Genomic DNA, 288,358 nt, shown 5'->3' on the forward strand with positions numbered 1-288,358 from the left:
AACAAGATTGACGTTATGGAGTGGCCAGCCCAATCCCCGGATCTTAATCCAATAGAAAACTTGTGGGGTGACATCAAAAATACAGTTTCTGAGGCAAAACCAAGAAATAGAGAAGAACTGTGGAATGTAGTCCAATCATCCTGGGCTGGAATACCTGTTCACAGGGGCCAGAAGTTGGTTGACTCCATGCAACACAGATGGACAGCAGTTCTCCGAAACAGTGGTTATACAACTAAATATTAGTTACCAAGTGATTCAAAGGAAAGCAAAATCTTCAAACATTTTTCAGTTTATATAGTGAATGTTTGAGTTTGTTTTAGAAGAATACAAACACTGCTATTTTTTTTTAACAGTCTAATATTCACTTTTCTTAAAAAAAAATATTGAGGAACAACACAAATTTGATATATTTTTCTTCATGTTTTGATTTGGAATAGAATGTGTAGTGTTCCCAATGCATTTGTGCGTATGGAAATAAAAGCTATTAGAAGGATTTTTAGCTTTATTCACTTTTTTAAATACACTGCTATTATTTTGAACACATCTTTTTAGGGTGGCTTATCACATTCCCTAATCTTCTAAATCTTCCCCACTCACCCGGCTGGTGGCTGGCTCATGCAGTTTTATATCTACTGCCCTATTGTGTGAAGATGGCCGGACCGTTGTACAAAACAAGCACCGGTTACCTTATGTGCCACCCCATCTCCTCATAGACTGTAAGGTCTTGCGAGCAGTGTCCTCATTCCTCTTGTTTTAATTGTTGACTTGCTGCTGATTGTAAGGTGCTGCAGAATATGTTGTAGCTATATAAATAAAGATTATTATTATTATTATTTATTATGACCCTGCTTATCTATAAGAATCAGTGGTTTTCTCAGGTTATGGTGTTAAATGTTCACGCTTCATCACACATACATATGTGTCATCTAAAGAGGAAACTGTTTGAGAGTCTGTATTAAAATATTAATGAAATCTAAGTATTTAAGAAACTTGAGATGTGTTGTTTTTAAGTTGCCTACCAGTGTGTTATACTAGAATATTTTATGTGTTTCCATTTTGCTGTTACAGAGGACATTTGTGGATCACACATGTCTTGACACCTTGGGAATCGTAAGACGTACTCATACATCTGTCAAAGGGTGTGGAAATGGAACAGCTTGGGAACTGGCAAAACATCTTGGAATTAAAATGCAAATGAAAAGCGTTCTGGAGAGTGCTTTGCAACAGCTGGATGCAACCCGTGTTATGTTTTATCACTGCTCTGTCACATGTTAGAAATCTGCTGCTTATTCTACACATTAAAAATATATTACATTACAATATTCATCTGTGCAGAAACACCTAGCAATGCATGCAGGAGCCTCTCCGAGACACATCTAAAAGGTAGGAAAATAGAAGGGGAATCTACCTGATGGTTTATCACCTGTTTGTATATTAATCCAGAACCAAAGTCTTTAGATACTACTGGAATAAGCTATGAAATCACATAGCCCAACTTGATCTATATCCTGAATATGATGACTGATAACATGGCATGCTGTGATGGACAGTGGGCATCATATTAACACTGACTTGCATTAGAATGATGGTTTAGAAAGCCTATTGGCAAACTCCACATATTAGGGATAAGGATTTAATTACTGGGGTCCCGAAGGAGTTGTAAGTTAAACTAAGGGAAAATAAAAAAGTACTTAAGAGGAAGTTAGAGAGTAGGCTGCAGAATAATGACATTTGGGCAGTCTGGGCCGGGATGAAGGATATTGTGGGGTTTTAAGTTAAGCAAGATATTTGGGGTAGAAATGAAGTAATTATGTTTTTAGATTTTTTTTTATTTTCATATACAGGTATAGATATAATTATTTTATTATTTATGTTTAATATTGAGAGTATGGATGGTGCTTTTAGAGGGGCATTTATAGAATGTAGTGGCAGTTTCATGGCTTCTTCTTATATAATAGTGAGGGGGTAATTGGAGAAACTGACAGTAGGTAAATTGGTAGAAACAGACGGAATTGTCCCGACAGTCATGAAGGCCTGCAGAGGTCAAATTTGTAGTGAATTTATTGATTTCTTTAATTGGAGTCCGAGGTCTTAGAATATACCAGTGTTGTGGAAAACATCATGTGGGTTTTGGTACCTAGACTGAATACTGTACATTGGCTTATGTAAATGACTGTCGCCCTGTGGCATTAACGTCTCATGTCATGAAAGTGCTGGAAAGGCTGGTGTTGAGTGATATGCCAGCTATGGTTGGTCTCCCATATACACATATTGTATGTTGTGTTGACCAAAGCCGCTGTTCCCACTGTAATGTGTACAGATGATGATGATTTTGTTCTCCCAGGAGATAAGCCACTGCCTGAGCCGGACATGCAAATAAACCGAAAGTTGGGTTGGTATCTGGGAGGATACTATCTAGCCGAGATTAAGTGAGAGGCTTGAGAAGATGGGGGTAGTTCTCACAATGATTAAATAGATTGTGAATTATTAGGTGAATATACTGCAGTTTGTTCATTGATGAATGTGTATTTCTGACAGTTATGTAGCATTAGAGCAGCCCCGAGAATGGTTCTGTCACTGTTTTTGTTTTATCTGTACATTGTGGATTTATAGTATAATACTGATGTCACGGCGGAGAGTGGGGGAAACCCCAAGCCGTGCAATGTTAAAGGGATAATGGGAAGCTGCTAGGCCAGGACAGGAATCAGGGAGCAGGTCACCTTTCTAATGCGTCCCTAACTCTGACCCTGACTCCTAACCGTATGAGCCAACCCATATGGTAGGAGGGCTCATACTCCGGAACCTCGGGTCCCTACTAGCCCTCAGGAGATCCCTGGACTAGAAGCAGGGTAAGACGACCTGTTCCTCCTAAGCACGGACGAACAGGAGTCTCACTGGCCAAGCTGCAAGGAAAGGGGAAGATATACAGCATATGGCAATGGCAGGTAAGTGAAACCAGTACCACACCTACCTGCCACAGACACACAGCCTGGAACCCGTGCACAAGTGCTGATGTCCACACCAACATAAAAGGACACAGCACACACTACACATCACACAGGAATCAAGGAAACCATAGCTGCAAAGATGAGACACCACAAGAACATAAAGTTAACATCTTAACATATTCTTAACATCTTAACGTCTATGACCACAAGGGTGGCCCTCACTGGATAGATGGTATAAGAAGACCAGGAGGATGACTCCAGCATACAGCATGGCTGGAGTACCCCTCAGACTCAGGCATCCAGTGGAAGCTAAATAGCCCAAGCAGCCACACCCACACAGACACACACTAGGAAAGGAGTTAACCCTTCCAACACCAGGCAAGGTAAGGTAGCCACTTAAAGGGGAAGTGTACATACAAGTTAATCCTGTGCAGGCCAAACAAAGAAAGTGCACACATAAAAACACACGTTGCCAGAGGCAACCGCATGCATAGACAGCGAGCTACCTAGCAACCGGCTCAGGCTGCTCCACTGCCAGCAACCTTATGTTGCCAGCGGCAACCACACGTGAGGCAAGATACTAACAGCCCTCACCTGTGGTTGACAACAAAACCAGACCGTGGGAAACTGCATGCGAATCAAGGAGTCACGACCATGACCATAGTCGTGACAACTGATTTGGGTCATCTGCAGAAGTTCTCAGATGATTTAGTTGTTTTTGCATCACTGTGGCGATAGGAAATTTACATTATAGGATATTAGTGGATTTTTTCCTGGAATGGTGTCAAATTAATAGTTTAGTCCTCAATGTGGACAAAATAAATAATTACAGTATTTTTCAGACTGTAAGAATTTTGAGAAGGAATATAAGATTTTTTTTTTTACATCAGACCTCAGATCAGACCCCCGAACTCCCTCAGATCAGACCTCCAACCTCCATCAGCCTCGGATCAGACCCCCATCACCCTCAGATCAGAACCCTATCATCCTCAGATCAGACCCCTATCAGCTCCAGAACAGACCCCATCAGCCCCAAAACAGACCCCATCAGCCTCAGATTGGACCCCCATCAGACCTCAGATCAGACATAAATAAATAAACACTGCTTGCTCTGGATGACGTTGACAGTCACTCACTGCTCCCTGGTCTTCTTTCGGCCGGTACAGCAGTGTGACCTGACATCGCATCAGGTCATAGCATGCGCCTATGTGCACTATGTCCTGACGCTGATGGCTGTCAGGACACAATGCAGAGCGGGGCTCGGAAGAAGATCAGGGAGGGTGAGTGCGGCTTGGGGAGTCTGTCACCTACTTTACACATATTAAACAGTTATCACTGCGCTGTAGGTGATATAAACAGATGGAACCTTTCTTTATGCTTTCTGTGTATTGATGTTGAAAGATGAATTTTGAAGATATATGCTAATGATTTGCAAGTGCCCAGTGGCGTTCACCACTGATGCAAGTTTCCATGCACTTCAGAGCCTGCTGTTGATCTCTCATTTCACTGTAAGCCCAGTCCTTACTCTTCTCCCTGAAATCCTGTGCCAGCTCACTTTACTGCTGGGCCCAGACATGCACCTTACACTGCCCACTGTGGGCAGCTGCATCAAAACTGAATCATGAACTGATTGTGCATGCCTAGGCCAGGAAATGAAGCTGGGCTGTCTTACAGTGAAACATGGGAGGAAAGATCATGTATCATTTAAACTTTATATTTGATGATGACAATTTAATATGTGCAAAGTATCCACAGACTCCATTTAATGAAGAAATATCTACCCGTCTAATAAGACTCATACTGTAAATAATTGTGTGTGCGTGTAGATAAAAAGTTGGAATGGAAGGTGCAGTACATGCAGATAAAGTTTTCAAAAAGGGGATGAGCATACTGTATTTCCTCCAGAAACTCTGATTATTTGAAAAGCGAGGAAAAATGCCGGAAATTGTTGATCAGACAGTTATGTCTGGCACCATATTTTTTGCAGTAGCAGTCTTGGGGGTAGCGGGGGGTTGGAAGACTGTTAGGGTGGGGGATATGAATAGATTAAGTTGAAAGCAAGTATGGCAGTGGGGTGTTTATTAGAGAGTTTTGAACATGTTCTTGAGCAAAGAGTTTTGGGCAATGGCAGTAGCCATCACTGTTCCAATCACCAATCACTGGTAACAGGAGTCGTCCCAGAAGATTGGAAATTAGCAAATGTTGTGCCCATTCACAAGAAAGGTAGTAGGGAGGAATCGGGCAACTATAGGCCAGTAAGCCTGACATCAATAGTGGGGAAATTAATGGAAACCATACTCAAGGAGAGGATTGTGGAACATCTAAAATACCATGGATTGAAAGATGAAAAACAGCATGGGTTTACTTCAGGGAGATCATGTCAAACTAATCTTATTGATTTTTTTGATTGGGTGACTAAAATAATAGATGGCAGAGGTGCAGTAGACATCGCTTATCTAGACTTTAGTAAGGCTTTTGATACAGTCCCACATAGAAGGCTTGTCAATAAATTTGAGTCTTTGGGCTTGGACTCCCATATTGTTGAATGAATTAGGCAGTGGCTGAGGGACAGACAACAGAGGGTTGTAGTCAATGGAGTATATTCAGAGCATGGTCTTGTTACTAGTGGGGTACCTCAGGGATCTGTTCTGGGACCCATATTGTTTAATATCTTTATCAGCAAAATTGCAGAAGGTCTCGATGGTAAGGTGTGTTTTTTTGCTGATGACACAAAGATTAGTAACAGGGTTGATGTTCCTGGAGGGATACACCAAATGGAAAAGGATTTAGGAAAACTAGAGGAATGGTCAAAAATCTGGCAACTAAAATTTAATGTTGATAAGTGCAAGATAATGCACCTGGGGCGTAAAAACCCAAGAGCAGAATATAAAATCAGTGATACAGTCCTAACCTCAGTATCTGAGGAAAGGGATTTAGGGGTCATTATTTCAGAAGACTTAGTGGTAGGCAGACAATGTCATAGAGCAGCAGGAAATGCTAGCAGAATGCTTGGGTGTATAGGGAGAGGCATTACCAGTAGAAAGAGGGAGGTGCTCATGCCGCTCTAAAGAGCACTAGTAAGACCTCATTTGGAGTATTGTGTGCAGTACTGGAGACCATATCTCCAGAAGGATATTGATACTTTGGAGAGAGTTCAGAGAAGAGCTACTAAACTAGTACATGGATTGCAGGATAAAACTTACCAGGAAAGATTAAAGGACCTTAACATGTATAGCTTGGAAGAAAGACGAGACAGAGGGGATATGATATAAACTTTTAAATACATAAAGGGAATCAACAAGGTAAAAGAGGAGAGGATATTTAAAAGAAGAAAAACTGCTACAAGAGGACATAGTTTTAAATTAGAAGGGGAAAGGTTTAAAAGTAATATCAGGAAGTATTACTTTACTGAGAGAGTAGTGGATGCATGGAATAGCCTTCCTGCAGAAGTGGTAGCTGCAAATACAGTGAAGGAGTTTAGGCATGCATGGGATAGGCATAAGGCCATCCTTCATATAAGATAGGGCCAAGGGCTATTCATAGTATTCAGTATATTGGGCAGACTAGATGGGCCAAATGTTCCTATGTTTCTATGTTCCCCATACAGTGAAAGAGACTGCATATTGCACCAAGAAACTGGCATATTTTCTATTGTAAATCTGCTCCAATTATTCTACTTGGTTAATTTGTTGTTTCTTGGTATAATGCTCTATAATTAACAACTCCAAATATGTTGCTGTGGTTGTAATTGTCATTTATAGGGGTGGCTAATTTGGCCATTTTTTCATATTCTTCATTGTGAAAGGATCACGTATTGTGATGATAAATCATTTCTGAATCCCCCAGTGCTCATTTTGAAAGTCATTCTGAAATTGATATTTGGACATTTTTCCAGTTGTGGGCTGAATTTGTATATATGTGTGTTTGGAAGGGGGCTCCATACAGATTGTCTGGATATAACCATCATTTTAACTTTATAGAATAGTTTTATTTCTGACCAGTTCCTATGCCCTCTTAGGGAATATGGGCATCCTAGAATGGGTTCCTACCATAGACCCCCAGCCAGAATGGAGAGCCACTCTACAGCAGCACCTTCTGTTCTAATGGCCTCTAAGCATCCATGTACTACTGTCAGAATATTTATACTACCCTAATAAACAGTCTAATTTATTTATGTAATCAAGTTAGGCTCTATAATGGAGGAGATTCCAACTTGTTTTCCACAAATAAAAAGCTAACAAGAGATCGTGATTTGTGCTAAGTTGATGACAAAAGGAAGACAGTTGTATAATATATATATATATATATATATATATATAGAAATATATATATATATATATATATATATATATATAAAAAACTATATATTAAACTATATATTTATTTATTAATAATATTTCAGTGCAATAAAAATAAAAAAAATAAAAATATATGACAATATAAAATTGGTGGCAATTAAAGAATAATCAATGATATGCAGGCAAGAAGACAAAATAATCTATAGGGTATAGCTATAATCAATAATAATCAATAATCAAACTGGTATCTTGGTAATAACTGACACAAAAGAAAATTTTAGATTGACACTTGATTTCTCACAGCAAACAGATTTTCCTATCTCAAAGTAAAGTTAGGCTTTTACCATGTTATATAATATATATACATTCAATTAGACCATCTGATTAGAACTACAATCAATTCTCTGGAGATCACACAATTGTGTGTGTATATATATATATATATATATATATATATATATATATATCTCAATTGTACAGAATAATGTCCCTAGATTGAAAAGAAACCATTGATTCTGCAGGTACAATTACCTCTATTCAATCTAGTTCCTACAACAAACAATATGGTCTATTTAAATAAATCTATATATGGGTATATGGCAATCAGTTGCCTAATATACAGTCAAAAATGTATACCATACAAGAGAATCTGTCTGGAAGAAATCAGCGTCAATGTTCAAATTCAAGGTTCAATGTTGTGACTTTCCTGGATTGATCTGATGGATGGATCGATCTGATGTGATCCTCCTATCTCATAGGATGTGATGATCCCCCTTGCTGGCTCCTACCAACTTTTATTTCCCCCTCACTTCCCCCAGAAGGGGCTTGACCTAAATTTACACGTGACCACTGACATTATCTGTATTTTTTTTTTAATACTGTTTCTTACTTATTACCACCGCCAGAGGGCACTAGCGTTCTATGTAAGAGTTGGTGTAATAACAAATCAAATCTATTTTCTTCTAATTTTGTAAAAGATAACCTTTGACCTAAATCTAGGACCATGTTATATAGATAAGAATGGCACTTAGGATTACTACTGTCAGACATCCAGTCTACTAGAACGAAATATGATTTTAAACAACTCTTTCACAGGACACTTATCTCCTTATCTGTGCATTATTCAGACATGTGGTAATTAACTTCAACCATTCTTGTTTACACACATAACAAGACTACATTGGAAACCTCATCTAATTCTATACACCATGACTATATTTTGTTTATCAATAATGAATTCTAATTGGTTTAAGTTTCTTAGAACATAATATATTGAATAAAATAGATAACACACAATACAATCACTTTATAGCTATATACTCCATACAATGAATATAAAATTGGGGATGGGATGGAGGAAAAAAAACCTTAGCACATTAGACCATTGTTTTGCCGGGGCCTGCATGTTTTACGGTATGTCTCTACCTCTCCCATTCAATTTATGACCTGGGAATTGTTTAGGCAAGCATTCCTAACTTTTTAGTCAGTGATTCTCTGTCTTGAGAAAGCTTGAACTCACACTGCCCTTTCAGAAAACAGACAAGATGACTACAAGAATGTCCATATACTTATCTTTAAATGTAATCTGTATAAAGGCTTTTATAATATTGATTCATTTTCTGCTTAATATATATCTGACAAATCCCGCCCGCCCCCCCCCCCATTTTTCCCATGTTAGTCAAGTGCTCAACTCAAAAAAAGGTCAGAAGAAATATCATGTCCATCAAAATATATTTTTAAAGTGAAGGAAGTCTCACCTTTTCCATCCACATGGATAAAGGATAGTATTGTCTTTCCCCGGAACTCCATCCATCAGTTTTTCCATATTAGTCTTTTACTTGTATCAAATATGTTAGATCCTAGAAAGGCACATCATCACACGGATCCTGTGTCCAATGGCTTTGGCATGCAGATTAGAGTGGAACTCGGCATGAATCATGCCATTATTGTTGTGAGCTCTGTTCACATGTGCAATATACCATTCTTGCACTTCTCCAACTGCAATTGGAATATATTGTAGTTCCATTCAATGGATATCCTTGGACCCAAACTTCAAAGATTTTCTAAGATAAAATCTTCTTTTCCATTAATGAAATCCTGGAGTGTCCTGTTACATGACTCCTGATGAAAGACTCTGTTCACTGACATATTCAGTCCGAAACTGGCCACCAAGGATCAACACAATCCATACGACAGCTGTATCTTTGGTTGTCATCATCGTCTTGGCGAATCACCGTCTTGGTTCAGACTGTGACTCTTTTCTATGAAAGAAATTGAGATTATGAATAAATGCTCTCATCATTTGATATTTACAGTTTTCTGGCTGTGCCATGTAGGATATTTTGCAAAGAACCACTAATTTTGAAAATCTGTAAGCTGAGAGAAAAATCATCATGCCAAATCCTTGTCACATTCTCTTAGGATACTTAGTAAGTCTCTTCTTCGACTTCACCGTCCACTATTCACAATTGAGGCCTAGGATGACAGACATGCAACTGATTAACATGAACCCTTTTCTCCACAAAACCATCATTTTTATCAATTTTTACTTTGTAAACCACAGGTGAGATTTTGTCGATGTCATAAGGACCTTTCCACGATGGAGGAAACTTCTTTTCTTTGACCCGATCCTGAGCAAAATTGTAAAGATACACTTTATCACTGACCTCATACATACTCCTTCTTAGTGGTTTTCAGTTCATAATAAGTTTCGTTACTTACAGCTGCTTTCTCAAGATTCTTTTGCGTGAAAGCAAACGCCTGTTGAAGATGCTGACGAAGGTTCTCCACATACTGATGTGTCGTGGCTGCATTGATCAGATTATGATCCGATGTGCGATACAACAGATGTTGTGGAAGTACCATTTTCCTACCGGTCAACAGCTCAAAGGTGACAACTTAGTAGCAGCACTTGGAGTGGCTCTAATAGCCATGAGCACTAATGGCAACTTACATGATTCCTTAACATACTTCTTTAGGATGTTGACAATAGACTGGTAATAGTGCTCAACGGAACCACTAGATGCTGGACGATAAGCAATATGTAATTTCCGTTTTACACCTACGATCTTCCATATCTTAGACATTAGCTCACTTACGAAGTGTGATCCACGGTCCAAATCGATTTTTAATGGTAACTTAAATCTGGAAAATACATGCTTAATAAGCAAAACGGCACATGTTTCGGCTGTGTTATTACGAGCCAGTAAACACTCTACCCACTTGTTAAAATGTATTTGTTTCCCCTGGATGACCTTGTGACAGAACCTCTAAAGTCAATTTGTATATCAGACCATGACAATGAGAAACCTTTTTCTGAAGTGAGGCACGATGTGCCGGACCTTGAGGCTGGAACTGAGCACATACCAGACAACCTTGACTGTAAATTTGTACATCTTCCAACATATGAGGCCAATAAGCATAATCACGGAGTGATTCACAGGTAAATTTCTCCCCACGATGACCAGCTGTAGGCGCATCGTGAGCATGTTGTAACTAGGGTTGAGCGAACCCGAACTGTAAAGTTCGGGTTCCTACCAAACTTTAGGATTTTTGGACCCCGGACCCGAACATTTCAGTAAAAGTTCCGGTTCGGTGTTCGGCGCTTTCTTGGTGCTTTTTGAAAGGCTGCAGAGCAGCCAATCGACAAGCGTTTAACTGTCTGACCTTAGAAGCCATCACCTACTAATGGCATGGCTGTGATTGGCCAGTGTAGCATGTGACCCAGCCTCTATATAAGCTGAAGTCACGTAGGGCTGCACGTCACTCTGCTGTTCTTAGTGTAGGGAGAGGATGCTGCTGGTGATTTCAGGGAGAGAATCTTTGCTCAAAACGTGATTCTAATTCAGCGATCTACATACATTGTGTTGTGTGGGTGCAGGGCACAATTTTTTTTATCCTGCCCTGAGCCCAGTGACGGAAAAAAATAACTTTTATAAGTAAGTTAGGTGGGCGGCGGCGGCGGCCATTTTATGCGAGGTCAGTGCACCAGCACTGCATCTGAGCTTTTGAACATAGAAACCAAGCTTTAAAAACAGCACAAATAATCTGTTTTTAAAAAACAACATCTAGTACATTTGCAGGCTTAGTCAGTGTGCAATTTAAGCTAGAAATACAGCCATCATTTTCTGGGTTTTTAAAAACAGATCTGCAAATGTTAAATTCAAGTTTAATATATACAGCTTTCATATTCTGTTACCAAAAAAACACTTTTTTGGCAATATACAACATCTGGATTAGGCAGTGTGCAATTTAAGCTAGAAATACAGCCATAATTTTCTGGGTTTTTAAAAACACACTTTTTTGCCAAAAAAACACTATTTTCCAGATCTGCTAGTGTTAAATTCAAGTTTAATATATACAGCTTTCATATTCTGTTACAAAAAAACAACACTTTTTGGGCAATATACAACATCTGGATTAGTCAGTGTGCAATTTAAGCTAGAAATACAGCCATAATTTTCTGGGTTTTTAAAAACACACTTTTTTGCCAGAAAACACTATTTTCCAGTTCTGCAAGTGTTAAATTCAAGTTTAAAATTTACAGCTTTCATATTCTGTTACCAAAAAAAAACACTTTTTTGGCAATATACAACATCTAGATTAGTCAGTGTGCAATTTAAGCTAGAAATACAGCCATCATTTTCTGGGTTTTTAAAAACACACTTTTTTTTGGCAAAAAACACTATTTTCCAGATCTGTAAGTGTTAAATTCAAGTTTAATATATACAGTTTTTATATTCTGTTACCAAAAAAACATTTTTTTGGCAATATACAACATCTGGATTAGTCAGTGTGCAATTTAAGTTAGAAATACAGCCATCATTTTCTGGGTTTTTAAAAACACACTTTTTTTTGGGCAAAAAAACACTATTTTCCAGATCTGCAAGTGTTAAATTCAAGTTTAATATATACAGCTTTCATATTCTGTTACCAAAAAAAATAATCACTTTTTTGGCAATATACAACATCTGGATTAGTCAGTGTGCAATTTAAGCTAGAAATACAGCCATCATTTTCTGTGTTTTTAAAAACACACTTTTTTTTGCCAAAAATCACTATTTTCCAGATCTGCAAGTTTAAGTGTTAAATTCAAGTTTAATATATACAGCTTTCATATTCTGTTACCAAAAAAACACTTTTTTGGCAATATACAACATCTGGTTTAATCAGTGTGCAATTTAAGCTAGAAATACAGCCATCATTTTCTGGGTTTTTAAAAACACACTTTTTTGCCAAAAAACACTTTTTCCAGATTTGCAAGAGTAAATTCAAGTTTAATATATACAGCTTTCATATTCTGTTACCAAAATAACACTTTTTTGGCAATATACAACATCTGGATTAGTCAGTGTGCAATTTAAGCTAGAAATACAGCCATAATTTTCTGGGTTTTTAAAAACACACTTTTTTCTTGCCAAAAAACGCTATTTTCCAGATCTGCAGGTGTAAGTGTTAAATTCAAGTTTAATATATACAGCTTTCATATTCTGTTACCAAAAAAACACTTATTTGGCAATATGCAACATCTGGATTAGTCAGTGTGCAATTTAAGCTAGAAATACAGCCATCATTTTCTGGGTTTTTAAAAACACACTTTTTTGCCAAAAAACACTATTTTCCAGATCTGCAAGTGTTAAATTCAAGTTTAATATATACAGCTTTCATATTCAGTTATTAAAAAAACACTTTCTTTGCAATATACAACATCTGGATTAGTTAGTGTGCAATATAAGCTTGAAACACAGCCATCATTTTCTGGGTTTTTAAAACACACTTTTTTGCCAGATTCCACTATTTTTCTGGACTTGCAGCATCAGCACGTGTGAAATTCCAGGGTTATATACTGCTGTCAAATTCAGTTATTAAACAAACACCCGTTTGGGCAATTTTTTTTTAGTTAGCAGCCTTTGCTGCAGATGTCATTGTGAGATACCGCCTTTACATACTGTCTTTCTATTTAGTTATTTGAAATAAAGCCATTTTGTGCACAATTCTTTGATAGCGTCCTAGTGTGGATCAGGGCGTGTGAAATACACACTTTAAATACAGGGCTTCTATTCAGGTATTTGAAATACAGCCATTTTGGGCAAACAAAATTAAAAGAAGGCCTAGTCTGGTTCAGGGTGTGTGAGATACACCCTTTAAATACAGGGGTTTGATTCTTTTATTAATAAAACACCCTTTTTGGGGCAAATTACACAATTTTTCAGGCCTTGCAGCATCAAGATGTTTGAAATTACAGGGTTATATACTGCTGCCATAGTCATTTATTAAACAAACACCCATTTGGGCAAAAAAAGTTTATTTGGCAGCCTTTGCTGCATATGTCATCGTGAGATACACCCTTTATATATTTGGGTTATATTCAGATATTTGAAATTCCGCCATTTGGTGCACAAATCTTTAATAGAGGCCTAGTCTGGTTCAGGGCGTGTGAGATACACCCTTTAAATACAGGGCTTCTATTCAGGTATTTGAAATACAGCCATTTTGGGCAAACAAATTTAATTGAAACCTAGTCTGGTTCAGGCCGTGTAAGATACACCCTGTATATACAGGGCTTATATTCTTCTATTAATAAAACAAAACTAAATACACAATTTTTCAGGCCTTGCAGCATCAGCACGTTTAAAATTCCAGGGTAATATACTGCTGTCATATTCAGTTATTAAACTTACACCCGTTTGGGCATAAACAACTTTATTTGGCAGCCTTTGCTGCATATGTCATTTATATAGTGTGGTTCTATTCAGATATTTGAAATACCACCATTTAGTGCACAAATCTTTTATTGAGGCCTAGTCTGGTTCAGGGCGTGTGAGATACACCCTTTAAATACAGGGGTTTGATTCAGGTATTTGAAATACAGCCATTTTGGGCAAACAAATTTAATTGAAACCTAGTCTGGTTCAGGCCGTGTGAGATACACCGTTTAAATACAGGGCTTCTATTCAGGTATTTTAAATACAGCCAATTTGGTCAAACAAATTTAATTAAGGCCTAGTCTAGTTCAGGGCGTGTGAGATACACCCTGTACATACTGTCGTTCTATTAATTAAACACCCATTTTGGGCAAGATCCTAAATTCGAGAATAATGAGGAGAGCATCAAATAAGGGACGTGGCCCAGGTCGTGGTGCTGCTGGTGGAGCTCCTGTTGCAGGGAGAGGACGTGTTCGATCTGTGCCAGCTACACGCACAAGTGAAAACCCTTCCTCAGGTGCGAGTAGGCGACAGAACCTGCAGCGGTATTTGGTCGGGCCTAATGTGGCTCTACGAATGGTGAGGCCTGAACAAGTACAGGCGATAGTAGATTGGGTTGCTGACAGTGGATCCAGTTCCTTCACATTGTCTCCCACCCAGTCTCCTGCTGAAAGACCACAGTTGGCACCTGCAGCCCATGTCCATCAGTCTTTCACCTCACCCCCTTTCAAATCAGCCAAGCAGTCTGAGCCCCAAGTCATGCAGCAGTCTCTTCTGCTTTTTGATGACTCTATTAGCAGGGTTTTCCAGGACCATCCACCTAGCCCTGCCCCAGAAGTGGAAGAGATTGAGTGCACCGATGCTCAACCACTTATCTTTCAAGATGAGTACATGGGAGGACCATCGCAGCATGTCTCGGATGATGACGAAACACAGGTGCCAACTGCTGGGGCTTTCGAAAGTGTGCAGACCGACAAGGAAGGCAGGGGTGAAGACTGGGTGGAAGATGATGTGGAGGACGATGAGGTCCTCGACCCCACATGGAATCAAGGTCATGCGAGTGACCTATGTAGTTCGGATGAAGAGGCGGTGGATGCACAGAGCCACAAGCACAGCAGAAGAGGGAGCAGGGTGCAAAAGTGGAGCGGCCATCCTCTAGATAGTACGCCTGCTACTGCCCACCGCAGCAAGGGACCGAGCACACCAAAGCCAGCTCCAAGGAGTTCCCTGGCACGGCAGTGGTTCAGACAATGTGCTGACGACAAGACACGAGTGGTTTGCACGCTGTGCAATCAGAACCTGAAGTGAGGCATAAATGTTCTCAACCTGAGCACAACCTGCATGACCAGGAATTTAAGTGCTAAGTACGAGCTGCAGGGAAGTAGACACCTCAAAAACCAAAAAAGGTCTCTGGCTCTTCCTGCTTCCTCTTCTGTTACAGTCTCGGCCTCTTCATCCACCTTTGGAGTGAGACAGTGCCACCTGCCACCCCGCAAACAGAGGATCTTCCAGCAACACCACCACCTGGGTCACCAAGCATCTCCACAATGTCCCACGGAAGTGTTCAGTTCTCCATCTCCCAAACGCTGGAGAGGAAGAGGAAGTACCTCCCTACCCAACCGCAATCATTAGCCCTAAATGCCAGCATTTCAAAATTACTGGCCTTTAAAATGCTGTCATTCCGTCTGGTGGAGACAGATAGTTTTAAAGGCCTTATGGCTGTGGCTGTCCCACAGTACGTCGTGCCCAGCCGCAACTACTTTTCCAGGTGAGCTATCTCTTCCCTGGGCAACCAAGTGGGGGACAAAATCAGGTGTGCACTGCGCAACGCCATCTGTGGCAAGGTGCACCTCACTACGGATACGTGGACCAGTAAGTACGGTCAGGGATGTTATATCTCCATAACAGCAGACTGGGTAAATGCAGTGGCGGCTGTGCCTGAGGTGGATAGCAGTTTTGCGCATGTCCTTCCACCACCGAGAATAGCAGGGCTCTTCAGTTTGCCTCCTGTTGCTTCCTCCTCCTACTCCGCTTCCTTATCCTCTACTGGCTCCTCATCTGGTCAGCGTAACACCTTCACCACCAACTTCAGCACAGCCAGGGGTAAACGACAGCAGGCTGTTTTAAAACGTATCTGTTTGGGGGACAAACCCCACACTGCGCAGGAGCTGTGGACGGGCCTTAAACAACAGACCGATGAGTGGTTTGTGCCAGTGAGCCTGAAGCCCAGCCTGCTGGTGTGCGATAATGGGCGAAATCTCGTAGCAGCTCTGGGACTAGCCGGTTTGACGCACATCCCTTGCCTGGCGCATGTGCTAAATTTGGTGGTGCAGAGATTCCTTAAAAATTACCCCGATATTTCAGAGCTGCTGAATAAAGTGCGGGCCGTCTGTGCACGCTTTAGGCGTTCTCACCCTGCTGCTGCTCGCCTGTCATCGCTGCAACGTAACTTCGGCCTTCCCGCTCACCGCCTCATATGCGACGTGCCCACAAGGTGGAACTCCACCTTGCACATGCTGGCCAGACTGTGCAAGCAGCAGCAGGCGATAGTGGAGTTTCAGCTGCAGCACGCACGGATGAGTCGCCCGGCGGAACAGCACCACTTCACCACCAATGACTGGGCCTCCATGCGAGACCTGTGTTCCTTGTTGCGCTGTTTCGAGTACTCCACCAACATGGCAAGTGCCGATAATGCCGTTCTTAGCGTTACTATCCCACTTCTATGCCTCCTTGAAAAAACGCTCCTGGCAATGATGGAAGAGGATGTGGCACAGGAGGAGGAGGAGGAAGAGGGATCATTTCGTAGGGTTTCCGGCCAGTCATTCACAAGTGGCTCCGAGGGTGGGCTCTTGCACCCACAAACAATTGTCCAGCCAGGGCACAGTTCTGTAGGATGAGGAGGTGGAGGAGGAGGAACCATGTTCACAGCAGTGGGCACCCAGACCAGCTTATGGCCATCACTGGTGCGTGGCTGGGGGGATACAGAGGACACAGACGATACACCTCCCACAGAGGACAGCTTTTCATTCCCTCTGGGCAGCCTGGCACACATGAGCGATTACATGCTGCAGTGTCTCCGCAACGACTGTCGAGTTGCCCACATTCTAACTTGTGCTGATTACTGGGTGTCCACGCTGCTGGATCCCCGTTACAAGGACAACGTATCGTCCTTAATTCCCTCACTGGAGCGTGATCGTAAAATGCGCGAGTACAAGCGCACGCTGGTAGACGCGCTGCTGGTGGCATTCCTACCTGACTGCGGGGGCACAGTGGAAGCACAAGGCGAAGGCAGCTGGGGCACCGCCAGCACCTCAGAAGGCAGGGTTAGCATGGCCGAAATGTGGAAAAGCTTTGTCAGCACGCCACAACAACCAGCACCACCAGCTGATATGGAACATCTTAGCAGGAGGCAGCATTTCACCAACATGGTGGATCAGTATGTGTGCACACGCCTACATGTACTGAATGACGGGTCTGCCCCCTTCAACTTTCTCCAAATTGGGCACATGGGCTGAGCTTGCCCTATACGCCTTGGAGGTGCTGGCCTGCCCTGCAGCCAGTGTATTATCTGAACGTGTGTTTAGCACCGCAGGGGGCGTCATCACAGACAAGAGCGTCCGCCTGTCCACAGCCAATGTGGACAAGCTCACGTTCATTAAAATGAACCAGGCATGGATCCCTCAGGACTTGTCCGTACCTTGTGCAGAATAGACATGTATACCGTCACTAACCAGCCATTGTTATACTGCAGTGCAATTGCTCATTCTTGTATTTTGGATATTTCACACTCTTTTAGAGTGTACTCTAATTTTAAAAAATAAAATTAAAACCAAAAACCTGTGTTGTCTACCTCGTCCTCCTCCACTGCTACGTCCACCGCCTCCTCAAACTCCTACTCCATATGGAACTCCACCTCAAATCACTTTTTTTTTTTTATTTGTACGTATTTTCTACTTTGTCATTTACATTTTCGGGTGAAATTCACAAATATTTGTGTGAATAGTACCACTGCTATACCTAATAGACCGGTAAAAAAAATATATATATATTGTCAGTTACATTTTCTGGTCAAATTCACCAATTTTTGGGTGTATAGTACCACTGCTATACCTAGTAGACAGGTTAAACCCAAAAAAATAAAAAATTGTCAGTTACATTTTAGGGTGAAATTCACCAATTTTTGGGTGTGATGTACCACTGCTATAGTGCTATACCTATTAGACCGGTAAAAAAAAAAAAAAAAAAGTTGTCAGTTACATTTTAGGGTCAAATTCACCAATTTTTGGGTGTAATATACCCCTCCTCTACCTAGTTGACAGCTTAATAAATTTCAATAATTTTTCTTTTACATTTTCGGGTGACAATAAACAATTTTTTTCTGTCATAGACCCCTGCTCTACCAAGTAGGCAGGTTAATAAATTTCTGTAATTTTTCTGTTACATTCTTGGGTTGACATTATACAATTTTAGACGTGAATAAACCCCTGCTCTGCATAGGTGACAGTGAATAAAATGTCTGAAATGCTTCTTTAATTGATGCGCGCCACCTCCTTTGATTTAATGCTTAAACAAGTTGTACCACATTTGCACTTTAATAATTTGTCTATCTTTTGGCCAACATTTGAGCCTCAATAGCTTTTCCCACATTTCCGCTTGACTCTTTTGGCCCACATTTGGGCTTTGTCATTTGTACAACATTTGCGCCTTAATAGCTTTTCCCACATTTCCGCTTGACTCTTTTGGCCCACATTTGGGCTTCTGTAATTTGTACAACATTTGCGCCTTAATAGCCTTGGCATGCAGATTAGAGTGGAACTCGGCATGAATCATGCCATTACGACTGTCGAGTTGCCCACATTCTAACTTGTGCTGATTACTGGGTGTCCACGCTGCTGGATCCCCGTTACAAGGACAACGTACCGTCCTTAATTCCCTCACTGGAGCGTGATCGTAAAATGCGCGAGTACAAGCGCACGCTGGTAGACGCGCTGCTGGTGGCATTCCTACCTGACTGCGGGGGCACAGTGGAAGCACAAGGCGAAGGCAGAGGAAAAGTTCGCCAACGCAGCTGGGGCACCACCAGCACCTCAGAAGGCAGGGTTAGCATGGCCGAAATGTGGAAAAGCTTTGTCAGCACGCCACAACAACCAGCACCACCAGCTGATATGGAACATCTTAGCAGGAGGCAGCATTTCACCAACATGGTGGATCAGTATGTGTGCACACGCCTACATGTACTGAATGACGGGTCTGCCCCCTTCAACTTCTGGGTCTCCAAATTGGGCACATGGCCTGAGCTTGCCCTATACGCCTTGGAGGTGCTGGCCTGCCCTGCAGCCAGTGTATTATCTGAACGTGTGTTTAGCACCGCAGGGGGCGTCATCACAGACAAGAGCGTCCGCCTGTCCACAGCCAATGTGGACAAGCTCACGTTCATTAAAATGAACCAGGCATGGATCCCTCAGGACTTGTCCGTACCTTGTGCAGAATAGACATGTATACCGTCACTAACCAGCCATTGTTATACTGCAGTGCAATTGCTCATTCTTGTATTTTGGATATTTCACACTCTTTTAGAGTGTACTCTAATTTTAAAAAATAAAATTAAAACCAAAAACCTGTGTTGTCTACCTCGTCCTCCTCCACTGCTACGTCCACCGCCTCCTCAAACTCCTACTCCATATGGAACTCCACCTCAAATCACTTTTTTTTTTTTATTTGTACGTATTTTCTACTTTGTCATTTACATTTTCGGGTGAAATTCACAAATATTTGTGTGAATAGTACCACTGCTATACCTAATAGACCGGTAAAAAAAATATATATATATTGTCAGTTACATTTTCTGGTCAAATTCACCAATTTTTGGGTGTATAGTACCACTGCTATACCTAGTAGACAGGTTAAACAAAAAAAAATAAAAAATTGTCAGTTACATTTTAGGGTGAAATTCACCAATTTTTGGGTGTGATGTACCACTGCTATAGTGCTATACCTATTAGACCGGTAAAAAAAAAAAAAAAAAGTTGTCAGTTACATTTTAGGGTCAAATTCACCAATTTTTGGGTGTAATATACCCCTCCTCTACCTAGTTGACAGCTTAATAAATTTCAATAATTTTTCTTTTACATTTTCGGGTGACAATAAACAATTTTTTTCTGTCATAGACCCCTGCTCTACCAAGTAGGCAGGTTAATAAATTTCTGTAATTTTTCTGTTACATTCTTGGGTTGACATTATACAATTTTAGATGTGAATAAACCCCTGCTCTGCATAGGTGACAGTGAATAAAATGTCTGAAATGCTTCTTTAATTGATGCGCGCCACCTCCTTTGATTTAATGCTTAAACAAGTTGTACCACATTTGCACTTCAATAATTTGTCTATCTTTTGGCCAACATTTGAGCCTCAATAGCTTTTCCCACATTTCCGCTTGACTCTTTTGGCCCACATTTGGGCTTTGTCATTTGTACAACATTTGCGCCTTAATAGCTTTTCCCACATTTCCGCTTGACTCTTTTGGCCCACATTTGGGCTTCTGTAATTTGTACAACATTTGCGCCTTAATAGCTTTTCACACATTTCCGCTCGATCCCCAAAAATTTTTATAAATTTATCTTCCTTAAATTTGGTCTCTTTTTCTCACACTCCCTCTCCGGCGTGGAACCGTGATTCGCCGATAACCGTGATCAACATGGTAGGCTCAGAAAAGACCAAACAAAGTTGATAGGGAAGATATCCAAATGGATGGTGGATGTCACTGGGGCACCTCTACATAGGTGACAGGAACATAAATTTTAAAAAATCGTCAATTACATTGTCAGGTAACATTTTTCAAATTTTGCCGGATAGAAACCCCTGCTCTGCATAGTTGACAGGGAATAAAATTTTATAAATTCTTCAGTAATTAATGTGCGCCACATCCTTTCATTCAATGCTTAAACTTTAAAAAGTTGTCACACTTTTATGCTTCAATAATTTGTCCCATAATTCAACACTATAATTTTAAATTTGAAAAAATTAATCCTCCCTTGGATGTGGTCTCTCTTTCTCACGCTCCCTCTCCGGCGGGGAACCCTGATTCCCCGCCACCCGTGATCACCATGGTAGGCGCAGAAAAGAACATCGAAAGTTGATAGAGCAGAAGATATTTAATTGGATCGTTAACATCACGGGGACGTCCGACATGGTGGGGCAGTAAGTTTGCACACACCTACACGAACTGACTGACAAGGGTCAGCCCTGCAACTTCTGGGTTTCCAAATTGGGCACATGGCCTGAGCTTGCACTTTACCCCTTGGAGGTGATGGCCTGCCCTGCAGCCAGTGTATTGTCTGAATGTGTGTTTAGCACGACTGCAGGGGGTTATCACAGGTTATATTTCCCAATGTTTTGGGGTGTACCCTGATTTAAAAAAATAAAAATACATTTAAAATCAAAAAGCAGTGTAGGCTACCTCCTCCTCCTCCACTGCCGCTTCCACCTACACAGCCACATCCACCGCCTCCTCAACCTCCTTCTCCATATGGACCTCGTCCTCCTAGATCAAGATTATTATTTTTTATTTTTACGTATTTTATGTTATTTAAAGTCATTTCCCTATCCACATTGGTTTGCAGAGCACTTGCCATGCTCTTAACGACATTTTGATGCCATTTGCAGCCCTCTAGCCATTTTTTTATTACATTTTTACTGCCATTTTAGTGCTCAAAAGTTCAGGTCCCCATTGACTTTAATGGGGTTCGGGTTCGGGGTCAAGTTCGGGTCCCAAACTCGAACTTTTTTCCAAAGTTCGGCCGAACCCGTCGAACCCGAACATCCAGGTGTCCGCTCAACTCTAGTTGTAACATCAGGCCTCTAAATGTAGTAGGAACTACCCACTGTTGAATGCCATTCTTTGAGATCCTAATCAATAAACCATCTCGAATACTAAATTGAGATTTGGATTTCACTAGTAATCGGAGGTCTTCTTTTTGGGCATAATCATCCTCCGATATGGGATTGCTATCAGGATCTTCAACGTGTTAATAAAGTATAGGATCTTCCTTTTGGGTCTTAATTAGATCCTCACTTGTAGATTCTTTACTCCATTGAGCCACATTCTTTGCAGACTGTTCCCTAGCTTGGCGTCTAGTGACAGCTTCAATGGGTATCATCTCTAGTAAATGATCTATATTTACAGGATCACCATTTATGGCACCTTGTTTGGCCAGCATACAGTCAGGTCCATAAATATTGGGAAATTGACACAATTCTAACATTTTTGGCTCTATACACCACCACAATGGATTTGATATGAAATGAACAAGATGTGTTTTAACTGCAGACTGTCAGCTTTAATTTAAGGGTATTTACATCCAAATCAGGTGAACGGTGTAGGAATTACAACAGTTTGCATATGTGCCTCCCACTTGTTAAGGGACCAAAAGTAATGGGACAATTGGCTTCTCAGCTGTTCCATGGCCAGATGTGTGTTATTCCCTCATTATCCCAATTACAATGAGCAGATAAAAGGTCCAGAGTTCATTTCAAGTGTGCTATTTGCATTTGGAATCTGTTGCTGTCAACTCTCAAGTGTCACTACCAGAGCTTTGTGACGTTCTCACAGCTCTGTTTCTCCACCCCTGTGATGATGTCACTACTAGAGCTTGGAGGAGTTCTCACTGCTCTGTTTCTCTGCCCCTGTGATGAGCTCTTTACTTTCTGTTTCCTTCCTCCCAGCTGTTCCTCCTGCGTTTGATTTCCCTGCCTTTAAATCACCCCTCCTCCTTTTGTAGTGTGTGGATTATATTTCTCATTTGAGTTGTAGCTCTTGCTTGAGTATCTTCCCTTGTATGCTATCCTTTCACTGGACCTGTGTTCTGCTGCAGCAAGTACTCCGGATATTGCCAGCCTGTCTTTGGATCCGTCTTCACTGCGGCTGCAGCTCCTTCAGCTAAGTGTGCAGACATTGTAGTGTATCTGTGTGTTTTCTGACTGGATCCGAGGCGACCACGGTTCCCTCCATATACTGAGCAGGGCACCGGTGGCCGTGCCCCTTCCACTATTGTAGGGGTTACAGTGGTCATCAGTCTTAGGTACGCGGGCATGCCTCGTTCCACCATTTGGATCCGGGCATGGGCTTAGCAGCATAGGGAGAGCTTTGAGGGTCTGACAGGGGTCACCCTTTATCCTCCCTAGTTTGGGTCCGGTCAGTAGCTCTATTTTCTGTGCATGCTCTTGTTGCTCACATACAGCCGTGACATCAAGATGAGATCCAAAGAGCTGTCACTATCAGTGAAGCAAGCCATCATTAGGCTGAAAACACTGAAAACACTCTGCTTTTAACCCCGTCCGGTGCCATTACAGCTTTCATCGGATCCAGGGATGCAAGTACCAACATGCATGCTGAGCCCACTATATACTTCTCCTGGAGCCAAATGGCTACTGGTAGGTGCTATATAAGCACACTCAGTTTTATACTGACTTTAAAACCAGCCTTCAGGACAGATTGACTGGTCAGCTGTGCATGACTGCATGGAGATCGCCACGCCTCCAATATATACTACAAAGAAAAAATGTGGGTGATTCAGTCAGCACAACCCTGTATGCAGGTGCACCTACCAGTAGCCATTTGGCTCCAAAAGAAGTATATAGTGGGCTCAGCATGCATGTTGGTACTTGCATCCCTGGATACGATGAAAGCTCTAATGGCACCGGACGGGGTTAAAAGCAGAGTGTGCTTGGCGTGCATGCTGCACCTGCACTCCCTGAACTTTGTGTGGCTGTCATGGCCCATAAACAGGTAGGAACTAGTGTTAGGGACCACTTCATAGAGGCAACCTTGACGTGGTGAGTGGATTATTACGCTTTGGCCAAAATGTACACCAATGCCTCATCCAGCATAGAGGCAGGGCAGAATGCTGGTTGCAGAGTGCTATTGCATTTGTATTTTTCGCAAGATCAACTTGTACCAGAGTGATGGGAAGAGAAGAGTATGGAGAAGGAATGGAACTGCTCATAATCCTAAGCATACCACCTCATCAGTGAAGCATAGTGGTGATAGTGTCATGGCGTGGGCATGTATGGCTGCCAATGGAACTGGTTCTCTTATCTTATTTATTGATGATGTGACAAAAGCAGCAGGATGAATTCTGAAGTGTTTCGGGCAATATTATCTGCTCATATTCAGCCAAATGCTTCAGAACTCATTGGACGGCGCTTCACAGAGCAGATGGACAATGACCCAAAGCATACTGCAGTAGCAACCAAAGAGTTTTTTAAGGGAAAGACGTGGAATGTTAAGCAATGGCCAAGTCAATCACCTGACCTGAATCCGATTGAGCATACATTTCACTTGCTAAAGACAAAACTGAAGGGAAAATGCCCCAAGAACAAGCAGGAACTGAAGACAGTTGCAGTAGAGACCTGGCAGAGCATCACCAGGGATGAAACCCAGCGTCTGGGGATGTCTATGCGTTCTAGACTTCAGGCTGTAATTGACTGCAAAGGATTTGCAACCAAGTATTAAAAAGTGAAAGTTTGATTTATGATTATTATTATTAGGTCCCATTACTTTTGGTTCCTTAACAAGTGGGAGGCACATATGCAAACTGCTGTAATTCCTACACCGTTCACCTGATTTGGATGTAAATACAATCAAATTAAAGCTGACAGTCTGCAGTTAAAGCACATCTTGTTCGTTTCATTTCAAATCCATTGTGGTGGTGTATAGAGCCATAAATGTTAAAATTGTTTTGATGTCCCAATATTTATGGACCTGACTGTATCTGCTAGATCATTACCTTCCTTGTCCATGTTCTGGGTTTTAGAATGACCTTTACTTTTCTTCCAATAAATGGTTAAAACATTACTTTGGACTAACTCATCTATGGCACAAAATAATTTGTAATTTTTCACAGGTTTCTTATTAGATCGCAACATGTTATTTTGTTTCCAAGTAGGCATATGCTCAACAAAACTGTTCTGTACATAATTGGACTCTGTGACTATGACAAATTCCTTAATATTGTTCTCTAGAGCAATTTGAACTGTTTTCTATACAGCAGCTAATTCCGCCGCTTGGCTACTTTTAGAACCAATACTGTAACCTAAGGAAACATTTGGGAATTCACCTGTCCAAGTAATTCCAATACCTGCTACTAGTCTTTTCTCATCTCCTACGGTGGTGTGATAAGCACAACCATCAATGTATACACAGGGGAGTAGAGGACAATAATCTTCATTAGTGATTGCCTTGCAGTACCCGGCGGTCATTTCGCGGTGAACTTTGCTCGTTCGCGGTTCGCCGAACAGGCCAACATATGGCAATGTCTGCCGGCGCCATATTCTTTTACATTGTGAAAAACTTTGACCCATGACACATCCATCAGGTGGTACAGGACAGCCAATTGAGAAATTTCAGCACATGGACATACCCCCTGCCTTATAAATAAACCCGATCTGGCTGACATTTTATATTCAGTCTTTTGCCAGTGTAGGGAGAGGTTGCTGTGGGGAGCAGGGACAGACTGTTAGGGACACAAAACGCTAGCTAATAGGGCCACAAAAGTCCTTTTAAGGACTGGTATAGGTGTGCTATCGATAGGTGTGACTTACTGAGGGGTGTAATATACAGTGCTCAAAAAAATAAAGGGAACACTTAAACAACACAATGTAACTCCAAGTCAATCACACTTTTGTGAAATCAAACTGTCCACTTAGGAAGCAACACTGAGTGACAATCAATTTCACATGCTGTTGTGCAAATGGGATAGACAACAGGTGGAAATTATAGGCAATTAGCAAGACACCCCCAATAAAGGAGTGGTTCTGCAGTGGTGACCACAGACCACTTCTCAGTTCCTATGCTTCCTGGCTGATGTTTTGGTCACTTTTGAATGCTGGCGGTGCTATCACTCTAGTGGTAGCATGAGACGGAGTCTACAACTCACACAAGTGGCTCAGGTAGTGCAGCTTATCCAGGATGGAACATCAATGCGAGCTGTGGCAAGAAGGTTTGCTGTGTCTGTCAGCGTAGTGTCCAGAGCATGGAGGCGCTACCAGGAGACAGGCCAGTACACCAAGAGACGTGGAGGAGGCCGTAGGAGGGCAACAACCCAGCAGCAGGACCACTACCTCCGCCTTTGTGCAAGGATGAACAGGAGGAGCACTGCCAGAGCCCTGCAAAATGACCTCCAGCAGGCCACAAATGTGCATGTGTCTGCTCAAACAGTCAGAAACAGACTCCATGAGGATGATATGAGGGCCCGACGTCCACAGGTGGGGGTTGTGCTTACAGCCCAACACCGTGCAGGACGTTTGGCATTTGCCAGAGAACACCAAGATTGGCAAATTCGCCACTGGCACCCTGTGCTCTTCACAGATGAAAGCAGGTTCACACTGAGCACATGTGACAGACGTGACAGAGTCTGGAGACGCCGTGGAGAACGTTCTGCTGCCTGCAACATATTCCAGCATGACCGGTTTGGCATTGGGTCAGTAATGGTGTGGGGTGGCATTTCTTTGGAGGGCCGCACAGGGGTAGTTTGACTGCCATTAGGTACCAAGATGAGATCCTCAGACCCCTTGTGAGACCATATGCTGGTGCGGTTGGCCCTGGGTTCCTCCTAATGCAAGACAATGCTAGACCTCATGTGGCTGGAGTGTGTCAGCAGTTCCTGCAAGACGAAGGCATTGATGCTATGGACTGGCCCGCCCGTTCCCCAGACCTGAATCCAATTCAGCACATCTGGGACATCATGTCTCGCTCTATCCACCAACGTCACGTTGCACCACAGACTGTCCAGGAGTTGGCAGATGCTTTAGTCCAGGTCTGGGAGGAGATCCCTCAGGAGACCGTCCGCCACCTCATCAGGAGCATGCACAGGCGTTGTAGGGAGGTCATACAGGCACATGGAGGCCGCACACTGTACTGAGCCTCATTTTGACTTGTTTTAAGGACATTACATCAAAGTTGGATCAGCCTGTAGTGTGTTTTTCCACTTTAATTTGAGTGTGACTCCAAATCCAGACCTCCATGGGTTGAAAAATTTGATTTCCATTTTATTATTTTTGTGTGATTTTGTTGTCAGCACATTCAACTATGTAAAGAACAAAGTATTTCAGAAGAATATTTAATTAACTCAGATCTAGGATGTGTTATTTTTGTGTTCCCTTTATTTTTTTTTGAGCAGTGTACTTCTAATTTACTTTCTAACATAGAAAGTATATTATAGTTCATTTGTATTGTGCAGCAGTTGCGTGCGGTTCTGCTGCCATACTGCAGCTACACAGAGTGACAAACACTATTGGAAAAAATAATTTCTACTGGTGTGATATAGCAGTTGCCCCCCAAAAAAGTGATTGAAGCAGGGGTGTTATATACAAATAATATACTTTCTACGTAGTGCATTTGGGTAGTGCAGCATTTGTTTGTGGTTTTGCTGCGTTACCGCAGCTACACAGAGTGACAAACACTATTGGAACAAATAATTTCTACTGGTGTGATATACCAGTTTCCCCCCCAAAAAAACTGATTGAAGCAGGGGTGTGATATACCAATAATATACTTTCTATACAGTGCATTTGGGTAGTGAAGCATTTGTTTGCGGTTTTGCAGCGTTACCTCAGCTGCACAGAGTGGCAAACGCTATTGGAACAAATAAATTCTACTGGTGAGAATAATTTCAACTCGTGTGATATACCAGTTGCCCCCCCAAAAAAGTGATTAAAGCAGGGGTGTTATACACAAATAATATACTTTCTACATAGTGCATTTGGGTAGTGCAGCATTTGTTTGTGGTTTTTCTGCGTTACCTCAGCTACACAGAGTGACAAATGCTATTGGAACAAATAATTTCTACTGGTGTGATATACCAGTTGCCCCCCCCCCCCCAAAAGGGGTGTGATATACCTTCTTCCACAAATACTGCTCTTCTATAGCAACTTTTGTCACAGGGTCATTTTGAAAACATGACAGGCAGAGGAAGAGGCAGGCAATTCCGCAGGGGTGCTAGGGGTCAGGCAGGTGCACCAGGCTGGAGCCTAAGTGGTAAGTTGCAGAAGGTGCGTGCGATTACGTCAAAGGATGCACCAGACTTGGTTGAGTGGCTCACTCAGCCTTCCGCTTCTGCACCCTCCTCATCCTCTCTATCTGCACCCTCTTCACTCTCTGCTGTGTGCACCCCCAAAGACACAGAAAGAAGAAAAAATATAAAAGTAGGACAGCACCACTTACTGACATATGATCGTCCATATAAGGTGGCGGTGCTTGCGGTGTCAGGCCCTGGCCCCAGAGGCCCCACAATAGCAAAAAGGTACAAAAAGGAACCGTAGCACTCCAATCTTCAGTCCAATCGTGTAAGCTTGAAAAACGTTGCTTTGTTTGGTGTCAATAAATAAACGATTGGACTGACGATTGGAGTGCTACGGTTCCTTTTTGTACCCCCAAAGACACAACCACCACCAGCATAATCCCTTCCGCTCGAGTCTGAGGAATTATTTTCCCATCCATTCCAAGACCTTACCGATGCACAGCCATTCTTGGCATCGGATCAGGAAGAGGAGGTATCAACTGACGCCACCCAGCAGTCTGATGACAGTACCCAGATCAGCCCAAGAAGGGTGGTCCCCGCTGTTGTTGCCTACTCAGAGATCTCTAATGTCAGTGGTTGTGAAGGTGACTATGATGACGTGTCGATGGACACGTCCACAAGAGAGGAAGAGGAGGGGAGTTCAGAGGGAGAGACAGAGCAGCAGATAGGGAGGAGAAGCAGGCATAACTTACAGTTCACAGGAGGCAAAAAGTTAAGCTAATGTATCTGTAACGAGCCATCCACCGTGCACGGTCACATTTGGCGCTACCAGGACGCCGGCACATGGCTCCGCAGTGTGGGCTTTTTTAAACGTGTCCGCTGGTGACAATAGTGTTGCCATCTGCAGCCTGTGCTGTCAACGCATAAGTCACGGTAAGCCCAACACTCACCAAGGGCTAACCCCCTTAAGAAGGCACCTGGCCTCCCATCACCGAGCCTAGTGGAAGCAATACTATCAGAACCTACAAAGCCACACTCCCGGCGCTCCACGTCCTGCCTCTTCTCCTTCTCCTCGCTCCTCCTATTTGTCCCCCACTCCACCTTCCACCGTGCCGTCGTCACGTTCATCTGGCAAAAGGCAGGCTTCCGTGGCTCAAATGTTAGACCGTAAAAAGTTTATGACGCCGGATAATCCTCTTGCCCAACGGCTGACTGCTGGCTTGTCAGAACTACTAGCCCGCCAACTACTGCCATATAAACTGGTGGACTCGGAGGCCTTTAGGAACTTTGTGGCCATTGGCACACCGCAATGGAAAGTCCCCGTAAGGAAATATTTCTCCCAGAAGGTCATCCCGGAGCTATATAGCCACGTTCAGCGGTAAGTGAATGTATCTCTGGCACACAGTGTCGGTGCCAAGATACATCTGACCAAAGACACGTAGTCTAGCAAACACGACCCGAGAAGGTACATAACTTTTACTGCCCACTGGGTGAATCTTCTGATGCAACCCGTGGCACTCGTGTGGATTTGGTGTTACCGCCACGGATTGCATGCAGGCCTGCCTCATCTTCTCCTCCTCCTACTCCATCCTCTGTCTCCTCCTTGGCTGACTCCTCCTTTTACACTGCTACCGACTCTTCCGCTGCGCCCCCTCACCCCTGCGACAATGGTGCCAATCTGCTAAGAGCTCTGAAACAGGACAAAATGACACACATGCCGAGCATGGCACATGTCCTGAACTTAGTCGTGCAGCGATTCATTGCCAAATACCCCGGGACGTCGTGCGGCAGGCCATTTTAGAAGATCTTAAATGGCCATGGCTTGCCTTGCAGACGTTCAGCGCCGACACCACCTGCCCGTTAGACGTCTGATTTGTGACTGCCCGACGCGTTAGAACGCCACCTTGTATATGCTTGATAGGCTGCTTTAGCAGAAACGTGCAGTTAACGACTACCTGTATGAACTCTGTGGCAGGACAGGTTCTGGGGAGCATGTAGACTTCTGCGGCCATTTGATGAGATCACCAAACTGGTCAGTCACAGCCAGGGCACCATCAGTGACATCGTACCTTACGCCTTCTTTCTGGAGAGTGCATTGCGTTGTGTCATTGATCAAGCCGTCGAGGAGCAGGAGCAGGAAGATGAGGAAGTATCAATGCTGGATGAATTCCCAGGGAGGGCTACTCCATCTGAGACAAGTCAACAGGAGTCTGAAGAGGAGTCACAGGAGGATGGTGACAGGGCGGAGGAGTAGCAAGAAGAGAATGCTTTAATCTTTACTAGGATCCCTGGTGTTGTCCGTGGCTGGGGGGAGGAGACAGAGGATGATATTATCCTGGACGGTGAGCAGGAGCCAGGCCACTCCACTGCTTCCAGTTTAGTGCAAATGGGGGCCTTCATGCTCCAGTGTTTGAAGAGTTACCCCAGTATAAAAAGCGTAAAGGGCAAGGACCAGTACTGGGTGGCAATAAACTTAGACCCCCGTTACAAACACAAAATGGTGGACATGTTACCAGCATCAGAGAGGACTGTGAATGCAGCACTTCCAGGCCTTGCTTCGAGAAATGCTGTATTCTGCTTTTTCGGGTGCTGGCAGAGGAATTTCCACTCACAGAGAAAAGGTTGCGGGTACCAATCCAACAGCGCATGCAAGAAGAGGGCGGTTTCAAGATGTGTTGGTCACTTCGAATATGAGATCATTCTTGCAGCCAACCAATCGACAGCTGCCCTACCGATCCAGCCTCAGGGAACGACTAGACCGACAGGTGTCCGACTACATTGGGTTAACGGCTGACGTGGACGCTCTGAGAAGTTAGAAAACCCTGGACTACTGGGTGTGCTGACTTGACCTGTGACCAGAGCTGGCACAATTTGCCATGGAACTCTTGGCTTGCCTCTCGTCAAGTGTCCTGTCCGAAAGGACGTTTAGCGCAGCAGTGGGGATCGTGACTGATAAGCACACTCGCCCAGCTCACGACAGTGTGGACTACCTCACATTTCGAAAAATGAATGAGGCATGGATCTTGGAGTAATTCAACATATGTGACAAGTCAACCACGTTTAATTGAATTTCCTCATGACAGCTCACAAATATCCGCCACCACCCAGAACAAATAATGGTCCCTGTCTTAGGTAAATTCAGAGGCATAAAAGGCCTTTTCTGTCCGTTGAATGCCTAATGTTTTGGGCCTCGGAGGAATTCAACACCTGTGACGACCACATGTTTCAACTATTATCATTGGGTTTTTTTTCAAGAGGGGGCATATTTTTAGTTCTTCTAAACATATGTATTTGACCTGTATTTGTACTGGCCTTCAGTAAAATTGATATACATTGACCATCCAATAGACCTCCAGCCACATAATCACTTGTTCTTTTCTGTACGCTGAATGCATAATTTTTGGGGCCTGTAGTCCACTGGCCTGCTGTAAAATTGATATCCAATGACCGTGTAATCTACCTCCAGCCACATACTTACTTATTCTTTTCTGTACGCTGAATGCATAATTTTTGGGGCCTGTAGTTCACAGGCCTTCTGTAAAATTGATATCCAATGACCGTGTAATCTACCTCCAGCCATATACTTACTTGTTCTTTTCTCTATGCTGAATGCATATTTTTTCGGACTTATAGTCCACTGGCCTGCTATAAAATTGATATCCAATGACCGTGTAATCTACCTCCAGCCACCTACTTGTTCTTTTCTGTACATTGAATGTATAATTTTTGGGGCCTGTAGTACACTGGCCTGCTGTAAAATTGATATCCAATGACCGTGTAATCTACCTCCAGCCACATACTTATTTGTTCTTTTCTGTACAGTCAATGAATAATTGTTGCGGCCTCGGAGGAATTCAACACCAGTGACGACCACGTGTTATCGAATTTCAACTATTATCATTAGGTTTTTTTTCAAGAGGGGGGATTTTGTTAGCTATGTTTTTAATCCAATTTTATATTTTTAGTTCTTTTAAACATTTCTATTTGACCTGTATTTGTACTGGCCTGCAGTAAAATTGATATCCATTGACCGTGGAATGTACCTCCAGCCACATAATCACTTGATCTTTTCTGTCTGGTGGTGAATGGCTAATGTTTGAGGCCTGTAGTCCAGTGGCCTACAGTAAAATTTTCTTCCATTGACCGCATAATGTACCACATAATCATAATTTCTTTTATGTCAGGTGAATGCCTAATTTTCAAGGCCCGTTATCCCGTGGCCTAAAATATCATTTTTCTAGGCTCTGACAGGGCACATTTCAGAGAATTTCGACGCATAAAAATGTCCCCTGATTAAGACACATATTTTTTGTTGTAATTTTTGTCATTGCTTTCCCTCTAGTATGTCACTGTCCATGTTGTGGGACTATTTGTGCACTTATACTAAGTATTTGGTGGCTGCAAATATGAGCTAAAGGTTTTTCAGGTTCGCCTGCCATAAAAGTGAATGGGGACCGCCACGAACTTGCATTTCGCAAACATTTGATCGCGTTCGTGAACCTTCCCGGCTGATGTTGGTTTATCACTAATCTTCATCATAAGCTTTATAAAGAAAATAAATTTGTTCCTCTAGGAAATCATCTACTAGCTCTTCCTTTTTATCATGAGCTGCGAAATCATGGAGTTCGGCAAGTCCTTGAGCTACCGGACTATTTTTATTTTGTTTGTACCGGACTTCTAATAGCCATCCTTGTAAGGACAACGTCCTACAAGTTATTCTGCTGTTTGACAAATTGCCCTCCCTGATTTTGTCACTTTGTTAATATTGTAGTGGTTGTTGTGCCGTTTCAATGATCATTTTCTCACCCTGTAACTTCTAAAGTTCTGAAGTGCCTAGACTGTGGCTAATCAAGCTTTCTCACAGTCTTAAAATTTTACCTCTACAGGTGACAAGGACTTACTTGCATAAGCAATTACTTTATTCAATTTATCTTGTTTTTGACACAGTACAGCACTAATACTGAGGTTTGTAAACCCAGTTTCCAGATAAAAGGGTTTACCTCCCTCTGAATATGCGAGATATTGGGCTTGGGTGAGTTTTCTTTTAAGCTCAATCATGGTTTGTTCCTGATCCTCCCCCCATGTCCATGGTACACTGTTCTATAATAATGTCAACAATGGTTTACTAATTTCCACATAATTATCAATAAACTTACGTGAATAATTCATAATACCCAAAAATGACCTCAGTTCACTGACATTGGTAGGTGTTTTGGACTTCATCACAGCCTCCACCTTTAGAGATGGCCTTGCGGTTCGCCCGGCGGTCGTTTCGTGGCGAACTTTGTGTGTTCGCGATTCGCCGAACATATGGAGAAATTTGCGCCCACCACCGCCATGTACTTTTACATTATAAAGAACTTTGACCCATGACACATCCATCAGGTGGTACATGACAGCCAATTGAGACATTTCAGCACATGGACATACCCCCTACCTTATAAATAAACCTGATCTAGCCGCCATTTTACATTCAGTGTTTTGCCAGTGTAGGGAGAGGTTGCTGTGTGGAGCAGGGACAGGCTGTTAGTGACACCAAATGCTAGCTAATAGGGACACAAAAGTCATTTTAAGGACTAGTATAGGTGTGCTATCTATATGTGTGATACACAGAGGGGTGGGATATACTTATACTTTTATAATGAGTCAAAAACACATAGATCTATATAGTGATCACCTGGAAGTCAGGGGCCTAGGGGCTAGGGGCTCACTAGGGCCATTTTTATATAGGGTAAGGTTCCAGACGGGGTCGCTCTTATCAGGGTGGGTGGTCTGTGGTTAGGCTATCAGGGCCAGAATAGCACCCCCCTGTAGGGCAATATCAAGGACCCTGTCCTTCTTCAATACCACATCATCATCTAGCCCAGGGATAGATGGTTTTTGCTTTCCCTCCGGGATTCATGGATGTGCACTGGAACCCCCCGGATTGTGGTAGGACATATGGTTTCTGATTTGGTGCCGCCGAGCACCTGATTTAATGCCGCTGAGCACTTGTTATTGCCTACCACATATATGCTTTTTGCTTAAAGGGGTTCTGCACCTTGTTTTAACTGATGATCTATCCTCTGGATAGATCATCAGCATCTGATCCGACACCCGGGACCTCCGCCGATCAGCTGTTTGAGAAGGCAGCGGCGCTTCAGCAGCGCCGGGGCCTTCTCGCCGTTTACCGCTAGCCCAGTGACGTCACGACTAGTATCAACTAGCGTGGGCGGGGCTAAGCTCTGTTCACTTGAATAGAGCTTAGCCCCGCCCACGCTAGTTGAAACTAGTTGTGATGTCACTGGGCCAGCGGTAAACAGTGAGAAGGCAGCGCCGGGCTGGAGCGCCGCTGCCTTCTCAAACAGTTGATCGGCGGGGGTCCGACACCCAGGATCAGATGCTGATGATCTATCCAGAGGATAGATCATCAGTTAAAACAAAGTGCAGAACCCCTTTAACTTTAATAATTTAATTTATTTTCATTTTGAGGGATACCTTTTCCATTCACATGTTCGCAAAATGGGTCCGCATCCGTTCCGTCATTTTGAGGAACGGGTGCAGACCCATTCATGTTCAATGGGACCGGAATGTGCTGTCTGCATCTGCATTTGCGGATCCGCATTTGCGGATCTGCACTTCTGCATCTGTGTTTCTGTTTCCGCAAAAAAATAGAACATGTCCTATTCTTGTCCGCAATTGCAGACAAGATTAGGCATTTTCTATTATAGTGCCGGCGATGTGCGGTCCACAAATTGCGGAATGCACATTGCCGATGTCCGTGTTTTGCGGATCCGCAAAACACTTACGGACGTGTGAATGGACCCTCATAGTAAAATTATTAAAGGTTACGTTTTATCTTTATGTATATTCTAATGGATTGCCTTCCTTGTACAATGTTATAATATATTTTCTATGTTAGAAAGTATATTATAGTGCATTTGTATTGTGCGGCAGTTGTGTGCGGTTCTGCTGCGATACTGCACGCATATAGAGGGACAAGCGTTATTGGAACAAATAATTTCTACTGGTGTGATATACCAATATACTTTCTTTATAGTGCATTTGGGGACTGTATAGTGGATTTGCGTATGCGCGTACGCGAAAATTATAATGCCGACATTTCGCATTGAAAAAAATAATAAATGGAGATCGCAAATTCGAATAATACATCTGGTATGTCACTGTCCATGTTGTGGGACTATTTGTGCACTTCTAGTAATTATTTATTGGCTGCAAATCTGAGCTGAAGGTTTTTCAGGTTCATCTGCCATTAAAATGAATGGGACCCGCCGCAAACTTGCGGTTCGCGAACATTTGATCGCGTTCGCGAACCCTCCCGGCAGATGTTCGTCCATCACTATCCACCTTCTTCTTTTGGGGATTTAGGCCTTCTGAAGTAAACTCATGTCCCAGGAAGTTGACCTTGGTTCGACACCATTGGGCTTTCGTTAATGAGATTTTAACACCTGCTTCTCTCAACTGATTAAGTACATGCCTAATTTCTTGGACATGCTTCTCAAATGAAGTACTCTTCAACAAAATATCATCTACGTACGTTAAATTCCCTCTTTTAGTGGCCTCAGGCATGGCCTTATGTAACAGCACAGCAAATTTATGACCTGAATTTATGTAACCAAACGAAAGTCTGGTCCATGCGAATTGTTCCGTACCAAAAGTAAATGCTAATTTATATTGGTCTTCAGGATTTACCTTGATGGACCAATATCCTTGAGCACAATCAAGTGTAGTAAAGATCTTGGCGCCTCGCATTTGTACCAAGCATTGGTCGATATATGGCTCTGGCCAGCCGGACATATATACTCGTTTATTGAGCTGTCTAAGATCAGCACATAAACTCCATTGACCATTCGGTTTAAGGATACCAAGAATAGGATTATCATGAGAACTGTGCACCGATCTTATAATAGCTCTTTCCTTGAGATTCCTTATTATTTCCGCTAGCAAATCATAACATGCTAGTGGAAGACTATATTGCTTGATATAAACAGGAGGTACCGTTGGATCAGTCTGAATTCTGGCAATGTGTATGTCTATTAGACCACAATCATAGGAATCTTTAGCAAAGATATCCTTGAACTCCAAGATAACTTATTTTAATTCTTGGCGCTCTAGGTCAATAGAGCATCCATCAGCTAAGGATATTTGCTGCTGTACCATCTCCAGGAACCCTGGAAAAACTTCAGGTTGGCCTTTCATAGGCTTCTTCAAGCCTGTCAGTGAGGTCATGACCTTCTCGGCAAACTCACGATATTTCTTGGCTTCCTGCTCATTAGGTGCATGATCAAAGGTAAGGGAGGATTCCTCCACCTTGCAGATACCTTCTCCAGAATGAAAAGGATAAATTGAACTGATGGTGAACAATCCTTCAGGGGAAGAATAAAATGTTTGTTCAACCAATTGCTCCTCGGTGAGATACGATTCAGGTATTAGGCCGATAATTACATTTTGAAACCCAAATGTATAATAATCTGAATCTAAAGCCAAACCAATTATAGTGTCTTTAGACAAATGGACTTCATTTGGCGTACCATTATTTAAAATGATTTGGGTTTTCAAGGATTGTAATTTCACCATGGGTGTAGGATTTACTGAAATTCCTAATTGTTGCATTCTGTTTAATAGGCAAATTAATGCATCGGAATTCTTTAACTTCTGGCCTTTTAATACCTGAATGGGTAACAGGAAATTATTAGTACCTGGAGGGATAATAACATCCTGTGCTACTAATACACTTACTATATATGGCAGTATCTGGGATGATTTAAGGGCTCTGGATTTCCCTTTAATCTAGTCCACAATGTGGAATTCACCATATCCACATGTATAGCAAAACAATGTAATATATAGTTGCCTATGTAAATGGGATATCGTGGCTCATTCAGTACCAGGAATAAATGAGTAGCTGATGTAGCCCCAATAGAAATGGATAACATGCATTTCGCAATTACATTATGACTAACAGAGTTATCATCAAACTCATGGACCCAATTATCCTGAGGGTTTGGATACCTAATTACTTTAGGATTGGCCAATTGTTTTAGCAGGTCCCTACTAATGTAACTGTTCTCCTGGCGTAAATTCAGTTTAGTCCTCCCTAGGTCCTTAACCTGTAATGGGAAGAAAGCCTCATCATTCACCTTTTCAATTCCTACTAGGAATTGTTCATGACCACTAAACCCAGTAGAGTCAGTAAGTTCTGGATGGAGGTGAATTGTGAGAACATCACCTTACAAGCAAACATCTCTAACTCTTTCAGGAGATACACATATGATGTTATCCTCCTGTCCGCCTACGGTGGAGGTTGAGATGGCTTGTAAGAAGGAGACATCTGGAACTTGACTATTCTTGAAATGGATCTCAATGAAGTCCGGCCTTTTCTTTATCACATGGCAATTACGCTGACTGTGATAGTATTGGGACTGCTCATAGTTAATGGGCATTCTCACTTGGGACCATATAACCTTATTGATAAAATCAACAATAGGATTTAATATATTTAAGAAATCAATGCCAATAAATTAAAGGATCAGAGGGATATCCACTATCAATGTGGGATGGCTAATTACTTTATTTCCCACTTTGAAATCCAGCCAAGCTTTACCTAAGACATTTAGGACTGTGCCTGAAACACTTACCAGCTTTGCAGTAAATCTTTTTAACTTATACTTCTCAGAAGATAAATCCTGTAATTGTAGCTTGGCTACCTGGATATCCATCAAAGCCAATATTTGTGGGAACTTCTCAAACAATTCCACTTTAATAACATTTTGTTGTTCTATTTCATGTAAGGAACACAAATATTTTGGATGTTAAGTGAAACTGCTTTCCTGCTATGCAGGCATTCTTAACCGTGACCCACCTTTTTCACAAGCAGGAGTGCCCGTCATCCTCTGTACAGCTGAAGTCTCTGTAGGCTGCAAGATAGAATCACAAACATGTTGCCCCTCCCCCCTGACATTTGGCATTGAAAGGGTTAAATTCTTTGCAGGGATAAAGACATTTGTGTTATTTTGCTTTCTTTTGCATACAGTTAAATCATCAGCATTTGCAGAAGTTGACACTCTTACTTGCTTCTCCCCTTTTATAATTGGGGAGGGCTTTCCACAGGAGTAGCTGCCCCTAAAAAAAGGAGTTTTGGGTTTAGCAGTAAGAGCTTTAGATAAATCTTCCATCCTTTGCATTAACACTCCAAACTGGCTCTGTATCTGATCCATTCGGTCATCAATATTTGCTCTATTTTTCCTATAACCTTTTGGAGGTTGATTTTGGAATTTAGACGCTTGAGACTTAACAGAACCTTCTGATTCAGAACCATTTAAAACCCTTTCCGGGCCATGTGGGAATCCCCTGACATAACCTCTCTGGTATCTTCTGGAAGGAGGGAACCGCCTATTTATAAAATGATTATTTTTATCTGGGCTTTTATTAGCAATTAATAAAAGACATCACATGGAATTTGACTAATCCTCTAATATCTACATCATGCATACCAGCCACAGCTTCTACCTCAGACTGAACCGTTTTGCCAGCAACTCTGTTGGTCTGTCACGGTGGGGAGTGGGGAAACCCCCCACCATGCAATGTCTTCAAAGGGAAAGAGAAACTAAGCCTGAAATCAGGGATAAGGGAGCAGGTCACCTCCTAATGCTTCCCTAAATCCTATCCCTGACCTCCTGACTGTATGAGCCACCCTCGATGGTAGGGGGGCTCATACTCACAAACCTCGGCCCTACTGACCCTATAGATTCCTGCATAATGGTGTCAGGAGTCAGAGACAACTGATTCCACCAAGAAACAGAGGAACTGGAATCTCACCCCGACCTAGCAACAAAGAGAATGATGGCAGTTAGCAGCGGACGACACGACAGGTAAGTGTCCAGAAGCAGCAAACACAACGGCCAACAAGACAAACATGGACACTTACCTGATGCAGCAGCAAACAGGAACTAGAGCCGTACACGCCACAACCACTGAATACTAGTAAAGCGCCTAGGTCCAAACACACACCAGGAAGGACCCAGCACCAACACCCAAACACTGAATCCAGTAGTCACTACCTGGACCACCATGCGTAATGATGCATGGCAGCGCTGCTCATAGTTGCCCCTCCGGAGAACTTCCAGGCACCCCCTTTCGAAGGATAAGACAAACAGAGGAAATGTCTAGCAGACATGCTGGACACAACATCAACAGACCAGACATGTAACAACGCACTAGACATAACAACCAAACCCCAAATCAAACCCACACTAAACATAGACACATAAGGATGGGTGGAGACACGGAGAAGACATAGGGATGACATTGCTAAAAGACCTTGATGTCTAACAAGGTGGCCCTCAATGACTGGGCAGATGGAATTGCCCAAGAATGGAGCATAGCTTGCAGCCCACAGCAAGGCTAGAGCACAACTAACCTAAATGCCAAAAGTCAAGGCTAAATAGCACCAAGAGACCACATCCTGATCCACACCTAGTCAGGAAATTAACTCCACACTCACCAAACAGCAGGAAGACTCAACTTTAAATGGGAAGTGCACATGCAAACTGAAAACTACACGTTGTCACCGGCAACCAGTCTGCACGGCAACTGTGTCACGGACCTCACGGTCAAAATAACATAGGCCGTGACATGGTCTCAGACATTTAAAAATTTTCAATTATTTTACAATAACCAATTAACGTCTAGTAGCACAAATATATATATTTTGCGCAACTACCTTTGTATCAGCCAAGACAAATCTCAGCAGTGCCTCCATTTATGTCAGAATATTTATACTGCTCTGATAAACAGTCTACAGGGAGTGCAGAATTATTAGGCAAGTTGTATTTTTGAGGATTAATTTTATTATTGAACAACAACCATGTTCTCAATGAACCCAAAAAACTCATTAATATCAAAGCTGAATATTTTTGGAAGTAGTTTTTAGTTTGTTTTTAGTTTTAGCTATTTTAGGGGGATATCTGTGTGTGCAGGTGACTATTACTGTGCATAATTATTAGGCAACTTAACAAAAAACAAATATATACCCATTTCAATTATTTATTTTTACCAGTGAAACCAATATAACATCTCAACATTCACAAATATACATTTCTGACATTCAAAAACAAAACAAAAACAAATCAGTGACCAATATAGCCACCTTTCTTTGCAAGGACACTCAAAAGCCTGCCATCCATGGATTCTGTCAGTGTTTTGATCTGTTCACCATCAACATTGCGTGCAGCAGCAACCACAGCCTCCCAGACACTGTTCAGAGAGGTGTACTGTTTTCCCTCCTTGTAAATCTCACATTTGATGATGGACCACAGGTTCTCAATGGGGTTCAGATCAGGTGAACAAGGAGGCCATGTCATTATATTTTCTTCTTTTATACCCTTTCTTGCCAGCCACGCTGTGGAGTACTTGGACGCGTGTGATGGAGCATTGTCCTGCATGAAAATCATGTTTTTCTTGAAGGATGCAGACTTCTTCCTGTACCACTGCTTGAAGAAGGTGTCTTCCAGAAACTGGCAGTAGGACTGGGAGTGAACTTGACTCCATCCTCAACCCGAAAAGGCCCCACAAGCTCATCTTTGATGATACCAGCCCAAACCAGTACTCCACCTCCACCTTGCTGGCGTCTGAGTCGGACTGGAGCTCTCTGCCCTTTACCAATCCAGCCACGGGCTCATCCATCTGGCCCATCAAGACTCACTCTCATTTCATCAGTCCATAAAACCTTAGAAAAATCAGTCTTGAGATATTTCTTGGCCCAGTCTTGACGTTTCAGCTTGTGTGTCTTGTTCAGTGGTGGTCGTCTTTCAGCCTTTCTTACCTTGGCCATGTCTCTGAGTATTGCACACCTTGTGCTTTTGGGCACTCCAGTGATGTTGCAGCTCGGAAATATGGCCAAACTGGTGGCAAGTGGCATCTTGGCAGCTGCACGCTTGACTTTTCTCAGTTCATGGGCAGTTATTTTGCGCCTTGGTTTTTCCACACGCTTCTTGCGACCCTGTTGACTATTTTGAATGAAACGCTTGATTGTTCGATGATCACGCTTCAGAAGCTTTGCAATTTTAAGAGTGCTGCATCCCTCTGCAAGATATCTCACTATTTTTGACTTTTCTGAGCCTGTCAAGTCCTTCTTTTGACCCATTTTGCCAAAGGAAAGGAAGTTGCCTAATAATTATGCACACCTAATATAGGGTGTTGATGTCATTAGACCACACCCCTTCTCATTACAGAGATGCACATCACCTAATATGCTTAATTGGTAGTAGGCTTTCGAGCCTATACAGCTTGGAGTAAGACAACATGCATAAAGAGGATGATGTGGTCAAAATACTCATTTGCCTAATAATTCTGCACGCAGTGTAATTTAAGAAGAGCTCGTGATTTGTGCTAAGTTGATGACAAAAGGAAGACAGTTGTATACAATATATATATATATATATATATATATATATATTTATATATTTATTAATAATATTTCAGTGCAATAAAAATAAAAAAATAATAAAATATATGACGATATAAAATTGGTGGCAATTAAAGAATAATCAATGGTATGCAATCAAGAAGACAAAATAATCTATAGATAGATATAATCAATAATCAAACTGGTATCTTGGTAATAACTGACACAAAAGAAAATTTGAGTTTGACACTTGATTTCTCACAGCGAACAGATTTTCCTGATTCAAAGTAAAGTTAGGCTTTCACCATGTTATATAATATACAGGGTGGGCCATTTATATGGATACACCTTATTAAAATGGGAATGGTTGGTGATATTAACTTCCTGTTTGTGGCACATTAGTATATGTGAGGGGGGAAACTTTTCAAGATGGGTGATGACCATTTTGAAGTCAGCCATTTTGAATCCAACTTTTGTTTTTTCAATAGGAAGAGGGTCATGTGACACATCAAACTTATTGGGAATTTCACAAGAAAAACAATGGTGTGCTTGGTTTTAACGTAACTTTATTCTTTCATGAGTTATATACAAGTTTCTCTTTGTTTACAGCCATTGACATGTCACCGAGGTTAACACGTGAGGAGCCGATAGAAATTGTGTTGATGTCTGGTGAACGCAGTAACCGGGTCATTGCAGCAGATTTCAATGCAAGACACCCTACGAGACCACCCATCTCCCATGCTACAGTTAGCAAACTGCTTGCTAAGTTTCGTGAAACTGGTTCAGTGTTGGATTTGCCAAAATGTGGAAGCATGAAATCTGTCTCTGTCACAGCCACTATCTCTGGCTGTGACCTTCCGTCATTGCTTGTTCGGCACTCCTCGCTGAAGTTCCGTTCCTGTGTCATTTGTGGTTCTTTATGGGTTAACTCCCCTGTGTGCCTATTAGGAGTTAATCCTCTGTCTGCTCCATGGGTGTGGTCTCTCTACTGCACCCATGGAACCTGTATATAAGGCTGAGGTTTCCTCAGTTCTGTGTCAGCTCTCCTGGTGTGTGTTGTCTTGTCCTGCTCCTGGTTTGTACTCTCTCTCCCATGCTGCTGACCCATGGGATCCGTGTCTGTCTGCCTGTGCTCTGTGGGTTTCCCTACTTGTTCATTTACATTCTCTCCCGTCTTCTTTGATGTCCTCTTTCCTGTCTTTCTGTTATCTGTTCTGCCAGTTATGTTTTAGTTACTTTGTGTTTATTCTGATGTCTGTGTTCAGCAAGCCTTTGCACCAGAGTGGCATGACAAGGCCATGCAGTTTACTACTGGTGGAGCAAGTCCTTCTCTGCTCATTGCCACTCCTGCTCCCTTGCGTGAACTCCTGCTTGTATTATTAGTTGCCCTGTTTTGTATTTGCCTGTATGTTATGTTTGCCTATGTGCCGTCGGTACCTTCTGGTACCTGTTGTCCATTTGTTCCTGCTGTCACTGTCTAGTTCATGCTCCAGAGTGGACCCTGGCAACTTCCTGCGGCAAAGTCTAACCCTACCATCTAGGGCTCTAGTGAATACCAGGAGTTGCTTAGTCACGCCCCTCTGGAGTATTACTAGACAGTGGCGCAGTGGGGGGTTTTTCCCACTGTGCTGACGGTACATAGAGCTCTTGTTTTGTCTGTGCTGCCTTCCCTGTTTTGTTTGTGCAATAAACTCTTATGTGTCTGTACCTGATTTCCATTTGTTTATTGCATGACGACGCGGTGGTCTCTCCTGGGACCTCCAACTCGTGACAGAATGAACAAGTGAACTTTCACAGAGTTTTTTTTTGTTCTGTTTTCTGCTTATCTGTGTGCTTTCTGTCTTTGTTTCCCTCTTTATGGTGCCTTTAGGTATCGGATTTGGTTGCCTTGGTATACTGGCTGCGGTGTTCTCCGTGTATGCTGGTTGCCAGGGGTGACGTCCGGTTTAACCTTTTTTGCTTGCAGTTCTGCCTACGGCCCTGTTTTCCGTTATCGGCGCAGGTATCTGCTCCTGGGCCTCCGGAAGGGGGTGTCAGCATGTCTGACCAATCAGTTCTTGGCAGACATGCCATTCTCCAGAGGGAGAGTGGAGGGGGAGGTGTTAGCACACTGCAGTTCACCATGACTTTTGTGGCTGTGTAGGCTGGCTGCATTCCTCTTAGCGTACTGGCTGCGTTTACCGTGTAGGCTGGTTGCTAGGGGCTGCGTGCTGGCTGCGGTCGTAGTATGTGTTCTGCTTGTGTACCTCTGTACCCCTTTGATTCTGATTTTCTTTGGATTTGAGTTTTGTTCCTGTTCCTGTCCCACTCCTCCGGAAGGGGGTGTCAGCATGTTTGACCAATTAGTTCTTGGCAGACATGTCATTCTCCGGAGGGAGAGTGGAGGGGGAGGTAACTTCTTGGTGCTGTTCACTTGACATGTATGCCGTGTTAGCTGGCTATCTTCCCCTGGCGTACTGGCTGCGGACCCTCCGTGTAGGCTGGTTTTCAGGGGTTGGGCTGGTTGCGGTCGTCGTATGTGTTCCTGCCCTTGTACCTCGTCTCACCTTTGATTTCTGTCCCCTTGCCTGGTTCTGTTTGGTTTGTTGCCCCACTTCTTCCCCTTTCTGTCTGGGAGGAGAGGGGGGGGGGCTTTGAGGGGTGGGAGTGTCACAGCCACTATCTCTGGCTGTGACCTTCCGTCATTGCTTGTTCGGCACTCCTCGCTGAAGTTCTGTTCCTGTGTCATTTGTGGTTCTTTATGGCTTAACTCCCCTGTGTGCCTATTAGGAGTTAATCCTCTGTCTGCTCCATGGGTGTGGTCTCTCTGCTGCACCCATGGAACCTGTATATAAGGCTGAGGTTTCCTCAGTTCTGTGTCAGCTCTCCTGGTGTGTGTTGTCTTGTCCTGCTCCTGGTTTGTACTCTCTCTCCCATGCTGCTGACCCATGGGATCCGTGTCTGTCTGCCTGTGCTCTGTGGGTTTCCCTAATTGTTCATTTACGTTCTCTCCCGTCTTCTTTGATGTCCTCTTTCCTGTCTTTCTGTTATCTGTTCTGCCAGTTATGTTTTAGTTACTTTGTGTTTATTCTGATGTCTGTGTTCAGCAAGCCTTTGAAGCAGAGTGGCATGACAAGGTCATGCAGTTTACTACTGGTGGAGCAAGTCCTTCTCTGCTCATTGCCACTCCTGCTCCCTTGCGTGAACTCCTGCTTGTATTATTAGTTGCCCTGTTTTGTATTTGCCTGTATGTTATGTTTGCCTATGTGCCGTCGGTACCTTCTGGTACCTGTTGTCCATTTGTTCCTGCTGTCACTGTCTAGTTCACGCTCCAGAGTGGACCCTGGCAACTTCCTGCGGCAAAGTCTAACCCTACCATCTAGGGCTCTAGTGAATACCAGGAGTTGCTTAGTCATGCCCCTCTGGAGTATTACTAGACAGTGGCGCAGTGGGGGTTTTCTCCCACTGTGCTGACGGTACATAGAGCTCTTGTTTTGTCTGTGCTGTCTTCCCTGTTTTGTTTGTGCAATAAACTCTTATGTGTCTGTACCTGATTTCCATTTGTTTATTGCATGACGACGCGGTGGTCCCTCCTGGGAACTCCAACTCGTGACAGTCTCTAATGAAGAAACATCAGTGGCTGTCCTAGCTTCATTCAGCAAGAGCCCACAGCGTAGCACTCGCCGCATGTCACTGGAGAGTGGCATTAGTCGAACATCCCTTCGGTGGATATTAGCTACTCACAAATGGCACCCTTACAAACTCCAGCTACTGCAGCATCTCAACGAGGATGACCCAGATGGGCGCACTGAATTTGCTGAATGGGCAAAACAAAAATTGGAACAGGACCCTCAGTTTACGCAGAAGATTTTGTTCAGTGATGAGGCAAACTTTTATGTGAATGGTGAAGTTAACAAACAAAACCACCGCTATTCGTCTGACACTAACCCACATTGGATAGATCCCTCCAAGACTGTTGGAACCAAAAAATGTATGGTATGGTGTGGTATATGGGGTACAAAGATAGTGGGGCCATTCTTCATCAATGGAAACCTCAAGGCCACTGGATATGCAAAATTTCTACACGATGATGTGTTTCCCTCTTTATGCACTGAAGCTGGCACGTTCCCTGAGTTTTTCCAGCAAGATGGTGCACCACCACCACATTATGGATGTCAGGTCCGAGCATTCCTAGATGAACAGTTTCCTGGAAAGTGGATTGGTCGTCGTGGGCCAGTTGAATGGCCCCCAAGGTCTCCCGATCTGACCCCCTTAGACTTTTATCTTTGGGGTCATCTGAAGGCAGTTGTCTATGCTGTGAAGATACGAGATGTGCAGCACCTGAAACTACGGATACTGGTAGCCTGTGCTAGCATTTCTCCTGCGGTGTTGCTATCAGTGTGTGAAGAGTGGGAGAAGAGGGTTGCATTGACAATCCAACACAATGGGCAGCACATTGAACACATTTTATAAGTGGTCAGAAACTTGTAAATAACTCATGAAAGAATAAAGTTACGTTAAAACCAACCACACCATTGTTTTTCTTGTGAAATTCCCAATCCTATTGAAAAAACAAAAGATGGATTCAAAATGTCCGACTTCAAAATGGCCACCATGGTCACCACCTATCTTGAAAAGTTTCCCCACTCACATATACTAATGTGCCACAAACAGGAAGTTAATATCACCAAGCATTCCCATTTTATTAAGGTGTATCCATATAAATGGCCCACCCTGTATATCCATTCAATTAGACCATCTGACTAGAACTACAATCAGTTCTCTGGAGATCACACAATTGTATATATATCAATTGTATTGATTAATCTCCCTAGATTGAAAAGACACCATTGATGCTGCAGGTACAATTATCTCTAATCAATTTAGATCCTACAACAAACAATATGGTATATTAAAATATATCTTTTTATCTAAATAAATATATATATGGGTATATGGCAATCCGCTGTCTAATATACATCAAAAATGTATACTATACCAGAGAATCTGTCTGGAAGAAATCAGCATCAATGAAGAGACATGAGAGGTGTAGGATAAGTGGGAGGCCCCACCGCCCCGCCCTCGCGGCGCGGGCGCACGGAGATGCCGCCTGTGAAATACCACTACTCTTATCGTTTTTTCACTTACCCGGTGAGGCGGGGGGATGCGAGCCCCGTAGTGGGCTCTCGCCACTGTTCGAAGAGAGGCATGTGAGCGTCTGATGTAGGATGCTGGGCTTCGCCCCTCCCCCCTCCCCGCTCCACTGACTCGACTGTGACCTGTTCACCTGCGCTGCTCAGCGTGCGGCACCCGATGGTGGATTGCGGTTAATGGTCTCGGTCTCGGTCAGCTGTGGTCTCTGTGAACGTTGAAAATCTGGTGGTGAGACGGCCGTCGCAAGACTGGTGAAGTATATCAGTGTAACCAGCGTTTAACGATGGTGTGAGCCGGTCTCCAATGTGTCCGGTGTTGTTCGTGCCAGGTTGGAGTTGATTGAGCGGGACTTGGGTGTACGGACCGCAGAGACCGCCGGCCGCCTGTTGTTACAGGTTTTTGTCACTTGTCTGCGGCATGTGCGGTGGGGAGGACAGCGTGTCCCATGCTGCTTTTTTCTCTCCCTCTCGTGGCACTGCTGCTGTGATGGATATGTCCCAGGAGAGGGGCTATAGAGGGTAAAACTGAGGTATCGGGACATCTGGATATCAAGTATTGATTATATCTCCAGTGGAAAAGAAAGTGGGGAGAGAATTAAGGAAGGGGAAGGGGAAAAAAAAAATGAAAAAAAAAGGGGTGAAGATTTGGTGTTGGCAGGAACTTTTTCTTTTATAAAAACTGGTGGTTAATGATAAAAATCGCTTTTATAATATGGTTCTTATATTGATTGTAAGTCCCCTTGTGAAATCCCAGCATGTTTAAATGATCCTAAACATTTCTACTTACCCTCTAACCACCCCTCAAACTCGCCTGGACTAATGAAGGACTAACTTTATGTATATGAATGTTTTTCTTCTTTTTTTTCTTTGTGGTCTCTAAATACTGTGGACTGGTGGTATATCCACTATTTCTCTAATTAACACAAGAAAGATTAAGAAAAGATTAAGAAAGTGTTCTTGGACAGGTCCTGGTCTATCTTTTTGGATGGAAACTCTCCGGATCCATTTCCGCGTCATGTTTGCTTCCATTTAATTATTGATTCGATTGCCCTAAACAATTTCCGGACTAGTTTCTTACTGTTGATAAATTATCGATGTTATTTAATGTCTGTAGGCTGGTGTAAAAATTCCTGTAGGGGAAGAGAGAGGGGGGGAAAGGAAGGTTGAAGATACGCGAGGAGTGTAGGAGCAGGGAGGAGAATTATTAAAGTATAAAATATAAAATGCCCCCAAAGAAAAAAGAAGAACAACGTCCCCCTACTAGTGCCAGTAATAGGAGATCAATGTCAGGGCTAGAGACTGGGCAAAAACAGCAGAATTTAAATAAATATCTGGCCCCAAGTTCTCCAGTTCCTACCCCTTCACAGAAAGGGAAGAGGGAGGGGGATATATCCCTTTTTTTTTTTTTTTTTCTTGCTCTTCTTCCCCTCCGCTAGATGATTAAAGTTGTTTCGTTAAACGTGAGAGGTTTGCGGGAAAGGATAAAAAGATATGCTGTCTTTGAGTGGATGAGGAGGTTCTTGCCAGCCATTGTCTGCCTCCAAGAGACGCACTTAGTTAGGGACTCCCTTTTGTGGATGGAAAAAGGATGGATAGGGAAGGGGTACCATTCGATGTACACTACTTATTCTAGAGGGGTTTCAATATTGGTACATAAAAAGATCAATTTTGAGTGTGTCACATGTGAGGCGGACGACTGTGGCAGGTACCTCTTTTTACATTGTAACATAGAAGGGGTCAACATGGTTATCGCAAATATATATATTCCTCCACCATACAGGTCAGAAGTGCTGTATGAGCTGCATAGATTTATGTTGAATAGACAGGAATGTATAATGATTACGACAGGAGATTATAATGCGGTTATGGATCCACTCAGAGACAGAATGTCTAGCGGAGGGGGAAGAATACAAAATGTAGATTTGTTTAAAATGGCCTTGGAATTTAACTGGATTGACGTTTGGCGTTATTTAAATCCAGAACAAACAATGTACTCTAGTTACTCTAAAACACACCAAACGTGGTCAAGAATAGATATGGTTCTAGGAAATAAAAATGTAATGACCCAGAGTAGGATTAAGATAAAGTACATGCTTATGGCTCTATCCGATCACAGTGCAGTGGTAATGGATCTGGACTTGAATAAGAACCAACATCCGCCTCTGTTTAAATTTAATCCCTACTGGTTATCACTTATCCCTGATAAAGAGAGTATAGTGTTGGAGTTAAAGAAAAAATTCAAGGAGAATAACGGTTCCACTACTAGACATATAGTATGGGACACCGCTAAGGCATATTTAAGAGGATGTTTGTTTAAAAGGGTGAACTACTATAAAAAAAATTACTAAAGAAAAAGGGGAATTATTGGAAAAAAAGTTAGAAGAGGCTAGACTTGAATGTATAATGAACCCCACGGGGAATAATAAAAAGAAATGGGAAGAGGAACACGAAAAGTTAAAAATACACTATATGGATAAAACAAGGAAGGAATTATTCTTTCAAGGGTTTCAGTTAGCATCAGAGGGAGAAAAGGTTGTAAAACTTTTAGCAGGTATAGTGAAAAATCAGAGAGGGAAATCATGGATAGGGGCAATCAGGGATAATAGAGGTAAAATAACTAGCTCACCTGTAGGAATTAAAAAGGTCTTTGAGAATTATTTTGAGGAACTTTATAGGTTCAGGGTGCAATATACTAAAAAAGACCTTGATGATTTTTTAGACCATATTGCGCTAACAGAGATAACTAAAGCACAAAAGGATTATTTGGATAAAGAAATATCCAGCTCAGAAATAATAGAGGTCTTAGGTCAGGTGAAACCTGTAAAATCCCCGGGGAGCGATGGACTCCCCTTTGAAATATATCAGAGTTTTTCGCAGGTTCTAATACCAGAATTAAGACCGACATTGTGTGAGGCTCAAAATATAGGTGAGTTACCAGAGTCAATGAAAGAGGCAATTATAACCTTAATTCCAAAAAAGGGTAAAGATCAATTAGATCCTGCCTCATATAGACCAATATCCTTGCTGAACACGGATGTTAAAATCCTGGCAAAGGTTTTGGCAGGTAGGTTATCTAAAATAATTAAAGGCATAATACAAGAAGATCAGACAGGTTTTATACCCGGAAGAACAATATACTCAAATATCAGAAGATTGTACCTTAATATTGAAGCTAATAATACAGAAGTTGATGAAAAAGCAATACTCTCATTGGATGCGCAAAAGGCTTTTGATTGTATTGAATGGGAGTATTTGTGGGCAGTTCTAAAAAGGGTTGGTATAGGGGAGGGATTTATAGCATGGATTCAACTTATATATTCCAAGCCAATACGGGTGATGGTGGATGGGAGCTTGTCCCTGCCTTTTGCCCTCTACAGGGGCACTAGGCAGGGATGCCCTCTCTCCCCATTACTATTTGCTATTGCAATAGAACCCTTGGCATGTATGATAAGAAATAGTGGGGACTGTAGGGGGTTTCAATACAGGGACGGAAATGAGAAATTAATAATGTATGCCGATGATATTTTATTGTTTTTGCACAATACTGGGGATGAGTTTAACACTGTAATAGATATAATAGATAAGTTTTTTTTTTTCAGGATTAAAGATAAATTGGGGGAAATCCCATATGATGTTATTAGGGAAAGGGATATCACAGAATGCTGCAAGGGTGCATGTGCTTGGGCAACACGAGAGTTTTAAATATCTAGGTATTCAGATTTTGAGAAATATACAAGATTATGAAAAATTAAATGTAGTCCCTTTAATAAAAGAACTTAGAACCAAAATACATATCTGGAAAAAATTACCAATGTCAATTCAGGGCCGGGTGAATTTAATAAAAATGATTTTTCTCCCAAAAATATTGTATGTGGTACAAAATGCCCCAATATGGTTGTCTAAGAAAACTTTTAGGTTGCTGGACAGCCTAATGGGGGAATTTGTTTGGAAAGGCGAGACTCCAAGGTTAAGGCGAGAAGTTCTTCAACTCCCAGTAAAAGAAGGTGGATTAGCAGTGCCCAATTGGTTTTTCTATTACTTAATATCACAATATAGTCAGATAAAAGGAAGTTTAGAGGGAGTAATGGGGAGGGAGGAATTATTAAAGATGGGGTGGACTGGGGACACGAATCACTTAGAGGTGTTGGAATCAGGAACACTGGGGAAAAACAATACAGGAAATAGGATAATGAATTGAATGGAATATATATGGGTAGAACTTAAAACAATAATGGAAATCAAAGGGTATTTGCAGTATACACCCATTTGGAAAAATATGAATTTAAAAGAAATTCAAAGGATTAGGCCTTATATAGACTGGGAAAAAAAAGGGATAAAATATCTGGCTCAAATATTTGAAGGACATAAACTGAAGGATTTAGCTACCTTAGTAAAGGAGTTTGGGATCCACCAAAAGGAAAGCTACAAATATCTACAACTTAAAAATGCCGTAAGATCACCAGTCAATCCAAATATATATATTAAAGAGCATTCAAATAGAATACAGAGTTAAAAAAAATGGAATTACGGGAAAAAGATATAGAATTCTGATGGAGATGAAGAAAGAACGGATTATAATACCAGCTAGAGGAAAGTGGGAAAAAGAGATTTTATCTTTCACGGAAGAAAAATGGATTGATGCCCTTGGGAGTTATTTTAAGGTGTCAGAAAGGGCCTCACATAAAATCTCCCAGTTTTTTATCGTCCACAGGTTACATCGATCTCCTTGTGCATTAAAGAAAATGGGGGTTAGAGTCTCAGATAAGTGTCCAAGATGTATGGGTGAGAGGGCTGACCTTATGCATTGTTTTTGGAGATGTCCTAAATTATTAAGGTATTGGAAAGATATTGTAGACATAACATCAGCATCTTTGGGTATCCAAGTTCTGGAAGACCCTGTTGTTTGTATCTTGGGAGCTACGGCACATCTTAACCGCTTGCCGCCACGCTAACGCCGAAAGGCGTCATTGCGGCGGCTCCCCCAGGCTACGCTAACGCCAATAGGCGTCATCTCGCACGCTCACAGGAACGGAAGGTAAGAGAGTTGATCTCCAGCCTGCCAGCGGCGATCGTTCGCTGGCAGGCTGGAGATGTGTTTTTTTTAACCCCTAGCAGGTATATTAGACGCTGTTTTGATAACAGCGTCTAATATACCTGCTACCTGGTCCTCTGGTGGTCCCCTTTGTTTGGATCGACCACCAGAGGACACAGGTAGCTCAGAAAAGTAGCACCAAGCACCACTACACTACACTACACCCCCCCCGTCACTTATTAACCCCTTATTAGCCCCTGATCACCCCTGATCACCCCATATAGACTCCCTGATCACCCCCCTGTCATTGATTACCCCCCTGTCATTGATCACACCGCTGTAAAGCTCCATTCAGACGTCCGCATGATTTTTACGGATCCACTGATAGATGGATCGGATCCGCAAAACGCACACGGACGTCTGAATGGAGCCTTACAGAGGCGTGATCAATGACTGTGGTGATCACCCCATATAGACTCCCTGATCACCCCCCTGTCATTGATTACCCCCCTGTCATTGATCACACCCCTGTAAAGCTCCATTCAGACGTCCGCATGATTTTTACGGATCCACTGATAGATGGATCGGATCCGCAAAACGCATACGGACGTCTGAATGGAGCCTTACAGGGGCGTGATCAATGACTGTGGTGATCACCCCATATAGACTCCCTCATCACCCCTCTGTCATTGATCACACCCCTGTAAAGCTCCATTCAGACGTCCGCATGATTTTTACGGATCCACTGATAGATGGATCGGATCCGCAAAACGCACACGGACGTCTGAATGGAGCCTTACAGGGGCGTGATCAATGACTGTGGTGATCACCCCATATAGACTCCCTGATCACCCCCCTGTCATTGATTACCCCCCTGTCATTGATCACACCCCTGTAAAGCTCCATTCAGACGTCCGCATGATTTTTACGGATCCACTGATAGATGGATCGGATCCGCAAAACGCATACGGACGTCTGAATGGAGCCTTACAGGGGCGTGATCAATGATTGTGGTGATCACCCCATATAGACTCCCTCATCACCCCCCTGTCATTGATCACACCCCTGTAAAGCTCCATTCAGACGTCCGCATGATTTTTACGGATCCACTGATAGATGGATCGGATCCGCAAAACACATACGGACATCTGAATGGAGCCTTATAGGGGGGTGATCAATGACAGGGGGGTGATCACCCCATATAGACTCCCTGATCACCCCTCTGTCATTGATCACCCCCCCCTGTCATTGATTACCCCCCTGTCATTGATCACACCCCTGTAAAGCTCCATTCAGACGTCACCATGATTTTTACGGATCCACTGATAGATGGATCGGATTCGCAAAACGCATACGGACGTCTGAATGGAGCCTTACAGGGGCATGATCAATGACTGTGGTGATCACCCCATATAGACTCCCTGATCACCCCCCTGTCATTGAATACCCCCCTGTCATTGATCACCCCCCCTGTCAGGCTGCATTCAGATGTCCGTATGATTTTTACGGCTCCATTCAGACATTTTTTTGGCCCAAGTTAGCGGAAATTATTATTTTTTTCTTACAAAGTCTCATATTCCACTAACTTGTGTCAAAAAATTAAATCTCACATGAACTCATCATACCCCTCACGGAATCCAAATGCGTAAAATTTTTTAGACATTTATATTCCAGACTTCTTCTCACGCTTTAGGGCCCCTAGAATGCCAGGGCAGTATAAATACCCCACATGTGACCCCATTTCGGAAAGAAGACACCCCCAGGTATTCCGTGAGGGGCATATTGAGTCCATGAAAGATTGAAATTTTTGTCCCAAGTTAGCGGAAAGGGAGACTTTGTGAGAAAAAAATAAAAAATATCAATTTCCGCTAACTTGTGCCAAAAAAAAAAAAATTCTATGAACTCGCCATGCCCCTCATTGAATACCTTGGGGTGTCTTCTTTCCAAAATGGGGTCACATGTGGGGTATTTATACTGCCCTGGCATTCTAGGGGCCCAAAGCGTGAGAAGAAGTCTGGTATCCAAATGTCTAAAAAATGCCCTCCTAAAAGGAATTTGGGCACCTTTGCGCATCTAGGCAGCAAAAAAAGTGTCACACATCTGGTATCGCCGTACTCAGGAGAAGTTGGGGAATGTGTTTTGGGGTGTCATTTTACATATACCCATGCTGGGTGAGAGAAATATCTTGGTCAAATGCCAACTTTGTATAAAAAAATGGGAAAAGTTGTCTTTTGCCAAGATATTTCTCTCACCCAGCATGGGTATATGTAAAATGACCCCCAAAAAACACATTCCACAACTTCTCCTGAATACGGCGATACCACATGTGTGACACTTTTTTGTAGCCTAGGTGGGCAAAGGGGCCCATATTCCAAAGAGCACCTTTAGGATTTCACAGGTCATTTACCTACTTACCACACATTAGGGCCCCTGGAAAATGCCAGGGCAGTATAACTACCCCACAAGTGACCCCATTTTGGAAAGAAGACACCCCAAGGTATTCCGTGAGGGGCATGGCGAGTACCTAGAATTTTTTATTTTTTGTAACAAGTTAGTGGAAAATGATGATTTTTTTTTTTTCTTACAAAGTCTCATATTCCACTAACTTGTGACAAAAAATAAAAACTTTCACGAACTCACTATGCCCATCAGCGAATACCTTGGGGTGTCTTCTTTCCAAAATGGGGTCACTTGTGGGGTAGTTATACTGCCCTGGCATTCTAGGGGCCCAAATGTGTGGTAAGGAGTTTGAAATCAAATTCTGTAAAAAATGACCAGTGAAATCCGAAAGGTGCTCTTTGGAATATGGGCCCCTTTGCCCACCTAGGCTGCAAAAAAGTGTCACACATCTGGTATCTCCGTATTCAGGAGAAGTTGGGGAATGTGTTTTGGAGTGTCATTTTACATATACCCATGCTGGGTGAGAGAAATATCTTGGCAAAAGACAACTTTTACAATTTTTTTTATACAAAGTTGTCTTTTGCCAAGATATTTCTCTCACCCAGCATGGGTATATGTAAAATGACACCCCAAAACACATTCCCCAACTTCTCCTGAATACAGAGATACCACATGTGTGACACTTTTTTGCAGCCTAGGTGGGCAAAGGGGCCCACATTCCAAAGAGCACCTTTTGGATTTCACCAGCCATTTTTTACAGAATTTGATTTCAAACTCCTTACCACACATTTGGGCGCCTAGAATGCCAGGGCAGTATAACTACCCCACAAGTGACCCCATTTTGGAAAGAAGACATCCCAAGGTATTCGCTGATGGGCATAGTGAGTTCATGGAAGCTTTTATTTTTTGTCAGAAGTTAGTGGAATATGAGACTTTGTAAGAAAGAAAATCAAAAAAAAAAATCATCATTTTCCACTAACTTGTGACAAAAAATAAAAAGTTCTATGAACTCACTATGCCCATCAGCGAATACCTTAGGGTGTCTACTTTCCGAAATGGGGTCATTTGCGGGGTGTTTTTACTGTCTGGGCATTGTAGAACCTCAGGAAACATGACAGGTGCTCAGAAAGTCAGAGCTGCTTCAAAAAGCGGAAATTCACATTTTTGTACCATAGTTTGTAAACGCTATAACTTTTACCCAAACCATTTTTTTTTTACCCAAACATTTTTTTTTATCAAAGACATGTAGAACAATAAATTTAGAGCAAAATTTATATATGGATCTCGTTTTTTTTGCAAAATTTTACAACTGAAAGTTAAAAATGTCATGTTTTTGCAAAAAAATCGTTAAATTTTGATTAATAACAAAAAAAGTAAAAATGTCAGCAGCAATGAAATACCACCAAATGAAAGCTCTATTAGTGAGAAGAAAAGGAGGTAAAATTCATTTGGGTGGTAAGTTGCATGACCGAGCAATAAACGGTGAAAGTAGTGTAGTGCCGATTTGTAAAAAAGGGCCTGGTCTTTAGGGGGGTATAAACCTGTGGTCCTTAAGTGGTTAAATTAAAAAGAGAGGTACAAACGGTATTATGTAAAGTACTGTTTCAGGCTAGACTGCTTATACTCCGAAGATGGTTAAATAAAGACCCTCCTACAATAGGACAGTGGCAGGAAACAGTGCTCAATCTGATTAAATTGGAACAGGCGGCTGAGAGATATAGGGGTAAAGACGAAAAAGTTGATAAAATTTGGAAGAAATGGTTGAACCAGGGCCAAGGTGTTTGAGTTTTTTTTTTTTTCTCCCTCTCCTTTGTCTCTCTCTTCTCCTTGCTATTTTTTGAGGGGGAGGGGGAGAGAAATTATCCCCTCTCTCTCCCTCTCTCTCTCTAAAATGTTAATATGCGAATGATTATTGTGATGATCCGTTGGACGGTCTGTTATTGTATATTGTATGTGTTTTCTATAATAATAAAGAAGTATAAAAAAATAAAATAAATTCAAGGTTCAAGGTTGTGGCTTGCCTGGATTGATCTGATGGATGAATCGATCTGATGTGATCCTCCGATCTCATGTGATGTGATGATCCCTCTTGCTGGCTCCTACCAAGGGAAGGGGCTTGACCTAAATTTACACGTGACCACTGACATCATCTGTTTAATACTGTTTCTTACTTATTACCACCACCAGAGGGCACTAGCGTTCTATGTAAGAGTTGGTGTAATAAAAAAATCTAATCTTCTATTTTCTTCTAATTTTGTAAAAGATAACCTCTGACCTAAATCTAGGACCATGTTATAAATATACATAAGAATGGAATTGTTTAGGCAAGCATTCCTAACTTTTTAGTCAGTGATTCTCTGTCTTGAGAAAGCTTGAACTCACACTGCCCTTTCAGAAAACAGACAAGATGGCTACCAATGTCCATATACCCATCTGTAAATGTAATCTGTATAAAGGCTTTTATAATATTGATTCCCTTTATCCTCAATATATCTGACACTACCAGGATGGCTATTTAGCTGAATGACCATGTCAATATTACATTTTCCCTGAAGAAGCCCCTGAAGGAAAAATGCCTGGTTCAGCTGATCGCCCCAGGAGTCGCATTCTGAAAGGGTTTTTCTCTGATGAGATAACTCCATTTGGTAATGTGATAGGTTTTCCTGTATTACTATGTAATACCAATGATAACACATTGTAATATCATTAGGTGCTGTATGAAATAAGATACTTTTATGTTCTGTATCGACATGTGTTATGCATCATGAACCGATGCAGTCTATATAAGTAATGCTTTTTTATTATCCATGGAGGTACGATTGTCCTTACTGTGACTTGTTACTGTATTTACGGGTACTATTAATGAGTTGTTGCATCATATGTCTGAAGAGTTAGGTACGTCACGTTCTGTCGCTAGATTTTACCACGCCATAGAGTAGAGTGCTGCAAAAAAGATCTTGTTATTGAAACAACTAGCATTGACAATAATGCTCGCCCACCTTTTCTGGGAAATGTTCCAGAATTTTAAACACTAATTAACACTGTGCATTGCTGGAATAAACTTGAACTTGAACCACCATGAATAAAAGGACACTAGACACAAAACTATTCATGGACTCTGAATCTTAACCCTTTCATTACCAAGGGTCATTGATGCCCCAGTGTCCAGGTCAAATTTTATAAATCTGACATGCGTCACTTTATATGGTAATAGCTTTGGAACACTTTTATTTATCCAAGCCATTCTGAGATTGTTTTCTCGTGACACATTCTACTTCATGATAGTCATAAATTTGAGTCAATATATTTCTCCTTTATTTATGAAAAAATCCCAAATTTACCAAAAAGTTTGAAAAATTAGCAATTTTCAAAATTTCAATTTCTCTGCTTTTAAAACAGAAAGTGATTCCTAATAAAACATTTATTACTTAACATTCCCAATATGTCTACTTTATGTTGGCATAATTTTGGAAATGTCATTTTATTTTTTTAGGACATTAGAAGGCTTAGAAGTTTAGAAGCAATTCTTAAAATTTTTAAGAAAATGTCTAAAACCCACTTTTTAAGGACCAGTTCAGATCTGAAGTCACTTTGTGGGGCTTACATAGTGGATACCCCCATAAACGACCCCATTGTAGAAACTCCACCCCTCAAGTTACTCAAAACTGATTTTACAAACTTTCTTAACACTAGGTGTTCCACAAGAATTAAAGGAAAATGGAGAATACATTTCTAAATGTAACTTTTTTGGCAGATTTTCCATTTTATTAAATTTTTTTCTTTAACACATTGAGGGTTAACAGCCAAACAAAACTCAACATTTATTACCCTGATTCTGCGGTTTACAGAAACACTCCACATGTGGTCATAAACTCATGTAAGGGAGCACGGCAGGGCGCAGAAGAAAAGGAGCGCCGCATGGTTTTTGGAAGGCAGATTTTGCTGGACTGGTTTTTAGATGCCATGTCCCATTTAAAGCCCCCCTGATGCACCCCTACAGTAGAAACTCCCAAAAAGTTACCATATTTTGGAAACTGGAGGATAAGGTGCCAGATTTATTGGTACCATTTTTGGGTACATAGGATTTTTTGATCATTCATTATTACACTTTATTACACTTTATGACCAAAAAATTGGCTGTTTTGGAACAGTTTTTATTTATTTATTTTTACAGCATTCATCTGAGGGGTTAGGTCATGTGACAGTTTTATAGAGCAGAGTGTTACGGACGTGGAGATACCTAATATGTCTACTTTTTCTTATTTATTTAAGTTTTACACAATAATAGCATTTTTGAAACCAAAAAAATGATGTTTTAGTGTCTCCATAGTCTGAGAGCCATAGCTTTTTTATTTTTTGGGCGATTGTCTTAAATAGGGTATAATTTTTTACGGGATGAGGTGATGGTTTGATTGGTACTATTTTTGGGGGCATATGCCTTTTTGATTGCTTGGTGTTGCACTTTTTGTGAAGTAAGGTGAAAAAAATAGCTTTTTGGCAATGTTTTTTATTTTTTATTTTTTACGGTGTTCACCTGAGGGGTTAGGTCATGTGATATTTTTATCGAGCATGTTGTTAAGGACGCACCAATACCTAATATGTACACTTTTTTTTTTTTATTTCACTTTAACACAATAATGGCATATTTGAAATAAAAAAATTATGTTTTAGTGTCTCCGTATTCTGAGAGCTATAGTTTTTTTTATTTTTTGAGCGATTTTATTATGTAGGGTCTCATTTTTTGAAGGATGAGGTGACGGTTTTATTGGTACCATTTTGTGGGACATACGCCTTTTTGATCGCTCGGTGTTGCACTTTTTGTGGTGTAAGGTGCTTTTTTTGACACAGTTTTTATTTTTTATGGTGTTTATCGGACGGGGTCGATCATGTGAAATATTTATAAAGACTGTCGTTACGGACGCGGTGATACCTAATATGTGTATTTTTTATTTTTTTTATAGGGCAATTTATTTTTTTGAATTACATTTTTATTTCTTTATTTATTTTTACTTTTATTATTTTCACTTTTTTTTTATCAAGTCCCACTTGAATCTTGAAGATCCAGTGGGGCTGATGGCTGTACTATACTTTGCAATGCTTTTGCATTGCAAAGTACAATATTATCAAATGTCCTTTAGATGGCAACACCGGGCGCTTTTGCAAAGCGTCCGGTTGCCATGGCAACCATCGGGCGCTGCCATCACAGCGCGGCAGCCCCGATGGTTGAGAGAGGGAGCCCCCTCCCTCTATTAGCCCCATGGATGCCGCTACCGCGGCATCTAAGGGGTTACAGCAGAGTGTCAGCATACAGCTGACACTTTCTGCTGATGTCGGCGGCTCAGGAATGGAGCCGCCGACATCAAATAAAGCAGGGGGACTGCATCGGGGTCAGGAGGCACAGATAGGGGCAGCGCTGTAAAGGGGGGGCATGGCCAGCAGGAGGGGGCACATTTGGGGGTCGGATGCATGCATGGGGGGACCGCATCAGGCGTACAATACATGGATGGGGGGGGCGGGGATCGCATCGGAGGCAGGGCTCACAGCAGGGGTGGGGGGGGTTGGAGGCGCACAGGAAGGGGGTAAATATCGGGGGCACAGATCGGGGGGCTTCATTACACATTGCCTGATTTCAGGCTCTGATCTGCAAAGTGCAGATCAGAGCCTGAAACCGGCATTTTAACACTGCCGCGATCCGATTGGTTAGTCTGCACAGACTAACCAATCGGATCGATTGCCGGCAAGGGACCACTCTGATTAGTCCCTTGCCGGCATTACTAGACTGTATGCTGTCCGTGACAGCAGCAGGGCAGGGGAAGAAGCTTTAATCCAAGCTCTTTGGAACGCTTGGATTAAAGAACTGCCTGACGTCTATACACGTGGTAGCTGCACGGGGCATGTGCAAATATCACGTATATAGACGGATTGCAGTCGGGAAGGGGTTAAGGATGTTTCATTGTTTGCTAAGTAACATACAGTAAATGCTTGTGTATCTACACCACTACTAAGCAAACTACAGAAATGACCATACACTTTAGTTTTTTTATACAAATGTAGAATGAAAAATACTGTAATGTAAAATGATGTTATAAATTAAAGACCATGGAAAACTTTATGGCAATGTTTTTTTATGATTGTATTTGACTTATTTTGGGCTAAAGTTTTTTTCAATAGGTTTTTATTAAAAATGTTCACCCATTTTGAGACACAGAGAAAAAAATCTATTTGCAAGCTGTCAGTTTCTCTTTTCATTGAGTCCCTTCATCTGATGGCCTAATGTGTACCTGATGCGTAGCTATAGAGAAAGCAGGGGAAGCCGCTGCTATGGGGCCCAAACTCAGAAGGGGCCAGCCCGTGATGAAGTCTGAAAGATTTTATTGTCAAAGCCCCCTTGTCACAGTAAGTAAGATAAGGGAAGGAAGCAGAACACAGCAAAGCAAACAAAACAACTGACTAGGCCCCAAATGCTAGGGAACAAAGGGGTCACCTCCTAGCAATCCCTAAAACACTTTCCCTAAGCTGCCATGCCCATGTGCATATCTCGATGGTAGATATGCACATGCCCATGTACCTAAGACTGTAACACACTGAACCACACTGAACCAAACCCTCAGCTGTAGGAAAGAGGGAAAGAGGCACCCAGCTCCTTCAACAACCGAAGGGGCTAGTGTCACCCTAGAGGCCTAGTCAAAACAGACACAGAAGGAACAAGGGAAAAGGACTTATCTAGAGATGTGTTGGAGCAGACGATCCACCAAACTTCCAGAACTCACACAAGGCAGAACTATAACCCGCAAAGGCTATAGGGAGAGGGAGGAATAAATAGCCTCACCAATTACCTAAAGAGCAACACCTGGGAGGAGGTGGGATTCTGCTCAAACCCACAACAAAACAAACTGTCAGATCGAGTCACGTGCAGCAACTCTGACAGATCTCCTCACAACACCCACAGGGCAGGGCGTGACACCCCTCAACAGTATTATGCAATACATTATATACAGTGACCGCATATACAGTGACATGACATACAGCATATGTGTGGATGGAGATGCTCCTGGGCCTGGTCTGAGAGAGCAATATTCACTAGCCGCAGGAATGGGGGAGGGGGACCGTTCAAAAATTTGCTGTGGGGCCCAGTCAGTTCTAGTTATGCCACTGCATCTAATATCTACATCCATCTAATATCTATCTATCCATCTAATATCAATCTATTACCAGTATCTATCTTCAGTATATATCTATGGTTTCTCTCTCTTTCTTGTCCCTTTTTATCTATTTAGGTATATATATATATATATATATATATATATATATATATATATATATATATTATATATACAGTATGTCAGGTTCAATTTTGTATATCTATAATGTGGTATTATAGTCGTCTAGGTAGTAATCTTAATCTTAAATATATAAAGCTGTGTAATTGAGTGAAAAATCATAGGTTATATATTAAAAAGCATACAATGAAAAATCTCTTCAAGCATAATCTGTTTTGAAAGATAAAATCAAGATACATCTAATTTTCCAAGAATAAGAACTTGTTCATCTGTGATCAAATTTATCTATTTGAATAGTAGAATATTTAAAACTCAATATACATCAAAGTGGAAACTAGCTGGCTACACCTGTACAATTTAGGTCAGGATTCACTTTAAAAGGTTGTAGTATTTGTTCAATCCCAGTCAAGGAGAGACATGCCTCTAGCGCAGATCTATCACTTTATAAATCTGTGGCAAAACCAAAGCACCAAATGAATCCATGGGTTTTGTTTAAAGATTGCTATCTAATATATAAAGCTGAGTGTATGTGTGTATGTCTGTATGTCAACTAAAGGAATCCGCACCATCGCATTTAGGGTCCATTCACACATCCGTAGTGTATTGCGGATCCGCAATACACCCAGCCGACACCCCCATAGAACTGCTATTGCGGACAATAATAAGACATGTTCTATTTTTTCCGGAGCCGCGGACCGAAAGTTCGGGGCCGTGCTTCGGAAATGTGGATGCGGACAGCACACTGTGTGCTGCGCGCATCCATTCCTGCCCCATAGAGAATGAATGGGTCTGAAACCCGTTCCAGATAATTGCTGAATGGGTGCAGACACATTCTACAGATGTGTGAATGGACCCTAACAATCACAAAATTTGGCACACAGGTACATCTGGTGTCCGGGACTGTTTTAGACCGGGTCTCATCTCTCTAGCACGTACCGTTCCTGAGATATTCCCCAAAAATGCATTAGCTAATAGAAGCCTGGTCACATGACCCTTATCAGACAATAGAAGCTTGCAGGTCCTTAGTCTCCCCATAAACACAGTTTTACACCAGGTTTCCATAACAGCCCAGCCATTTTTCTTCACTGCTGTAGCAGTCAACTTTAAAGGGGCAGAGCACTGTGGATGACACTGTTAAGGGAGTGGAGTGCTGTGGAGGTCACAGTTAAGGGGGTAGGTAGGGTGGAAATTCAGGCCACCCTCAAAAGACAGACTTAAAAACCCCAGTGAGGTCACTGTTAAGGGAGCGGGGTACAGTGGAGGTCACTGTGGCAGTCACTGTTAAAGGGACAGTCACTGTGGAGGTCTCTGTTAAGGGGGTTGGTAATGGTGGAGGTCGGTTAAGGGGACTGTAACCTATGGTCAGTGTTAAGGGGCGGGTGCTGTAGAGGTCACTGTTATAGTGGATACTGTCGATATCTTTTAACGACACACACAAACATTAAATTAAATAGATGAAATATACCCGTGCAAAGCTGGATCCTTTGCTAGTATTGCTATATTCTTTTAAGTCACCCTTAGACCGTTTTTACCTTGGTAACCACTGGTAACAAGAATAAATCCAGTGGCAACAGTAGCTTCAGTAGCACCCAGGTGAGAATCATAGAATGCAATAGTTATTAGTGGCATATTTATATATTCCTCAACTTTGAAATTGCAACACCAAGAAGATAAAGTAATGAAATTGTGAAATCCACAGGATCAACGAACATATTAATAATATGGAAATAATAATAAAAATTCAAATAAAATATTTAAAATGTCTCAAATTATTTAGTATCGAGTATGACCACCATGTGCAGAAATACATGCACCTACACAACTTGGCATGCTACTGTATATTATAGTGCATTTGTATTGTGCGGCAGTTGTGTGCGGTTCTGCTGTGATACTGCAGTTATATAGAGGGACAAGCGTTATTGGAACAAATAATTTCTGCTGGTGTGATATACCAGTCGTCCCCCAAAAAACCTGATTGAAGTGGGGTGTTATATACCAATATACTTTCTTTATAGTGCATTTGGGTACTGTATAGTGCATTTGTGTATGCGCGTACGTGAAAATTATATTGCCAATATTTAGCATTTTAAAAAAAAATTTATGGAGATCTGGTGTGTCACTGTCCATGTTGTGGGACAATCTGTGCACTTCTAGTAATTATTTCTTGGCTGCAAATATGAGCTGAAGGTTTTTCAGGTTCGCCTGCCACTAAAATGAATGGGACCCGCCGCGAACTTGCGGTTCGCGAACATTTGATCGCGTTCGCAAACCGTCCCGGCAGATGTTCGTCCATCACTACCCCTGAAAGCCCAAATTTTTTATCTCAGATGAATGCATCTGAGGGGTTTAATGATGTGGGCGGCGTAATCTCCGTTCCCTGTCATTGCGCCCGCTATTTACAAAGATGCACTTCGTGACCAAGTAATTTGTCACAAAGCGAAATTCGGTGAAGCAGCCGAATCAAAGTTTTGTAAACTTCACTCATCTCTTGTGAGCAGGTTTATATCCGAGCGGAAAATAATCCTTACTTGGTCATGTTTTCAGTTTCACAGCGATGCATAATTGTAAGAGGAAGTTAGTTTCTGGCTTTGGCAAGACAATTGTATCTGTCTCCAAAACAAACACAGGGGAAGTACAGAAATATTACAGCTTACGACGAAAAGACAAACTCTTATAATTGCTATTGTTCCAAAAGGTTAACCATGGAGGAAAATGTTATGAGTATTTATTGTGTTAAACACCAGTCAATATGATTTGTAACATTTCTAGCTCTTATTTTATTTAAGGGTGGAAAAGCAAAGAGCAACAAAGTCCATATTCAGAAAAGTTTTGTTATGTGTTTTAGGATTCTGTTTTTCATACAATTTTTTTGCACAGAACAATCAGTGCAATGTCTGAGAAACTCAAAGTGAGGGCTCATGCACACGACCATATGTATTTTGCAATCCACAAAAAAATGGATGGCATCCGTGTGACGTCCATGTTACATCCGTTTTTTTGTAGATTGATTGTAACAATGCCTGACCTTGTTCACAAAATGGACAAGAATAGGACATGTATTTTTTTGCGGAATGGACTTGCAGACATACGGATAGGAAATGCGCATGGAGTAATTTCCCTCTTTTTGGCGGCCCATTGAAATGAATGGTTCCACTTATGGGCCACAAACAAAACAGAATGGACACAGACAAAAAATACATTCGTGTGCATGAGGTCTGACTCACAGATGTAAGCAAATTTCTTGAAATTTATTTGAGGATATTTCAGCTCTGCTTCCAAATAATCATTAAGCAGATTCGATTCAGATATAAATAAATTTGACCCAAATCAAAAGCGCTGAGATGTTGTGTGTAGTTTCCTGGGAATGTATCCAACCCTTATGGGGGTCTTTAATGCCAAGACAACATTAGTAAAGCAGCCTGTTTAATAACACATTGTATTGTTGGATTAATATTATTATTAATTTTTTTGTATTTTTTTATGGAAAAAAGTTGAGGACATGATTCCTTTTGGTGGGAGATGCTATCTTCTCTGTTTTCTGATCTGTACAAATGGTAGCTACCATTTTTGAGAGATTCATCCAAACCAAATTGCAAAAGATTCAGACTGATTTAGAATTAATTTAGGTTTAATTCGCTCATCTCTACTCAAAGATGTGAAAAGTGGCAATTATAATAGAGTACAAATCATAGATACCTTATAGTATTTTTCTGAAAAATCTCGGAAGATCTTCATCCCTTGCAGCGCCGCTTTCAGCCTTCTTTGTTTTCTTCACTATCAGGTATCTGTGTCATGTTCCTGGAGAGGCTGCACGCAGCAGCAGGGACCTTCACTGTCATTACATGCACTTCAAGCCATTGTGCACGCAGCACAACTACATCTGGTAAGTACCCCCTTTTCTTTTGGGGTGCACCACTTGCTGTTTTAGTTTTGCACATTGTCTGTGATCTTCTCCCCACTCAGGTTTTACAGTACAAAATCATGTAATTTAATGCTAATGATGTCAAGAGAACCAGTTGCAGAATTTTAAATTCAAATTTGAATGGTTTTAGAAGGTAGAGCTTTGGCTTTGATATTTTCATTTTGCAAATTGTTTCAATGTTAACTAGGTAGGCGTCCTGAGCTTGCTTCGTAGAAAACAGTTCCATATAATATAGTAAATTCGGGGGTCATTTATCAAACAGAAATACACCTAAATTAGGCATATTTTGGCGCAGATTGCATCGCAAAGGTTTAAGAAAGGAGCTTGGTGTCGGCAGTGAAGGGGACGGGCCAGCCCGTCTCATTTACCATTTTCTACGCCTGTTTTAGGTGGAAAAAAATTGCCTAAATGTAAGACAGCTCGGAAGCTTTCTTACATTTAGAACTGGTGGAAGATCCTCTGAAGTTATGGAGAGGCCTTTAGCTCTTCATAACTAAGTTGGATCCACCACCAGAGCAGGACTTTGTTAAGACCAGCGTCTAAAACGCTGGTCTCAATAAATGTGCCCCATAGTTTGCAAAGCTGAAAAAATACATCTGTCCATCCAGATCAGCCTGTTATCCTGCAAGTTGATGCAGAGGAATACCCCTGTGAGGTAGAAGCCAATTTTCCTCATTTTAGGGGAAAAAGCTTCCTTCCCGACTCCAATCAGGCAATTGGAATAACTCCCTGGAACAACAACCTCTCCAGAAATCTAATAATTAAAACCGGTAATAATATTACACTCCAAAAATACATCAATGCCCCTTTTGAATTCCTTTATTGTACTCACCATCACCACCTCCTCAGGCAGAGAGTTCCATAGTCTCACTGCTCTTACCATAAAGAATCCTCTTCTATGTTTGTGTACAAACCTTCTTTCCTCCAGACACAGAGGATGTCCCCTGGTCACAGTCACAGTCCTGGGGGTAAATAAATGATGGGAAAGATCTCTGTTCTGACCCGTGATATATTTATACATAGTTATTATATCTCCTCTCAGTCGTCTTTCTTTTAAACCGAATAACCCTAATTTTGATAATCTTCCTGTGTACTATAATACAGCCATTCCAGTTATTACTTTAGTTGCCCTTCTGTGATCCCTCTGGTATGTCTGTTTTTCACAAGATCCCAGAACTGTACACAATACTCCATGTGTGGTCTGGCTAGTGATTTGTAAAGTGGCAGGACTATGTTCTCATCATGTACATCTATGCCCCTTTTGATGCAACACATTATCTTATTGGCCTTGGCAGCAGCTGCCTGACACTGGCTTCTAAAATTCCTAGGTCCTTTTCCATGTCAGTGTTACCCAATGTTTTACCATTTAGTATGTACGGGTGACTTGCATTACTCCTTCCCATGTGCATAACCTTACATTTGTCAGTGTTAAACCTCATCTGCCACTTCTCTGCCCAAGCCTCCAATATATCCAGATCTCTCTGTAGCAGTATACTGTCCTCTTCATGGTTAATAACTACACAGTTTACTGTCATCTGCAAAAATTTATATTTTACTGTGCAAGCCTTCTACAAGATCATTAATGAAAATATTGAAGAGAATAGAGCCCAATACTGACCCCTGTGGTACCCCATTAGTGACAGTGACCCAATCTCAGTGTGTACTGTTAATAACCACCCTCTGTTTTCACTGAGCCAATTACTTGCCAACATACACACATTTTCCCTCAGTCCAAGCATTTTATGTAGCAGAGTATCAAATGCTTTGGAGAAGTCCATATATATAACATCCATTGCCTCACCCAGGTCAAGTCTAGAACTTACCTCCTCCTAGAAACAGATTCAATTAGTTTGGCATGACCGATCCCTCATGAAGCCATGCTGATGTGGTGTTATTTGCTTATTTTCATTGCGGTACTCCAAGACACATCTCTCAGAAAACCTTCAAAGAGTTTACCCACGACAGACGTTACAGTATTAAAACAAAATCGATTCGCTCATCCCTAATTATGTTGCCAAATTAATATTTTCTTTTAATTAAATTTTTTAGCATTTTTGCTTTTCTGCCTGCAGCCTGTCAGTTCCTCAATGTGTCCCTTTCCTTCTCCAGGCTGGCTAAGATCACAGCCAGCAGAAGGGAAAGGGCTGCTCTAACTATTCATATCTCTAGAGCTAGAGATATGGAACTGGTCTTGTTTGAAAGCTCACAGTGTTTAAATGAAGCATTATCTCCCCTACATTGGGGAATATAGCAGTTAGAACTTGGCTCAGGAGTGCAAACACCTGCTTTCAGCTGCTATTATTCCCAACCAAACTTGTTGCCAAGCCCCTGGGACTGAACTGTTAGTGCCTTTTATCAAAGCCCGAGCAGAACTTGGGCAAAACTGTTAAGGGGTTTATTATGCAATGATCTGCTGGGGACTGCTGTGAGGAGAATGGGAGTGGTAGTTGTGGTATGGATAGGAGTTATAGTAGTCCGTGGTAGTCCACCTTCTCCCTGGCTGTGATGCTCTCTGCTGCGATTGGGCAGCTCACAGCCAGGGAGAAGGAGATGCCCCTTGAGAAACCGAGCCATCTCTTACTCCCTGTACCGATGCTGCTAATTAGCATACAGGGCGGTAAAGTGGGGAATGGAGCAGTCGAGCTGAAAAAGAAAAAGCACCCTGACATCTCCTAATAAAGCCCTACACTGCCAGGTAATAATATTGGAATGTTAGGACCAGTGAAAGGTCCTCTTTAACATAAAAAATGGACATTAACCCATTATTAGAAAATTAATCATTTGCAGTTGCCCTCTGGTGTACTGCATATTTTGAACCTAAAATATTTTATAAATAAATTTAACTTTTTATTTTCCAGTAAGTAATTTACACTATACAGCAAATCCTCACAGCAATGAGTGTTCATCAGTGCTCACATTGTGCTACATAAGGATACTTCTAGTTCAGTACTCACAGTGAGAACACGTGGCTTGATATCCAGCAGTGCAGTGCCATGTACTATCTGTGGGATTCTATGTTGTCTATTACAGTATTACAAAATATTATCTTCCATTACATTTTTGAAATTTAGCATTACATAGTTATTTAGTTATTACATAGACATACTGTATGTCCATGGGCTATGGACATCTTTGGGGGGCGTCATTTTTATTATCGTCTTGTACTTATTGTGGGCTAAAAAAAATCCTTTCCAATTGGTTTTGTTATTGAAATATTATTAAAAAAATACTTAACTGTTTTCTGCAGTTTGCCTATGTTAACATGTAGTGCAGCCTGCTCTGTCTCCTTCATGTTAAAATCTATCCAAGAAACTGACAGCTCAATGGGTTACCCTTATCTCTACATTTTCTCTTTTAAGTTGAATTCTAATGAATTTGATAATAATTGAAGATTCAACAAGAATTCTATACATTTGCATTATTTAGTTGAAAGAAATCATCACCATCAACTATTACTGATGTAACCAGGCAGTACTCCAGACTAAAAAAATTACCTAGGAGCTATTCGCTCCTAAACGGAAAGTGAAATTTAGGAGCCAAATAAAAAATTTTGTCACCAAATTTAAATACATATATAATTATGATATAAAAAATTGCCTCATTCACACGTCAGTTTTTTGGTCAGTGATTGTGAGCCAAAATCAGGAATGGAGCCTCCACAGCCATAAGGTAAAGAGAAAGATCTGCACCTGTTCTGTGTTTAGAGCTGCACCTGGTTTTGGCTCAAAAATCACTGATGGAAATCACTGACTGAACACTGACTGTGTGAATTAGGCCTCATCACACGACTGTTGTGTGCATCCGTGGCCGTTGTTCCGTTTTCCGTGATTTTCTGCGGACCCATTGACTTTCAATGGGTCCGTTGAAAACTCGGAAAATGCACCGTTGTTCATCCGCGGCCGTGATCCGTGTTTCCTGTCCGTCCAAAAAATATGACCTGTCCTATTTTTTTGACGGACAACAGTTCACGGACCCATTCAAGTCAATGGATCCGTGAAAAAACACGGATGCACACAAGATTGGCATCCGCGTCCGTGATTCGTGGCCGTAGGCTACTTTCACACAGACGGATCGCAGATCCGTCTGCATAAAAGCTTTTTCAGAGCTGAGTTTTCACTTCGTGAAAACTCAGATCCGACAGTATATTCTAACACAGAGGCGTTCCCATAGTGATGGGGATGCTTCAAGTTAGAATATACTACGAACTGTGTACATGACTGCCCCCTGGCAGCACCCGATCTCTTACAGGGGGCTGTGATCCGCACAATTAACCCCTTAGGTGCCGCACCTAAGGGGTTAATTGTGCGTAACATAGCCCCCTGTAAGAGATCAGGTGCTGCCAGGCAGGAGGGGGCACACCCCCCTCCCTCCCCAGTTTTAAATTCATTGGTGGCCAGTGTGCCCTCCCTCCCCTGTATTACATTCATTGGTGGCCAGTGGGCCCCCCTCCCTACCCTGTATTACTGTACATTCATTGGTGGCCAGTGGGCCCCCCCTCCCTCCCCTGTATTACTGTACATTCATTGGTGGCCAGTGGGCCCCCCTCCCTCCCCTGTATTACTGTACATTCATTGGTGGCCAGTGCGGCCCCCCTACCTCCCCCTCCTAATTAAAATCCCCCCCCTATCATTGGTGGCAGCGGAGAGTTCCGATCGGAGTCCCAGTTTAATCGCTGGGGCTCTGATCAGTAACCATGGCAACCAGGACGCTACTGCAGTTTTTAGAAGCATTATACTTACCTGCGATGTCTGTGACCGGCCGGGCGCTCCTCCTACTGGTAAGTGACAGGTCTGTGCTATAAGCAATGCGCCGCACAGACCTTTCACTTACCAGTAGGAGGAGCGCCCGGCCGGTCACAGACAGCGAAAGTAAGTATAATGCTTCTAAAATTGCTAAGTAACCATGACAACCAGGACTGCAGTAGCCTCCTGGTTGCCATGGTTACCGATCGTAGTCCCAGCGATTAAACTGGAACTCCGATCGGAACTCTCCGCTGCCACCAATGATAGGGGGGGGGGATTTTAATTAGGAGGGGGGGCCCACTGGCCACCAATGAATGTACAGTAATACAGGGGAGGGAGGGGGGGCCGCTCTGGCCACCAATGAATGTAATACATGGGAGGGAGGGAGGGGGGCACACTGGCCACCAATGAATGTACAGTAATACAGGGGAGGGAGGGGGGTCCACTGGCCACCAATGAATGTACAGTAATACAGGGGAGGGAGGGGGGCCCACAGGCCACCAATAAATGTACAGTAATACAGGGTAGGGAGGGGGGGCACACTGGCCACCAATGAATTTAAAACTGGGGAGGGAGGTGGGGTGCCCCCTCCTGCCTGGCAGCACCTGATATCTTACAGGGGGCTATGATACGCACAATTAACCCATCAGGTGAGGCACCTGAGGAGTTAATTGTGCGGATCACAGCCTCCTGTAAGAGATCGGGTGCTGCCAGGCAGCCGGGGGCAGTCATGTACACAGTTCGTAGTATATTCTAACTTGAAGCATCCCCATCACTATGGGAACGCCTCTGTGTTAGAATATACTGTCGAATATGAGTTTTCACGATCTAACTCAAATCCGATGGTATATTCCAACATAGAGGCGTTCCCATGGTGATGGAGACGCTTCAAGTTAAAATATACCATCGGATTGGAGAAAACTCTGATCCAATGGTATAATAGGGACTCCTGACTTTACATTGAAAGTCAATGGGGGACGGATCCGTTTGCAATTGCACCATATTGTGTCAACGTCAAACGGATCCGTCCCCATTGACTTGCATTGTAAATCAGGACGGATCCGTTTGGCTCCGCACGGCCAGGTGGACACCAAAACGACTTTTTCCTTCATGTCCGTGGATCCTCCAAAAATCAAGGAAGACCCACGGAAGAAAAAACGGACACGGATCACGGACCTACGGACCCCGTTTTTGCGTGTGCATGAGGCCTAAGGCATTACTGTAAACTGTGTCCCGCATCTCTCTCCTCCTTCTCATTCCATTTGGTCCTCTTACAGCTGAACGTGAAAACTTGAACTTTTATCACTATTTACATAGTTCAAAATTTTGGCTTTATTGGTCCCAATAAACAGTCAAAGTGACTGTCAAAATGTCAGCGTCACTTGGCCACCCTGTTTAATTGAGGCACCCTCTTTCTTTTAGATCCAAACCAGCATCTTACTCAGAGCTCAGGATTAAATGGCTCAAGTAAAGGGCCTTCTGAGCTACAGTCAGGTCCATAAATATTGGGACATCAACACAATTCTAAGATTTTTGGCTCTATACACCACCACAATGGATTTGACATGAAACAAACTAGATGTGCTTTAACTGCAGACTGTCAGCTTTAATTTGAGGTTATTTACATCCAAATCAGGTGAACGGTGTAGGAATTACAACAGTTTGCATATGTGCCTCCCACTTGCTAAAGGACCAAAAGTAATGGGACAATTGGCTTCTCGGCTGTTCCATGGTCAGGTCTGTGTTATTCCCTCATTATCCCAATTACAATAAGTAGATAAAAGTTTCAGAGTTCATTTCAAGTGTGCTATTTGCATTTGGAATCTGTTGCTGTCAACTCTTAAGATGAGATCCAAATAGCTGTCACTATCAGTGAAGCAAGCCATCATTAGGCTGAAAAAACATAACAAACCCATCAGAGAGATAGCAAAAACATTAGGCGTGGCCAAAACAACTGTTTGGAATATTCCTAAAAAGAAGGAACGCATCGATGAGCTCAGCAACACCAAAAGACCCGGAAGACCACAGAAAACAACTGTAATGGATGACCGAAGAATTCTTTCTCTGGTGAAGAAAACACCCTTCACAACAGTTGGCCAGATCAAGAACACTCTCCAGGAGGTACGTGTATTTGTGTAAAAGTCAACAATCAAGAGAATACTTCACCAGAGTGAATACAGAGGGTTCATAACAAGATGTAAACCATTGGTGAGCCTCAAAAACAGGAAGGCCAGATTAGAGTTTGCCAAACGAAATCTAAAAAAGCCTTCACAGTTCTGCAACAACATCCTATGGACAGATGAGACCAAGATCAACTTGTACCAGAGTGATGGCAAGAGAAGAGTATGGAGAAGGAAAGGAACTGCCTATGATCCTAAGCATACCACCTCATCAGTGAAGCATGGTGGTGGAAGTGTCATGGCGTGGGCATGTATGGCTGCCAATGGAACTGGTTCTCTTGTATTTATTGATGATGTGACTGCTGACAAAAGAAGCAGGATGAATTCTGAAGTGTTTCGGGCAATATTATCTGCTTATATTCAGCCAAATGCTTCAGAACTCATTGGACGGCGCTTCACAGTGCAGATGGACAATGACCCAAAGCATACTGCAAAAGCAACCAAAGAGTTTTTTAAGGGAAAAAAGTGGAATGTTATGCAATGGCCAAGTCAATCACCTGACCTGAATTCGATTGAACATGCATTTCACTTGCTGAAGACAAAACTGAAGGGAAAATGCCCCAAGAACAAGCAGGAATGGAAGACAGTTGCAGTAGAGACCTGGCAGAGCATCACCAGGGATGAAACCCAGCGTCTGGTGATGTCTAGAGATGTCCCAAACTATTCGCTGGCGAACATAGCTTGTTCGCGTTCGCCGCGGCGGGCGAACATATGCGATGTTCGGTCCGCCCCCTATTCGTCATCATTGAGTAAACTTTGCCCCTGTATCTCACAGTCAGCAGACACATTCCAGCCAATCAGCATCATACCCTACCTCCCAGACCCTCCCACCTCCTGGACAGCATCCATTTTAGATTCATTCGGAAGCTGCAGTCTTAGTGAGAGGAGGGACAGTGTAGCTGCTGCTGATTTAATAGGGAAATCGATAGCTAGTCTAGTGTATTCAGTGTCCACTACAGTCCTGAAAGACTCATCTGATCTCTGCTGTAAGGACAGCACCCCAAAAAGCCACTTGCCCAGTGCCACCACTCATATCTGGTGTCACAGTAGCTTGCATTTTTTTTTTTTATTAACTTTTTTGACTGTAATATAATAGCAGTCAGTTGCCTGCACGCGTGTGTGTTTCATGCCCTGCAAGTGCACAGTGTCACCAGTGCAACTCATATCTGGTGTCACAGTAGATTACATTTTAAAAAAATAAGAAAATTTTGACTGTAAAATAATAGCAGTCAGTTGCCTGCACGCGTTTTTAAAGGCCCTGCAAGTGCACAGTGTCACCAGCGCAACTCATATCTGGTGTCACAGTACATTACATTTGAAAAAAAACAACAATTTTGACTGTAATAGAATAGCAGTCAGTTGCTTCCACGCGTGTGTGTTTCAGGCCCTGCAAGTGCATAGTGTCACCAGCGCAACTCATATCTGGTGTCACAGTAGATTGCATTAAAAAAAAATAAACAATTTTGACTGTAATAGAATAGCAGTCAGTTGCCTGCACGCGTGTGTGTTTCAGGCCCTGCCAGTGCCACAAAAGGTAGCGGCCTTCTGCGCTACCTCAGGCTACATCAGCCCATGCACCTATAGTCTGTTAATAGAAGGGGGGTTCTGTACCAGTTTTTCCCCTCTTACCTTATAGCTAGTCTGCCCACTTGTATCCACATCAGGATCGTGGTCACACTTTGCCTCTGTGCAGAGCGCACATCTGACATTACTGTCAGTGCACCCTGCACAGTTTCAGCCCAAGCTCCCGTGTTTCCCCTGATGAGCTTTTTACTCATCTTTTTCAGCGAAACATGCGTGTAGGGATCAGGTAGACGAGGGCTTTCTAGGGCGCACTAATTCCAGGGTGAGGTTCCTGCTTGTGACTGGTCACGGGGATCCGTGGTCAGGTCACTTAGGTCATTGTAAGTCCCTAGGGTATCACTAGGGCCAACTAGCCTAGCATACTGCCCTGCGTCTTACAACTGCCTCTAGCAACGGTGTGCTCATCCATTAACACCGGCTAGGCATCTGTTGTACCAAGGATCATTTCATCAGAGCGGTAGGACCACCTGGTTATTTTCTGGTGCCGCCGATCACCTTTTTCTTCTTTAGTGTGTTTTGGTTGCTAGCACCACTATTACCTGTGTGGTGAACCGCCGCGTTGCTTCCTTTTGTTTATGTTATGTATCTAATTATCGTGGGACTTATTTTCTAAAGTTTATCACATTAAATGTTAAGTTTTAATCATTGACCACTTACTCTACAATTTCTGTCACACCAGTGCAACTCATATCTGGTGTCACAGTAGATTACATAAAAAAAAATTTAAAAAAATTTGACTGTAAAAGAATAGCAGTCGGTTGCTTGCATGCGTGTGTGTTTCAGGCCCTGCAAGTGCATAGTGTCACCAGCGCAACTCATATCTGGTGTCACAGTAGATTAAGATTTAAAAAAAATAATAATTTTGACTGTAAAAGAATAGCAGTCAGTTGCTTGCACGCGTGTGTGTTTCAGGCCCTGCAAGTGCATAGTGTCACCAGCGCAACTCATATCTGGTGTCACAGTAGATTACATTTTTTAAAAAACAACAATTTTGACTGTAAAAGAATAGCAGTCAGTTGCTTACACGCGTGTGTGTTTCCGACCCTGCAAGTGCATAGTGTCACCAGCGCAACTCATATCTGGTGTCACAGTAGATTACATAAAAAAATAAAAATACATTTTGACTATGAAATAATAGCAGTCAGTTGCCTGCACGTGTGTGTGTGTTTCAGGCCCTGCAAGTGCATAGTGTCACCAGCGCAACTCAAATCTTGTGTCACAGTAGATTACAGTAAAAAAATAAAAAAATTTTTTTGACTGTAATAGATTGAATAGCAGTTAGTTGTCTGCAAGCGTGTGTGTCAGGCCTACAGCGTCTACTATGCCAACTTCTGCCAGTGCACAGTGCCACTCATATCTGGTGTCACAGTAGCTTGCACGCATAGTACAACTAAACTAATCTAAAAAAATGACAGGCAGAGGCAGGCCACCCCGCAGGGGCCGTCGTGGTCGTGGTGCTGTGATTCCCTTTGGCCCTAGAATAATGCCCAGTGTTCAGAGGCCACGTACCCTAAACTCGAAAAGTTCTGAGGACATAGTTGACTGACTAACACAGGACACCCAATCTTCTACAGCTTCCGCTCTGAACCTTGACACACCATCCTCCTCCAGCTCAGCTTTGGGCACCTCTCAAGTTACCACTCGCCCGCCTGCCGCCACCACCAACACTAGCACCACAGCTGCTTCACTTGATCTGTCAGAGGAGTTATTTACACATCAGTTGGAAGAAATGAGTGATGCGCAACCATTACTGCCAGAGGATGTAGATAACAGGGATATGTCTCAGTCAGGCAGCATTACACACATGGATGTATGGTGTGATGATGATGATGTTGTACCCGCTGCTGCTTCCTTTGCTGAGTTGTGAGATACAAGTGAAGCGGTTGATGATGACGATGTGTCCGTGGATGTCACGTGGGTGCCCGCTCGAAAAGAAGAAGAACAGGGGGAAAGTTCCGATGGGGAGACAGAGAGGAGGAGGAGACGAGTTGGAAGCAGGGGGAGGTCGTTGCAAGGAGCTAGTGGCACAATATCGGCACCCGGGGTGAGCCAGACAGAACGCCAATCAACGCATGCTGTTGCCACCACCAGAAAGACGTCATTGCAGAGATCAGCACATTTTTTTTGTGTGTCTGCCTCTGACACCAGCGATGCCATTTTCAACCTGTGCCAAAAGAAACTGAGTCGTGGGAAGTCCAAAACCCACCTAGGTACAACTGCTTTGCGAAGGCACAGGATCTCAAATCACAAACGCCTATGGGATCAACACATGAGTACAAGCAGCACACAAACTCAAAGCCGCCATCCTCCTCCTGGTCCAGCATCTTCAGCCAGGTCAACCACTGCTGTCCTCCTTGCCCCCTCTCAACCATCCGCCACTCCGTCTCTCGCCTTGAGCAGTTCCTGCTCATCTGCCCACAGTCAGGTGTCTGTCAAGGACATGTTTGAGCGTAAGAAGCCAATGTCACCCCCTTGCCCGGCGTCTGACAGCTGGCTTGTCGGAACTCTTAGCCCGCCAGCTTTTACCATACAAGCTGGTGGAGTCTGAGGCCTTCCAAAAATTTGTAGCTATTGGGACACCGCAGTGGAAGGTACCCGGCCAAAATTTCTTTGCACAAAAGGCAATCCCCAACCTGTACTCGATTGTGCAAAAGGAAGTCATGGCATGTCTGGCACACAGTGTTGGGGCAAGGGTCCATCTGACCACTGATACCTGGTCTGCAAAGCACGGTCACGGCAGGTATATCACCTACACTGCGCATTGGGTAAACCTACTGACGGCTGCCAAGCATGTAATGCGTGGCTCTGCAGAGGAGTTGGTGACACCGCCACGACTTGCAGGCAGGCCTGCTACTACCTCCTCTACTCCTCCTACTCCATCCTCTTCCATAACCTCCTCGGCTGAGTCCTCTTCTGCTGCTGTGTCTTGTTCCACATCAACTGCACCCCCCCCCCCCCAGCTCCCCAGGGGCTATTCCACATCCCGGATATGACAGTGTCACGCCGTCTTGGGGTTGACTTGCCTGAAAGCAGAGAGTCACACCGGACCAGCACTCCTGTCTGCCCTGAACGCACAGGTGGATCAGTGGCTGACTCCGCACCAACTGGAGATCGTCAAAGTGGTGTGTGACAATGGATGCAATTTGTTGGCGGCATTGAATTTGGGCAAGTTGACACATGTGCCGTGCATGGCACATGTGTTGAATCTGATTGTACAACGCTTTGTGCATATGTACCCAGGCTTACAGGAAGTCCTCAAGCAGGCCAGGAAGGTGTGTGGCTATTTCAGGCGTTCCTACACGGCTACCTCGCCTTAACTGCAGATATCGACACTGTGAGGAGCGATGAACCTCTTGACTACTGGGTGTGCAGGCTTGACCTGTGGCCTGAGCTATCCCAATTTGCGATAGAACTTCTGGCCTGCCCCGCTTCAAGTTTCCTGTCAGAAAGGACCTTCAGTGCAGCTGGAGGTATTGTCACTGAGAAGAGAAGTCGCCTAGGTCAAAAAAGTCTAGATTACCTCACTTTTATTAAGATGAATGAGGCATGGATCCCGAAGGGACTGACAGTGGGCGATACATTTGACTAATAAAGGCCTGGTGATGAGATGAGCTGCCTTGGGCTAAAAATGGTCCACACGCTGCTGTATTTTATCTCTGCATGCCGGATGACTTGCGTGACTTATCTGCCACCAACTAGGGTTCAAGCCAAAATGTTTTAGTGCACTTTCTGCCTGGAAAACATCAATTCTGTAGCAGCGGCTGCAGCAATACCTAATTTTTCAGGCATGTGTACATGACAAATTTTTCTGGCCTCTGGTGCTGCACTATGGCTGCAAAAACAAAACAAAAAAAAAGGCACATACATGTGTCAATTCCCCTTCGTGATCGTTACCTTGTTGTGGTGAAGGGGCTTGCGTATCACAATGAAGCAACCACCTCTATGAGTGTGTTGGCAATGGCAATGTTGGCACACCCCAGATGATAAGGTCGTTAGTTCATTGTGAACAGACCAAAAGCGATCGGCTGGATAATTTTGCAGAGAAAAAACATTAATTTTCTTTGCGATCATCTAAGGTGATCATTAAAGCCTACTCGGCCAACAATGGGCCCACACTGCAGAATCATTGTTTTCTGGGTCACTTTACTGTCACTGAACTACCTCAGCACGACCATAGACTTTGAAAAAACCCCATCACCTGCAATCTCCCAAACGTGCACACGAGCACAGTCATCACTACACCAAGATTGACGCATAGAGGAATAAAATTTATGTCATGAGTGTGTCAACTATTGACAACTCTTTACGGTTGTCTAAAATCTATTCCATACACGTCCCCTGATAGGGGACGTAACAGGGATTAAACTGATAGGAATAGTACTACTTAACACACCACTCATATCTGGTGGCACAGTGCTTTGCACGGCGCACGCGCAGTGCCTCAAATTGGAAGTAGGAGGACCGACCAAGCATCTTTTTCCATCTCCCGGTTCCTAAAATCTATTTCATACACCGGCCCCTGATAGGGAACGTAACAGGGATTAAACTGATAGGAATAGTACTACTTAACACACCACTCATATCTGGTGGCACAGTACATTGCAAGGCATACGCACAGTGCCCCAAATTGGAAGTAAGAGGACCGATCAAGCATCTTTTTCCATCTTCCCGGTTCCTAAAATTTATTCCATACACGTCCCATGATAGGGGACGTAACAGGGATTAAACTGATAGGAATAGTACTACTTAAACACACCACTCATATCTGGTGGCACAGTACATTGCAAGGCGTACGCGCAGTGCCCCAAATTGGAAGTAAGAGGACTGACCAAGCATCTTTTTCCATTTCCCGGTTCCTAAAATCTATTCCATACACGTCCCCTGATAGGAGATGTAACAGGGATTAAACTGATAGGAATAGTACTACTTAAACACGCCACTCATATCTGGTGGCACAGTACATTGCAAGGCGTACGCGCAGTGCCCTAAATTGGAAGTAAGAGGACCGACCAAGCATCTTTTTCCATCTCCTGGTTCCTAAAATCTATTCCATACACGTCCCCTGATAGGGGACGTAACAGGGATTAAACTGATAGGAATAGTACTACTTAAACACGCCACTCATATCTGGTGGCACAGTACATTGCAAGGCGTATGCGCAGTGCCCCAAATTGGAAGTAAGAGGACCGACCAAGCATCTTTTTCGATCTCCCGGTTCCTAAAATCTATTCCATACACGTCCCCTGATAGGGGACGTAACAGGGATTAAACTGATAGGAATAGTACTACTTAAACACACCACTCATATCTGGTGGCACAGTACATTGCAAGGCGTACGCACGGTGCCCCAAATTGGAAGTAAGAGGACCGACCAAGCATCTTTTTCCATCTCCCGGTTCCTAAAATCTATTCCATACACTGGCCCCTGATAGGGGACAAAACAGAGATTAAACTGTTAAGAACAGATTTTTTTTTATTAAAAAAAAAAGAGGACAGCCTCTGCGGAGCTGGGTATTTTTTGGCCGCGTTATTGAACGCTCATGCACAATGGCTGTAGGCTCATGCGTCCTTTTGCGGAGGTGACAAACCTGGTCAGTCAAACCCAAGGCAACATCATCGACCTCATCCCATATGCGTTTCTGGAGCTTGCCCCGCGAAGAGTGCTGGATCAGGCCGTAGATGAGCATGAAGAGGAAGAGTTGTGGTCACCATCACCACCAGAAGCAGCCTTGTCGTCGTCGATTGCTGGACCTGCGACAATGAAGAGAGAAGAGTCTGAAGAAGATGAATCAGAGGAGGAAGGTGGCTTTGAGGAGGTGGAAGACCAACCACAGCAGGCGTCCCAGGGGGCTTGTCACTTTTCAGGGACCCTTGGTGTTGTACGTGGCTGGGTGGAGGAAGAGACCTTAAATGACATCAGTGAGGACAAGGAACGGGACATGGCTGGCTTGGTATCCAACATTGTGCAAATGGGGAGTTTGCGGTTGTGCAAATGGACTGTTTGCGGTTGTTTGCGGTGCGTTAAATGGGGAGTTTAGTCTGTCACTGTGAAGCGGGCGTAACCCTTACACTACCTGATCGATACAACATCATACCTGATGTTTTAAAGCACGTTATTCCAAACAATTTAGGAATGTTAGGTGATTTATGCCCTTTATGGATTAAAACCTGACTCTGCGTCAACTACGTAATTTTCCATGGGAGTTTTGCCATGGATCCCCCTCCGGCATGCCACAGTCCAGGTGTTAGTCCCCTTGAAACAACTTTTCCATCACTATTGTGGCCAGAAAGAGTCCCTGTGGGTTTTAAAATTCGCCTGCCTATTGAAGTCTATGGCGGTTCGCCCGTTCGCGAACATTTGCGAAAATTCGCGTTCGCCATTCGTGAACGGAAAATTTTATGTTTGCGGCATCTCTAGTGATGTCTAGTGTTGATCACGAATATTCGAATTGCGAATTTTTATCGCGAATATAGGTACTTCGAAAATTCGCGAATATTTAGAATATAGTGATATATATTCGTAATTTCGAATATTCAAGATATTTTTTTTGCTAATTTTCGTAATGCTGAGTAAAAACATGATTCCTCCCTGCTTCTTGCTTGTGGGCCAATGACTCATTGGCCCACAAGCAAGAAGCAGGGAGGAATCATGACTTTAAATGGGAAAAATCATGAATATTCTAAAAAACTAATATATAGCACTATATCGAATATATACATTTTTTCGAATATTCGTAATATTCTAAAACAACAATATATAGCAATATAGCGAATATTCAAAAAAAAACGAATATAGAGCAATTTAGCTAATATAGTGCTATAATCTTCTTTGTCTAATAGTTGTGATTTTTTTATCATCTGAAGTTCAGGGTGGAAAAAAAATTAAACTATTGAAAAAAAAGATTATAGCACTACATTAGCTAAATTGCTCTATATTCATTTTTTTTTTCTTCGAATATTCGCTGTATTGCTATATAGTCTTGTTTTAGAATATTACAAATATTTGAAAAAACAGATATATTCGATATAGTGCTATGACTCATTAGCCCAGAAGCAAGAAGCAGGGAGGAATCATGTTTTTGCTCGGCAATTGAAAAATTCGCAATAAAAAAAATCGCATTACGAAAATTCGCATATTACGCGATCATTACCTTGTCGATTTTTCGAGTAAAAAAAATCAGGGAATATAATGAATATTCGAATTCGCGAATATTCGGAAAATATTTTACAAAATATTCGCGAAATATCGCGAATTCGAATATGACCCCTGCCGCTCATCACTAGTGATGTCTATGCGTTCCAGACTTCAGGCTGTAATTGACTGCAAAGGATTTGCAACCAAGTATTAAAAAGTGAAAGTCTGATTTATAATTATTATTCTGCCCCATTTCTTTTGGTTCCTTAACAAGTGGGAGGCACATATGCAAACTGTTGTAATTCCTACACCGTTCACCTGATTTGGATGTAAATACCCTCAAATTAAAGCTGACAGTCTGCAATTAAAGCACATCTAGTTAGTTTCATTTCAAATCCATTGTGGTGGTGTATAGAGCCAAAAATCTTAGAATTGTGTTGATGTCCCAATATTTATGGACCTGACTGTAATTTGGATTAGATTCTCCAGTGTAGAACTATAAATTGATTGCATACTTTTGATTTAATTCTGTTCTGGGCAGATAAACCTTCGTTCAAAACTGGATTGAGTTCTACTTTTCAATAGTACCATCGTGGGGTGTATATATATATAATTTATTGATCAACTTTTATTAAAGCAGTTCTCTGGACTTTTAATATTGATAACCTATCATGCTCGCTGCTATGTCTATGGCAAAGCAGCAGCGCTCATGAAGATATACGGGAGGTGGCACTTGCACACTATGCACACCATTTCCTCATACAGCTGATTAGCGGGGTGCGGGGTATCAGACCCCCGCCAATCTGATATTGATGACCTATCCTGAAGTAGGTCATCAATATTCAAAGCCCAGAGAACCACATTAACTCTTTATTTGGGGAATAAAAAAAATAAATAAAAAAACCTTTCCACGCCTACCATCACCTATCTTCCAGCACCGATGGGGGTCGCATAGCATTATATTGATTTATGATGCTATGTAACCCTTATAGTTCTGGAATGTATTAGATGACACTGACATCATTCTGTCAGTGTTATCCAATACATTCCAGAACTGTAAGGGTTACATAGCATCATAAATCAATACAATGCTATGCAACCCCAGCAGTGCTGGGAGGTCAGGACTAGGGATGAGCGAACCCGAACTGTATAGTTCGGGTTCGTACCGAATTTTGGGGTGTCCGTGACACGGACCGAACCCGAACATTTTCGTAAAAGTCTGGGTTCGGGTTCGGTGTTCGGCGCTTTCTTGGCGCTTTTTGAAAGGCTGCACAGCAGCCAATCAACAAGCGTCATACTACTTGCCCCAAGAGGCCATCACAGCCATGCCTACTATTGGCATGGCTGTGATTGGCCAGTGCAGCATGTGACACAGCCTCTATTTAAGCTGGAGTCACGTAGCACCGCACGTCACTCTGCTATGATCAGTGTAGGGAGAGGTTGCAGCTGCTGCTGTTAGGGAGAGATTAGGCAGGGATTTACTCAGCAAAAACACTTAATTCAGTGATCGATCTACAGCTGTGGATCATTGAACTGCTGCTATTTAATTGCTCACTGTTTTTAGGCTGCCCAGAGCGTTTTTATATCACTTTTTTCTTGGGTGATCGGCGGCCATTTTGTGTCTTGTGGTGCGCCAGCACAAGCTGCCACCAAGTCCATTTAACCATCAATAGTGTGGTTATTTTTTTGCTATATCCTACATCAGGGGCTTGGCTGTGCTTGCTATTTTATTGAGGGGTAAAATACAATTGCCCAAAATAGCAGTACCCTAAATCTGGTGTTTCAGCTGTGGCTAGCCAATTGTAATACTGTCTGCTGTCTGCCGAAGCACAGTTTTTGTTCTGGGTTGAATACAATTCCCAACTTAGCAATCCCCTAAATATTTTTTTTCTGCTGTATCAGGCCAAGTTTAAATTGATCCATAAAAGGGTATATTAGATTGAAGGTGCGGATAGTGTCATCCTCAATAACTTCACACGCTACCGTGCATTACCAAGTTTAAATAATTCTGTCCGTAAACGTATACCTGTCACCCAGCGCCTAAATAATAGGCCTAAAATTTATATTCAGCTAAATCTATGTTTATAGCTGAGGCTGGTCAATTTATTTAGTGTCCGCCAAAGCACAGTTTTTGTTCTGGGTTGAATACAATTCCCAACTTAGCAATCCCCTAAATATTTTTTTTCTGCTGTATCAGGCCAAGTTTAAATTGATCCTTAAAAGGGTATATTAGATTGAAGGTCCGGATAGGGTCATCCTCAATAACTTCACACGCTACCGTGCATCTCCAAGTCTAATTCTGTCCGTAAACGTATACCGGTCATCCAGCGCCTAAATACTAGGCCTACAATTTATATTCAGCTAAATCTGTTGATACTGCTGTGGCTGGTCAATCTATTTAGAGTCTGTCAAAGCACAGTTTTTGTTCTGGGTTGAAATACAATTCCCAACTTAGAGCAGAAACCACAAATTTAGGGAATTACTATCAGGCCAAGGTTAAATCTATCCATAAAAGGGTATATTAGATTGAAGGTGCGGATAGTGTCATCCTCAATAACTTCACACGCTATCGTGCATTTCCAAGTTTAATTTTGTCCGTAAACGTATACCTGTCACCCAGCGCCTAAATACTAGGCCTACAATTTATATTCAGCTAAATCTGTCGTTACTGTTGTGCCTGTATTAGTGTAATACGGTACCTAAATAGATAGCCAGATAGTGTTAGGTGCCTGTAAAAAAAGGCCTGAATTTGAATTCAATACATTGGGCCAAATAATTTTTTTCTTATTGTGGTGAACGGTAACAATGAGGAAAACATCTAGTAAGGGACGCGGACATGGTCATGGTGGTGTTAGTGGACCCTCTGGTGCTGGGAGAGGACGTGGCCGTTCTGCCACAGCCACACGTCCTAGTGAACCAACTACCTCAGGTCCCAGTAGCAAGCAGAATTTACAGCCATATTTGGTGGGGCCCAATGCCGTTCTAAGGATGGTAAGGCCTGAGCAGGTACAGGCATTAGTCAATTGGGTGGCCGACAGTGGATCCAGCACGTTCACATTATCGCCCACCCAGTCTTCTGCAGAAAGCGCACAGATGGCGCATGAAAACCAAGCCCATCAGTCTGTCACATCACCCCCATGCATATCAGGGAAACTGTCTGAGCCTCAAGTTATGCAGCAGTCTCTTATGCTGTTTGAAGACTCTGCTGGCAGGGCTTGCCAAGGGCATCCACCTAGCCCTTCTCCAGGGGTGGAAGAGATAGAATGCACTAACGCACAACCACTTATGTTTCCTAATGATGAGGACATGGGAATACCACCTCAGCACGTCTCTGATGATGACCAAACACAGGTGCCAACTGCTGCGTCTTTCTGCAGTGTGCAGACTGAACAGGAGGTCAGGGAGGAAGACTGGGTGGAAGACAATGCAGGGGACCCCACATGGAATGAAGGTCGTGCCACTGACTTTCAGAATTCGGAGGAAGAGGCAGTGGTGAGACCGAGCCAACAGCGTAGCAAAAGGGGGAGCAGTGGGCAAAAGCAGAACACCCGCCGCCAAGAGAGTCCGTCTGCTACTGGCCACCACCATCTGGGACCCAGCAACCCAAAGGCAGCTTCAAGGAGTTCCCTGGCGTGGCAGTTCTTCAAACAATGTGCTGACGACAAGACCCGAGTGGTTTGCACGCTGTGCCATCAGAGCCTGAAGCGGGGGATTAACGTTCTGAACCTTAGCACAACCTGCATGCAAAGCATGAACTGCAGTGGAGTAAACACCTTAAAAACAAGGAACTCACTCAGGCTCCCCTTGCTACCTCTTCTGCTGCTGCCGCCTCGGCCTCTTCGTCCGCCTCTGGAGGAACGTTGGCACCTGCCGCCCAGCAAACAGAGGATGTACCACCAACACCACCACCACCTCCTTCACCAAGCATCTCAACCATGTCACACGGCAGCGTTCAGCTCTCCATCTCACAAACATTTGAGAGAAAGCGTAAATTCCCACCTAGCCACCCTCGATCCTTGGCCCTGAATGCCAGCATTTCTAAACTACTGGCCTATGAAATGCTGTCATTCAGGCTAGTGGACACAGACAGCTTCAAACAGCTCATGTCGCTTGCTGTCCCACAGTAAGTTATTTCCAGCCGCCACTACTTCTCCAAGAGAGCCGTGCCTTCCCTGCACAACCAAGTATCTGATAAAATCAAGTGTGCACTGCGCAACGCCATCTGTGGCAAGGCCTACCTAACCACAGATACGTGGACCAGTAAGCACGGCCAGGGACGCTATATCTCCCTAACTGCACACTGGGTAAATGTAGTGGCGGCTGGGCCCCAGGCGAAGAGCTGTTTGGCGCACGTCCTTCCGCCGCCAAGGATCGCAGGGCAACATTCTTTGCCTCCTGTTGCCTCCTCCTCCTACTCGGCTTCCTCCTCCTCTTCTCCCACCTGCTCATCCAGTCAGCCACACACCTTCACCACCAACTTCTGCACAGCCGGGGGTAAACGTCAGCAGGCCATTCTGAAACTCATATGTTTGGGGGACAGGCCCCACACCGCTCAGGAGTTGTGGCGGGGTATAGAACAACAGACCGACGAGTGGTTGCTGCCGGTGAGCCTCAAGCCCGGCCTGGTGGTGTGCGATAATGGGCGAAATCTCGTTGCAGCTCTGGGACTAGCCCGTTTGACGCACATCCCTAGCCTGGCGCATGTGCTGAATTTGGTGGTGCAGAAGTTCATTCACAACTACCCCGACATGTCAAAGCTGCTGCATAAAGTGCGGGCCGTCTGTGCGCGCTTCCGGCGTTCTCATCCTGCCGCTGCTCGCCTGTCTGCGCTACAGCGTAACTTCGGCCTTCCCGCTCACCGCCTCATATGCGACGTGCCCACCAGGTGGAACTCCACCTTGCACATGCTGGACAGACTGTGCGAGCAGCAGCAGGCCATAGTGGAGTTTCAGCTGCAGCACGCACGGGTCAGTCGCACCACTTCACCACCAATGACTGGGCCTCCATGCGAGACCTGTGTGCCCTGTTGCGCTGTTTCGAGTACTCCACCAACATGGCCAGTGGCGATGACGCCGTTATCAGCGTTACAATACCACTTCTATGTCTCCTTGAGAAAACACTTAGTGCGATGATGGAAGAGGAGATGGCCCAGGAGGAGGAGGAGGAGGAGGAAGAGGGGTCATTTTTAGCACTTTCAGGCCAGTCTCTTAGAAGTGACTCAGAGGTCACTTGCAACAGCAGAGGCCAGGTACAAATGTGGCCAGACAGGGCCCACTACTGGAGGACGAGGAGGACGAGGAGGAGGTGGAGGAGGATGAGGATGAAGCATGTTCACAGCGGGGTGGCACCCAACGCAGCTCGGGCCCATCACTGGTGCGTGGCTGGGGGGAAACGCAGGATGATGACGATACGCCTCCCACAGAGGACAGCTTGTCCTTACCTCTGGGCAGCCTGGCACACATGAGCGACTACATGCTGCAGTGCCTGCGCAACGACAGCAGAGTTGCCCACATTTTAACGTGTGCGGACTACTGGGTTGCCACCCTGCTGGATCCACGGTACAAAGACAATGTGCCCACCTTACTTCCTGCACTGGAGCGTGATAGAAAGATGCGCGAGTACAAGCGCACATTGGTAGACGCGCTACTGAGAGCATTCCCAAATGTCACAGAGGAACAAGTGGAAGCCCAAGGCGAAGGCAGAGGAGGAGCAAGAGGTCACCAACGCAGCTGTGTCACGGCCAGCTCCTCTGAGGGCAGGGTTAGCATGGCAGAGATGTGGAAAAGTTTTGTCAACACGCCACAGCTAACTGCACCACCACCTGATATGGAATGTGTTAGCAGGAGACAACATTTCACTAACATGGTGGAACAGTACGTGTGCACACCCCTCCACGTACTGACTGATGGTTCGGCCCCATTTAACTTCTGGGTCTCCAAATTGTCCACGTGGCCAGAGATAGCCTTTTATGCCTTGGAGGTGCTGGCCTGCCCGGCAGCCAGCGTTTTGTCTGAATGTGTATTCAGCACGGCAGGGGGCGTCATTACAGACAAACGCAGCCGCCTGTCTACAGCCAATGTGGACAAGCTGACGTTCATAAAAATGAACCAGGCATGGATCCCACAGAACCTGTCCATCCCATGTGCAGATTAGACATTAACTACCTCCCCTTAACCATATATTATTGTACTCCAGGGCACTTCCTTATTCAATCCTATTTTTATCTTCATTTTACCATTATATTGCGGGCAACACAAAGTTGAATGAACTTCTCCTCTGTCTGGGTGCCGGGGCCTAAAAATATCTGACAGTGGCCTGTTCCAGTGTTGGGTGATGTGAAACATGATTCTCTGCTATGACATGAAGCCTGAATCTCTGCTATGGGACCTCTCTTCTCTGCCTGGGTGCCGGGGCCTAAATATCTGACAATGGACTGTTCCAGTGTTGGGTGACGTGAAGCCTGATTCTCTGCTATGACATGAAGACTGATTCTCTGCTGACATGAAGCCAGATTCTCTGCTATGGGACCTCTCTCCAATTGATATTGGTTAATTTTATTTATTTAATTTTAATTTTAATTCATTTCCCTATCCACATTTGTTTGCAGGGGATTTAACTACATTTTGCTGCCTTTTGCAGCCCTCTAGCCCTTTCCTGGGCTGTTTTACAGCCTTTTTAGTGCCGAAAAGTTCGGGTCCCCATTGACTTCAATGGGGTTCCGGTTTGGGACGAAGTTCGGGTCGGGTTAGGACCCCGAACCCGAACATTTCCGGGAAGTTCGGCCGAACTTCTCGAACCCGAACATCCAGGTGTTCGCTCAACTCTAGTCAGGACAGGTGTTCTCCCTGACACGCACTGCGAGTTCAATGCGTGGGACTCTCTCATGTAAAAGGGGCCTAAAAGGGAATATATAATGAAGGGAAGGTAACTCATTGTTTATTGTTTCCTTATGTGTAGGGATGAGCGAACCCGAACTGTATAGTTCGGGTTCGTACCGAATTTTGGGGTGTCCGTGACACGGACCCGAACCCGAACATTTTCGTAAAAGTCCGGGTTCGGGTTCGGTGTTCGGCGCTTTCTTGGTGCTTTTTGAAAGGCTGCAAAGCAGCCAATCAACAAGCGTCATACTACTTGGCCCAAGAGGCCATCACAGCCATGCCTACTATTGGCATGGCTGTGATTGGCCAGTGCACCATGTGACCCAGCCTCTATTTAAGCTGGAGTCACATAGCGCCGCACGTCACTCTGCTATGATCAGTATAGGGAGAGGTTGCAGCTGCGACGTTAGGGCGAGATTAGGCAGATTAACTCCTCCAAAAGACTTCATTCTGTCATCGATCTGCAGCTGTGGATCATTGAAGTGCTATTATTGACTTGCTCACTTTTTTGAGGCTGCCCGGAGCGTTTTTGGATCACTTTTTTTCTGGGGTGATCGGCGGCCATTTTGTGACTTGTGGTGCGCCAGCACGAGCTATCACCAAGTGTATTTAACCATCGATAGTGTGGTTATTTTGTGCTATATCCTACATCAGCTGCAGGCTGAGCCTGTGTCACCCAAGTGTATTTAACCATCGATAGTGTGGTTATTTTGTGCTATATCCTACATCAGCTGCAGGCTGAGCCTGTGTCACCCAAGTGCATTTAACCATCAACAGTCTGATTATTTTTTGGCCATATACTACATCTGGTGCAGGCTGAGCCTGTGTCACCCAAGTGCATTTAACCATCAACAGTCTGATTATTTTTTGGCCATATACTACATCTGGTGCAGGCTAAGCCTGTGTCACCCAAGTGCATTTAACCATCAACAGTGTGGTTATTTTTTGGCCATATATTACATCAGGGGCAAGTTGAGCCTGTCACCCAGCGCCTAAAAAATAGACCTGACATTTCTATTCAACCAAATCTGTACTGTTTTAGCTGGTCAAGTTATTTGTAGTGACCGTAAAAGCAGACTTTTTGTTCTGGGTTGAAAAAGCATTCCCAAATTTGCCATTCTCAAAATAACTAGTTTCTGGTATTTCAGGCCTACTTGAAATCTATCCCAAAAAGAAAATCTTACATTGAAGGTATTGATAGTGTCATTCAGAAAAACCTAAGACACACGCTAGCGTGCTGATAGAAGTATGATTCTGTGATTAAACCTATACCTGTCACACAGCGCAAAAAAAAAACAGGTCTTACATCTCTATTCAACCAAATCTGCACTGTTTTAGCTGGTCAAGTTATTTGTAGTGACCGTAAAAGCAGACTTTTTGTTCTGGGTTGAAAAAGCATTCCCAAATTTGCCATTCTCAAAATAACTAGTTTTTGGTATTTCAGGCCTACTTGAAATCTATCCCAAAAAGAAAATCTTACATTGAAGGTATTGATAGTGTCATTCAGAAAAACCTAAGACACACACTAGCGTGCTGATAGAAGTGTGATTCTGTGATTAAACCTATACCTGTCACACAGCGCAAAAAAAAACAGGTCTCACATCTCTATTCAACCAAATCTGCACTGTTTTAGCTGGTCAAGTTATTTGTAGTGACCGTAAAAGCACACTTTTTTTTCTGGGTTGAAAAAGCATTCCCAAATTTGCCATTCTCAAAATTGTGGTGAACGGGAACAATGAGGAAAACATCTAATAAGGGACGTGGACGCGGACGTGGACATGGTCGTGGTGGTGTTAGTGGACCCTCTGGTGCTGGGAGAGGACGTGGCCGTTCTGCCACAGCCACACGTCCTAGTGAACCAACTACCTCAGGTCCCAGTAGCCAGCAGAATATGACTTGAATACAGATTCTGCGCTGACATAAGGCCAGATTCTCTGTTACGGGACCTCTCTCCTCTGCCTGGGTGCCTGGGCCTAAATGTGTGACAGTGGCCTGTTCCAGTGGTGGGTGACGTGAAGCCTGATTCTCTGCTATGACATGAAGACAGATTCTGCGCTGACATAAGGCCAGATTCTCTGTTACGGGACCTCTCCTCTGCCTGGGTGCCTGGGCCTAAATGTGTGACAGTGGCCTGTTCCAGTGGTGGGTGACGTGAAACCTGATTCTCTGCTATGACATGAAGACTGATTCTGCGCTGACATAAGGCCAGATTCTCTGTTACGGGACCTCTCTCCTCTGCCTGGGTGCCAGGGCCTAAATGTGTGACAGTGGCCTGTTCCAGTGGTGGGTGACGTGAAGCCTGATTCTCTGCTATGACATGAAGACAGATTCTGCGCTGACATAAGGCCAGATTCTCTGTTACGGGACCGCTCTCCTCTGTCTGGGTGCCGGGGCCTAAATGTGTGACAGTGGCCTGTTCCAGTGGTGGGTGACGTGAAGCCTGATTCTCTGCTATGACATGAAGACAGATTCTGCGCTGACATAAGGCCAGATTCTCTGTTACGGGACCTCTCTCCTCTGCCTGGGTGCCTGGGCCTAAATGTGTGACAGTGGCCTGTTCCAGTGGTGGGTGACGTGAAGCCTGATTCTCTGCTATGACATAAAGACAGATTCTGCGCTGACATAAGGCCAGATTCTCTGTTACGGGACCGCTCTCCTCTGTCTGGGTGCTGGGGCCTAAATGTGTGACAGTGGCCTGTTCCAGTGGTGGGTGACGTGAAGCCTGATTCTCTGCTATGACATGAAGACAGATTCTGCGCTGACATAAGGCCAGATTCTCTGTTACGGGACCTCTCCTCTGCCTGGGTGCCTGGGCCTAAATGTGTGACAGTGGCCTGTTCCAGTGGTGGGTGACGTGAAGCCTGATTCTCTGCTATGACATGAAGACTGATTCTGCGCTGACATGAAGCCAGATTCTCTGCTATGGCATGAAGAGACTGATTCTCTGCTGACATGAAGCCAGATTCTTTGCTATGGTATGAAGAGACTGATTCTCTGCTGACGTGAAGCCAGATTCTCTGCTATGGGACCTCTGTCCAATTGATATTGGTTCGTTTTTATTTTTTTAATTTTAATTTTAATTCATTTCCCTATCCACATTTGTTTGCAGGGGATTTACCTACATGTTGCTGCCTTTTGCAGCCCTCTAGCTCTTTCCTGGGCTGTTTTACAGCCTTTTTAGTGCCCAAAAGTTCGGGTCCCCATTGACTTCAATGGGGTTCGGGTTTGGGACGAAGTTCGGATCGGGTTCGGATCCCGAACCCGAACATTTCCGGGAAGTTCGGCCCAACTTCTCGAACACGAACATCCAGGTGTTCGCTCAACTCTACTTATGTGTCCTCCTGCACTGTGTCCAACCATTTGTCTGTGTATACAGTACCTCCTTCCTCTCTTGTCTTTGTCCTTGGTTCAGCCCTTCTGTGTTCCCTGTGGTGCTTTACTGTCCCTGCTTCACAGCAGCCTGCTGCATGATCTTCGGTGAGGGCCTGTCTCCTGTGATCATGCCTATGTGTTGTCTGCACTGAAGGTAGAATCTTCAGAGCAGAATGGTCTCCACAAGCAGAAGGTCAGGAAGTGTGCCATGAATGCAGGAAGCCAGGGGATGGGGGAACAGCACAGGGGCCTCCTGATAATGTACCAGCTATGGTATGCAGCCAGTTAGACTACCCAATTTACTATGTGGATGCCAAAGTGTTTAGGAAGGCAGAGTTTTGTACTTGTGTACTCTCAAGCTTGCCATCCTTGCCAGTGGCAAGACAGTACCATAGGAAAGTTTAATGATATATTTGGGACAGTGATACAGTCTTTTCTATAAAAATAAAACTAATATATATTAAATTGTATTACTATAGATATTTTCTTACTCAGCTTTATCCATTTTATGTTAGCTATATCAAATAGTAATCTTAGTTCTTTTTAAAACATATTTTCCTTTCACATTAATACTGGAAAACATTTTTGCTCACTTACCTTGAACTTTGGTTAGTCTCCAGTTCCAGATACCTTTGTTCCATAATCTCCATGTTAATTGTGTGATTGGTTTGCTTATCTTACATGAACCACACTGCCTCTATAATATGTTTTACACCAGGCCAATGACACATGTTGATTGAGGGCACCTCATTGCAATTCTTAATAACTGGAATGTAATTGGAAGATAAAGTTCCAATGCATAATTTATCTTCAATTCTGCAGAAACAGTGCCAAGGATGATCTGCCGTGAAACGTCTAAATCAGTGGAAGTAATCAGACGATAGGAAGATTTATGCTCTACGCTTTTAAAGAAGTAATTATCATTCTGCATGGAGACACAATACTCAGTCACTATGCAGGACGTGGAACTGATGGGATTCTTATCAAGACTTAGAGATGTGGTTGTCTATACAATAAAATACTCACAAAGAATAATATCATCTAATCATGGATTTCCCATCATGTTATCGAAGGTTTTGTTAACTAGTGCAGAAGCTATTAACTCCAGTCATAAAGAAATCTTGTAATTTGTTTGCAAACTCTGATACAATTTGAGGGAGATCTTTTAAAACTGATAAGAAGGAAAAGTGGAGAGTTTGCCCATGGCAGCCAATCTGCTCTTTTTAAGGGATTAAGGGATTTACTTATGCATAAAAGAATGTGAACACCCCAAAATCAGTAGTATTATACCACTATTTTTACACCAATTGCAGGATGGAGGATTAACGCATTTTCTTATGTATAAAAAACATAAATATTCTAAAATCAGTAGGATCAGGCCATAATTTCACCCCAATTACAGAATGAAGGATTAACTGATTTACTTATGTTTAGAAGAACGTGAAGCCCCGAAAATGAGTAGTATCAGACCGCTATCCCCCCCCAATTGCATAATCTAGGATTAACAAATTTACTTACGTATAAAAGAACGTGAACCCTCCAAAATCAGTAGTATCAGACCACTATTTCACCCCAATTACAGAATCTAGGATTAACGGATTTACTTATGGATAAAAGAACGTGAGCCCCCCAAAATCAATATCAGACCACTATTTCACCCCAATTATCCAATTAAAGTATTATGGATTTTCTTATGTATAAAAAAAGTGAACACCCCAAAATTAGTAGGATCAGGCCACCATTTCACCCCAATTACAGAATGAAACATTAACAAATTTACTTTTGTATAAAAGAACGCAAAGCCCCCAAAATGAGTATTAGACTGCTATTTCACCCCAATTACAGAATCTAGGAATAACGGATTTATTTATGTATAAAAGAACGTGAACCCCACAAAAATCCATACTATCAGACTTCTATTTCACCCCAATTACAGAATCGAGGATTAACGGATTTACTTATGTATAAAAGAACCTGAACCCCCCAAAATCAGTAGTATCAGGCAGCAATTTCACCCCAATTACAGAATCAAGGATTAATGAAATTACTTATGTATAAAAGAACATGAACCCCCCAAAATTAGCAGTATTAAAACAATTTTTAACCCCAATTAGTGTAGCAAGTTGTATTAGAATGGCTTCTCTATTAGCCAAGCGTTACACTGTTTAATCGGACCCCTGCACTCTCCCAATAGTGTGCATAAAGTCTCCCTATTATATCCCTACACTATATCTGTACTGTCCCTGGACTGTTCAAATGTAATATTTTGTAAAGAACCTAATCACTGTCCCTAGTACCTGTCATGTTTCTCCCTGCACTAAGTTCACTGTAAAATGGAGGACACAGGGCAGGAAGAGACTTTTTATAGGGCTGTAACATCACAGGGGATGGCTATCTGCTGATTGGCTAGATGCATGGCATTATGGGTGATCCCTCCTTCTCAGGCCTCTTACTTTCACTTTGTAGCATGTGCAACAGCCATTTTTGAAAATGTTCGATTAGATACCACAAATCGCCAGGAAATATGGATTTGTGGCAAATTGAAATAATCCTGAAGTTCGGGTCAACTTCCACTTTGTTAACTTAGATTCGCTCAACACTAATGGATCCATCAAATAGATGTCACCTGAATGAAACTCTATCCTATCTGTATGATGTTTTTGGATAAATTTGCATGCATTTAAGATAAAAAAACTAGAAAAACTAAAGCTCATAAACATCCAATTATGAAAAAGTCTGGACGAAGGCACGCCAAAACGCTCATCGGGGTAACGCCATCCCAGGAACTCAGGTCTGATTATCAGTGGGTGAGTCTCGCGTTTCTACACACTGTGCAGACTTTCAGCTTATATTTAGGACATCAGGTCATGCCATATCCCTTCTGGGATTTAGATGGTATACATTTTAGCCATAGGTGCTTTACACTATAATGTGTCTTATATGAGGACCCTTGCATCGTGGGTAGTATTGCCATCTGTTGTCCTTTTTATGTTATTTACTACTGAGGACTCACCTTTACAATTTATCATGATATCATGTAATTGATGAATTTTTGATTGTACACATATATAGTTGGATTTAGTGATCTGTAGGTTGCTGGGTTGGTGTTTTTTTCTGTTCCCTAGCCTCTTTTTTAATGGTATTGTATACGCTATTTATTATGTAACAATAAAGTACTTTTTTTATAATTGGATGTTTATAAGTTTTAGTTTTTCTAGTTTTTTGCCTCATTTAGTGAGCTCTTCCTAGTTACAACGTATATTGGGGAGTCCCTATATATAGCCGCAATATTGTAGTGGTTACTTTTTTTGGCAGGGACACCCACCGTTGAATTTGTTTTTTAATGCATTTAAGATAGACATTTGATGTGACAGCTTAATTAAAGATCACACATCCTTACATTATAGGTGAATCAAGCTGTTTTGCATACACTGCGGGAAAATATCCCATAAACCTAACATAAACCAATGTACTGAATGCATTTTAGGAAAAGGTATGCCAATGTATACTAGCCATAGTAGAAGGTGCTAAAATCCATCCAGGTGCTAAAATTTCCATTGAGCTTTATTAATCCAGCATAAAAATTATACAATGTTTCGACCCTCAAAGGCGTCAGGCATACTCGTATGGCATCCACCTAGTCTATAAAAGTCTCTGAATATGTTAAACATACAGTCCCTGACAAAAGTCTTGTCGCTTCTCTATTTTGTAGAAACTCCTGCTATTAACCTGACTTTTAATTAATCAATTGGTGTTAGAAATAGCTCATATGAAAAGCTAAAGCCCTCCCAAATGATGTTTAATGCACTGAAATAAATTAGTTTCACTGAATAAAGATTTATCATTTAATCAAGAGAGAAAGGTCAAATTTTGGCAAGACAAAAGTTTTGTCGCCTATACAGAAATTGAACAACTTTACTGCAAATCCAAAAATATGTCAGCATATTAAGTAGTGGTGCTGTGAGATCCAAATTTAATATCTTGTATGACTTCCATGAGCTTCAAGGACAGCATCCATGCGGTTTGGCAAGGATTCATACAATTTATTGATGAAGTCATCAGAAATAGCAAAGAAAACAGTCTTGCATGCCTCCCAGAGTTCATCAATATTCTTTGGTTTCGTCTTCCATGCTTCCTCTTTCATCCTACACCACATATGCTCAATGATGTTCATGTCTGGTGACTGGGCTGGCCAATCCTGGAGCATCTTGATCTTCTTTGCCTTAAGGAACTTTGATGTGGAGATGGAAGTATGCGATGGAGCACCATCCTGCTGCAGAATTTGGCCTTTTTTGTGGTTGGGAATATAAGAGGTAGCTAAGATTTCTTGGTATTTTAGACTATTGATGTTGCCTTCCACCCTGCAGATCCCTTGCACACCCCCATACTGGATGTAACCCCAGACCATGATTTTGCCTCCACCAAACTTCACTGTTTTCTAGGTAAATCTCGGCTCCATGCGGGTTCCAGTAGGTCTCCTGCAATATTTGCGGCGACTGTGGTGTAATTCAACAGAAGATTCATCTGAAAAATCCACCTTCTGACACTTTTCCAGCGTCCATCCTTTTAGCAGGCTGTGGGCCTTGGCAAATGCCACACGGTTTTTCAATTGTCTTTTGTTTAGTGCTGGCTTATGGACACTGATTCGACCATGGAGGCCATTTCGAGACAGAATCCGACAAACTGTTCTGGTTGACACAGGAATTTCAGGTGACCAGGTCTCGTGGAGCTCTGCTGCAGTGGAAAATGGGCTGGCCTTGGATTTTCGAGCCAACAAACGGTCCCCTCGAGCAGTTGTCTTGCGGGGTCGGCCTGACCTGGCCTTGTCCAAAACGTCTCCAGTCTCTTCAAATATTTTTTTTTATCCTCTGAACTTGACGCTGAGACACATTGAAGGTGTCTGCCACATTAGCAGTGGATCTGGTCTTCAGCCTCTTGATAATCAACACTTTAGTCTCCGGGTGAATCTTAGGCATGTTTGCAGAGGTCTAGTTGCAGTTGATGTTAAGGTCTAGTGTACTGGGGTTCTTTTAATACACACCTGAGACCTAATTGATCCATTATTAGTCACAGGTGAAGCTCATATGACAAGGCGACAACACTTATTTCTTGGCAAAAATTGACTCAATGGGCTTTACCAAGCTGTGAATATTAACCACCTCCGGACCGCCTAACGCAGGATCGCGTTCCGGAGGTGGCAGCGCTGCGCACATTCACGCATATATGTGTCATCTCGCGAGACGCGAGACTTCCTGTGAACGCGCGCACACAGGCGAGCGCGCTCACAGGAACGGAAGGTAAGAGAGTTGATCTCCAGCCTGCCAGCGGCGATCGTTCGCTGGCAGGCTGGAGATGTGTTTTTTTTAACCCCTAACAGGTATATTAGACGCTGTTTTGATAACAGCGTCTAATATACCTGCTACCTGGTCCTCTGGTGGTCCCCTTTGTTTGGATCGACCACCAGAGGACACAGGTAGCTCAGTAAAGTAGCACCAAGCACCACTACACTACACTACACCCCCCCCCCCGTCACTTATTAACCCCTTATTAGCCCCTGATCACCACTGATCACCCCATATAGACTCCCTGATCACCCCCCTGTCATTGATTACCCCCCTGTCATTGATCAACCCCCTGTAAAGCTCCATTCAGACGTCCGCATGATTTTTACGGATCCAGTGATAGATGGATCGGATCCGCAAAACGCATCCGGACGTCTGAATGAAGCCTTACAGGGGCGTGATCAATGACTGTGGTGATCACCCCATATAGACTCCCTGATCACCCCCCTGTCATTGATTACCCCCCTGTCATTGATTACCCCCCTGTAAAGCTCCATTTAGACGTCCGCATGATTTTTACGGATCCACTGATAGATGGATCGGATCCGCAAAACGCATCCGGACGTCTGAATGAAGCCTTACAGGGGCATGATCAATGACTGTGGTTATCACCCCATATAGACTCCCTGATCACCCCCCTGTCATTGATTACCCCCCTGTAAAGCTCCATTCAGATGTCCGCATGATTTTTACGGATGCACTGATAGATGGATCGGATCCGCAAAACGCATCCGGACGTCTGAATGAAGCCTTACAGGGGCATGATCAATGACTGTGGTTATCACCCCATATAGACTCCCTGATCACCCCCCTGTCATTGATTACCCCCCTGTAAAGCTCCATTCAGATGTCCGCATGATTTTTACGGATGCACTGATAGATGGATCGGATCCGCAAAACGCATCCGGACGTCTGAATGAAGCCTTACAGGGGCATGATCAATGACTGTGGTTATCACCCCATATAGACTCCCTGATCACCCCCCTGTCATTGATTACCCCCCTGTAAAGCTACATTCAGATGTCCGCATGGTTTTTACGGATGCACTGATAGATGGATCGGATCCGCAAAACGCATACGGACGTCTGAATGAAGCCTTACAGGGGCGTGATCAATGACTGTGGTTATCACCCCATATAGACTCCCTGATCACCCCCCTGTCATTGATTACACCCCTGTCATTGATCAACCCCATGTAAAGCTCCATTCAGATGTCCGCATGATTTTTACGGATGCACTGATAGATGGATCGGATCCGCAAAACGCATACGGACGTCTGAATGAAGCCTTACAGGGGCGTGATCAATGACTGTGGTTATCACCCCATATAGACTCCCTGATCACCCCCCTGTCATTTATTACACCCCTGTCATTGATCAACCCCCTGTAAAGCTCCATTCAGATGTCCGCATGATTTTTACGGATCCACTGATAGATGGATCGGATCCGCAAAACGCATCCGGACGTCTGAATGAAGCCTTACAGGGGCGTGATCAATGACTGTGGTTATCACCCCATATAGACTCCCTGATCACCTCCCTGTCATTGATTACACCCCTGTCATTGATCAACCCCCTGTAAAGCTCCATTCAGATGTTTGCATGATTTTTACGGATCCACTGATAGATGGATCGGATCCGCAAAACGCATACGGACGTCTGAATGAAGCCTTACAGGGGCGTGATCAATGACTGTGGTTATCACCCCATATAGACTCCCTGATCACCCCCCTGTCATTGATTACACCCCTGTCATTGATCAACCCCCTGTAAAGCTCCATTCAGATGTCCGCATGATTTTTACGGATCCACTGATAGATGGATCGGATCCGCAAAACACATACAGGCGTCTCCCTGGAGCCTTCCAGGGGGGGTAATCAATGACTGTGGTGATCACCCCATATAGACTCCCTGATCACCCCCCTGTCATTGATCACTCCCCCTGTCATTGATCACTCCCCCTGTCATTGATCACCCCCCTGTCATTGATCACCCTCTGTAAGGCTCCATTCAGACATTTTTTTGGCCCAAGTTAGCGGAATTATTATTTTTTTTTCTTACAAAGTCTCATATTCCACTAACTTGTGTCAAAAAATAAAATCTCACATGAACTCACCATACCCCTCACGGAATCCAAATGCATAAAATTTTTTAGACATTTATATTCCAGACTTCTTCTCACGCTTTAGGGCCCCTAGAATGCCAGGGCAGTATAAATACCCCACATGTGACCCCATTTCGGAAAGAAGACACCCCCAGGTATTCCGTGAGGGGCATATTGAGTCCATGAAAGATTGAAATTTTTGTCCTAAGTTAGCGGAACGGGAGACTTTGTGAGAAAAAAATTAAAAATATCAATTTCTGCTAACTTGTGCCAAAAAAAAAAAAATTCTATGAACTCGCCATGCCCCTCATTGAATACCTTGGGGTGTCTTCTTTCCAAAATGGGGTCACATGTGGGGTATTTATACTGCCCTGGCATTCTAGGGGCCCCAAAGCGTGAGAAGAAGTCTGGTATCCAAATGTCTAAAAATGCCCTCCTAAAAGGAATTTGGGCACCTTTGCGCATCTAGGCTGCAAAAAAGTGTCACACATCTGGTATCGCCGTACTCAGGAGAAGTTGGGGAATGTGTTTTGGGGTGTCATTTTACATATACCCATGCTGGGTGAGAGAAATATCTTGGTCAAATGCCAACTTTGTATAAAAAAATGGGAAAAGTTGTCTTTTGCCAAGATATTTCTCTCACCCAGCAAGGGTATATGTAAAATGACACCCCAAAACACATTCCCCAACTTCTCCTGAATACGGCGATACCACATGTGTGACACTTTTTTGCAGCCTAGGTGGGCAAAGGGGCCCATATTCCAAAGAGCACCTTTAGGATTTCACAGGTCATTTACCTACTTACCACACATTAGGGCCCCTGGAAAATTCCAGGGCAGTATAACTACCCCACAAGTGACCCCATTTTGGAAAGAAGACACCCCAAGGTATTCCGTGAGGGGCATGACGAGTTCCTAGAATTTTTTATTTTTTGTCACAAGTTAGTGGAAAATGCTGATTTTTTTATTTTTTTTCCATACAAAGTCTCATATTCCACTAACTTGTGACAAAAAATAAAAACTTCCATGGACTCACTATGCCCATCAGCGAATACCTTGGGGTCTCTTCTTTCCAAAATGGGGTCACTTGTGGGGTAGTTATACTGCCCTCGCATTCTAGGGGCCCAAATGTGTGGTAAGGAGTTTGAAATCAAATTCTGTAAAAAATGACCAGTGAAATCCGAAAGGTGCTCTTTGGAATATGGGCCCCTTTGCCCACCTAGGCTGCAAAAAAGTGTCACACATCTGGTATCTCAGGAGAAGTTGGGGAATGTGTTTTGGGGTGTCATTTTACATATACCCATGCTGGGTGAGAGAAATATCTTGGCAAAGACAACTTTTCCCATTTTTTTATACAAAGTTGGCATTTGACCAAGATATTTATCTCACCCAGCATGGGTATATGTAAAAAGACACCCCAAAACACATTCCTCAACTTCTCCTGAATACAGAGATACCAGATGTGTGACACTTTTTTGCAGCCTAGGTGGGCAAAGGGGCCCATATTCCAAAGAGCACCTTTCGGATTTCACAGGTCATTTTTTACAGAATTTGATTTCAAACTCCTTACCTCACATTTGGGCCCCTAAAATGCCAGGGCAGTATAACTACCCCACAAGTGACCCCATTTTGGAAAGAAGAGACCCCAAGGTATTCGCTGATGGGCATAGTGAGTTCATGGAAGTTTTTATTTTTTGTCACAAGTTAGTGGAATATGAGACTTTGTATGAAAAAAAAAAAAAATCATCATTTTCCACTAACTTGTGACAAAAAATAAAAAATTCTAGGAACTTGCCATGCCCCTCACAGAATACCTTGGGGTGTCTTCTTTCCAAAATGGGGTCACTTGTGGGGTAGTTATACTGCCCTGGCATTCTAGGGGCCCAAATGTGTGGTAAGGAGTTTGAAATCAAATTCTGTAAAAAATGACCTGTGAAATCCGAAAGGTGCTCTTTGGAATGTGGGCCCCTTTGCCCACCTAGGCTGCAAAAAAGTGTCACACATCTGGTATCTCCGTACTCAAAAATAAAAAGTTCTATGAACTCACTATGCCCATCAGCGAATACCTTAGGGTGTGTACTTTCCGAAATGGGGTCATTTGTGGGGTGTTTGAACTGTCTGGGCATTGTAGAACCTCAGGAAACATGACAGGTGCTCAGAAAGTCAGAGCTGCTTCAAAAAGCAGAAATTCACATTTTTGTACCATAGTTTGTAAACGCTATAACTTTTACCCAAAGCATTTTTTTTTTACCCAAACATTTTTTTTTTATCAAAGACATGTAGAACAATAAATTTAGAGAAAAATTTATATATGGATCTCGTTTTTTTTGAGAAATTTTACAACTGAAAGTGAAAAATGTCATTTTTTTGCAAAAAAATCGTTAAATTTCGATTAATAACAAAAAAAGTAAAAATGTCAGCAGCAATGAAATACCACCAAATGAAAGCTCTATTAGTGAGAAGAAAAGGAGGTAAAATTCATTTGGGTGGTAAGTTGCATGACCGAGCAATAAACGGTGAAAGTAGTGTAGGTCAGAAGTGTAAAAAGTGGCCTGGTCTTTCAGGGTGTTTAAGCACTGGGGGCTGAGGTGGTTAAAATACTTTTTGTCAGTTTCGTTTTGCACTGAAACAATTTTTACAAAAGCTGTTGGGATTAAAATGACCCATTTCTTGTAACAAAATCTTGATTAGAAATATATTTTAGCGGCACTTCAGGTCAATTTGTACACAAGCGACAAGACTTTTGTCAGGGACTGTATACACTGCAAGCATTTATCTGTATTTCTATTGAATATCAGTCTGAACAGAGTCTTATTTTGTGAAGATGGACATGATCTTGAGGAATAGATACAAAGACTTCTCCGTAATCTGACCTTTCAGTGAGCAGGCAGACCATCTTCACTGGTCTTTAATGAAGAGGTGTCTATGCAGTGAATTGAGATTTCCAAAAGAGAGTAGGGAGGCAGGAAAGGAGCCTGATAAGAGAAGGAAGCACCTTTCTCTCATAAGATGTATTATAAAGTTTCTTGTATTCACATGTACTATTCATTTATGGAAAAAATAATGATACAGTTACTTTTGAAAAGCCTACTTATTTACAGTAGTTCAGGCTCCAGAAATCCTTCAGTGACATTTCCCACTTTTAACCAACTGAATTCACTGACTAGAAAATGAGAAATGAAAGTTACTGACTAACCTTATAATTCTGACTAACTTTTTTTTCCTCAGGAAACTATTGTCATTAATAAAACTTACAGTATTACTTAAAAACGACTGAACAGAAGAGAACATGGCTCTGTGCAATGGAGGTCTGCTTTAACATATAATTGAACGACAGAATTTCAAGACACCTCAAGAAATCTCTCAATAAGAAAGGTAAAACATTGCAATATCTTTTAAGAAACAATTATATGGTGATATTGTATTTGATGCAGTTTGAACAGATTATAAACTATTTAATCTTCCTAATTTGTGGTGAATAGTTGTCTAAAAGATCTACTCTCAGGTGTTAGGCTATTGATTTCATATATTGGATGGCTGACGAGCCTTTATTCTGTAATGTCCCATGCCAGGATAGGTCAATGGTACTAGTTGTACACACTCTAAATTAGTAGAAATTTGGCTATAGTCTCATTCCTATGTTTTATCCAAGTAAGGCTTCATGCACAAGGTCGAGTCCGTATTCGGTCCGCAAACAATGGATCTGCAAAATATGGATACCTTCTGTCTGTATTCAGAATTTTTATCACTTCTATCAGTAGTGACAATTATTCATGTCCACGATATGGACAAGAATACGACATGTTCTATAATTTGTGGAATGGCCACATGGATCAGCAAAAATAAATATGTGTGTTATGGCCTCATGGAAATTAATGGGTTAGTGAGATATCCTCAAAAAATATTGATATCACATGGATGGGAAGTTTGATTATGTGCAAAAGACCTAAACTTTGCTATCACATTAATTTTAATTGTTCTATAAATTGCCTTGCAATTTGTATGATGTCTCCTCTATATTTTATGGCTATTGATCATATTAATAATACAGTGTGCATTTTTATCTTGACTTCAAAGCATGATAAGGTGTCATTTTCTCATAATCTCTTTTACAAAAGAATAAATAAATCAGTTTTTGTAGAAAAAATTAAAAACTGCCACGTGTTTAGTACTGTAAGATGCATCAGCTTATTGCAAGCTTATGCATCAGCTTATTGCGAGAACAATGCATTACCCTGTTCTACAAAGTTAAATCCCGTATTCTATCGATACCTGGGTGATCAAGATTTCCAGTTTGACCATACATAGATGAATCAGTATGCCTAGGATTGTGCCATGTTTGTATCCTATATCAAACAATTCTAATTAGCAAAAAAAATAATAATGAAATTGAAAAATGAATCAATCTGTATACCAGCTGTCAAACAAATGCTTCAAAGGCAGTATACATTTTTTACAGGACTAGTTAGGGAGGATTATCAAAACTGGTGCTAAGGAAAACTGTCTAAGGAGCACATAAAAAACAATTCCTTTTTCAGAGCTCGTTTGGAAAATTATTCTGATGGTTGCTATGGGAAAACAAGCTAGTTTTACACCAGTTTTGATTAATCTCCCCCAATTACTACCATTATTAACGATGAGCAAAGCTTAGGAAAACTTCGATTTGCAACAAATCTTGTGAATTCTCGCGTTTCATGGTAATTAATTGGTTTTTCCTAAAATGATGGCTGCACATGTTACAAAGTGAAAGTAAGAAGCCCCTGAATGTAAGATCACCCATAATGCCATGCAGCCATCCAATCCCCAGGTGGCCATCCCCTTTGGTGTCACAGCCCTATAAAACCCTCATCTTACGTGGTCTCTGACATTTTCCTGTGTGCTGAGCATAGGGAGAGATGTAGCAAGCGCTCATGCCCTAGGGACAGTGTTGTTGCAAAGTGTTTTAAAAGAGAATATTGGAGAAGGAGAGTGTAAGGAGAGTGTATCACCATGTGCATCACGTTCTAGTGCATCAACATTCAGAGTTAATCTGTTATTTTAGTGATACAGTAAGTGTGTCTCAGTATTAAGGGCAGGTGTAATATATCACTGTGTGCATCACATTGTAGTGTACCAACATTCGAGTTGATCCATTATTTTAATGTTACTGTGACTGTATACTGCAAAAAGAAAGACAAAAATAATGCAGCACTCACCAGGAATACTCTTTGCAGCTTTATTCACATAAAAAGATCAGTGTCATGCGGAGAAAGCACAGTAAGAGGGCAACAACCATTTCGCGCTTTTTGCGCTTTTTCAAGCCATCAGTGACTGAATTGGTGTGGCTCATAAATTCTCCCACACCTTGGTCACTGAATAAATGAATGACACATGCATGAAACCAATCAAAGAACACAGACAAGCAAAAAACACAAAATTAAACTAGTAACATTATAAAAACACTGCTAGGTCATTTTTGTCATTTAACCCCAGAGGGCCCATGGCTCCACTTTTTATAATCCAGGCTGCTTCTTTCTGGAGTAAAATACGACCTCTGTCACCACCCCGTACTGGAGGCTGGACAACTTCAATCCCTACACATTTTAAAACATTACCATTTCCTCAATTTATTTTATGTACGTGATCAATCAATCTGGTAGCCCCAATCCTTGTCACTATGGATCTCCTGTGTTCTCTGAATCTGATGTACAAACATCTAATGGTTTTACCAATGTAAAACCTCCCACAGGGGCAAAAAATTGCATAGACTACAAATTGTGTTTTGCAAGAAATAAATTGGTTGACCACGCAGTCAGCGCCTCCTAGCTTAAAAAATCTCTTTCTATGCATATGTTTACACATGGAGCAATGACCACATGCAAAATAACCTTTCAAGGGGAACTTCTCCAACCAATTTCATTCTGGTGCTTGAAAATTACTCCTCACAATAACATCTCTAATTGTTTTACGTCTCCTAAAGCTGACAATGGGGTTAAATTGTGTTTTTTCTTTCAAAACATTATCCTATGCTAAAATATGCCAATTGAGGATAGCACTCTTGATGGCTGCAGCCATAGGGGAGTTATCACATGTGAACACTGCCCTATCCTTGTTCGCTTCAGATCTAGGAATAACCTCTTCAAGGGTGGATGCATTTCTATATGCCATATCAATTTCCTTTTCTGGATAGCCATGTTGCAAGAAGCTTTGTTTTAAATTTTTGATTGCTCAAAATACTCATCCTGATCATTGGCTGTATGGAACGGCCGACTTTACATGAGGTGGAAGGAAGGAGTCGTAGTGTAGTAGTGAATTTGTGGAGGTCGGTTTTCTGTATATATTTGTGTGAATAGTGCCATCTCTGATTTCCACTTTAACATCCAGAAACTCCAACTCCTCAAAATTTATTTTGCTTGTGAATCGCATATTCATCTGGTTTTTAGTATTAAGATACTCCACGAATTCATCAAACTGCACAACGGTCCACGTCCATATGATGAACACATCGTCAATAAATCTATAAAATGTCTTGATGTAACATACAAACGGGTTATCAACTGTGAATACATATTTCTCTTCAAAAACTGAAAGGAAGAGGTTAGCGACAGTGCATGCCACTGGGTTCCCCATCGCTGTCCCTGAATGTTGTATAAACCAATTCTTGTTAAACATAAATGCGTTATGCGTTAAAATAAAATGCAATGCTTCAGTAACAAAATCCACAAAAATCCCTGATTTATTATGACTCTCCAAAATATCACGGACACACTGCACCCCCAACTCCTGCGGTATACTAGTATATTAATGCCCAACCATCTTGCCATTCCAGTTCTTTGATTGCATCCAAAAAGTCACCGGTGTCCCTAAAAAATTAGGGAATTCCCTTCAATAATGGGCGTAAAGGCCATTCAATATACTGGGAAAGAGGCTCAGTGACTGAGCCAATTCCCGTAATAATAGGGCGCCCAGGTGGGTCCACCAGTGAATTTTGCACTTTTGGTATGCAATACCACACAGGTCTAACGAGAAATTTCAGGAACAGCCTCTCCGCGGTAGCTGTGGAGAAAACTCCCTTATCAACATATTTCGACAACAGGGACCTTAATTGTTTCTGATATGCACGTGTAGAATCAATTTTCAGGCGAGGATATACATCTACGTTTTTCAGTTGACTTTCTGCTTCTTTCACATATGAGGTAGCGTACATAACCACGATGTTCCCACCCTTGTCGGCCGGTTTGACAGTCAGGTCACTCCGCTTACTCAGCCACTGTAGGGCTCTTTTTTCTTTGGCATTTAAATTACTTTTTGAGGAGGGATATACCAAAGCCTTAACCTCTTTTAATACTTGTTTTTGTAATAAATCCAGACTACCGCCGGCCGGCAAGGGTGGGAAGAAAGTGGAACGGACACCTTTAGAGAAAAATTTGTCATATTATTATCTCCCTCTTGTTGTTGCAATTCACACCACTGTATCTCCAGTAAAGTATCAACAATCTGTTTGTCACGGTCCATCCTGTGAGAGAGGTGCTTGGAGTTGCTAGTGCTGGTTTGTCTTGGATCTCCTGCTTCTCCATACATCTCTAAGCTAAGTACTTGTTGCCTTCGCTGTTTCTTAATATCTGGTGTGTGTTGTTTCTAGGCGAGATGCAGGTTCCTTCATTCTGGAAGGAACCTGCTGTCTCATCCCCTGCTACCTATTCTAGGACTCGTCAGTTTTAGCAGGGATTTAGGTATCCGGTGTATGAGTATTTCCACCATCAGGATCTGCTCATACTGGCAGGAGTTAGGGAAAGGCCTAGGGATTACTAGATTTTGAGGCCTAGATTGTTGTCTATTCGTTGTGGTGTTTATTTGGTGTTTTCCCTTCCCCTTAACCTGTGACACTGTTTTTCCATAGGGTCACTCTCTTTATTCAATCTAAAACCTATAGGTCCCACTGTGCATGGTGCCTCACCCTCTAATTCAGATTTATTACTACTTTCGAAACCCTGAAAGTGCCTGAACAAATTAAGTTTTCTAATAGATTTAAATAAATCCACCTCAAATGATACTTCATCAAAACCATTTACCAGACCATAGTTTAACCCCTTTGATAAGACAGAAAAGCAGTCACTGTCCAATTTTACTTGTGTCAGATTGATCACATTGCAGCTAGCTTCCAGATTCAAGGTTGGATCTGGAATCACAGTCTCCACATGACTTGTCTCCGCTTGTATCCGCCCTTTGGTTTTATTCCGGAATGGGCCTCCCCTCCTGAACCTTCTCCTAAAGGGGGCTCAAAACAGGAAGAAGATTCAGCAAAGATTTGATCACTTTTAGGGGACGCCACATTATCTTTAAGGTCCTTAGACACGCTAGAATCAGAGTCTATTGTCTAGCCATCGTTGTATCTTTTTCTCCCTTGGCGATTTCTTCTCAAGGGTCGTCTTTTCGTCATCCAATCGAAAAACTTTCTCGTTATCGTAGTGTTGTTTATCATGGATATATGTGTCTTTTTTTCTTTACTTTATCTCAGATTGGACGTTTCTCCAATTTCTTTTGATAAGCTTGCAACTGGGTGTCAAGAAGCCAAATTTTTTATTCACATTTGGCTATATTTAATTCAGCAATCACTCCTTCATATTCTTTGATGTTTCTGGACAAGACCAGTTGCAATAATTTAAAAGAATATTCCAGGTGTAAAGTTTTCAATTGAGCTACAAAATCAACATTGTCCTGGTATTGTGAGATATCTTTCCACACTCTTATCCCCCGTGGCACTCTCTTGTGTGTAACATACGATTGCACGGAATTTATAGTCCAAAATAAATGCACTTCTTTCTCAGATAGTTGTGTGATTTTCATCTCTAAAGTGCGAGTGCTCATTGCTTGCCAGCTGTTAGTGTCATTACACTGTGCAAAAAACGAGCCGGCATCTGCATGACCTAAATTGATCGCTGCTTCACAAGAGAATAGTGCAGATTCAATATCTGTGTCCATTGCAATATCCACTCTCATATTCCAGCGTGCTCTGACTCTGAACAAAAGTCCAAAAATGGTAAAGTGTAGAGAGTATGGTCGGCACTGCTGTAGGTGTGGAATTTAATTTGGTGCTGCTTTTTTCTTTCTTTTTGCAAATACCACATGTCACCATTACTCACATTTGACCAGTGCAGTACCAAATTAAATTCCACACCTACAGCAGTGCTGACCATACTCTCTACAATTTACTGTGACTGTACACTATGGCTAACAGACAGTTGCCTGGGCCCTTCAAAAGAACAGGCAGTGGCAAAAATGTTGCTGTAGCCAGCACAAGTAGCAGCAGAAGGGTCGTGGTAGCAGCCGCATCAACAAACCAGAGCTACCACTGTCATCCAGCGATCGTGTTTTGACCAACAATCCAGCTGTACTGGAATGTTTGACTCGCTCTTCAACACTATCTCAAGTGAGAACAGATACACACAGCCAGGAATCGGTGGGTTCCTCTGACACCACGCTTAGTTGACATGGCCCAGGAACTAGATTTTGTGCCCTCACCTGTCCTGAACCTGCCTTTTGCTGCTCCTTCTACTAGCTAAGTATTGTATGCCACCTACTCTGCTTCTCAGCAAGGATGAGCTTTGTAAGGACCATCAGCAGTTACAGATCAGCCCAGACTTACAGGAGAGGTTTGCACAGGTAAGGGTGACACAAATGACAACCAAACATTTACCGTATTTTTCGCCCCATAAGACCCACTTTTTCTCCCCCCAAAATGGGGGGAAAATGCCCCTGCGTCTTATGGGGCGAATGCTTGCAGTTTTACATCGCAAGCTGCGATGTACGAGCGAGCGGGGACTCGGGGAGGGACTGGGAGGAGGAGCTGGGGGCCAGCAATAGCGGCGGGGCGGTGCAGTCAGTGTAGTATAGCCCCGCCCCGCTGCTCCGGTATACTAATATAAGATGTCTTATTCAATTAATAGTTATTAAACATGCCCCCTCACTCCTAATAGTACCTTACATCCTAACAGCTTCTGTAGAATGCAGGCAGGCAGGCCGGGCGGGCGGCAGCGTAACTCCCTGATGTCACGTGCCTGCGCCACCTACTTTATAAATGAAGCAGGCGGTGCAGGCAAGTGACGTCAGTGAGGGACGCGCCGGGCGCCCGGCCTGCCTGCCGGCATTGTACTGAAGCTGTTAGGATGTAAGGTACTATTAGGAGTTGGAGGGCATGTTTAATAACTATTAATTGAATAAGACATCTTATATTAGTATACCGGAGAAGCGGCGGGGGGGGGATCTGTGGATGACATTTTTATGGGGGACATCTGTGGATGGCACAGTTATGGGCTGGGGGGGGGTCTGTGGATGGCACGTATATAACAGTGCCACCCACAGATCCCCCTGTAACAGTGCCACCCACAGATCCCCCCTGTAACAGTGCCATCCACAGATCCCCCCTGTAACAGTGCCATCCACAGATCCCCCCTGTAACAGTGCCATACACAGATCCCCCCTGTAACAGTGCCATCCACAGATCCCCCTGTAACAGTGCCATCCACAGATCACCCTGTAACAGTGCAAGCCACAGATCCCCCCTGTAACAGTGCCATCCACAGATCCCCCTGTAACAGTGCAAGCCACAGATCCCCCCATAACAGTGTCAGTCATCCACAGATCCCCCCATAACAGTGTCAGTCATTCACAGATCCCCCCATAACAGTGTCAGTCATCCACAGATCCCCCCATAACAGTGTCCGTCATCCACAGATCCCCTCATAACAGTGTCCGTCATCCACAGATCCCCCCATAACAGTGTCCGTCATCCACAGATCCCCCCATAACAGTGTCCGTCATCCACAGATCTCCAGTAATAGTGCCATCTATAGATCACCATTAGTTCCAAACCCACCAAACACACAGCACACCTTTTGGTTAAAAATATTTGTTTTCTTATTTTCCTCCCCAAAAACCTAGGTGTGTCTTATGGGCCGGTGCGTCTTATAGGACGGAAAAAACAGTATACATGATGTAGCCGGTCGCACGTGGGAGCTGGGTGAAGAGGGGACATCATCATCATCAGGGGATGAGAGTGGCAGCGTGCCTGTGAGACAGGTGGATGGTAGAGTGCCCATGAGGCAGCAGGGTGGAAGCAGTGGGAGACCTGGAGCTAAACGCAGGACGGGTACACTGTCTGCTACTTAGGAGACTACTTGTGAGGAACACACTAGCAGTGCACGGGTTCAAAAAAGCAGCGGTAAGCAGGCAGTATTCAGTGGTGGAGGCAAAATGCTATACTCGGAAGTGTGGGATTTTTTCATTAAGTCACTGGGGAACGTTAGGGTGGTGGTATGCAGGATGTGTGGGCAGAGGGTGAGGCACGGCCAGGGTGCTGATGTTGGCACAATGGCCTTGCATGGAGCATCACCATAAAGTTGCGTGGGAAAACTGTGCCACTCACTTAGTGTTACAGCCTGATGCAGCGACCGCTGCATCTCCCACTGGTCTGCACCCCCTCTCAAGCAGTCATATGTCAACAGAAGGAAGCTGTTGTTCCTTCCCATCGACTTCAATGTCATCTATTTCCCCGATGCTCCTCCTTATCGTCACTTGTTCCAACAGCAATTACTCACCAAGGCCTTTGCAAAGAGACAGCAGCATGCGTGCACTCATCCAACGGTGCAGAAGCTGAATGTGCTCCTGGCCAAGTTGCTGGTACTAATGTCATTCCCTTTCCATGTAGTTGACTCTGTACACTTCAGAGCTAAGGTGGAGAGTCCTAAGCCAACATAACTTTTCCAAAAAAGCTGTACCAGCCCTGCACACGTACGTTTAGCAGAAGTTGGGCCAGTCCTTAGGCCTCTCTGTGTCTGGTAGAGTTCACGCCAGTGCTGACATATGAGGTTTTAACTATAGTCAAGGACAATAGTTCACAGCCCACTGGGTAAATGTGGTTCACTCCTAGACACACCAGCAACTTGGCCAGGTGATAGTAATGCCTCCTTCCGTTGTAATGCTGGGATTTTTGCACAAATGTCCTCCTCTGCCTCTTCATCCTTCACCTTGTCTTCACCCTCATGCTCTTCCCTAACATCACCTGATATGCGACATTTCCACCCGTTGGAACTTCACGCTCCATATGTTAGACCGTCTGTACGAGCAGAGGAAGGCAGATAGCAATTTCTTAGGCCTCTTTCACACGATCATTATTGTGCATCAGTATTTGATCAGTATTTGTAAGCCAAAAGCAGCAGTTGGTCCAAAACATTAAATTACATTGTATCATTACATTGTATCTTTGTCTTACAATTACTGATCAAAACTGATTCAAAATACTGACCAAATACTGACCGTGTGAAAGAGGCCTAACTGATGCTCAAAATACAGGATCTGTCCTTTTTTTGTATTTCTGTACTTCTGGCAGATCAGTGTTTTTCGGATCCGTAAATTGCGGATCTGCAAAATAAGTATTCCAGCCCGTGTGTGTTCTGCAATTTGCGGACCGCACATGGCTGCCGCTATATATATATATATATATATATATATATATACACACTGCGTGCAGAATTATTAGGCAAATGAGTATTTTGACCACATCATCCTCTTTATGCATGTTGTCTTACTCCAAGCTGTATAGGCTCGAAAGCCTACTACCAATTAAGCATATTAGGTGATGTGCATCTCTGTAATGAGAAGGGGTGTGGTCTAATGACATCAACACCCTATATTAGGTGTGCATAATTATTAGGCAACTTCCTTTCCTTTGGCAAAATGGGTCAAAAGAAGGACTTGACAGGCTCAGAAAAGTCAAAAATAGTGAGATATCTTGCAGAGGGATACAGCACTCTTAAAATTGCAAAGCTTCTGAAGCGTGATCATCGAACAATCAAGCGTTTCATTCAAAATAGTCAACAGGGTCGCAAGAAGCGTGTGGAAAAACCAAGGCGCAAAATAACTGCCCATGAACTGAGAAAAGTCAAGCGTGCAGCTGCCAAGATGCCACTTGCCACCAGTTTGGCCATATTTCACAGCTGCAACATCACTGGAGTGCCCAAAAGCACAAGGTGTGCAATACTCAGACACATGGCCAAGGTAAGAAAGGCTGAAAGACGACCACCACTGAACAAGACAGACAAGCTGAAACGTCAAGACTGGGCCAAGAAATATCTCAAGACTGATTTTTCTAAGGTTTTATGGACTGATGAAATGAGAGTGAGTCTTGATGGGCCAGATGGATGGGCCCGTGGCTGGATTGGTAAAGGGCAGAGAGCTCCAGTCCGACTCAGACGCCAGCAAGGTGGAGGTGGAGTACTGGTATGGGCTGGTATCATCAAAGATGAGCTTGTGGGGCCTTTTCGGGTTGAGGATGGAGTCAAGCTCAACTCCCAGTCCTACTGCCAGTTTCTGGAAGACATCTTCTTCAAGCAGTGGTACAGGAAGAACTCTGCATCCTTCAAGAAAAACATGATTTTCATGCAGGACAATGCTCCATCACACGCGTCCAAGTACTCCACAGCGTGGCTGGCAAGAAAGGGTATAAAAGAAGAAAATCTAATGACATGGCCTCCTTGTTCACCTGATCTGAACCCCATTGAGAACCTGTGGTCCATCATCAAATGTGAGATTTACAAGGAGGGAAAACAGTACACCTCTCTGAACAGTGTCTGGGAGGCTGTGATTGCTGCTGCACGCAATGTTGATGGTGAACAGATCAAAACACTGACAGAATCCATGGATGGCAGGCTTTTGAGTGTCCTTGCAAAGAAAGGTGGCTATATTGGTCACTGATTTGTTTTTGTTTTGTTTTTTAATGTCAGAAATGTATATTTGTGAATCTTGAGATGTTATATTGGTTTCACTAGTAAAAATAAATAATTGAAATGGGTATATATTTGTTTTTTGTTAAGTTGCCTAATAATTATGCACAGTAATAGTCACCTGCACACACAGATATCCCCCTAAAATAGCTAAAACTAAAAACAAACTAAAAACTACTTCCAAAAATATTCAGCTTTGATATTAATGAGTTTTTTGGGTTCATTGAGAACATGGTTGTTGTTCAATAATAAAATTAATCCTCAAAAATACAACTTGCCTAATAATTCTGCACTCCCTGTATATATAAAATGCCTATTCTTGTCCGCAAAATCAGACCCCCAAATCAGACCCCTAATCTTCATTAGACCCTCAATCATCATCAGACCCCAAATCAGACCCCTCATCTTAATCAGGCCGCCAAATCAGACCCCCAATCTTGATTCGACCTCAGATTAAACCCCCTAATATTCATCAGAGCCCCAAATAGACCCACAATCTTCATCAGACCTCCGCAATCTTCAACAGACCCCCATATCAGACCCCCAGTCTTCATAAAGCCTCAGATCAGATCCAGCATATTCATCAGACCCCCAATCTTCATCAAATTTCAGATCAGACAAATAATAAATAAAACAAGTTATCTCTCCTGCTGTGGAAGGTGCTGCCGCTAAGGGGATCCAGAGCGCTCTACTAGCTGCATTGCACTGTGACCTGATATTGTATGGTGTCAGGTCACAGTGCATGTTTATGAGCACTATGTTCTGATACTGTCAGGACACAGCACAGCATAGTGCCTGGAAAACACCAGGGAGCGGGGAGTAATACCACCTCTAGCAGTGCTACACTTACCTCTCACCGGTCCTTCTGAACTAATGAGCGCTTCCATAATGGAAGTACTCATTAGTATTTACTTTATAAGACACACTGACTGTGTCTTATAGAGTGAAAACTGCCATAATTTAAATAAGCTAGCCAAACCTAAAATTGCATCTTTAGCATTTCCATTCTTTACTAAAAACAGTAGGATACAGTGACCACTGATAACAATAGATAATTATGAGGTAAGAGTGTCTTATATACAGTGCCTTGCAAAAGTATTCACCCCCCCCTTTGACTTTTTCGTGTTTTGTTACATTACAGCCTTAAGTTCAATGTTTTGTTAATCTGAATTTTATTTGATGAATCAGAACACAATAGTCTAAGTTGGTGAAGTGAAATGAGAAAAATATATAAATAAAACAATTGTTTAGAAATAGAAAACAGAAAATTGGCATGTGCGTATGTATACACCCCGTTTGTTAGGAAGCCCATAAAAAGCTGTGGTGCAACCAATTACCTTCAGAAGTTACATAATTAGTGAAATGATGTCCACCTGTGTGCAATCTAAGTCACATGATCTGTCATTACATATACACACCTTTTTTGAAAGGCCCCAGAGGCTGCAACACCTAAGCAAAAGGCATCACTAACCAAACACTGTCATGAAAACCAAGGAACTGTCCAAACAAGTAAGCGACAATGTTGTTGAGAAGTACAAGTCAGGGTTAGGCTATAAAAAAAATATCCAAATCTTTGATGGTCCCCAGGAGCACTATCAAATATATCATAACCAAACGGAAAGAACATGGCACAACATCAAACCTGCCAAAAGACGGCTGCACACCAAAACTCACGGACTGGGCAAGGAGGGCATTAATCAGAGAAGCAGCACAGATACCTAAGGTAACCCTGGAGGAGCGTCAGAGTTCCACAGCAGAGACTGGAGTATCTGTACATAGGATGACAATGAGCCGTACGCTCCATAAAGTTGGGCTTTATGGCAGAGTGGCCAGAAGAAAGCCATTACCATCAGCTAAAAACAAAAAGGCACATTGTGAGTTTGTGAAAAGGCATGTGGGAGACTCCCAAAATGTATGGAGGAAGGTGCTCTGGTCTGATGAGGCAAAAATTTTACTTTTTGGCCATCAAAGAAAATGCTATGTCTGGCGCAAACCGAACACATCACATCACCCAAAGAACACCACCCAAATAATTGAGCAGGCACCTTGGCTAAATGCGCCGGGGGATCCTGTGACCCCCCCATGTCGGCGATCACAGCAAACCACAGGTCAATTCAGACCTGCGGATTCCTGCGGTTTCGGAAGTTTCTGATCCCCGCAGTCTGTGACCGCGAGGATCAGAAACTTCAAATAAGCTTTATTTTAATGTGGCAGGGAAGGCGGGCGGGGCGGGCGGTGCTTGGGGGGGCGGGCAGGCATGCAATCATCCGCCCGCCCCCTCTCTCAGGATAGCCGTGCGGTTTGCAGAGTGTGAGCACATTGCTGACACTCTGCTTGAAACGCCTGACATCTGTGCTGGCACAGATGCCATGAGTTTAACCCCTTCCATGCCGCGGTCCGTAGGGACCGCTGTATGGAAAAGGTTAAGAGGGAGGGAGCTCCCTCCCTCTCCCATCGGGGGCTGCTGTGCCTTTTCAGCCCCCGATGGGAGAGGGAGGGGGCCCCCCTCCCTCCCCATCACCCACTGCTCTGCTGTGGCAGCGAGTGATGGTTACCATGGCAACCGGACGCCTTCACAGGCATCCGGCTGTCCATGGTATTGATCAGAGGCTGTCCATGGTGCTGATTACACTTCTGCTAAAGGCAGATGTCTAATCAGACTTTGAAAAGTGAAAATACAGTACAGTACACTATATAGTGTACTGTACTGAATTATACAGACATCAGACCCACTGGATCTTCAAGAACCAAGTGGGTCTGTGTAAAAAAAAAAGTTAAAGAAAGTTTAAAAAAGTAAAAATAAAAAAACACATTTATCACTGATTAAAAATGAAAAAAATAAAATTCCCTACACATGTTTGATATCACCGCGTCCGTAACGACCTGATCTATAAAACGGTCATGTTACTTTACCCGCACGGTGAACGCCATAAAAAAATAAAATAAAAAACTATGAGATAAAATTGAAATTTTGCCCACCTTACTTCCCAAAAAAGGTAATAAAAGTGATCAAAAAGGTCAAATGTACGCCAAAATAGTACCAATCAAATCGTCACCTCATCCCACAAAAAATTAGACCCTACCTAAGATAATCGCCCAAAAACTGAAAAAACTATGGCTCTCAGAATATGGAGACACTAAAACATGATTTTTTTGTTTTTGTTTAAAAAATGAAATCATTGTGTAAAACTTACATAAATAAAAAAAATTGTATACATATTAGGTATCGCCGCGTCCATGACAACCTGCTCTATAAAAATATGACATGATCTAACCCCTCAGGTGAATACCGTAAAAAAAAAAAAAAAAAAAAACGGTGTAAAAAAAGCCATTTTTTGTCACCTTACATCACAAAAAGTGTAATAGCAAGCGATCAAAAAGTCATACGCACCTCAAAATAGTGCCAATAAAACCGTCATCTCATCCCGCAAAAATCATACCATACCCAAGATATTTGCCCAAAAACTGAAAAAACTATGGCTCTCAGATTATGGAGACACTAAAACATGATTTTTTTTTGTTTCAAAATTGAAATCATTGTGTAAAACTTACATAAATAAAAAAAATAGTATACAGATTAGGTATCGCCGCGTCCGTGACAGCCTGCTCTATAAAAATATTACATGATCTAACCTGTCAGATGAATGTTGTAAATAACAAAAAATAAAAACGGTGCCAAAACAGCTATTTCTTGCCTCACAAAAAGTGTAATATAGAGCAACCAAAAATCATATGTACCCTAAACTAGTACCAACAAAACTGCCACCCTATCCCGTAGTTTCTAAAATGGGGTCACTTTTTTGGAGTTTCTACTCTAGGGGTGCATCAGGGGGGCTTCAAATGGGACATGGTGTCAAAAAACCGGTCCAGCAAAATCTGCCTTCCAAAACCGTATGGCATTCCTTTCCTTCTGCACCCTGCCGTGTGCCCATACAGCAGTTTACGACCACATATGGGATGTTTCTGTAAATTACAGAATCAGAGCCATAAATATTGAGTTTTGTTTGGCTGTTAACCCTTGCTTTGTTACTGGAAAAAATTGATTAAAATGGAAAATTTGCCCAAAAATTTAAATTCTCAAATTTCATTTCCATTTGCCAATAACTCTTGTGCAACACCTAAAGGGTTAACAAAGTTTGTAAAATAAGTTTTGAATACCGTGAGGGGTGTAGTTTCTTAGATGGGGTCACTTTTATGGAGTTTCTACTCTAGAGGAGCATCAGGGGGGCTTCAAATGGGACATGGTGTCAAAAAAAACTGTCCACTAAAATATGCCTTCCAAAAACCATACGGCGCACCTTTCCCTCTACGCCCTACTGTTTGCCCATACAGTAGTTTACGGCCACATATGGGGTGTTTCTGCAAACTACAGAATCAGGGCAATAAATATAGCATTGTGATTTGCTGTTAACCCTTGCTTTGTTACTGGAAAAAATGGATTAAAATGGAAAATTTGCCCAAAAATCTAAATTCAGAAATTTTAGCACCATTTGCCATTAACTCTTGTGGAACACCTAAAGGTTAATGACGTTTGTAAAATCAGTTTTGAATACCTTGAGGGGTGTAGTTTCCAGAATGGGGTCATTTTTGGGTGGTTTCTATTATGTAAGCCTCACAAAGTGACTTCAGACCTGAACTGGTCCCTAAAAAGTGGGTTTTTGAAGATTTCTGAAAAATTTCAAGATTTGCTTCTAAACTTCTAAACTAAGCCTTGTAACATCCCCAAAAAATAAAATATCATTCCCAAATTGATCCAAACATGAGGTAGACATATGGGGAATGTAAAGTAGTAACTATTTTTGTAGGTATTACCATGTATTATAGAAGTAGAGAAATTGAAACTTGGAAATTTGCAATTTTTTACAAATATTTGGTAAATTTGGTATTTTTTTATAAATAAAAATGTTTTTTTTTTTACTTCATTTTACCAGTGTCATGAAGTACAATATGTGACGAAAAAACTATCTCAGAATAGCCTGGATAAGTCAAAGTGTTTTAAAGTTATCACCACTTAAAGTGACACTGGTCAGATTTGCAAAAAATGGCCTGGTCCTTAAGGTGAAATATGGCTGTGTCCTAAAGGGGTTAATCAAAAATTTACTGAATATACTGAGGTGGTACAGACCTTCTCTCAGGAGGCAGAATTTCCAAACAAAGAAAAACAGCTACAACTGACCCTGGAGAAGTATCAATACCACCTCAAAGAAAGAAAACACAGACAGTTTATTAGGGAACTTTCCGATTTTAAAGAAAATCGTATTTACTCTTCATTGAATAGCACCAAGAGATATACTAAATTAAGTAATTCAGAAAGATCTTCTACTGAAACAGACCTTTTAGATTCTGAAAAAGATATAGGTCCCAAAACTTATTAGTACCCCAACAGTGGCAACTCCAGAAGGGGTAGATTTTGAGGTTCCTATAGGGGTCGCGATAATCGTTTTTTAGGGCAACCAAATCAGACCCTAGAATACCCACTGCGCAGTCGCACACAACAAGCCCCAGTATAATTTCAGGACCTCAGGTAATAAACCTATCCTCACGCCTCCTTAGCCAGGACGAGATTAAGACCTTGGAACTAGGTCTATCGTTTGTACCTACCCCCAAGTTTGAAATATTTACCATAGTCAAGGATCTCAACTTATTCATTCGCAAACTGAGGTGGCATAAGCACTTTAAACATATCGATAGGCGTCAATGCCTTGAGTTGGGGATCCCTGTGGAATTACTGGGGGATGTACAACTTCTACATTCTCTAAACATGGAAGAGGTCCCTTTACAACTCTAAAGTTAAAAAGCATGAAAATGCCACCCACTTCAGGTGAACTATTCTGTATTGATGTCTTCCTTAATATGGTCACGAAAGACTTAGAGGACCTCAGAGTCTCTACACATCATTCCAACTGCACCACCGCCATTTCTGCTTTAGCTGATGACCTCCATGTCATCATTAAACCGGCTGATAAGGGGGGTAACATTGTGGTCATGGACTCAGTGCACTACAGGAATGTGTGTAAAAAGTTATTGTCTGATAAAGAGACTTATGAAATCCTTTATAGAGACCCCACGGATATGTATAAATGTGAATTGAGAGCTATCCTTGATGACGCTAAGGCTGCTCAAGTCATTACATCTGAGGATTATGCCTTTCTTTACCCTGCACATCCCCGTAGATCTACTTTTTATTGTCTCTTTAAAATACACAAAGGGATGTCCCCCCTTAAAGGAAGACTAATTGTCTCGGGGTAGGCAATTTAAATCAAAATTTGGGGATATATATTGACCGTGTCTTGGCACCCTTTGTGACCGAATTGCCATCCCATGTTAGAGATACTACAGACCTTCTCAAATGTCTAGAGGGCCTGATATTAGAGGAGACTTGCCTCCTATCAAGTGTTGATGTGGAGGCCTTGTATTCCTCCATACCTCATAAGCTGGGTCTGACAGCTGTTGAACATTTTCTCAGGTCCCGTGGTTGTCAATATCGCACCCACGGCCAATTTATCCTCCGTATCCTTGAATTCACCCTAACCAGAAATTTCTTCTCGTTTGATAACAAAATCTACCACCAGCTCAGGAGTACCGCGATGGGGAGTCCCTGTGCCCCATCGTATGAAAATTTATTCCTGGGCTGGTGGGAAGAGACTCTGGTTTTTAGAGATGAGGAATCGGAGGATATATCTAAAATTGGTTTGTGGGCTCGATATATCGATGATATCTTTATCTTATGGAATGGTGATAGAAATGGGTTTGTATCCTTTGTGTCACATCTCAATCAGAATTATATTGGGATGCATTTCACTTGTGGATCGCACCCTGTCAGTTTACCATTTCTGGATATCAGGATCATGAAAAATAACAAGGGTGAATTGGACACCTCCATCCACAGGAAACCTAACTCTACGAATTCCCTCCTGAGATGGGAGAGTAGTCATCCTCTCCCACTTAGGAGGGGGATTCCAAGGGGACAATATCTCTGTTTGAGGCGGAACTGTTCAAATAAGCAAGAATTTGTCACCCAGGCAGCTGACCTGAGGACGAGGTTTCAGCAAAGGGGATATCCCAACCATGTCCTCAGGTCCGCATATAAGGCAGCACTGTCTCGCCCGAGATCTTCCCTCCTTACCCCTAATCAAATCTATAGCCCAGACGGGGGCTCAACATGTAGTCAAAATGCCAAGGTGTTACGAATTATCACAAATTTTGATAGGGGATCTAAACAGGCGAGGCAGATTATCCAACGTCACTGGGAGGTCCTAAAAATGGACCCTGATTTAGATGAGGTATTGGGGGAACACCCCCAGATTACCTATAGACGGGGGTGCAATTTGCTTGAAAAGCTTGTGCATAGCCACTTCTCCTCCAACATGATGCAGTCCACCTAGTTGCGGTCCAACATTGTGAGGTGCCATAGATGCGGTAATTGTGTGGCGTGTAGACACATACAGACAACTAAAACCTTCATCAGTTCAGTCACTGGAAAAAAGTACTCCATCTCACAATTCATCAATTGCCAGTCTAAGGGAGTGATTTACTGCATCCAGTGTGAATGTGGGATGGAGTACATTGATAAAACTATACGTGAGTTCAGAAGGAGGGTAGGTGAACACCTGGGTGATATCTCACACAAACGAGATACCCCGGTGTCAAAACAGTCCATAATGGTAGAGCCCAATTGGTGTTTATAGGCATTGATCTAGTTAAACCTCTATTCAGGGGAGGAGATTGGGACAGGAGTCTCCTCCAGCGCGAATTACACTGGATATTTTCCCTCAAGACCACTGCCCCCTTGGGCCTCAATGAGAGACTCGATTATGGCTGTTTTATCTGATATATCTGCGTTACCCCCTCTCAATGTTTCTTTCATTGGGGGGATATAATATTGAGTATTTGATCCTTATTCCTCTACATCCTAGTCAAATGGTGCACTATTTTATCGACTCAGATCTCTCTTCGGGGAGCCCTGTTCCTAGCTGTCCTGCAGTAAATGTCAATACAATTATGCTGCGATTTCATTTGCAGCGTTACTAAGGATGCGCTGATTTCAGTGCGCCCTGTGTGGTTTCCTGTTTACCGGTCTCCAGGCAACCACCTGAGCCGCCTTCGCGCATCTAAGATTGGCCACCCATATCACGTGATCGCGGTTCCAGGGTCTGACGCGGCGCGCGGCACGCACGTGTAATGTCAGACGATGGAGCCTAGGATGGAAGGACGGTCCCTCTAGGAAAGGCGCGCACAGGTACTATTTAAATCCCACAGATGAATGTATCTTCGCGGCTGGTAGATTGTTATGTTATCTCCCCAAACTTTAGGGACACTACCTAATTGAGGATTATCATACCCTCATAGACCGACCAGCATTGGAGCATCATCCCCTCTGCAGAATTGCATCCCAACACAGTGGGGTGACAATATACAAGAAATCTTTTTATTTGTACCAGTTATTGCTGCTGTTATTTATCCGCAGTTTTCTGTTTTACTCTTTCCTTTTTTGCACCGTCTTTCTCCCCCGAAGAGTCGACACGGACAGAAACGTGCCACGTCGGGAGGTCTTTAGGAATTGTAACTGGCAATATTTGTTATTTTCCAGCACTAGGGATCAGGCCCTGGATAGGGACAGGTATCCGGACGGAGCAAATTTCCTCTATTTACTACCAGCATTTGGGTACCAGGCCTGGACCCCTTTTCATGTTTGTTATGTTGATTCACATTCATTAAAAGTTATAGTTTATTAAGTATATTCCCCCCCTTTAGTGGGCCCTTTGGTGTTGAACCTTGGAATATTAGTGAATCTCCTACACCTTGGAGCTTCAATTGTATTTTTGTTTGATGTTTTTCAGCAGCCAGGACTGGGAAACTGGTCACAGTTGAGCGAAAGATGGATGGTGCTAAATACAGGGATATTCTTGAGCAAAACCTGTACCGTTCTGTGCGTGATTTCAGGCTAGTATGGAGGTTCACCTTCTAGCAGGACAATGACCACAAACACACTGCTAATGGTACTTTCACACCTGCGTTGCCGGAACTGCCTACTGGATCCAGAAATCCGTATGCAAACTGGTATCATTTGTAGACGGATCCGGATGCAGATCCGTCTCACAAATGCATTGAAATTCAGGATCCGTCTCTCCGGAGACAATAGGTACCGATCCGGCATTAATATATTTCAACGGAAATTAATGACGGATCCAGCAAGTGTTCTGGAATTTTACCGTAAGAGGGACTAAACTGAAGACATCCTGATGCATACTGAACGGAACGCTTTCCATTCAGAATGCATTAGGATAAAACTGAAGCATTTTTTATCGGTATTGAGCCCCTAGGATAGAACTCAATACCGGAAAAGGATAACACTAGTGTGAAAGTACCCTAAGTCAACACTTGAGTGGTTGAAGGGGAAACATGCAAATGTGTTGGAATGGTCTAGTCAAAGCCCAGATCTCAATCCAATAGAAAATCTGTGGTCAGACTTAAAGATTGCTGTTCACAAGCACAAACCATCCAACTTGAAGTTGCTGGAGCAGTTTTGCAAGGAGGAATGGGCAAAAATCCCAGTGGTAACATGTGGCAAGCTCATAGAGACTTATCCAAAGCGACTTGGAGCTGTGATTGCCGCAAAAGGTGGCTCTACAAAGTATTGACTTTAGGGGGGGTGAATAGTTATGCACATTGACTTTTTCTATTATTTTGTCCTATTTGTTGTTTGCTTCACAATGAAAAAAATAATAATCTTCAAAGTTGTGGAAATGTTCTGTAAATTAAATTATGCAAATCCTCAAACTCCAGGAAAAAAGTCAAGGGGGTAAATACTTTTTCAATTCACTGCAAGTGCTGAGTTAGCATGTGGCTTGGATTGATTTTATCACTGGATTAAAGACCTCTCTACAGTAATTTAACTTGTAATATTATTATTCTCGTGATCATGTGGTGACATCATGGTCACCATGTGATCATGCTTGGAACGCGTTTATGTAATGATTTTTTTTTAAAACCCAAAAAGCCATATTGCTCTAGCATATTACTGTTTTTAACGACTTTTAGATGGGTTTACTTCTGTCTAATCAGCCGATACAATGGTCCGATTGATTGAAAGGCTGAATGGGGTTTTAACATAGCTATTCTTGACAAATCAATTCATAACTAATCAAATTTCTTGTCAAACTTCGGCGAAGCTGCCGAATCAAATTTTTCAAAATTTCACTCATTTCTAATAGTGAAACATTTTTTTTTAAAGAGAATTAAAAATGTTTCTGCATTAATTATTTTTCAATTATGTATATGTATAAATGACCTATTCTTTTTAATTGATTATTTTAACAGCTTTCAGTTTATCACGCTGATAGTGATTTAAGCAGTTTAAGCAATTATTCTTAATTAAATCAAAGCAGCACCACCAGCTGCTTCCATGAAAACAGCATGTGTCCTGACAGTGCTTATGTAAAGAGAAAGTAACAGAAGTACAGTGCACATGGTCTCATGGACATTTCTGATAAGGAAATCAACTTCATAAATGAAGATACTTTATAAAACAGTGAACAGAAGTCATGCAAGTTAGGATAACTTCAGACGTTCCATAATTGCTGCAGCAAAATAGAATACATGTAAATAATACAGTTTAATAAATGCCCATACACATGTACTGTAGAGTAGAGTTGAGCAAACCCGAACTGTAAAGTTCGGGTTCATACCGAACTTTAGGGTTTCGGCACCCGGACCCGAACCCGAACATTTACGTAAAAGTTTGGGTTCGGGTTCGGTATTCTGCGATTTTCATGGAGCTTTTTGAAAGGCTGCACAGCAGCCAATCAACAAGCGTCATACTACTTGCCCCAAAAGGCCATCACAGCCATGCCTACTATTGGCATGGCTGTAATTGGCCAACTGCAGCATGTGACCCAGCCTCTATTTAAGCTGGAGTCACGTAGCGCCGCCCGTCACTCTGCTCGGATTAGTGTAGGGAGAGTTTGCAGCTGCTATGAGGGAGAGATCAGGGAGAAATCTTATCAAGAACTGTTTTTTGTACTCAGCGATCTACAGCAAAAGTGTTTTGTGGGTGCGGTGCACAATTTTATTAAGCCTGCCCTGAGCCAAGTACTGCTGAAAAATAACTTTTTTTTCTCAGTTAGTCAATATCAATACATGATCGGCAGCCATTTTATGCAACGATAGTGCACCAGCATAGGCTATCTGCAAGTCAAGAAATACAGCTTTGACATACTGGGGTAAAAAAACTTTCCAATATACTGCACATCTGGGATTAGACAAGCATAAGTGACTGTAACATTTAGGCCAGAAATACGTCTTTTTGGTTACTGGGGTGAAAAAAGCCTCAAATATATTGCACATCTGGGATTACACGTGTATAAGTGACTGTCACATTTAGGCCATAAATACAGCTTTGGCATACTGGGGTGAAAATAGCCTTTAATATACTGCACATCTGGGATTAGACAAGCATAAGTGACTGTCACATTTAGGACAGAATTACAGCTTTTTGGTTAGGGTGAAAAAACCCTCTAATATACTGCACATCTGGGATTAGACAAGCATAAGTGACTGTCACATTTAGGACAGAAATACAGCTTTTTGGTTAGGGTGAAAAAACCCTCAAAAATACTGCACATCTGGGATTACACGTGCATAAGTGACTGTCACATTTAGGCCATAAATACGGCTTTGGCATACTGGGGTGAAAAAAGCCTCTGATATACTGCACATCTGGGAAAAGACAAGCATAAGTGACTGTCACATTTAGGACAGAATTACAGCTTTTTGGTTAGGGTGAAAAAACCCTCTAATATACTGCACATCTGGGATTAGACAAGCATAAGTGACTGTCACATTTAGGACAGAAATACAGCTTTTTGGTTAGGGTGAAAAAACCCTCTAAAATACTGCACATCTGGGATTACACATGAATAAGTGACTGTCACATTTAGGCCATAAATACGGATTTGGCATACTGGGGTGAAAAAAGCCTCTGATATACAGTACAGACCAAAAGTTTGGACACACCTTCTCATTCAAAGAGTTTTCTTTATTTTCATGACTATGAAGGCATTAAAACTATGAATTAACACATGTGGAATTATATACATAACAAACAAGTGTGAAACAACTGAAAATATGTCATATTCTATGTTCTTCAAAGTAGCCACCTTTTGCTTTGATTACTGCTTTGCACACACTTGGCATTCTCTTGATGAGCTTCAAGAGGTAGTCCCCTTAAATGGTCTTCCAACAGTCTTGATGGAGTTCCCAGAGATACTTAGCACTTGTTGGCCCTTTTGCCTTCACTCTGCGGTCCAGCTCACCCCAAACCATCTCGATTGGGTTCAGGTCCGGTGACTGTGGAGGCCAGGTCATCTGGCGCAGCACCCCATCACTCTCCTTCATGGTCAAATAGCCCTTACTTTCAAAGTTTTCCCAATTTTTCGGCTGACTGACTGACCTTCATTTCTTAAAGTAATGATGGCCACTCGTTTTTCTTTACTTAGCTGCTTTTTTCTTGCCATAATACAAATTCTAACAGTCTATTCAGTAGGACTATCAGCTGTGTATCCACCTGACTTCTCCTCAACGCAACTGATGGTCCCAACCCCATTTATAAGGCAAGAAATCCCACTTATTAAACCGGACAGGGCACACCTGTGAAGTGAAAACCATTTCAGGGGACTACCTCTTGAAGCTCATCAAGAGAATGCCAAGAGTGTGCAAAGCAGTAATCAAAGCAAAAGGTGGCTACTTTGAAGAACCTAGAATATGACATATTTTCAGTTGTTTCACACTTGTTTGTTATGTATATAATTCCACATGTGTTAATTCATAGTTTTGATGCCTTCAGTGTGAATCTACAATTTTCATAGTCATAAAAATAAAGAAAACTCTTTGAATGAGAAGGTGTGTCCAAACTTTTGCTCTGTACTGTACTTCACATCTGGGATTACACGTGCATAAGTGACTGTCACATTTAGGACAGAAATACAGCTTTTCGGTTAGGGTGAAAAAACCCTCTAATATACTGCACATCTGGGATTAGACAAGCATAAGTGACTGTCACATTTAGGCCATAAATACGGCTTTGGCCTACTGGGGTGAAAAAAGCCTCTGATATACTGCACATCTGGGATTAGACAAGCATAAGTGACTGTCACATTTAGGACAGAAATGCAGCTTTTTGGTTAGGGTGAAAAAACCCTCTAATATACTGCACATCTGGGATTAGACAAGCATAAGTGACTGTCACATTTAGGCCATAAATACGGCTTTGGCCTACTGGGGTGAAAAAAGCCTCTGATATACTGCACATCTGGGATTAGACAAGCATAAGTGACTGTCACATTTAGGACAGAAATACAGCTGTTTGGTTATGGTGGAAAAAACCTCTAATATACTGCACATCTGGGATTAGACAAGCATAAGTGACTGTCACATTTAAGCCAGAAATACAGCTTTTTGGTAAGGGTGAAAAAACCCTCTAATATACTGCACATCTGGGATTACACGTGCATAAGTGACTGTCACATTTAGGACAGAAATACGGCTTTTTGGTTAGGGTTAAAAAACCCTCTAATATACTGCACATCTGGGATTAGACAAGCATAAGTGACAGTCACATGTAGGCCAGAAATACGGCTTTGGCAAACTGGGGTGAAAAAAGACTCTGATATACTGCACATCTGGGATTAGACAAGCATAAGTGACTGTCACATTTAGGACAGAAATACAGCTTTTTGGTTAGGGTGAAAAAACCCTCTAATATACTGCACATCTGGGATTATACGTGCATAAGTGACTGTCACATTTAGGCCTTAAATACGGCTTTGGCATACTGGGGTGAAAAAAGCCTCTGATATACTGCACATCTGGGATTAGACAAGCATAAGTGACTGTCACATTTAGGACAAAATACAGCTTTTTGGTTAGGGTGAAAAAACCCTCTAATATACTGCACATCTGGGATTAGACAAGCATAAGTGACTGTCACATGTAGGCCAGAAATACGGCTTTTTGGTTGCTGGGGTGAAAAAGCCTCTAATATATTGCACATCTGGAATTAGACAAGCATAAGTGACTGTCACATTTAGGACAGCTATACAGCTTTTTGTTTAGGGTGAAAAAACCCTCTAATATACTGCACATCTGGGATTAGACAAGCATAAGTGACTGTCACATTTAGGCCAGAAATACAGCTTTTTGGCATACTGGCATTAAAAAAGCCTCTGATATACTGCACATCTGGGATAAGACGTGCATAAGTGACATTGTGTCACATTTAGACACAAATTCCGCTGTCATATAGAGTTTAAAAAAAAATAAATTGTGCAATACCCTACATCACGGTTTTCATTGGCGGTTAATTATTTTTAATAGACTTAACCTCTTTTTACTTTGCTTTGTAAACGCTAACTATGAGGGAAAACATCTAATAAGGGACGCGGTCATGGTCGTGGTGGTGGTGTTGGTGGAGTCTCTGGTGCAGAGAGAGGACGTGGCCGTTCTGCCATAGCTACACGTCCTACTGAACCTACTACCTCAGGTCCCATTAGCCATCAGTATCTACAGCCTAATGCCGTTCTAAGGATGGTAAGGCCTGAGCAAGTACAGGAGCTAGTCAATTGGGTGGCCGACAGTGGATCCAGCACGTTCACATTATCTCCCACCCAGTCTTCTGCAGAAAGCTCACAGGTGGCGCCTGAAACCCATGCCCATCAGTCTGTCACATCACCCCCTGTGCATATTGGGGAACCTGTCTGAGCATCAAGTCATGCAGCAGTCTCTTATGCTGTTTGAAGACTCTGCTGGCAGTGTTTCCCAAGGGCATCCACCTAGCCTTTTCCCAGGGGTGGAAGACATAGAATGCACTGACGCACAACCACTTATGTTTCCTGATGAGGACATGGGAATACCACCTCAGCACGTCTCTGATGACGACGAAACACAGGTGCCAACTGCTGCATCTTTCTGCAGTGTGCAGACCGAAAAGGAGGTCAGGGAGGAAGACTGGGTGGAAGACGATGCAGGGGACGATGATGTCCTAGACGCCACATGGAATGAAGGTCTTGCCACTGACTTTCAGAGTTCGGAGGAAGAGGCAGTGGTGAGACCGAGCCAACAGCGTCGCAAAAGCGGGAGCAGGGTGCAAAAGCAGAGCAGCCGTCTCCAAAACAGTTTGTGTGCTACTGGCCACCGTCACCAGGGACCGAGCACCTTAAAGGCAGCTTCAAGGAGTTCCCTGGCATGGCACTTCTTCACACAATGTGCTGACGACAAGACCCGAGTGGTTTGCACGCTGTGCCATCAGAGCCTGAAGCGAGGCATTAACGTTCTGAACCTTAGCACAACCTGCATGACCAGGCATCTACATGCGAGACATGGGCTGCAGTGGAGTAAGCACCTTCAAAACTAAGAAACACGGAAGCGTTCAGCTCTCCATCTCACAAAGCTTTGAGAGAAAGCATAAATTCCCACCTAGCCACCCTCGATCCCTTGCCCTGAATGCCAGCGTTTCTAAACTGCTGGCCTTTGAAATGCTGTCATTCAGGCTGGTGGAGACGGACAGATTCAAACAGCTCATGTCGCTTGCTGTCCCACAGTACGACGTTCCCAGCCACCACTACTTTTCCAGGAGAGCCGTAACCTCCCTGCACAACCAAGTATCGGATAAAATCAAATGTGCACTGCGCAACGCCATCTGTGGCAAGGTCCAACTAACCACAGATACGGCCAGGGATGCTATATCTCCCTAACTGCACACTGGGTAAATGTAGTGGCGGCTGGGCCCCAGGCGGAGAGCTGTTTGGCGCACGTCCTTCCTCCACCAAGGATCGCAGGGCATCATTCTTTACCTCCTGTTGCCTCCTCTTCCTACTCGGCTTCCTCCTTCTCTTCTACCACCTCCTCATCCGGTCAGCGACAGACCTTCACCACCAACTTCAGCACAGCCAGGGGTAAACGTCAGCAGGCCGTTCTGAAACTAATGTGTTTGGGGGACAGGCCCCACACCGCGCAGGAGTTGTGGCGGGGTATAGAACAACAGACCGACGAGTGGTTGCTGCCAGTGAGCCTCAAGCCCGGCCTGGTGGTGTGCGATAATGGGCGAAATCTCGTTGCAGCTCTGGGACTAGCCGGTTTGACACACATCTCTTGCCTGGCGCATGTGCTGAATTTGGTGGTGCAGAAATTCATTCACAACTACCCCGACATGTCTGAGCTGCTGCATAAAGTGCGGGCCGTCTGTGCGCGCATCCGGCGTTCTCATCCTGCCGCTGCTCGGCTGTCTGCTCTACAGCGTAACTTCGGCCTTCCCGCTCACCGCCTCATATGCGACGTGCACACCAGGTGGAACTCCACCTTTCTCCAGCATGTGCGACTGTGCGAGCAGCAGCAGGCCATAGTGGAGTTTCAGCTGCAGCACGCACGGGTGAGTCACTCTGCGGAACAGCACACCTTCACCACCAATGACTGGGCCTACATGCGAGACCTGTGTGCCCTGCTGCACTGTTTCGAGTACTCCACCAACATGGCCAGTGGCGATTACGCCGTTATCAGCGTTACAATACCATTTCTATGTCTCCTTGAGAAAACAGTTAGGGCGATGATGGAAGAGGATGTGGCCCAGGATGAGGTGGAGGAAGAGGGGTCATCTCTAACACTTTCAGGCCAGTCTTTTAGAAGTGGCTCAGAAAGAGGATTTTTGCAACAGCAGAGGCCAGGTACAAATTTTGCCAGCCAGGGCCCACTACTGGAGGACGTGGAGGAGGAGGATGGGGATGAAGCATGTTCACAGCGGGGTGGCATCCAACGCAGCTCGGGCCCATCACTGGTGTGTGGCTGGGGGGATACGAAGGACGCAGACGATACACCTCCCACAGAGGACAGCTTGTCCTTACCTGGCCAGCCTGGCACACATGAGTGACTACATGCTGCAGTGCCTGCACAACGACTGCAGAGTTGCCCACATTTTAACGTGTGCTGACTACTGGGTGTCCACCCTGCTGGATCCCCGTTACAAAGACAATGTGCCGTCCTTAATTCCCTCAATGGTGCGTCATCGGAAGATGCTCGACTACATGCGCACGCTGGTAGACATGCTCCTGAGAGCATTCCCGACTGACGCCGGGGGACAAGTGGAAACACAAGGCGAAGGCAGGGGAGGAGGAAGAGGTTGCCAACGCAGCTGTGTCAGCGCCAGCACCTCAGAAGGCAGGGTTATCATGGCCGACATGTGGAAAAGCTTTGTCACCTCGCAGAAACAACCGGCCCCAACTGCTGATATGGAGCGTGTTAGCAGAAGGCAGCATTTGAACAACATGGTGGAACAGTACCTGTGCACGCGACTACACGTTCTGACTGATGTTCTGCCCCATTCAACTTCTGGGTCTCCAAATTGTCCACATGGCCAGAGCTTGCCCTGTATGCCTTGGAGGTGCTGGCCTGCGTAGTCTCTGAACGTGTATTTAGCACGGCAGGAGGCGTCATTACAGACAGACGGAGCCGCCTGTCCACAGCCAACGTGGACAAGCTCACGTTCATTAAAATGAACCAGGCTTGGATCCCACAAGACTTGTCTGCACCTTGTGCAGAATAGACATTTATACCACCATCAAACATACATTCTTGTACTCAAGTCAAGTGCAATGATTCTTTGTTTTCTTTTTTTTTATTTGTCCCAATATTTTGGGGGCTACCTACCCCAATAAAAAATAAAAAAATACATTGTTGGCTACCTCCTCCTCCTCCATTGCTGCCTCCACCTACAACACCACATTCACCGCCTCCTTAACGTCCGACTTCATATCCACCCCCTTTTCTGAGTTGCAGGTTAATAATTTGTAATTTTTTGTTATTTCAGTTTAAGTTATTTCCCTATCCACATTTGTTTGCAGAGCAGTTGCCATGCTCTTAAGCACATTTTACTACCTTTTACATCCCTCTAGCCATTTCAAGGACTATTTTAGAGCCATTTTAAATTAAAAAAGTGCAAATTTTAGTGCCCTAAATTGAAAAAATTCTTATTTTCAATTGTCGGGTGACATTTTACCATTATTGGAATATACAAACCCCTGCTGTGCCTGGGTGACAGGAGCCTAAATCTCTGAAAATCCTCTGTTGTATTGCTGGGTAACATGAACCCCCTTTTGCCGTGAATGAATCCCTGCTGTGCCTGGGTGACAGGGGCCTAAATCTCTCAAAATCCTCTGTTCTATTGCTGGGTGACAAGAACCCCCTTTTGCCGTGAATGAACCCCTGCTGTGCCTGGGTGACAGGGGCCTAAATCTCTCAAAATCGTCTGTTCTATTGCTGGGTGACATGAACCCCCTTTTGCCATGAATGAACCCCTGCTGTGCCTGGGTGACAGGGGCCTAAATCTCTCAAAATCCTCTGTTGAATTGCTGGGTGACATGAACCCCCTTTTGCCGTGAATGAACTCCTGCTGTGCCTGGGTGACAGGGGCCCAAATCTCTCAAAATCCTCTGTTGTATTGCTGGGTGACATGAACCCCCTTTTGCCGTGAATGAACCCCTGCTGTGCCTGGGTGGCAGGGGCCTAAATCTCTCAAAATCCTCTGTTGTATTGCTGGGTGACAAGAACCCCCTTTTGCCGTGAATGAACCCCTGCTGTGCCTGGGTGACAGGGGCCTAAATCTCTCAAAATCCTCTGTTCTATTCAGGGGCGTAGCTAGAAATGCATGGGCCCCATAGCAAAAAAAAATTATGGGCCCCCCCGTGCAATCCACAGATCCCCCTCCCCTAAATAGTGCCATCCACAGATCCCCCTCCCCTAAATAGTGCCATCCACAGATCCCCGTCCCCTAAATAGTGCCATCCACAGATCCCCCTCCCCTAAATAGTGCCATCAACAGATCCCCCTCCCCTAAATAGTGCCATCAACAGATCCCCCTCCCCTAAATAGTGCCATCCACAGATCCCCCTTCCCTAAATAGTGCCATCCACAGATCCCCCTCCCCTAAATAGTGCCATCCACAGATCCCCCTCCCCTAAATAGTGCCATCCACAGATCCCCCTCCCCTAAATAGTGCCATTCACAGATCCCCCTCCCCTAAATAGTGCCATCCACAGATCCCCCTCCCCTAAATAGTGCCATCCACAGATCCCTCTCCCCTAAATAGTGCCATCCACAGATCCCCCTCCCCTAGATAGTGCCATCCACAGATCCCCCTCCCCTAAATAGTGCCATCCACAGATCCCCCTCCCCTAAATAGTGCCATCCACAGATCCCTCTCCCCTAAACAGTGCCATCCACAGATCCTCCTCCCCTAAACAGTGCCATCAACAGATCCCCCCTCCCCTAAACAGTGCCATACACAGATCCCCCTCCCCTAAACAGTGCCATCCACAGATCCCTCTCCCCTAAACAGTGCTGTCCACAGATCCCCCTCTCCTAAATAGTGCCATCCACAGATCCCCCTCCCCTAAATAGTGCCATCCACAGATCCCCCTCCCCTAAATAGTGCCATCCACAGATCCCTCTCCCCTAAATAGTGCCATCCACAGATCCCCCTCCCCTAAATAGTGCCATCCACAGATCCCCCTCCCCTAAATAGTGCCATCCACAGATCCCCCTCCCCTAAATAGTGCCATCCACAGATCCCCCTCCCCTAAACAGTGCCATCCACAGATCCCTCTCCCTTAAACAGTGCCGTCCACAGATCCCCCTCCCCTAAACAGTGCCGTCCACAGATCCCCCTCCCCTAAACAGTGCCGTCCACAGATCCCCCTCCCCTAAATAATTCCATCCACAGATCCCCCTCCCCTAAATAGTGCCATCAACAGATCCCCCTCCCCTAAATAGTGCCATCCACAGATCCCCCTCCCCTAAATAGTGCCATCCACAGATCCCTCTCCCCTAAATAGTGCCATCCACAGATCTCTCTCCCCTAAACAGTGCCATCCACAGATCCCCCTCCCCTAAACAGTGCCATCCACAGATCCCCCTCCCCTAAATAGTGCCATCAACAGATCCCCTTCCCCTAAATAGTGCCATACACAGATCCCACTCCCCTAAACAGTGCCATCCACAGTATCAGGTGCCTCCCCCCCCCATGTGCCAGTCAGTATCAGGTGCCAACCCCCCCCCCCCAGGTGCCAGTATCAGGTCAGGTACCAACCCCCCTCCCCCCATGTGCCAGTATCAAGTGCCCCCCGCTCCCCCCATGGCAGTAACAGTCGGGTATTAAAAAAAATAAAATAAACACTTCCCTCCATGTCAGCGATGCGATGCGATGCAGCCTCTTCCTGTGTCCCTCCCTGTATTGTGTCCCGCCCTGTATGTCCATATATGGAGTCAGTGCTTGTATTTCAGAAAAGGTTTCTGCAAGAATTCGAACCCACGACCTTCTGTATCAGAGGCAATGCATCTAACCACAAGACCATAAGAGCCGCCTTGCTGCTGACTGAAAAATTATGAGACTTCTACTGTCATAGCTGGCTAAGTGTACATCTATACACATGACAGCTGCTCATATATAGAGATATAGCAGAGCTGAGTGTGCTGGGATAGCTGTCATATAGAGATATAGCAGTGCTGGGTGTGTTGGAGCAGCTGTCATATGTATAGATGTACACTTAGCCAGCTATAACAGTAGAAGTGTCAAATTTTTTCAATCAGTTGCAATGCCTCCTTTATGGTTGTGAGGGTAAATGCTTTGCCACTGATACATCTCCCAGACACATCAGGAGACTTTAGAATACAGTAAGATAAGATCACATTAGCGAGGGGCCCTGAACATTAAGACCGCTGCTGTGAAGGGGCCCTGAACAGTAAGACATCGATATTTAACTAACTTCTGGCTGCCTGTGTGTAGTGTCTGTGTGTGTAAATAAAAAAATAAAAAAAACTGAATGCGGTCGGACGGGCCCCCAGTGGCGTAGGGCCCCATATCCACTGCTATGGTTGCTATGGCGATCCCTACGCCACTGGTTCTATTGCTGGGTGACATGAATCCCCTTTTGCCATAAATGAACCCCTGCTGTGCCTGGGTGACAGGGGCTTAAATCTCTCAAAACCTCTATTCTATTGCTGGGTGACATGAACCCCCTTTTGCCGTGAATGAACCCCTGCTGTGCCTGGGTGACAGGGGCCGAAATCTCTCAAAATCCTCTGTTCTATTGCTGGGTGACATAAACCCCCTTTTGCCGTGAATGAACCCCTGCTCTGCATTGCTCACAGGGAACTAAATTTAGTGAAAACATCTCTTACTGATCGGAAGATGCGCGACTACAAGCGCACACTGATGATAGCATTCCAACCTGACAGCGGGGGCACAGTGGAAGCACAAGGTGAAGGCAGAGGAGGAGGAAGAGGTCGCCAACGCAGCTGGGGCACCACCAGCACCTGAGAAGGCAGGGTTAGCATGGCCAAAATGTGGAAAAGCTTTGTCAGCCTTGGAGGTGCTGACCTGCCTTGAAGCCAGTGTATAGTGTGAACGTGTATTTAGCACGGCAGAGAGCATTATCACAGGCCGCAGCCAATGTGGACAAGCTTACGTTTATTAAAATGAACCATTGGGCCAATGGATGATAGCATTACATGCAAATGAATAAATTCCCTATTCGCAAATCGTGAAAATTGTGTGCCTCAACTTTACTTTTATATATACTGGCTGCTAATAGCCCTTGGTTGGCACCTGAACGCTACACAGCAGAGTGCGGTTCTCAAATCTTTCTTAAATATTAAAATGAACCAGGCATGGGTCCCACAGGACTTGTCCGTACCTTGTGCAGAATATACATTTATACCAGCCTCAACCATCCATTCTTGTACTCAAGTGCACTTATTCTTAGTTTTATTTTGTTATATGTCCCAATATTTTGGGGGATACCCCAATTTAAAAATAAAAAATAACACAAATCAGTGTTGGCTACCTATTCCTCCTTCACCGCTGCTTCCACCTACACCGCCACGTCAACCTACACCGCCACATCCACAGCCTCCTCAACCTCCTACTCCTAGATCCAGATTGGTATTAATTGTTCTGTATTTTATTTTAAGTTATTTCCCTATCCACATTTGTTTGCAGAACAGTTGTCATGCTTTTAAGCACATTTTGATGCCTTTTGCAGCCCTCTAGCCCTTTCCAGGACTATTTTAGAGCCATTTTAGTGCCCAAAAGTTCGGGTCCCCATTGACTTCAATGGGGTTCGAGTTCGGGGTCAAGTTCAGGTCAAGTTCGGGTCCCAAACCCCGAACTTTTTTTTCAAGTTCGGCCGAACCTGCCGAACCCAAAAATCCAGGTGTCCGCTGAACTCTACTGTAGAGGAAAAATTCCACACAGAATAGAAGACATGTGCCCCATGATGAATTTGCTGCCGGATCCCTAAGTTTGAAGCAAATCTACTGTATTTCTGTCTTTGCTATACCTGGCCTCACCATTAAAGGTTACAATGTCAACATAAAGACAGCTGGAGTGAAACTTTTGAAGGTACTCAGCATGTCAGTATTTACTTTTTTCATGTAGGTCATTTGGCAAGTGAAACAATGTATGATAATTAGGATCTTAGCCAGTTCCTTGGAGCTGTATATCTTCGGAACGTTTTTTTTTGCCTGGAATTTATAATTAAAAAATTTACCTATTGCCTTCTACTACACCACCAAACCTGTTCTTGCAATGCCAACATGACTACTAAGCAACATTCTAGTGAAGACAGGGCGGCACTACCTTCTTGAATTCGCGGTGCACGTGTCCGTGGAATGGCGTCCAGACAAACGTTTCAAAGAAGAAGACCGGCACTTCGCAGATGTAGATCACAATGTAGATTTATTCAGACTAAATAAATCTACATTGTGATCTACATCTGCGAAGTGCCGGTCTTCTTCTTTGATACTAAGCAACATTGTCATGAGCAGCATGGGGACTTCTACAATTAGCAAGTGCAGTGTATTTTCTATGCTATCCTTGGCACTAAAATTCTGGCACACATCCTAACTAACTTAGAAAGTGGTCCCTCAAGTGCAATATTAATTTTAGAAATGAGTGAATCAATTCAGTTGATTCAGAATTCATTACGAATTTCCCATAAATTTCCAATCCTAACAAACCAGAATTTCTTGTGATTTGTCAGGAAAAAAATACTGTGTTTCTGTATTGCATTTCTCGGAATGAAATGTGTAAGTCAATTCTTCTTGAATTTCTTTTCCAGAAACCCAAAGGTATTCAAATTAGTTTTCCTTCCAAAAATAAAAGAATACTAATCCTGCTTGATGCCAGCAACAGTAAGATATGACAATTTGCATATATTTTTCCCAGAAACAACGAATAGCATTGGCTGCACTAAATTACTTCTCAAGCATACTAGGTGGTCTCCATAATGAGAGAGTACCCCAAGACCCTGACAAAGGCCACTCCGCTAACTAGGGCGATTTTATCTTGAGATGTTTAGATTTTTATTTTATTTTATCTATTTTTTTTTTTTTTGAAGGAGAACTAACTTGCACACATCATTGAGAGAAGTATAATACTAGGACACTCAGTATTCTTTCTTTTTGGAAAAGTACTGACTTGTACCTCTCTCTTGTCTTCAAGGGCTCATATTTTACTCTGTTTTTTGAGAGAAAAAAATATGGGTCCAAAGAGACCTTAGAGTGTTATATATCAGTTTTTAGTCAATTGGAACATATTTTATTTGGGTGAAAGTAGAACCAATTTGGACCCTAATCAAATAAAAAAAATATGGTTAATTGGACATTAAATCAATTTCAAGAAATTAGCTCATTTTTAATTAATTTGTTCCAGGATGACTATTGTAAATTAAATAGATAGTATAGGTGAATATAAGAGGCTTTGTAATATATCTTAACTATCTGCTCTTATCAGGCGGCTTTGTTCTTTCCTGGTTTTAAAATTGATGTATTTTTAGCTCTACTACACTAAGTATTTTTGACTCTGCTATATCTAGTAAGATAACAATCTACCACTATTCACAGTAAGGTAATACATCTTACTATCTGGTAGCAGGCTCCTCATCCCTTATCCTTGCTCCTTAGACTTTTGTGTGTGAAGGTGGAGACAGAGATGGGAGTTAAAAGATATACAGATGTAGTAGAGTTAACACTCATGTTTTATGAGACGTGTTATCTAAACTAAATGCGTTAAGCAAACACCTTCAATTGCTTTTCAATGGCTTTTGTTTCAAGATAACAAGCTAAGTTAAGAAATTTGAGTTAAGAGTTTGAGTGTTGACCCTGCTACATCTGTATGTACAGGGAAAGGGGAGGAAAGCAGTTTTAGAAGATCAGGTGGAAGTATATTTTTAAATAAGATATATTACAAAGTTTATTATATTCACCAGTACTGTTCAATTCTGAGAACATATTTATAATTGAAGGTTTACTTTAAGTGAATGGTCAGTGTAATAGTTTCTTGCACAGTTGATTAACGAGAGCAAGACCCTTTGGAGAAAATCTGTAAAGGAACTAGACCACTTCAGTGATGGGTCCTTTATCCTAAAGGTTGTTAGGGCTCCCAGAAGTAGGTACCCCTTAATCATATCCTAGCAATATGACATCAATTCTTATGATGGGAAAACTCAATGACATTTCTGTAATGCTTATTTTAAAAATCAAAGAAAGTGATGAAACATGGCACCTGATAATCACATCCCAATTGCACTCTTTCTGAATCCAACACTTTCATACTTTAAAAAGTTTAAGGGGCATCCATGCAGTGGATCCAGGGCATGCCAAATCGTCCTGGCACTTTTACTACCATCCCAGGCATGGCTGGTACTCTCAACAGAGACCCCTGTACCCTGGATTTTTATACTAATTGTAACCATTTTTAACTGTCTATGTGATGATTACTGAAGAGATGCGGAAGAAAGATTTGTTTTAAAAATAAGCTTGTGTTCCATACATTATTTGCAATGGATTGCTCTCTCAAAAGGCTGCATAAAGTAGTAACAGCCCAGTGGCCGATTACAATAGGGACGTTCGGGTCGGCAGCCCCGGGCCCAGCACCGCTGGGGGGCCCAACGCCGACCCGAACGCCCACACACTGCGGCGGGGCACGGGAACGCATAGCTCCCTGTACCGTCGCCTATCACCGCCATAGGCTTCAGGCCTAGTAGGCCTGAGGCCTATGCGGTAGTGAAATCCCGGCTCAGGCGTGCATGATGACGTCATCACGCGCCTGTGTCGGGACACAGCACATTGACGTGTGCACGCCTGCCTCATCCCGCCTTCGTCTGCTAGCAAGTGCCTGGCCCTGGACGGTGAGTATTTAGCTTTTAATTTTTTTTTTCCATTTTTTTATTTTTTATTTCATGTGCCTACTTTGGGGGATGACACACAGAGGAGGACATATTAGGGAAGAGACCTCGAGTACATGGGAGGGGGAATGTGGGGGCTGTGTGGGGCTAAATTATTATGGGAGGGACTACTATGTGGGGGCAAATTACTATGTGGGGGCAAATTATTATGGGAGGGACTACTATGTGGGGGAAAATTACTATATGGGGCAGTGTGGGGGCAAATTACTATGTGGGGGCAGTGTGGGGGCAAATTATTATGGGAGGGACTACTATGTGGGGGAAAATTACTATATGGGGCAGTGTGGGGGCAAATTATTATGGGAGGGACTACTATGTGGGGGCAAATTACTATATGGGGCAGTGTGGGGGAAAATTACTATGTGGGGGCAGTGTGGGGGAAAATTATTATGGGAGGGACTACTATGTGGGGGCAAATTACTATATGGGGCTGTGTGGGGCCAAATTATTATGGGAGTGACTACTATGTGGGGGCAAATTACTATATGGGGCAGTGTGGGGGCAAATTATTATGGGAGGGACTACTATGTGGGGGCAAATTACTATATGGGGCTGTGTGGGGCCAAATTATTATGGGAGGGACTACTATGTGGGGGCAAATTACTATATGGGGCAGTGTGGTGGAAACTATTGTGTGGGAGCAGTGTGGGGTAATTGCTATGTGGGGACAGTGTGGGGGCAAATTACTATGTGGGGGCAGTGTGGGGGAAACTATTGTGTGGGGGCAGTGTGGGGGAAATTGCTGTGTGGGGGCAGTGTGAGGGGAAATTGCTATGTGGGGCAGTGTGGGGTAATTTCTATGTGGGGGCAGTGTGGGGAAATTGCTATGTGGGGACAAATTACTATGTGGGGCAGTGTAGGGTAATTGCTATGTGGGGGCAGTGTGGGGTAATTGCTATGTGGGGCAGTGTGGGGTAATTGCTATGTGGGGGAAGTGTGGGGTAATTTCTATGTGGGGACAGTGTGGGGAAATTGCTATGTGGGGCAGTGTGGTGGAAATTACTATGTGTGGGCAAATTACTATGTGGGGGCAGTGTGGGGGCAGTGTGGGGGAAATTGCTATGTGGGGGCAGTGTGGTGGAAATTACTATGTGGGGGCAGTGTGGGGGCAAATTACTATGTGGGGGCAGTGTGGGCGAAATTACTATGTAGGGGCAGTGTAGGGCAAATTACTATGTAGGGGAAATTACTGTATGGGGCAAACTACTATATGGGGGCAGTTTGGGGGAAATTACTGTGTGGGGGGAAATTACTATGGGGGGATTACTATGTGGGGGCAGTGTGGTTGAAATTACTGTATGGGGGTGTTGCTATTGGGGAGGCACTGTAGGGGCAATTCTATTATTTTTGGGGACACTATACAGGGATTATTGCCTGGAGCAGAATAGAGGGTGGTATTATTACTGGGGGCACTCTAGAGGACATTATAGCTGCTGTGGACACTATAGGAACATTTGGGGTAATTTATCAAACTGGTGTAAAGTAGAACTGGCTTAGTTGCCCATAGCAGCCAATCAGATCTCACCTTTCATATTTGACAGCTCTTTTGGAAATCCAGTTCTACTTTACACAAGTTTGATAAATGACTCCAATTATGTCTATTAGGGTCGCTATTTTTTCAGCAGTATAGTACCTTGGACATTGGGGAGCACAACGGGCACAGTATTGGGGGTGGCAGCAGGATGACACTGCAGGGACACCAGGATGAGGAGGTTGATGGAAAAATTGAGAAATCTAACGTGTCTGTGTTGCAAACTGTAGAGACGAGATGCGGCTGAAAGAATTTGCCATGGTGGTCTGGGTCAAACGGAGGAGAAGAGGAAAGAGAAGGTCTACATGACAGGAGATGTCACTGGATGTAAGAGGTATGTGGTGCTGTATTCTCCTCCATGTCTTTTTTATTATAATTATATGTATTTTAAATTTGACCACCAAATTTTTCAGTTTAGGACCCAAATTTGGGGTATTTTTTTTGGTCTGAAGATGTCATATGGCCTAAGAAGAGACTGTGGCGCTCATGAAGCACCGCAGCCTCTTCATACAAAAAATAACTAAACTAAAATGGAGGGGGGAGGGGGGGCCCGGGGGGCCCCAAGTTGGTTAGACAGCCCCGGGCCTATCATGCACTTAATCCGCCCCTGTAACAGACACACTAATTTCTCAATTATATGTTAATGTACAGTACTGTTTGAGAATATACATTTTAATCCTTGCATAGCCAGCAAAGGAGGCTGATGTATTCATAATATGCAGGCTCTACCAGTCCTACAGCTGCTGATTGACAGTTTTCTTCATATGAAATTTTTAGGGGAAAAAGCTGACAATCAGCTTTCTCACCCTTTGGTGATTTGGCATAGGCAAGCTTTGGCACTGCCTGGTGACACTTATAATTTCTCTGGACTGCACTGTGCTTTAATAAACCGAGTCTAGGATTTACATTACTTTGAGCTTTTTATTAATTTTGAATTTTTCATTAAGCCTTCCATGATTTTTCATAAACAAAAGAACCCCTTGCATGTTTCAACTAGAATTCAATTTATTAAACAGTTTCTGCATTGTAAAATTACATTTCATGAGCTACGAAGTATGCAAGTATTATAATTAAGATTGTTTTTTATTGAAAATGAAAAAAATTTATAATTTAAAAATGCTGAACAATATATGGAGACTTAAACTGGTTTGATTGTAAGAGACTCATCATCATTCCTTAAAGCTATTCTTTATTATTGATGTTATTAATTTAAAGAGGACCTTTCACTGGACCTGACATAACAATATTAGTACCTGACAGTGTAGGGCATGATCAGTAGATGTTTGTGCGCAAGTTTTTTTTTTCAGATCGGCTGATCCGTTGGAGTGCTGTGCCCCTTCTCATTTGCTGCCCTCTGTGCTAATTAATAGCATCAGTACAGGGGGGAGGAGAGGGCCGAATTTCTCAAGGGAGAAGGTGAGCTTTTTTTCTCCCTGGCTGTGACTCCCCTTGAGAAACACGACCGCCTCCTCCTCCCTGTACCAATACTAGACTAGCAGGAGTCCAACTCCCGGCATTGCTAATCAGTAGTTAGAATAATCCACGACGCTCCAGTTTGCATTGCAAACTCCTCACAGCGCACCAAGCACAGTGCAATATATCATATAGTGGCTGTGCTTGGTACTGTAGCCGAGGTCCTTTCACTTGAATGGCCATGTGACCAATGCACTGGAAGCCAGTGAAGTTAAGTCTGTGTATCCAGACTTTCTGTATTGAGTTATTTATTTATTTATTTTTTTGTCAAAGGTCTGTACTATTTTTCAGTAACTTCTTTAGACTTCAGTGAGGAGAGCCCCATACATATAATGAAGTTCACTTTCATATGTCTCTTATGTTATATAAAATTTTAAAGGGGTCATTTATCAAACTGGTGTAAAGTAGAACTGGCTTAGTTGCCCATAGCAACCAATCAGATTCCACCTTTCATTTTAGACAGCTCCTTTGGGAGGAATCTGGATGCTATGGGCAACTAAGCCAGTTCTACTTTACACCAGTTTGATTAATTATGGCAATGTTATAATTAATATAATTGACATTTTGAAATATAGCATTCATAGATTTTTTTCCCCTACATTCTAGAAATAAAATGTACCCCAACAGTTCAGTCTTCAAAGGGGTTTTCCTAGATTCTGAGGTTGATGACCTATGATCAGGAGAGGTCATCAGTATCTGATCAGTGGGGACCTCATACCCAGACCCCCACCGATCCGCTGTTTGATGAGGCCCAGCACTTCCGTTAGTGTTGTGGCCTCCTCACATCTTACCAAGCACAGTGGATATCATTGGATAGCAGATGTGCTTGGTATTGCAGCCTAGGTCCATGAAGGAGACTGAGCTGCGCTTAGGTCAAGCAATCGATAAACATGACATCACTGGCCTAGGAAAAGGTTTTGGCACTCACCAGTGTGCTGCTATCTCTTCAAAACAGCTGGCATGGGTGCTGAGCATCGGACCTCAGTATCTGATATTGACAACCTATCCGGAGAATAAGTCATCCATATTGCTAATCTAAGAAATAACTTTAATGCTTCTACTGGTAAGGCCTCATGCACATGACCGTTGTTGTGTTCCGTTCTGCAAAATGGGGTTCCGTTGTTTCGTGATCCATTTTTGTTTCCGTGCGTCTTCCTTTATTTTTGGAGGATCCCCAGACATGAAGGAAAGTAAAAAAAAGTCAAGTTTGCCATGCAAATGATAGGAAAAAAACGGACGCGGATGTCAATCTTGTGTGCCTCCGTGTTTTTTCCCGGTCCCATTGACTTGAATGGGTCCGCGAACCGTTTTCCGTGAAAAAAATATGACGGGTTATATTTTTTTGACAGACTGGAACCACAGATCACGGACGCGGATGACAAAAAGTGCATTAGCCGAGTTTTCAACGGATACATTGAAAGTCAATGGGTCCGCAGAAAATCACAAAAAATGGAACAACGGACACGGAATAAAACAACGGTCGTGTGCATAAGGCCTAATACGTATGCTTAGCCAAAGCTTCTACTAGTGATAACAGCTGGTTTTTGAAGCCAGACCCATAGCAATTAGATGATTCTTCATCTGGCTTCAATATAAACCTGACAGTTGTCTTGCCATAAGTGTTATTTTCTAATAGAAGCAATGATACTCCTGGCTTCATGCTATTCTGCAGTGTACTTATAGCTGCCATTATAAAATGCATGGATGGCTATTAAGTTAAAGCAATGTTACATTACAATATTTTCTGTATTAATTCCTTGTGTTTTGTAAGATCTATTATAATCAAAAAGTTTAAAAAAAAGTCAACCCATTGTGGGTTTTTTCGCTCTGGTAGATAGGGTAAGCGGATGCATTACAGAGGCAAAAAGTTCTTAACTCAAACTTCAGTGTTTATTCACACTTGCGGCAATTGCAAAAAACAACACCTCACTTTGCAGTCTTTGATGTTAATTCACACACAAATGGAAAGTAAAATTTGCACAGAACAACATGTCACTTTGCAGTCTTTGGTGTGTCACATACCCCCCCTTTGTTCAACCCTGAGTGGGTGAACACACTCCAGAGAGTGTACCCTGGACAGGGCATCCGCGTTTCTCTGTAACCGGCCTGCCCTGTGTTCCACCGAAAACTTAAAGTTTTGTAAGGACAAATACCATCAGGTGACCCGGGCATTTCAGTCCTTGGCCTGGCTCATACATTTGAGAGGGGAGTGGTCAGTTACCGAGCAGAACTTTCTCCCCAACAAATAATAGCGGAGAGACTCGAGTACCCACTTGATGGCCAGGCAGTCTCTCTCCACTATACTATACCTGGTCTCGGCTGGGGTGAGCATACGGCTGAGGAAGACAACAGGATGCTCCTCCCCGTTGACTTCCTCAGACAGTACAGCACCGAGGCCTATTTTGAAGCATTGGTCTGTACTATAAAGTTTTGAAGTTGGGCGTCACCAAAAAACCGGGGACCCACACAGGGCTGACTTCAAAGCGGAGAAAGCCTCTTCCACCCGATCATCCCAGAAAACCATCACTGACTTGTGTCCCTTCAAGAGCCCTGTCAATGGCTTGTCCACCGTAGCAAAGTGGGGTTTACTTGCCTAGTGGTGACAGGTCGGGCCAATTTCTTATCGCCTCTATTTTGTTTACTTGGGGTTTGATGACTCCACACTCAATGACATACCCCAGGTACTTAGTCTCCTCTAACCCTATCACACATTTTTTTCAGGTTATCGGTTAGTCCAGCCTTCCGAAGGGAGTCTACTACAGCCTGCACTTTGGGTAGGTGACTTTCCCAGTCGGTACTGTGAATGACAATATCATCCAGATAAGCCGAAGCATACCGACGATGTGGACGAAGCACAGTGTCCATAAGTCGCTTAAAAGTGGCGGGGGTGCCATGCAGACCAAAGGGTAATACCTTATAGTGAGCCAACACAAGAACAAAACCAATAACCCCAAAGAAAGATGGGAGACTCACATATAAAATATATGTAATTTATAAGACATAACCAAATAACGAACAATATACAAGACATAAGGCACAGGCGTACAGGAGGGGGGGAGACCTCATGTAAGGAGGTCAGATACAACCTCTCTCCCAAACACCCAGATGGCAGGGAAAAGAGGTCACAGCCCTAGGTATACATCAGCATGAAAATTGTGAGAACTGTAGGTTCACTCAAAGTAACATGTACTGGTATGTATGCTGTATGCACAGAAAAAGTAAATGAAATTAAAAGATACAAATAGCACAAGGCAAACTAGCCCACCCACAGACCTGGGATGGCCGCATAAGGTATGCACATAGCCATTGAGCTGTATGATACAGACAGAGGCAAGTGTGCCAAGTGCAGATGGTAATAGGAATATAACAACTAACTGAGCAAAACAACAAAACATATATTACCCATGATATGCTGGACCCAGAGTGTGTGACCAAAAGCTGCACCTCGACGTACGTTTCACCTGGAGAGGCTTTGTCAGGTGAAACGTACGTCGAGGTGCAGCTTTTGGTCACATGCTCTGGGTCCAGCATATCATGAGTAATATATGTTTTGTTGTTTTGCTCAGTTAGTTGTTATATTCCTATTACCATCTGCACTTGGCACACTTGCCTCTGTCTGTATCATACAGCTCAATGGCTATGTGCATACCTTATGCGGCCATCCCAGGTCTGTGGGTGGGCTAGTTTGCCTTGTGCTATTTGTATCTTTTAATTTCATTTACTTTTTCTGTGCATACAGCATACATACCAGTACATGTTACTTTGAGTGAACCTACAGTTCTCACAATTTTCATGCTGATGTATACCTAGGGCTGTGACCTCTTTACCCTGCCATCTGGGTGTTTGGGAGAGAGAGGTTGTATCTGACCTCCTTACATGAGGTCTCCCCCCCTCCTGTACACCTGTGCCTTATGTCTTGTATATTGTTCGTTATTTGGTTATGTCTTAATAAATTACATATATTTGCCATTTGCCCCCTTCCTGACCAGGCCAAATTTTGCAAAACTGACATATCTCACTTTATGTGGTAATAACTTTGGAACGCCTTTATTTATCCAAGTCATTCAGAGATTGTTTTCTCGTGACACATTGTACTTCATGATAGTCATAAATTTGAGTCAAAATATTTCACCTTTATTTATGAAAAAATCCCAAATTTACCCAAAAATTTGAAAAATTTGCAATTTTCTAAATTTCAATTTCTCTGCTTTTAAAACAGAAAGTGATACCTCATAAAATATTTATTATTTAACATTCCCCATATGTCTACTTTATGTTGGCATCATTTTGGAAATGTCATTTTATTTTTTTAGGACGTTAGAAGGCTTAGAAGTTTCGAAGCAATTCTTCAAATTTTTAAGAAAATTGCCAAAACCCATTTTTTAAGGACCAGTTCAGGTCTGAAGTCACTTTGTGGGGCCTACATAGTGGATACCCCCATAAATGACCCCATTGTAGAAACTACACCCCTCAAGGTATTTAAAACCGATTTTACAAACTTTGTTAACCCTTTAGGCGTTCCACAAGAATTAAAGGAAAATGGAGATCAAATTTTAAAATTTCACTTTTTTGGCAGATTTTCCATTTTAATCAATTTTTTTCTTTAACACATCGATGGTTAACAGTCAAACAAAACTCAATATTTATTACCCAGATTCTGCGGTTTACAGAAACACCCCACATGTGGTCATAAACTGCTGTACGGGCACACGGCAGGGCGCAGAAGAAAAGGAACTCCACATGGTTTTTAGATGCCATGTCCCATTTGAAGCCCCCTGATGCACCCTTACAGTAGAAACTCCCAAGAAGTGACCCCATTTTGGAAACTAGAGGATAAGGTGCCAGTTTTATTAGTACTATTTTTGGGTACATATGATTTTTTGATCATTCATTATAACACTTTATGGGGCAAGGTGACCAAAAAATTGGTTGTTTTAGCACAGTTTCTATTTATTTATTTTTACAGCGTTCACCTGAGGGGTTCAGTCAAGTGACATTTTTATAGAGCAGATTGTTACGGACGTGGCGATACCTAATATGTATACTTTTTCTCATTTATTAAAGTTTCACACAATAATAGCATTTTTGAAACAAAAAAATTATGTTTTAATGTGTCCATGTTCTGAGAGCTATAGTTTTTTTTTTTTTTTAGAGATTTTCTTATGTAGGGGCTCATTTTTTGCGGGATGAGATGACGGTTTTATTGGTACTATTTTGTGGGACATACGCATTTTTGATCACTTGGTGTTGCACCTTTTGTGATGCAAGGTGACAAAAATTGCTTGTTTTGACACCGTTTTTTTTTTTTTTTTTTACGGTGTTCACCCGAGGGGTTAGGTCATGTGATATTTTTATAGAGCTGGTTTTTACGGACGTGGCAATACCTAATATGTATACTTTTTTTTATTTGTTTCACTTTAACACAATAATAGCATTTTTGAAACCAAAAAAATGATGTTTTAGTGTCTCCATGTTCTAAGAGCTATAGTTTTTTTATTTTTTGAGAGATTTTCTTATGTAGGGGCTCATTTTTTGCGGGATGAGGTGACGGTTTTATTGGTACTATTTTGTGGGACATACGCGTTTTTGATCACTTGGTGTTGCACCTTTTGTGATGCAAGGTGACAAAAATTGCTTGTTTTGACACCGTTTTTTTTTTTTTTACGGTGTTCACCCGAGGGGTTAGGTCATGTGATATTTTTATAGAGCTGTTTTTTACGGACGCAGCAATACCTAATATGTATACTTTTTTTAAATTTTTTCTATTTTTCACTTTTTTTTTCATTCCTTACTTGGGGACTTTTTTTTTTTACATGTGAAACTTTTTTTTATTTTTTTATTTTCAACCTTTTATTTTTTATTTTTTTATTTTACACTTTTCGTCCCCCATAAGGTCATACAAGACCTCTGGGGGACATTTACTTCACTTTTTTTTTTCACTGTTGATTTCTCCTGTTACTGGGGCTGACATAGTAGCCCCAGTTACAGGACAAATGCACCCCTAGAGAGGCTGTACAGCAGCAATCCAGCGCTGTGCAGCCTCAGTGCAGGGCTGATCGAGGTCTCTGAGAGACCTCACACAGCTCCTGCACTCTCCGGTCACGGCGGGCACATGACCGCCGGGCCGGAACAGGAAGCGCACAGCGCTTCCTTCTCTGCAGACACAGCGCTCGGTGAGCGCTGTGTCTGCAGCGATCTAGAAGGCAGGGACACCTGGGAACTGTCCCTGCCTTGTCTTAGGGTTGCCCTGCTGTCACTGACAGCGGGCAACCCAATCAGCAGCTGCACGATTAGCGTGCAGCTGCACTTTCTTAACAGACGTTCTGGAACGTCCGTTCAGAAATAGACGTCCACCCATAGGACGTTTATATCCTATGGGCGGACGTAAAGCGGTTAAGGGCACCTGCCAGTACCCTTTCGTGAGGTCCAAAACAGAAAAGTACCGTGCTTGTCCAAACCTCTCGACTAGCTCATCCACCTGGAGCATGGGATACGCGTCGAACTTAGAAATATCATTAAGTTTACGAAAGTCGTTACAAAACCGCAACGTCCCGTCCTGCTTGGGTATCTATACCATAGGACTGGCCCACTGACTTTTTGACTCCTCAATGATGTTGAGCTGCAATATTTGCTGCACCTTCTCCGAGATGGCCTGTCGCCGAGCTTCGGGTACCCGGTATGGTTTTAACCAGAGTTTTGCCTGAGGCTCAGTGACAATGTCATGCTGGATTATGGAAGTGCGTCCAGGGAGGTCCGAGAACACTTCTCCTACAATACCCGGCTGCGGGCTGTCTTTAGTACAGGTTTTGTATCTTTCCACGGCTTGAGTAAATTCACATGGTAAACCTGCTCTGGCTTTCACCGCACTGGTTGGTGTACCGTGCTTGTCCTAACCTCTCGACTAGCTCATCCACCTGGGGCATGGGATACGCGTCGAACTTAGAAATATCGTTAAGTTTACGAAAGTCGTTGCAAAACCGCAACGTCCCGTCCGGCTTGGGTATCAATACCATAGGACTGGCCCACTCACTTTTTGACTCCTCAATGATGTTTAGCTGCAACATTTGCTGCACCTTCTCCGAAATAGCCTGTCGCCGAGCTTCGGGTACCCGGTATGGTTTTAACCGGAGTTTTGCCTGAGGCTCAGTGACAATGTCATGCTGGATTATGGAAGTGCGTCAAGGGAGGTCCGAGAACACTTCTTCTAGAATACCCGGCTGCGGGCTGTCTTTAGTACAGGTTTTGTATCTTTCCACAGTTTGAGTAAATTCACATGGTAAACCTGTTCTGGCTTTCACCGCACTGGTTGGTGTACCTTGTAGTTTACATCTCCAATTTTCTCAAGTACCTCGAAGGGCCCCTGCCACCTAGCCAGAAATTTACCACCACGGTCGGCACCATAACCAAAACCCGATCACCCGGGTTAAAGATCCGGACCTGGGCCTGCCGATTATAGATCCGACTCTGGGCTCGCTGAGCTGCCTAACAAGAGGTATCACTGTCTCTATCCGATCTTACATCTGGGTAACGTACTCAATGACACTATTATGTGGAGTGGGTTGTTGTTCCCACACCTTTTTGGCCATGTCCAAGAGACCGTTAGGGTGTCTGCCCATATAGCAGTTCAATAGGAGAGAACCCAGTAGAGGCCTTGGGTACCTCTCGCAGTGCGAACATGAGATAGGGCAGAAGGAAGTCCCAGTCCTTCCAATCTTTAGACACGACCTTTTTCAACATATTTTTTAATGTTTGGTTAAATCTTTCTACGAGACCATCCGTTTGCAGGTGGTAAGCGGACGTCCATAGTTGTTTTATGTCCAGCAACTTACAGATTTCCTTCATCACCTTAGACATAAAAGGTATTTTCCTACTCGGGAAAATATCTCCATTAACTCCTTAGCTATGAGTTTGGCCGAGGTATATCGCAGTGGCACCGCCTCCGGGTACCGAGTGGCATAGTCTAGGACAGTGATGGCTAACCTCTGGCATTCCAGCTGTGGTGAAACTACGACTCCCAGCATGCTCCATTCATTTCTATGGAGTTCTGAGAGCAGCCAAGCAAGGGGGCATCTTGGGGGTCGTAGTTTTACCACAGCTGGAGTGCCGGAGGTTAGCCATCACAGGTCTAGGATGACTAAGATGCGTTGATGCCCTCTGGAGGACTTCATAGCTATTCGGTCAAACGGTACCTTGATAATCGTGAGAGGTACTAGGGGACTACGGAATTGTTGCTGTGGGCTAGTTATGTATCTGGCAGGTTGGGCAAGATTTACAAAACTCTTCCAGCTCTCTGAATATGCTGGGCCAGTAAAACCGCTGTAGAATACGATCCTGAGTTTTCTGCCGCCCCAGGTGAACCCTGAGAACGTGTTGGTGGGCTAGATCTAACACGAGTTTGCGATAAGCCTTGGGGACCACCAACTGTTCAATAGGCTCACCCCGTAGTTGGTTTACCCGATACAACATATCCTGATGAACCACAAAATGGGGAAATACTGAATTTGCCCCAGGTTGCTGTTGTTCACCATCTACTATTAACACATTTTCCCAGGCTCTGCATAGGGTTGGGTCCCGAGGTTGGGCGGTATCCCCAGAGACATTGAGGTTTGCCAATTCAGGACCCGGCGGCAAGTCCTCTAGGTCTCTTACCATCACACTTAGTGGGGTTGTTTCCCCCCTTCCACCAAAGTGGTGGTCACCCCTACCGCTGGCCCTTTGGTCTAGGGTTCCCAGGATTCTGGTCTCCCCCCTGAGCAGGGCCACTCTGCTAGGGTTACTCCTGTCTCATGGGTATCGGTAATTCTCGTAGCAGCCTACAGTGCTGGGAAGCCCGGGAAGTCTCTCCCTATTATTAGTTCATAGTGTAGATTGGTGGCGACGGCCACCTCGTGGGTCCACCTACCGGAACCGTGGATAGAGACACCATAGCAGTGGGGTAGTCTTTTAAGTCTCCATGAATACACATTACCCTGACTATCCGGCCAGTATACTCAGCGAGTCGTACCAGTGTAGCACTAACCAGGGACACCAGACTTCTTGAGTCCAGCAATGCCACCGCCAGAGTGTTTTCTACTTCCATCTGGCACAAATGGTTGTTGTCTATAGTCTCTGGGGTACCGGACACAGCTTCCTGGCATATAATGAGTGGTGGTAGCCATAGTTAGTGTCCACGGGCTCACCCTGACGGGGACAGTCAGCCGTTACGTGGCCAGGCTCCTGGCACCGCCAGAAGACTATCAGAGCCGGGTTGGTAGAGTTACATCCCGGGTGGGTTTTGTTGGCACAAGTTGTCGGGCCTGGGGTGGAGATTTACAGGGTTTGACTGCCTCCCTCCTAAAAGAACCCCCCTGTAGATTCCTGGTAGTCTCATAGCGTTCCACCAGGTCCACCATCTCAAGGGCATTACCAGGAGACACCTGGCCAATCCAGTGCTGGAGAGGGTATGGCAAAGCCCTCCAAAATACATCAGCCAACAGAAGGTCCAGAATAGCAGTGGAACTCAGCACGTCAGGATGCAGCCATTTTTGCAACAGGTGAAATAGATCATAATACTGAGGGGTTAAACTCCCACTGATGCACCTGCTGGGCCTGGACCAACACATTCACCCCCAGTCTTGCCAGAATCTCACCCTTTACTGTCGTGTAATCGGCCGCTTGATCGTCAGGTAAGTCGAAATACACCTGCTGGGGTCCGGATGCAAGAAACGGAGCGACAACCTCAGCCCATTGATCTTGGGGTAGCTTCTCCCTCACGGCCACCTTTTCGAACACTGCCAAATAGGTTTCAACATCATCCGAGGGGGTCATCTTGGGGATCGCCGCACAGACCACTTTCCAGGCATCGTGGACGCTCCGGGCATCCTCCACCAATTGTGGGGTTTCGCTCTGGTAGATAGGATAAGCGGACGCAGTACAGAGGCAAAATACAAGTTCTTAACTCAAACTTCAGTGCTTATTCACACTTGCGGCAGTTGCACAAAACAACACCTCACTTTGCAGTTTTTGGTGTTAATTCACACACAAATGGAAAGTTCAATTTGCACAGAACAACATGTCACTTTACAGTCTTTGGTGTTAATTCACACACACAATGGAAAGTTCATATTGCACAAGTCACCTTGTTGGCAGTTCTGCCTCCCGCAGTCCACAGCAGGCTTTAGGGGGCCTGTTCCCCCTGTAAATGGGTCTCAGCCCTCCTGTCTGGCACAAAACCTGTCATATATCTTCTATATGAAAAAGAATCTTCATATAAAAGAGAGGATAAAAAAATATAAAAATTATATTCTCCTTCAGGCGGACATAAAAAAAGGCCTCTAAGTTCTTTTTATCAAGTATCTTAATTTGATTTGTGCAGGCAGTGAAACAAAGGAACAATTGTATATGCAAAAATATATAATCGTTTATTATAAAAACAAAGAATATAAAAACAATACAACTGCAAAACAAATGATGAAGTTACAACGTAACATCCAAAATGTACCACACGGGGGTGTTAACAAACCCCTATCTGATCAGCACAGTATGATTTATTGATTTATGAAGACCAGTGTCATACTTTTAACAAACGGACTCATATACCAAGAGAAACTTAGGATCTTCTGTTATCAAACAGGCTATAACAATAAAACATGGATTTACAGGAAAATAACTGTTATCCCTTGACTCTGTTTTCCTATGACCAATCAAAAATATATGATATTAATATGATAAAATATTCAGCTCGGCAATCAGACTAAGGAAAATAACTTTCCAAGGGTTTAGTCCTCTTTTCAAATAATGTCAGATCTTCCATTAACAATATGCACCTTTGCTAAGAGAATAATCAGCATTATGGAGGCACCTAACACTATATATTCCCACAATATGGGAACTCTTGGCTATATACCGAGAGAAATATCTTATTAACCACCTCCGGACCGCCTAACGCAGGATTGCGTTCCGGAGGTGGCAGCCCTGCGCACAGTCACGCATATACGCGTCATCTCGCGAGACGCGAGACTTCCTGTGAACGCGCGCACACAGGCACGCGCGCTCACAGGAACGGAAGGTAAGAGAGTTGATCTCCAGCCTGCCAGCGGCGATCGTTCGCTGGCAGGCTGGAGATGTGTTTTTTTTAACCCCTAACAGGTATATTAGACGCTGTTTTGATAACAGCGTCTAATATACCTGCTACCTGGTCCTCTGGTGGTCCCCTTTGTTTGGATCGACCACCAGAGGACACAGGTAGCTCAGTAAAGTAGCACCAAGCACCACTACACTACACTACACCCCCCCCCCCCGTCACTTATTAACCCCTTATTAGCCCCTGATCACCCCTAATCACCCCTGATCACCCCATATAGACTCCCTGATCACCCCCCTGTCATTGATTACCCCCCTGTCATTGATCAACCCCCTGTAAAGCTCCATTCAGACGTCCGCATGATTTTTACGGATCCACTGATAGATGGATCGGATCCGCAAAACGCATCCGGACGTCTGAATGAAGCCTTACAGGGGCGTGATCAATGACTGTGGTGATCACCCCATATAGACTCCCTGATCACCCCCCTGTCATTGATTACCCCCCTGTCATTGATTACCCCCCTGTAAAGCTCCATTCAGACGTCCGCATGATTTTTACGGATCCACTGATAGATGGATCGGATCCGCAAAACGCATCCGGACGTCTGAATGAAGCCTTACAGGGGCATGATCAATGACTGTGGTGATCACCCAATATAGACTCCCTGATCACCCCCCTGTAAAGCTCCATTCAGATGTCCGCATGATTTTTACGGATGCACTGATACATGGATCGGATCCGCAAAACGCATCCGGTCGTCTGAATGAAGCCTTACAGGGGCATGATCAATGACTGTGGTGATCACCCCCCTGTCATTGATTACCCCCCTGTAAAGCTCCATTCAGATGCCCGCATGATTTTTACGGATGCACTGATAGATGGATCGGATCCGCAAAACGCATCCGGACGTCTGAATGAAGCCTTACAGGGGCATGATCAATGACTGTGGTGATCACCCCATATAGACTCCCTGATCACCCCCCTGTCATTGATTACCCCCCTGTCATTGATTACCCCCCTGTAAAGCTCCATTCAGACGTCCGCATGATTTTTACGGATGCACTGATAGATGGATCGGATCCGCAAAACGCATCCGGACGTCTGAATGAAGCCTTACAGGGGCGTGATCAATGACTGTGGTGATCACCCCATATAGACTCCCTGATCACCCCCCTGTCATTGATTACACCCCTGTCATTGATTACCCCCCTGTAAAGCTCCATTCAGACGTCCGCATGATTTTTACGGATGCACTGATAGATGGATCGGATCCGCAAAACGCATCCGGACGTCTGAATGAAGCCTTACAGGGGCATGATCAATGACTGTGGTGATCACCCCATATAGACTCCCTGATCACCCCCCTGTCATTGATTACCCCCCTGTCATTGATTACCCCCCTGTAAAGCTCCATTCAGATGTCCGCATGATTTTTACGGATGCACTGATAGATGGATCGGATCCGCAAAACGCATCCGGACGTCTGAATGAAGCCTTACACGGGCGTGATCAATGACTGTGGTTATCACCCCATATAGACTCCCTGATCACCCCCCTGTCATTGATCACCCCCCTGTCGATGATCAACCCCCCTGTCATTGATCAACCCCCCTGTCATTGATCACCCCCCCTGTCATTGATCACCCCCCTGTCATTGATCACCCTCTGTAAGGCTCCATTCAGATATTTTTTTGGCCCAAGTTAGCGGAATTTTTTTTTTTTTTTCTTACAAAGTCTCATATTCCACTAACTTGTGTCAAAAAATAAAATCTCACATGAACTCCCCATACCCCTCACGGAATCCAAATGCGTAAAATTTTTTAGACATTTATATTCCAGACTTCTTCTCACGCTTTAGGGCCCCTAGAATGCCAGGGCAGTATAAATACCCCACATGTGACCCCATTTCGGAAAGAAGACACCCCCAGGTATTCCGTGAGGGGCATATTGAGTCCATGAAAGATTGAAATTTTTGTCCCAAGTTAGCGGAACGGGAGACTTTGTGAGAAAAAAATAAAAAATATCAATTTCCGCTAACTTGTGCCAAAAAAAAAAAATTTCTATGAACTCGCCATGCCCCTCATTGAATACCTTGGGGTGTCTTCTTTCCAAAATGGGGTCACATGTGGGGTATTTATACTGACCTGGCATTCTAGGGGCCCCAAAGCGTGAGAAGAAGTCTGGTATCCAAATGTCTAAAAATGCCCTCCTAAAAGGAATTTGGGCACCTTTGCGCATCTAGGCTGCAAAAAAGTGTCACACATCTGGTATCGCCGTACTCAGGAGAAGTTGGGGAATGTGTTTTGGGGTGTCATTTTACATATACCCATGCTGGGTGAGAGAAATATCTTGGTCAAATGCCAACTTTGTATAAAAAAATGGGAAAAGTTGTCTTTTGCCAAGATATTTCTCTCACCCAGCATGGGTATATGTAAAATGACACCCCAAAACACATTCCCCAACGTCTCCTGAATACGGCGATACCACATGTGTGACACTTTTTTGCAGCCTAGGTGGGCAAAGGGGCCCATATTCCAAAGAGCACCTTTAGGATTTCACAGGTCATTTACCTACTTACCACACATTAGGGCCCCTGGAAAATGCCAGGGCAGTATAACTACCCCACAAGTGACCCCATTTTGGAAAGAAGACACCCCAAGGTATTCCGTGAGGGGCATGGCGAGTTCCTAGAATTTTTTATTTTTTGTCACAAGTTAGTGGAAAATGATGATTTTTTTTTTTTTTTTTTTTTCATACAAAGTCTCATATTCCACTAACTTGTGACAAAAAATAAAAAGTTCCATGAACTCACTATGCCCATCAGCGAATACCTTGGGGTCTCTTCTTTCCAAAATGGGGTCACTTGTGGGGTAGTTATACTGCCCTGGCATTCTAGGGGCCCAAATGTGTGGTAAGGAGTTTGAAATCAAATTCTGTAAAAAATGACCTGTGAAATCCGAAAGGTGCTCTTTTGTATATGGGCCCCTTTGCCCACCTAGGCTGCAAAAAAGTGTCACACATCTGGTATCTCCGTAATCGGGAGAAGTTGGGGAATGTGTTTTGGGGTGTCATTTTACATATACCCATGCTGGGTGAGAGAAATATCTTGGCAAAAGACAACTTTTCCCATTTTTTTATACAAAGTTGGCATTTGACCAAGATATTTATCTCACCCAGCATGGGTATATGTAAAAAGACACCCCAAAACACATTCCTCAACTTCTCCTGAGTACGGAGATACCAGATGTGTGACACTTTTTTGCAGCCTAGGTGGGCAAAGGGGCCCACATTCCAAAGAGCACCTTTCGGATTTCACAGGTCATTTACCTACTTACCACACATTTGGGCCCCTAGAATGCCAGGGCAGTATAACTACCCCACAAGTGACCCCATTTTGGAAAGAAGAGACCCCAAGGTATTCGCTGATGGGCATAGTGAGTTCATGGAAGTTTTTTTATTTTTTGTCAGAAGTTTGTGGAATATGAGACTTTGTATGAAAAAAAAAAAAAAAAAAAAATCATCATTTTCCACTAACTTGTGACAAAAAATAAAAAATTCTAGGAACTCGCCATGCCCCTCACGGAATACCTTGGGGTGTCTTCTTTCCAAAATGGGGTCACTTGTGGGGTAGTTATACTGCCCTGGTATTCTAGGGGCCCAAATGTGTGGTAAGGAGTTTGAAATCAAATTCAGGAAAAAATGAGGAGTGAAATCCGAAAGGTGCTCTTTGGAATATGGGCCCCTTTGCCCACCTAGGCTGCAAAAAAGCGTCACACATCTGGTATCCCCGTACTCAGGAGAAGTTGAGGAATGTGTTTTGGGGTGTCTTTTTACATATACCCATGCTGGGTGAGATAAATATCTTGGTCAAATGACAACTTTGTATAAAAAAATGGGAAAAGTTGTCTTTTGCCAAGATATTTCTCTCACCCAGCATGGGTATATATAAAATGACACCCCAAAACACATTCCCCACCTTCTCTTGAGTACGGAGATACCAGATGTGTGACACTTTTTTGCAGCCTAGGTGGGCAAAGGGGCCCATATTCCAAAGAGCACCTTTCGGATTTCACAGGTCATTTTTTACTGAATTTGATTTCAAACTCCTTACCACACATTTGGGCCCCTAGAATGCCAGGGCAGTATAACTACCCCACAAGTGACCCCATTTTGGAAAGAAGAGACCCCAAGGTATTCGCTGATGGGCATAGTGAGTTCATAGAACTTTTTATTTTTTGTCACAAGTTAGTGGAATATGAGACTTTGTAAGAAAAAAAAAAATAAAAAAAAAAATCATCATTTTCCGCTAACTTGTGACAAAAAATAAAAAGTTCTATGAACTCACTATGCCCATCAGCGAATACCTTAGGGTGTGTACTTTCAGAAATGGGGTCATTTGTGGGGTGTTTGTACTGTCTGGGCATTGTAGAACCTCAGGAAACATGACAGGTGCTCAGAAAGTCAGAGCGGCTTCAAAAAGCGGAAATTTACATTTTTGTACCATAGTTTGTAAACGCTATAACTTTTACCCAAACCATTTTTTTTTTACCCAAACATTTTTTTTTTATCAAAGACATGTAGAACTATAAATTTACAGCAAAATTTCTATATGGATCTCGTTTTTTTTTGCAAAATTTTACAACTGAAAGTGAAAAATGTCATTTTTTTGCAAAAAAATCTTTAAATTTCGATTAATAACAAAAAAAGTAAAAATGTCAGCAGCAATGAAATACCACCAAATGAAAGCTCTATTAGTGAGAAGAAAAGGAGGTAAAATTCATTTGGGTGGTAAGTTGCATGACCGAGCAATAAACGGTGAAAGTAGTGTAGGTCAGAAGTGTAAAAAGTGGCCTGGTCTTTCAGGGTGTTTAAGCACTGGGGGCTGAGGTGGTTAATATCACGAGTAGTAAACAAAATATACGTTACCGGGTAAAAGGTAGACAGAGTTCAGATGGGACCAGTTCTGAAGAACTTTCCTAGTTATCCAAAAAGAATAATCCAAGTTTCTTCTGGTAAAGTTTTTCTTTTTGATTGAATGAATGGATGGATCAATGGATATATGGATCTTTGGATCTCTCTCTCCCCATGCTACTCCGCACATGAGTAATTATTCCCCCCCTTATCTAAGAATCATCCCCTTTAGATTAGGGATTCCCAATCAGGTAAGGTGGGTGTATTCGCATGCTAATAACATCATGATGTCATATCAAACTCCTAATATGGTATAGAACAAATAATGAAATAATATAATATTGTCCATCTGCCTCCAGATGGCACTGCGGTACTGTAGATGAACATCACAACTTTTAAGCATTAAAATTAAATATCTAATAATACGTTCTCATGACTTCGTTGACCTTTCTTACTATAAATCATTGAGGAAGGTCTTTTCCTGACACTTTTAATTACCTATATCCTGGACTTGTTGGAGTTGACTGTCATCTCCTATCTTTTTGAAATATAGGTTGACTTGATGAAAATTTGATATAGCGGCTTTGATGCTTGGCATCGGAACTTGTACATTTCACTTATCTACATCCATGAATAACTATTGTTTTGAAATCCAATTAACATAAACTTACTTATTTCTGTACCTTCTACAATACCTTCTAAATGGTAAATACATGGTATAACATATATAAATCGATACATTGTTACACATAGATAACACATTATATGAATTATTGATTAACATATGTTGTAAACTAAATATACCATACAGAGATATATATAATAATATAATTATAAATATATAAATTGAACCTCATACAGCAGGTGTGCCTCAAGGATATGAGTCCTTATCAAGTAACCTTGTTCCCTCCAGACAGACATGTCTTAGGGAGTTGACTTACTCCTTACAGATGGTCCCATATCTTTAGCAATAACTTTTAAATACAATGTCCGTTTATGTTCACAATGATTTTTTTATATAAACTGAACTTGCCATGAACTCATCTTGGTTTTTTCAGCCACATAATAGAGCTTTGGTTCAGGCTGATCTTATTCTTAAAGGCAATGAGATGAGCATTCATTTTGATTATAATGTCATTAGATAATATTGTATACGTATGAAAATGCACAACAAACCTCAGATCCCAACACAGAGACTCAGATGCTGAGCCCAGCTGCCTATTTAAGGACAGCCAGGTGCTGCCAAAACCTGGAACCTGGAAACCAGTCCAGCCGCACATGTTGGGAGGAAAATACCTGCCTTCCCAGACAAAACCCCTCACTGTGTCACATCATCTAGGCACAGGCTGTACAAAACTTCCACAGTGTAATAATAATAGCTGGGCTGTAGATCCATCTCCTTGTCTGAGCGTTGAGGTTTTCTACTTGCTAGTAACCAGTGAAGGTGATCTCGTTTGTATATCCATGTACCGAAACCTGTCTGTCTTCTGATTCTGCTCCTTGCCGCCTGCCCCGACCTTGGAACTGTGACCTGGATTACGCTTGTACTCAGCTTTTCCTGACCTTGTTATTACTACAAACCGGATTCCAAAAAAGTTGGGACACTAAACAAATTGTGAATAAAAACTGAATGCAATGATGTGGAGATGGCAAATGTCAATATTTTATTTGTAATAGAACTTAGATGACAGATCAAACATTTAATCCGAGTAAATGTATCATTTTAAAGGAAAAATACGTTGATTCCAATTTTACGGTGTCAACAAATCCCCAAAAAGTTGGGACAAGTAGCAATAAGAGGCTGGAAAAAGTAAATTTGAGCATAACGAAGAGCTGGAAGACCAATTAACATTAATTAGGTCAATTGGCAACATGATTGGGTATAAAAAGAGCTTCTCAGAGTGGCAGTGTCTCTCAGAAGCCAAGATGGGTAGAGGATCACCAATTCCCACAATGTTGCGCAGAAAGATAGTGGAGCAATATCAGAAAGGTGTTACCCAGCGAAAAATTGCAAAGACTTTGCATCTATCATCATCGACTGTGCATAATATCATCCGAAGATTCAGAGAATCTGGAACAATCTCTGTGCGTAAGGGTCAAGGCCGTAAAACCATACTGGATGCCCGTGATCTCCGGGCCCTTAAACGACACTGCACCACAAACAGGAATGCTACTGTAAAGGAAATCACAGAATGGGCTCAGGAATACTTCCAGAAACCATTGTCAGTGAACACAATCCACCGTGCCATCCACCGTTGCCAGCTGAAACTCTACAGTGCAAAGAAGAAGCCATTTCTAAGCAAGATCCACAAGATCAGGCGTTTTCACTGGGCCAGGGATCATTTAAAATGGAGTGTGGCAAAATGGAAGACTGTTCTGTGGTCAGACGAGTCACGATTCAAAGTTCTTTTTGGAAATCTGGGATGCCATGTCATCCGGACCAAAGAGGACAAGGACAACCCAAGTTGTTATCAACGCTAGGTTCAGAAGCCTGCATCTCTGATGGTATGGGGTTGCATGAGTGCGTGTGGCATGGACAGCTTGCATGTCTGGAAAGGCACCATCAATGCAGAAAAATATAATCAGGTTCTAGAACAACATATGCTCCCATCCAGACGTCATCTCTTTCAGGAAAGACCCTGCATTTTTCAACAAGATAATGCCAGACCACATTCTGCATCAATCACAACATCATGGCTGCGTAGAAGAAGGATCCGGGTACTGAAATGGCCAGTCTGCAGTCCAGATCTTTCACCTATAGAGAACATTTGGCACATCATAAAGAGGAAGGTGCAACAAAGAAGGCCCAAGACGATTGAACAGTTAGAGGCCTGTATTAGACAAGAATGGGAGAGTATTCCTATTTCTAAACTTGAGAAACTGAACTCCTCGGTCCCCAGACGTCTGTTAAGTGTTGTAAGAAGAAGGGGAGATGCCACACAGTGGTGAAAATGGCCTTGTCCCAACTTTTTGGGGATTTGTTGACACCATGAAATTCTGATTCAACATATTCTTCCCTTAAAATGGTACATTTTCTCAGTTTAAACTTTTGTTCCGTGATTTATGTTCTATTCTGAATAAAATATTAGAAGTTGGCACCTCCACATCATTGCATTCAGTTTTTATTCACGATTTGTATAGTGTCCCAACTTTTTTGGAATCCGGTTTGTATTTGGAATACGCAAGTACACAACCTGCCCTGACTATTGGACTGTGTTCAGACTACGATTTCTGCCAGAGTTCTTGGTGCTTTGCTCGGGTATCTCTGACACCGTGGGTCAGCAGCTAACTACAGCAGGACTTCTCCAGGAGGTAGCAGACTAGTCGGTTGTGGCGAAGTCCAGATCCCTGCATAGGGGTTTAAGGGTGAATACCAGGGAATTGCCAGGTCAACGCCCTTAGGTTTAGCCCAAAGCCAAACTGGTTAGCACAGTCGGTCCATACCCACTGACCGTAACAAAAATATATACAAAGAAATATAAAAAATAAAGTGAAAGGCTTGCAATATCCCCTGTGGATATTGCATGCAGAGACAATTTAATCTCGGATATTACAGTTGACAGTAAATCTTTCCCAAAGTTGTGATTCCTTGTTTTAGAAAATATATTGAAGTACCAATGTTAAACAGGATTATAGGGAACAGTGAATTTACAAACTGGTCTCAAGTGTGGATATTCCTTTGGTCTGTAGATGATTGTCTGAGAGTAGTTAAACAGTATCTAGATACATTATCTAAATAGTTCACATGACCGTTTAGCTATACGTTCTTCTGATCCATCAGAAGAACATGAAAAAATAAAACTATCCGTTATTTCGAGCATCAGTTATGATCAGTTTGCATCAGTTTGTCTCAGTTCAGTCAGAAATCAATTATTGAATGGAGAAAAAGTTCTACAAGCAGGAGCATCTGGTGGATCATGTTTGGTCTGCAGCATCCAGCTTGCTTGTGGCCACAACTCTGCATTACCGCCTATAAGCGGGAGATTCTGGTGGGTCCGGATGTTTTAACAGCGCATGCACTGTGCTCTTGCCACTGTAGTTTATATTGCTTTCTTTTTGTCAAGTTGGATGCTATATTTGATGGAATCTTTCCGGTATATATAACGGCAGCACTGCTGCTGTGTGTTGATCCCTGCTGGTTCTGAACAAATTTCTGACTCTTGTAGTACCACAAATTATTTAAAGCATTGTCATTACAACTGACTCTTTTGGCTCTCTGTCATAATTGACATTTGTTGATGTATATACAGGGGGTTGTTATAGATGAATGAGTCTTCCAACTTTGCAATATCTATTGTTTAAGTCATTTAATGAGAACATTCATGGTCTACTTCTAAAAATGAAAATTTGTCCTGGTCATGTAATAGAGACACACATAGATGGGTCAATAGAGATGCAATAAAGCACTTTAAAGGTAAACAATGATATTTCCATTCAATGACTGCAAGCAGACATTTTGAAAACTGTGAGAAGATGATATAGAAAGCATACTGGGAAATTGAAAAGCTTTCCTTATAGAGAAATTAACATTTGTCTGACAACCCCCTTAGCAATTTGCTCTCATCAACTGAACCACAAAGTCACATGGCCATACACTCTTCACACTTTATAGAGACCATGCCATGCCCTCATAACTCCTGGATCAAAATGCTATTAAATCACAAAGACCTCAAATATAACACTTTTGTAGTAAATTCCATATTTGTAAATCACACTCTTTCATTTTTGCCTGTAAGAGAAAAAATGCATTCTAGTCCTAATAAGTGCAAGTAACTATGAAAGCCAGAAGAGTGGCAGTGAATAATACCGGGTACACATGTGCATCTTGTTGTGGCCTTCCACAACATACTCAAGAGCAAATATGGCACTACGTGTATATGAGCCCACTAGACAGTGTGCAGTGGAGGACCATGTTTTACATGGGAGATACCAAGTCCCATATATTCCATGTGTGAAAATAGCCAACAAGTTTTGGCCATGCCAACTACACTTGATGCTACCATCATAAATCCACTCATATGCTATATTGACTAGTGCGCTACTGCACCTACTGCTCACCACTTGACCAGTATAGAAGTGCTATGTGACTTTGTTATAGTGATCGATATGTCCTTCTGATAAGTTTATTGACGATGATTAAGAAGCGTAGGGAATCCTACTTCAGTCGATCCATAATTGAGTGGGTAAGAATGTTCCATTTATTAAGTATCCTGGAGGGATATGTAATTATTGTTGAATGCATGCTCTGCTCATTTCTGCTCAACAATTGTGGTGAGACTTTTTAGACAGCAGTTTGGTTTAATTTATACTCAGGGTCCTTTGGTGGATGGTGGGTTTTGGCTGCTAGAAAAGTCTCAAATGTACTGCACGTCATGTTTTTGTGAATGTGCTGGGCAAATTAAAAAAACTAAAAAATATCACGGGCAGTGAGGGGCATTTCTATAGCTATTTTTGCCACTATTGCAATGTCATGTTATGGGATGCACCATATTTGCACCATAATTTGCAACCTTTTGAGCTGTTGCCACTTTTCCAAACTGGCACGGCTTAGTGGGTGGAGCCTATCACAGCCTGCTGTATTTACTATAACTTATACCTTAAACTGGCATGAGTTATAGCTCAAGTCTAAGCCAGCCACTGGCTGGTGTAGGTTTCAGATTCTGGTGCTTGGGGTGCCAGAGATGAACCAAATTTATTGAGAGGCATCTGTCTGTTAATAAACTAGGTGGGATGAAGACTGGTGTATGAGAAAGCCAATCTTGATAAATGTTCCACAGTGTTTTTTTCAACTGATCACTTGGGGACACATCACCACTGAGGCCAGTCGCGATGAGCACATGAGCACAAGTTTACATGCAGGGACTGGAAGCACTGTGATGACAGTTCAAGATCCATGGAGCCAGAACCAAGTGGCGGAGTGCAGGTAAGTATACTTCCCTCCACAGGTCTAGCTGGGTGAACGTGACATTTTAAAAAAAAATTCAGTGTTGGACAATCCCTTTAAGCAATTGTAGGGATTGCATGAAATTTTTAGTTGTCTTCAGAATGTGGAATGGTAAAAAAAAACTATTTTATGCTTTATTTTCATTTAATATATTTTTTTAAATATTCATGCTTTATGTTTAACTGATTTTTTAAAATTACTTTAACTTTACCTTTGACCTTTTTAAAACTTTTGCTTTAAAATTTACTTTGATTTAGTGATAATGTTAAAGTTGACTGTGGTGAAAGCTTCAAAACCCCAGAGTTTTGTAGCCACAGGAAATTCAGATTACAAATCACTACTTCCTTATGTCTACAAAATGAAAATAATGCATGTCTGTGATTTTTAGATTCTCCTTTTTCCATACCACGTCAATATGTGTGACACCATTCTGTGGAATTTGTGCTTTTGCAACATTTTTGTTTGCCAAGTGTTGACATTTACAGTAAGTACTGAAGAAATCAAGTCTAAGCATTTCTATTATTTTACCATTCTGAAAGTCATCTTGCTTCTTATATAAGAGAATAAACAATCAAGGCCATGTACACCCTTGAAAAGATTTTTTGTCCTTGAAATTCATATAAAATGAAGAATGAAGTAGTGTCACGACCATGGTCATGGTCGTGACTCCTGGCATCGCGTGCATTCGCCTGCGGTCTGGTTTCGTTTCTCAATCACAGGTGAGTGCTGCAGTATGTTGCCTCATGTGTGGTTGCCGCTGGCAACATTATAGTATTGGCACTATAGCAGCCTGAGCTCTTGCTAGGCAGCTTGCTGTCAAGGGCAGACGGTTCCACCTGACAATCTGTCTTTGTATGTGTGCACTTTCCCTGTTTGTGGTGCACGAGGTTTAAGTATATGTGCACTGTGGCACCTCCCTTTACTTGCGGTTGTCCGCGGCAACGTGTGGTGTTGTGTGCTTGTGGTGGGAGTGTCTCGGCCTGCTGGCTGTTCCCCAGGACATGGTTGCCACCCATGCCGTTGCCGGTGGTAACAGGTGCAGTGGAATGCTTGTTTGTGCTTTTCCCTTTAAGTGGCTTCACTACCCTGTCTGGCCTTGGAAGGGTTAATTCCCTTTCCAGTGTGTGTTTGTGTGGTTGTGGCTACTTGGGCTATTTAGCCTCTGCTGAGACCTGTAGCTGAGGGGTACTCCAGCCTTGCAGTAAGCTGGAGTCATCCTTCTGGTCTCTTATACCATCTGCCAATGAGTGCCACCCTTGTGGTCATAAATATTATGTCACGGTGTTACTTTATGTGTGTGTGGTGTCTATTCTTACTGCAGCTATGGATCTGGGTTCCTGTGTGTTTTTGTGTGTGTGCTGTGTCCTTTCTATGTTTGGTGTGGATGTCAGCATTTGAGCACGGGCTCCAGTCAGTGTGTCTGTGGCAGGTAGGGGTGGAAGTGGTTTTACTCACCTGCCATATCCATAGGCTGTTTATGTTTCCCTTTCCTTGCAGTTTGGCCAGTTTAGACTCTTGTTCGTCCGTGTCAAGGAGGAACAGGTTGTCTTACCCAGCTCCTCGTTCAGGGATCCCTTGAGGGCTAGTAGGGACCCAAGGTTACTGAGTATGAGTCCTCCTACCTTCAGGGTTGGCTCATACAGCTACGAGTCAGGGTCAGATATAGGGATGCGTTAGGAGGTGACCTGCTCCCTAATTCTGTTGTCCTGGTCAAGCAGCCTCCCTATTCCTTAACATCACACGGATGAGGGTTTCCCCCACTCTCATCCGTGACAAGTAGCTTTGCAACAGATCTTAATTTAAAAAGTTCTCTACCATTTTGTTTCACAGCTACTCTGCAAAATATGCATCTCCATAGTAACAGACAGAAAACTACTTTACACTACTATACATAGTGGCATACCTTCAATGGAGACAGACCACGCATTTGCTACAGGGCTTGGCAGTGGGAGGGGCAGAGCTAAACTTATTTTCTCAACAAGAAAACACTCCTTTTTCATGCAGCCTCCACTAGGAGGTACTCAATGCAAAGAGATTATTTCAGCTTCTATTTCAGTCAATGATAACTTTGAACATTCCTAGGCACTGAGCTCCCCCTAGTGGTGGCTGCAGAAAACCAGCTTTGTAATAAATGGCAAAAAGGAGATTTATATACATATACACACTTTTTTTATTACAATTTTTCAACTTAATTTAAAAATTGTAAGTTTGGGGTGTTGCACTGTGCGTTGCCTGGGTGTGATTCTTGCATGCATACTGGGCAACTGTGTGGTGCAGGTGGACCTATGATACATTTTGCTGTGGGATCCTACAGGAATTGTGTACATCCCTGACTGTACACTAAATTCTGTGTCAATGATCTTGCAGTCAATTCCTTTCTGTCTTCTCCTTCTGGAAACCATTTTTCTAAAATTCACATTCCCACCTATAACTTGGTTGAACTTGATGGACTTATGTCTTTTTTAAACCTTATTAACTATGCAACTATGTAAAACAGGGATCAGCAATCTTTGGCACTCCAGCTGTTTTGAAACTACAACTCCCAGAATGCTCCATTCACTTCTATGATAGTTAGAAGAACACCCAAGTATGTTTGCATTCTGGGAGTTGTAGTTTCACAGCAGCTGGAGTGCTGAAGGTTGCTGATCCCTGATGTAACTTATCATATTGTACTTTAATATAAAGTAGGCTGCAAATGGAAGAAAATACGAGACTGCAGAATTACACTACATAGAATTTGCTGCTTGGTTTACAATGGAACATTCAGTCTGCAAAAGGAGCTGTAGACAGAAAACAATAGGTAATTTATCATTGAGATCTATTGAAAAGCTATTTCTTTTTCTTTTTGGATTCAAGAAGACATTAAATGCAAATTGGATGCCAAGGTAGACGTAGACTTTTAAAACTTTGATAACTACAGACGAGCAAAGTTATGGAAAATTCAATTTGGCTGCTTTGCTGAATTTCACAAAGAAATACACTTTGTGGCGAAGAAGCCCCCCCCCATCATTGAACCCCTCAGATGCCACGTTCATCACTGATCGTGGCATCTGAGGCTACCATTTCGGCCTTTCAGGGATTAATCAGGTTAAAAAAAATACTCACCTTATCCATTTGATCGTGTAGAGGCCGTCGCAGCCATCTTGATTGAAGACACCATGCAAAATCTCGCTCTGTGACTTGATGACATCATGACACTGACTGGCATGGTGACATCATATGTCACCTAGTGCGAGATTTGGAGTGGTACCTTCAATTAAGATAGCTTCAATGGCCTCTTTACGCCAAATCGTTGAGGTGAGTATGTATTTTTTATTTTTTTTTTGCTGCCATTTCAGGGAAAATGGATTAGTTAGCACGAAGTGTAAGAAAATTTGGCTTTGCGGCAAATCAAATTTTTCCTGTAATTCGAATCAAAGTCAATTTTGCCCTTCAATTTGTTCAACACTAGTCATAGCATAAATAGCATTTACTACATCACAGTATATCCTGTGTATCAAAACTTTCTACATTTTTTTTTTTTTTTTTTTTTTAAATCTTTGTACTATTTTGAGCTACATTATTGCACTCTAAGGAATTTATGACATATGTGGAAATTGTCAGTAACTTCCTTAGACTTGAGTGGGGGGAGCCCCACACAAATAACAAAGTTCACATATGAAACAGGCAGCCAAGTACATCTCTTATGTTATATAACATTTAGAGTCTGACACAATAGTTATGAAAAAAAATCCCAGAATGCAGATAATAATGCACTAACAGAATAGATGCAAACATTATATATAGACTAAGCCCATACTCTGATATGATAAAATCCGAGACTTTCAGCCAATATATTTGGATCAAAACACATCTGTGCCCACCTACCCGCGCCAAGGTGGTCTCAGTCAGGCAGGTCCTACTCTAAACCTACACATATAGTGTGCTGCTCCTAGTCACCTCTATGTGCATCCAACCGATGAGAGGAGGAGCAAGCACAGCTACATGTACCACCTAATCAAAGTTGCCTGTTAGATAGGCGGGGCAAAAGTGCACAAGAATGCTACTCCCAGTAGCACATTCACACTTGAAGGTGCCACTAGCCACGGACATCCACAAATTTATCGTGCAGGATGTTTTTTTATCTTTGTTTATCTTTTCTCTGTGATTTTTACAATAGTCCCAGTGTTGTAATGAATATTATGAAGCAGGAGCGAAACCTGGGTCGGGCAGCTTTTTTATTGTATATGCAGGGTCTGCTCTATGTTGATTTCCTTTAAAGGAACATACGCTAACGTTTGCTGCCGGCTGATTTATATACTGGGGAGGAATAATGAATATGCTTGTTGCTGGTCAGTTCAGAGTCTGAGGAGGTGGAAAAAGAAGATCAAGTGGAACAGCCACCTGAAAAATCTGTAGTTTTTGTGCAAACTTCTATCAAAGTTGTTTCAGCGCGGACCAAAAAAAGAAATATATATACTTTTTACGTCCTCCTTCTCCCTGTCTCCCTTGTGGCAGCCAGGGCTCATCCACGGACAATGCAGTGTCTTTCACATCATTGTCATCACTTTCTGCCTCTCTCGCTCAGACTCCTCCGCCCTGTCGTCAGCTATCGATAACAGAATGCATGGCCAGGAAGCAACTGTACATACCCATCAATCAGCTGGTGTGCAAACCTGGCCATGGTGCTGGTGGTGCCATTTTTGCCCTACCATTTAGTAGAGTCTTTTGCTTTTAGAGCTGATGGTGTGTGATCAGCCTTTCTGGAAGATACCTATCCAGCATTATTTCTCCCGAAAAGCCATCCCTGCCTTGTACTCTCGCGTGGAAGAGAGCGTGGGCCACTCCTTGTGATTGTCACTGTGTAGCTAGGTGTACGCCATGGTGGACACCTAGAGCAGCTGTTACAAGCAGGAAAAATACATGTGTTTTATGGCCAATGGGTCAATGTTTTTTGCATCAATGGTGAGGCAGCACCCCAGCAACAAGGCCAAGTCCTTTTGATCTTTCCTTGATTGTGTTGGCTTGGCTTCCACACCAGGGACTTATCCGCCTACTCCAGCTCCCCCTCTTTCCTATCACATGTGTCAAGTCAAATGTTGCCATGCTGTGTTGGACGAGAGTAGCCACTTTAATAGATATCCGGGGCCATGATGATGTTGGTGACACCGGCTAGAGCAACCAATCATCTCAGTGAAGGTGCAGAGCCGGAAAGAACTGGCTCCTTGGGCATGCTGCCAGGAATGTTGATCTGTATACTTGTCTATGCACTGACAGGCATATCATTAAATTAAGTAGTCTGATTATTACTGGATACCCATTCTTTTAGACCCTTGCAATCAAATCAAAATCAGAGAATTTTTTCCCTACTCTGAAAGGGAGGTCAAATTATATTTTTACCAGGAAACCCTCTGTACGCAGCTTGCATATTCTGGCCTGTCTCTGGCACATACCCTGACACCATGGACTTCTGGGCATGCAGACTAGAATGGTGGCCCGAAATGGCCCAGCATGCTATATGTCTTCTTTATTGCTCAGTGTCCGGTGTCCTCTTGGACAAGGTTTTCAGATCTGCAGGGGAATTGGTGACACCCAAATGGACCAAGTTGCCCTCCACCAGTGTCCAAAACATAACTTTTCTCAAAATGAACCAAGTCTGGATTCAAGAGGATTTTCACACTTCCTTGCCTGAGTCTGATGAATAGATCTGTCCTTGCTGAGGATGTCCCATCTTGCTACTGTTGCTGTCTTCCCATCTGCCTACAATCATGTTCCCGATGGCTGCTGCTGCCATCATGCCACTGCCTGCCTGTCTGCTTGCTAACATGTACCATATGGCTGCTGCTGCTGCCACAGCCGCAGCTGCTACTCCTCGCAGCTAATCCCCTTCTGCTACCTTTATTAATGTTACGCATCCACCATTACTACCTCTACTACCCATAAATAGCCGATCTGCTGCTTTGTATGTTCCATGCTATGCTGCTACTGCTGCCGCTACTATTGTGGCCATGGGAGAATTCTTCTAGGCTCGTTCCGAACAAGCCACTTTTTCTTCTGACAGTTATCACTTGTGTGTGTGTCATATGGGCAGGCATTCTGCCCCCCTGAAGGGTGATGCTTGGCTCCCCAAACAAGCCACTGTTTTTCCCCATAACAACCTGTATATATGAACACCATCTTGATAAGGGACAATTTTTGGAAGCTTTGGCATATGAAAAGCATAATACATGCCACGCCCAGTTTTTGTAAACACGCTGCTTGTAAACGCGGTCAAACATGCGTTCACCCATAGCTATGTATATCAGTGTTTCTCAGACATGATTTGCCGGTGCTGAAATTGCATTCAAGAGCATAGGGGGGAGGGAAGGGGGAGAGAAAAAGAAAAAATTCATAAAGAAAGTAATTAAAAGAGATAGCATCTTTTCCTATAAATTCTCAGGTCTAGGAAACTAGAGGGTCTTATATACTAATTTATAGGGCAATTGTAGCAACTTTGATTGAGTTACAATTGATTCAGGTCTGAACCAAACTTTTAGAAAAATTAAACGAACCTGAACAAAACCAATTCTCAAAAGGTTTGCTCATATCTAGTCTCAAATTAATAAAGTACCTTAGATGTTAAAGAGGACATTTCACCACTCCTGACATGCCTGTTTTAGTAGCTCCATGCACTCCCCATGTAATAACAGTTCTGGAACATCTATTCTTATGTCTCTATGTTGTGCCATTCCTTTATAATTTGTACTAGAAGTTATGAATTAATTGCTATTAGCCTTCAGTAAGGGTACAGAGGGGAGGTAACCAGTTGCAGGTGTGTCCCTGCACAGACTCACTCTATCCAATCAGTGCTGCCATTTTCCGACTGTGTGACACATACATTTTCCTCACTGCCATCATGGGTAAAACGGGCGATTTATCAGAGTTTCAAAAAGGGATGAATATTGTTTTTTAGACCAAGGGTATCAGTATTTCTGAAACAGCGCAGTTTGTGAACTGTTGCTGTGGTGAAAGTGTATCATGAGTGGACAAATTGCACCATGGTGAATAAGCAACGTGGTAACTGTGGAGCACCGTGTGTCAGTGATATGAAAGGTGAATGTCGGCTATGAAGGTGCATGAGGGCGGACTAACACACTACAGTGGAGCAGTTCACCGCCAAAATGAACCAATGGGCTACCAGATCTGTGTCTAAAACTGATGGATTGGACCTCCACTGATTGACAAAGGGTTGCCTATTCCATTCAGTTATGTTTTCTTCTTCATCGAATGGATGGATATTGGCGTGTCAGGCGAGAACCATCAGAGAACAAATACCCTGCAAACATTGCTGAAAGAACACAGGTTTGTGTTGCCAGTGTCAAGGTCTTGGAACTGTTTTCATGACATTTATCCATGTGGAAGTCATCTCAACTGATTTGGCTTGAATCCATCTTTGCAGATCACATACACCCATCCATCCTAATTGTCTTCCCTGAGGCATATAGGACCTTCCAGCAAGACAACGTAACATCTCACTCGGCTAGAAATGTCCAACATTCATTGGAAGAGCATGACCGAGACTTCTAAGTACTACCCTGACCCTCTAACTCCCCAGACTTGAACTCAACTGAGCACACAGTCCTTGTGTTCGCTCTATGAAGCCCCCTCCCCTACACCCATTAGCAGCTGTTGGATGTACTGCAGTAAGCATGGCTCCAGATATCTACCAGGACCTTATTGAGTCTCTCTCAGCCCATCTAGCTGCTTTCCATGCTGCACATGGCGGTTACTCTGGATATTAGCTGGTGTTCATAATAATATGACTCAACTGTGTAGATGATAACTGGACAGTATCATGCGTACAAGGCTACTTGCTCAAAGTCATAAATCATTTTAAAGGCCCCCTTTTCTGTGGCCTAGGCAACATCTGATATGAGTGAGATATTAAATTTGATGATCCATTAGAAGTAACAATATCAGCAGGTTTGTGTTACTACATAGCTGATGTATAATATTCCTGTTTAATGATGCTTTATACAGTAAGTGGTTCTAGCAATGCAATACTGATTTCATCGTCCTATCTCACAAGTGCTTTTTTCACAAACCAACGATAATATGAACACCCCCACCCACACACTCATCTCTGTCTATAAGATCTGAAAAACTCTGAAATTATGCTTTCTGTGAGCAAGCGGCTAGTCTTAAAATATTTTAAAAAGATATTGCATAATATATGTTTATCTAAACATACAATAAAGGTGATATAGCCCGCATCAAAATGATTACACCAAAAGGTAATATTAAATTTTCTTTATTAATTCAATTAAAATATGACTGCATTAAAATCAGAGGAATCCACATGATTGTAAGAGAGAAGACATGTTAAAAACAACCTAACTAGTAGGGGACTAACTCACATGCAGACCACGGCAATTTAATATATGAACATACCAGATAGAAAATATATATATACTACAATGAAATGAAATCCAAGTGGAATCTGCCTAGGCATCCAGATACCTGAAATGTACAGCAACTTCACAATAGGCCGCACATAAAGCCCGGTATCACAAACCACACAATAGTGGATATTAAAAAACATACATCAAAAAATTAAAAAAACTTACACCCAATGTCTGCATGGAGGTCCCCCACTTACCCAATGTGTTTCGCCAACGGCTTCATCAAGGAAAAAGTAAATACAGGGATAGTAGCATCCACCTATATATATCTGTGCCGCACTGATTATCCCAATTTGAGGCATAATTGCTTTAGCCAGCAATAATGGCGCCGCGTGATCAGTATCACGCGAGTATCCAAAATGGCTCCACAAATCCCGCAATGCCAAAAAAACACATAGGGACATACAAACATCGCGAGAGATCAAGCAGGCACATGATCCCAAATCCTACAAGACAAGAACCATGATACGGCCAATCACATGACCGCAATCGAAGACATGTGATCACTAATCTCGAGAGAGTGAAGAGAAAAAACGAAAATCGCATGACTGTAAGGTCATGTGACCATACCCAGACTCTTGCTGGAAATCTGGAGCCACCAAATAAATACATAAATAAAAACAAAAAACAAAGGATACAAATAGGACAATCTCCAATTAGAAAACCAAATAGCCGCACAGGCACATACATCATAGCTGTGAGGACATGAGCAGCTCGACATCAGATGTGTATACAGTGTATCACATTAGTATACAATACACAAATAAATAAATAATAAATACCCACAGATGTATACAAGTTTATATATTAAAAAGACAATATCAAGTCCATGTCCCAAAATTAATTGTATAAATATAAGGCATAAATTGCTCAATAAAATTCTCAATATAGTGAAAAACATGAATAAGGAAATAAGTGCAAAAGAGATAGACATAATAAAGTGTTCGTTGTGCGAAAGTGCATGTGCAAATAAGGCAAACATGCAGTGGCAAAGTGAAATATTACTAAACATTTCTAACCACACAATCATGTTTTAATAGTGTAAAAGGGAGGAGAGTAAGGACTCATGCACACGACCATTCCGTTTTTTGCAGTCCGCAAAACGCGGATCTGCAAAAAACGGAAGCCACCATGTGCCTTCCGCAATTTGCGTAACGGAACGGGCGGCCCATTGTAGAAATGCCCATTCTTGTCCGCAAAACAGACAAGAATAGGATATGCTATATTTTTTTGCGGGGCCACGGAACGGTGCAACGGATGCGGACAGCACCCGGAGTGCTGTCAGCATCTTTTGCGGCCCCATTGAAGTGAATAGGTCCACACCCAAGCAGCAAAAAATGTGACTCGGATGAGGACCACAACAACGGTCGTGTGCATGAGGCCTAAGTTGTGCGAGGACACACTGCACACAGATGTCCCCACCCAACTCCCCACTCCATTAATGAAAACAGGACAATGGAAAAATTACACAAATTAAAATAAAAAATAAAAATCTTATGTGTCAAATATCAAAACTAAGACCATTACCCAAATATTAATAAAAAGCTAATAAATTTTTTGATAAAAAATCATGAATTGCCAAATCATAAATAAATCAATAGTATACATCAGATCCATAGAATATCCAGGGACAAGTCGATATTATCCATTGCAAACAAAAAAGGATCAAATCGGGTATCCATCACTCAGTGTCATCCAGAAGATACAATAAGGTAAGTGGAATCTAAAAAGAATAGAGATAAGAATAACAATAAATATAAAAATAAAGACCCTCCAAACATAACATCCGGCATCAAATGGGGCCACCCATATTGTTCAAAAGCAGAAAGAACCAAGGAATAGCAGGGAAAAGATGAATCTCAATGCCACCCATTTTTTATTAATTTCACGGGGGGGTTGAACTCAGACAATGAGGTATTCCAATCAGAGCAATGGGGCAAAACTGTTATATTCATTAAGACCCCTAGGGGACAGCGTACAGAGTTTGTGAATCTATCGGGATTCTTTCTGTGCTAAACGTTGTTTCCAGTCACCTCATCGAATGGTCTGATAGACCCGATCAATATCCCTCACCTTGAGGAGATCACCTTTACTATCATGTTTAGGTCTAAAATGTTTCGGTAGAGAATTAAGACTCGAGATGAATTCGCTATCTGTGGCTGCAAAAATATCCCGTACATGTTCACGTACCCGTTTTTTTAATTCTCGTGTAGTCATCCCAACATATACCTCCCCCATGGACAAGTGGCATGATAAATGATTCCAGTTGTCGAGCAGTCAATCTTATAGGTGATCTTATATATATACAGTGGGATGCGAAAGTTTGGGCAACCTTGTTAATCGTCATAATTTTCCTGTATAAATCGTTAGTTGTTACGATAAAAAAATGTCAGTTAAATATATCATATAGGAGACACACACAGTGATATTTGAGAAGTGAAAGGAAATTATTGGATTTACAGAAAGTGTGCTATAATTGTTTAACCCCTTAGTGACCAAGCCTGTTTGGGCCTTTATGACCAAGCGTTTTTCTTTCTTTTTTTATGGTCTCGTTCCAAGAGCTATAACTTTTTTATTTTTTCATCTATATAGCTTTATGAGGGCTTGTTTTTTACGGGACAAGTTGTAGTTTTTAATGGCGCCATTTTGGGGTACACATAACTTTCTGATTAACTTTTATTAACTCTTTCTGGGAGGGAGATGGGGAAAAATAGCAATACTGCCACTGCGTTTTTACATTATACATTTTTTGGCGTTCATTTTTCGGTACAAATAACATAATATCTTTATTCTCTGGGTCAGTACGATTACAGTGATACTAAATACTTATAATTTTGTTTACGTTTTACTACTTTTTTTGCAATAAAACACCTTTTATTAACCAAAAAAATTATTTTGCATTGCCACTTCACAAGACCCATAACTTTTTTTTAGTTTTTTATATGGAATTGTGTGAGGGCTTGATTTTTGAAAGACAACTTGTATTTTTCATTGGTATGATTTTGGAGTAAATTCCGCTTTTTGATCGCTTGTTATTACGTTTTTTTTTCGGTGGAAACTAAGAATAAATTCGAAATTCTGTCTTTTTTTATTTTTTATTTTTTACGGCGTTCACCATAGGGGATAATTTATGTAATATTTATGTAGTCCCGGTCGTTACGGACGCGGCAATACCAAACATATGGGGGATATTTTCTTTTTGCAATTTTTTTCATTGAAAAGCGTATTTTCAATGAAAAAAAAAAGCCTATTTTTTTATTTTATGGAATTTTTTTTATTTAATAAATGTGTATTTTTTTTCTATTTTTTTTACTACTTAATAGTCCCACAAGGGGACTATAATATACAGTATTTTGATTGCTTTTAAAATGTAATGCATTATCTCTATAATGCATTGCATTTCAAAAGCAATGCTATTCGAACATTGACCAGCAGGCTGCGCCAGAGAGGCACAGCCTGCTGGAAGTAACTGAAGACAGGCTCGGGGCCCTGATCGGAAGTGAGGTAAGCTTCCTAGTACATCAGCACCCCGCGATCGCATTTTCGGGGTGCTGATGGGAGACAGAGGGAGTCCGCTCCCTCTGTCACCACTTTACATGCGGCGGGCGCCATTGCGCCTGGCATGTAAAGGGTTAAACAGCCCGGATCGGCACTCCTGCCGTTCCGGGCTGTTAGAGCAGGGACCCGGCTCTCATGTGAGAGCCAGGTCCGCGCTCCCCGCTGCACGGGGGAGCCGTGCAGCGCTTAAACTGGGCCGCCGTAAAAACGCGGCGGCCCAGCCTAAGGCCCCTTAGTGACCGCCGTAAAAACACGTATGGGTGGTCACTAAGGGGTTAAACAAAATTAGTCAGGTGCATAAATTTGGGCACCACAAAAAAGAAATGAAATCAATATTTAGTAAATCCTCCTTTTGCAGAAATTACAGCCTCTAAACGCTTCCTGTAGGTTCCAATGAGAGTCTGGATTCTGGTTGAAGGTATTTTGGACCATTCCTCTTTACAAAACATTTTTAGTTCATTCAGGTTTGATGGCTTCCGAGCATGGACAGCTCTCTTTAAGTCACACCACAGATTTTCAATTATATTTAGGTCTGGGGACTGAGATGGCCATTCCAGAACGTTGTACTTGTTCCTCTGCATAAATGCCTTAGTGGATTTTGAGCAGTGTTTAGGGTCGTTGTCTTGTTGAAAGATCCAGCCCAGGCGCAGTTTCAGCTTTGTCACTGATTCCTGGACATTGGTCTCCAGAATCTTCTGATACTGAGTGGAATCCATGCATCCCTCAACTTTGACAAGATTCCCAGTCCCTGCACTGGCCACACAGCCCCACAGCATGATGGAACCACCACCATATTTTACTGTAGGTAGCAGGTGTTTTTCTTGGAATGCTGTGTTCTTTTTCCTCCATGCATAACGCGCCTTGTTATGGCCAAATAACTCAATTTTAGTTTCATCAGTCCACAGCACCTTATTCCAAAATAAAGCTGGCTTGTCCAAATGTGCTTTAGCCCACCTCAAGCAGAACTTTTTGTGCTGTGGGCGGAGAAAAGGCTTCCTCTGCATCACTCTCGCATACAGCATCTCCTTGTGTAAAGTGCGCCGAATAGTTGAACGATGCACAGTGACTCCATCTGCAGCAAGATGATGTTGTAGGTCTTTGGTGCTGGTCTGTGGGTTGACTCTGACTGTTCTGACCATTCGTCGCTTCTGTCTATCCGAGATTTTTCTTAGTCTGCCACTTCGAGCCTTAACTTGAACTGAGCCTGTGGTCTTCCATTTCCTCAATATGTTCCTAACTGTGGAAACAGACAGCTGAAATCTCTGAGACAGCTTTCTGTATCCTTCCCCTAAACCATGATGGTGAACAATCTTTGTCTTCAGGTCATTTGAGAGTTGTTTTGAGACCCCCATGTTGCTACGCTTCAGAGAAAATTAAAAGAAGAGGGAAACTTACAATTGACCTCCTTAAATACTCTTTCTCATAATTGGATTCACCTGTGTATGTAGGTCAGGGGTCACTGAGCTTACCAAGCCAATTTGAGTTCCAATAATTAGTTCTAAAGGTTTTGGAATCAACAAAATGACAACAGTGCCCAAATTTATGCACCCTCCTAATTTTGTTTAAACAATTATAGCACACTTTCTGTAAATCCAATAAACTTCATTTCACTTCTCAAATATCACTGTGTGTGTCTCCTATATGATATATTTAACTGACATTTTTTATCGCAACAACCAATGATTTATACAGAAAAATCATGACGATTAACAAGGTTGCCCAAACTTTGGCATCGCACTGTATATATATATATATATATATACAGTTGCAAGAAAAAGTATGTGAACCCTTTGGAATTATATGGATTTCTGCACAAATTGGTCATAAAATGTGATCTGATCTTCATCTAAGTCACAACAATAGACAATCACAGTCTGCTTAAACTAATAACACACAAAGAATTATATGTTACCATGTTTTTATTGAACACACCATGTAAACATTCACAGTGCAGGTGAAAAAAGTATGTGAACCCCTAGATCTCCAAGAGCAAATTGGAGTGAGGTGTCAGCCAACTGGAGTCCAATCAATGAGATGAGATTGGAGGTGTTGGTTACAGCTGCCCTGCCTATAAAAAACACACACCAGTTCTGGGTTTGCTTTTCACAAGAAGCATTGCCTGATGTGAATGATGCCTCGCACAAAAGAGCTCTCAGAAGACCTACAATTAAGAATTGTTGACTTGCATAAAGCTGGAAAGGGTTATAAAAGTATCTCCAAAAGCCTTGCTGTTCATCAGTCCACGGTAAGACAAATTGTCTATAAATTGAGAAAGTTCAGCACTGCTGCTACTCTCCCTAGGAGTGGCAGTCCTGTAAAGATGACTGCAAGAGCACAGCGCAGACTGCTCAATGAGGTGAAGAAGAATCCTAAAGTGTCAGCTAAAGACTTACAAAAGTCTCTGGCATATGCTAACATCCCTGTTAGTGAATCTACGATACGTAAAACACTAAACAAGAATGGATTTCATGGGAGGATACCACAGAGGAAGCCACTGCTGTCCAAAAAAAACATTGCTGCACGTTTACAGTTTGCACAAGAGCAGCTGGATGTTCCACAGCAATACTGGCAAAATATTCTGTGGACAGATGAAACCAAAGTTGAGTTGTTTGGAAGAAACACACAGCACTATGTGTGGAGAAAAAGAGGCACAGCACACCAACATCAAAACCTCATCCCAACTGTGAAGTATGGTGGTGGGGGCATCATGGTTTGGGGCTGCTTTGCTGCGTCAGGGCCTGGACGGATTGCTATCATCGAAATAAAAATGAATTCCCAAGTTTATCAAGATATTTTGCAGAAGAACTTAAGGCCATCTGTCCACCAGCTGAAGCTCAACAGAATATGGGTGTTGCAACAGGACAACGACCCAAAGCATAGAAGTAAATCAACAACAGAATGGCTTAAACAGAAGGAAATACGCCTTCTGGAGTGGCCCAGTCAGAGTCCTGACCTCAACCCGATTGAGATGCTGTGGCATGACCTCAAGAAAGCGATTCACACCAGACATCCCAAGAATATTGCTGAACTGAAACAGTTCTGTAAAGAGGAATGGTCAAGAATTACTTCTGACCATTGTGCACATCTGATCTGCAACTACAGGAAACATTTGGTTGAAGTTATTGCTGCCAAAGGAGGTTCAACCAGTTATTAAATCCAAGGGTTCACATACTTTTTCCACTTGCACTGTGAATGTTTACATGGTGTGTTCAATAAAAACATGGTAACATTTAATTCTTTGTGTGTTATTAGTTTAAACAGACTGTGATTGTCTATTGTTGTGACTTAGATGAAGATCAGATCACATTTTATGACCAATTTGTGCAGAAATCCATATCATTCCAAAGGGTTCACATACTTTTTCTTGCAACTGCATATATATATATATATATATCCTTGCCACTTGCATCCTGGAACGTATTACATTTTTCAATGTTTGGACATGCTACACATTTTCCATAGGGGGAGCACCCCTATTTTGGGCCTTCAGAGCCAAAGACTCTACCAGGTCTCACACCTTGGTGATGACTTCGAACAAGAATGTCCTTCAAATTTTCAGATCTACAAAAGGTCAATGCCCGTTTCTCAGGTATATATTCACAAAGATCCAGATCAGTTTTTAGGATTGGCCAAGATTTTGTCAACGCTTGTCGGACTAGGTCACACCTGGAATTAAAATTGGTGATGAACCTAATTGAATTCACAGTTTCAGTTTTACTCTTACTATGTAGCAACACCTCACAATTGCTGTTTACTGCCCTCCTTAAGGCCTTCTTAATAGATCAATTACTATATCCTCATTCCTGAAACTTGCTAGTAAGTTCACTTGCCCATTTTTTAAACATTGTCTCATCTGAACAAATCCGTTTTATCCGTAGAACTGTCTTACAGGAATGTTGTTAATTAAATGGTGAGGGTGGTCCGAGGATGTATGTAACACTGTGTTGGTCGCTGTGGGTTTCCTATATAGATCAGTTTGAATATATCCCATAGGGTCCACCAATAATTCCATATCTAGAAAATCCACCTTCTGTTTGCTATATTTGTATGTCAACTTAATGTTATAAACATAACAAGTGAGAGTGAATCTGGACCGCACATCCTCAATACTATGCTTTTGATATAACAACTGTTTTTCAGCATAATAAAACATGGCTTCTCAGCACAATATTAATAAATATAACCTTATGCTATGCACTAAAAGGAGGCATTGGTATACAGTTTGATCAAAGAGCATAGGCCCACTTACCTCGACAAGGTTGCCTCTTCAAGTGGGGACCTACTCTAACTTTAGTGCGGCACTGTGCAGCGACCACCAGCACCTCCACACTGCGCCAGCAGGCGACGGGACCCAGTAGCAACACAGCACCCTCACTGTGCGGCAATGCTACCTTGGCCCTGGGTCCCATCGCTCCACCAGCACAGCACAAGAGAAGCAATGGCCACCGCCCAGCACTGCATAATGTGAACAGGTGCAAAAAGCTGACCTGTTCACAGACTCTCAGGAACTTCAACTGAGAGATGGTAGGAATTTATAGACCCTTAGCAGACTCCTGCTGAATAAAAAAAACTTGGGCCAAATGGGGAGGAGTGCTGATCCAGAATTGGGGAAACAGAAATTAAGACAATAAATATAACAAATGAGAGTGAATCTGGACCGCACATCCTCAATACTATGCTTTTGATATAACAACTCTTTTTCAGCATAATAAAACATGGATTCTCAGCACAATATTAATAAATATAACCTTATGCTATGCACTAAAGGGAGGCATTGGTATACAGTTTGATCAAAGAGCATAGGCCCACTTACCGCGACAAGGTTGCCTCTTCAAGTGGGGACCTACTCTAACTTTAGTGCGGCACTGCGCAGCGACCACCAGCACCTCCGCACTGTTCAATGTAGCGATAAATTCCTCCAGCTCCTTCATTTCTGTTCAATGTAGCGATAAATTCCTCCAGCTCCTGGGTGGATCCCTGCCAAATAATCAAAATATCGTCAATGTATCGGGTCCAAAATTGGACCCTATCAATTGACCGTACCGGATTGGACATAAAAAGTTTGCATTCTCATTGGCCCAAAATAAATTTTCATACAACACTGCAAAGGCCGCCCCCATGGCCGTAGCTTGTAATTGAAGATAAAAACTCTCCTTAAACACAAAAAAATTGTGTTAAGGCAAATTCAAGTGCTCGACAAATAAACTCATCGAGTTTTGAATCCAGACTGCTCATCTGCATCGTACGAGCCACTGCTGTCATCCCATCTGAATGTCTGATGGATGTGTATAAGGATTCGACGTCGCAACAAGAAGCATGTTTGAGTGGATATGAATACCGTTGATTTTCCTTAAAATATCAGAGCTAGCTTTAGTATAAGATGGTAATAATTCCACAAACGGTTTTAGATACAAGTCAAGACAGAACGGATGTATAAAGCTGTTAATCCCTGCCACAATTGCCCTACCTGGTGGTGTATGTGAATCTTTGTGTAATTTCAGGAGCAGGTATAGTGTTGGTATTGTAGGTTCCTCCACCTTCATCCCTGTAATTTGTTGAATGTCCAAAACCGCTTCATCTTGGGCCTATAAGAGGATACCCTCCAATTCTGTTTGATATTTCAAGAGGGGATTAAATGTAGGTTTCCTACAGCATATTCCATCTCTTAACTGCCAAAAGGCCTCTTTCTCATACATTTTAGTAGGCCATGATACCACATTTCCTCCTTTATCTGAGGGTTTGAACCCCCTCCCCTTCATCTGCCGTAGTTGACTAATAGCCTTTCTCTGCTCCCTATCAAGATTATCAAAATTAATATTTTCTGGTATTTTTTTATTTATTCCTCAGCCACTAATTTAACAAATACATTTATTTCTGGACAGAGTGAAGTCTGAGGGAATTTGGTGGATTTGGGTAAAAGATTAGAAGGGTACTCACCACTTTTATGTTCCTTCAAAAGCTCCCTCAAAACCCGCAGAACTTCCCGTTCCTGATCATTTTCATCTTGTTTCCTGGCAAAGATCTTCTTAAAAGCCAGTTTCCGTGCAAATAGTTGTAAATCTTTTACTAGAAGAAAATGATCAGGTTTAGTGGCAGGACAAAAGCTAAAACCAAGGCTTAAAACTCTATTTGTGCTGATGTAAGGGGTTGATCAGATAAATTAACTACCTTCTGGTTTGCAGAGGAGCCATTACCATAGCTATTTTCTTGTCTCTTATTTCTCTCTTGATGGCCGTCTCCCTCAAATCTCCTTTTCCCTATTGGCATGGGGTATCTATTGGATTTGGTGGAAACCTGTGATGTATTAGTATTCGTAGATGATATCGAAGATACAGATAAAAATCTTCCACGTCCAAAAGCCTTTCTGGACTGCCGTCTACAGTACAGACCAAAAGTTTGGACACACCTTCTCATTCAAAGAGTTTTCTTTATTTTCATGACTATGAAGGCATCAAAACTATGAATTAACACATGTGGAATTATATACATAACAAACAAGTGTGAAACAACTGAAAATATGTCATATTCTAGGTTCTTTAAAGTAGCCACCTTTTGCTTTGATTAATGCTTTGCACACTCTTGGCATTCTCTTGATGAGCTTCAAGAGGTAGTCCTCTGAAATGGTCTTCCAACAGTCTTGAAGGAGTTCCCAGAGATGCTTAGCACTTGTTGGCCCTTTTGCCTTCACTCTGCGGTCCAGCTCACACCAAACCATCTCGATTGGGTTCAGGTCCGGTGACTGTGGAGGCCAGGTCATCTGGCGCAGCACCCCATCACTCTCCTTCATGGTCAAATAGCCCTTACTTTCAAAGTTTTCCCAATTTTTCGGCTGACTGACTGACCTTTATTTCTTAAAGTAATGATGGCCACTCGTTTTTCTTTACTTAGCTGCTTTTTTCTTGCCATAATACAAATTCTAACAGTCTATTCAGTAGGACTATCAGCTGTGTATCCACCTGACTTCTCCTCAACGCAACTGATGGTCCCAACCCCATTTATAAGGCAAGAAATCCCACTTATTAAACCTGACAGGGCACACCTGTGAAGTAAAAACCATTTCAGGGGACTACCTCTTGAAGCTCATCAAGAGAATGCCAAGAGTGTGAAAAGCAGTAATCAAAGTAAAAGGTGGCTACTTTGAAGAACCTAGAATATGACATATTTTCAGTTGTTTCACACTTGTTTGTTATGTATATAATTCCACATGTGTTAATTCATAGTTTTGATGCCTTCAGTGTGAATCTACAATTTTCATAGTCATGAAAATAAAGAAAACTCTTTGAATGAGAAGGTGTGTCCAAACTTTTGGTCTGTACTGTACCTGATTTCTCACATAAACCGCATTACTGTAATGTTGCCAGTCCATGTTCACCTGCATCTTATCTCTCCCTCTGTGCATGTGCAATGACCCCCTGAAGAGCAGGTGTAGAGAATGGCAGTTGTAGTGGCCCCAATCAAGTGCTGTGTCAAGTTGTATTCCCTTAGGCCATTTCTCCCTGGGGATCAGTTCAGTGGAAATATAGTACTGAAGAAGGAGGCCAGAGCTAAATGTAACAAAGTCCTCTTTACTAAGTGCAACATAGAACTCGAAAATAAATACAGCAGTAGACATTTAGTGAAATTATTCTCTGGCACCAGCAAGGATATGGAGGCAGATGTTGTTGGCAATTCAGCACTTAGTTGATACTGGCCTAGTGGTTATGTGGTGATGGGTGGCTTGGCTGTAATCCCTCACCTTACAGCAGTGTCTGTAGATGCTGATGTAGCAGTTCACTCTGCTGTGTCAAGTCTTTACATTAAGACAATTTGAGTAGTTCACTCTAAAGAATCTTTCTAGGAGCAGGAGCCTTTGGATAACAACTCCCCTTTTTTGGCAGGCAACAGGCTCAGCCCACTCCTACCGAGAGGAGAGGAACAGGGTAGTTAACCTTGCTCCAGCAAACCTATGCTATCCATTTTGTGCTGGGAACTAAGGCCAGATGCAAACAGAAAAACATATTATACATAAAAATATACAATTTGTAATACCCTCAGGTTTGGCATACTACACATGGCCGCCGGAACGCTACTCATCCCTCCTGCTGCACCATGCTGCTTATGGCCTTCCCCACCTACTTCCTCCTGTTCTGGCTGGTGCTCCCATAAATCAAGTGCAGCGTACCTCATGGGAAGTGTGAGCAGTGCTGGCCAATCAAAGGGCAGCAGGAAGTGTCTTGGACTATCAAATGCACGGTATGCATCAGGCAGTCTGAGAAGCAGTGCATACACCATAAATGGCAGAAGAGGAAACTAGAAATTGGTGGCTCTGCAGCTAAACAGATGTAAAGGAGGGCTTCATGTAAATGTTCCTTCCCTGATTATTGTGAATTTTCATGAACTAGATGATCGCTATAGATCTTATGCCGAGTGTTGGACTACATTGGCTCATGTACTTGCAAGTAGATGCAGATATTAGCAAATAAATACAGATTTTGAATCCTAGACATTTAAAGTGACATTTTCACTTAGTGTTGAGCAAATCAAATTCGATTTGCCGCAAAGCCGAATTTCCTTGTGCTTCGTGGTAGTGAACCAATTTAACCTGAAATAGTGCAAAAAGCAAAAAAAAAATCATACTTACCTGCTCCATTAGCTCGCGACAGGCCGGCCACCATCATCTTGCTTGAAGATCTCGACCAAAATCCTGTGCGCGTTGACATCATTTCAGGCGGCGTGAGATTTTGCTCCAGATCTTCAAGGCTTCTTATTAAGTGGAGTTAAAAAAAAAAGGAGTTTAAGAAAAGGAGTTGTAAACTAAGGTTGGATATAATTTCCTTGTGTGTTGTTGGCTTAATTCTAGGTAGTCCTTCAACTACAGCAGACAGGATCTAATTCAAAATCATATTGTTTTACTTTTTTACTGTTGTAATTCCCATTTAGTATGTGTTGCACAATTGACAACGCAGTCCAGTGCACATCTTGCATGATGTATGCAGTCCTGGAACAGCAGTTCGAGGGTGTACATCTTTGTTCAAGATGAGAGCAAATTACCCGTTTGGAAACGCAAATCGAGTCTCTAAACGGGCAAGTTGCAACACTGAGAGGCATTGACAATTTGCAAAAGAGTTTGCTTCTCCACGAGCAAGCACTCTTTGGGGTAGATGAGGGGGAGGGTGACAGAGAGGAGGCTGAGGAAAGTGAGGTAGCTAGCTGGGTAACAGTTAGAAAGCGGGATAGAGGGAAGAGTGCCCTAATATACCAGAGTTCACAGAAAATCTACTTCTAAACGAGATAGACAAGGCGGCAAATCATAATGAGGTGGTTATTATGGGGGACTTAAACTACCCAGATATAGACTGGGAAACTGAAACTTGTATATCTCATAAGGGAAACAGGTTCTTGGCAATAACCAAAGACAATTACCTCTCCCAACTGGTTCAGGACCCGACTAGAGGGACGGCCATACTGGACTTAGTATTAACCAATAGGCCTGACAGAACAACAGACGTGCAGGTTGGTGGACACCTGGGAAATAGTGACCATAAAGTAATAACCTTCCAATTATCATTCAACAGGGAGGAACAAAAAATACCAAACTTCAAAAAAGCTAAATTTAGCCAACTAAGAGAGGCCATAGGCCTAACTAACTGGGACAAAGTCCTCAAAAATAAAAATACAGCCACAAAATGGGATATCTTTAAAAACATCCTAAAATCGAATTGTGAGAGGTACATACCGTATGGGAATAAAAGGTTAAGGAACAAAAGGAAACCAATGTGGATAAGTAGAACTGTAAAGAAAGCAATAAATGACAAAAAGAAAGCATATAAATCACTAAAACAGGAGTGTAGCACGGAAGCACTGAAAAACTATAAGGAAAAAAATAGAACATGTAAAAAACAAATAAAAGCGGCCAAACTAGAGACCCAGAGATTAATTGCCAAAGAGAGTAAAACTAACCCTAAAATGTTCTTCAATTATATAAATGTTAAAAAGCATAAATCTGAAGGTGTCGGCCCTTTAAAGAGTAATGAGGGGGAAGTCGCAGAGAGCGACGAGGAGAAAGCAAAGCTGTTAAATATTTTTTTCTCCAATGTATTCACTGAGGAAAATAAACTGTCAGATGAAATGTTGAATGTAAAAATAAATTCCCCATTAAAAGTGTCCTGTCTGACCCAGGAAGAAGTACATCAGCGACTTAAAAAGATTAAAATACACAAATCGCCAGGACCGGATGGCATACACCCCCGTATCCTAAGGGAATTAAGTAATGTCATAGCCAGACCTTTATTTCTGATATTTGCGGACTCTATACTGACAGGGAATGTCCCACAGGATTGGCGCATGGCAAATGTGGTGCCAATATTCAAAAAGGGTCCAAAAACAGATCCTGGAAACTATAGGCCGGTAAGTTTAACATCTATTGTGGGTAAACTCTTTGAAGGTTTTCTGAGAGATGCTATCTTAGAGCATCTCAACGGAAATAAGCAAATAACGCCATATCAGCATGGCTTTGTGAGGGATCGGTCATGCCAAACTAATTTAATCAGTTTCTATGAGGAGGTAAGTTCTAGACTTGACAGCGGCGAATAAATGGATGTCGTATATCTGGACTTCTCCAAAGCATTTGACACTGTACCACATAAAAGGTTAGTATATAAAATGAGAATGCTCGGACTGGGAGAAAACGTCTGTATGTGGGTAAGTAACTGGCTCAATGATAGAAAACAGAGGGTGGTTATTAACGGTACACACTCAGATTGGGTCACTGTCACTAGTGGGGTACCTCAGGGGTCAGTATTGGGCCCTATTCTCTTCAATATATTTATTAATGATCTTGTAGAAGGCTTGCATAGTAAAGTATAAACTGTGTAAAGTAATTAACACTGAAGAGGACAGTATACTACTACAGAGGGATCTGGATAGATTGGATGCTTGGGCAGATAAGTGGCAGATAAGGTTTAACACTGACAAATGTAAAGTTATGCACATGGGAAGGAATAATGCAAGTCACCCGTACACTAAATGGTAAAACACTCGGTAACACTGACATGGAAAAGGATCTAGGAATTTTAATAAACAGAAAACTAAGCTGCAAAAACCAGTGTCAGGCAGCTGCTGCCAAGGCCAATAAGATAATGGGTTGCATAAGAGGGGGCATAGATGCCCGTGATGAGAACATAGTCCTACCACTTTACAAATCGCTAGTCAGACCACACATGGAGTACTGTGTACAGTTCTGGGCTCCTGTAAACAAGGCAGACATAGCAGAGCTGGAGAAGGTCCAGAGGAGGGCAACTAAAGTAATAACTGGAATGGGGCAACTACAGGGAGTGCAGAATTATTAGGCAAGTTGTATTTTTGAGGATTAATTTTATTATTGAACAACAACCATGTTCTCAATGAACCCAAAAAACTCATTAATATCAAAGCTGAATATTTTTGGAAGTAGTTTTTAGTTTGTTTTTAGTTTTAGCTATTTTAGGGGGATATCTGTGTGTGCAGGTGACTATTACTGTGCATAATTATTAGGCAACTTAACAAAAAACAAATATATACCCATTTCAATTATTTATTTTTACCAGTGAAACCAATATAACATCTCAACATTCACAAATATACATTTCTGACATTCAAAAACAAAACAAAAACAAATCAGTGACCAATATAGCCACCTTTCTTTGCAAGGACACTCAAAAGCCTGCCATCTATGGATTCTGTCAGTGTTTTGATCTGTTCACCATCAACATTGCGTGCAGCAGCAACCACAGCCTCCCAGACACTGTTCAGAGAGGTGTACTGTTTTCCCTCCTTGTAAATCTCACATTTGATGCTGGACCACAGGTTCTCAATGGGGTTCAGATCAGGTGAACAAGGAGGCCATGTCATTAGATTTTCTTCTTTTATACCCTTTCTTGCCAGCCACGCTGTGGAGTACTTGGACGCGTGTGATGGAGCATTGTCCTGCATGAAAATCATGTTTTTCTTGAAGGATGCAGACTTCTTCCTGTACCACTGCTTGAAGAAGGTGTCTTCCAGAAACTGGCAGTAGGACTGGGAGTTGAGCTTGACTCCATCCTCAACCCGAAAAGGTCCCACAAGCTCATCTTTGATGATACCAGCCCAAACCAGTACTCCACCTCCACCTTGCTGGCGTCTGAGTCGGACTGGAGCTCTCTGCCCTTTACCAATCCAGCCACGGGCCCATCCATCTGGCCCATCAAGACTCACTCTCATTTCATCAGTCCATAAAACCTTAGAAAAATCAGTCTTATGATATTTCTTGGCCCAGTCTTGACGTTTCAGCTTGTGTGTCTTGTTCAGTGGTGGTCGTCTTTTAGCCTTTCTTACCTTGGCCATGTCTCTGAGTATTGCACACCTTGTGCTTTTGGGCACTCCAGTGATGTTGCAGCTCTGAAATATGGCCAAACTGGTGGCAAGTGGCATCTTGGCAGCTGCACGCTTGACTTTTCTCAGTTCATGGGCAGTTATTTTGCGCCTTGGTTTTTCCACACGCTTTTTGCGACCCTGTTGACTATTTTGAATGAAACGCTTGATTGTTCAATGATCACGCTTCAGAAGCTTTGCAATTTTAAGAGTGCTGCATCCCTCTGCAAGATATCTCACTATTTTTGACTTTTCTGAGCCTGTCAAGTCCTTCTTTTGACCCATTTTGCCAAAGGAAAGGAAGTTGCCTAATAATTATGCACACCTAATATAGGGTGTTGATGTCATTAGACCACACCCCTTCTCATTACAGAGATGCACATCACCTAATATGCTTAATTGGTAGTAGGCTTTCGAGCCTATACAGCTTGGAGTAAGACAACATGCATAAAGAGGATGATGTGGTCAAAATACTCATTTGCCTAATAATTCTGCACGCAGTGTACAGTACCCTGAAAGATTATCAAAATTAGGGTTATTCACTTTAGAAAAAAGACGACTGAGAGGAGATCTAATTACTATGTATAAATATATCAGGGGACAGTACAGAGATCTATCCCCTCATCTATTTATCCCCAGGACTGTGACTGTGACAAGGGGACATCCTCTTCGTCTGGATGAATGAAGGTTTGTACACAAACATAGAAAAGGATTCTTTATGGTAAGAGCAGTGAGACTATGGAACTCTCTGCTTGAGGAGGTGGTGATGGTGAGTACAATAAAGGAATTCAGGAGGGGCCTGGATGTATTTCTGGAGCGTAATAATATTACAGGCTATAGCTACTAGAGAGGGGTCGTTGATCCAGGGAGTTATTCTGATTGCCTGATTGGAGTCGGGAAGGAATTTTTTATTCCCCTAAAGTGGGGAAAATTGGCTTCTACCTCACAGGTGTTTTTTTTTTTGCCTTCCTCTGGATCAACTTGCAGGATAACAGGCCGAACTGGATGGACAGATGTATTTTTTCGGCCTTATGTACTATGTTACTATGTTATGTACTATGTTAAGATGATGGTGGCCATCCCATCCTGAACAATGGAGCAGGTAAGTATTTTTTTATTGTTTTAAGTATACACCAGATTATAGCAATCAGATGCCACAATAATGTATGAACTTGGCATCTGAGGGGTACAATGATGGGGAGCGGTGCAATCACCACTCCCTGTCATTGCACCCACCACTTACAAAGAAATGTGCTTTGTGACAAAGTAATTAGTCGTCAGAAGGCAATTTTTTTTTTTTGTAAAATCAAGAAAAAAGCAGTCAAATTGAATTTTACAATACTTCACTCATCTCTGTTTCGATCAATATTCATTTAATTTTATTTTAGGTTCTAATGCCACCAGATCAAAGGCAGCTATCCTATAAGTCAATGTTTGACCCTTTAAATAGGCCTTGAGACTAGGGATGAGCGAACCCAAACTGTATAGTTCGGGTTCGTACCGAATTTTGGGGTGTCCGTGACACGGACCCGAACCCGAACATTTTCGTAAAAGTCCGGGTTCGGGTTCGGTGTTCGGCGCTTTCTTGGCGCTTTTTGAAAGGCTGCAAAGCAGCCAATCAACAAGCGTCATACTACTTGTCCCAAGAGGCCATCACAGCCATGCCTACTATTGGCATGGCTGTGATTGGCCAGTGCACCATGTGACCCAGCCTCTATTTAAGCTGGAGTCACGTAGCGACGCACGTCACTTTACTATGATCAGTATAGGGAGAGGTTGCAGCTGCGACGTTAGGGCGAGATTAGGCAGATTAACTCGTCCAAAAGACTTCATTCTGTGATCGATCTGCAGCTGTGGATTATTGAAGTGCTATTATTGACTTGCTCACTTTTTTGAGGCTGCCCAGAGCGTTTTTAGATCACTTTTTTTCTGGGGTGATCGGCGGCCATTTTGTGACTTGTGGTGCGCCAGCACGAGCTATCACCAAGTGTATTTAACCATCGATAGTGTGGTTATTTTGTGCTATATCCTACATCAGCTGCAGGCTGAGCCTGTGTCACCGAAGTGCATTTAACCATCAACAGTCTGGTTATTTTTTGGCCGTATACTATATCTGGTGCAGGCTTAGCCTGTGTCACCCAAGTGCATTTAACCATCAACAGTGTGGTTATTTTTTGGCCATATATTACATCAGGGGCAAGTTGAGCCTGTCACCCAGCGCCTAAAAAATAGACCTGACATTTCTATTCAACCAAATCTGCACAGTTTTAGCTGGTCAAGTTATTTGTAGTGACCGTAAAAGCAGACTTTTTGTTCTGGGTTGAAAAAGCATTCCCAAATTTGCCATTCTGAAAATAACTAGTTTGTGGTATTTGAGGCCTACTTGAAATCTATCCCAAAAAGAAAATCTTACATTGAAGGTATTGATAGTGTCATTCAGAAAAACCTAAGACACACGCTAGCGTGCTAATAGAAGTGTCATTCTGTGATTAAACCTATAACTGTCACACAGCGCAAAAAAAAACAGGTCTCACATCTCTATTCAACCAAATCTGCACAGTTTTAGCTGGTCAAGTTATTTGTAGTGACCGTAAAAGCAGACTTTTTGTTCTGGGTTGAAAAAGCATTCCCAAATTTGCCATTCTCAAAATAACTAGTTTGTGGTATTTGAGGCCTACTTGAAATCTATCCCAAAAAGAAAATCTTACATTGAAGGTATTGATAGTGTCATTCAGAAAAACCTAAGACACACGCTAGCGTGCTGATAGAAGTGTCATTCTGTGATTAAACCTATAACTGTCACACAGCGCAAAAAAAAACAGGTCTCACATCTCTATTCAACCAAATCTGCACAGTTTTAGCTGGTCAAGTTATTTGTAGTGACCGTAAAAGCAGACTTTTTGTTCTGGGTTGAAAAAGCATTCCCAAATTTGCCATTCTGAAAAGAACTAGTTTGTGGTATTTGAGGCCTACTTGAAATCTATCCTAAAAAGAAAATCTTACATTGAAGGTATTGATAGTGTCATTCAGAAAAACCTAAGACACACGCTAGCGTGCTGATAGAAGTGTCATTCTGTGATTAAACCTATAACTGTCACACAGCGCAAAAAAAAACAGGTCTCACATCTCTATTCAACCAAATCTGCACAGTTTTAGCTGGTCAAGTTATTTGTAGTGACCGTAAAAGCAGACTTTTTGTTCTGGGTTGAAAAAGCATTCCCAAATTTGCCATTCTGAAAAGAACTAGTTTGTGGTATTTGAGGCCTACTTGAAATCTATCCTAAAAAGAAAATCTTACATTGAAGGTATTGATAGTGTCATTCAGAAAAACCTAAGACACACGCTAGCGTGCTGATAGAAGTGTCATTCTGTGATTAAACCTATAACTGTCACACAGCGCAAAAAAAAACAGGTCTCACATCTCTATTCAACCAAATCTGCACAGTTTTAGCTGGTCAAGTTATTTGTAGTGACCGTAAAAGCAGACTTTTTGTTCTGGGTTGAAAAAGCATTCCCAAATTTCCCATTCTCAAAATAACTAGTTTCTGGTATTTGAGGCCTACTTGAAATCTATCCCAAAAAGAAAATCTTACATTGAAGGTATTGATAGTGTCATTCAGAAAAACCTACGACACACGCTAGCGTGCTGATAGAAGTGTCATTCTGTGATTAAACCTATACCTGTCACACAGTGCAAAAAAAAACAGGTCTCCCATTTCTATTCAAGCAAATCTGTACTGTTTAATCTGGTCAAGTTATTTGTAGCGACCGTAAAAGCCCTATTTTTTTTCTGGGTTGAAAAACTATTCCCAAATTTGCCATTCTCAAAATAACTAGTTTCTGGTATTTGAGGCCTACTTGAAATCTATCCCAAAAAGGATATCTTACATTGAAGGTACTGATAGTGTCATTCAGAAAAACCTAAGACACACGCTACCGTGCAGATAGAAGTCTGATTCTGTGATTAAACCTTAACCTGTCACACAGTGCAAAAAAAAAACAGGTCTCACATTTCTATTCAATGGTCTGCCGGGTGTTCACTCCAAGGTCATGGAAGTCACGCCTGTGGCCACCCCGTTCTCCGAGGGATATGTCCTGAAATCCAGCTGAAAGCTGCAGAACATCAGTCGGAGGTCTCTCCACTACTGGCGGGCCTCTCTGGCACCCTCTTCCCACAAGCAAAGGCTCGGCTGGTGGCTGCTGGGGTCTTTCAATGCGTCTAGGTTCTTGAGCCTCTTGCTCCTGTCCAGGCTGTCCTTGGCTGGGCTGCCCCCTGGCACGTGCTCTTCCGCGGGCTCTGGCTCGTCCACTCATCTTCTATTCCTGAGAGGATATAAACCGCTAATAAGGTCAATCTGCCGCCTAGCAGCTCCGCTGTGGCACAATCACCTCAGAACTCGCACACTGGTGACTTTAGGTATCTTCACTGGTCACTGAGCAGAATGATGACATCCGAGTCACGGCACCAAATGTAACCCTCTTTTCCTTGCACCATCTGCGACACCTCCAGCTTTCACACTCACTCGGTCACCAGCTCCTCCAGGCATAAACTCTAAGTGGACTCTAAGGGACGACACTCAGGTCTTCTGTGGTTTAAAGCTTTATTGAGGTGTAGTGCACTTGGCTGGAGCCTGTAATACAACAGGGAAAAACTGCCACTATGTGGTATACAGCCAGGTCACCAGCCCACCTATATCATAACAGGCATTCATTATATTACATTCCCACATACATGTTACAGGATATAACAAAGCATACAGAAAAATGAACAAGAGAAAATCATTTACAAAGATATTGCAGCAGGGTGACCTGGAATACAGCATGTCTTGCAGCCATTTTAGGAAGAACACATGTCTCTTTAACTGTACATCATCTACTCAGCCTAGCATGTGCTGCAGGGTTTAAAGGCTGCTAAAAAACATACAGTCACCTCTTTACGTTCTACAGAACTATTATGGGTATATATTATAACTTTTTACAATAGATAAATAAACTTTAGCTTTAGAGAACTTAGACAGAGATCCTACCTACTTCACAGTAAATGTCTGCACTGAGGAGACCAAACCAAGTAGCAGAATACACAGGGGGCTTTCTGGAAGAGTCCACTGTAAAGACTCTGTCTGTTAAAACTTTCCTCAGTTATCTAATAGCACATTTGAAGAGGTTTATTTAGCATGTCCTGACTCTCTGCTAACAGCTTATGAATATATGGAACTATATTTAACAAGTGATCATTGCTGCAGCTCCTGTATATTGGTATGACCCTATTGCAAACCTGCAGACTGGATATTTGGTGAAACTTCATGTGGTTCATATCGACTGTACTACACCACTGACTTGGTGCTTGGGCCTAAATATGTGACAGTGGCCTGTTCCAGTGGTGGATGACGTGATGCCTGATTCTCTGCTATGACATGAAGACTGATTCTGCGCTGACATAAGGCCAGATTCTCTGTTACGGGACCTCTCTCCTCAGCCTGGGTGCCTGGGCCTAAATGTGTGACAGTGGCCTGTTCCAGTGGTGGGTGACGTGATGCCTGATTCTCTGCTATGACATGAAGACAGATTCTGCGCTGACATAAGGCCAGATTCTCTGTTACGGGACCTCTCTCCTCTGCCTGGGTGCCTGGGCCTAAATGTGTGACAGTGGCCTGTTCCAGTGGTGGGTGACGTGAAGCCTGATTCTCTGCTATGACATGAAGACAGATTCTGCGCTGACATAAGGCCAGATTCTCTGTTATGGGACCTCTCTCCTCTGCCTGGGTGCCTGGGCCTAAATGTGTGACAGTGGCCTGTTCCAGTGGTGGGTGACGTGATGCCTGATTCTCTGCTATGACATGAAGACAGATTCTGCGCTGACATAAGGCCAGATTCTCTGTTACGGGACCTCTCTCCTCTGCCTGGGTGCCTGGGCCTAAATGTGTGACAGTGGCCTGTTCCAGTGGTGGGTGACGTGAAGCCTGATTCTCTGCTATGACATGAAGACAGATTCTGCGCTGACATAAGGCCAGATTCTCTGTTATGGGACCTCTCTCCTCTGCCTGGATGCCTGGGCCTAAATGTGTGACAGTGGCCTGTTCCAGTGGTGGGTGACGTGAAGCCTGATTCTCTGCTATGACATGAAGACAGATTCTGCGCTGACATAAGGCCAGATTCTCTGTTACGGGACCGCTCTCCTCTGTCTGGGTGCCGGGGCCTAAATGTGTGACAGTGGCCTGTTCCAGTGGTGGGTGACGTGAAGCCTGATTCTCTGCTATGACATGAAGACAGATTCTGCGCTGACATAAGGCCAGATTCTCTGTTACGGGACCTCTCCTCTGCCTGGGTGCCTGGGCCTAAATGTGTGACAGTGGCCTGTTCCAGTGGTGGGTGACGTGAAGCCTGATTCTCTGCTATGACATGAAGACTGATTCTGTGCTGACATGAAGCCAGATTCTCTGCTATGGCATGAAGAGACTGATTCTCTGCTGACATGAAGCCAGATTCTTTGCTATGGCATGAAGAGACTGATTCTCTGCTGACGTGAAGCCAGATTCTCTGCTATGGGACCTCTGTCCAATTGATATTGGTTCATTTTTATTTTTTTTATTTTAATTCATTTCCCTATCCACATTTGTTTGCTGGGGATTTACCTACATGTTGCTGCCTTTTGCAGCCCTCTAGCTCTTTCCTGGGCTGTTTTACAGCCTTTTTAGTGCCCAAAAGTTCGGGTCCCCATTGACTTCAATGGGGTTCGGGTTCGGGACGAAGTTCGGTTCGGGTTCGGATCCCGAACCCGAACATTTACGGGAAGTTCGGCCGAACTTCTCGAACCCGAACATCCAGGTGTTCGCTCAACTCTACTTGAGACATGACTAGGATAATAAGTAAGCCAGCATCTCATCTGCAGACAACTGTTTCAGGGTGATTGCCTCTCATCATGGAGTAACACTGGAAATAGGAACAGTAACAGGAAAACCATCCACCCCAAAAAAACTTACTAAAAATATTTACAAATAGTTTACAGATCAGTGAATCGATTAGAAATGAAATTCAACCCAAATTCTTGAAAAAATTGTCTTCAGATTTGTTTGGGTAGAATTTATCCAGAGATTGAGAGAAAGAAGTGGAGAGGAAAAGTGGTGTAGAAGGACCCATGGATGTCATCATCATGTGACATGAGGGGCGGACCTCTGGTGTTGTGAATGGAGGAGGAGAGATAATGGCACTACTGTTTTCTTCTGTATGTTGGGAGCAGTTGTGTGAGATCTGGTAGCCAGGGAAATATTGATAGTTATACGTCTTTCCATATACACTCTGTGTATCTGGGTCTGCTACATATTATGCACTTCTATTTTTAACAAATTCAGCCCTGCTACATATGACACCCTTCTATAGATAACGCATGTAGCTCTCTTACATACGTCACCCTACTATATAGGACACATTCAGCTCTGCTACATACTGTATGTGAGAGACAGTGAGAGAAAATTTTTCCAGACATCTAAAGCACTTTCAATTCAAGTGGAATCAATTCGTACTTGAATCCAATTTCTTGGCAGATTTGAACGAATCGGATCGAAAAAATTTTTTTAAAATTCGCTCATCTCTAATATACGGTAGGTTGTTAATATGCGGTAAAATACATTTTGATGGCAGTGTTCCTTTAATTTTGTAACTCTGGTATATTAATTAGAGTTTTCCAGAATAGCATTAATGAGAATCTAAAAGTTGATGTAGCCATCTTCTGAGCACTCAAATGTACCTATTATAGAGATACATGTTCATATTCAAGATTCATATTCACAGGGGTCTCTCCAAATCTAGGGCACGGAAACTGGCAAACTGAAATAATGCCTATTGGGGATGTCATTCCCATATCGGCTTTTAGCTGTACTATCTAAGTAGCAGTATGAACTTTAGCTGTCTACGTCTTTTAGGACTTTCTCCAGTTTTCCGGTCATTTCACCTACTCATTATTCTGTAATAACCTGTGGAGGGAAGATGCTTTACATAGTACTCACTCATACCTCGCTCAGGGGAGACAGCAGGATTAACGGAGCGAGGGATGGGCGAGTACTGTGTAAAGCAAAGGACAGAATACTGATTACCAGAGAACCCCTTTAAAGAAAATGAAATATCGTACGCTGGACAGATAAAATAATTAATAATTAACAATTAATTAGTATAGGGCAGCTACTTACTTCTGAAAATGTATGTCCATCATATTATATACTTCTGAGTGTCATCAGAACTTCAGCAAATTACTGTTGGTTTCTGATATTATAAATTATAAAAATACCAACTTTTGTGAATGTAATGGGAAAACTTGTATTTTGCTGTGAATTCCCCCAGGAAAAAAATCATCAGTGTTTACCCCATCTTGGTTTTTAACCCTAACAGCAAGTTAAATGTGTAAAACCAAAGTCTAGAGTTTTCACATACAGTCTGCCAAAGATCAAGCTGTGAATATCATCACAGCCAGGCTAAGTGTAATACAGGGCATCTGTCTTCTAAAAGAGGTCAAGCAAAACATTGAAGCACAGATACAGGTTATTTTTCCCATATATCACAATTACTGCTAGCCCATCAGTGTCTTTGGATTATTTGTCTAAATAATTCTACTCCATCTGAACTGCAAGCAAAATGCATTTATATCTGCTTACTGAAATTGATGACTACTATAATGACAAATGACCACAATGACACCATGTGAATTAGTAACGCTCATCCTTTTGTGTCAAGGCTATGTCTGGAATGTAGATCTGTCTAGTAGAATTTAGTGTCACCTAGCTAGACGTAACGAAAATTAAGCTTTGCTTCTGGTAAGTGGCCACATCTGCGTGATGGAAGAATATTTTTCATCCTCATACATTTAAAAATAAAGCGATCATGGGTAAAAAATAATGAAAACTGCTGTACTTGCCTTTCAAATCCCCAACTTCTCCTGTGCAGACAGTTTCTTGATCCCTCATAAATCTTTGTTTACTCTGCTGCAGCCAATCACTGACCTCATTGGTAATATCAGAAAGGTCAACACCTCACCACTGTGGATAGTGATTGGCTGCCATGCTCTTTATTCTAGATGACTCATCCTTTCTGCAGTGCAGTATTTGAAAGGTGAGCAGAATGCATTTATTATTCAACCCTTCTGTAGTGCACAGTGGGTATGGACCAACTAACCAATTTAACTTTGTCTATACCTAAGAACATTGTCCTAGAGGTTCCTAGTTATACACCCATCACCCCTGTAGAGGGATCTGGACTTTGCCGCAGGGAACCAACCAGGCATACCTCCTGGAGCAGTCCTGGTGTAGATGACAGGTGTCCCATGTAGGTCAGAGAGACCGGTGCGACGAAACAAGGACTCAGGCAAAAAGCATAGTCTGAACACAGACCAAATGCAGGCCGAGCATGTGCATATTCCATTTAGCAATTCCAAGGTTGGGGCAGGCTTAGTACATACATAGTCTAGGTAGCAGTTCCAAGGTCGGGGTAGGGGCAAGGAGCAGAATCGGTAGACAGGCAAGGTACGGTATATGGGTAGTCAGACAAGATATCATACCTTTGCTGGTTACTAGAGACTAGAAAACCTCAAAGCTCAGGCAAGGAGGTGGATCCACAGCCCAGCTAAATAGAGAGGCTGATAGGGAGACAGCTGTGGACACATGCCTCGAGCTTAACACCTTCTTTATTTTAACTGGGACTGGGCTTTGACTGGGACTCCTGATATTGATTAGTGTTGAGCGCGAATATTCGAATTGCGAATTTTTTTCTCGAATATCGCAATTTCGAGATTTCGCGAATATTTAGAATATCGTTCTATATATTCGCGAAATAGAATATTCGTTTTTTTTCTTTTTTTTTTTATTATATTTTTTTCTTTCCCACTTCCCTAAAGTTGTTCTTACCTGTCCTTTGGATTCCTGGCTTCCTGGCTGCTCCAGTCAGTGGCGTTTTCAACTTACTGCTATATTCCATATTAGCTAAATTACAATCTAATCTATATGTGTATTTTACGAAATTTCGCAATAGTCGCAATTGCGATGCGAGTAATATAACACGAAATATTCGCATGAAGATTTCAATTTAGCACTGCTATACTCCATATTCTAGCCTAATATGGAATATAGGTGTGCTAACTTAGCACTGCTATATTCCATATTAGGCTAGAATATGGAGTATAGCAGTGCTAAGTTGAAATCTTCATGCGAATATTTCGTGTTATATTAGTCGCATCGCAATTTCGACTTTTTCAAATGTTCTTAATATTGCTCTAACTTCGTCTTTTAGAAATTTCGTAATATTGCTCTAACTTCGTCTCTTAGAATATTACGAATATTCTAAAAGACGAAGTTAGAGCAATATTACAAAATTTCGTAAAATACACATATAGATTGTAATTTAGCTAATATAGTGCTATAATCCATTTTTTTTCCTGTAATTTTTTTTTGCCTCTTCTGAACTTAAGTTTTGTAAAATATGTACACTATTAAAAATGATTACTATAGCAGTATATTAGCTTAAATACAATCTATGTGTATTTTACAAAATTTCGTAATATTGCTCTAACTTCGTCTTTTAGAATATTACGAATATTCTAAAAGACGAAGTTAGAGCAATATTAAGAACATTTGCAAAAGTCGAAATTGCGATGCGAGTAATATAACACGAAATAGTCGCATGAAGATTTAAACTTAGCACAGCTATATTCCATATTCTAGCCTAATATGGAATATAGCAGTGCTAACTTAGCACAGCTATATTCCATATTAGGCTAGAATATGGAATATAGCAGTGCTAAGTTTAAATCTTCATGCGACTATTTCGTGTTATATTACTCGCATCGCAATTTCGACTTTTGCAAATGTTCTTAATATTGCTCTAACTTCGTCTTTTAGAATATTCGTAATATTCTAAGAGACGAAGTTAGAGCAATATTACGAAATTTCGTAAAATACACATATTAGCCTAGCCATAGTCATTATTAGTTGCCTTATACTATCAAGATAAATTTTCGCAATATGCGAAAAAATATTTTCGCGATAATTGGAATAATTGCGAATATTCGATTTCGACGAATATAACACGAATATTCATGCGAATATTCGCGAAATATCGCGAAATCGAATATGGCACCTCCCGCTCATCACTAATATTGATGACCTATCTTGAAGAAAGGCCATCAATATCTGATCAGTGGAGGTCTGACACTCCGCACCCCTACGATCAGCTGTTCCCTGCAGCTTCCAGTACTAGAACTAGCACTTCGAGTATAGCAGAAAGCTCAGCCAGAGTGTACTTGCCGTGCCAGGTTACTGTAGGTCAGCTCCATTTTGCCTGAACAAGAGCTGAGCTGCCGTAACCTGGCACAGCCACCACACTCTGAATAGAGGTGTGCTTCTGACTTCATTTCCAGTGCTAATCCTGGCGCTTGAGGCTGATGGGGAAAATGCGGATTGATGGGGGTGTGGGGTTTCCGACCCCTAATGATCAAATATTGATGAGTTAATCAATTGTAAATTAATCAAATTTGACCCAAATTTTGCAAAAAAAATATTGTTACATCTGAATACGAATTTTTGTTGATTTGATTTGGGAAATTTTAATGGGGGAGAGACAGAGAAAAAAATCATTAAAAAAATTAAAAAGTGAGAGATACTGTACGAAAGAAAAATTATGAATCCTAGGAGACCTCAGAGTGTCATAAACAAATTTCTATGCCAATTGAGCACTTTCGATTCAGGTAGAATCGATTCAGACCCAAAGTGAATCAGTCGACCAGTGCATCCAAACTGAAACCAAACAGAATATTTTGGTATTTGCTCATCTCTAAATAATAGGTCATGACACCCGGCACCCCAAACAACTGTTTGAAGAGAAGGCCATGATCGTGCAAGCGCTGCTTTCCCCCCATTGTTTACCTGCTCGCCGTCGACATCGCAGCAGCAAGCAGGTGTAATTACACCTTAGCCACCCCAGTCACTTCTATGGGACGGCTCCTTCCTTTACACTTGAATAGGAAAAAGCCATCCCATTGAAGTGAATGGGATAGCTTAGTTGCATCAGCAGAAAAGGCTTCAATTTTCGCATACGTTTACCTGCACACCATCTACATCAGGGAAGGCCAACCTGAGGCTCTCCAGCTGTTGCAAAACTACAACTCCCAGTATGCCCACACAGCCTACAGCTATCAGCCTACAGCAGGGCATGGTGGGAGTTATAGTTTTGCAACAGTTGGAGAGCCGCAGGTTGGCCATCCCTGATCTACATTGTAGTGGTGGTGCAGTGTAATTACAGCTGTTTGTCCCATTGAAGTGAATGGGAAGAGGAAGCTGTAATAACTTTGCACCATCATGCAGATAAACATTGAAGAGAACACAGCACTTGTACCACAGCCCCTTCAACAACTGATCGGCGAAGGTGCCGAGAGGTCATGCCAATGAATGAGACAGACTAGACAGCAGATGTATCTTACCTTCATATGTCCTGGATGTCCACACGAACTGGGTTTTCGACAAGATCAGGAATATTTATAAAGTATAAATTGTTCATTTATGAATGACACTTGAACTGAAGGTCAGAAGATGAGAGAATGAAAAACATGTCTTCATCACACTACATTAAAAGATATTCTGTTACTCCTACCTTGAGATAAATAGTGTGCCTGTTTCCTGCTGATCCACTCTTTCATCTATCACTATCTGCCCTTTTTTTTCAAGGACACAATTTTTGCAATCTATGTTATTCTAGGAATCATAAAATGTGAGCATCATTTCTTAATAGAGAAGAATATGAGACATGAAGCAGAATGACAAGCATAAGGCCAACATATAATGCATGTACTACGAGCAGTTCTCAAAGGTTATGCTCTGACTACTTGAGCATCTTAATTAACTTAGGTCTGTGGAGTTTTTCTAGAATGTTCGTTGCTTCAGGCTAAATATTTAACCCACACAAATCCATTGTATTTTATATCAAGAAGACTAAGGTATCGGTCACATTTGCATTGTTATCTCCTGCTGCTCTACAGAAATAACAGAAATGCCAGATCTGTTGCATGATGGACCCTATTGACACACAACAGACCTCATTGACTATAATGAGGTCTGCCTGGTTCATCATAGGGACTGGCATTTTACCAGACAGTATAATGGAATGCAGATTCCAGTTTAACACCTTTGTGTGTCTGATCTTTAGACATATTAATTTGTAGTCAACAGTATATAATACTGTATGTTCAAGAGCAGTAAATTTAAATTTTAAAGTAAATTTTACGAAATCCCATTCACACGTGTCTAAAAAGATCAGTGATTTTCAAATATGCAAGTCTTTAGGGTTTTTCTTAAGAAAGGTTGTGTTGTCAACCTGCGCACTGCAAAAAGTGAGATCTGTAAGCAAGGCAGCTAACAAAATATATAACCATGCTGCTGCAGATTACTGGCCATACACTAGGACTGTACTGTGTGAGGGCACCATGAATAGAAAGATCAAAAGTATGCCAAGGCGAAATGTTAATAAATTGTCAAATCTTAGAGTCAAATGACTTTACAATAGGATATGAATTGTGCGCACACATTTGTAATGATAATTGTCAGCTATGGTGGTGAGGAACATTCAACAGGCAAGATTTACCAATAGTTTTACGCCACTTTTGTAGTGGAAAAAAGTCACAAACTATGGCACATACCATATGTGCACCATCATTTGTGACCTTTTTAACCACTTGCCGTCACGGTAACGCCGATAGGCGTCCGGACGGCAGCGTTCTCAGGTCTCAGTGACGCCTATTGGCGTCATCTCGTGAGACCTGAGATTTCCTGTGAAGGCGCGCTCACAGGAGCGTGCGTTCACAGGATTGCGCAGAATACAAGTTTAACTATAGCTTGCCAGCTGGTAGGCTGTAGATTTTTAAAATAACCAATCAAATAGGTATATCAGACGCTATTTTGTAAATAGCATCTGATATACCTGCTACTTGCTCCTCTGGTGGTCCCTTTTGCTTGGATCGACCACCAGAGGACACAGGCAGCTCTGTAAGTAGCACCAAGCACTACACACACATTACACCCCCCCTGTCACTTATTAACCCCTTATTAACCCCTGATCACCCCATATAGACTCCCTGATCACCCCCCTGTCACCCCCCTGTCATTGATCACCCCCCTGTAAGGATCCCTTATCACCGCCAGTTAGTTAGCTACTTGTTAGGTAGTTAGCGCCCAGCCCACCGCACCGCAGTCACTGATTAGTCGCTGATTAGCGTCATCGCTGTCGCTAATCAGCACTAGTACTATATAGTATCTGTAAGTGATCAAGACTGATCGCAATCAGATCTATATCAGTACATTAAAGTCACCTTAGGCTCTACAAAAAACTCAGTGTTCGCCCTATCAGGCCTGATCTTGTGCCCACACTTGCATTCAGTCCGCCCCACCACAGTGACAGAATTTTTTTTTTCTGATCATGGAAAAAAAACACGGTAAATTCGCTGCGGGGCTAATAAGATCACTTTTGAGCTTTTTGGATCTTTATTAGCGATTGCAGCTTTACTTCGCAAGCACTCCTTTTTACTAGGCAGGTGTGCTCTTTTTCCTGGGTAGTCTCAGAGGAATACCCCCTAAATTTAGTTAGCCCAAAATGTCAAAAAAAGGGGTATTCCGCTGAAGAGTACTTTTAGGATTTCACAGGGCATTTTTACGCATTTGGATTCCAAACTACTTCTCACGCTTAAGGGCCCCTATGCCAGGGCAGTATAAATACCCCACAAGTGACCCCATTTTGGAAAGAAGACACCCCAAGGTATTCCGTGAGGTGCATGGCGAGTTCATAGAGAATTTTTTTTTTTTGCCACAAGTTAGCAGAAATGGATTTTTTATTTTTTTCTTACAAAGTCTCATATTCCACTAACTTGTGACAAAAAATAAAATTTTACATGAACTCCCCATACCCTTCACAGAATACCTTGGGGTGTCTTCTTTCTAAAATGGGGTAACTAGTGGGGTATTTATACTGCCCTGGTATTTTAGGGGCCCTAAAGCGTGAGAAGTAGTTTGGAATCCAAATGCGTAAAAATGCCCTGTGAAATCCTAAAAGTACTCATTGGAATTTGGGCCCCTTTGCGCACCTAGGCTGCAAAAAAGTGTCACACATGTGGTATCACCGTACTCAGGAGAAGTAGGGCAATGTGTTTTGGGGTGTATTTTTACATATACCCATGCTGGGTGAGAGAAATATCTCTGTAAATTGACAACTTTGTATAAAAAAAATTGAAAAAGTTGTCATTTACAGAGATATTTCTCACACACAGTATGGGTATATGTGAAAATACACCCCAAAACACATTGACCTACTTCTTCTGAGTACGGCGATACCACATGTGTGACACTTTTTTGCAGCCTAGGTGCGCAAAGGGGCCCAAATTCCAATAAGTAATTTTAGGATTTCACAGGGCACTTCTCACGCTTTAGGGCCCCTAAAATGCCAGGGCAGTATAAATACCCCACAAGTGACCCCATTTTAGAAAGAAGACACTCCAAGGTATTCCATGAGGGGTATGGTGAGTTCATGTAAAATTTTATTTTTTGTCACAAGTTAGTGGAATATGAGACTTTGTAAGAAAAAAAAAAAAGAAAAAAAAAATAATTTCCGCTAACTTGTGCCAAAAAAAAAATCTTCTATGAACTCGCCATGCGCCTCACGGAATAACTTGGGGTGTCTTCTTTCCAAAATGGGGTCACTTGTGGGGTATTTATACTGCCCTGGCATTTTAGGGGCCGTAAAGCGTGAGAAGTAGTTTGGAATCCAAATGCGTAAAAATGCCCTGTGAAATCCTAAAGGTACTCATTGGAATTTGGGCCCCTTTGTGCACCTAGGCTGCAAAAAAATGTCACACATGTGGTATCGCCGTACTTAGAAGAAGTAGGGCAATGTGTTTTTGGGTGTATTTTTACATATACCCATACTGTGTGTGAGAAATATCTCTGTAAATGACAACTTTAAAAAATAATTTATACAAAGTTGTCAATTTACAGAGATATTTCTCTCACCCAGCATGGGTATATGTAAAAATACACCCCAAAACACATTTCCCTACTTCTTCTGAGTACGGCGATACCACATGTGTGACACTTTTTTGCAGCCTAGGTGCGTAAAGGGGCCGAAAGTCCAACGAGTACCTTTAGGCTTTACAGGGTTGCTCACAATTTAGCCCCACCCAAAATGCCAGAACAGTAAACACCCCACAAATGACCCCATTTCGGAAAGTAGACACCCCAAGGTATTCACTGAGGGGCATAGTGAGTCCGTGGGAGATTTTTATTTTTTTGCCCGAAGTTAGCAGAAATGGAAACTTTATTATTTATTTTTTTTCCTCAGAAAGTGTCATTTTCCGCTAACTTGTGAAAAAAAAAAAATCATACATAAACTAACCATGCCCCTCCGCGAATACTTTGGGGTGTCTTCTTTCTAAAATGGGGTCATTTGGGGGGTATTTATACTATCCTGGCATTCTAGCACCTCAAGAAACATGACAGGTGCTCAGAATGTCAAAGCTGCTTCAAAATGCGGAAATTCAAATTTTTGTACCATAGTTTGTAAACGCTATAACTTTTGCGCAAACCAATAAATATACACTAATTGGATTTTTTTTTATCAAAGACATGTAGCACAATAAATTCTGACACAAACTTGTATAGAAATTTAATTATATTTAAGCAATTTTACCAGAAAAAGTTAAAAATACACTTTTTTTGAGAAAATTGCGGTCTATTTTGATTAATATCAGAAAAATCTCAGCAGCAATCAAATACCACCAAAAGAAAGCTGTATTTGTGAGAAGAAAAGGAGGTAAAATTAATTTGGGTGCCAAGTTGCATGACCGAGCAATAAACCGTTAAAAATTGTGAAGCGCCGATTTGTAAAAAAGGGCCTGGTCACTAGGGGGGTATAAACCTGTGGTCCTTAAGTGGTTAAGCTTCTTGGGACTTTTCCAAAGTGCAGAGAAAAGAGGTGGGGCTTAGTGAGAGGGGCCGGGCTTCACATTAGCAACTGGATTTACTATAACTTTTGCCAGAAAGTGGTGTAAGTTATAACAGTAGTTGGTGTAGACTTCAGTATCTGGTTGTCATGGTCTTACCTGCTTGCTGCTCTCCTTCGTTTGACATGTGCTGGCGGCCATCTTGGGTCCTGGGTTTCTTGTAGCCTTCCACCCTGCGGCTCCTCCTTCCCCTGGGAGGAGCTGGATGCCTAGCTCATATATATAGGAGGTCTGTGGCTTCAGTTCCTTGCTTGGTCCTCTTGTGTTCACATGCTTCTAAGACTGCTGCTGCTTCTGGTTCCTGATCCTGGCTTCGTCTGACTACCCTGCTGGTTCCTGATCCTGGCTTCGTCTGACTACCCTGCTGGTTCCTGATCCTGGCTTCGTCTGACTACCCTGCTGGTTCCTGATCCTGGCTTCGTCTGACTACCCTTCTGGTTCCTGACCTCTGGCTTCGCAAAGACTCTGCTCGGTTTCACCATCCGTTTGGACTTTTGCTTTACAGCTTTATTTTCAATAAAGCCTTCTTATTTTCACTTATCTCTTGTTGTACGTCTGGTTCATGGTTCCGTGACATTAGGACCAAGCCATGAATTCTGACGGTACAGGGCCATCCTCGCTACCCACGCTGGTTGCCAGACTTGATCAGCAGGATCACCTGTTGGGTCGGTTCGCTGTGGCGTTGCAAACCCTGCTTGAACGCACGGCTCATTTCGCTCCGTTGCCGATGGGTCGGTTGTCGCTCCTGGGCTCGCTCCTACTGCCGCTCCGGTTGTTGCGCCAGAGTCTACCCCGACACCTGTTGTTGCGCCTGCGGTGTTTCGGGGTATGACCGGTTCTGCCCCTCTTCCACAGCGCTTTGGGGGAGAGCCAACTCAGTGCCGAGGTTTCCTTAACCAGGTGGGCATTTATTTCGAGTTGCTGCCACATGCCTTTCCTACTGAGAGATCAAAGGTGGGCTTCTTGATCTCGCTGCTCTCGGACAAGGCCTTGGCCTGGGCCAGCCCTTTATGGGAGAACAACAATCCGGTGGTTGCCGAGTTTTCCGGTTTTGTTGCTTCTCTTCGGAAGGTATTCGATGTGCCGGCTCGTGCTGCCTCTGCTGCAAAGCTCCTTATGTCCATCAGACAGGGTTCACGATCCGTAGCTGAATACGCCATTGAGTTTCGTACCCTGGCAGCAGAGGTGGGCTGGAATAATGAGGCTCTGGTCGCTGCTTTCTCTCATGGTCTCTCGGATGCCTTGAAGGATGAGGTTGCAGCTAAGGACCTACCAGTTGAGCTCGAGTCTCTTATTTCTTTCCTGATTTTGATTGACACCAGACTCAGGGAGAGACCTTCCTTTAAGGAGAACCTGCGGAGGTCTTCTAACAGATTGGTGCCTACGTTTGCTGTCCCACCCGTGCCTCCCTCTCCTCCCACGCCTCCTGGGGATGACTTGTCTGGGGGTGAACCCATGCAGCTGGGGTTTGCTCGCCTGTCCGAGGGGGAGAGGGCACTCCGGAGACGCGAGGGCCGATGCATGTACTGTGGTCTCGGTGGGCATTTTCGGTTGGCATGTCCGAACCGTCCGGGAAACGCTCGTACCCTGAGATCCTGTCGGGGGCAGATCTTGGGTGGAGTCTCCTCGTCCCCGGTTTCCCGTGTTGACAAACCACTGATTACTGTTGTCCTCTCCTGGGTCGGGGGCTCGGTGACAACCCAGGCGTTGGTGGACTCTGGTGCTGGTGGTTTGTTCATTGATAGTGTGTTCGCTGCCGCCAATTCCATTCCTCTGCAGGCTCGAGGTTCCCCACTGGCTCTTGAGGCGATAGACGGCAGACCCCTTCTGCCGCCACACGTGACTCATGAGACCCTTCCAGTGGGGATAGCCATTGGTGCCGTTCACAGAGAGTCGGTCTGCCTCCAGGTTATTTCGTCTCCACACTACTCGGTGGTCTTGGGGTACCCCTGGCTCCAGAAGCATAATCCGACTTTCGATTGGAGATCGGTCGAGATCCTCTCGTGGTCACCGCAGTGTGGGGCTAGTTGCATCCATGGGTCTGTCAAGTTGCTGTGTACTTCCTCGGACTCTCTGTTGCCTCCTGAATACGAGGAGTACCGGGATGTATTCGATAAGGTGCGCGCGGTTGCCCTACCTCCGCACCGCCCATACGATTGTGCCATAGAGTTACAATCTGGTGCCGTTCCTCCTCGTGGCAAAGTCTATCCACTGTCGGTAGCGGAGAATGAGGCCATGGAGGAGTACGTGAGGGAGGCGCTTTCACGCGGACACATTCGCAAATCTTCGTCCCCGGCAGGGGCTGGATTTTTCTTTGTGAAAAAGAAGGGCGGTGAGTTGAGGCCTTGCATCGATTACAGGGGTCTCAATCGCATCACGATCAAGAACGCTTACCCGATACCCTTGATTTCCGAGCTGTTCGATCGCCTTAAAGGGGCCACGGTCTTTACCAAACTCGACCTGAGGGCGGCATATAACCTGGTAAGGATCAAGGCGGGCGATGAGTGGAAGACCGCGTTTAACACCAGGACCGGTCATTACGAATCCTTGGTTATGCCCTTTGGGTTGTGCAATGCGCCCGCAGTCTTTCAGGAATTCATCAACGATGTTTTCCGTGACCTGTTGCAGCAGTGTGTGGTAGTCTATTTGGATGACATCTTGGTATATTCTGAATCCATGGAGGCCCACATTCTGGATGTCAGACGAGTGTTGCAACGGTTACGAGAGAACAAGCTGTTCGGTAAGCTTGAGAAATGCGAATTTCACCGATCCCAGGTAACCTTCTTAGGTTACATCATTTCCGCTGAGGGGTTCTCCATGGATCCTGAGAAGGTTTCGGCTGTCTTACAGTGGCCCCAGCCCAGTGGTCTTCGTTCCCTGCAGCGCTTTTTGGGCTTCGCCAATTATTATCGGAAGTTCATCAGGGACTTTTCCATGCTGGCCAAGCCTCTCACGGATCTGACCAGGAAGGGCAGTAATTCCCAGGTCTGGCCGCTCGAGGCCATCCGAGCTTTTGAGGCCCTAAAGTCCGCCTTTGTGTCGGCTCCGATTCTGTCGCATCCCAACCCTGGGTTGCCCTTTGTCCTCGAGGTGGACGCGTCTGAGACGGGAGTAGGCGCCCTTCTGTCTCAGCGTAGAACACCAGAGGGTCCTCTGCTTCCTTGTGGGTTTTACTCCCGGAAACTGTCTTCCGCGGAGTGCAACTATCAGATTGGTGACAGGGAGTTATTGGCCATCGTGCAGGCCCTTAAAGAATGGAGGCACTTGCTCGAGGGTTCGGTGGTTCCGGTTCTCATCCTGTCGGACCACAAGAATCTGACCTACCTTTCTGAGGCCAAGAGATTGACACCACGTCAGGCCAGATGGGCTCTGTTCTTGTCACGTTTTAATTACGTGGTCTCCTACCTACCCGGTTCCAAGAACATCAGGGCGGATGCCTTATCACGGCAGTACTCCGAGCTGTCCAGGGAGGAGTCGATTCCGACTTCGGTCATACCTCCGAATCAGATCCTGGCCGCCATTCGCACCAGCCTGACCTCTCCCCTGGGTGAGCAGATTTTGGCGGCTCAATCTGGTGCTCCCTCTGGGAGACCCAACGGCAGATGTTTTGTGCCTGAGGAGTTGCGCACTCGGTTGTTGCGAACCTACCATAACTCCAAGACCGCGGGGCATCCTGGAAAGAATCAGCTGTCCTGGGCTGTTTCACGTCTGTTCTGGTGGCCTTCCCTACGTTCCGACATCGCCGCATATGTAGCGGCATGCTCCGTTTGTGCCCAGAGTAAGTCCCCTCGGCACCTTCCGTTGGGCCTTCTGCAACCCATAGCCACCGGGGAGCGCCCATGGTCACACCTGGGGATGGATTTCATTGTGGACCTCCCTGCATCCCGAGGCCATACGGTCATTCTCATGATTGTGGATCGGTTTTCCAAAATGTGCCACTGTGTTCCTCTCAAGAAGTTACCCTCTGCACAAGAGTTGGCCACGATTTTTGCCAGGGAGGTCTTCCGGTTGCACGGTTTGCCTAAGGAGATTGTGTCGGATCGGGGGAGTCAGTTTGTGTCCAGGTTCTGGCGCGCCTTTTGCTCCCAGTTGGGGATTCATCTCTCCTTCTCCTCGGCCTACCACCCTCAGTCCAATGGGGCCGCAGAACGATCCAATCAGGCCTTGGAGCAATTCCTTCGTTGCTATGTCTCCGATCACCAAGACAATTGGGTTGACCTCCTGCCTTGGGCTGAGTTTGCCAGGAACACGGCGGTGAACTCTTCCTCTGGGACGTCTCCCTTCATGGCCAATTATGGGTTCCAACCTGCCGTGTTACCGGAGGTATTCTCTCCCCAGGATATTCCGGCTGTGGAGGATCACCTTTCCGTCCTACGTGCTTCTTGGGTACAGATCCAGAAGTCCCTTGAGGTCTCTGCGCAGCGCCAGAGATTCCAGGCTGATCGCAGACGAGCGCCTGCTCCTTCCTACCAGGTCGGAGACCGTGTATGGTTGTCCACCCGCAACCTCAACCTTCGAGTGCCCACTCCCAAGCTGGCGCCTCGCTTTGTTGGTCCCTTCCGAGTGCTTCGCAAGGTAAACCCGGTAGCCTATGCCCTTGCGCTTCCTCCTGGCATGCGGATCTCCAACGTGTTTCATGTCTCCCTGTTGAAGCCACTGGTGTGTAATCGTTTCACTTCCTCGGTTCCTCGGCCTCGTCCGGTCCAAGTGGGCAATCGTGAGGAATATGAGGTGAGCAATATCCTGGACTCACGCCTGGTCCGCGGTCGGTTGCAGTTTTTGGTCCATTGGCGTGGTTATGGTCCAGAGGAGCGTTCCTGGGTTCCCTCCGCAGATGTCCATGCTCCTGCCTTGCTCCGAGCCTTCCACGCACGCTTCCCTCAGAAACCGTTTTGTGCTCCGCGGAGGAGGGGCCCTTGAGGGGGAGGTACTGTCATGGTCTTACCTGCTTGCTGCTCTCCTTCGTTTGACATGTGCTGGCGGCCATCTTGGGTCCTGGGTTTCTTGTAGCCTTCCACCCTGCGGCTCCTCCTTCCCCTGGGAGGAGCTGGATGCCTAGCTCATATATATAGGAGGTCTGTGGCTTCAGTTCCTTGCTTGGTCCTCTTGTGTTCACATGCTTCTAAGACTGCTGCTGCTTCTGGTTCCTGATCCTGGCTTCGTCTGACTACCCTGCTGGTTCCTGATCCTGGCTTCGTCTGACTACCCTGCTGGTTCCTGATCCTGGCTTCGTCTGACTACCCTGCTGGTTCCTGATCCTGGCTTCGTCTGACTACCCTTCTGGTTCCTGACCTCTGGCTTCGCAAAGACTCTGCTCGGTTTCACCATCCGTTTGGACTTTTGCTTTACAGCTTTATTTTCAATAAAGCCTTCTTATTTTCACTTATCTCTTGTTGTACGTCTGGTTCATGGTTCCGTGACACTGGTGCACAGCAGGGCAGATATGCACCTAATTTATTAAGAGGTATGTATCTTTCATAAATTAGGCACATCTCACGCCAGTGCAGGGAGACCAAGTCTGTTGTTTGGCTAGACCAGTTTTGAGAAATGTCCCTCAATGGGTTACACAGAAAAGTTCACATGTGTTCACAGAACATTTTGAGGCCATTTTTGATGCCTTTATTTTTAGTTTGAGTAAGTGGATTTTCTTTAATGGAAGAAAAAGAAATAATATGCACTTTAGGGGAGATTTATGTAAAAGAAAACTGGTTTAGTTGCCCATAGCAACCAATCAGACTCCATCTTTCATTTTCCAAAGAAGCTCTGACAAATAAAAGGTGGGATGTGATTGGTTGTTATAGGCAACTAAGCCAGTGTTCCTTTTTTACATCAGTTTTGACAACTCTACCCCTTTGTATTTTTGTGTAGGCTCCCAGAAACTACACCCAGTGGTATCAAAAGGGATTTCGTTTTTTTTTGTTATTTTTTTTTTAACATGGATCTAGCTTTAGGGTTTATTTGAATGTGCCTGCTTTGTGGCTTTTTTTTTCTGTAATTATCTCCAAGTTTCCATAAAGTCTTCACATGTAAATCCACCTTAGGCACTTGAATTCTTTGTTTTATTGGGGGGCTGGGGATCGGGGTCTGCTGCGGTTAATCTGCCTTTTAAGTGTCACTGTCACTTCTGTGATGGCAGTCAGTACTTTTAGAGTACTGACATGCTGAACTCCACAGCATGTGCCAGCGCTGCGAGGGAGGTGAATCCAGTGAAGCTCACTGTTCCTGGTTATTGACAGGTTTATTTCTTATGTGTAACAGAACAGAAACCAGTCAGTCATCATCCAGAGCCGGGGGAAGGTAGGGACAGTGACCCTCATCGGACTCCCTCGCAGAGCTGGCATGTCAGTAATCTGAAAGTACATCCATCACAGAAGCGACAGACCACTGAAATCAATGAGGGCAGCATAGTGTAGGTGACTGGTTCACATTAAAGATTTGCTCATTTTTATGCACATCAATAGCTTTAATCTACTCAGATAGATCCCCTCAATGGTAACTTATAATAAGGTCATATAAAGAAATAGATCAAAGTTAAAACAAACCGCAATTCCACCACTCAATATATATTCAAATAATCATCATTTTTAATAACCCCTTGAAAAAGCTGACCGCGAAACGCGCGTCGGGGTACGGTCTGGCGGTGGTGTGGTTTACATCTGGGTCAGTATGCACTGCATTATGCTAACTTTATATGGTATTTTGATATAGCATGGTATAATGTTCTGACCGTGTAGGATTAATTGTTGCACAACATTAGTAGCAGCAATATTGATACTCTGATATTTCTATACTGTGGTCAGTAATAACACCATATATATGCACTGTCTATACTACCCTATGGATATATCTTTGCACTTTATATAGATGAACATGTTACAATACACCTGAAGCCCATGAGATTTTAAATGTTCTTAATTATGTGAAGCCAGATTTTTGTAATTATGAAATGTTTAATAAAAATGATTACTATTTGAATATATATTGAGTGGTGGAATTGCGGTTTGTTTAAACTTTGATACATATATTCTCTATTATTGGTTCCAATTGGTTTGATATTGGGTCATATATACATAGAAGGGAAAACGTTTATTGGTTGCTTATATAAAGAAATAGAACAGGTCTCCATGCGTTCAGAAAATTTTGAGTTACTTTACATTCAATCTCAGATGTACAGAATACTATTATATTGACAACAGTAGACAATGGGCTTTGGAAGTGATATTTAGGAGATAGTCTTACTGATAGTTAATGCATGAACATCATGGCACCTAATTAAATGTATGGCAGTATGTTTCTCAAGATTTCAGATTATATACTAATTATATAGCCAATAATGAATGCACATTTGCATTTCACACAGAGCAAGATTTTGGACATGTCTAATAGATGAGTCCAAAAGCTTAATTTAATCACAGTGGTGGCAACTTTGAGGAAATTGTTTCAAAGCTGTTCTAAGAGATGATGTTGAATCACAATGTAGCCCCCCTTTACTGTATATGGAACTAGAGAAACCGTTCCCTACTTTTGGAAGGGATATCTTTCCCATACTTTTCCCATGCGGCATTGCCCTACACTCTCCAAACCTTGGAAGTTCACAAGAAGAATCCGAACCTTCAAAGAGTCACTTACCAATAAATTGCTACTTATGTCAGTTTTGTCAGTATTCCTATCAATTTCATTACTTTTGATAAAATGTGTTTTCTATTGCAGAGGATATAAGTGGCCAGATACATCCATCTTTTCCAATGGATTGCTGCACAGAATCGGTGAGTACATTTTCCTTTACTTTATGCAGTATTAGGCTACTTTCACACTAGCGTTCGGGGCTCCGCTTGTGAGCTCCGTTTGAAGGGGCTCACAAGCTGCCCCGAATGCCTCCGTACTGCCCTAATGCATTCTGAGTGGATGCGGACACCCGCTCCGCTCAGCAAGCGGACACCCGAACGCTGCTTGCAGCATTCGGGTGTCCGCCTGGCCGTGCGGAGGCAAACGGATCCGTCCAGACTTACAATGTAAGTCAATGGGGACGGATCCGTTTGAAGATGACACAATTTGGCTCAATTTTCAAACGGATCCGTCCCCCATTGACTTTCAATGTAAAGTCTGGACGGATCCGTCTGAACTACTTTCACACTTAGAATTTTTATCTAAGCTATAATGCAGACGGATCCGTTCTGAACGGATCCAAACGTCTGCATTATAGGAGCGGATCCGTCTGTGCAGACACCAGACGGATCCGCTCTGAACGCAAGTGTGAAAGTAGCGTTACTCTTTTTGTCTTTTCAGTATTGCCGATAGTATCCAAGCAGATTCTAGCTCTAATTTAGCCAGCACATATGTGAAAATGCAATTACAATACTTACACTCTTTCTTAGAGTTAGGCCTCATGCACACGACCGTTGTGTGCATCCGCGGCCGTTGTTCCGTTTTCCGTATTTTTTCGCAGACCCATTGACTTTCAATGGGTCCGTGGAAAAATCGGAAAATGCACCATTTGGCTTCCGCGTCCGTGATCCGTTTTTTTTCACGGACAACGGTTCACGGACCCATTCAAGTCAATGGGCCCGTGAAAAATCACGGATACACACAAGATAGTCATCCGCGTCCGTGATCCATGTCCGTTTTTCCTATCATTTTCAATGCAAACTTGACTTCATTTTTTTTTTCACTTTTCATGTCCGTGGATCCTCCAAAAATCAAGGAAGACCCACGGAAGAAAAAACGGTCACGGATCACGGAACAACGGAAATCCGTTTTTCGGACCGCAAAAAAACGGTCGTGTGCATGAGGCCTTAGGCTCAGCATTTCCAGACTCTTAGCCGACAACATTGCCTTAGATGAACTGTACTCAGAATAAAGTGGAATTACCTTATTAATGCTGGTGCATTATGCAAAATTTTATGAAAGGCTACTCACCTTTTTTATTTTGCTTGTAATATTCAAAGAGCAAAAAGACTGAGATGCAAATATAAGTTAAGCAATGAAATGCAGTAAAAATATAATATAACCTCCTGTAAAATAACCAGATTAGTAAATTGTAAACTACGTGTCCTGCTGCCTACTCCACGATAGATAAAGTCATTGAATTATTCCCAGTATTCCAGGTAGAACAAAATACAATTTTTTTAAATAAAAAATAGCTAAAAGAATCATGTTGAGTTGATAGGTGTAATGCCGCCGACGCGACGGCCTTTTGTTCGTCTGCCGCGGTCCTTGCGTTCCACCGTGGAACGCGGAAGACGCGCGAACTTCGGGTTGTGACGCGGCGGCTGCGTTCCACGGTGGAACGCGGAAGTCATTCGGACCAATCAGAGGTCCCTATTGCACTTCCTGGTTCCATTTAAGGGGGCTGGTGAGGCGGCATGGCGTGCTGTAATTGTTGTCGGTACGCCTGCTGCCTCACCACCTGTGTATGGGATCTCCAGAAACCGAACCTTTCACCTCTCCCCTGCTGTCATCTGGGAGACGGATCCGCACCGCAACCGGACCCGCTCCAGTTACCCCGCTGCCATCCGGAGGACAGATCTGCTCAGTAACCGGACCCTTCTCATTTCCTCACTACCATCTGGAAGACGGATCCACTCTGACCTGATACTGCAGTCTCCTTGGGAGCTTCCACCATCGCATAGCGCTGCCAATCGCAAGTACCCTTTATGTGAGAGAGCTTCTCTCCTTTACTTACATGCAGGCTGAGATAACTGTGTAGGACTCTTACTGAGTGGCCCCTGTTAACCTGCGGCAGCTACCGCATTCTAATATTCTAACACCTAACCGCAGTCTATGAAGCAATAGTACTGTGCCGACCTGAATTGTTTTCTCCTGATCACGTGATGGTAGAATCTCAAACTCACCGTTGAGGTTGTGAGTGACGCCTGAGATTCATATCTGATTGATCCTAATAACCCGCAGTTGAGATCCACTGTTGAAAAAATTGCAGACGTGACAGTATTACAGCACCCGTAAAGATGGATCCAGCGGAACTCGCTAGACATATGGTTTCTTTATCCCAGAGAGTCGAGACCCTGTCTGCCTCTGTGCAGGACCTGCAGCTGGAGAACCAGAGATTGCGTACTTTGGTTAACCAAAACACAGGTGCTACACCTCCCAGAGAGGGACCTGAACCCAAGGTCTGTGCCCCCGAACCCTTCTCCGGGGATAGGAAAATATTCCGTCAGTTCATAAGTTCGTGTAGACTCATGTTTGATCTACGTCCACGCACTTACTACAATGACCGTATAAAGGTACTCACACTCATTTCCTACCTTAAAGGGGAACCCCGAGCCTGGGCCGAGACCTACTTTGATGAAGAGGATGAGGTCCTAGATTCTTTCCCCAGATTCATGGAGGCCATGGCACTCCTCTATGATGACTCTAGTAAACAATTGACCGCTGAGACTGCCATCAGAGCACTCAAACAAGGCCGCCGACCAGTCGAAGATTATATAGCCGAGTTTAAACGGTGGGCCAGGGAGACGGAGTGGAATAATCTCAGTCTTCGTAACCAGTTCCGCCTCGGCCTCTCGGAGGCCTTGAAAGATGAGATTGCCCGTGATGAGTTACCTCCCACCTTAGACGACCTAATCCAACGCTCTGTTACCATAGACCGCCGCCTCCGTGAACGGAGAGCAGAGAGAGTCTTCACCCCCACACCAACCGTAAGAGGAGCCAGATCTACCCCTAAAGAGGAGCCAATGGAGCTAGGAACCCTACGGGGACCCCTCACACCGGCTGAAAAGGCCAGGAGACGCACGTTGAACCTATGTCTCTACTGTGCCTCCCCTGACCACGTAGTAGACGACTGCCCGGCGGTTAAAAAGAAGACAGAAGGTAGGGAGATACATATCTGCAAATTGACACATAGTCTCTGCCACCGCAATTCTTACATATACATTTCTCTCAGCTTACAGTGGGATACCGAGAGGATTATCGTCAAGGCCATGATAGACACCGGAGCCTGTGGCAACTTTATAGATTCACATCTGGTTAAGTCCAATAAAATACCCCACACCATGAAGCAGAAACCCGTCTCAATTACTTTTTTAGATGGGTCCACATCCCCTTCAGGACCAATCTCTCACCACACCCAACCACTGCTCGTGGCCTGTGGAGAAGGTCACATCGAACACCTTATCTTTGATGTCATTTCCTCTCCCATGTTCCCTGTAGTACTGGGGCTTCCCTGGATCAGACTTCACCAACCCTCTCTCCTCTGGCCTATAGGGGAGGTACAGTTGGATTCCCACTACTGTACCACCACTTGTTATCCAAACACTGCACTTATGCAGGTCGCTCCCATGGGGCTACCTCCCCATCTCGCTGAATTCGAAGACGTTTTCAGCCAATCTGGTGCAGCCACACTTCCCCCACATAGACCCTATGACTGCCCAATTGACCTTATCCCAGGCAGTCCTCTTCCTACGGGCCGCATTTATCCGCTGTCCCAACCAGAATTAGTCCACCTGAAGGCCTACTTAGATGAAAATATAAAAAAGGGTTTCATAAGGCCCTCAACCTCACCTGCTAGCGCAGGGATGTTCTTTGTGAAAAACAAGGATGGCGGATTAAGGCCAATAATTGACTACAGAGGACTCAACAAAATTACCATAAAAAACCGCTACCCTCTTCCACTCATCCCCGAACTGATCGAGAGGTTACAATCATCCCGTATTTTCACAAAACTTGACCTCAGAAGCGCATATAACTTGATCAGGATCCGGGAAGGGGATGAGTGGAAGACGGCATTCAGAACCAGGTACGGACTGTTCGAGTACATGGTAATGCCTTTCGGGTTGTGCAATGCCCCGGCGACGTTCCAGCATTTCGTTAACGATATTTTTCGTGATCTGCTGGACGTCTGCGTGGTAATCTATTTGGATGACATTCTGGTGTACTCGGACAGTCCTACCGACCACAGGAGGCACCTAAGATGGGTGCTGTCCCGTCTTCAGGTCCATTCCCTTTTCGCTAAAATAGAGAAATGTATCTTCGAACAGCCTTCCATTTCCTTCCTGGGATATCACATCTCCCCCCAGGGGATTCAAATGGATCAGTCCAAAGTGGAATGCATCCAGGCCTGGCCTGTGCCCCACACACGCAAAGCACTCCAACGATTTCTAGGCTTTTCCAACTACTACCGGAAATTTATAAAAAATTTCTCAGAGATAGTAAAACCCTTGACAAGACTAACCAGTACTACAATACCCTATACATGGTCCTCCGACGCCCAAAAGGCTTTCGAAATACTCAAGCACAGGTATACCTCAGCTCCCATACTCCAATTGCCCAACACCGATTTCCATTTTGTTCTAGAGGTTGATGCTTCCCACCTCGCCATAGGAGCAGTTCTATCGCAACAACCATCCCTTTCTGAACCCTTGCACCCAGTTGCATACTACTCCCGAACTTTAAATACTGCTGCGAAAAATTACCCCATTGGGGAAAAAGAGCTGTTAGCTATTAAGGATGCTCTGGGCAACTGGAGACATCTTTTGGAAGGAGCCAAACATCCCATCATGATCTACACTGACCACCGCAATTTACAGTTCCTCAAAACTTGTAAAACCATGTCGGCAAGACAAGTACGGTGGAGCCTTTTTTTTGATCGTTTTGACTTCCATATATCTTACAGACCAGGTTCCAAAAACACAAAGGCTGACTCCCTCTCCAGGTTATACGAAGAGAGTACTGACGCAGAACCTCCTGCCTTACTACTTCCGGCAAATCGGTTTGTGGGACTCGCCACGGGATTCAAGGAGCTCCTAAAACATGCTCCCTCTGAAGGGGATCCTCCTGCTCCTCCTGGGTTGACACCAACCGATGGATTCCTTTTCAAAAACGACAAACTTTACATCCCTCCTAGAATGCAACCTTCTGTCATTCGACTCATGCATGACACACCCCTAGCGGGCCACCCAGGCATCACCAAAACGTTGGAGCTTGTACGCAGAAAATTCTGGTGGCCAGACATGACCAAATCAATCCACGAATATGTCTCCACCTGTGATGTCTGTGCCTCTACCAAAACCGACAGAAAGCCTCCCTACGGGTTACTGATGTCACTGGAAACACCCACCAGACCTTGGGAGATTGTCTCTGTCGATTTTATAGTCGACCTCCCTCGCTCAGAGGGTTGCAACACCATCATGGTTACTGTCGATCTATTAACCAAAATGGCTCACTTCTCCCCACTTAAAAAATTACCATCATCAAAAGAAACCGCCCAAACTTTCCTCAGCCAAGTCCTTCGATTGCACGGTTTACCCTCCGCGATTATTTCCGACAGGGGCAGTCAATTTGTATCAAAATTTTGGAAGGCACTATGCACAGCCCTCCAAGTTGATCACAGGATGTCGACCGCATACCACCCACAAACTAACGGCCAAACAGAGCGAGTAAACCAGTGTCTAGAACAATACATTCGATGCTATTGCAGCCATCTCCAAGATGACTGGTTCGATCTACTACCTCTGGCCGAGTTTGCATACAACAATTCAATGAACTCCTCCACTCAATACTCTCCTTTCTATGCAAACTACGGTTTCCACCCCACCAACCTGCCCCCTGATTACTTACCCGGGAACGTTCCTGCAGTTCAGGACTATCTCGAATGTCTAAAAGAGACTTCCCTTGCAATACAAGGTAATCTGAAGACCGCAAAAGAGCGACAAAAAAGACATTATGACACTCGACACTCTAATCCCCCCGCATACTGTGTGGGAGACAAGGTATGGTTGTCTACGAGAAATCTCCGCCTTAACGTGCCCGCTAGGAAACTCGGTCGCCAATACATCGGACCATTTCCCATCGAGAAAGTCCTGAATCAAAATGCGGTACGCCTAACTCTCCCTCCCGACTGGAAAATCCATCCCTCTTTCCATGTCTCCTTGCTTAAACCGTATAAACCTAACCGACTCCCCCTTAGAGCCTCCCCCCCTGGCCCCCCAATTCAGGTCCAGGGTGAAGTTGAGTACGAAGTAGACAAGATACTCGACTCCCGTAAAAGGGGATCATCTATACAGTATCTCATACGATGGAAGGGTTATACTCCTGCGGATGATTCTTGGGAAGACTCGCGGGACGTACATGCTCCTAGATTGACCCGTTTGTTCCATCGTAGGTATCCTGATCGGCCTACTCCCAGGGGGAACTCCGGAGGCGTTCCTTTGAGGGGGGATACTGTAATGCCGCCGACGCGACGGCCTTTTGTTCGTCTGCCGCGGTCCTTGCGTTCCACCGTGGAACGCGGAAGACGCGCGAACTTCGGGTTGTGACGCGGCGGCTGCGTTCCACGGTGGAACGCGGAAGTCATTCGGACCAATCAGAGGTCCCTATTGCACTTCCTGGTTCCATTTAAGGGGGCTGGTGAGGCGGCATGGCGTGCTGTAATTGTTGTCGGTACGCCTGCTGCCTCACCACCTGTGTATGGGATCTCCAGAAACCGAACCTTTCACCTCTCCCCTGCTGTCATCTGGGAGACGGATCCGCACCGCAACCGGACCCGCTCCAGTTACCCCGCTGCCATCCGGAGGACAGATCTGCTCAGTAACCGGACCCTTCTCATTTCCTCACTACCATCTGGAAGACGGATCCACTCTGGCCTGATACTGCAGTCTCCTTGGGAGCTTCCTCCATCGCATAGCGCTGCCAATCGCAAGTACCCTTTATGTGAGAGAGCTTCTCTCCTTTACTTACATGCAGGCTGAGATAACTGTGTAGGACTCTTACTGAGTGGCCCCTGTTAACCTGCGGCAGCTACCGCATTCTAATATTCTAACACCTAACCGCAGTCTATGAAGCAATAGTACTGTGCCGACCTGAATTGTTTTCTCCTGATCACGTGATGGTAGAATCTCAAACTCACCGTTGAGGTTGTGAGTGACGCCTGAGATTCATATCTGATTGATCCTAATAACCCGCAGTTGAGATCCACTGTTGAAAAAATTGCAGACGTGACAATAGGATTTGACAATGATGATCTCAGACCTATGAGGTGATGTTTTCTGAGTAAAATACTGCTGTTTAAAAATGCCTAAACAGGTGCCTAAACTATATATTTATGACCTATCCTCAGGATAGACAACCAATATCTGATTGGTGGGGGTCTAACACCTGGAATCCCCGCTGTTTAACTATTTGAAGAGGCCATGGCACTCCGATGAGCACTACGGCCTCTTCCAAGCATACCAAGTACAGTGTCATACATTACACTCACCTAAAGAATCATTAGGAACACCTGTACTATTTCTCATTAACGCAATTATCTAGTCAACCAATCACATGGCAGTTGCTTCAATGCATTTAGGGGGGTGGTCCTGGTCAAGACAATCTCCTGAACTCCAAACTGAATGTCAGAATGGGAAAGAAAGGTGATTTAAGCAATTTTGAGCGTGGCATGGTTGTTGGTGCTAGACGGGCCGGTCTGAGTATTTCACAATCTGCTCAGTTACTGGGATTTTCACGCACAACCATTTCTAGGGTTTACAAAGAATGGTGTGAAAAGGGAAAAACATCCAGTATGCGGCAGTCCTGTGGGCAAAAATGCCTTGTGGATGCTAGAGGTCAGAGGAGAATGGGCCGACTGATTCAAGCTGATAGAAGAGCAACGTTGACTGAAATAACCACTCGTTACAACCGAGGTATGCAGCAAAGCATTTGTGAGGCCACAACACGCACAACCTTGAGGCGGATGGGCTACAACAGCAGAAGACCCCACCGGGTACCACTCATCTCCACTACAAATAGGAAAAAGAGGCTACAATTTGCATGAGCTCACCAAAATTGGACTGTTGAAGACTGGAAAAATGTTGCCTGGTCTGATGAGTCTCGATTTCTGTTGAGACATTCAAATGGTAGAGTCCGAATTTGGCGTAAACAGAATGAGAACATGCATCCATCCTCTGATGGCTACTTCCAGCAGGATAATGCACCATGTCACAAAGCTCGAATCATTTCAAATTGGTTTCTTGAACATGACAATGAGTTCACTGTACTAAAATGGCCCCCACAGTCACCAGATCTCAACCCAATAGAGCATCTTTGGGATGTGGTGGAACGGGAGCTTCGTGCCCTGGATGTGCATCCCTCAAATCTCCATCAACTGCAAGATCCTATCCTATCAATATGGGCCAACATTTCTAAAGAATGCTATCAGCACCTTGTTGAATCAATGCCACGTAGAATTAAGGCAGTTCTGAAGGCAAAAGGGGGTCCAACACCGCATTAGTATGGTGTTCCTAATAATTCTTTAGGTGAGTGTATATAGTGGCTTTCTTGGTACTGCTGTCCAGGTCCATTCACTTGAATGGGACTGAGCAGAATATACGCCATATGACCAATGAACTTGATGTCACTGGCCTGGGAAGAGGCCACAGCACTCACAGGAGTGGCAGGGGTGCCAGGAGTTTGTCCCAACCAATCATATATTGATGACCTATACTGAGGATAGGTTATCAATATATTAAACACCTACTATGGCCACTGAGTTTCTGCTGTTTTACACATCAAACACCTGGAGACAATCGTGACCACATCACCTGAGGTGTCTTTCCCTGGGAATTCTGCACTCCCTTGGCCCAAACAGCTCTCCCATGCGGAGATTGGGGGAGCTGTTAATTCTCTGGGGTAGCCACGAGCCTTTTAAAGGCTCCATATGAACATAGCAAATCTCCCATAAACTGCAGTGGTAATTAATGCTAATTCAATGCAGTCTATGGGAGAAGTGATCTGATGATCACATGTTTAAGTCCCGTAGAAGGACTTTAAAAAGTTTAAAAAATATAAAAATACAGTATATAAATATTCAAATCACCCCTTTCCCCATTTTAAAAATAAAATAAACAGTATTTTAAAATGCCTGTACTTTTAAAATATAAATGCAGTTATCCAGTATGGTGAATGCTGTTACAGAAATAAAATGGGCAGTTCAGAAAAAAAAGCTATAGGAGAGGTCAGAACATGGTGATACAAAAAAAAAATTAAAGAAAAACTATATGAATGTGGTATTACTATAATCTTACTGACAGAATGGAGTGAACATCTCAATTTTACCACTTACAGAACACTGTAAAAATGAAACCCATAAAACCATGGCAGAATGGCATTTTTTTCAATTCCAACCTATTTGGATTTTTTTCCAGCTTCTCACTACATTGTATGCAATACTAAATGCCATTAGAAAGTATAACTTATCCCACAAAAAACAAGCCCTTATACCGCTATGTGAACGAAAAATGCAAATGTTTTGGCCTTTGGAAGAATGAAAACGAAAAATTGGAAAATCGTGTGGTAATGAAGTGGTTGAAATACATGCACAATAAAATGCTTCAAAATGAAGCACTGCAATCGTAAAGTAGCATAAATGACATGTTAAATAATTTAGTAAATTAAATACAATTATTCATTAGCGAACTTCAGGATCCCCCCCTACCGGTATCTGAAACTTTTAGATTGCATCTAACATTCCCATAGCAAAAACCAGCTGTTTCTCTGAAATAAGCAGACATCAATGGAATCAGCAGCTCCATACAAGGGAAGGAAATGCTCATTGGATATAATTTTGTTTGTCTCTCAAGTTAGCATACCCATATATAGTATACATGCAATATTGCTTATCTAATTTTCTCTTTTCAGACCATGAATTCTAGTTACAACAATAATAACAACAATTACAACGATGACTATTATTACGAAAACGGATCCTTATATGTCACTGATACAGAAAGGGAAAATGAAGTAAGCATTTCGCTACAAATTCTACCTTCTGTACTATACTCGGCAGTATGCATACTCGGGGTCATTGGGAACGGCCTCGTAATTGGAATTGTTGCATTCAAGATGAAGAAATCCGTCAACACCATCTGGTTGTTGAATCTTGCATTGGCAGATTTCATGTTCTCATTTTCCTTACCTCTGACTATTGTCTATACAGCAATGGACCATCACTGGATTTTTGGAAAAGCAATGTGCAAAATGAACTCATTTATTCTGTTCTTGAACATGTTCACCAGCATCCTTATTTTAACCACCATTAGTCTGGATCGTTGTATAACCGTTATCTTTCCTGTTTGGTCTCAAAATCATCGTTCTATAAAACCCGCCAGTCTTCTGGCTCTGGGAGCATGGATGATTGGATTTCTCCTTAGCACCCCTTCTTTTATTTTCCGGGACACTGAACCTAGGGACAACAGTATAATATGTTTTAATAATTATACAATGTTCGGTATCAGAAATGGGCCAAAAATTCATGCCATGATGACCATGATACGATTTGTATTTGGATATTTAATCCCTCTCATAATTATTACTATTAGTTATGCTATAATTGTCTTCAAGCTCAAGAAAAACCATATGGCAAAATCAGGAAAACCGTTTAAGATCATATTTACCATCATTGTGGCTTTCTTTATCTGCTGGTCTCCATATCATATTCTACATATCTTGGAGATGTATCAAAATATTTTACCAAGCATCTTGTTTAAGGTTGGCCTACCAATTGCCACTGCTCTTGCTAGTGCCAATAGCTGTATAAATCCCATACTGTATGTCATTATGGGCCAAGATTTTAGGAAGTTCAAGCTGAAAATACTATCAAGACTTGATAATGCATTGAGTGATGATACTATACACACACGGCACAGCTTTAAAAGTATCACACATCGTTCTTCCATGACTGACAAAGAGTCCATGATATAGCATGCTTGCATTCCACCAAGATGCTGTATTTTTCGGTATACTGAATCTTGTAAATCCTATTGGTCAAATAGGTTTTAATATTTGTATTTTAAGTTTTTACTGTTGGCTGGCTATGTTGGCTGGTTTTCAACAAATAAAAGTGGGCGGATTAAAAAAAATGTATATTTAAAAAAAAATAATGATTCAAATGAAATGTTTTGATTTTACAAAATGAAATACAGACTTATAGGAATTATCCCAGAGCATTTCAATAAAGTATTATTGTAATATACATGCAATAAAAATATTATAACTTTTTATGTACATTACATTTTCCTCTATGGTAGGACCCTTCCTGTTTATTCACCTGATCTGCCTTCTCCTCCATTTAAAGGTGGGCTAACATGCTCACTAGCTTCCTTGCCCTCTTCCTCTTTTTCATGCTGGTGTAGAGGTCACATAGTGAAGCAAGTGAATCAGCCTTTATACTTTTTAAATGTATATCCCTACTTCTAAATTCATAGAAGTGTATAGCTATATCTTTCTCTTGACAGTGAGAAGGAATTTGGGGTAGGACATTACATGCAATACTTTTCACTGAAGCTATATATGAGGGACTATTCTGTATGCAGGGAAGGAAGGGATTTATAAGAGCTAATTGCAATGTATCCAGCGAGATGCAGGTAATGATGAGCTGCTGTCCACCCACAGAAAAGGAAGAAAGTACTCCAGATATGTGAGTAAAAAAGAGTTTTAAATACATGAGATAATCCCCTTAAAGGGGTTGACTGGTTTTCACCTATCCTTAGGGTAGTTTAGGGATCAGCAACCTTCGGTACTCCAGCTGTTGTGAAATTACAATTCCCAGCAAGCTCCATTCATTTCTATGAGCGTTCTCAGAAGAGCAAGTAGGAAGTATGCATGCTGGGAGTTCCCCTGCTGTAGGTCATTAATATCAGGTCATCGGGGGTATGACTTCCAGCACCCCCACGATCAGCTGTTTGAGGGGAACGCTGAGCTCTTATGAGTGTTGAGTTCTCATCATTATTTACCTGCTCACTGTTGACATTGCAGCGGTGGAACCATCTAATTACAGCTGCTCAGCCCCATTCAAGTGAATGGAATGGGACAAATTTAGTGTTTAGTTAGGAGCTGTTTCATTAAGACAACCCCTTTCCATATGTTTTTAGGTTGGATTCACACATAGGTTTTTCGTAGCTTTTTTCAGCACTCTTGTATTTTTATGTGGCTTTTTTTCGCATGCTTTTTTTTGTTTGTTGTTGTTGATGAAGCCAGCAGTAGCAGATGTTATCTAAAAGTGTATGGGAAACATCAAATGCAGGCTATACAGCATTCTTTTTGCTACTGCGTTTTGTTTTTCCAAATTTTTTTTTTTTGCTGAAGCCAGCAGTAGCAGATGTTATCTAAAATTGTATAGGAAACATCAAATGCAGGCTATACAGCATTCTTTTTGCTACTGCGTTTTGTTTTTTCAATTTGGTGGTGTTTTTTTGTGTTTTTTTTTTTTTAAAGCAGCATGTTGAAGCAATGCCATTTACACACTGGGTTTAAAAAAATGCTACTAAGAAAAGTTCCATAAAACTGCACTAGGAATGGAAAAAAACACAAGCAGTTTCTATGGCTTTTTTTTGTATTAAAAAATGCCAGTACACATTTGTACGTGAGGGAAGTTTAAGGTCCCTTTCACACGAGCGAGTTTTCCGCGTGGGTGCAACGCGTGAACGGAAAGCAAAGCAGCCACACTGAATCCTGACCTGTTCATTTCAATGGGTCTGTGCACATGAGCATTTTTTTTCACGCATCATTTCTGCATTGAGTGAGAATTACAGCATGTTCTATATTCTGCGTTTTTCACACAGCTCTGGCCCCATAGACGTGAATGGAGCTACAGTGAAAAACGCATTGCATCCGGATGCAATCCAGATGCAATGTGTTTTTCACTGATTGTTGCTAGGAGATGATGTTTGTAAATATTCCGTTTTTTTTCACGCATGTGAAAAACACATCAAAACTGATAGCATCTGCGTGGAAAAAACTGAAACACTGAACGCAGTTGCAGAAAAAACTGACTAAACTTGCTTGCAAAATGGTGCGATTTTCATTGAACGCATCCTGAAGAATTTTGACACAATACGTATCGTTTGTGTGAAAGAGGCCTAACGGTGGTTCCTCACAACACTTTAGCACTTTTTGGAAAAATGGTGCTGCAGTTTTTAATGCATTTTTGGTCCCAAAACCAAAAGCCAAAAAAAGCATGTACAGTTGTGTTCAAAATAATAGCAGTGTGTTTAAACAAATGAACAAAGCTCAAAATCCTTCTAATAATCACTACACATTCTATTCCAAATCAAAACATGAAGAAAAATATATAAAATTTGTGTTGTTCCTCTAAATTTTTTTTTAAGAAAAGTGAATATTAGACTGTTTAAAAAAATAGCAGTGTTTGTATTCTTTACAAACTCAAACATTTACTATATAAACTGAAAAATTGAAAGATTTTGCTTTCCTTTGAATCACTTAACTAATATTTAGTTGTATAACCACTGTTTCTGAGAACTGCTGTACATCTGTGTTGCATGGAGTCAACCAACGTCTGGCACCTGTGAACAGGTATTCCAGCCCAGGATGATTGGACTACATTCCACAGTTCTTCGCTATTTCTTGGTTTCGCCTCAGAAACTGCATTTTTTATGTCACCCACAAGTTTTCTATTGGATTAAGATCCAGGGATTGGGCTGACCACTCCATAACGTCAATCTTGTTGGTCTGGAACCAAGATGTTGCACGTTTACTGGTGTGTTTGGGGTCGTTGTCTTGTTGGAACACCCATTTCAAGGGCATTTCCTCTACAGCATAAGGCAGCATGACCTCTTCAAGTATTCTGATGTATTCAAACTGATCCATGATCCCTGGTTTGCGATAAATAGGTCCAACACTGTAGTATGAGAAACATCCCCATATCATGATGCTTGCTCTGTAGCTGTCCAGCTAAGACCTGTCCCAGGTTGCTAGTATAGCTTATATGTGTATACAGCTGGACCTGCCAATAGTCTTAATAGAGTTCCTATGTTTATGTGTTAAAGATAAAAGCAGAGTTATTTACTGTGACATCATGTTTTGGATGTCATATAACTATTATGTATTGTGTTCACAGAAGCAGAAAAGATAATATGCCTTTAAGATTCATTATATTAATGTAAGGTAAGCTCAGTGACACAGCAGAAACAACATAAAGCATACTGTTAATCTTTTGTTGCTGGGCAGAAGTCTAGACCAATCACAGCCAGCTTCTCACACAGCAAGAGTTTTCACCAATCACAGCCAGCCTCACACACAGCCTGTGTGGGCAATTCCCATAGCTTAACAGACACACAGTTCCAGTCAGAGTCTAGTTTTATGGGAACAAGAGGCCAAATAGGTATTTAGAACAGTTATATAATGTTCATATTGTTATATACTGAACCAGTTATACGTATGTTTACTTACAGTTCCACCAAATTGCAAGCTACAAATTGCAAGCTACAATTGCAAACTACAAAGTTCACAATCCAAATTCAAATTCCATATTGCAATCCAAATTGCATACAACCATACCAGATCATACTCAACCAATCTGCAAATAGTTACTGCAAACTGCAAACCCAGTTTAGCCAGTAGAACTGCTAAATCTCAGATATACCTCTCAGAGAGATCACAAAGTGCTTAAATAACTTAAAGTGACAGTAAAGATACTGAAGAGAGAAATATATCCACTATTTTATGTTGAATGACAAAATTGAACAGTTGAACCAACATCTTATGCATACCACCATTTTGTGATATCTTTTCAACACGTGTTTTGTACATGGACTATCTGCTGCGGAGGCGGCAGTGTTATATGAAGAAAAGTTGAAGTTAATAAAGAAGTTATTTCAAGCATTTGGTGTGCTCTTTAAACCTACTGTTTCCATAGAACGGCACTAAAGGAATTTCAGAGTAATAGTCTGGTTAAACTAAAAGTCAGAGATATCCAAATTCTTCTAATGCCACAGCGCAAAAGGCACTTCATAGTGCTGCTCCTGCCATATGCGCCACCATGCTTCACTGTCCTCACAGTGTACTGTGACTTGAATTCAGTGTTTGGGGGACGTCTGACAAACTGTCTCCGGCCACTAGACCCAAAAAAGAACAATCTTACATTCATCAGTCCACAAAATGTCTCTTTAGGCCAGTCAATGTGCTCTTGTGGCAAATTGTAACCTCTTCAGCACGCCCTTTTTTCAACAGTAAGACTTTGCGGGGGCTTCTTGCAGATAGCTTGGCTTCACATAGGCATCTTCTAATTGTAACAGCACTCACATGTAACTTTAGACCTTCTTTGAACTTCTTGGAGCTGATTGTTGGCTGAGTCCTTGCCATTTTGGCTATTCTGTCCATTCGAATGGTAGCTTTTCGCTTTCTTCCACATCTTTCAGGTTTTGGTTGCCATTTTAAAGCATTTGTGATCTGCACTTCTTTATATGTTTTCCCCTCTCCAATCAACTTTTTAATCAAGGTACGCTGTTCTTCTGAACAATGTCTGGAACAACACATTTTCCTCAGAATTTCAGAGAAATGCACTGTAACCAGCATGTACAACATTTTCTGCCTTTCTTTCTTAAATAAGGGCAATAATTGGCACCTGTTTTTCAAAGAATGAATGACCTCGCTAATTGAACTCCACACTGCTATTATTTTGAACACGCCCCTTTCCATTAGTGATTCAATTACACAGAATCGGCAGCATGCATGTCATGACTGTTGGGTCTGTTGGATTTCTATTACTCTACTACACCTGCTAGTAAATTATTTGCCATATAGAAATATCATTTCTACCAAAAACAGTGATTGATCAGGTTAGTGATGTCTGACAGCTATTATTTTTAACACAACTGTAGATATATCCTACATGAAATTACACTTATGGGCAGGGCTGAATGCGTCTTGGACGTGGGTAAGGCATGCCGAACCTGAACTATGGCTGAGTTGTGCCGGGAGCCACGGGCGTGGGTAAGCCTGGAGAGGGCGTACCCTATTGGAGTGTGTGAAAAAGGGGTGGGAGGGAGGGGTAAGTGAGACACACCACCTGAGGGAAGGAATTGGCAGGTATATATAGGGAGCCAACGCCCTGCCCACAAATACAGGCTGAAATCAGCCTTAATACTTATGGGCAGGGCTGAATGCGTCTTGGACGTGGGTAAGGCATGCCGAACCTGAACTATGGCTGAGTTGTGCCGGGAGCCACGGGCGTGGGTAAGCCTGGAGAGGGCAAAAAGACAAGTACACTATGTTGTCTAAACCGGTTTATTCATATACTTCCAACTCGCATGACCTATAACGCCAATGACTGAAAAGCCTGGGATATTTCCCTGTGTGGGTTTGGAATGTATCTAATGAAACAAGATGATCTCCAGTGCCCCATGGAACGAATGACATGAGCAGGGACTTGGTGTTTCGACGCTGACGAAGCCGCTCCGATGCGGAACGAGAGACCCGAGATGACTCCTGGGTCGTACCCAAGGCCTGCTGCCAGAGAACGGATATGGGACGTGAATTGGTTTGAAGAGAGGGGTTTGTCTTTGAAGGGCAGGAGAGGACTGTTACGAGGCGCTGTCTGTAACAGGGATAATAATTTGTTGAGGATCCGAACTGGGCACCAGTTATTTTGGGTAGGGAAATATTTAGTCTCCGTGGGTGGCCCTGCTTGGTTTGTTTTGGTCAGTGAAAGGCTGAGTACGAAATAGTCATTATGCCACGACAGCTGTTCTTTGCGGAGACAGCCATGTCCCGGAGAGCTGCCAGTGAATTCTCCTGGCCGGAGGAAGCCGTAAAAACTTAAAAACATGGCTGCTTGTATTACCGTGCTGGTCAAGGGCCCAAAAGGACAGCCATCTAGGGCAGAAGACAAATCCCTGAACAGCTTGCTGGACACCGGTTGTCTACTGGTGGGAGCCTGTTTTGCATTATTTTGTATTCCCTTGAGGGCCGCCTTGATTGCCTGGTTTGAAAAAAAAAAAATAGAAGATCGACCCAGATTACTGAGCATGAAGTGATGTTGGAGGCCCGCTAGGTATAATTTGATGGTATTATAAGAGAGTTTAAGTTGGGAATAACAGAAAGCTATGAACGCCAGCAAGTATGATGTTTCGTCACGGCCGCCCTGAGGGTAAAGGAGTCTAAAACTATCAAACGCTTTCAACCCGGCTCTGTAATTCCTGGCCGTATTTGGGGCTAATGATTGACTTATGAGGTGTTTTGCTGTCGAAATCAAAGACTCTAGCCCATCACTAGAGTGTTGTGTGTCGGGATTGAGGCTCCCGTGGGGTCCGCGTCGGGCATCTCCTGAAAGAAAACCAAAAAATTAAATCTAGACAGTGCATCTGCTGCTACATTTCTTTGACCCTGAGACATCGTGGATCCGCCTTTGACTGAACCTGACTTTGATGAATGACTTGATCTGGATTGCCGCGAACAGAAAAAACCAACAATAAGAGCTAAATAAGGTATATACAGACTGGGATATGCAAGGATAGAACCTCCCAGTGCTATTACCCTCGTTGCGTATGACTTACCTTGCGGGACTTTTAGCCTACTTTGAGAATGATAGTGGCCGGAGACACTTCTAGGAATCTGAGGGAAAACATTTAAGTAAACTGAATAACGTAGCCGTGAGAAAAGGATGGGGACCGTGAAACCCCTTGATTGTCCGGAAGGCTCCTAAAAGCCGAGCCTGGACAGACTAGAACGGGGTGTGGCGAACCCAATATGACATATGATGTGGATACAGCAGTGGCTAACTTGGAGGTCCAGTTGTCTTCAACATTTAGCTCATCCTAGGGGTAACCCGGACAGGACAAATGGTGTGACATGTTATCAGTGGTAGCTGAACCTGGACAACCTATGTGACGTACTACATTAAACATGGCCTGGACGATCCAGGTGACGTACTACATTAAACATGGCCTGGACGATCCAGGTGACATACTACATTAAACATGGCCTGGACGATCCAGGTGACATACTACATTAAACATGGCCTGGACGATCCAGGTGACATACTACATTAAACATGGCCTGGACGATCCAGGTGACATACTACATTAAACATGGCCTGGACGATCCAGGTGACATACTACATTAAACATGGCCTGGACGATCCAGGTGACATACTACATTAAACATGGCCTGGACGATCCAGGTGACATACTACTTAAAAACGCGGCCTGGACGATCCAGGTGACACAACATTAGACGTGGCCTGGACGATCCAGGTGAAATACCATATTGAACATAGCCTGGACAATCCAGGTGACATACAACATTGAACCCGGCCTGGATGATCCAGACGACGCACAACATTAGACTCGGCCTGGACAATCCAGGTAACATACTACGTAAAACTCGGCCCCGTATGATCCAGGGGACATATAAAAACTCGGCCTGGACGATCCAGGTGACGTGTTACATTGGCTCGTTTGAAAAACTAACTGCGTGTCACAACAATGGCTAAATTGAAGGTCCAGTTGTCGCCCAACATTTAGCTCATCCTGGCGTGACCCAGAGGCAAGACAAATGATGTGACATGGTATAAGTGGTAGCTGAACCTAGACGATCCAGGTGACATACAACGCTAAAGTTGGCCTGGACGATCCAGGTGACATACAACATTGAACTCGGCCTGGACGATCCAGGTGACATACAACGTTTTAAAGTTGGCCTGGACGATCCAGGTGACATAACATTAAACACGGCCTGGACGATCCAGGTGACATACAACGCTAAAGTTGGCCTGGACGATCCAGGTGACATACAACTTTAAATTCGGCCTGGCGATCCAGGTGACATACAACGCTAAAGTTGGCCTGGACGATCCAGGTGACATAACATTAAACACGGCCTGGACGATCCAGGTGACATACAACGCTAAAGTTGGCCTGGACGATCCAGGTGACATAACATTAAACACGGCCTGGACGATCCAGGTGACATACAACGCTAAAGTTGGCCTGGACGATCCAGGTGACATACAACGTTTAAAGTTGGCCTGGACGATCCAGGTGACATACAACATTGAACTTGGCCTGAGTGGTCCAGGCGACAGATGATTTAAGTACGCGGTATATGTGATAACTGAACTGATCGCGCGCCGCTGACGAATCTTTCCAGCCAAACCTGCGTTTGGAAACAGGGAGCCTGCCACGCGCAATTTTGGACCCCTGACACCTGCTGGCAGTGTGAATCCCTGCTTCCATGCCGTGACACAATTCTGACCTGCAGGGACCAAGTAACTTACTGGCCCATGTGCTGTTGATTAATATATGCAAATACGCACACCAAAATTGCCCCTGACACAGGCTGGAAGCTGGGCTGCCGCAGTTTGGCGTAACGCCGGCAACAATGCCCACTGCTTCCCATCTGTGCCGCCTCTGCTATATAGCGTCTCTGCTGGGGCAATGATTTATTATCCCCCTTTTTTTTTTTTTTTTATCTGGGGTGGATATTTCCGAGTGGGCATGTGGCGCACTCATGGCCGCTGCAGGGAGGGGAAGGGGGACCCCCGTGCTTGCTACCCTGCTTGGACTGGGATGTGCGGTCCCCAAGTGCGAGCCTGGAGTGGACGGACGTGTGTGGGAGGTGTTGCGATCAGTGCTCGGCTGGAGGAGGGCAGGCGGAAGTGGATGCGTTCCACCTTGAACCGCAGAACCTTTGTGGAGGAGTGCTACTGCCCGTAGCCGTGAGTAGGCGGGAGCTCATGCTCCAAGAACTTACGTGTAACCGAACGACCTCTCTTGATATCGTGGCGCTGTGTAGCGAATCGCACTTGAACAACCCGACGTGAAGCTGGAAAAAAAAAAAAAAAAAAAAACAGACGTGAAGCTTGCATGGCAGCTAGATGTGGCTCCTCCTACAAAGTAAGTGAGACACACCACCTGAGGGAAGGAATTGGCAGGTATATATAGGGAGCCAACGCCCTGCCCACAAATACAGGCTGAAATCAGCCTTAATACTTGTTCCTAATTAACAGACATTATTACGCTGTTGAACAGTACTGGACTGAGACTGAATTTTAGCCCTGACATTTGAAAACACACAGACAGACATGAACCGCTCACATATGTGCTACTCTCTCACAGGACACGGGCTGCATATGTACCAACACAAGTGCTACTCTCACACAGGACACTGGCTGCATATGCACCACTCACACATGTGCTATTCTTACACAGGACACTGGCTGCATATGCACTACTCACAGAAAAAAACATGCACCGCCCATCCACCACTCACACAAAGTACGTGTACCACTCACCAGGGTTGCCAACCGTCTAGGAATTTCCAGACAGTCCATAAAAAAAGGCAAATCTTTTCCTGTGTCCGTGAAAAAAACAAATAGATGGTATTTTTTAATTTTTTTTTGTTTTTAGGCCAGTGACACTCAACTAGATTATTTTGGTGGTAATTCTCATCATTTTGAAGCTCACAGTAAATGTTGGTAATTAGCTCTTATCAGTATACTGAACTATAGACATACAGTTGCAAGAAAAAGTATGTGAACCCTTTGGAATGATATGGATTTCTGCACAAATTGGTCATAAAATGTGATCTGATCTTCATCTAAGTCACAACAATAGACAATCACAGTCTGCTTAAACTAATAACACTCAAAGAATTAAATGTTACCATGTTTTTATTGAACACACCATGTAAACATTCACAGTGCAGGTGGAAAAAGTATGTGAACCCTTCGATTTAATAACTGGTTTAACCTCCTTTGGCAGCAATAACTTCAACCAAACATTTGCTGTAGTTGCAGATCAGACGTGCACAATGGTCAGGAGTAATTCTTGACCATTCCTCTTTACAGAACTGTTTCAGTTCAGCAATATTTTTGGGATGTCTTGTGTGAATCGCTTTCTTGAGGTCATGCCACAGCATCTCAATCGGGTTGAGGTCAGGACTGATTGGGCCACTCCAGAAGGCGTATTTTCTTCTGTTTAAGCCATTCTGTTGTTGATTTACTACTATGCTTTGGGTCGTTGTCCTGTTGCAACATCCATCTTCTGTTGAACTTTAGCTGATGGACAAATGGCCTTAAGTTCTCCTGCAAAATGTCTTGATAAACTTGGGAATTCATTTTTCCTTCGATGATAGCAATCCGTCCAGGCCCTGACGCAGCAAAGCAGCCCCAAACCATGATGCCCCCACCACCATACTTCACAGTTGGGATGAGGTTTTGATGTTGGTGTGCTGTGCTTCTTTTTCTCCACACATAGTGTTGTGTGTTTCTTCCAAACAACTCCACTTTGGTTTCATCTGTCGACAGAATATTTTGCCAGTACTGCTGTGGAACATCCAGGTGCTCTTGAGGCAGGCTGCATGCAATCCATTGCGATAACACCAAATCCACAAGGGTAAAAAAAAAAAGGAAAAGAATACCGAGATAAAAGCAGCACATCTAAAAATTGTATCAAATTTATTGAAAGCAACAGACACAACAAGTTAAAATTATTGTATACAATATATCAGGGCCATGTGAATCAATTACACATGCCACACTGACTCACCACAAAAGCATGAACATACCCCCACATGAATAGATGTATTACAGTTTAAAGTGCATGAAATCCATCCACAAAGTAGAAAGCTGTAATACTTATCATTCAAAGTAGCAAAAGTGGGGGTGTGCGTGGCGGTCAGGAAAAGGGCCCAACGCGTATCGCCAGGCTCTGCTGGCTTCCTCAGGGGTGCCTGTGCCTAAATGGCACATAAACTAGTATATATGCACATGGTAACTAAATAACAATAATTTTCACCTGTGTCAGAGGGCGTTTCCATGGAGTATGAGGGCGGCAACCCCACACTAGTGTGGGAGGGGGGAGTGAGATGAAAAGAGGGAGGAGGGAAATAAGGAAGCTCAATACCCTCTATAGAGGGTCGATATGGTGGCCAGTGAGCGTTCAATAACAGGGACCAGAAGTGACGTCCACCTAACAGAACCGGCGCAACAGGACTGACAACAGGAGCGGCAGGACGCACAGGCCAAAGTCACCATGACAACGAGAGGACGCCAAAACTGAAACAGGAAGTGACATCCGCGCGTGCGCATTGCCGAGACGGCGCGTCCTGTGTTCCAATTACCGGAAACAGCAGGGCGCGCAGGCTCAGAAAGCACACACTGTGTGCCACACATCGGGAACCATATTACAGAAATGAAGCGCAATGAATCCACAAGGGTGCCACAGGTTATATGCTTGATGGCCGTCAGAAGTTTCTCAGTGGGCAGTAAAAGTTATGTACTTTCCCTGCCCGTGTTTGCTAGTCCACGTGTCTGTGGTCAGATGTATCTTGGCACCGACACTGTGTGCCAGAGATATATTAACTTGCCGCTGAACGTGGACATATAGTTCAGGGATGCCCTTCTGGTAGAAATATTCCCTTCCAGGGACCTTCCATTGTTGTGTGCCAATGTCCACAAATTTTCTAAAGACCTTTGACTCCACCAAATTATATGGCAGTATTTGAAGCAAACTACTGATGAACAGCGAACGAGCAAACTACTGATGAACAGCGAACGAGCAAAATTCGCCGCAAAACGACCACCGGGCACACCTGTCACGGAACCATGAACCAGACGTACAACAAGAGATAAGTGAAAATAAGAAGGCTTTATTGAAAATAAAGCTGTAAAGCAAAAGTCCAAGCGGATGGTGAAACCGAAGCAGAGTCTTTGAGAGGCCAGGGGTCAGGAACCAGAAGGGTAGTCAGACGAAGCCAGGATCAGGAACCAGCAGGGTAGTCAGACGAAGCCAGGATCAGGAACCAGCAGAGTAGTCAGACGAAGCCAGGATCAGGAACCAGAAGCAGCAGCAGTCTTAGAAGCATGTGAACACAGGAGGACCAAGCAAGGAACTGAAGCCACAGACCTCCTATATATATGAGCTAGGCATCCAGCTCCTCCCAGTGGGAAGGAGGAGCCGCAGGGTGGAAGGCTACAAGAAACCCAGAAACCAAGATGGCCGCCAGCACATGTCAAACGAAGGAGAACAGCAAGAAGGTAAGACCATGACAGTACCTCCCCCTCAAGGGCCCCTCCTCCGCGGAGCAAAAAACGGTTTCTGAGGGAAGCGTGCGTGGAAGGCTCGGAGCAAGGCAGGAGCATGGACATCTGCGGAGGGAACCCAGGAACGCTCCTCTGGACCATAACCACGCCAATGGACCAAAAACTGCACCCGACCGCGGACCAGGCGTGAGTCCAGGATATTGCTCACCTCATACTCCTCACGATTGCCCACTCGGACCGGACGAGGCAGAGGAACCGAGGAAGTGAAACGATTACACACCAGTGGCTTCAACAGGGAGACATGAAACACGTTAGAGATCCGCATGCCAGGAGGAAGCGCAAGGGCATAGGCTACCGGGTTTACCCTGCAAAGCACTCGGAAGGGACCAACAAAGCGAGGCGCCAGCTTGGGAGTGGGCACTCGAAGGTTGAGGTTGCGGGTGGACAACCATACACGGTCTCCGACCTGGTAGGAAGGAGCAGGCGCTCGTCTGCGATCAGCCTGGAGTCTCTGGCGCTGCGCAGAGGCCTCAAGGGACTTCTGGATCTGTACCCAAGAAGCACGTAGGAGGGAAAGGTGGTCCTCCACAGCCGGAATATCCTGGGGAGAGAATACCTCCGGTAACACGGCAGGTTGGAACCCATAATTGGCCATGAAGGGAGACGTCCCAGAGGAAGAGTTCACCGCCGTGTTCCTGGCAAACTCAGCCCAAGGCAGGAGGTCAACCCAATTGTCTTGGTGATCGGAGACATAGCAACGAAGTAATTGCTCCAAGGCCTGATTGGATCGTTCTGCGGCCCCATTGGACTGAGGGTGGTAGGCCGAGGAGAAGGAGAGATGAATCCCCAACTGGGAGCAAAAGGCACGCCAGAACCTGGACACAAACTGACTCCCCCGATCCGACACAATCTCCTTGGGCAAACCGTGCAACTGGAAGACCTCCCTGGCAAAAATCGTGGCCAACTCTTGTGCAGAGGGTAACTTCTTGGAAGGAACACAGTGGCACATTTTGGAAAACCGATCCACAATCATGAGAATGACCGTATGGCCTCGGGATGCAGGGAGGTCCACAATGAAATCCATCCCCAGGTGTGACCATGGGCGCTCCCCGGTGGCTATGGGTTGCAGAAGGCCCAACGGAAGGTGCCGAGGGGACTTACTCTGGGCACAAACGGAGCATGCCGCTACATATGCGGCGATGTCGGAACGTAGGGAAGGCCACCAGAACAGACGTGAAACAGCCCAGGACAGCTGATTCTTTCCAGGATGCCCCGCGGTCTTGGAGTTATGGTAGGTTCGCAACAACCGAGTGCGCAACTCCTCAGGCACAAAACATCTGCCGTTGGGTCTCCCAGAGGGAGCACCAGATTGAGCCGCCAAAATCTGCTCACCCAGGGGAGAGTTCAGGCTGGTGCGAATGGCGGCCAGGATCTGATTCGGAGGTATGACCGAAGTCGGAATCGACTCCTCCCTGGACAGCTCGGAGTACTGCCGTGATAGGGCATCCGCCCTGATGTTCTTGGAACCGGGTAGGTAGGAGACCACGTAATTAAAACGTGACAAGAACAGAGCCCATCTGGCCTGACGTGGTGTCAATCTCTTGGCCTCAGAAAGGTAGGTCAGATTCTTATGGTCCGTCAGGATGAGAACCGGAACCACCGAACCCTCGAGCAAGTGCCTCCATTCTTTAAGGGCCTGCACGATGGCCAATAACTCCCTGTCACCAATCTGATAGTTGCACTCCGCGGAAGACAGTTTCCGGGAGTAAAACCCACAAGGAAGCAGAGGACCCTCTGGTGTTCTACGCTGAGACAGAAGGGCGCATACTCCCGTCTCAGACGCGTCCACCTCGAGGACAAAGGGCAACCCAGGGTTGGGATGCGACAGAATCGGAGCCGACACAAAAGCGGACTTTAGGGCCTCAAAAGCTCGGATGGCCTCGAGCGGCCAGACCTGGGAATTACTGCCCTTCCTGGTCAGATCCGTGAGAGGCTTGGCCAGCATGGAAAAGTCCCTGATGAACTTCCGATAATAATTGGCGAAGCCCAAAAAGCGCTGCAGGGAACGAAGACCACTGGGCTGGGGCCACTGTAAGACAGCCGAAACCTTCTCAGGATCCATGGAGAACCCCTCAGCGGAAATGATGTAACCTAAGAAGGTTACCTGGGATCGGTGAAATTCGCATTTCTCAAGCTTACCGACAGCTTGTTCTCTCGTAACCGTTGCAACACTCGTCTGACATCCAGAATGTGGGCCTCCATGGATTCAGAATATACCAAGATGTCATCCAAATAGACCACCACACACTGCTGCAACAGGTCACGGAAAACATCGTTGATGAATTCCTGAAAGACTGCGGGCGCATTGCACAACCCAAAGGGCATAACCAAGGATTCATAATGACCGGTCCTGGTGTTAAACGCGGTCTTCCACTCATCGCCCGCCTTGATCCTTACCAGGTTATATGCCGCCCTCAGGTCGAGTTTGGTAAAGACCGTGGCCCCTTTAAGGCGATCGAACAGCTCGGAAATCAAGGGTATCGGGTAAGCGTTCTTGATCGTGATGCGATTGAGACCCCTGTAATCGATGCAAGGCCTCAACTCACCGCCCTTCTTTTTCACAAAGAAAAATCCAGCCCGGGGACGAGGATTTGCGAATGTGTCCGCGTGAAAGCGCCTCCCTCACGTACTCCTCCATGGCCTCATTCTCCGCTACCGACAGTGGATAGACTTTGCCACGAGGAGGAACGGCACCAGGTTGTAACTCTATGGCACAATCGTATGGGCGGTGCGGAGGTAGGGCAACCGCGCGCACCTTATCGAATACATCCCGGTACTCCTCGTATTCAGGAGGCAACAGAGAGTCCGAGGAAGTACACAGCAACTTGACAGACCCATGGATGCAACTAGCCCCACACTGCGGTGACCACGAGAGGATCTCGGCCGATCTCCAATCGAAAGTCGGATTATGCTTCTGGAGCCAGGGGTACCCCAAGACCACCGAGTAGTGTGGAGACGAAATAACCTGGAGGCAGACCGACTCTCTGTGAACGGCACCAATGGCTATCCCCACTGGAAGGGTCTCATGAGTCACGTGTGGCGGCAGAAGGGGTCTGCCGTCTATCGCCTCAAGAGCCAGTGGAGAACCTCAAGCCTGCAGAGGAATGGAATTGGCGGCAGCGAACACACTATCAATGAACAAACCACCAGCACCAGAGTCCACCAACGCCTGGGTCGTCACCGAGCCCCCGACCCAGGAGAGGACAACAGTGATCAGTGGTTTGTCAACACGGGAAACCGGGGACGAGGAGACTCCACCCAAGATCTGCCCCCGACAGGATCTCAGGTGCGAGCGTTCTCCCGGACGGTTCGGACATGCCAACCGAAAATGCCCACCGAGACCACAGTACATGCATCGGCCCTCGCGTCTCCGGAGTACCCTCTCCCCCTCGGACAGGTGAGCAAACCCCAGCTTCATGGGTTCACCCCCAGACAAGTCATCCCCAGGAGGCGTGGGAGGAGAGGGAGGCACGGGTGGGACAGCAAACGTAGGCGCCAATCTGTTAGAAGACCTCCGCAAGCTCTCCTTAAAGGAAGGTCTCTCCCTGAGTCTGGTGTCAATCAAAATCAGGAAAGAAATAAGAGACTCGAGCTCCACTGGTAGGTCCTTAGCTGCAACCTCATCCTTCAAGGCATCCGAGAGACCATGAGAGAAAGCAGCGACCAGAGCCTCATTATTCCAGCCCACCTCTGCTGCCAGGGTACGAAACTCAATGGCGTATTCAGCTACGGATCGTGAACCCTGTCTGATGGACATAAGGAGCTTCGCAGCAGAGGCAGCACGAGCCGGCACATCGAATACCTTCCGAAGAGAAGCAACAAAACCGGAAAACTCGGCAACCACCGGATTGTTGTTCTCCCATAAAGGGCTGGCCCAGGCCAAGGCCTTGTCCGAGAGCAGCGAGATCAAGAAGCCCACCTTTGATCTCTCAGTAGGAAAGGCATGTGGCAGCAACTCGAAATAAATGCCCACCTGGTTAAGGAAACCTCGGCACTGAGTTGGCTCTCCCCCAAAGCGCTGTGGAAGAGGGGCAGAACCGGTCATACCCCGAAACACCGCAGGCGCAACAACAGGTGTCGGGGTAGACTCTGGCGCAACAACCGGAGCGGCAGTAGGAGCGACAACCGACCCATCGGCAACGGGAGCGAAATGAGCCGTGCGTTCAAGCAGGGTTAGCAACGCCACAGCGAACCGACCCAACAGGTGATCCTGCTGATCAAGTCTGGCAACCAGCATGGGTAGCGAGGATGGCCCTGTACCGTCAGAATTCATGGCTTGGTCCTAATGTCACGGAACCATGAACCAGACGTACAACAAGAGATAAGTGAAAATAAGAAGGCTTTATTGAAAATAAAGCTGTAAAGCAAAAGTCCAAGCGGATGGTGAAACCGAAGCAGAGTCTTTGAGAGGCCAGGGGTCAGGAACCAGAAGGGTAGTCAGACGAAGCCAGGATCAGGAACCAGCAGGGTAGTCAGACGAAGCCAGGATCAGGAACCAGCAGAGTAGTCAGACGAAGCCAGGATCAGGAACCAGAAGCAGCAGCAGTCTTAGAAGCATGTGAACACAGGAGGACCAAGCAAGGAACTGAAGCCACAGACCTCCTATATATATGAGCTAGGCATCCAGCTCCTCCCAGTGGGAAGGAGGAGCCGCAGGGTGGAAGGCTACAAGAAACCCAGAAACCAAGATGGCCGCCAGCACATGTCAAACGAAGGAGAACAGCAAGAAGGTAAGACCATGACAACACCGCAATGCCATCTCCCACATCCATCACTCACACACTGGACATGTGCCACCCATGTAACACTCTCACACAGGACACATGCTGCACATGTACTACTCACACAGGTCATGCACCCCACATCCACCACTCAAACACAGGACAATCGCATATACAGTCGTGGCCAAAAGTTTTGAGAATGACACAAATATTAGTTTTCACAAAGTTTGCTGCTAAACTGCTTTTAGATCTTTGTTTCAGTTGTTTCTGTGATGTAGTGAAATATAATTACACGCACTTCATACGTTTCAAAGGCTTTTATCGACAATTACATGACATTTATGCAAAGAGTCAGTATTTGCAGTGTTGGCCCTTCTTTTTCAGGACCTCTGCAATTCGACTGGGCATGCTCTCAATCAATTTCTGGGCCAATTCCTGACTGATAGTAACCCATTCTTTCATAATCACTTCTTGGAGTTTGTCAGAATTAGTGGGTTTTTGTTTGTCCACCCGCCTCTTGAGGATTGAACACAAGTTCTCAATGGGATTAAGATCTGGGGAGTTTCCAGGCCATGGACCCAAAATGTCAAAGTTTTGGTCCCCGAGCCACTTAGTTACCACTTTTGCCTTATGGCACGGTGCTCCATCGTGCTGGAAAATGCATTGTTCTTCACCAAACTGGTGTTGGATTGTTGGAAGAAGTTGCTGTTGGAGGGTGTTTTGGTACCATTCTTTATTCATGGCTGTGTTTTGGGCAAAATTGTGAGTGAGCCCACTCCCTTGGATGAGAAGCAACCCCACACATGAATGGTCTCAGGATGCTTTACTGTTGGCATGACACAGGACTGATAATAGCGCTCACCTTTTCTTCTCCGGACAAGCCTTTTTCCAGATGCCCCAAACAATCGGAAAGAGGCTTCATCGGAGAATATGACTTTGCCCCAGTCCTCAGCAGTCCATTCACCATACTTTCTGCAGAAGATTAATCTGTCCCTGATGTGTTTTTTTTTTGAGAGAAGTGGCTTCTTTGCTGCCCTTCTTGACACCAGGCCATCTTCCAAAAGTCTTTGCCTGACTGTGCGTGCAGATGCGCTCACACCTGCCTGCTGCCATTCCTGAGCAAGCTCTGCACTGGTGGCACTCCGATCCCGCAGCTGAATCCTCTTTAGGAGACGATCCTGGCGCTTGCTGGACTTTCTTTGACGCCCTGAAGCCTTCTAAACAAGAATTGAACCTCTTTCCTTGAAGTTCTTGATGATCCTATGAATTGTTGATTGAGGTGCAATCTTAGTAGCTACAATATCCTTGCCTATGAAGCCATTTTTATGCAACGCAATGATGGCTGCACGCGTTTCTTTGCAGGTAACCATGGTTAAGAATGGAAGAACAATGATTTCAAACATCACCCTCCTTTTAACATGTCAAGTCTGCCATTTTAACCCAATCAGCCTGACATAATGATCTCCAGACTTGTGCTCATCAACATTCTCACCTGAGTTAACAAGACGATTACTGAAATGATCTCAGCAGGTCCTTTAATGACAGCAATAAAATGCACTGGAAAGGTTTTTTTGGGATTAAGTTAATTTTCATGGCAAAGAAGGACTATGCAATTCATCTGATCACTTTTCATAACATACTGGAGTATATGCAAATTACTATTATAAAAACTTAAGCAGCAACTTTTACAATTTCCAATATTTATGTAATTCTCAAAACTTTTGGCCACGACTGTACACCAGTTACAGATAGATAGCTACACATCATAGATACATAACATAAGTTTATATCAGCGGACACCAACAATGTACTGCTATTTCAGACCTGCTTTGAAATTGTTGGTAATTTTTGCTGGTCATTAGTTCTGATTTGTTCACACATATTTATTCCTCAGTAAATTATGATTATGATTTTAGATAAGTTATGCAAAACAACTGACCATTTCCATTGATAGAAAATCTCAAATAACATGTGCAGTAAAATTTGAGTTGCCTATGTCACTGGTTTATTTTAATCATGAAGTATATAAAAAACTTCCTGTGTAATGCAATTTTTTTAACATGATTTAATGTTAGATGTAAATTTCAAGCATGCATTTAAAATAAACTATATTAATTTGACAATTTAAAGTGTATCACCTAGATTTTTTTACTAATTAAAACCAGATAGTGACACATATATTTTTTCCTAATGTGCTTTTATTTTCTGTTTGCAGATTTAAAAAAATCCTGAACCTTATTATTATTATTTCAAAAATTAGATTTACCGGTTCGCCAAATTTGATCCAAATTTATTCGCGGCAAAGTTCGTTAAAAACTGCAATTTCCTGTCTGAAGAGAGCATTTATAGTGGTGTAAAACACTGTGCCTTGCAGTAACATAGGGAGTATGCTTTGTTGGTGAAATAATACTGTGAGTCCGTATGACATGCAGATAACAGGCGTCGCTCTTAGAATCACTGCACACTTCACTTATTCGGGGAGTCACATGGAAAAAACTGACCAAATAACTCAAGTATGAAATCAGCCTTACATGTTAGCTCCAAGAAGAAGCACATTACTTTTACACCGTTGTCAGCTGATTCCACATGGATGTCTACAGAACTTGTTCTATTAAATGCTTATACACGTAGAGCCCCCTGACAGAGTGGAGAGGGTGTCAGCAGTAAGTTTGTGTTGACGTCACTGATTATTTTGCCCTTCCTCTGATCCATCAGAACAATATTCCCCAAAAAACGGATCCTGTCTGTTGAGCATCCGCCTTCACTCGGTCAGCAAATAATGCTTTAGAACAGGGGTACTCAAGTACTTTTGGCAAAGGTCCACATACCTGAGTTTGCTGTAGGATGAAGGTCCTAGCTGTAAAACAAAAAAATATATAAAAAGGGACAACACCATTGGCGTTTAGCGCTGCTTTATTATTATTTTTTACAATAATCCACACCTCCAAGCCAACCTAATCTCCTTTCTGCTTAACAAACAGTAAGAATGTCCTTTCAGTGCCCCCTAACAATAATGATGCCCCTTTAATGCCCCTCAGACAGTATGATATCCCTTTACTGCTCCACAGAGAATGATACCCCTAAGTTCACCCTCACAGCAGGGTGATCCCTTGGTGCCCCCACACAGTATTATGCTCCTTAGTGCCCCTGACACATTGTGATGCCTCCTTAGTTCCTCCCCACAGAGTATGAATACCCTAAGTGTTCCCTCACAGTTGTAATGCCCTATCTGTGCCCCTTCACAGTTGTAATGCCCTCTTTGGGCCCCCTTCAAAGTAATAATCCCCATTGTGCCCCATTCATAGTAATATTCCCCATTGTGCCTCCTTCATATTAATAATCCCCATTGTGCCTCATTCACAGTAATAATGCCCCTTTATAGTAGTAATGCCTATTGTGCCCCCTTCACAGTAATAATATCCCTGTGCCCCCTCCATAGTAGAGATCCCCATTGTGCCCCCTTAATAGTAGTATTGCTCTCTGTGCTCGTAATGCCCATTGTGCCCACTTCACAGTAATAATGCCATGTGTGCCCCCTTCATAGTAGCAATGCCCTCTGTGCACTGTGCCCCCTCCATAGTAGAAATGCCCATTGAGAGTGCCCCACTGTTATCCACTATTATTTTCTCTTCTTTCAGATTGGGTGATATCTGTTAGTGGGTGCACCTCGCGTTGTTCCCTAGTCACTCTTGTGTGTCATATCCTGACTGTTATTACATACAGTCAGGGAATGTAAGAGCTCCAGGGAAAAGCAGGGGAACAGCAGGAAATCTGTGACCACTTCAAAAAGCTGATCCTGAGGATAGGTCATCAGTATCAAAATCTTAGACAATTTATTTAAGTTTCTAAGGATAGCATTTTAGTAATCGCTTACTTAGTTTATGCCTAGACATCTCTTAAAGAGCATCTGTCAGCATGATAAACCCAATTAAACCAGGTATGTTGCCTGTTAGGGTTGATCATGATGAGTCAAACGATATATTACTTTTCTATACAGGTTTAACTGTGGTGCCGAGATATATAAATTTTTCTATTTAAGTAAATTTGCTATTTGCAGCACCAGAGGCTGGCCATACTACCTACCCTCCCTTCTGAGTGACAGGGCTAGACATCTTATCTAACCCTTTGTTTTTGCTACAGCACTGAGGCTCAGAGACTCTGCGCTTGTGCAGTAAATAGGATGCTGCTTTCTGGGCTTGGGAAGCAGCAGAAGATCCATAGGGCATACACCGAGTTGGGTCATTGACTTGGCAACTGTGCGTTGGATGTGATGAGCACTGTTTTCTGAGCTCATCAAATCCACTGTACAGGCGCTGAGTCACTGAGGCTCCGCACTGGCACAAGAACGCAAGTCTAGATGAGATAGTACTCCAAATAGCTAATTTACATGAATATAAAAATGAATATATTTCAGCACTTATTTACAATATAGAGAAAAAAACATATTGTTTGCCCAGCATGATCAACCCTACCAGGCAATATGCCTGGTTTAATAGGCTTGATCACGCTGATAGATGCGTTGACTTAGCAGATGTTCAATGTGTCAATATTTATTTGCCTACATCATTACAGTGTACAGTATGTTAGTCATTTCTAAATAAATGACAATATGGTCTTCAACACTGTACAAAATAAGCCCTTCCTATGACAGTAAAGCGATTCTGGCATATCAGAGAACACCTTTAGGCAATCATTTGACAAAGAGGCTTGAATCCCTTGAGTTGACAGAAATGTCCAAAATAGTGAGTGTTGATATTATCAAGCATTTGCATAAAACAAATAGATTTAGGATGTGTAAACCAGACTGTTATAATCTTGCTCTTCACTTTCCAGCATTAATCAAATCTTCAGTGCCACAGTTTATAGCCTTTGGCAATGCTTGGACAAACTCAGTAAGCAGATAGAAATTCTCAGGAAAATGTGTCAGCAATATTACTTGTTGCAGAAGATAGGGATCTGAAGATAAAATGTTACCATAAAATGATCAGGAGCTGCCGCTGAATGAAATTAAATCCCCGGTTTAATTTTTTAAGGACTTTTGAAAACCAAACAAGCTATCTAAGTTGTTGAAATGGGAAACTCCTTCACCTTTCCCTTTTGTGTTCCACCATTCCTGTGTTTCAATAACAATAATGTTCCCATTCAAGTAAAAACATTGTAGCACAAGGTTTCAGCTTTACTTACGGCAAACCCCCTTAAACCTTTCCCACGTAGGCTGCTTTCACAAAGTCATTGTTTGATCAGTGATTTCCATTAATTGTTGTGAGCCAAAACCAGTCAAAGAGGTGCCCTATACCTTATCTCTGTTTAACCTCCACTCCTGGTTTTGGCTCCCAATCACTGATGGAAATCACTGATGTGTGAATAAAGATGGATTTACATGTACAGAGGAGCAGCCAATTATGCTTCCTTCCCGACAATCTGCTGCTTGTTCAGTGGTGGTGAAGTGCTGCATTTACATGCAGCAATCACCTCCACAGTATGAGGACGAGGGATTGCTATTTTGATTGCTTGTCCTCATACAGCTGCATTGTTTTTGGCCAGCAGATCGCAGTTTAAACAGCACAATTTGCTGGTCAGAAAAGATCATTTACTTGCCAGCACTAACGACTTCATCTGATGAACGAGCGTTTCACTCGTTCATCCAGTGATCTGCAGCACCATTAGACAGGCAGATTGTCGGGAACGAGCGTTCGCTTAAACATTTGTCCCTGATAATCTGCATGTGTAACTCCACCATAAGGCTTAGTTACTATTCCATCCAGGCAGCCAAAGTTGACAAAATTATAACTAGTTTTTTCTCAATAGTCTTAATTCATTTTGATTAAGGCAAATATGTTAGCTTAAAGGGGTTTTCCGATATTTTTTTTTACTGATGATCTATCCTCAGGATAGGTCATCAGTATTAGTGATGAGCGGCAGGGGCTATATTCGAATTTGTCATATTTCATGAATATTTTATAGAATATTCGTCATATATTCGCAAATTTCGAGAATTCGAGATTATTATATCGAATTTGATAAATCGTCAATGTAAAAATCGCGTAATGCGAATTCGTAACACGAAATACAGGCGTGGGTCACTTTGGCTACATTTTTCAAGCTGGTATAAGTTTCCTGAGACTGGAGAAAATGGTTGGCATGGCAGAACATTAGAATAGCTTTATATGCAGATAGAGTCAAGTGCTCCAATATATTCGCAATAATCGGCAGTGATTAGAATATTTTTTCGTGCAACTTCACATTTTAGCAGGTCTGACTACAGATTACTGATTGGTGCACTAAGTATTGTTGTGAACTTGACATTGCTTCCTTCTCATTGGCCCACAAGCAAGAAGCAGAGAGGAATCATGTGTTCAGATGGAAAAAAATGCTGAATATTCGATATAAAGAATATATAGCACTATATTCTAAATATTCGCAAATTCTCGAAGTGTCGATATTCGTGATAAAAATTCGCTATTCGAATATTTGTGCTCAACACTAATCAGTATCTGATCGGAGGGGATCCAACACCTGGACTTCCGCCGATCAGTTACGATGACCTATACAGTGAATAGATCATCAGTAAACTAAATCTCAGAAACTTTTTTAAAGGGGTTTTGAAGTACTTATATATTGATGGCCTATCCTCGGGATCAGCCATCAATATCAAATAAATTGGAGAGGATCGGACAACTCACACCCCTGTCCACTACACAGAGGGCTGAGCTTTGTATTTCTAGTTTTACTGCACTGCAGCTGATCGTTGGGGGTGCATGGTGTTGGACCCCCTGCTGATATTAATTATCTATCTTGAGGATAGGCCATCAATATAAAAGTGCCAGAAAACCCTCAAGATGGTGCTCTGTGTAAGGATAAAGGGGGTCATTTATTATGAAATATATGACACTTTTAGCTTACTTAAGGTGCAGATCTGCAACTTTTGCCTGCTCACGCCACTTTTTCAAGATGGCAGAAAAAGGAGGCGTGGTGTGGGAGCAAGGAAGAGAACGGGCCGGCCAGCCTGTATCCTTTACCATTTTCTTTGCCAGTTTATGGCATGGAAAATGGTCTTAAACTATGCCTGCAAGGGAGCTGGCGTAGTTTACACTATGTTGCACGGCCTGCGCCTCTAAATAACTTTGGTGCATCTGCCACCAGAGCAGGGGGATTTAGGCCGGTGTATAAACCGCTGGTCTTGATAAATGACACCCAGCATATTTAGCTGCAGGTCCATCAACATCCCCCCTGCCTCTTCCTGCTGCTTCTCAGTTTGGTGATTGACAGGCTGTTCTGTATGACTATACACAGCAGCCTGTAAGTCACTGCAGAAAGAGGCAGGAGAGGTGGGGGGCTTACCCATGAATACACCAGACTTCTACACAATGTCAGCATTTGTAGAAGCCAAGTGGTAAAATATTTTTGTGCCGTTTTGGCTACTAGCAGTGTGGTCCTGTAGCTGTTATATGCTGCCTTTATAGAGAACAGCATATCAAGCTGACAAATATGCTTTAAAGAAAGAAATATAAAGATAAGTTATTCTGTGCATGAGAGAACTCTTCAAATATGGAGAATAGCAAGCAGTCCAAGAAAAAAGACCTCCAACAATCAGACATATTCCCAAACCTTTTGATAGGAGGTCAGGTTTGATCTTCTTTGAAAATCCCTCCAAGCTTTCAATCCAATATTGTATTAGAGCAAAAGAAGTTTAATTTTTGCTTGACAGTTGTACCATATCATGTACCATTCACTATGAGGGTGCCTTCAGAGTTTATTGCAGAAATTTTCTGTGACTGAAAATCAGTTCCATCCTTGCGAATTAGGCTTGTAGAAATGTATCTGCTTGACACCAAAGCAACCCTATTAAAATGAATAGAACAGTTATTCGATCATAGAAAATTTCTGCAACAACATTTAGCACATGAGAAGGCACCCTAAATGTCATACATGGTCAGTGCATTCGTATTAATTAGAGATGACCTTGCGGTTCGTCCGGCAGTTGTTTCGCTGCGAACTTTGCACGTTTGCTACACATGCGAGCTGCCATCTTAACTGACAAGTCCGGCGAGGCACAGGAAAGTCCTTACCTGTGCCTGTGCGCGAGCCGGTCTGAAATGAAATGCGGTCACCGGGAGCAGGCAGTTCTGAGAACAGTCTCCGGGGGCCTTCATCAGGCTGTTCTCGGAACTGCCTGCACCCAGAGACCGCATTTCATTTCAGACCGGCTCGCGCACAGACACAGGTAAGGACTTACCTGTGCCTCGCCGGGCTTGTCAGTTAAGATGGCAGCTCACATGTGTTCGTGGGCGAACACGGCGAACTGGCCACCACTGCATATGGCGATGTCCGCAGGCGCCATATTATTTTTCATTGCGCCGAACTTTGACCCATGACACATCCATCAGGTGGGACAGGACATCTAATTGAGACATTTCAGCACATGCACACACCCCCACCCTATAACAGAACCCGATCTGGCAGCCATTTTACATTCTGTGTTTTGCCAGTGTAGGGAGAGGTTGCTTTGTTAGGGACACCAAATGCTAGCTAATAGGGCCACAAAAGTATTTTTAAGGACTGATATAGGTGTGCTATTGATAACTGTGATATACTGAGGGGTGTGATGTACTTATAATATACTTTCTAACATAAATACTGATTGACGGCTGCGATATACTGTACCTGTTGCTCAAATATAAACAGGTTGGTGTGATATAACCTTCGTGACGAAATTTTTTATTTAGGTGTGTGATATACCTGCTTCCAGAAAATACTGATTAAGGGGTTTGATATAATTGCTTCCACAAAATACTGATTGAGAGCTGTGATATACCTGCTTCCACAAAATACTAATTAAGGGGTTCGATATATCTGTTTCCACCAAATATTGATTAAGGTCTGCGCTATACCTGCTTCCACAAAATACTGATTAAGGAGTTTGATATACCTGCTTCCACAAAATACTGATTGAGGGCTGATATATAACTGCTTCCACAAAATACTGATTAAGGGGTTTGATATAAATGCTTCCACCAAATATTGATTGAGGTGTGCGATATACCTGCTTCCACAAAATACTGATTAAGGGGTTTGATATACCTGTTTCCACCAAATTTTGATTGAGGCCTGCAATATACCTGATTCCACAAAATACTGATTAAGGGGATTGATATACCGGCTTACATTAAATATTGATTGAGGCATGCGAGATACCTGCTTCCACAAAATACTGATTAAGGGGTTTAATATACCTGCTTCCACAAAATATTGATTGAGGCCTGAGATATACCTGCTTACACAAAATACTGATTAAGGGGTTTGATATACCTATTTCCACCAAATATTGATTGAGGGCTACAATATACCTGCTTACACAAAATACTGATTAAGGGGCTTGATATACCTGCTTACACAAAATACTGATTGAGTGATGCGATATACCAGCTTCCACAAAATACAGATTAAGGGGTTTGATATACCTGCTTCTGTCAAATATTGATTGAGGCCTGCAATATACCTGCTTCCACAAAATACTGATTAAGGGGTTTGAAATACCTGTTTCCACCAAATATTGATTGAGGGCTACGATATACCTGCTTCCACAAAATACTGATTAAGGGGTTGGATATACCTGCTTCCACAAAATACTGATTGAGGGCTGCAATATACCTGCTTCCACAAAATACTGATTGAGGAGATTGATATAATTGCTTCCACAAAATATTTATTGAGGTCTGCGAGATACCTGCTTCCACAAAATACAGATTGAGGGCTGCGATTTACCTGCTTCCACAAAATACTGATTAAGGGGTTCGATATACCTGTTTCCACCAAATATTGATTGAGGCCTGCAATATAACTGCTTCGACAAAATACTGATTAAGGGGTTTTGATATACCTGCTTCCACAAAATACTGATTGAGGGCTGCGATATACCTGCTTCCACAAAATACTGATTAAGGGGTTTGATATACCTGCTTCCACAAAATATTGATTGAGGCCTGCAATATACCTGCTTTCACAAAATACTGATTAAGGGCTTTGATATACCAGTTTCCACCAAGTATTTATTGAGGCCTACGATATACCTGCTTCCACAAAATAAAAAATTAAGGGATTGACATACCTGCTTCCATCAAATTTTGATTGAGGCCTGCGAGATAACTGCTTCCACAAAATATTAATTAAGGGGTTTGTTACACCGACTTGCATAAAATACTGATTGAGAGCTGCGATATACCTGCTTCCAGAAAATACTGATTAAGGGCTTTGATAAACCTATTTCCACCAAATATTGATTGACGCCTGCAATATACCTGCTTCCACAAAATACTGATTAAGGGGTTTGATATACCTGTTTCCACCAAATATTGATTGACGTCTACGATATACCTCCTTCCACAAAATACTGATTAAGGGTTTCGATATACCTGTTTCCACCAAATATTGATTGAGGCCTGCGATATACTTGCTTCCACAAATACTGCTCTTCTCTAGGGACTTGGTCACAGGGTCATTTTGAAAATTACAGGCAGAGGAAAAGGCAGGCCATTCCGCAGGGTTGGTAGGGGTCGGGCAGATACACCACGTCGGAGCCTAATTGGGAAGTTGGAGAAGGCGTGTACAATTACTTCAAAGGATGCACCAGAGTTGGTTGAGTTGCTCATTCAGCCTTCCGCTTCTGCACCCTCCTCACTCTCTGCTGTGTGCACCCCAATAAACACCACCACTACCACCACCACAGCCCTTCCACTCAAGTTTTCCCATCCATTCCCAGACCTTACCGATGTGCAGCCATTCTTGACATCGGTTGAGGAAGAGGAGGTAGAAACAGCTGCCACCCAGCGGTCTGACAACAGAACCCAGATCAGCCCAAAGAGGAAGGTCCCCGCTGTTGCTGCCTACTCCGAGATCTCAGTGGTGTCAGTGGTGGTAAAGGTGACGATGATGAAATGTCGATGGATGTCACATGGGTGCCCACAAGAGAGGAAGAGGAGGGAAGTTCAGAGAGAGAGATGGAGCAGCAGAGAGGGAGGAGATGAAGGAGAAGCAGGCAGAGCTCGCAGGTTACAGGAGGCAAAAAGCAGACTGCAAATGTATCTGGATCGAGCCATCCACCATGCACGGACACTTCTGGCACTCGCATGACACCGGCACATTGCTCCGCAGTGTGGGCTTTTTTTAACGTTTTAGCTGCCGACAATAGTGTTGCCATCTACAGCCTATGCTGTCAACGCATAAATCGCGGTAAGCTCAACACTCACCTAGGGACAACTGCCTTAAGAAGGCACCTGGCCTCAAATCACCGAGCCCAGTGGGAGCAATGCCGTCAGAACCCACAAAGCCACACATCCTGGCGCTTCACATCCTGCCTCTTCTCCTTCTCCTCTCTCCTCCCATGTGTCCTCCACTCCACCTTCCACCGTGCCGTCGTCGCGTTCATCTGGCAAAAGGCAGGCTTTCATGGCCCAATTGTTCGAGCGTAAAAAGTTGATGATGCCAGATAACCCTCTTGCCCAACGGCTGCCAACTGTTGCCATATGAACTGGTGGACTCGGAGGTCTTTAGAAAATTTGTGGCCATTGGCACACCGTAATTGAAGGTACCCGGAAGGAAATATTTGTTCCAGAAGAGCATCCCAGAGCTATATGGCCATCTTCAGCGGCAAGTGAATGTATCTCTAACACAGTGTCGGTGCCAAGATACATCTGACCACATCCTGAACTTAGTCGTGCAGTGATTCGTTGTCAAATACCGCGGGGTCCAGGATGTCTTGCCTCGCTCCAGATACATTTGCAGTCTGTTTTTGCCTCCTTGGCTGTCTCCTCCTTTTCCACTGCTACCGGCTTTTCCGCTGCATCCCCAAAGCTCCCCAGAACCTATTCGACGTGCCAGGTTAGACATTGCCATGCTGTGCTGCGGCTGTTGTGCCTGGATGCCAAGAGCCACACCGCTCCTACACTGCTTTCAGCTCTGCAGTCACAGGCCGATTAGTGGCTAACCCCGCTCAATTGGACAGTTGGTAAAGTGGTGTGCAACAACGGTGCCAATCTGCTGAGTGTGCTGAAACATGGCAAAATGACACACATGCCGATAATGGCACACGTTCTGAACTTAGCCATAAAGTGATTCGTTGCCAAATACCCCGGGGTCCAGGATGTCTTACTGAGAGCTAAGAAAATCTCTGGCCATTTTAGAAGATCTTACACGGCCATGGCTCGCCATGCTGATGTTCAGTGGCGACACCACCTGCCCATCAGACATATGATTTATGACTGCACGATGCGATGGAATTCCACCTTGTATATGCTTGATAGGCTGCTCCAGCAGCAACGTGCCGTTAATGACTACCTGTACGAACTCTGCAGCATGAAGCTTGGTTTCTGGGAAGCTTGGTTTCTTTTCACCGCACCAGTGGCTGCTCATGCGCGACATGAGCAGACTTCTGCGGCCATTTGATGAGATCACCAAACTGGTCAGTTGCAGCCAGGGCGCCATCAGTGACATGTTACCTTACGCCTTCTTTCTGGAGCGTGCATTGCATTGTGTCATTGATCAAGCCGTCGAGGAGCAGGAGTTGGAAGATGAAGAAGTCACAATGCTGAATTAATTCTGAGGGGGGCTACTCCATCTGAACCAAGTCATCAGGAGTGAGAAGAGGAGTCAGAGGAGGATGATGGCTTGGGGGAGGAGGAGCAAGAAGAGCAGGCTTTGAGGGGGACTTCAAACTTATCGGGGATCCCTGGTGTTGTCTGTGGCTGGGGGAAGGAGACCGAGGACGACATTCTCCTGGGCGATAAGCAGGAGCCAGTGCACTCCACCGCTTCCAATTTAGTGAAAATGGGGCCTTCATGCTTCAGTGTTTGAAGAGGAACCCCTGTATAAAAAGTATAGAGGGAAAGTACCAGTACTGGGTGACAACGTACTTAGACCCCTGGTACAAACACAAAATGGCGGACATGTTACCAGCATCATAGATGGCTGGCAGAATGCAGCATTTCCAGGCCTTGCTGCGAGAGATGCAGCATTCTTGCTGTGAAAGATGCTGCATTCAGCAAAACAGGTGCGGGTACCAATCCTACCGCGACTGCAAGAAAGGGCGGTTTGAAGATGTGTTGGTCACTTCGGATATGAGAAAATTCTTGCAGACAGCCCATCAACAGTCGCCCTTCGGATTTAGACTCAGGGAACGCCTAAAAACGACAGGTGTCTGATAGTGTTGATCGAGCACCATAGTGCTCGGGTGCTCGAGGGTTCGGGCCGAACACCACAATGGAAGTCAATGGGAGAACCCGAGCATTAAACCAGGCACCCCCTGCTCTGAAGAGGTAAGGGTGTCTGGTTCATACGAAAAGTTCCTAAATTGATGGAAACACCACTGAAATGGTTCGGAAACAGCATGGGGTGGATGTCTGGATGCACCTTGTACTCCCAGTTCACTGCTGGGAACGATGTTGTCTGAGTAGTACACCACTTTTACCGAGTGACAATAATATTCACCAAACCGAAGATAAAATCGATTTTAGACAGAGGAAAAATTGTTAGGAAACATGTATATAAAGTGCAAGTGCTGCCAAAAAATGCAAGGAATAGGCACTCCTATACAACCTGTATCTCACATAAAGGAGGGCCTCATTCACATTGTGGTACAATTGCTCAGGTAGTGGTACTCCTACACTCATAAAACCTATGCACTAAGTGAAAGGGCTGCCAAAAATTACAAAGAACTTGCGCTTCAATTCAACCTTTATTACACGTAAAGGAGGGCATAATACACCCTTGAAAAATTATGATTGATAGCCTGCTGGTGAGCTGACCCTCTAAAAAATTATATGCGAGGCTTGCAGGTGAGCTGACCCTGTAAAGGATTGTAGGTGAAGGCCTGCTGGTGAGCTGACCCTCTAAAAAATTTTATGCGAGGGCCTGCAGGTGAGCTGACCCTGTAAAAGATTTTAGGTGCGGGCATGTAGGTGAGCTAAACCTGTAAAAGATTGTAGGCGAAGGCCTGCTCGTGAGCTGACCCTCTAAAAAATTACATAGAAACATAGAATGTGTCGGCAGATAAGAACCATTTGGCCCATCTAGTCTGCCCAGTATACTGAATACTATGAATAGCCCTTGGACCTATCTTATGTGAAGGATGGCCATATGCCTATCCCATGCATGCTTAAACTCCTTCACTGTATTTGCAGATACGAATTCTGCAGGGTGGCTATTCCATGCATCCACTACTCTCTCAGTAAAGTAATACTTCCTGTTATTACTTTTAAACCTTTGCTCCTCTAATTTAAAACTATGTCCTCTTGTAGCAGTTTTTCTTCTTTTAAATATTATCTCCTCTTTTACCTTGTTGATTCCCTTTATGTATGAGAGGGCCTGCAGCTGAGCTGACCCTGCAAAAGATTTTAGGTGCAGTCATGCTGGTGAGATGACCCTGTAAAACATTATATGCAAGGGCCTGCTGGTGAGCTGACCCTGTAAAAGATTGTAGGTGAGGGCCTGCAGCTGAGCTGACCCTGTAAAAGATTGTAGATGAAGGCTTGCTGTTTAGCTGACCCTCTAAAAAATTATATGCGAGGGCCTGCAGCTGAGCTGACCCTGCAAAAGATTTTAGATGCGTGCCTGCTGGTGAGCTGAGCCTCTAAAAAATTATATGCAAGGGCCTGCAGCTGAGCTGACCCTTTAAAAGATTGTAGGTGAAGGCCTGCTGGTGAGCTGACCCTCAAAAAAATTATAATCGAGGGCCTGCAGCTGAGCTGACCCTGCAAAAGATTTTAGGTGCGTGCCTGCCGGTGAGCTGACCCTGTAAAACATTATATGCAAGGGCCTACTGGTGAGCTGAGCCTCTAAAAAATTATATGCAAGGGCCTGCAGCTGAGCTGACCCTTTAACCCCTTAAGGACGCAGGGCGTACCGGTACGCCCTATTTCCCGAGTCCTTAAGGACCAAGGGCGTACAGGTACGTCCTGACTTAAATTCGGAATTCCGGCGCCGCAGGGGTTAATCGGAACGGGACGCCGGCTGAAATCATTCAGCCGGCATCCCGTAACAACGCAGGGGGGGGTCATTTGACCCCCCCGTATCGGCGATCGCAGCAAACCGCAGGTCAATTCAGACCTGCGGTTTGCTGCGCTTTTTGCAGTTTCTGATCGCCGCGGTCCCTGACCGCGGGGATCAGAAACTTTAGAGTGGCTAAAATCATTATTTTTCACCCCCCCCTGCACCCCTGCACGATTTTATGCCGGTGGGTGGTGCGGGGGGGGTGTCGCAGGCGGTGGGGGCGTTGCGGGAGGCGGGCGGTGCGGCAGGCGGGATCGCGATCCCCCGCCCGCCTCCCCATGAACGATCGTTGGCTTCTAGTGGGTATACCAGGGTGCCAGCACATTGCTGGCACCCTGGTATAAACGGCTGACATCTGTGAAGATGTCAGCCGTTTAACCCTTTCCATACCGCGGTCCGTACGGACCGCTGTATGGAAAAAGTTAACTGTCATTGGTCAGGGAGCTCCCTCCCTCTCCATCGGGGGGCTGCTGTGGCTTTGCAGCCCCCCGATGGAGAGGGAGAGAGCCCCCAGAGAGCCCCCCTCAGCCCCGTCCTTACCCTTCCCCGTCTGCGAAGTTCTGAGCAGACGGGGAGGGTTCCCATGGCAACAGGACGCCTGCTCAGGCGTCCTGCTGTCCATGGTGCTGAACAGATCTGTGCTAAAAGCACAGATCTGTTCAGTGTAAGTAAAATACAGTACAGAACAATATATATTGTTCTGTACTGTATTATACAGACACCAGACCCACTGGATCTTCAAGAACCAAGTGGGTCTGGGTCACAAAAATGTAAAAAAAAGTGAAAAAAGTTAAGATAAAAAAAAAAACATTTATCACTGAATAAAAATTAAAAAAATAAAATAAACTACACATATTAGGTATCGCCGCGTCCGTAACGACCTGATCTATAAAATGGTCATGTTACTTTCCCCGCACGGTGAACGCCATAAAAATAAAAAAATAAAAACTATGAGAAAATTGAAATTTTGCCCACCTTACTTCCCAAAAAAGGTAATAAAAGTGATCAAAAAAGTCGCATGTACGCCAAAATAGTACCAATCAAACCGTCATCTCATCCCGCAAAAAATGAGACCCTACTCAAGATAATCGCCCAAAAGCTGAAAAAACTATGGCTCTTAGACTATGGAGACACTAAAACATGATTTTTTTTTTTTCAAAAATGAACTCATTCTGTAAAACTTACATAAATAAAAAAAAAGTATACATATTAGGTATCGCCGCGTCCGTATCGACCGGCTCTATAAAAATATCACATGACCTAACCCCTCAGATGACCACCGTAAAAAAATAAAAATAAAAACAGTGTAAAAAAAGCCATTTTTTGCCATCTTACGTCACAAAAAGTGTAATAGCAAGCGATCAAAAAATCATATGCACCCCAAAATAGTGCCAATCAAACCGTCATCTCATCCCGCAAAAAATGAGACCCTACTCAAGATAATCGCCCAAAAACTGAAAAAACTATGGCTCTTAGAATATGGAGACACTAAAACATTTTTTTGGTTTTAAAAATGAAGTTATTGTATAAAACTTACATAAATAAAAAAAAATGTATACATATTAGGTATCGCCGCGTCCGCGACAACCTGCTCTATAAAATTACCACATGATCTAACCTGTCAGATGAATGTTGTAAATAACAAAAAAAAAAAACGTGCCAAAAAAGCTATTTCTTGTTACCTTGCTGCACAAAAAGTGTAATATAGAGCAACCAAAAATCATATGTACCCTAAACTAGTACCAACAAAACTGCCACCCTATCCCGTAGTTTCTAAAATGGGGTCACTTTTTTGGAGTTTCTACTCTAGGGGTGCATCAGGGGGGCTTCAAATGGGACATGGTGTCAAAAAAAACAGTCCAGCAAAACCTGCCTTCCAAAAACCGTATGGAATTCCTTTCCTTCTGCGCCCTGCCGTGTGCCCGTACAGCGGTTTACGACCACATATGGGGTGTTTATGTAAACTACAGAATTAGGGCCATAAATAATGAGTTGTGTTTGGCTGTTAACCCTTGCTTTGTAACTGGAAAAAAAATATTAAAATGCAAAATCTGCCAAAAATGTGAAATTTTGAAATTGTGTCTCTATTTTCCATTAAATCTTGTGCAACACCTAAAGGGTTAACAAAGTTTGTAAAATCAGTTTTGAATAGCTTGAGGGGTGTAGTTTCTTAGATGGGGTCACTTTTATGGAGTTTTTACTCTAGGGGTGCATCAGGGGGGCTTCAAATGGGACATGGTGTCAAAAAACCAGTCCAGCAAAATCTGGCTTCCAAAAACCAAACCGCGCACCTTTCACTCTACGCCCTACTGTGTGCCCGTACAGTAGTTTACGGCCACATATGGGGTGTTTCTGTAAACGGCAGAGTCAGGGCAATAAAGATACAATCTTGTTTGGCTGTTAACCCTTGCTTTGTTAGTGGAAAAAATGGGTTAAAATTGAAAATTAGGCAAAAAAATGAAATTCTCAAATTTCATCCCCATTTGCCAATAACTCTTGTGCAACACCTAAAGGGTTAACGACGTATGTAAAATCAGTTTTGAATACCTTGAGGGGTGTAGTTTCTTAGATGGGGTCACTTTTAGGGAGTTTCTCCTCTTGGGGTGCATCAGGGGGCTTCAAATGGGACATGGTGTCAAAAAACCAGTCCATAAAAATCAGCCTTCCAAAAACCATATGGTGCACCTTTCACTCTACGCCCCGCTGTGTGGCCGTACAGTAGTTTACGGCCAGATATTGGGTGTTTCTGTAAACGGCAGAGTCAGGGCAATAAAGATACAATCTTGTTTGGCTGTTAACCCTTGCTTTGTTAGTGGAAAAAATGGGTTAAAATGAAAAATTTGACAAAAATATGAAATTCTCAAATTTCCTCCCCATTTGCCAATAACTCTTGTGCAACACCTAAAGGGTTAACAATGTATGCAAAATCAGTTTTGAATACCTTGAGGGGTGTAGTTTCTTAGATGGGGTCATTTTTGGGTGGTTTCTATTATGTAAGCCTCGCAAAGTGACTTCAGACCTGAACTGGTCGCTAAAAATTGAGTTTTTGTAAATTTCTGAAAAATTTCAAGATTTGCTTCTAAACTTCTAAGCCTTATAACATCCCCAAAAAATAAAATATCATTCCCAAAACAATTCAAACATGAAGTAGACATATGGGGAATGTAAAGTCATCACAATTTTTTGGGGTATTACTATGTATTACAGAAGTAGAGAAACTGAAACTTTGAAATTTGCTAATTTTTTTCAAATTTTTGGTAAATTAGGTATTTTTTTGTGCAAAAAAAATAATTTTTTTGACTTCATTTTACCAGTGTCATGAAGTACAATATGTGACGAAAAAACAATCTCAGAATGGCCTGGATAAGTCAAAGCGTTTTAAAGTTATGAGCACTTAAAGTGACACTGGTCAGATTTGCAAAAAATGGCCTGGTCCTTAAGGTGAAAATGAGCCCGGTCCTTAAGGGGTTAAAAGATTGTAGGTGAAGGCTTGCTGGTGAGCTGACCCTCAAAAAGATTATATGCGAGGGCCTGCAGCTGAGCTGACCCTCAAAAAATATATATGCGAGGGCCTGCAGCTGAGCTGACCCTGCAAAAGATTTTAGGTGCGTGCCTGCCGGTGAGCTAACCCTGTAAAACATTATATGCGAGGGCCTGCTGGTAAGCTGACCCTGTAAAAAATTATATGCGAGGGCCTACAGCTGAGCTGACCCTGTAAAAGATTGTAGGTGAAGGCCTGCTGGTGAGCTGAGCCTCTAAAAAACTATATGCGAGGACCTGCAGCTGAGCTGACACTCAAAAAATATATATGCGAGGGCCTGCATGTGAGCTGACCCTGTAAAAGATTTTAGGTGCGGGCCTGCTGGTGAGCTGACCCTGTAAAAGATTTTAGGTGCGGGCCTGCTGGTAAGCTGACCCTGTAAAAGATTGTGTGACAGGGTCTGTAGGTGAGCTGACCTTGTAAAAGATTTTAGTTGCAGGCCTGCTGGTGAGCTGACCCTGTAAAACATTATATGCGAGGGCCTGCAGGTGAGCTGACCCGATAAAAGATTTTAGGTTCCGGCCTGCTTGTGAGATGACCCTGTAAAACATTATATGCAAGGGCCTGGAGGTGAGCTGACCCTGTAAAAGATTGTAGGTGAGGGCCTGCAGCTGAGCTGACCCTGTAAAATATTGTAAGTGAAGGCCTGCTGGTGAGCTGAGCCTCTAAAAAATTATATGCGAGGGCCTGCAGCTGAGCTGACCCTCAAAACAATTATATGCGAGGGCCTGCATGTGAGCTGACCCTGTAAAATATTTTTGGTGCAGGCCTGCTAGTGAGCTGACCCTGTAAATGATTTTAGGTGCAGGCCTGCTGGTGAGCCGAACCTTGTAAAAGAATTTAGGTGCGGGCCTGCTGGTGAGCTGACCCTGTAAAACATTATATGTGAGGGCCTGCTGGTGAGCTGACCCTATAAAAGATTTTAGTTGCGGGTTTGCTAGTGAGATGACAGGGTAAAACATTATATGCGAGGGCCTGCAGGTGAGCTGACCCTGTAAAATATTGTAGGTGAGGGCCTGCAGCTGAGCTGACCCTCTTAAAAATTATATGTGAGGGCCTGCAGGTGAGCTTACCCTGTAAAACATTATATGCAAAGGGCATATATGCGAGGGCATTATATGCATCGAATAAGCATGTTGATATGATGAAAAAGGAGGAGGAGGATGAGAAAAGGAAGATTCAACCATATACCCTTGTTTGTGGTGGAAGGGGTACATGGAAATACAATGTATTCAGTACATTTTAAACAACACATTTAAAGTGCCTTTATGTTCAGCCGCTTTCCTCTGTTGGAGTCGAGAAGTCATGGTCAATCCAGGCCTTCTTCATTTATATAAGAGTCAACCTGTCAGCACTAAATACCTGCTCAGACAAAACCCTGCGGCAGTTCAGGCCAGCACTTCCAAGGCATACAGCGCCAGTTCGTGCCGCATGACCAGCTTGGACACCCAGTAGTTGTAAGGCACTGAGGGATCATTGAGGACGCTGAAACGGTCTGCTATATACTCCTTCACCATCTTCCAAAATGTTTCCCTCCTTGTCACAGTAGGCCGTGTATCAGGATGAGGGTTCTGGCGGGGTGTCATGAAACTGTCCCAGGCTTTGGAGAGTGTTGCCCTGCCTCTGTTGGAACTGCTGTGTGTTGCCCTTGTCTCCCCTCCTCGGTTGCCCAAGGAACTACGGAATCTGTCGCCAGCGTTGTCAGATGGAAATTTTTGGAGCAATTTTTAACAAGGATCTTCTGGTATTGCACCGTTTTGCTCGTCCTCTCCACCGGAGGAATGAGAGATGAGAAGTTCTCTTTGTAGCGGGGGTCGAGAAGGGTGAACAACCAGTAATCTGTGTTGTCTAAAATGCGTATAACGTGCGGGTCGCTGGAAAGGCAGCCTAACATGATGTCAGCCATGTGTGCCAGAGTAACAACAGGCAAGACTTTGCAGTCGTAATCAGGAAGATGACTCTCAATCTCCTCATCCTCTTCTTCCTCTTCTGCCTACCCACACAAAACAGAAGTAATTAAACTTCCATGGGTACTACCGTCTGTAGCGGAGGCAACCGTCTCCTGCTCCTCCTCCTCTTCATCGTCCAATTCGCGCTGAGAAGACAAACTGAGGGTGGTCTGGCTATTACCCTGCGTAATGTCTTCACCCATTTCCACCTCTTCCACATGCAAAGCGTCGGCTTTAATTGTGAGCAGCGAGCATTTGAGTAGACACAGAAGTGGGATGGTTACGCTGATCATAGCGTTATTGCCGCTCACGATCTGTGTTGATTCCTCAAAGATTCTTAAAACGTCACAGAGGTCAGACATCCATGCCCACTCCTCGCTTGTGAATAGCGGAAGCTGACTGGAATGGCGATGACGATGTTGCAGCTGGTATTCCACTACTGCCCTCTGCTGCTCACAAAGCCTGGCCAACATGTGGAACGTGGAGTTCCAGCGCGTGCTCACGTCGCATAACAGCCGGTGAGCTGGCAATTTCCAGCGCTGCAGCGTTGACAGACCGGCTGAAGCTGTCGATGACTTGTGGAAATATGCACACATGCGGCGCACCTTCACCAGTAGCTCAGGCAAATTGGGGTAGGTTTTGAAACACCGCTGAACCATTAAGTTTAAGAAGTAGGCTAGGCATGGGATGTTTGTGAGCTTGGCGAGCTCCAAAGCAGCTACCAAGTTATGGCCATTATCAGACACAACCATGCCTGGTCTCTTATCCCCTGCCACAGCTCTGCGGCAGTGTGCTGTTTGTCACCTAAGCAGATCAGCTTCAGCACAGCCTGTTGACGCTTCCCCACTGCTGTTCTACACTGCTTCCAGCTACTGACTGACTGGTGCTGCAAGAGGATAATTCTGAGGTGGAAGTGGAGAAGGAAGCAGAGGAGAAGAAGTGGGGGTTGGAGCCACTAACGTAGGTGGTGGCGGAAACCCTGATGAAATTATGGCCTGCAATCCTTGGCGTTGGTAGCACCTGTGCCATCCCAAGGTATGACTCGCTCCCAGCCTCCACAACGTTCACCCAGTGTGCCGTCGGGGCAATGTAGCGTCCCTGGCTGAATGCACTTGTCCATGTGTCCGTGGTTAAGTGGACCTTCCCAGTAACTGCGTTGGTCAGGGCATGTGTGATGTTACGGGACACATGTTGGTGTAAGGCCGGCATGGCACACCTTGGAAAATAGTGGCGGCTGGGGACTGTGTAACAGGCTGGGGACTGCGTAACATCAGGCTGAAGAAGGCCTCAGTATCCACAAGCATAAATGGCAACATTTCCAGGGCCAGTAATTTGTAAAGTTGCTCATTTAGTGCTTTGGCCTGTGGGTGGGTGAATGGGTATTTGCTCTTGTGTTCAAATGCCTGGGGTAAGGACATTTGTACGCTGCGCTGGGACACAGAAGTGGATGTGGTCGCTGATGGTGCTTGCGAAGGTCTAGGTTCAGGGGTGGGAGGCATCCGGGCCTGTGCCTTTGACAGGGGGTTGTCAAGTCCATAACACAGGGGAAGAAGAGGCAGTGGTGTGACCTGCTGACACTTATTACGATGCTTGGATGCCATGTGGCGGATCATGCTGGTGGTGGTGAGGTTGCTAGTGTTCATGTCCTGGCTTATTTTGGTATGGGACAGGTTACAAACTTCTATTTTTCTGTCGTCTGCACTATCCAAAAAAAAAAAAAACATACTGTGGAACTCCTACCCCTTGGCAAAGGAGATTTCTGCAAGGGGGTGGTCCGTGGAACAGTTGCGGGCCTGTTTGGTGTGGCCCACCTTCTCCCTTTTGCCACCCCACTGCCTATTCCAGGCTGATCCCTCCCCCTCTGTACTGCTGTCCTCGCTAGGCTTTCCACCTTCCCAGGTTGGGCCAGTGACTTCATCTTCCACCACCTCCTCTTCCACTTCCTCAATCTGCTCATCCTCCTGACTTATTGGCAACTGTTTCTCATCATCATCCACCTCATTAAACAGTAATTGCCGTTCCCCACCGTCATCTTCTTGTGACTGGGGGATGCTCAAGATTTTGGGAATCAGGGCACAAGATCTGTCCCTCTTCAAGCGTGCCAAATCAATGAATGGAGCGAAAAATAGCTCCTCGGAATATCCGAGAGTGGGATCACTTGTTTGCCCAGACTCTTTATGGTGGAAGGAATGAGGATCAGGGTGGAAGTTGAGCATACTCGTCGCTACCAAGACTGGACTTGGTGGAAGGCAGCGTGGTGCTTAAGCGACTTGAAGCATTATCTGCTGCAATCTGGTCGCACTGGTCTGATTTTAATCACCTCAGCTCTCCATAGCTTAAACACCCTTAATGACCAGACAACTTTTAACAATTCTGCACTACACTACTTTCACGGTTTATTGCTCGGTCATGCAACTTACCGCCCATATGAATTTTACCTCCTTTTCTTCACACTAATTAAGATTTCATTTGGTGATATTTCATTGCTGCTGACATTTTTACTTTTTTTTGTTATTAATCAAAATTTACAGACTTTTTTGCAAAAAAATGACATTTTTCACTTTCAGTTGTAAAATTTTTCAAATAAAACTACATTTCTTTTAAAATTTTTCTCTAAATTTATTGTTCTACATGTCTTTGATAAATAAAAAATGTTTGGGTAAAAAAAAAATGATTTGGGTAAAAGTTATAGCGTTTACAAATTATGGTACAAAAATGTGAATTTTTCATCTTTTTGAAGCAGCTCTGACTTTCTGAGCACCTGTCATGTTTCCTGAGGTTCTACAATGCCCAGACAGTAGAAAAACCCCACAAATGACCCCATTTCGGAAAGTAGACACCCTATGGTATTCGCTGATGGGCATAGTGAGTTCATAGAACTTTTTATGTTTTGTCACAAGTTAGCGGAAAATTATGATTTTTTATTTTTTTATTTTCCTTACAAAGTCTCATATTCCACTAACTTGTGACAAAAAATAAAAACTTCCATGAGCTCACTATGCCCATCACGAAATACCTTGTGGTGTCTTCTTTCCAAAATGGGGTCACTTGTGGGGTAGTTATACTGCCCTGGCATTTTAGGGGCCCTAATGTGTGAGAAGTAGTTTGAAATCAAAATCTGTAAAAAATGCCCTGTGAAATCCTAAAGGTGCTCTTTAGAATGTGGGCCCCTTTGACCACCTAGGCTGCAAAAAAGTGTCACACATGTGGTATCGCCGTACTCAGGAGAAGTTGGGCAATGTGTTTTGGGGTGTCATTTTACATATACCCATGCTGGGTGAGATAAATATCTCGGTCAAAAGCCAACTTTGTATAAAAAAATGGGAAAAGTTGTCTTTTAGAGAAATATTTCTCTCACCCAGCATGGGTATATGTAAAAAGACACCCCAAAACACATTGTCCAACTTCTCCTGAGTATGGCGATACCACATGTGTGACACTTTTTTGCAGCCTAGGTGGGCAAAGGGGCCCACATTCCAAAGAGCACCGTTAGAATTTCACAGGGCATTTTTTACACATTTTGATTTCAAACTACTTCTCACGCATTAGCTCCCCTAAAATTCCCGGGCAGTATAAATACTCCACAAGTGACTCAATTTTGGAAAGAATACACCCCAAGGTATTCCGTGAGGGGCATGGCAAGTTCCTCAAATTTTTTATTTTTTGTCACAAGTTAGCGGAAAATGATGATTTTTTATTTATTTATTTTTTCTTACAAAGTCTCATATTCCACTAACTTGTGACAAAAAATAAAAACTTTCATGAACTCACTATGCCCATCACGAAATACCTTGGGGTGTCTTATTTCCAAAATGGGGTCACTTGTGGGGTAGCTATACTGCCCTGGCATTTTAGGGGCCCGAATGCGAGAGAAGTAGTTTGAAATCAAAATGTGTAAAAAAATGCCCTGTGAAATCCTAAAGGTGCTCTTTGGAATGTGGGCCCCTTTGCCCACCTAGGCTGCAAAAAAGTGTCACACATGTGGTATCGCCGTACTCAGGAGAAGTTGGGCAATGTGTTTTGGGGTGTCTTTTTACATATACCCATGCTGGGTGAGAGAAATATCTCTCTAAAAGACAACTTTTCCCATTTTTTTTATACAAAGTTGGCATTTGACTGAGATATTTATCTCACCCAGCATGGGTATATGTAAAATGACACCGCAAAACACATTGCCCAACTTCTCCTGAGTACGGAGATGTGTGACACTTTACCAGATGTGTGACACTTTTTTGCAGCCTAGATGCGCAAAGGGGCCCAAATTCCTTTTAGGAGGGCATTTTTTGACATTTGGATCCCAGACTTCTTCTCACACTTTAGGGCCCCTAAAATGCCAGAGCAGTATAAATACCCCACATGTGACCCCATTTTGGAAAGAAGACACCCCAAGGTATTCAATGAGGGGCATGGCGAGTTCATAGAAGATTTTTTTTTGGCACAAGTTAGCGGAAATTGATTTTTTTTCTCACAAAGTCTCCCTTTCCGCTAACTTGGGACAAAAAGTTCAATCTTTCATGGACTCAATATGCCCCTCAGCGAATACTTTGGGGTGTCTTCTTTCCGAAATGGGGTCACATGTGGGGTATTTATACTGCCCTGGCATTTTAGGGGCCCTAAAGCGTGAGAAGAAGTCTGGAATATAAATGTCTAAAAAATGTTACACATTTTGATTCCGTGAGGGTTATGGTGAGTTCATGTGAGATTTTATTTTTTGTCACAAGTTAGTGGAATATGAGAATTTGTAAGAAAAAACAAAAAAATAAAATAAAAAATTAAAATCAATTTCTGCTAACTTGTGCCAAAAAAATGTCTGAATGGAGCCTTACAGGGGGGTGATCTATGACAGGGGGGTGATCAGGGAGTCTATATGGGGTGATCACCCCTCCGTCATTGATCACCCCCCTGTAAGGCTCCATTCAGACGTCCGTATGTGTTTTGCGGATCCGCGGTGTCCGTGTTTTGCGGATCCGCGGTGTCCGTGTTTTGCGGATCCGCGGTGTCCGTGTTTTGCGGATCCGCGGTGTCCGTGTTTTGCGGATCCGCGGTGTCCGTGTTTTGCGGATCCGCGGTGTCCGTGTTTTGCGGATCCACGGATCCACAAAACACATACGGACGTCTGAATGGAGCCTTACAGGGGGGTGATCAATGACGGGGGGTGATCACCCCATATAGACTCCCTGATCACCCCCCTGTCATTGATCACCCCCCTGTAAGGCTCCATTCAGACGTCCGTATGTGTTTTACGGATCCACGGATATTAAATGTTATATATGCTTGAAAGTATGCGACAAGTACAGTAGAATACAATTTGGAAGTGTATGTGCAAAAAAATTTAAAAAGGTATTTAGGATGTGGAAACGTCACACAGGAGATATCCCACAGATAATGTCAATGCTGTCACCAGCGGCTAATAAAAAAATTACAGGGAATGTCACAGGTATTTGGAATGAGAAAACGTTATACAGGAGAGGTACCACCGGTAATGTCACTGTCCAAAGCTTCTACGTAAAAAGTACACTGTATGTCACAGATAAATATTTTAAGATCACACGTTACTAGTGTTGATCACGAATATTCGAATTGCAAATTTTTATCGTGAATATCAGCACTTCGAGAATTCGCGAAGATTTAGAATATAGTGATATATATTTGTAATTTCAAATCAGTACACATGATCCCTCCCTGCTTCTAGCTTGCGGGCCAATGAGAAGGCTGCAATATCTTTGACTTTAGGAGTAGTGTTGATTGCGAATTTTCGTAATGAGAATTTTCGTAATGCGAATTTTTGTAATGAGAATCAATGAGATCGTGAAAACTCAGATCCGATGGTATATTCTAACCCCCAAGCATTCTCATGGTGATGGGGACTCTTGTCGGGGAGAAGTATGCCAAAGTGAAACAACTGTACAGATTTTAATAAAAATACGAATATTAAAAGAAATATTAATATATAGCAATATAGCGAATATTCAAAAAAAATAACAAATATAGAGCAATTTAGCTAATATAATGCTATAATCTTCTTTGTCTAATAGTTAAAAAAATATTCTCATCTGAAGTTACAACTTAAAAAAAAAGATTTTAGCACTATATTAGCTAAATTGTTCTACATTCGTTTTTTCCCGAATATTCGCTATATTGCTATATATTCTTGTTTTAGAATATTACGAATATTCGAAAAATGAATATATAGCACTATATCGAATATATTCGTTTTTTTGAATATTCGTCTTTTTTCCATTTGAAGTCATGATTCCTTGCAATCAATACTACTCCTAACGAATATTCAAATTTGAAAATATTCTACACAATATTCGCGAAATATCGCAAATTCGAATATGAGGTTCGCCTGACACTAAACTAAACGGGCAGTTCGTGAACATTTGATCGCGAACACGCTTTCACGAACCTTCCTGCCCAATATTCATCCATCAATATTAATTATATATCTAGATAGTATGTACATGATCCCAAAAATGGGCATCACTACAGTATATTCTGCTGATATATTATTTTCATTGCATAAGGTTTGTTTTAATGTATGGCTAGAAAGACTCTGTAAATTTCCTATAAATGTTCATTTGCTGTTGCTTGGTGTTGTTTAAGTAGAATCCAGATTACTCAGTGATTGATTACTCAAGTCCCAATTATTGGATTTAAGGTGTAAAGATGCATTGATCACATATTCTATTTGTATGGGTATTGAGCGTGTTGTCTTTATTTATTTATGCCCTTAGATATTGACTATTCCATTTTCTATGGAGATCGTCCCAAGCTGGTTCATTTTTTATCTAGACAAAATACCTATAGGACTTATTTTTACTGCTATCAGGGAAAATATCGATATTGTAAATTATTTAGTCATGTTTTGTTAACAGTGCTATTTATTAGGCTTAGCAGACTCATTAAAGGGGTATTCCGGTTCCCAGAATTGGGTCTGCTTTGAAAGCATTGTGCAGGCTTTACAAATGTCTAATATACTATAATAAATGTTTTTGCGCTCTTCTCTAATAATTAGTGATGATCAAGCACCAAAGTATCCGGGTGTTCGGGTGTTCGGCCCAAACACATTGCTATATTGCTATATTCGTGTGCTCGGCCGAGCACCCGAGTTTAATGGAAGTCAATGGGAGACAACCAGGCAACCCCTGCTCTGAAGATGGGAGGGTGCATGGTCCATTGAAAAAGGTCAGAAAGTGACAGAAACACCACCTAAATGGATCGGGAACAACATGGGGACGATGTCTGTATGCATCTTGGACTCCCAGGTCTCTGCTGGGAACCATGTTGGCCGAGTTGTACAACACTTTTACAGACTGACAAAAATATGCACAAAACCCCCCGAAAAAACAGGAAAAATTGTTAGGAAACATTCTTTCCTGTATATTCAATTGTATATAAAGTGCAATTGCTGCAATAAAATTACAAGCAAGAGGCACTCCGAAACAGCCTGTATATCACATAAAGGAGGGCCTCATTCACATTGTGGTACAATTGTTCAGGTAGTGGGACTCCTACACTCATAAAGCCTATACACTAAGTGAAAGGGCTGCCAAAAATTACAAGGAACCGGCACTCCAAAACACCCTTTGTTACACATAAAGGAGGGCATCATACACACATTTGGAGCAAGGGCCTGCTAATCTGACCATCTAAAACCTTAGGGGTGAGGGCCTGCTGCCACATTGGTGACTCTAGATAACCTCTGGGCGACTGCATGTTTCCGGATGTCTGTCCTATCAACTTTCGATGTTCTTTTTTGCGTCTACCATGTTGATCACGGGTAACGGGGAATCAAAGGAAGGCAAGCAGGTGTCGCGCAAATCACACACTCCCAACTCGGGGAGGTAGTGACGATAAATAACAATACAGGACTCTTAAGATGCCCTGTTATTGGAATGAGTAATAAAAAATTACAGGGAATGTCACTGGGGTATTTTGGATGAGGAAACGTTATACAGGAGAGGCCCTGCTGCCGCTTTGTTGACTCTAGATAACTTCTGCCTGATCGCACGTCCCCGTGACATCCATAATCCATTTGGATATCCTCCCTATCGACTTTCGATGTTATTTTATGCGCCTAACATGGTGACCACCGGTAACGGGGAATCATTTTTCGATTTCGGAGAGGGAGCCTGATAAACGGCTACGGCTACTACTTCAAAGCAAGGCAGCATGAGTTGCGGGCCTGCAGGCATAGGCGTGCGCACGGGGTGTGCCGGGTGTGCCTGGGCACACCCTAATCAAGCCGACTTGAGGTTTACAATGTGCGGCACTGCAGGCAGCAGAGCAATACAGCTGATGCCTGAAATCTCCAATAACAGAGCTCTGTACATTACAGAGCTCTGTTATAAGGGAGGAGGCTGCTGATTGGCCAGTATCAGCTGGCTGCCCTGCTATTGGCTGACCCTCTCACACCCCCTTCTCTCGGGAGCTGAACACAGCAGCAGTAGCTTCCTTTTCAGCTATTATGAAGACAGGAAGCGCGCCACCCCTGCTGCTGATGAAGTGCCAGGGACAGCATAGGAATGGAGCCATCACCATGTGCCCAGGTGAAATGCCCAGGTGATGTGCCCAGATGAAGTGTCCTGCAGGCTGCTATCTACTGCTGGGTGGGAGCTCCATGTGGAGCTTTATGAATTGAATAACTAATAGCCAAGACAGAGGCTAAAAAAACCCTGCTTCTGACCCTCATGTTAAAACATAACTTTCATTTGATTGCTTTAACACCTAATGGAAAAAAATCATTTTAAAAAGCTGCTGTTTCTCTAGATGACCTTATAGTAGTGGTAATAGAGTCTCAGGGGTCTATAAAAGCAGCTACACTATTTTTACAGACCTTTGAGACTCTATTAACACTACTATTAACATAAGGTCATCTAGAGAAAAAGCATTTTTTTTTATTCATTTTTTTTTTTCCGTTTAGGTGTTAGAGCAATCTAATGAAAGTTATGTTTTAACACCTAAAGGAATTTTTTTTTTAAAACCTACTGTTTCTTTAGATGACCTTATGTTGATAGTAGTGTTAATAGAGTCTCAAAGGTTTGCAAAAATAGTGTAGCTGCTTTTATAGACCCTTGAGACTCTATTACCACTACTATCAACATAATGTCATCTAGAGAAACAGCAGCTTTATAAAAATATATATTTTTTTCCTTTAGGTATTAGAGCAATCAAATAAAAGTTATGTTTTAACATAAGGGTCAGAAACAGGGTTTTGTTTAGCCTCTTGGTTATTAGTTTTTCTATGTAAGTTCTCTGGATCAATGAGATTTTTTTCCCCGTATGGTTTATATATGGAGAGCAATGTCTAGTGATAACAGAGAGGACTATACTGTATATTGTACGGGATGGTGCAGGGGTTATACTGTATTGTATGGGATGGCGCAGTGGTTTTTATGCTCTTTGATGTGACAATTATCTTAGGTTTTCATATCGCCCACCTTTGATGGCGCTGTGCCCAGCTCTGAGCCGATCCCGCTCAGCAGCTGCCAAGGGTTAGAGGAAACACTGGTTCTGTCACCGCCGTGCTGCACTTTTTCGCCCCATAAGATGCATTTTTTCCCCCAAAAGTGGGGGGAAAATGCCCCTGCGTCTTATGGGGAGAATACTAATCAAGTTATTAGTACCAGATTGCCAGGAATCGCTATACTCACCTCTTCCTGGTCTCATGCGCTCCACTGTGAAGGCTGCACACAGTGTGAGGCCACGCTGTGACCTCACACTGTGCGTGCCCACACAGCATACTGTACAAGAGGATTACCGAGCGCGAGCGGTGAGGAGCGGCAGCGTCCGGAGCAGGAAAGTGTTTTTTTTTAAATTTTATATGGGGCACGGGGGATTGATATGAGGCACTGGGGCTCTTATCTGAGGTCTGATTGGGGGTCATTCACATTGGGGTCTGATCTGAGGTCTTATTGCGGTCTTATTGACATTGGGGGTCTGATTGGTGGTCTGACCTGAGGTGTAATGAATTTTTTTTTTCTTATTGTCCCTCTCTAAAACCTTATAGGGCGAATAGAGCGTCTTATAGTGCGAAAAATACGGTAAGTTTAAAAATGATTTCTTCTCCCTTCATTATATTGATAGTGCAGGTCTGTATGTATACAGAGTGTATTTGTGTATATATATGTGTGTGTGTGTATGTGTATATAATATATATATACACATACATACACAGGTGCGTGCGCTGCGTCTGTGTTTGTGATTTAGGGTGCACACCCTAATGCAATAGGCTGCGCACGCCTATGCCTGCAGGTGAGATGACCCTGTAAAAGATTTTAGGTTCGGGCCTGCTGGTGAGCTGACCCTGTTAAACATTATATGCTAGTGCCTGCGGGTGAGCTGACCCTGTAAAACATTTTATGTGATGGCCTGCCTCTGAGCTGACCCTCTAAAAAGTATTATGCAAGGGCTGCATGTGAGCTGACCCTGTAAAAGATTTAAGTCGGGGGCCTGCATGTGAGCTGACCCAGTAAAGATTTGAATTGCGGTCCTGCAGGTGAGCTGAACCAGTAAAAGATTTTAGGTGCAGGCCTGCTGGTGAGCTAAGGTGGAACTGACAAACCCAAATAGAATTTTAGGGCTGCATTAATCTGCAGGTGACCGTGATACAGCTCAACAGATTGTTTCCATCTGCATCTTTCTAAGCAATCTTTTATCCAGACTCATTGTGTCAATATGTGGCCTTCTCATGCTGCAATCTCCACACCATGTCACCTTGCAACTCATTTTTATCACCATACTGCTGCTGATGCTGCTTAAAAGGCCTTAAACTGATCACCAGGCCCACAATTTAATTAAGGTTTTGTAATCGATAAACCCAACTTGCTTTTGTGGGCTGCATCAGTGGTGTAGCTAGAATTGTCTGGGCCCCACAGCAAATTCTTAAATGGGGCTCCATCCCACAGTATTTTTTTAGCGACCCCTTCCTTTCATGCTCCCCCCATTTCTGTGGATAGTAAAGATCGTTCTCTCAGACCAGGGCCGACAGCTGTTCCATCAGTTTTATACACTGTCTATACTGTCACTGTATATAATTTTATTGTGTAATACTGTTGAGGGGGCCCTGACCAAATCCTTTAGTCCTCCTCCTGGATGTGCCCCTTCTGGGTCAGGGCCCCAAAGCTGCAGCTTCCCCTGCTTCCCCTATAGCTACGGCCCTGGTCTGCATTAATCTGCAGGTGATCGTGATACAGCTCCACAGAGTGTTACCATCTGCATCTTTTTTAAACAATCTGTGGCCTTAGTCTTTTATCCAGACTCATTGTGCCACTATGTGGCCTTCTCATGCTACCATCTCCACACCATGTCACCCTGCCACTCATTTTTATCACCTGCTGCTGCTGATGCAGCTTAAAAGGGCTTAAAGCGAACCTTTCACCTCATTTTCACTTTTTAAACTAGCCACAGTACCTTATAGATTATATTGAATGTGTTGTTATCCATGTTAGTGCCGCTTTCCTGCGCTTTTTATTCATAAAAAAACCGTCTTATAAAGTTCTGATTTCTGCTCCAACAGTCAGGCAACAAGTCAAGGGGGTATCCCTTCCCTCTCCTCTGGCCGTACCTCCCCTGCCCTAACGCCGCCTCTATGCTTTGTGATTGACAGCCGGCTCAGTCGCCGGGACGGCGCTTCTGAATCCTGCGCATGCGCCGGCCTCCTCATTCGCCGCACGATCCCATTCTTCTGGCGGACAGAAGCGCGACCATGTAACAGGATCGCGCATGCGCCGTACGCGATGCCTGCCTGTCTGCTCTCCCTCCCGTGCGCGCGCTCCACTATCTTCAGGCTCCAAGTTCCCCACGTGATCACTGTAGACTTGCCACCGATTGCAAGCCAGTGATCATCGTGAGCGCCAGAAAGACGGGATCGCACGGCGCATGCGCAGGATTCAGAAGCGCCGTCCCGGCGACTGATCCGGCTGTCAATCACAAAGCATAGAGGCGGCGTTAGGGCAGGGGAGGTACGGCCAGAGGAGAGGGAAGGGATACCCCCTTGACTTGTTGCCTGACTGTTGGAGCAGAAATCAGAACTTTATAAGACGTTTTTTTTATGAATAAAAAGCGCAGGAATGCGGCACTAACATGGATAACAACACATTCAATATAATCTATAAGGTACTGTGGCTAGTTTAAAAAGTGAAAATGAGGTGAAAGGTTCGCTTTAAAGTGATCACCAGGCCCACAATCGAATTAAGGTTTTATGCACAAAACCAAAGTAAAAAATCGATTTTATAGGAAAAATTGATTGAAACCATTCTTTCCTGTATATTTGCTTGTATATAAAGTGCAAGTGCTGCCAAAAATTACTAGGAAGAGGCACTCCGATACAACCTGTATATCACATAAAGGAGGGCCTCATTCACATTCAGTTGCGGGCCTGCAGGTGAGCTGACTCTGCAAAAGATTTTAGGTTTGGGCCTGCTGGTGAGCTGACCCTGTAAAAAATTATGAGTTGCGGGCCTGCAGGTGAGCTGACCAAGTAAAAGATTTTAGGTGCGGGCCTGCTGGTGAGCTGACCCTGTAAAACATTATATGTGAGGGCCTGCTGGTGAGCTGACCCTCTAAAACATTAGCGGCGAGGACCTGCTGGTGAGCTGACCCTGTATAACATTATATGCGATGGCCTGCTGATCTGACCCTCTAAAACATTAGGGGAGAGGGTCTGCTGCTGAACTGACCCTCTAAAACATTATGGGCGAGGGCCTGCTGCTGAGCTGACGTTCTAAAACATTATATGCGAGGGCCTGCTGGTGAGCTGATGCTCTAAAACATTATATGCGAGGGCCTGCTGCTGAGCTGACCCTCTAAAACATTAGTGGCGAGGGCCTGCTGCTGAGCTGACCCTCTAAAACATTAGGGGCGAGGGCCTGCTGCTGAACTGACCCTCTAAAACATTAGGGGCGAGGGCCTGCTGCTGAAATGACCCTCTAAAAAATTAGGGACGAGGGCCTGCTGGTGAGCTGACACTATAAAAATATTTGAGTTGAGGGCCTGCAGTTGAGCTGACCCTATTAAAAAAATTAGAGTGGCTGGAATATATACAATCTGGATGAGGAGGAGAAAACAAGATTCAATCATATTCTCTTTTATGTGATGGAAAAGGTGCATGGGAATACACTACAGTAGATTGAGTGCATTATAAATGATAGATTGAAATTGCCTTTATGTTCATCATCAGCTCAGCTGTCCTCTGGTGGAGTTGAGAAGTCAGGGGCAATTCAGACATTGTTAATTTTTATCTGAGTCAACCTGTCAGCATTGCCAGTGGACAAGCGGATAGGCTTATCTGTTATAATGCCACCAGCAGTACTAAATACACGTTCAGACAAAACGCTGGCAGAAGGGCGGGCCAGCACCTCCAAGGTGTAGAAAGCAAGTTTGTGCCACGTGTCCAGCTTGGACACTCAGTAGTTGTAAGGCACTGAGGGATCATTTAGGACGCTGACACGATCTGCTATGTATTCCTTCACCATCTTCCAAAACTTTTACCTCCTTGTACCACTAGGCCGCGCTTCAGGGTGAGGTTGCTGGTGGGGTGTTATAAAAAGTGTCCCATGCCTTGGAGAGTATTGCCCTGCCTTTGTTGGAACTGCTGTGTGTTCCCCTTGTCTCCCTTCCTCGGTTGCCCAAGGAAGTACGGACTCTGCCGCTAGCGTTGTCAGATGGAAAATTTTGGAGCAATTTTCCAACAAGGATCTTCTGGTATTGAACTATTTTGCTCGTCCTCTCCACCAGAGGAATGAGAGATGAGAAGTTCTCTTTGTAGCGGGGTTCGAGAAGGGTAAACACCTAGTAATCCGTGTAATCTAAAATGCGTATAACGCGAGAATCGCTAGAAAGGCAGCCTAACATAAAGTCAGCCATGTGTGCCAGAGTACCAACAGGCAAAACGTCGATGTCGACCTCAGGATGATTCTCCATCTCCTCATCCTCCTCCTCCTCTTCATGGTCCAATTCACGCGGAGAAGATGAACTGAGGGTGGGCTGGCTATCCCCCTGTGTAATGTCCTCCCCCATTTCCTCGTCTGCCACATTCAGAGCGTCGTCCTTAATTATGAGCTGCGATCGTTTGAGTAGACACAGCAGTGGGATGGTTACGCTGATAACAGCATTATCGCCACTAACCATTTGTGTGGATTCCTCAAAGTTTTTTAAAACCTCATAGAGGTCTGATATCAATGCCCACTCCTCGCTTGTGAATAGTGGCAGTTGACTCGAAAGGCGACGACCATGTTGCAGCTAGTATTCCACAACTGCCCTCTGCTGCTCACAAAGCCTGGCTAACATATGGAACATAGAGTTCCAGCACATGATCACGTCGCACTACAGTCGGTGATCTGGAAGCCGCAAGTGCTGCTGCAGTGTTGACAGACCGGCTAAAGCTGTGGACGACTTGCAGAAATGGGCACACACGCGGCACGGCTTCACTAGTAGCTCTGGCAAATTGGGGTAGGTTTTGAAAAACCGCTGAACCACTAAGTTTAAGACGTGGGCTAGGCATGGGATGTGTGTCAGGTTGCCGAGCTCCAAAGCCGCCACCAAGTTGCAGCCATTGTCAGACACGACCATACCTGGTTGTAGGTTGAGTGGCAAGAGCTACAGCTCGGTTTGGTCCCTTATACCCTGCCACAGCTCTGCAGCGGTGTGCTGTTTGTCCTCTAAACAGATCAACTTCAGCACGGCCTGTTGACGCTTACCCACAGCAGTCCTACACTGCTTCCAGCTATCGACTGATGGCTGACTGCTGCTGGAGGTGGAAGTGGAGGATGAGGCGGCAGAGGAGAAGTAGGAGTTGGAGACAGTAATATAGCTGCTGGTGGAGACCCTGATGGACGTAGGGACCGCAATCCTGGGCGTGGATAGCACCTGTGCCATCCCAGGGTACGACTCACTCCCGGCCTCCACATCATTCACCCAGTCAGGGAAATGTAGCGTCCCTGGCCACCAGCACTTGTCCATGTGTCCGTGGTTAAGTGGGACCTTCCCAGTAACTGCGTTGGTCAGGACACACCGTGAAAAATAGTGGCAGCTGGGGAATGCGTACCGAGAGACGGCCAACGACATCAGGCTGCGGAAGCCCTCAGTGTCCACAAGCCTAAATGGCAACATTTCAAGATCCAGTCATTTGGAAAGTTGCACATTTAGTGCTATGGCCTGTGGGTGGGTATTTGTGCTTGCGTTCAAATGACTGTGTTATGGATATTTGGACGCTGCGCTGAGACAGGGAAGTGGATGTTGTTGCTGCTGGTTCCTGCAAAGGTCCAGGTGCAGGGCGAGGGGCATCCGGGCCTGCGCCTTTGGCTCATTTTGGTACGGCACAGTTTGCAAACTACCACTCTTTTGTCATCTGCACTTTCCTCAAAAAAGCGCCATACTGCGGAACACCTACCCCTTGGCAAGGTAGATGTACGCATGGGGGTGCCCGGTGCAACCGTTGCGGGCCTGTTTGGTGTGGGCTGACTTCTCCCTTTTGCAACCCCACTGCCTCTTCCAGCCTGTTGCGGTGCTGCGGATCCCTCCCTCCTCTGTACTGCTGTCCTTGCTCGGCTTTTCACCTTCCCATGTTGGGTCAGTGACCTCATTGTCAACCACCTCCTCTTCCACTTCCTGACTCTGCTTATCCTCCTGACTTGAGCTAACCACGACCTCAGTGATTGGTAACTGTGTCTCATCATCATCCACCTCGTGAACGAATTATTGCCGTTCACCACCGTCATCTTCTTGATACTGTGAAAGCTCAAGAGGTTGGGAATCAGGGCAAAATATCTCAGGTCCCTCTTCAAGCGTGCTGGGCGTGAGGGCCAAATGTAATAGTGGCGCTGGATAGAGCTCCTCGGAATATCCGAGTGTGGGATCACTCATTTGGCAAGCCTCTCCATGGTAGGAGGAAGGATGATCAGAGAGAGGATTCGGTTGACCAGACTCTTGGCTACAGAAACTGGACTTGGTGGAAGAGAGGGTGGTGCTTAACCGACTGGAAGCATTATCTTCAGCAATCCAACCGACCAACTGTTCGCACTGGTCTGACTTGGACAGTGTTGTCCTGCACCGCCCAGCTAAGTTGGACATGAAGCTGGGTACGGTGGATTTATATTTTTCTGGTGCACTGGCAGCAGGCACAGTTTCATTGCGCCCAGGGCCACGGCCTCTGCGTGCACCATCAGCATCACGACCACTTCCCCATCCCTTAGTGCGCGCCTTCTTCATATTAATGCTTTTGTCACTAGATGTGGCGCTGATTTTTTTACAGTCCGCTAAAGACACATTTTTCTGATGCAGGACAGTATATGTCACAGAAACACACAGAGTATGGACACTATATTAGGCCCAGATTTTTGGAATTTGCCCTAAATAAAGTTTTCGGATGGCGTACTGTATATGTCACAGAACACCACAGAATATGAACACTATTTTAGGCCCAGATTATTGGAATCTGCGGTGCAGACACTGTTTTCTGATGTAGTTAATATTTATATTTTTCCCTATATCTAGGCCTGACAATCACACAATGTATTGAAGTCAGATCACACAATTCACGGATTACACCGTTGACAGCAAAAATGTGGATAGATTATGGAAAAAAAAGTGTTTTCTGTATTATCATTTTTTCCCTATATCTGGCCTGACAACCACACAAGGTATTGAAGCGCAGATCACACAATTCACAGATTACACCGTTGACAGCAAAAATATGTATTATGGGAAAAAAAAAGAATTCACTAATATTCTTCCTATCTCTGCCCCTGACACACAGAAGGTATTACTGCACAGATGTCACAAGTCACTGCAGACACCTTCTATATAGCAAAATAATAGCTATTTCGAAAAGTATAAAAAAAAAAAATTTGAGTACAACTTTGCACAATTAAATTGCTGCCACCACACACAATAGTTCTTAAAAGGACTTTTGGGTCTTTGAAACATTTTAAAATTGAATAAATTGCGATCACAAACTCCCTACACTATCTGTCCCCTCCTAAGCGCAGCTCTCCCTGACTCGCAATGAGCCGAACTATATAGCACCCGATGACGCGTTCCGGCCAGCCAATCACTGTAAGGCCAGCAGCCAACATGGCTACTGGCATTACAGTGATGGCAGTACTTACCTGCACGTTAATTGGCTGCTTAGCAGCCACGAAACGCGCAGGAAGGAGACTCGAGCATGGCGCTCGAGCACATGTGGTACTCGGCCGAGTACCGTCATGTGCCGAGCATAGCGGTGCTCTAGCCGAACAAGTATTCGGCCGAGCATGTTTGCTCATCACTACTAATAATATCTACTTCTTTGTCTCCCTTTGCCTTGTTTACATTACTGCATCCCTTAGTTATGACCTGTTTGCTCTCTCCTGCTGCTTGTCGATCATGCTCAGTTTCTCTGCTTTGTGTCTAGTCCCAGCATCGCAGACTTCGAAGTATAAGCTGGAGGGGGAGGGAGGAGGGGCCGGTGTCATGCAAATGCGGCGGGGCGGTGCAGTCACTGTACTCCGGCCCCGCTGCTCACTCACTGCCTTATTGACTAAACCTTTTATATTAATAACCTTAATTTAAGTTCCGATCCCCAGCCCCATCTGTACTACTTACTTAATGTTCTGTAGCAGGCAGAGCAGGGCGGGCGGGCGGGCGGCTGGCTGTAACTCACTGACGTCACGTGCCTGCGCCGCCTACTTTATTCATAAAGTAGGTGACGTAGGCACGTGACGTCAGTGAGTTACGGCTGGCCGCCCGCCCTGCTCTGCCTGCTACAGGACATTTAGTAAGTAGTACAGATGGGGCTGGGGATCGGAACGTCAATTAAAGTTATTATTATAAAAGGTTTAAGCAATAAAGCAGTGAGTGAGCGGCGGGGCCGGAGTACAGTGACCGCACCGGCCCTTCCCACAGGTTTAGCTATGGTATATTAGGGCATCTTTGGATGCCACTATTATGGGGTGGGGGATATGTGGATGGCACTGTTATGGGGTGGGGGATCTGTGGGTGACACATATATAGCAGTGCCATCCACAGATCCACCCCCCATAACAGTGCCATTCAAAGATCCCCCTCCATAACAGTGCCATCCACAGATCACCCCCCCATAACAGTGCCATCCACAGATCAACCCCCATAACAGTGCCATCCACAGATCCCCCCATAACAGTGCCCCCCTCAGATCCCCCCATAACAGTGCCAACCACAGATCCCCCCATTACAGTGTCATCCACAGATCCCCCATAACAGTGCCATCCACAGATCCCCTCATAACAGTGCCATCCACAGATCCCCCCATAACAGTGCCACCCACAGATCCCCCCCATAACAGTGCCATCCACAGATCCCCCATAGTGGTGTCATGCACAGACCACCATTAGTTCAAAACCCACCAAAAGCACACCTTTTGGTTAAATTTTTTTTTTTCTTATTTTCCTCCTCAAAAACCATGGTGCGTCTTATGGGGCAGTGCGTCTTATAGGGCGAAAAATACGGTATGTAAGGGAACTATGCTCTACATCACCTGAAGCTGGCTTGCTGAATAATTCTGACATATAAAAGTAAGCTTAGGTTTTGTTGTAGCTTTTAGTGATGAGCGGCAGGGGTCATATTCAAATTCGCAAATTCGAAAATTCACGATTTTTTTTTTTACAAAAAAAATCGGAAAGGTAATGATTGTGTAATATGCGAATTTTCGGAATTCGGATTCAAATTTTTTATTGCGAATTTTTCAACTTACAACTATTAGACAAAGAAGATTATAGCACTATATTAGCTAAATTGCTCTATTCGATTTTTTTCGAATATTCTCTATATTGCTATAACGTAGTTTTTTCGAATATTCGTAATATTCTAAAACAAGAATATATAGCAATATAGCGAATATAAAAAAAAAACGAATATAGAGCAAAATTCGCTAACACTACTACTCCTAAAGTCAAGTATATTGCAGCCTTCTTATTGGCCCACAAGCTAGAAGCAGTGAGGGATCATGTGTACTGATAAAAAAAAAAAAATTATCGAAAAAAAATTATCGAAAAATAAAAATTTGAATATTCGAAATGACGAATATATATAACTATATTCAAAATTTTCGCGGATTTTCGAAGTACCTATATTCGCGATAAAAATTTGAAATTCGAATATTCTTGATCAACACTAGTAGCTTTTTCTTTCATGCCTATGTAGATCTTGCTCAATGTCAATTGGTCTTTACCTATCTGCTTCATCTGTTGTTTACAGTTTCTGCATTTTACATAGCTGTCTTTCTGTAATTGTCTGTTTCTGTATTACTTAGCATCTTCAATCTGTCTAAGTCTGTCTGTCTGCAAATGCTACATTGTTTCTGTTTTTCACTATGAATCACTCACTATTTCCCATATTTCTCTTTGTATGCATTGTCAGGATTTGCTCTGGTAGGCAGATTAGTGGATGCAGTACAGAGGCAAAAACAAGGTCTTTGACTTAAATAGTGCAGTGTTTATTCACACATAAACAAAAATAACAATTCATCGTCTTGGTGTTCATTCACACCATGGCAAGTCCACAGAACAAAAAGCATTCACCTTGTCAGTGGTTTTGGCAGTAGCAGTCCCCAACAGGCTTTGGGCCTGCTTCTCAGCAATGCGGCTCTCAGCCCTTTAGTACGGCACACATCATGCAGATTTCAAACCACAGAGACTCCACAGATCCACTGTGAAACGGAGTATAATCCACACCCAGCTGATACTGCTGGCTGTGTTTTATATCCCTAACCAAAACCCGGCCTGGAACATGGGGAACAGCCACCCACCCTGCACTTTGGCTGCTCCCAGTAAGAGCCGGCCCGGATCGGCTTTGCAGCCACACTAAATAACCAATAGAGTCAGTCAGCACTAGCTGCCGCTGACACTTAAAATTACCGGCTCTTACCTCACAGAGGCCAGGAACCTCGTGACACATATCTTCCGTCAATGACGGCCCCTTGTGCTTTGCTAAATACCTCCCCCTTTGCTCAACCCTGAGGGGGTGAAAACCTGCCAGACAGTGTACCCGGGACAGGGCATCTGCATTTCCCTGTAACCTGTCTGCCCTATGTTCCTCGGAAAACTTGAAGTTCTGTAGAGACAAAAACCACCTGGTGACCTGAGCATTCCTCTCTTTGGCTTGGCTCATCCACTTTAGAGGGGAGTGGTCGGTTACCAGATGGAACTTTCCCCCCAACAGATAATAGTGGAGAGACTCAAGTGTCCACTTGATGGCCAGGCACTCTCTCTCCACTATACTGTACTTAGTCTCGGCTGGGGTAAGTTTGCGGCCCAGGAAAACAACAGGATTTTCCTCCACATTGATGTCCTGAGAGAGTACAGCTCCGAGGCCTACTTTAGAGGCATTGGTCTGTACCACATACTCCCTCTTGAAGTCGGGCATAACCAACACTGAGGACCCACACAGGGTCGACTTCAGAGCGGAGATAGCCTTTTCTGCCTGCTCATTCCACTGGACCGTCACTGACTTGCGTCCCTTCAAAAGGCCTGTCAATGGTGCAGCTACTGTAGCAAAGTGGGGGACAAACCTCATATAGTACCCCACCATTCCCAGGAACAACTTTACTTGCCGAGTAGTGACCGGTCGTGGCCAATTCCGAATTGCCTCAATTTTGTTTACCTGAGGTTTAATAATTCTGCGCTCAATTACATACCCCAGGTACTTGGCCTCTTGTAACCCTATTGCGCATTTTTTGGGGTTAGTGGTTAAGCCAGCCTTCCTAAGGGAGTCCACTAAAGCCTGTACTTTAGGTAGGTAACTTTCCCAGTCGGTGCTGTGGATAACGATATCGTCCAGGTATGGCAAAGTGTACTGACGATGTGGACGGAGTACAATGTCCATTAGCCTTTGAAACATGGCGGGAGCGCCATGTAGACCAAATGGTAATACCTAGTACTGATACAGCCCCTCTGGCGTGATGAAAGCCGTTTTTTCCTTGGCAGCCTCCGTCAAGGGTACCTGCCAGTACCCTTTGGTGAGGTCCAACACAGAAAAATATCGGGCTTGGCCTAACTTCTCAATAAGCTCATCTACTCGGGGCATGGGATATGCGTCAAACTTGGACACCTCATTCCATTTGCGAAAGTCATTACAGAAGCGCAATGTCCCATCCGGCTTGGGTATTTAGACTATCGGACTGGCTCATTCACTTTTTGACTCCCCGATGACAACTAGCTGTAGCATTAGCTGCACTTACTCCACGACGGCTTGTCGCCGAGCCTCTGGTACTGGTATGGTTTTAACCGGACTTTTGCCTGAGGCTCAGTGATAATGTCATGTCAGATTAGGGAAGTGCGTCCAGGAAGGTCCAAGAACACATCCGTGTTCTAAACCTGTTTAGAAGAGAGGCTGTCAGCAATTTTCACTGTGGCAGCTGCTTCCCTTGCTTCAGACAGAGGGACCGAATCCGCTTATCCTAGAAACCCTAGTTGTGGGCTGTCTTCCGTACAGGTTTCCCTATCTTTCCAGGATTTGAGCAGATTCACATGGTACACATGCTCCGTCTTTCGCCTCCCCGGCTGATGTACCTTGTAATCTACCTCTCCAATTTTTTCAAGTACCTCGTAGGGCCCCTGCCACCTAGCTTGGAACTTACTGTCTATGGTTGGTACCAGCACCAATACCCGATCACCCGGGTTAAAATTCCAGACCTGAGCCTGCCGATTATAGACCCTACTCTGGGCTCACTGCTCTGCTCCCTAACCAGAGGTAACACTGTTTCCATCAGTCCTTGCATATGGGTAACATACTTAACAACACTTTTGTGCGGTGTGGCTTGTTGTTCCCATGCCTCTTTGGCCACATCCAACAGACCGTGAGGGTGTCTTCCATATAGCAGTTCGAAGGGCGAGAACCCAGTAGAGGCCTGGGGCACCTCTCGCACTGCGAACATAAGATAGGGCAGACGAAGATCCCAGTGCCGCTGACACTTAGAATTACCGGCTCTTACCTCACCGAGGCCAGGAACCTCGGTGACACATATCTTTCGTCAATGACAGCCCCTTGCGCTTTTCTACAGTATGTATTGTTCTGTCTTTCCCACAAACATCACATGACAGAGGATCACTCTCCACTGTGTGTTTCAAAAAAGAAAAGTAGACCTAGAGGAAGTAGGGTGCATAATTTAAAAACAGAGTCACTTCACAGGATGATATCTCTCAGGTTAGTTTGCACCACATATACGCCTATGCTAGATTAGTTGAAAAAAGTTACATATATGGAAGACCACTTTAGTACCTAAAAAAATAATTAAGTTAAAATAAGAATAGAATTGTGAAATAAAATGTGCATTTTTCACTCTTGTTGCAATTTCATATTGTTATAACAATGAGTGTAGACCAATGGCTAGACTTGGTTGTTTCAAAAATATAACCCCAGTAACCTGTAAATTAGTGGAAAACTGATTTGTAACATCAGTTCAATTATATAGTTATGCAGTGGGAGATAAAAGAGTTCTCATTCTTTTGATTATATTCTCTCTCTTTCTCTCTCTCTCACTCATGTTCTCTCTTTGAATCTCCTGAACTAAATCACACAAAACCTAACCTTGGTAGAACCTAACCTTAGAATCGATTTGCTCATCTTTAGAAAAAAATCTATCCTGAACTAAGTCACACAAAATAAAATTTTGGTAGAATCAGATTTTTTTAAAAATAATTCGGATAAAATTTCCAAGTATTAGAATCAATTTTCTCATCTTTAGAAATACATTAATGGAAAAAATATAAGTGCCTACATAAATCTTAATTGATATGTGACCCATACACACTTTGTAACTTGTATTTATTGCTATAAGTTTTATGAGATCAATATGTAGTTCCCTGGAGCAGGGGATACGTTGACGTTTGGAAATTTGTGGACACTTCTCTATTTCCCCTTATAAATGTATCACTTTATTTCACTTTAAAAGGTTAACTTGCACTCTTTAATACTGTGTAACTGTATTTTATATGTTGTGATATATATCCTGTTCATTATCACTGTGTTTGCAAGGCTCTTTGGAAAGGGTTAATGAATACTGAGAGACTGTTAGGACTTTGAATGAGAAGCTGGTAATTTTCCACAGCTGCCATAGAGTTTAAAGAAGATCATGTTTTGGAGGGAAAAGACAGAAGTTTTTTACCACCAAAATCAGACAGACTGACCTTGTGAATGTCTGTTTTGGCTATGTTGTTATGTCTGGAAACTAGTTTTTATCTGGAAAAACTGCTGTGTCATTGCCATTGAGTGTCATTGAAGCTCTAATGTAAGTCTACGAGAGACAGAGAGTGTTGCAATGTACCTGCTTGTGCTGAGTTTCTCCACTCCACCTGTGCCACTAGAAGGTTCTAGTCTAGCTAAAACTGTATATAAGGAGAGCAGTCAGAGCCCCTAGTGTTCTGCAGTTAGGGACCAGTGCTTGGAGGGGAGACTCATGCCAGACTGCATGAGTGACCAGAAGAAGACGCTGGGGTGAGGGACGCTGAGCCAAGACCATGGATCGCCGGCCTTGTGACGAAGGAGCCACAAAGACTATTGAGCTACAGACCGTGGGCCCTTGACCAGGATGCCAGCCTTCCTCAGCATCAAACCCTTCTTCTGCGAGGGAGGAGACTGGAAAGGCCAGCCCTGTGCCTCGCTTGCATTGTTTTGAACCAGAATTCCTACAGTAAAGAAGCACCCTGGTTAACTACAGACTCTGACTCTCCAGACTTAATTCCTATCGGGGTGCACCACACCTTACCATCCCATCCGGAGAGCATCAACACTTGATGACACCTCGACGGTGTCTGGGGGACCCAGCGTAGCATTGGGGCCATCCCAAACCCGGCCACTACAATTACTCTCATTTTGCATGTGAATGCCCCCCTTTCACATTGTCAGTTTTTTCTTCCCCTGCATTCTCAACTTAAACTTTGATATTATATGTCATTATTCAAAAGCACTATATGAATGGTTTCTATGGATCTATGAATCTCCACCATGATGTTAAAAGTTTGATATCATTCAAATAAGAGGTCTTCTAGTAGTGATTGTTTTAACATAGTTTCATAGTGGTTAAAAAAAGACATTAAGTGTGTCAATTTCAGCAAAGGGATAGGTGGGGATGTGAGATAAGGAAAGGTGTGTGAGAACCAAACTTATTCACATTTACATGAGTGTTGATGATTCTTCATTTTAAGAATTAATCTAAGCCTTTTTTTAAAACCATCCACTGTTCCTGTGACCATGTCTTGAGGTAGACTATTATATAGATTTATAGTTCCTTCAAAAGCTTCTGAAGCCTGAACTTTTTCTGCAGATGAAGGCAGTGCCCCCTTGTCTTTTCTGAGGATTTTACATGGAAAAGATTTTCACTGTTATCCAGGCTGAACTGCATATTTGAGATGAGTTCACACCAAAGTGGTAAAATTAAGTTTCTGTCCCACAAGTCCATGCCTCGTTTAATACATGAAATTATTCTGCTGGCCTAAGAAGCAGCTGATTGACATAGTATGCTGTTATTCAATCTATGATTTATAAGTACACCCAAATCCTTCTCTACAGGGGACCCTCCCAGTGCCCCCCCAGGACACATGATGCATATATATTATTAACTTTGCATTTATTTTACAATGAATTTGCAAAGTTGATACTCAAACGATCAGAGTGTCCAAGTCAGCTTGTATTTTATGGACCCATTATTGAACCTTAGGGTGCACCATTTGTAACTGGGGATCATTGAAAATAGCAGTCATTGACCAGAACTCACTGGACACCGTCCTTCAGTAAGTTTTCAATCCAATTACAAACTATACTTTCTAAGCCTATAGACCTTATTAAACGCATATGAGGATCAAATGCTTTGCTAACCTTAACACTATATCCACAGCCACTCCTCTGTCCAGGCTTCTACTCACCTCTTCATGAAAAAGGAAAAAAGTTTAGTCTGGCATACTGGTAATGTATAGCATGTGTAGCACAACTCATCTTCTTCTCTTCCTGTTCCTTTGATGCTACCATTTCATAGACCTCACTGTAACACACAAAGACCAATTCTGACGTGTCATAAATTTCTTCTGTAATTCAGAGACATCATGCCACATCCAACCTCTGTTCTACGAATAACAGTCTCCTCTCTTATAATCCTCTCTTTAGAGTCTTGCATACAAGTCTTCTCTTGTGCCTCCTCTTCTTTTATGGAACACCCTTCCTCATTTTATCTAATCTTCCAAAGCTCACTGAAAACGTACCTCCTCTGACAAATCTAAAAATGATATTCCAACACTAACTCCATCTAGAGCTACTAATTCCTTCCCATGACCACTTGTATCTATAATTCATATAAATTTTAAGCTTGTGCCTGTATCTAGCAAACTCTGCTTCATTTAACGGTAGTTTACTGCCATTTATAAACCTTACCATAGTATTGTGGTGTATAAATCCCTATGGAAATACATGTATTAAATTAGGGCTCAGTAACTTCCGGCACTCCAGCTGTTGTTTTGTCTGTTACAATTCCCAGCATGCACACTTGTTTGACTGTGCTCAAAACTCCCATAGAAGTGAATGAACTGGGAGTTGTAGTTCCAAAAAAGCTGGAGAGCCAAAGGTTGCGTACCCCTGTAATAAATAAATAATAATGACATGGCAATGTGTGGTATAGCATGGTCAGAGCAGATTGTCTTTATACTGGGAGTGCAGTAAAACTGTATGGTATGATGGTATGACGTTATCAGTTTTAATGTTAAGAGTGACTAACTGTGCTAAAGAAAGCAAAACAGAAGGCATCCACAGCACTGTCTCTTTGCATAGGTGTACACTAGAGAAGAGTGAATCAATTTGTTACAATCAAAATGGACAAAAAAAATTTAACAATTATAATTTGGTACAACCAGAATTTTTTCTAAATCATTTGGGTAAATGTTTTCTAGAGGAGAGTGAGAGAGAGAGAGAGAGAGAGAGAGAGAGAGAGAAAGAGATTTTCAATGCATTTAAAACACTTTTGATTCAGGTGCAATTGATTCATACCTGAATAAAATTTCTTGGTCGATTCAGATGAATCAATTTTTAGAAAATTTGCTCATCTCTAGCGTTCACAGTAAATAGGTTGCCATTTTAGTCCTACTGGCATTATGTTCACTGTACACTGCAGTCATCATTCAACAAAAGCTGTATTGATTAATGAAGAATGGAAAATCAATTTTCTAGAAAAAAAGATTTGTCTACGTGGCTTAACACAAATAAAGCAGAACACACCTTTTAGCAGACTTAAAATCCCTGTCTATCAAATACAGTGGTGATTTTGTGAATTTCAGATATGTAAAGTTAGTTACACATACACATGAGATATATGTTGGACAAATGCTTTTAGACGACAGCTTTCGTACCCGACACCCTCTTCCATGCACACTAGTTTTAAGGCCCCTTTCACACGGGCGTCGCGGGTAAGGGCCGGATGTGTTCAGGGTGCATTGCAGGAAACCCGCGCAAGTAGGCACGCAATTGCAGTCAGTTTTGTCTGCGATTGCGTTCCTATGTTCAGTTTTTTCCGCTCTAGTGCAATGCGTTTTGCGTGAGAAAAAAAATGAATGTAGTGCCCAGACCTGAACCCGGACTTCTACACTTAAGTTCGGACTTGGGTTAGATGTTCTGTAGATTTTATTGTTTTCCATTATAACATGGTTATTATGGAAATTAATAGCATTCTTAAATACAGTGATATGTCACAGGGTTAAAAACTAATAAAAACATAACTCACCTCATACACTTGATCGCGCAGCCGGGATCCTCTTCTTTGTTCTTCTTGAAGGACCTGCAAAAGGACCTTCGCTGATGTCATCGCTCTCACAACGTGGTGAACGCGGTGACGTCAGCGCAGGTCCTGCTGAATGAAGACAGAAGGACCCGCATGGAAAACTCACTCGTGTGAAATGGGGCTTAAGTAAATGTAGCAAATGTCAACAACTATTTCAACACAAAGCTTTTGGACAGGGAAGTGTATATTGCTGTGTTTGCAGCTCCAGAAAATGTAACTTTTTAAATGAACATTACAAGTGGAGATGTGAATTTCTGTCTATTCATCATAAAAAAGTTTGCTGGGTGTTTTTTTTATACATTTTTACAGTTTATTTATTTTTTATTTACTACTATTTAGTTATCTGTTTGTTCATTAACCCCTTAAGGACCAAGCCTTAACCCCTTAAGGACCCTGCCATTTTTCACCTTAAGGACCTGGCCATTTTTTGCAAATCTGACACGTGTGACTTTATATGGTAATAACTTTGGAACGCTTTTACTTATCCAGGCCATTCTGAGATTGTTTTCTAGTCACACACTGTACTTCATGACAGTGGTAAATTTGAGTCAAAATATTTCATCTTATTTATAAAAAAATACAAAATGTACCCAAAATTTGGAAAAGTTCATAATTTTCATAATTTATATTTCTCTGCTTTTAAAACAGATAGTAATACCTCAAAAAATAGTTTACTTTACATTTCCCATATGTCTACTTAATGTTTGGATCATTTTGTAAATTACATTCACTGGTCACACAGCTCCCCAAAAATAGCACTAAGGAAGGGCTATGGATGTGTGAGGAGTACTGAAGGGGTTAACTCTGCAGCTGAGGAGGAAGGGCAGGCTAATCCACAGCTTTGCTCTCCTCAGCACTAGAGAAGGAGAATTACAAGTAGCTCAGTTCTTATCAACTGTGTGTTTACTCACAGTGACAGTTTTACTGCAGGACGAAATTGTTGGTCCAAGTGCGTTAAGTACCTGCAAGTTATGACGAGCATTCTCGTCCAAGGTCCTGAACGTGTTCAGGACCAGGCCAAATTTTGTAAATCTCACATGAGTCACTTTACATGGTAATAACTTTGGAACACTTTTGTTTATCCAACCAGTTATTTTCTTGTGACAAGTCATACTTCATGATATGTTTTTCCTTCGTTTACAAAAGAATCCCAAATTTACAAAAAAAAATCTAAATTTGAAGTTCTCTGTTTTAAAGATGGATAGAAATACCTAATAAAATAGTTATTACCTAACATTCCCCATATGCCTACTTTATGTTGACATCATTTTGTAAATGCCATTTTATTTTGTTAGGATGTTACAAGACTTAGAAGTTCAGAAGCAAATTTTTAAGTTTTTAAGAAAGTTTCCAAAACCCATTTTCTAAAGGACCAATTCAGTTTTAAAGTCACTATGTGGGGAATACATAATAGAAACCATCCATAAATGATTCCATTTTAGAAACTATACCCCCTCAAATTTTATAAAATAGATTTTAGAAACTGTTAAACCTTTAGATGTCCCTAAGTGAATTTAAGGAATATAGAGGAGACTCTATTTCAAAATGTCAGATTTCTTTGCAAATTTTCCATTTCAAACCAATTTTCCTGTAAAACAGCAAGGTTTTACAACCAAACAAATCATTTTTTAGTCTGAGTCTGCAGTTTACAGAAACACCCCATATGTTGTCTTAAACTGCTGTGTGGCCACACTG

General features: G+C 43.3%; 1 protein-coding gene across 2 annotated transcripts; it reads left to right on the forward strand.

The window, feature by feature from the left end:
- Nucleotides 1-1,272: 1,272 nt before the first annotated feature.
- Nucleotides 1,273-222,786, forward strand: CMKLR1 (chemerin chemokine-like receptor 1). Of its 2 annotated transcripts, XM_040416043.1 has the most exons (6): nt 1,273-1,383; nt 64,996-65,097; nt 101,700-101,846; nt 199,086-199,346; nt 211,516-211,571; nt 221,434-222,786. In XM_040416043.1, the coding sequence occupies exons 5-6, from the start codon at nt 211,551-211,553 to the stop codon at nt 222,493-222,495; spliced, it is 1,083 nt and encodes a 360-aa protein (XP_040271977.1). In that variant the 5' UTR covers nt 1,273-1,383; nt 64,996-65,097; nt 101,700-101,846; nt 199,086-199,346; nt 211,516-211,550; the 3' UTR covers nt 222,496-222,786. The 2 variants fall into 2 exon arrangements, with proteins under 2 accessions (XP_040271977.1, XP_040271975.1); XM_040416041.1 differs by lacking the exon at nt 199,086-199,346 and having other exon boundaries at nt 1,274-1,383.
- The last annotated feature ends 65,572 nt before the right edge of the window (nt 222,787-288,358 follow it).

Source organism: Bufo bufo, chromosome 2, assembly GCF_905171765.1.
Source record: "Bufo bufo chromosome 2, aBufBuf1.1, whole genome shotgun sequence".
NCBI classification, from domain to species: Eukaryota; Metazoa; Chordata; class Amphibia; order Anura; family Bufonidae; genus Bufo; species Bufo bufo.

What these genes read in the sequence shown, in the direction of transcription:
- CMKLR1 (XM_040416043.1), top strand. Translation starts at nt 211,551, where the DNA reads ATGGATTGCTGCACAGAATCG. An exon ending in TGGATTGCTGCACAGAATCG is followed by an intron (nt 211,572 to 221,433) that starts GTGAGTACATTT and finishes TTCTCTTTTCAG; the next exon opens with ACCATGAATTCTAGTTACAA.